Source organism: Pseudorasbora parva, chromosome 21, assembly GCF_024679245.1.
Source record: "Pseudorasbora parva isolate DD20220531a chromosome 21, ASM2467924v1, whole genome shotgun sequence".
Lineage (NCBI taxonomy): Eukaryota > Metazoa > Chordata > Actinopteri > Cypriniformes > Gobionidae > Pseudorasbora > Pseudorasbora parva.
The window spans coordinates 6,462,217-6,750,574 of NC_090192.1; the positions used below are offsets into that span (position 1 = coordinate 6,462,217).

The following is a 288,358-nucleotide window of genomic DNA, read 5'->3' on the forward strand; positions in this document are numbered from 1 at the left end:
CTAGATTTAAACTTAGGCTACAACGTGGTAATCATGTGATTAAGAAGGATTACAGCTGCATTCTTGTGGATTTTCTGTTCGCTCTCATTATTTTGTCATCATTTTAATTACATACTTCATGCATATATTTAGGGATGCTCTGTAAAATGCTACAGCATTGATTAATTAATATTTTTTCCTGCATCATCTAGGGCTGTTTGCCTTTTATGTTATAACAAAAAAACATTCTGTTTTGGCCTTTATCCTCAAAAAAAGGCCCTGAACGCATGAACAGCCTGCTGCAATGCAGTAAATGACATCATCAACCGATAAACAGCTGGCGTTAATGATAGATCACACACTACATGGTCCAAAGTGTGGGAGACCCTGTTCTAAACGAGAACCCTTAATCTCCACAAACAAGCATTTTCAGGTTATTGTCATAGGATGTCACCAGTATAAATGATTTTTTGGGGGTGGGTGTCTGGTTAAAAAGAACATATCTGGCATACGCAAAACCCAGAATGCCATGTAATTTGTTTGAGCACACAACCTTTCCATCGTATGTTTACATGCCTTTATAAGATAGATACTTTAATAAGAAACTTTAATAGCATATCTAATGAATCAATGTAAATCTTCTATATATATATACACACATTAATATAATTGGTTATTGTTATAATAGTGCTGGATATGCTTTTTAAGTAGCTTTGAATAAATCTGTATGTTAAATTAAAAAAAAAAAATTAAAGTTAAATGTCATCACACTGTAAAAAAATGAAGGTTGTACAACAAAAAAAATCTTAGTACCAATTTCATTCAGCATTCAGAATGACTGATCTGCTCCAAAAAAACTTTTGTTGGCAAGTATAATATACCATTTATAAAAAAATCACTTTAATCATGAATAAAGAAGTTAACTACTGCCCTTTATAATGCTGTTCTCTAGATCACCTGATCATTGGTTACAACATTCTTTGCAACAAATTATTGAAACACTGTTTCAAACTCATAAAATCCGCTAAGACTCAAACTGCCCAACTAAAGGAAACACTCATCACCAAAATGGTAGCCATTTTCAATAAAAAAGTCAACATCTGAACCTGTTCATTCTTAATAAGAACTTCTGTTTCCAAAAGACACACAATGTTGAATTGGCTCAACTACAGAAGATTTGTTACAGATTAGATGCATCTCTTCAGAAAACAAATAATGTCAAATTGACTCAACTAAACATTTTTTTGTGTGTCACAGACAACTTATTTTCAGTTCGTTTAACTGATATTTACAAAAGTTGAGTCAACAAGAAAAAGCTAGGGGAAATTAGTACTAAGATTTTTTTTGTTGTACGAGATTTTCACAGTATGGAGTTTTGCTTAACCAAAACAACAAAATCAGTCATTTCAACTTTTTTCAAGTTATGTTTTTTACAATGCAGAATGACAACATCAAAGCTAAATAAACAAATCTCAGGCTCTTATGTTGGATTAAAGAATGGCTTTGTTAAAATTGGGCTGTTAGTAAAAACCACAACAAGCATGTGACAGCTAGAGCGGTGTGGATAGCATCAAACAGGGACAGCATGTGGGACATGGGATTGTAATATGACTTATATTTCAATGAAACAGGACTAACGAGAATCTATGAATCTAATGTAACATCTAAAATGTTATTTGAGCTTGCCATATATGTGATTCCACACACAATATTCAATATTGTGCATGCTTGTTTTCATAACCATTATCAATAGCCTATGAATGGATTTTTTAAACATTTATCATTAGTACTACGGAGCCCCTAAAGGGACATGGTGAAGGAAAAAAATATGAGATGGGAGGAAAAATAATAAGTCAATGCGTTCTCGCAAATGTTTTGCGTTCCCCAAAGAAACTTTGCACTCTTAAAACTTCTTTGTTCTTTGCGAGCAAACCCAAAGTTTCTCCGGGGAACCACGTTGCCTCCCATCTAATAATTTTTTCTTCTTCACCATGTCCCTTTAGGGCAGGGTTCCTCAAACTCTATAATTAACCACACAAAAGTATATGCTATGGAGCCCCTAAAGGGACATGGCTGTGGAAATAAATATAAGAAGGAAAAATAGTAAGTCAATGCTTTTACCACGATCAAACTAATCAAGGTATTCAAGATCACTATAAAATCACAGGAAGGTGTGTTTGTTCAGAGTTGGAGCTAAACTCTGCAGGACAGTCCCTCCAGGACAGAGTTTGAGGAACCGTGCTTTAGGGGCTCAATACAAAAGGTTGTGTGTGCGAACACAATGTTTTTCAAGGGGAACGCAAAAACATTGAATTTTTTTTTTTTCTTTTCCATAAGTCCCAGGGGAAAAATATGAGATGGAAGGGAAAATCAGGTGAACAGAAAATACGTGCAAGAGAACGTAAAAGCATTGACTTACTATTTTTCCTTCTTATATTTATTTCCACAGCCATGTCCCTTTAGGGGCTCCATAGCATATACTTTTGTGTGGTTAATTATAGATTTATATATCAAGTAGGCCTTAAAGATGACATGTAAACATCTATTTGTATAAAACTGAAAGGGGGATCCACTGCCTCTTCAATATAGCTGTAAATATCCTAATTAAATTCATAATCAAAGCCTTTATCAATATTTATCTTCCTATTATTATAATGATTATTTCCCGTTATGATTATGCTTAAGAGAACCACTGACTGTTTCTTGTTTTCTAAAGTCTTTCGTTTAATTTATTATATATTCATTTTATATTTCCTTTTACTGAAACACTAAAGAGTCGAGATGAATATTGCCTGTACATATCTCTGACTGAGAGAAAGCACATAGTATCAGTATGTTTCGGAGAAATGTTTGTTTAATTAGTTAAGATGTTCTCAACCTTGGAGAAAACTGGTATTCTCGGGAGTTTGTGTGTGTGTGTGTGTGTGTGTGTGTCTAATGTTGGAGATGGAGATTTCTGCAGACAACACCAGACTTGAAGTCGCCTCTGAGGTCACTGTGATGTAATTCTTTATGGGTCGATGACTTGTCTACCTAGTTTGGCGATATGTGCTCCTATCTGTCTATGTGAGTTGCTTACATTGCATTTTCACAGAGACAATCAGAATCATTCAACTTGCAGTAATGACGTGGATAGACCTTGAAAACAGTATAACTGTTGGGACAAATGTATGTATGATCGGGGGGTCAACGAGATGGTGAGAGAGGGAGCGCGGCTTCTGCAAACTATTCTTAAGTAAATTCTTCTTTAATTAATTACACTCCTGACTCTTTGTCTTCATTTCTCACTGGTCTTGGGTCATAAACTGTTAACCCCTAACAAATCTATTTTTTATAAAGTTTTGTATTGTTGGACGCGGTATTTGTAATGTTAATTATTTTGAAGAATAATTTGAGAAAATTTAGCCTATCAGAATATTATTTACTTATTTAAAATTTTTTGACCCTGATGTTTGTCGCATGTCAAGCATGCACTGAAAAAGAATTAAAGGGATAGTTCACCCAAAAATGAAAATTAGCCCATGATTTACGTCCGCTAATTGTGGTATGCCGTTCACGAGAGACTGCCGTTGGAGCGTAGGACGCTCGGGTGAGAACCAAGCTTTGTTTTGCTCTATCCTCTGTGTTTCCGCTTTTTGTCACCAGAACTTACGCTACCCTTGCGTCCTACGTCATACGATGGAATGCCAGTCTCTCGTGAATGTGTGTACGACAGTTAGCGGAAGTTAGAGATTACAGTTTGTAAAGTTTTAAAGGGGTGGTAAAACACGATTTCACTTTTCTAACTTTAGCTAGTGTGTAATGTTGCGGTTTGAGCATAAACAACATCTGCAAAGTTACAACATTCAAAGTTTAAAACAAAGGGAGATATTTGCTTTTAAAGAAATACATTTCTAAGGACTACTGCAAATGGCCGGTAGGGAACTACAGACATTCCTCTAGGGTATCTGACATCAGCAGCTCCAATATTTACATAAACCCCTCCTCCGAGAATATTAAATGAATATTTTTTATTTTTTTTATTGCTGTGGAATAGTAGGCTGGAGTGTTGCGCAATGCCAACGAAATGCCAACATTATTGCAGATTGCAGGTCCACTTTGTTCAGCCTTCCTAGGGTCGGGGGAGTTGGGGTTCAATGGTTCAAATTTATTTTTATTTTGGTCCCTCATATTTATTACCAAAATCTCGCTCTCTGTGCTGCACATTTTACGGAGGAAAGCTTCCACAATCATCGCAATTTCAATGCAGGACTCTCACAGCGGCTTGTCCTGAAAGATGGAGCAGTTCCAACTTTTAAAACAGAAGCTGTTTACAGGCCACAACCTGTAAGCATGATTTATTTTTTGTCGATGTGTTTTCCTGTAATAATTTGTATTGTTAATTGTACATTGTAGCAAGGAAGTAAACAAATGACAATGCTGTTTGGCTCTGCAAACCAGTTTGTTAAATGTTTATTCATATAACATTATCAGACAAACACCTAACGTTACCAACTTTTTTTTAAATCTCAGCAGCGAACTTGCTTGGAATTAGAGCAAATTATTCTTTGATTACGCTTTTATGTCTCGTTTATCTACATGCTTGTTTATCTACAGGGATGCGTAACATGGTTCTTGATTTGGCTACTATAGTAAAGCCAATGTTTAGTGTTCGTTTTGGGTTGATAGTTCTTGCGACAGATAAAAATACAAAAGGTGCCATTTAGTAGCGATCACTATAGATCCGCAGTTTTTACAGGGTAAGGGGTTTCCGAGATACGTGCACTAGACGGTTAGCGAATAGCGGTTAGTGTATTTTTGTGAGACCGGCTTCATAAAACCTGGTAAACCATCAGACCGTTTTTACAAGGAGGGACAGAGCAGTGTAGAATAAATGTAAAATATATGAAAAATAATGAACTTTTTTTTTTAAACGAAGCATAAACATGGTTTGTTTTAATGTTAAAACGAAGTGAATGTTACAGTGCAACCCACAAACACAGTCAAGCCTTCGAAAGAATTTGTTTTACCACCCCTTAAAATATGGATATTGGATATGGAGCCATATGGATTATCTTTATAAGGGATGGATGCACTTTTATGGACTGAAATAGCCATTCACTGCCATAACTCTGATTGTATTTGTCTGAAAGAAGAATGTCATATAGACCTAGTATACTTTGAGGGTGAGTAAATCTTGGGCTAATTTTCATTTTTGGGTGAACTATCCCCCAGAGACATTCTGCCACTCGGCAACTGTGAGCTAAAGAAATGATAGGCTATAATGGATATCATAAGAACGTTTGTGCAAAGGAACATGCTACAAAGATTGATAAATGAATAGAAAGTGAATAAACAAGCATGCGTAGATGCTTAGATTTGACTGCACTACTTACACACTGTAAAAAATGATATGTTCAATAAGTTATGACAACATGTGTTTTTACATTGTTTTAACTCATCAAAATAAGTTAAGAAATGTTACACTTGTTTTTATTAGTTATACAAGACGTAACTCATTTTTTTAAAGTCAGTTTAACATAATTTAAGTTGAAATAACTTAAACATACAAGTCGATTGTACTGCAAAAGTTCAAAATTTGCCCTTTTTTTTACAGTGCAGTTTTTGCCCGATGCTTGAACACATTTTGTAAAACTTCGCTCATTGTGCCAAACCTCCACACACAAGTAAACATGACACGACACTGGGAAATATACCATTCACATCTATGTCAAATTGAAACTCTACTATCAAAACCTTAACTCTCCTATCAAAACCTAGCATTCCTTTGTCAAAATGTAACTCTGATGACAAAATAATACACACTTTCATCATATGAATACACTTTCAGTTCAGGGGGAGGGGGAACACACTAGTCTACTTTATATAAAACACGGTAGTCTTTAATTTTCACTGTTTTTATTCAGTTCATCAGTTAGCATTCTGTGAAGCAAGGCAACACTTACAGTTTCTGCTCTTTTTTCCCAACAAAGGTTTTCACAACAAACAAAAATGAAGGTACTGAAATGTTACAAATAACATACTACTATACATCACAGTACTATACTTCACACTACAGTACAATCTCAGTGGTACAGTGCTATTTACTGTACTATATGTTACACAAAAATACCATTTCCTTTGTTACTTATGGAGCACTAGCCAACTTGCAATACATTAATGTGATACGGTACAGTATGTAGATACAGATACAGTCTGGAATGGAGAGTTGCTGTTTTCCAATCTGAACGTCCTTATGATGGATGCAACTCTCTCTCTCTCTCTCTCTCTCTCTCTCTCTCTCTCTCTCTCTCTCTCTCTCTCTCTCTCTCTCTCTCTCTCTCTCTCTCTGCCTCAATGCTTGCAAAGTTCTTGCAAAGCTTGCAAAGTTAACTAAGGCCTATTTGTGGTTGGCTGATTGGTGTTCAGTTTTGCAAGTAAGTGCCTTAAGGTGTGTATTTGAGTGGTTGCAATTGCATGATGTGTATTGTATTTTGGATACATGTGTTTTTCAAATGGCTCCCTGAGATTTCATTTTTGAACGAAGTGTCTTATGTATGAAATAGAGTGCAGTATGTAGGACCAAGTGTGTTGCATAAAGGCATAAGCGTGTTGCAGAATTGCAAATAGAGTGCAAAGCAGTGCTTTTTGTATGGGTACAAGTGTTTGACGTATGGTAACAAAAGCTTCAAGTTGTGTTACTTTAGTTTAAGCATGGGTCTAGTGTTCAAGCAACGCGCAAAAACTGTAAAAGTGCTTAGTCACTTTAAGTGGGCATGTTCAAAATTGTTTTGTCAGTATCTATTTATTAGCCAGTTGATGTTACAGTCCATTAGAGGGCAGCAGTGTGTATCAGTGGCGAGTTGCATTCCTCCCAGTAAGACTGTGGCTGACAAAATACATACGGCTAATCATATATTATACGATTCAGATTCAAATTTGAGTCTTGACCAATCTACCTTTTATGCAACTGACTTTAAAAAAAAGAAAGAAAGAAAAGGAAATTACCACTCTTGAGAAAAATGTTTTTATGACTAACTTGTAAAACTAGTCTAAGCAGTTTATGCAACAGTAGGAGACACTGATTTAGATCAGCAACACGTTTTATTGTTGAGACTTCAGTTCATGAAAACCTTCACTTCCAGGTGTTTAGATGGAAAGACATTGTAAAAGCTAAGCATGTTCCCACAAAACAAAAAGTCCACAGGGGAACAGATTATGAAGTAAACTAATATACAATCACTTTTGTAACCCGTGCCAGCCTCAGCAGACACATGACATAAAAACACAAAATTATGCCTTCGTAGTTCCACAGCCTTCTGTGCGATCAGGTTAAATGATCAGGAATCATTGTAGGAAATACAACAAAAACTTTTGTGTGCCTCAAAAAGGCACATAGAAGACTGTCATACTGAACTGCAACATACAAGGGCTTACTTGTGTGGTTTTGTAAATGAATTGCAATTGGAAAGCAATAGTTCCAGATGCTGTAGGATTACATGTGACAGATTGACTGGGAGTGGAAGAATTGCACATTCTTTCTGGATGGCATAAGAGTTCCCTCCTTGTGGACTGAGAATTGGAAAAATCACCGCTATTCTGCCAAGAACACAAACACATGGTTAAAGTGAAAATGCATTGGCATATGTCTATACGAGCCTCTGCCTAATAGCCCATTTTATATTCCCTGAGGTTATTTTTTAAAGAGTAGTAAGTGGTGGGAGTGATTGGATACAAGCCCTCTCTGTCTGGAATGTTTAGGTGTGGATTAGCACTGCATGCATAAACAAAAGCATAACATGCAGAAAAAGAATAAACTTAATGATAATAATAATAATAATAAGAAGAAGAAAAATTCTGCATGTAAACAGCTAGCACCACGTTGAGATCTTGGTTTCATCCAATAAAACAACTGTACAATTAATCTAGTTTGGCACAACAGGAAATCAAACAATGTTATCAATTGAGCCAAAGGAAATAACCTTCAGATGTAGCCATAACGAGATAATGTCCATGCAAGCATTCCTATGAGTGCAATGACAGTCTCCACACCATGGTGCTTTAAAGAATAGTGTGCTCAAAGAAAAAAAACAATAGAAATAATTCAAATGTTTCTATTATACAGTGAAAAAAAAAAAAAAAAAAAAGTCAGCCACCAATTGTGCATGTTCTCCCACTTAAAAATATGAGAGAGGCCTGTAATTTTCATCATAGGTACACTTAAACTATGAGGGACAGAATGAGGGAAAAAATCCTGAAAATCACATTGTCTGATTTTTAAATAATTTATTTGCAAATTATGGTGGAAAATAAGTATTTGGTCACCTACAAAAAAGACCTGAAACTTCTTCTTTAAGAGGCTCCGCTGTCCTCTACTCGTTACCTGTATTAATGGAACCTGTTTAAACTTATCAGTATAAAAGACACCAGTCCACAACCTCAAACAGTCAGAATCCAAACTCCACTATGGCCAAGACCAAAGAGCTGTCAAAGGACACTAGAAACAAAATTGTAGACCTGCACCAGGCTGGGAAGACTGGATCTGCAATAGTGAATCAGCATGGTGTGAAGAAATAAACTGTGGGAGCAATTATTAGAAAATGGAAGACATACAAGACCACTGATAATCTCCCTCGATTTAAGGCTCCACGCAAGATTTCACCCCATGGGGTCAAAATAATCACAAGAACGGTGAGTAGAAATCCCAGAACAACACGGGGGACCTAATGAATGACCTGCAGAGAGCTGGGACCAAAGTAACAAAGGCTACCACCAGTAACACACTATGCCGCCAGGGACTCAAATCCTGCAGTGCCAGACGTGTCCCCCTGCTTAAGCCAGTACATGTCCAGACCCGTCTGAAGTTTACTAGAGAGCATTTGGATGATCTAGAAGAGGATTAGGAGAATGTCATATGGTCAAATGAAACCAAAAAATAACTTTTTATGTTATGTTTGGAGGAGAAATAATGCTGAGTTGCACCATACCTACTGTAAAGCATGGCTGTGGAAACATCATGCTTTGGGAATGTTTTTCTGCAAAGGGACCAGGGTGACTGAGCCATGTAAAGGAAAGAATGAATGGGGGCCATGTATCGTGAGATTTTGAGTAAAAACCTTCAATGCAAGGGCACTGAAGATGAAATGTGGCTGGGTCTTTCAGCATGACAATGATCCCAAACACAACACCCGGGCAACGAAGAAGTGGCTTCGTAAGAAGTATTTCAAGGTCCTGGAGTGGCCTAGCCAGTCTCCAGATCTCAACCCCATAGAAAATCTTTGGAGGGATTAAAAATCTGTGTTGGCCCAAAACATCACTGCTCTAGAGGAGATTTGCATGGAGGAATGGGCCAAACTACCAGCAACAGTGTGTAAAAACCTTGTGGCGACTTACTGAAAATGTTTGACTTCTGTCATTGCCAACAAAGGGTATATAACAAAGTATTGAGATTAACTTTTGTTATTGACCAAATACTTAATTTCCACCATAATTTGCAAATAAATTCTTTAAAAATCAAACAATGTGATTTTCTGGATTTTCTCATTCTGTCTCATAGTTGAAGTGTACCATTGATGAAAATTACATTAATGTACGAAAATAAAAAAAGTCTGAATTGCTTGTTTATATCATGCAATTTATAATGCTTTTTTTCCTCATAATTGTGAATTTATATCATGATAAAAAAAGTCTAATAAATCATATATCTAATAAATAAGTGCCGTGCCACAAAAGAAACTTACTGGACACGAGGAGTTTATGTGGTTGAGAAAAAAAAGAACAAAGTAACAGATCAGTACCTCATGGGTCAATGTGGCCCCCTTAGGAATGAATGGAATGCAAGAGGAATAATTTTCAAAATTAAAACTAAACTTTACCAAAATCGTATGTCTATATATCGCTTTAAGGCCATCTAGTGGCAGAGCCATATTATTTTTCCACAAGAGGACGGCAGAGACACCCAGTGAGATATCCTGAGCTGAATTAACATGGTTATGCAATTTTTTATTTAAATTCCTTAAATTATATTTTTTTATTTAAATTGCTTAAATTATATTATTTATTGACAAAATGTAGTAGGGGTTAATACAAATCTTTACAAAAAAGCATTAAAAATTGAAAAAATATTATACAAATAAAATTATATAAGCTCTCTGTAAAAAAAAAAAAAAAAAAAAGTGATAAGGCATGACCTGCCATGGACCACATAGCAAGTTACTCCAAATAAACAGAGCCTGGTTGATACATATAAATGTATTATCCTACATGGCATCAGGTCCCTCTGTAACTTCTGAAAGGGAATATTAAGTATTTTTGAAGGCGTGTTAGTGTGTGGCCGTTGACAGTAATGAAGTGTGTCAGTCTCTTGAGCGGTACCGTGAGTTGAAGTCCTCAGACATTCCTATGCAGTGACACCTCAGTGGATCAGCTATTGTGCTCGCGAGCGGCTCCGCTGCTGACTGAATGGGTTTCCCGCCTCCACAAGCTTAAACTCAACACCGTTTTAATAAAACACTGTTGCTACGGGGCTCTGTGAATCTAACAGTCATTTTCTGAAACCACGATGAAGTTTCACGTCCTTTCGCGCGAGAGACGGTTTTCTGGCGTGACTCTCTGCAGCGGTAAGTTATATCTCCTGTCGTCGGCACGTGTTTATGTTATGTTTGAAGTGTTAAATCCTAGGATTATGTTATCACCTAGAAAATATGCTGCAGTTAGCCGTCAAAACAACGCTTGGTGTTGTGTGTTAGATGATGCATTGTTTTCTCGGATTATTACTGTCAAAAATGAAAGAAAGAAAGACGGTTTGCCTTACGACTCGCGTGTATTCACCTCAGTTGTTTTATTTAGTATTTATACTTTAAAAATAATAATATTTACAAGGTATTTTAAAGGATTCCATGTGCAAAAACGAATGATACCATGGGGATACCATGTTTTGGGCATGATATTACTATGGTAACGTTACTTACTTACTTTTTTGTTTGTGAAATGTGTTTCTCATGAGCTCAGACAGGTGTTAAAAGACTGACAGAGTAGATGCTAAAAAAAACATGATGTTTTTTAATCGTGTGTGACGATGATAATGAGTTTTCAAAATTGCATATGAAGAGGAAGTATTTTAGTTAAAGGTAGCCATACGTTCAACACAGTTGAGACATTTTTTCTGTCCCCGCTTTCTGCCTCTACAGGCTCCCCCAAGTCTAGTTTGGTGAAATCAGCCTCTAATGGAAATCTTATGTTGCTCTAGTAAAAGTAGTGTGACTGAGTTGACCAGCTCTGTAACCTGATCTTGCAGAAGTGATCCTGGGGATTGGGCTTTTTATGCTCAAACTTACACAATCCATTTCATTTACCAGCCTGGAAAATGTGAATAGATGGAAAACTCTTCTGCTTTAGTTTACTTGCCACATGAGAGCTCAATTGAGAAAGACTCTGAGGCGAGTAGTACTTGGTTACTGTCCCGTATGGGATCTTTTACCTTGCATTAAACAAACCTGTTATCATAGACCTTTGTATCATTTAGCTATGACTAATCACTAAATTACGCAATACTCAGAATTTGAACATTTTTGCATAAACTGAATTACAGAATGTCAGGTACACTTTGTGTTGTGAAATTTGATTCTGGGATGACATGACACACCTGAGATTAATGTAGGTAAACAAGAATGTGCCAGATGACAGGACACACCCATGACACAAATCTGGTCAAAGATTTCTCTTTCAAGTGTTTGGAAATGCCCAAAGTGATACAACTGTATACAATAGAAGGAGAATGAGAATGGTTATTGAGATTAGTTATTGCACTTTTCATTTTGCATTTTTTTTTTTAGTTGACATTAGTATTTTAATGACATTATTGCAGTTCAGTTAGTTGCTCTTACTCCTATTATAGTTTTTTTGAATATTCCTTATCCCTTTCATGCAGTATGTAATATCGCTGTCTGTGAAGTTGTAAAGTCGAAAGTGCACGATAAAGTTATTGTCTCCCAAAATAAACAATCGATTTTAAACCTCCTATACGAGCTGTTTGTAAATAAATCTGACTGTTACAGTTCTACATCACGAGATAATTAATTGGCATAATGCCCACCTATGTTGTGCGTTTTCCACCCACAAACAATTTGACCAGCTCCCAAGCGCCATTTTACTGATAACTGCTTCTCAAATCTCAGAGTTCAACGTGGGATTTGAAAAAGCTTGCTCTTGAAAGATGGCTCATTACTCTTTATTTGGAACAGCTGCTCCTCAGAATCACAACCTGTAAGTATGATTAATTATTGATGTATATATTTTCTACAGAATGTTCAAAATACATAGTTTGTGTGTTATATTGTATGAATTTCCAGCTAACTCGTAACTTATTACTGTATTACTGAAATATTTCTGCTAATCAGCTGTGGAACACTATTACCTAAAAATGTGTCTATTAATGCAGATTCTTTGTCATTCTTACATCTTTGAGTAAAGATAAAGGATGCAGCAAGATTTGTTTTGCAAAGTTTAATGTTACATCAGTCATTTACATTGTGCTAGGCTAACATGCACCGTTATTGATTCAGTTCCCGCATGTGCACCCATAGGCCTTTAAAAAAATATTGGTGTACGGTCCATGACGTCCCCCATAGGTTTCTGAAGAGAGCTTTTGAAGCCTCAAAGTCGGCCCTTGCCATCATCACTGCGCGTCACTCCCAGATAACAGAAAATGGGCAAAGAGGCGGCACGTGGGCGGAGCTGAGGTGATGCAATGACTAACAGACAGCAGAAAAACGGCAATCCACCCGTCACAAAAGTAACCACACCCTTAATTATGCAGAACTTTAAGGCTTTATATAATGTAAATGAATGAGTTATAAAAAATTCACCCCCTTAATGTTGTCATGAAGGGCAAAATTAGCCATATAGACCAAAACCACAATTTGTACCAGGCTGTAAGTTGTTTTTTTCTGCTGTAAAGTTGGGCATTTTAACATGGGGCTCAATGAGATTTTGTCTCTAGTAGCCGCTTGTGTCCACCTCAATAATTTATAAATATACACTTGGGTTTGTTGATGGACATACATTTGTTAATGCTGATGGTGAAAAATTACAGTCGCAACATCTCATAATGTACCTCAAACTGTGTAGCATCACTGAGAAACATGCTCAAGTCATCCTTGTGATAGAGGTTCGGATTGAAGAACTCCAGTGTTTCATCATTGGACTCGCACTCAGATTTATATGGTAAAATGTGGCATTGTTTGGACGACTCTGATTTTTTATTTGTTTTTACTTCAAACTGTGATTCTGTTCAGTTGAAGGATATCAAACCTGAGAGTTTCTGCTGATTTAAGAACACATAATTTTCTTTTATCATAAATCTCCTAACAATGAGGCATGAGTTTGTTTTCAGAATTATGTGAAAGTTAGTAATGTGTTCTCCTCAGTCGTTTAGTGTATTATGTCTGGTTTTTCTCTTCACCATTTACAAAATGGGCAAGTGTATGGCACCTATATAGTAAGTTTAAAATCTGTTCATATTTTAAAAGTTGTGTAGTGTACTCCAACCCTAAATCTAATAACACTGGTCAGAGATCAACAACAGTTGACCCAGTTCCATTTATGATGGGCTGTTAGCCTAGATTGTCTTAATCTCAGTTGAACCTGCATGTATGTTTTCATTGATGCCATTGTTTACACATAACCTTTGTTATCATAAGATGAACTGTTCCACGTCTGAATGAGGCTTTGCTCCAGTAGCTGTCTGTTGCATATGAACAGAATCAAGCTAGCACAGATAATTAGTTTTTGCTGGCTTCAGAAAAGAAGGGGAAAAGGAGGGGTGCGGAGGTGGATTTGGGGAGGTGGGAATTCCCGTAATTTCCAAGCGTTACAATGGCCTCATGCCTCAACAGACTCTCAAACCCACCCCCTGCTCTGAAGGCACGACTGCCTCTTTATTGCTACAGCTCATAGTTTAGATAAGTGAGAGGTGTCTTTGACAAGTTCAGGTTGTTAGGCCACAAATGCCTGCAACACCTCTTGCAGACAGTCTGATATGTCGGCTGTTTGTACATGACCATGAGATCAGTAAGGATTGCAGGAAATGACTTGATGCATTGGATACAATCTCCCATAATGTAATGTATACAAATAAAGGCTGGCAATACTTCTAGGCTTCCACAACTTTTAGAAGTTTAATTCAGTGGTGCTTGCTAAGACAATCATTAATCACGGCTTATTGGTCACATTTTGAGCACATACAGTTTCTACAGACACTGCAACAGTCATATGACGTCTCACTCTGCGGCATCTTTTTCATAAATATGAATTCAACATATAACAAATAGTTATACATTCAAACTGTAAAAATATATGATCTTCTCAACTTTAGTGCAAACATATGCATTTTTTAATTCAGTCAAGAAGTCAAGCTGTGACGTATCGATCTTCTACTGGTCACACATCTTCATGCAAATTCTCAGGTCAGATTTCACCAAACTTGAACTTTGGAAAGCAGCTAAATGTACAACACTTCGCATTAGCTTGCGTTTCCATTCTGAGTATAAATGGAAGTCAGTGGAATAAAAAGTGTAGTGCTCCTTTACTGTTGTACGTATGTCTTAAAAAAAAATCTGATGCACAATTACATTTACATTTACATTTACATTTAATCATTTAGCAGACGCTTTTATCCAAAGCGACTTACAAAAAAGGGGAGAGTAATAGAAGCAACGGAACAGACAAGGCCAAAAACCTGTAAGAGCTGTAAGAAATCTCAATTAATTAGCACAATACACAACAATTTTTTTTTTTTATTCAATTAAACCATTAAAAGCCATATAGGCTGATTGAGGGTACATTATACGACAACGATGTATTAAAAACTGAAATGTTTTTCCACGTACAGACGACACTGTCAAAATGATCCCGTTCTCACATATCCTCGAAAATGACTAAAACGCAGTTGCCAGGCCAGTAGTTGGCAATGTCGCAAAGACACTGCGTGCCTATAGACTGAACATGTAATATGAATGTGCATAACATCACCGTTTTCACAAATTTGCTGTTTTTTTGTTTTGTTTACATGGGAATAATAATGGTATCGTTTTCAAAAACTTGCACTTTCAAACCCATCTTCAAAAGCCACATACCTTTTGCGTTGTTAGTTGAAAACGGTGTCGTCTGAACGTCCCCTCACATTGACAATAGGACAGAGATCAGCAGTTTATAGAGACTTATTAATGGACTTTTTAACCAGTATGCATCCACACCAACAGCCAGCAGCCGCTTAACAACAGCCTAACGACCGGCCAGAATGAAAGTGAAATAAAAATGTTTATATTTTGTCATCATTTCATGGTCAGACCACCTCATAAAGTGATGTGGACACATGACAGTTCATCATAAGGGCGAGGGTGTGTCTGGTTTATATATGTGGTGATCTCATACTACAGCAGGATTGCATTATGTGCTTTAGTATCGTTGGAGAAGGCATTTTGGTAATAGATTAGGACAAAACTTGTTTAGTTGCTTCTGGTACTTCAGTTACTCTAACAACAACAATACTCTTCCTGTGTCTGAAATCAAAATTTTCCTTCACTTTTAAAACTGAACAGGTCATGCCAGATTTGATGTCTGTGATGGCAAACACTATTATTTATTGTGTCTCATAAAAGCTCAATGGCAGGATTTTCCATTTGGGTCAAAAGTTCCATTATTTTTAGGTGTGTAAATTATTGGGCAATAATGGTACCATAAATCGTGCATCTTGTTTCTAAGGGACTTAACTTATAATTTTCCCCCAGCTGATGAAATACCATAAACCTAATTCAAAGGAGGAAACAGCCAGAACACTTTAGCAACACCCTACAAACTACAGAGAAAGCTTATCTTACAACTGCTTACTGTAGCAACTGCATACGCATGGATCTACCAACAACATCCCTGTCTTTGCAATGTGTGTATAGTGTATAGTATAGTATAGTATAGTATAGTATAGTATAGTATAGTATAGTATAGTATAGCATATTTGCACCACTCACACATTTTCTTCAGAAAAAAAGTGTTTGTAGACAGTCAGCACTGATTGTTTTTTTTCTGTCTAAAAAGTAGATTGTCCCTGCATAATATTAGCAGTATTTAGTGTCTTTTACGCCCTTTCACTTTCACCAAGTCCATGTCTGATTACAAGCACTCAAGTGCTGAGTTATGAAAGAAACACTCCTCACTGTGTTAGCCCTGTGATTTATTGTCAGCCGTGTGGGTGTGGGAACTGAACCATGTTTGAAGACTCACCCAGAATCAATGCAGCGACTGCCCCCCTTTAATTGCTTTTTGGTAAAACCCCTCCAAGCGAGGCTATACATTCCAGAGACCTGTGCATTTTTATAAGGATGAAGGGCTGCTGACTGTAGTGAGATTTTGGACAGCTGTGTGATTTCCTGAGAGGGAGATATTTTGTGTGGATGTGAATTTTAATTTCATGCTGTCAGAATGTGCATCCTGTCCTAGTAATTTGTCTTCAGTGTTTTAAACAAGGTTTAAGTGCAATCCCTAGATAGAACCTTGCAAGACACAAAACAGCTTGGCTCTGATAAGGATTGAGAAATGTTTTCTTGCCTTACCCATGCCAAGTAAAACCAGTGTGTTGAGTTACAGTATGTTTATGTTTCCTCTTGTATTGTCATATTTTCTTTGTTCATTCAACTTAAAGTAGTTCACCCAAAAAATGAAAATGTGATGTTTATCTGCCCCCAGGGTGTCCAAGATGTAGCTGTGTTTGTTTCTTTAGTAGAACACAAATTAAGATCCAACCGTTGCTCATATAATGCATGTCAATGGGGTGTTTTCTTTGAGAGTCAATATGAGGGTAAAATATGGATCCATATTAAACCTTTCGGCTCGTGGCGACACATTGATATCTTAAGACACCAAACGATCAGTTTAGAACAGTATCATTTTTACCTTAAATACAACATTATTTGTACATCAGCTGTCCCCGTGCCATCACTGCCTATAAGTGAGGTTAAATGACACAATATGGCTTACAGATATGCGCAAGAAAAACACTTCCGCCGCTTGTATATGTATATATATATATGTATATTCTATTGTGATATGCCGTATCTTGTACATTTGACCTCATTTGCTGGAAGTGATGGTGCGGGGAGTAGTGTTGTATTTGAGGTAAAAAAATTATATTAAAACTGTTCGGTTTCTCACAAAAACCGAACGTTTCGTGTCTTAAGGCATCAATATAGATTTGTATGTCTATGTGTTTTTTACTCCCATAGTGACTCTCATAGAAAACACCCCATTGACATGCATTATACAATCAATGGTTGGAGTTAAAAATCTTAATTTGTGTTCTACTGAAGAAACAAAGACATCTACATCTTGGATGTACTGTGGGTAAGCAGATACACATACAATTTAAATTTTTGGCTGAACTGTCCCTTTAAAATGCTATGTGAGAAGAGAAGCTGTTTATTGAAATTTGTTTTTCTTGTTCCCCTCTCATCTAGGGTACTGAGGTCTTGGGAGAAGACGTTAAAGTCGGGAGGGGCGAATATATTGAGAAGAAGCAGCCGTTACTTTCTGCTGCGGTCATCCTAAAGCTTCCACTTCAGGCAGACCCACTGAGATAGATACTCTCTCTGATCTCAAGGCTATCATCTCTAGGGGTATTTTGCCAGAAGCTTGTCCTCGTGTAAGTTGAGCAAGGAGAATCTGTCATCAGGTGCCTAGTGATATGAGGGTCCGTGTGGAGAGACAGGCACATATTAGCCTCATAAGCACCATGGCCTCCGAGAGGGCTTCCACTGTGCTGGGAGTCAAGAGTCTAGGTAAGGAGACTTCGGAAAGGAATGGAGATGCTCTCATATCCACGAACTACGGCTTGCCTGAGAGCGAATCTCCTCAGACACCTGCACATTATCCGTTTGACCCTTTGAAGGGGAACATCCCAGGCACAGAGTGCAGAATACGGAAGTCTTTGGATACTAGGTCTCAGAGTTTGGATTGCTTGGACAATACCTATAGGCCCAAAAACTGCAGCTGTGGGGCTGCAAGACACGGGGAAGAAGGGTTGTACGTTTGCCAGATGTGTGGGTTTTGCGATCTAGTGGAAAGCAAAGAAGGCTGCCCGGAGAATAGCTTTCCTCCAAGAAGCTGGAGAACGGTGCCCCAGCATCGGAAAGCAGAAGAGATTTCTTCTGATGTGACTTGCTTCACTGGAGATCGGCCAACATTGAGTGGCTTAGATGGTGAACTGTGCCAGATGGGATTAGTCATCGGCCAAAACACAGAGAGCCTGCCGTTCTGCGGGCTGGATTTGAGGCGAAGCAGTGTGCCAGTATCCTCGCCACAAGGCCCTCGATGCACCAATGGCTGCGGCACTGCTTTGAATAACAAGATGCGCGACAGAATGGACTTTGTGTGTGCCGTGTGTCATAAAAATGGATTCTCTAGTCTTGAAAGGCTCAACAGGAAAACCAAACCTATGTGCTCTCGGGGCAGGTGCCTTAAGAGGTCCATACCCTTCAGGCTTTCTGCAAGTCAGGACTATAGTGACAGTGAGGGCACCGTGTCCGACAGCGAGTTTGTGCGAAACAAGAAAGAGCGCTCTACTGTCTTGGTCAGGAGGTACCTCAAGAACAACCAGAAAATTAAAAAGAGCGTTTGCACAGGCACCAGAGCTATAGTGAGGACTCTACCCACCGGCTGCATCTCTGACAGAGTCTGGGAGGCTGTTTGTAGGAAAACATGCCACCTCGGTGAGAGACGCACGCATGAGGTGAGAGGATACAGCAGAGCGCTTCAGGCTATCCAGCTGCAGGTTTCCAGGGCCCTTCTCATCTACCCAGGGGTCAAGTATGCAAAGGTAAGGTCAATTTCTCTTTTCACTAAAGCTCTACTTGGTATGAATGCTTCCTTTATAAACTGATAGTTATTCAGGTGTTCTGTTAAAGCTCTATGAATGTGCCTCCCTCACAGTTGGTGCCTCAGTTCCTGCACTGAATGTTGATGTTGTAGCTCATATTTTGAAATAAGTATGACAGTGATTTTCTTTGCTGTTTTATCACTGAACAAATAATTGTGTTTGAACCCTGCATTCTTAGCTTTATTCTTGGGTGCGCAATTGGTGGTTCTTGCTATTGGTATTGGTTAGTACTGCGGTCTTTGAATGATACCTCAAACCATGCAGCTTGTTGAGGAGAGTTAAGATAATACTTCTCTTAAGTAAGCAGACTTTAGTTTTTTCCCCCACAACAATAAAGTACTAAAACTGCCTATTAAAATCCTTAACAAACTGCCATTGTTTTATAAATGTTTCATCCATCATTTCCTACATAAAGGTGATAGAAAGGCTCATTTTCAGTGGGGAAAGACATACATTTAGAAATAACGCAAGAAGGCTTTTCATGCAGATTAAATATAATTAATTACTTAGTGGCATAAATTTCTTTTAAATTGATTTTGTCCCATTACTAAGTTTTATAATTAACTACACCTAAATTAGGCTAAGTCTAAAACAGGAAATTACTGTTTGTTTTTTGATATGATGTGGAACATCACAGATGTCTTTTTTTCTGTCAGCATTGTGTTCCTAATATTCCTTTGGATTTATATAACTTGTTTACGGTCTCTTTTCCACCATCTATGAATTCAACTAGACCTTCATGATCTGGTTGAATTAATTGAAAAATCTTTGGTTACACTTTGTACCTACATGTCAACTAACTCACTGTAAACCCACTCAAAATAATACATTTTTGTTTAACTCAAATTAAACAAATTAGTAAACTTTCTTTTTGTTTTGAGTTCACAAAACATTTTAAGTAATCTGAATTGTTTCATTGGTTTGGTTTTATGAACTTGTTTCTTTTAATTTAGATAAACTTAAATTAAACTGAAACTGAAATTTAAATTTCCCAGCATGCTTTGCCATAACACTCAAAATGGACAGAAAATGCCTAAATTAAGTGTTATGTTTTTTGTTCAAGATTAACGTTAAAGCTGCACTATGTAATTTTTCCGTCCGCTAGAGGGCGCCTATTCAAAACAAAGGCGTGGTTTGAAGACGCTGGAACGATTATGCAAACACACAGCTCGCGACTCGAGCAACGGGACTTTTATTTATTTTTTTGTTGATTTTTGCCAATTTATTCGGGTTTACGTGAGTAGTAGATTACTGAGATTAGTAACCCCAACCCTTTATTCTAATAACCCTACCCCTACTCCTATACTTCACTGCTTTTTCATATTAAACTATGTTATTCCCTTGAAGGGGGGATGCATTGAGGAATCAACTTTCCCTTAAGCTTTTGATATATAAAAGGTCATGGTAATATTAGAATATTTTGTAAGTTTTAGAGCTGAAAACTTTCTTGTTAGTCAAAGAAACGCTTTTATAGACACCGGACCCAGCAAATGGTCCTGTGCTTTATACTGACGTCAGTGTGCGACGAAACACCGCCTATTCAGAATCTACAGCGCGTCTATTCCTGTTTGTGGAAGAACACAGTCACTGCATAAGCTTCCTTCGGATCCTGATATTAGGAATGAGTGGTTGAACTTTATTTTAATGATGTTCCAGCTCACATGGGGAAGACATGTTCACTTAATTTCACTGCGGAATCGTTTGTAAACAAATCTCCGGTCGATGCTGGATTTGGATCCGACAGGAATGATGTAACACATGTCAGTAAAACACATTTTTATATGTAATAGTACTGCATTGTTACAACATGTGTTTGTTTGATTAAGACGCTTACGAGCCCTGTGATCGAGATAATCATTCCTTTTGCCGCTTCTCCCTCATTCTCTCCTCTCTCATGTCACTGAACTGACAGGGGAGCTTAAGCTCATTAAATATGCAAATCTTATCTCCCTCCCTCCTATTAACAGAAATTAGAGAGGGGGGAGATGTGAGGGAGGATTTTTCAGGCGGGACTTTTTGCTGCGCCGAGTTGAAGTACTCTCAGAAGTGCTATTCCGCCATACATTATAGTTCTCCTTTTTAATCCGCTTAGAAAAGCACCACATTTCATTTTATGTCACCATACTAGGTCGTTCAACTATTTGTGTAACAGTAGGGGAAACGTGGAGGTGCGCTTCTAACTTGATCTCTGTTTGGTATTATAGTGAATGAACTGGGCTTAGGGAGCTAAGCTAAATGCTATCAGATCGTCACCTCGCATCAGAGCGGTTAAGTTCACGCACTGAGACGAGAGAGGTATGTATCAACTCATCTTAGTTAAGGGAATAACATAGTTTAATATGAAAAAGCGGTGAAGTAACCCTTTAATACTCAACTAATGTTCCGTAGGACATGTAGGCACAATGTTTCTTATAGTCAACAAAATATCTAAAGGGGACCATCAAAATAAATTGGGAATATAGACGGTTTCATCGAACGCACGCGCGTTGCTACGGTTACGCGCCTGGCCCGAAGTTAACTTTCGGTCTGTGTCTGTTTATCGGTCTGGCTAATGGATAGTATGGCGCACTACTCAGTAGAAATACATTTTGACATACTATTCTTGGTTAACATGATATAAATATTAAAAATCAAGCAGAGAGCACATGACACAAGTTTCCCAACATTAATCTTATATAATGAAACAAAGAAACATGTTATTCCGATGCAGTGAGTGCGCATGCATTTATATAGGCTACTGTACAGAAAACGGCATATGGTCCTTAAAGGGTTAGGTAACACAAACATGTTAATTCTGTCATTATTACTCACCCTTATGTCGTTCCAAACCCGTAAGACCTTCGTTCATTGTCGGAACACAATTTAAGATAGGCTACTTACGGGTTGGGATCAAGTCCAGGGTTTCCGTTGTCCGGTAATTACCGGACATTGGCCGGGAAAAATATTAAATGTCCGACAAAATGAAATCTTTTCGGTCAAATTGTCAGATTAAAACTGCCTCTTATCGATACCGTAAGCCTGCGACGTGATGCCCTCGCTGTCATGACAGCGCTCCGTGGCTATGGAGGATTGCAATTCTCCACAGCCTGCGAAGCAGAGTAGGCCTATGTGAGCGGAGTGAAGTGGGAGCGGAGTGAGGAGTGGAGCGGCGAGATTTTGAATGGAGTGAGGAGCGATTTTTTTAAAAAAGTCGGAGCGTTGTGGTTTTTACTCGCTCCGAGAGAGCTCCACTACCGCTCCATCACGAGAACAATTTATGACAACAGGCCGGCACAGCACTACATTTTTCGCCAGAACTAGAGCGTAGATCGGCTCAAAAAAATAAAGCCCAACCCTACCCGAGCCCATGCACCCGAGAGACCGGCCCTGCCCGTGTAAGCATCGAGAACAAGCCTGTAATGACTAATTAGCGGAGCGTAGACGGTGTGATCAGCTCAATAATCTGCAGGCGCGCGCTCATGAACCCACCGGTAAAATGATGTTCGTTCAAATCCAGCTCAGACATGACATAAATCTGTAGCTTACTACTTGTTGTAGCCATTAAACAATGGTTTTTTTTCTTCATATTTATGTTTAAATATTATAACATTATTTTTAGATTTCATCTGATTATGATAGGCTATAAGTGCAAAGATGCAAGTGGGTCAGAAATGATTTTGGTGGTTATATTTAGTTTAATATTAAGTTCTGTTTTGTAAAAAGCCTTTCTTTCGTTTTGTACAAATTGTCTCTTAATTTTAATAAAGGTTTCTTCGGTAAATTGCATGTATTTAATAAATAAGAAATAAATAAGTAGACTAGGTCGCGGAAGCCATCGCTTTCATTGCTCATGAACTGAAGCGCCTCTCAAATAAACTGAAACTCGGCTTGCCTCACAGACATGAGGAATATGTAGCCTAATATGTGTAGAAACGAAAAGATTTAAATAAGCATAGTGCAGTGTTCAGAACTCACACCGTAAACAACCAGCTTGATACAGATGATCACGGCGATGGGCATGAGTTAAAGTTTAAGGGATTTTTTTTTTACCTTCTACTGAATATGATCGGGTGCAAGCACATTTTAAACAGGTAGCACTTATTCACACACGTAATTTTGTGAATAAGTAATTTTGTCGTTTTCTCTAATGATTTCAAAAACATCTTGTAGTGCTTACCTGCTTACAGTTATCAGTATAGCTACTGTTATATTCTATTATATGATTTTGTCATTTCACACGGTGGCCAATTTAAATGTTACCAACTAAATGAGACATACTGAGTTTATAATTAAAAATTTTAATTGCGTTTAATTATTGCATCTAAACACAATAGTGTTGTGCCAAGATTTTTCACGTGAATAAAGGCAAATAGATTTGCACACTTTGCTTAATCACTGCTAGTCTGTTAAACTTGTCAGAAGTTCTCGTTTCTAATATGCCCTCGTAGCCTATTTTTTCTCTCATCAAAACCGAATACCATCAGTGGTTGTACATCAAGAGCCGGAACAGTTTTTGTGCATTTTGTTTCGCGATCTGACCGGAACAAACAGAAAGTCTCTGCAACGGCGTTAAGCATTAGATTAAAGCGCTCGTCTCTGTGAAGACTGCAGGAGCCGCGAGAGAATTCTGCACCACTGATAACAGCGGCAGCAAGCGCCAGATTGCCTCTTATTTAACAAACGAATGAAATGATACTCTTCTAGTTAACCAGAGATGTTTTGTTTGTATTAGTTAGGTTGATCCGTGAAGCAAGATGTTTTAAAAAAGTGGTGGGGACATGTCCCACCTGTCCCACCCTTTTTTTCTAGCGGAAACTCTGGGATCAACGTGACGGTGAGTATGATTCGAATGACAGGATTTTCAGTTTTTGGTGACCTACCCTTTAAGTGGGGCGTTTTCCCACTCTATATTAAAGACATAAATGGGAGATTATTTATAATAAACATGCTGAAACAAAAAAAAAAATATACATTAAGATAATGGTGCACAATTAAAATTAAAGATGCTAACGCATAAGAAAGATAACGCATCCTCTGGTGTTATTGATGTCTACCGGAAGTTAAGTTTGGGCCACAAAAGCGCGCATGCGCAGTAGGGTTTGTTTATGTTGTTGCCGTTGAAACCGTCTATAATGTGATATTTTTTTCCATTGATTCACTTAACAGATGATTTTATACAACATAACTTACAAATGAGAAAAATCACAAGAAATGTTATTGTATTGGACTGAATGATATTTGTAGTGCTGCAATACCAAATTGCAAGAGTAAACCACAGTGATGCATTTTTTCATGGTAATTGTAATAGTTCCAGTCTATTTAACACATGGACACTAGCCAGCACTTAATTTTGCTCTGTGATTTGATGAATTACTAACAGGAAGAAATCTTTTTTGCCAAGGAAATTCCTTTTCCTGAGGCTCACAAAGAGGTGCATGATACAGACACAAAACCTTTCAGCTTGAGGCTTTTCTGACAGATGATTTAGTGGGCGACTGCTGTCTGTTTCAGCAGAACTTCAAATCTATTATGCCGCATATTATATCTGAGCTAGGGCAGACGTTTTACTAGTAGACTTGTAAAAACCACTGCTTGTTGTGTTAAGGGTCGTTCCAGCGCTGTCTGGTTTCTCTCGCTGGCTGGGACAGTGGAACTCTCTGTTTCAGAGCGTACAGTGGTTCTCGCTATACTGGCTTAAGACATTAAGTCTTTATTGCCCCTTTGAGGCACTAAACCCCTGCCTCTTTCACCTTTTCATTCATTTCTTATAGGTGAAAAATGGGTTCACTGAGTTGGTTGTAATGCATGTAGAAATAAATGTGTTGTAGTCATTGCTATACTCTCGAGACCAAACCATTTGATTTCTTCTGTGCATTTTTAAGGTTAGTGTTCCACTGATTTGTTATTGGGGTTTTGTTTGGACCCATACACTCTGTGTCAACATCAATGTGGTTTTGGACTGAACCACAGTGGCGAACGGCCCAGCGTTATCTCATATGAAATAAAGGTTATAAAGGGGAATAGTGGATAGAGAATAAAAGTGACATGCTTATTTCTGATATGGTGGTTTAATACAATTGCATCAAAATAAGTCTATATAGAAAGTGCATATCACATCCCTGAGGGCTTATGCTAGTGATATGGGGTATGTCTTTCCATAACAGTCTTTTGTCCAAATTTGAATATGAAGTGGCATTTGAAGTCGTTTGGTACTTTGTATATTGACGTATGCAACTTTTTAGGCTGATTAACAGAACATTATTTTATCAGTTGTTTAAAGTGTCATTTCTTAGAACTTAAACATGTTATTACATTTGTGTTTGGGTTACACAATGATTTGTGAAATACTAACTTAAAGGGGGGGTGAAACACTCAGTTTCAGTCAATCTCATGTCAATCTTGAGTACCTATAGAGTAGTATTGCATCCTTCATATCTCCGAAAAGTCTTTAGTTTTATTATATTTATAAAAGAAATATAGGCTGTACCGAGTCGATCCGGAAAAAACCGAGCGCCTGGAGGCGTACCGAGTGGGCGGAGCTAAAGAATGACGAGCACGCAAAGCGATGACATCCTCAAGCGTGGAGAAGCCCATCGCTATCGAGCTCAGCTAATAGATATATGATTCAGAATCATTCGGAGGCAGAAATAAATTGAACAGGAGAAACAGCAACACCAGGACGTCCGTCTCTGTGGTATGTACTGTATTTAGTGGCCTGTCAACATTTGTGTGTCTTTACTCGCAGTTTATGAGGACATGATTCGGTTTATGGACTATTGTATGCGACTAAACCTTAGCAGTAGCAAGCAAAACGGTTTTGCATGTCAGACTAGTGTAACGTTATACAAACAATAGAGTCCGTTAGCGCATTTGAATGACGAAGCACGTGATCGTGTCGTTTACTGATGTTTACTCACGCGACAACAGCATAGACATTTGAAGCAGTTTTACTCACCGGCTGCTTCCAAAGCAGGACCGAACCTTTATCGCTGGGACCGCTCCGTCAAAAACACACTTCTTTGGTATGATTTGGTGAAGTCCTGACAGCAGTGACTTGCTGTGCTGAAGCGTTGAAGTCGCTTGATGTCACAGATAGGAATAAAGTGGAGCGCCGCGGGAGTGTATGGGCGTGCATTTCCTCTCTCGCTCTAGTCACGCGCGGGCACCCTACCGGGAGAAGAGCCCGTACAGCCCATACAAGGACCTTCCACTCTGTTGACGTCAAGCCGACCCATACTCGAAAAAAACTCTCCGAAACTTGTGAGAAACCGGAAGGAGTATTTTTGACACAGAAATACTCCATCAAACGTCCAAAATTAGTTTTTGAAACTTTGTCTATGTTAAGGATGGGAATCCAAGTCTTTAACAGTGTAAAAAGCTCAGTATCTCCCCCCCCCTTAAATTTAGCTTTACAGTACTTGAGTGATTACAAATTCAGACAATGTAATGATGAAAATAATTTTTCCATTATCTGGCTGCCTCAAAAACTGACAGGAAATGTACTTTTGTTGCTCAAGCCTGTTGCCTTAAATAGTATTTTCTGGCAGGCGAAATAGCTATTTATTAACAGTAAACCAGAATGCATAAACATTATTTGTGCCATCGCAATGAACACTGAATTATGACCACTACCTGTTTTTGTGGGGTTTTTTTTGCCATCAGTCTTTAATTGAGAGAAGGCCCAATTTAGAAAGTCAGGACTCAAAGTTTGCGTGCTGAGGCCAATAGCTGGCGAGCATGTAATTCAGAAAGTTTCCCATGGCATACGTGCCTGTCCATCTGAACTTTAAATACAATGACAGACTGCTCCTTTTAATTAAGCTGAGCTTGTTCTTTTAATGTGTTCTTAAGCTTTTACTGGTGTTTGCACACGGCCTCAGATGTTGACACTCAGTGCAAAGCGCTTCCCACTCAACAGTGTGTTTTAAAGGCAAGCCCTTACATGACATCCAAGAGGCATCTGTTAATCGTCTCCGTTGTGAGTTTAGCAGCAGTAGGGAGGAAGTGCAGAGTTGAAACTCTGACCTCCCCCGGCCTTGACCCCTGGTTTTGTTGTCTCAGTGGAGATTGTCAGAAGAGTCAAAGGAGCTCATGAGATTGCAAGACAACAAAATCATTTTAAAAGAAGAGCCAGAGTAAATACTTTACATTATATCTGAATTTTAATAAAAAAAAATACAAAAAACAAATATGTGTGAAATGAGTTTTCATCCCCCAATTGAAAATTTTCTGGGGACTGATCACATCTAATTTTTTTAGTTGGCCAAATTGAATTTCTGTGAATTAAATTGCATCAATTCACAGAAATTAAATTTGGCCAACTGAAAATTTTAGATGTGATCAGTCACTAGAAAATTTTCAATTGGGGCCTGAATTTTTTTTTACCGTGTAGTAACACTTCTGAGAATATTCCATATCATAGCAAGCAAAGAGTCTCAACTGGAAAAAGCGATGGATAGATCTAACGGGGCATTTCATGTAATTTTTACAGTTAAAATACAGTGAAATGTACAGTTTGGAAGTGAAAAAGAACAAGTCATCTTATAATTTCAGTGAAAAAAGTACTTAAGTAATTACATTAAAAACATTTCCAGGACCAAATATTTTTTTTTTGTATCCGTTATCCATTTAGGTTTTTATGTCCTTATGTTGTTAAATGAATGTTTATTGCATTATTTTAGTGTTGTGTGCTCCCTTAATGGTGTTTTGCATTTTTAGAAGGACTTCTATTTAAAATGTACCTTAGCATACCTACCTAATTCATATATTTAACTTAAAAATATGATGTAATCTCTAATCAAATTACCTTGTAGAAAATGTATCACAAGCAGCTTTTGATTAATTGATTTGTGGTTTTTCTCTTTACTCCCTGTGTTTTAAAGTGGTTTTCAGTATACTATACTGGAAATACATTTTTGTCATTATTTCAATTAATAAAATGTACAGAAATGTACAGTAGAGATGAACTGAAACTAATTTTCTCCATACGATTGCTGATTATTCAGGATGATACTTGCCAATACCGATAGTTTAACTGTTGCTAAAAACCAAACAGAGAACCCTCTTATTCGGTACATTTCTATAATATAAGAGCGGTTAAAATCAACAACAGAGCTATTATATTCAACTGTTATTTATTTTCAGATTTAATAAGATTAAATAATTTTAATGTAATTACACTCAAATAAAAACTGAAATGTTTGTATGCGATTCCAACAAGGTAGTTCATAAATACTTGTCTTCATGGTAAATTTATTCAAACATACAATTAACAGTAAAAAAACCTCCTACTCTTTGGTGTTTTTTATAGCTAACTAATGAACTGTGAACATTGGCTAACTTTCTGTTCACTCACTGTTGTAAGTGACATTGTTCACAAGCTGATTTATTGACATCTTTTTTTTGTGGTTGAAACACTGATTGAGCGATTATATAAGACATGATACAAGTTGTACTTAGAGCTAGATGATATGGCAAGAAAATATCACAGTAACATTGTTCATCAGCTGATATCATGATAAATGTCGTCTTTTTTTTTTTTTTTTTTCTTCAAATTTAAAGGCAGATTTTTGCTCCTGAGTGAAAGTTGTAGAAACCAGACAGTAAATTGACCTATCGGTAAGCCCCGCCCCCCTTAGTTAAGTTTGATAACTCTGACAAACAAACAGAGTTGATATGTCTTAGAATGACAGCTGTCAATGTGAAAACCTTATCCCAAGATGTTATTGGACTCCGAATGTAGCGGACCCCTTCTGAATGATGGCCAAAATGTATAGATGGTTTATGACGTTTATTACATTGTTTTTCACTCTAAAAAAATCAATCTGAACAAAGCATAAGAACTATAAAATAATAGTCCAATCAATCAGGGGTGGATAAAAAATTAATAAATCTTTGTGTATAGTTTACAGCATTAGCAGAGATGCTTTTTTTATATTTAAGAAACTTTTAGTTATAATTTAATTTATTTAAGGACAGACACAATTTGTTCAGTAAGGCAAAGTTTTATATTTAGTTTTCTCTCCCCTACTGTACCGAACCCGTACCAAACCGTGACTTCAAAACATGACAATAATCATGATAAACTGGATTTCCATTCATTTTCCCAGCCTATCAAACGAGCTAATGAATCCTAGACTTCTACCATTACACTCAATAAGTTATGGCAGAACGATAGATTGTGCACCTTTAGTGTTTCGTTTAGTGTACTTGTTCAAAGGTACGTACAGAACTGTCTGTTTTGTAACCCCTAATTGTGTACCCACATCCGATAAAAGGAATCCTCTTTTTTTATTCTATTAAAATGTGTTTAAATATAATTTCTTTATTTATAGTATTAATTGAATATAAAAATTAAATATGTATATAAAAGTCTAAAATATGTCTACAGTCCCTGACAAAAGTCTTGTCGCTTGTGTACAAATTGACCTAAAGTGCCGCTGAAATATATTTCTAATCAAGATATTTTTACAAGAAATGGCTCATTTTAATCCCACCAGCTTTTGTGATAATGTTTCAGTGAAAAACTAAACTTTCAAAAATTATTCTAATATTCACAGCTTGGTAAAGCCCATTGAGTCAATTTTTGCAAAGACATAAGTGTTGTCACCTTGTCATATGAGCTTCACCTGTGACTAATAATGGATCAATTAGGTCTCAAGTGTGTATAAAAAGAACTCCAGTACGCTAGACCTTCACATCAACTGCAACTAGACCTCTGCAAACATGCCTAAGATTCACCCTTAGACTAAAGTTTTGATTATCAAGAGGCTGAAGACCAGATCCACTGCTGATGTGGCAGACACCTTCAATGTGTCTCAGTGTCAAGTACAGAGGATAAAAAAAAGATTTGAAGAGACTGGAGACGTTTTTGACAAGCCCAGGTCAGGCAGACCCCGCAAGACAACTGCTCGAGAGGACCGTTTGTTGGCTCGAAAATCCAAGGCCAGCCCATTTTCCACTGCAGCAGAGCTCCACGAGACCTGGTCACCTGAATTTCCTCTGTCAACCAGAACAGTTTGTTGGATTCTGTCTCGAAATGGCCTCCATGGTCGAATCAGTGCCCAGAAGCCAGCACTAAACAAAAGACAATTGAAAAACCGTGTGGCATTTGCCAAGGCCCACAGCCTGCTAAAAGGATGGACGCTGGAAAAGTGGCAGAAGGTGGATTTTTCAGATGAATCTTCTGTTGAATTACACCACAGTCGCCGCAAATATTGCAGGAGACCTACTGGAGCCAGAATGGATCCGAGATTCACCCAGAAAACAGTGAAGTTTGGTGGCGGAAAAATCATGGTCTGAGGTTACATCCAGTATGGGAATGTGCGAGAGATCTGCAGGGTGGAAGGCAACATCAATAGTCTAAAATACCATGAAATCTTAGCTACCTCTTATATTCCCAACCATAAAAGAGGCCAAATTCTGCAGCAGGACGGTGCTCCATCGCATACTTCCATCTCCATATCAAAGTTCCTCAAGGCGAAGTAGATCAAGATGCTCCAGGATTGGCCAGCCCAGTCACCAGACATGAACATCATTGAGCATATGTGGGGTAGGATGAAAGAGGACGCATGGAAGACGAAACCAAAGAATACTGATGAACTCTGGGAGGCATGCAAGACTGCTTTCTTAGCTATTCCTGATGACTTCATCAATAAATTGTATGAATCCTTGCCAAACCGCATGGATGCAGTCCTTCAAGCTCATGGAAGTCATACAAGATATTAAATTTGGATCTTACAGCACCACAACTTACTTTGCTGACATATTTTTGTATTTGCAGTAAATTTGTTCCATTTCTGTATAGGCGACAAAACTTTTGCCTTGCTAAAATTTGACCTTTCTGTCTTGATTAAATGATAAATATTTTTTCTGTGAAAATTATTTATTTCAGTGCATTAAACATCATTTGGGAGGGTTTTAACTTTTCATATGAGATATTTCTAACACCAATTAATTAATTAAAAGTCAGGTTAATATCAGGTATTTCTAGAAAATAGATAAGCGACTTTTGTCAGGGACTGTATATTGTTGAATTATATTTTTAACCACTAAACTAAACACTAAAATTCACAATAATGCAGACCCAGTTCATCATAATGGTGAGAGAGGACTTTTTATGAAAGCACATTTCCTTATTGCTTCACTCAGCTTGCTTGGCTGTAAAGTTGCATGTTCAGTACAGTGTCACAAAACAAAAAACAGGACCAATACTATTGGGGGAAAAGTAGTTTATTGCTGGAAAAGCTATATCAAAACAGCTGAGTTGTAGTTATTGTCACTACTTTTAATTTTCCAAATATCAGAAAATCCAAAAGATGATATGGTTAACAAAACAAGTGAAGTCACACCTCAACACATTCCTCTCATTCTCGGAAAGCAAACCAGCCCCATAGTTATTTCCCTCACGGACAGAGACCACCTAGAGAGCCTCACAATCAACAGGCCGACCAACATCATATCCTGATTCAGACCTAGAAGAGACTGGCAGGTACTGATAAGCCCAGTCTAACTCTCACTAGCACACTGTTGTCCATGAGCAGAGCGCCCATCTACACTCCAAAAAAAACACAGGCCGAGGGGGAAGGGACACTGTGGCCGTGATACTGCACACAAAGTATGCCTTGTGTTTCTGAGAGCTCAAGACACACAATGAGCCATTTAGAGGAGTTTCTTCTGCACTTCATTCTCATTGACAAAAATCAAGGGTGCATAGCGGTGCTCGTGAGCACACTTCTGAAGCCTAAAATAACAAAAAAGGTATAAAAGCTATCACTGTGGGGCTGTATCTTTTTGATAGGTACTTGTACCATTAAAGTACTACTGATATGTATACCTTCAAGCTTCTAATATGGCACCCTTCAGCGGTGCACCTTTTGAAAGGGTATCACACCAGTGACAGCTTTTGTACCTTTGTTTTGAGAGCATAGCAAGGCCGCAAGTTCATATGTGGTATATTGGTTTGCAACCAATATTTATTAAAAAAATCTCCAAATCTCTTGCTAATCACCCAGTTGAAACCTTTATCAGCCAATAATGATCGATTATCAGTCTGGCAGGTGTTTTAAAGTATCACTACTTTGAACTCCTACACTGAAAAAAAAAAAGATTTGTACAGCTTGTTCACATTGCTTAATTAAAATGAGCTAAAGCAACACAATTACTATACATTTTGTCCAAACTTAATTTGATTGTGTTCAAACCACTTCAATTGAAATTAAACTTAATCCGTTTGTGTTGTTACATGAATGATTTGTGTTGCATTAACTGAAACTAGGCAGGGCTTGTTAGTTCCCAGCATGCTTTGGATATGGCTAAATCAAGAGTGAGTACATGCTGTTATTTTATATGTAAACATTTTTTTTAATGTATTTTTGAGCAAAATGAGAGCAGGGGGGGGGTCTTGACTGTGTTTAATAGAGTTAGAGTTATTAATTGAATTAGAACAATTTAAAATATTGTGGGTTACCATTTTGGAGAAGACTGGAGCATTTGCTTAGGCTGTGGACTAATACAACTAATGTCATAATGGCTTTGCTGGAGAAGCTTTTAATGCTTAGCATTTAAGATGCTAACGTATACTATTGCTAGCTAGAAGTTTGTCAACTAGCTCGTGCAGTATTATAATTCAGTTGTGTAAAATTTATAGTCGGCATGAAACGGAAGTTGAGATTGTCTTTGTCCTTTTTTCCTTATTGTGGCGTATATCCGAGTGAAACGGCCTCTGAAATTAGAAAAAACATGTAGGGCAGGACTTAATTTCGTCCTTCAGGAATTGATTGGATCGTTGGAAGTTCGGTGTTGCTAACAAAATGGAGGCAGATTTGAATGCCTCTGAGAGGTGGCGCAGAAACGAGAGCACATGACCGGCAGAGAAGTCATTTTGAGGGGGGAGGGGAGGTTAATGTATTTGATTAAAGATTATAAGGGTAAATTATAATTTAATTAAATTAAATTAATGAAGTGCACAGATAAATCATTTATAGTAAACACTACAATATTACATTTAAAAATACGAATTGTACAATTTTATTTCATGCCGTCTTTAAAGTATATGAAATTGAAGTGGATGAATGAATATATGAAATTGAATGTCTGAATCATGACAGGGAGTAATATAAAATTCACTTTGAAACTACTTAAAAGGGGGGGGGGGGGTGAAACACTCAGTTTCAGTCAATCTCATGTCAATCTTGAGTACCTATCTAGTATTGCATCCTTCATATCTCCGAAAAGTCTTTAGTTTTATTATATTTATAAAAGAAATATGGGCTGTACCGAGTCTTTCTGGAAAAAAGCGTATCGCGTGGGCGTATCGTGTGGGCGGAGCTAAAGAATGACGATCGCGAACAAAGCGGTGACGTCCTCAAGCGTGGAGAAACTCATGGCTCAGCTAATATAGATAATGATCCAGAAAATGGGAGGCAGAAATAAATTGAACAGGAGAAACAGCAACACAGGACGTTTGTCTCTGTGGTATGTACTGTATTTAGTGGCCTGTCAACGTTTGTGTTTACTCGCAGTTTATGAGGACATGATTTGGTTTATGGACTATTGTATGTGACTAAAACTTAGCAGTAGCAAGCAAAACGGTTTTGCACGTCAGACTAGTGTAACGTTATACATAGAACAACAATAGAGTCCGTTAGCGCATTTAAATGACGAAGAACGCGATCGTGTCGTTTACTGATGTTTACTCACGTGACGAGCCAACAGCATAGACAATTTGAAGCAGTTTTACTCACCGGCTGCTTCCAAAGCAGGACCGAACCTTTATCGCTGGGACCGCTCCGTCAAAAACACTCTTCTTTGGTATGATTTGGTAAAGTCCTGACAGCAGTGAACGGTGGAGATCCACTTTTGCGACGCGACTGAAGCGATGCTTTGAAGCTTCCCGTCATTTCTGCGTTCAAATCGGTTCAAATGCAGCGCTGCCTTCCCGGAATGCTGTGCTGAAGCGTTGAAGTCGCTCGACGTCACTCATAGGAATAAAGTGGAGTGCGGCGCCTGGATCGCCTGGATCTGCATCTGAGCGAGTGTTTCCGGGCGTGCATTTCCTCTCTCGCTCTAGTCACGCGCGCGCGCACCCTACCGGGAGAAGAGCCCGTACGGCCCATAGAAGGACCTTCCGATCTATTAATGTGAAGCCGACCCATACTCGAAAAAAACTCTCCGAAACTTGTGAGAAACCGGAAGGAGTATTTTTAACACAGAAATACTCCATCAAACGTCCAAAATTAGTTTTTGAAACTTTGTCTGTTTAGGATGGGAATCCAAGTCTTTAACAGTGTAAAAAGCTCAGTATGCATGAAACAGCATTTCACCCCCCCTTTAATTGAGTCAATTAAAATGTATTCATTCCATTAAGTTACATGAACAAATTATGTTTGTTTAACGCAATTGATTCATGTGGGACCGATGTACACAATAAAAAAATGCAAATCCAACGCACTTTTTTTTTCAGTGTAGCTGCTTCATTGATACAGTTCAAGGTACAAAATGGTTTTATAGGCTAAAGTTCCTGAGTGTAACAACACTTTTCTAGTTCTCTATCTATAGTCTACTGAAATGGACAGAACAGTCAACAGAGAAGCAGGTGTTTTTTAAAAGAGCTCTCAGGAACATCCTGTTGCTGTGCTCTGCTCAAACTGTGACCTCCTTCTCAATGTTTGATTAGCTCTTATAGAAGTGGAATGGATTTTGGACCCAAAAAATACACCTGGACATGGACTGAATTATACTGTCTGTGTTATAAAAGTGTGGCTGAAAAGCTGCAGATATCGACATTGTAAAATCCCTTGTTTCTAGCGTCTGAATCCATTCAATGCTTATTTATGGCTGTACTCAAACAACACCCTAAAATGGCTGAAAACAACCCATTTGGCAACCCAGCGCTGGGTAAATATTAGACAGAACACTTGCTGGGTTAAAGTAACACACATTTGAAGTAATTACACATTTTAACCCAGCAGGTTGGATTGCACAAACCCAAATCCTCACACAGTAAAAAAAGTGTTTTACATTTATATTAGTTAGGCTAGAAGTTTTAGCTGTGGTATCAAAATTAGAATAGAGAAATGTGTTTTTGTTTTTATTTTTTTCACTGGTGCCTAAAATTTTTATGTCATAAACTGGATGCAAAAATAGTTTTACAATATTTATGGCTGGTAAATTGCCACCAGCAAAAAGTTTGTTTTAAGCGCTGATTAAACTCTTTCAGATGGTGACCTCTTTATCCCATGAAAAAGAACACTGCCAGTTATTATTAATTATGCATCATTAATGCTTTTGAAAAAGACTTGAATACTCATGCCTATCCCTAATTCCAACAGGATCTGAATATAAAAAAGTCAAAATCGAAATCTTTAAAAAAGGGCGAAAGACGCTCACGAATGCAAGCGAGGGCACACGAAGCAGAAATGGTACAGGAAAAGGCAGATAAAGTCACATCCAATTTTGCCAATCCACAATTCAAATTAGTTATAAAGTCTGGATTTCTTTGAAATACCTGAAGGCAAATGAGTCAATCTTATGACACAGCTTATGATTCACTATAACCTGGAAGTAAACCACATTTTTATCACAATTGAGGAGTTTCCCTATTTATAGTGTTTAAACTGTTCTTGATTGATTGGGTTTATCCTATCTTACCGTCATGGGTGTTTTGTCTTAACCTGTCATTTGTATTGTCCTCAGAGCACTTCTGGCAGTTGGGGCTGTTACTCTGGGAAGGTGTGGGGTGCCGTTCTCTCTGTGATTCAGAGGAGCGAGGAATGTGCATGGCAGGCTGCTTTCAGTCCCAGCTGGACCAACAGCCCCGATTTTAGGCTGCTGATACAGACTGTTGCTCCACTGAAAGACAATAGCGTGTCTTTTCAAGCTTTTGTCATGCCACGTGCATAAATAGGTTGCTGTCAAATCCGTTTTCATGTTTATTTGTTGAAGGGCGTTGAATGTGCCGAACGTTAGCTATGTTTGCCACTCCAGACTGATCAATCCTAATGCAGTGTTTGCATGAGCGCTAAATAAAGTGATGGCGCTTAAAATCGGAATAGGTTTTTTGACACGCACACAATATACAGAGTTACCTGCTCTTTGCGCATACCAGAGCTTCTTTCCTTTGTTTTAATAAAGCAGACTTAATATTTATCTATTTCGGGTCTTAATTAGGAGACATGACGGTTTGTACTGCACTGCTTTATTTATCCAGAAGTAAAAATCCCCTTCCTGTGCCCAAAACAAGCCGCCTGTGGATGAAAGTCTGAAGGAAAGACGTTGTCCTGAGATGAGGGCAAGGAATATTATTCAATAGGAAGGACAGTTTGTTCTGTTTGACAAAAGTAATTTCTGCGGCAAATGCACAGTACTTTCAGTTTCAGTCTTCATCCGATCAAGCATTTACATAGTCCTGTTGAACGGACTAGAAAAGGTTTAAAACACCCCTTAGAATCCGAATGAAATTTGAATCGGATTTTGCCAATTTATTTCGATTGACATGGTTACATGTGACTATTCTATTCCTGACTGTGCTGCTAGTCTAATTAAAACCAGATTAAACGCAGTTTACACACTAAACGATAGTACACAATCTATCGTTCTGCCATAACTTATTGCGTGAAATGGTTGAAGTCTATGATTTATGAGCTCCTCCGTTGGGCTGGGAAACTGGATGGAAATCAAGTTTATCATGTTTGTTGTCATGTTCTCTGGAGGGTAAGGAATCCCAGCGGTGAACTCTGTGTGTGTGTCATGAAAAACAAACACTCAGAAAGGCCAAAGGCGCATGCTTTCTGCTGCACGGGAGAGGTCATTCCCTTTCACCTAATCTTATATTTCCTCTGATTCTGTCTCTGGAGTAACAGTTTTCCCACTTGAAAATATTGTATTAAATAATCATTTATATTCTATTAAGAATAAGATTTTTTTCTGTCCTTAAAAATGTCATCATTATTTGCCAGGTGGTTTAAAAATTTGTTTAAATGTCATGAAAATAATGTCTTGACACACACACACACACACACACTCTTGACTTTGGGGTGAAATATGGCCTAAATCGTAGTTCCTTTTAAGAAATCAGGTAATGGTTTTCAGTAATATACTGTTCGTGGTTCTATCACTGTTTATCACCTCTGATCTATTACATTCAACAGACTGAATCTTTTTAATGTGGCTGCAGATTTCTGCCCTCTGGTGTACACAAAAAAACTTCCTAAAAAGCTCAATCACTGTATGTGAAGTATTTGGGGGAAAAAATTGGTTGCAACATATAATCTCTGTACTCGGATGTATCCGGTAGAGTGTCACATCAGTGTTTTTTCTCAGCATTCCTGTCATGTACAACACGACAGTGACGCACATATCCGTTTGCATGCAAGTCAGTGTGTTCTGAAATATGTTCTACATACCATCAGTGTTGCAAGTTATTGGGCTACTTTAACACTGTTGCCGTGGACTGTTTTTCATGTCCACTGGTTTAAGTGAACCCAATTATGTTATATTGGGAACCCTGGCAAAAAACATACATTTTACCCCCCGGACTAAAAAAGCTATTGGGTTTGTTTTGGGCTAATTTTGAGTTGCAATTAGGTGGGTTTTGTTGTGAAAACCTGGCAACCCTGAATACCATTCACACACTAACAGCGAACAGTCTGAACAGACAAACCTACTCAATCTTTACTATTATAGTTTTCTAAATTTAATATTGTGAAGTCTTCAAAAATATGAAACAGGCAGTGAAAGTGTGGGAATTATGTAGCAAACTAAAATGTTTATCTTATATTTAACCCTTGCATTTTGACCATAATCTCTTGTTATGCTGTGTTATTTGCAAATATAATGATGGACCTCATTGATCTGAGTTTATGATCACTCAGTCCCCATTCCCCCAATAGGGTTGGTTTTGTTGTGAAAACCTGGCAACCTGGCATATACCATTCACACACTAGCAGTGAACAGACAAACCTACTCAATCTTAATATTGTATTTAATTTGATCAACTTGTTTTCTTTGAATTAGGATGAGGGGATTGACCTCATTGATCTGAGGTTAAGTAATTAATGACAGGATTTTCATTTGGGGTGTGGGGGGGGGGGCAGTAGCACCTAACACTGCCACTAGGAGGCAGTGTTACACAACTTCAGGAACTGGCAATACTCAGAACCTCTATAGAGGGAATGGAAGAATATTCCAGTTCTTTCTGCTCTGTTCATGTATTGTGAGACAATAATCTCTTGTCACTTAGGAAATCATGGTTGCCATAGTTAGTTTGCCTTTCATTTAATTCTTGTCCCCCTGGAGGACTTCAGAGTGCTACTTGACATCTTTTAGCTAATGAGCATTGCTAACTACCATGTTAGCTAATCATCATCTCAGACGTCATGTGGCCACTTCTCACTTTTTAATCTGTATTAATGCCATGTGTTCAGCAGAAATGTAAGGTTACAGTGTTTCTTTTGTCTCTCTTCATCTCTGCTCAGGTTGTTTGTAACCTGCTGTCTTGCAAGGAAATTCACTTGAGGGTCTCTGCTTAGAAGGTTGATATAGCAACAGCAAGAAGCGTTTCGGGCTTGAATCCCTGGATAAAACACGCACAGGTTCTGTCGTTGTGCTGCCTAATTAGATAATTACACAAACAAGTATAGCAGAACGAAGAGTTGAGCTGCCCGATAATTTGCAGGCACATAAGAGATATGATAAATGTAATGTTATCGTGCCCCCACTGATTATTAGAAAACGTTAAATAAATATTATTTAAAAGTAAAAAATGTTTATGAATTTTACCAGATTACATTTTAAATTATTATATTATAATAAAAAACATAAACTAAATAAAATTATACAAAATGAAATGATTTCGAAAATTGTTAAACAAAACAAACACTTAAATTGTTATGAAGTACAAAAAAAACTCATAAAACATATTATTATTAGACCATCATCAACTATTGCGGTTCATTATTATCTTTAATTTAAAAAAAAGGTACATAACAAGCTTATGTTATGGAGTTGTATTGCATCATTCATATCTCCGAAGAGTTTTTATTTTTTATATATTTATAAAAGACAGATACGTCGTACCTTTCTTTCCGAAAACAGCCGAGCTATTTCACTGATGCCGTTTCACTCACCGCCTGCAGTTTTGACTCGTGACCCAGAAACAAACACACATTTGCCAGAACTGTTTTATTAATGAGTTATTTGGGAAGCTGAACAAGGTTATATTTCCGTCAAAACCAAAAACACACTTCTTTTGTGATATTGTTGATTTCATGGTCTAAAAACTAAATGAGAGCGCTGGCGACAAAAACTAAATGAGAGCACTGCCGACGGCTCCTGTAACCAGAACGAAGCTTGTTAATAGGCGTGCGTGCTCTTGCTCTCGCTCTGGTTGACATGCACACACAATCATCCAGGAGAAGTGCCCATACAAGGAATCCTAGCCTTTTTGATGACATACAGGGCCATACTAATTTTTTTTTCCCAAACCGGTTTGAATCCTGAAGGAGTGCATTTGGCACAGAAAAACTCTGTCATACGTCCAACTCGCTTTTTGAATCTTTGGCCATGTTCAGCATGAGAATCTAATTTTTTAGCCTAGGGTTTTTTAGCCTAGAAATCTAGACGCACCTTAGCGGCAGACAATCTAATTTGCCACGAGTGTCATCTAGCAACTCTCCATAGACTTCTGAGATGGAAAAAAACAAACTCTGGTCGGGCCAATCACATCGTGTATAGAGTCGGTGGGCAGGTCTTAACATAATGACAGCAGAGCTGCGGAGGTTCGGCTTGCTACTTATAAAACAAAGAAGCTGGCGAACGGCGGTCTTTTGAATTGGATATCACGAAAGTTTAATCCATCAACTAGCTCCGCTTCACGTTGCTCTGGTTGGTTGTAGCGCTATCCTATCGCGTGCAGAGGGAGTTTGAAAGACAGCCGTTTATCCCGCCCCTCGGATTGAGCCCTGTCAATGGTGAGTTTCCAGACCAAACATCTTGATGTGGGTCTGGCTTGTCAGGTTAGTGTTTTTGATCATTTTCACAAAAATGGTTTGTCCCATAAAATATTTTATTGTATGAATATCTGAACATGCAATATATCAAAAGAAAGAACAGACCAAAACTTATTTTTATCCTAGCTTCATGCATTCCTTTTTTTCAACACTTAAATATAGGTAAGTTACATTAAAAAAAAAAAACATTTTGAATAAACAACTGAGAAAAAGTTTTTGTCAAAGACTACCTCCAGATCAGATTCAGAGCGATTATCAAACACAGATTGAGTAGATCGAGTCCATCAACAACCCTAACGCTTGCACAGTCCTATAGCTCACCCTGGGTCGACATTTCATTCAGTAACATTTATTTGATGTTTAATGTTGTTGATCACGTTATTTTACATATGCATCTGCTTACATTGCTGTGTCTTTGTCTGTTTTGATCAGGAGATTCTGTACTCATTCAGAAGACGCCTAATAGCGCCCCCTAGCACATAACAGTGAAAACATGGAAACCCAGAAAATTCTGTGTTTGGCGGGGACAAATTAATGCTTTAATTTGTCCATTACTGTCATTGTTCAAACTCTAAAAGCATGTAATGATAAAAATAAAACTGCTTGTGTGATAAATAATAGAGAATAACTTGTTTACAGCCTTTAGATTAGCCTGACTATCTGAAATCACTGCATTTGCACTCTTGTTTGTTTATTTGTAATGTGTGTGTTAATTATTTTTGTATTTTGGTTTAATTTAAGCCTATATTTTCATAACAGCTGGCTTAAAAATGTAGGTATTGAGTTTTGTCAAGACAGAAACACCGCTTTCATTCATTTTTTCCCCCTTTATTTTTGAGAATCTCCTTTCACACCCTTAGTTTTAAGAGTACTGTGAGTTTATACGGGCAGCTGCTCATTTGTATGCTCTTTGAATATATATCAGTCATCTTTGTTTGACTGCTCTTACTCAAAGTGTTCTGGAGTGCATCGTTATATTTAACGACTTCTCATATGGTCGCCATGTTTGTAACATTCATGATTTTACTGGCAAGATCAGATTTATATGCTACAAAATTTGCCTTAAAAATGACAGCAGGATTAGAAGTCACTTCAGCATGAGGTGTCTGCCAGGCAAATAAACAGGAATGTAAATATGAAGTCAGTGCAGTTGTCGTTTGTCATCGGGACAGTCTCTTGAAGAGCTTTCTCTTGTGTAAGATCGTATCTGCTTCATTACCTCCATTACCACGGCCCATTTGCCTCATATCCAAATAAGGGGAGCTGCCGAACCCAACCAAGACATGATCTCGGTCTTACTTAAACTGCTACTGTCTCTCTCTCTCTCTCTCTCTCTCTCTCTCTCTCTCTCTCTCTCTCTCTCTCTCTCTCTCTCTCTCTCTCTCTCTCTCTCGCTCTTCCTTTGGCATCTGTAGTCCATCAGGAAGAATATAAAGACACTTCCCATTATTTTGGAACATGGTTGGCGATGGATCATTTGGCATGAATGGGAATTTTTGCACACAGTAAGTTGGTCAAGGTCTTTCTTCTTCTTGCTTGCTTTCACTAGTGTAGCCTTTTGTTTTAAATGTCTAGTTTAGAGTTTAGTTGTTAAGGAACTGCTCTCAGTTCTGCTTGCGTTTTGCTATGATTCATGTTAGTAACATGATCTTTCTGTCGTGAGGCTGCAGAGCAGGCTTTGGAGTTAAAGTTTCAGTGTGACATCATGAGAAACAGGATGAGATAACAGCATCCCGCAGAGAACCTCATTTCTCCTTAATAAGTTCCAGCTTTACTCTGTCACTCTGCGCTTGTATCTTTACAGTACTGGAGGAAATTCAGATATTAACAATTCTGTTTTAACCCAAAGCCCTTTTAATATCTCAAAAAACATACTTGATATTTGAAGCATCAGGTTGACGTTACATGACTTTTCCTAATCTTACGAGAAGAGCTTATAAACTAAATGTCAAGTGGATAACAATAATCGCACATCTGGGAAAAATGTTACATTACTTGGTGTGGAGATCCCAGCTTTAAAACAAATATAACTGTTCTCACTCCTGCTGGCTATTGAATTCGATATATTAATTGTTTTTTTGTTCTGTTCTACAGTGTGCCTCAGTATGCATGTGTGTGACTAATTTGTGGTAAACCAGAGGCATGAAACTGTAATAATATATTTCGACAGGGTTTGAATGGGTCAGAGGATTATACTACCGGTAATAGAACTGAAAGGGAAAAGTTGACTCTGTCTTCATTTATAATAAATTGAAAACCAATTATTTTAAATTGTAATAATATACACAATATAAATTTTTTTTCTGTATTTTTGATCAAATAAATGCAGGCTTGATGAGCAGAAGAAACTTCTTTCAAAAACATTACAAATAGTAATGTGTCCAAACTTTTGGTCTGTACTGTGTGTGTGTGTATATATATATATATATATATATATATATATATATATATATATATATATATATATATATATATATATATAGATAGATAGATAGATAGATAGATAGATAGATAGATAGATAGATAGATAGATAGATAGATAGATAGATAGATAGATAGATAGATAGATAGATAGATAGATAGATAGATAGATAGATAGATAGATAGATAGATAGATAGATAAAATTAGATGAAGATAAGAAATAATAATAAAATAGTAATAAGGCAAAAAGTAGTTAAATGTACAGAGATTGGCAAGAATAGAAGTACAAAAAAAAACTGTTACAAGGCAGTCAAAGATTATTAACAAGATTATTTTATGTTAACATTATTAACATAAAAATAACAATATTTTTATGTTCTGCAGAAGAAAGTCAGTCATACAGGTGTGGAACGACATTAGGGAGTAAATGATGACCAAATTGTCATTTTAAGGTGACCTATCCCTTCAGTCTCAACAGACTTGGGCTGGAGTATAAACATACTGTACAAATAGTGTGTGATTTCTGGCTCTCTTTTAGTGTTCACCTCATGCGCAGATTTTGCGTACACGTGCTGAAAGCGCAGAGCCAAACACACAAACGCACAGGCTAGGGAATTGAGATAAGCGATCGTAGAGTCTCGGGGTTTGTTGAGACGGCCCCATGTGAAATTCAACAGGAGATTATGAAGCGGTCGGCCCCACCTCTCTCTGCCGTGTGCCAGAACAGCACCAAGTCCTCCAAAGACATCAGGGTCACTGAGCTCTCTTTAACGGCCTGGACCAGCCTCCAGGCTTACAGCAGCCCTGCGGCCACATCCACGCTAAATCTCACATGTGACTCTTACACAAGAAAAGCTGCTGTGAACCTAGTTTTTAGGGGCCCAGGGATCAATTGGACGTTCTGAGGTGGATTTGCAAGGAGTTCAGTGAGTAACAGGAAGGTTTTGTCCTTTTTCTGCTTGATATTATACGTCACAGTTTGCATATTTTGTCAGAAAACTTTTGAAATGTCTGCTGTCCTTATTTCTGTCAGTCAGAGTTTATTATTAACCGCAGGCTGAATCTGAATGCGATGTGGATTGTTCAAGGATCGCTATTGAAATGTGAAAATCAGTTAACAAATCTGCAAGATATTCTCTTGACACGTCATTTCCATTTAGTTGAGTCTTGAGTTCCCAAAGAAGCGTGAGATTTGAATCACTCTGAGTGATGGAGACTATCAGCAGTCATTGTTAAGTGTGCAGTTTGCTGAGCAGATTTAGGGTCCCCCTGTGGTTCAGATTAATTGTGGGAACTTGTATTTGAATTGTCACACAGTGGTGTTGGTCATAGCTGTTCACTTTCTATGTGTGTGTCTGTGACAATAAGCATTTTTTGGTGTCTATATGGGTGTCAGACTTAAGCAGCTCTTGTTTGCTGGTCATTGTTTCTCAGTGTGGCGACAGCAGTGAAGTGATGGACGCATTCCCAGCATTCCCCATCAAAGGTTAGGAACTGAAAATCACTTTTTTGTATTGCTCACGTCAGATGAGTGTAAAAATTCTAATGTGCTCATCCCCAAGACTTCAAAAAAAAAAAAAAAAGTTTTTTTAATTATTTTTTTATAGACATATTATAAATATTTGATAAAACATTTTCTAGCATAAAATTAAACGTAGCTTCTTGACTGTAACGATTAAAATCATATCAATAAAATTAACATTTTGGCATCATTACATTTTGATTCATATATAATTATCATTTATGTATAACTGACAAATATGCATTACATTAGTTCGAAAACATAAAACCTTAATATTTGTTTGTGGATTTGTCTAAATTTGCCCGCCTGAAACCTGTTCTTTTTACATATTTTTATTAATTTAATTTGTATTTAGACAACATTTTAAACAAAACTCTTCCCTGTTTGTTTTCAATCCTCAAATAAAGATTCAAACACTTGTGTGAATCAGAAGATTGATTCATGATTCGGATCGCCAATATCACATGATTTCAGCAGTTCGCGATCTGACAGTATAGTGTGCATACACTTCCATGCACTCTCGGACTAAATCTAAAATATCTTAAAATGTGTTCCGAAGATGAACTGAGGTCTTACGGGTGAGGAACGACATTAGGGTGAGTCATTAATGACATCAATTTCATTTTTGGGTGAACTGACTGCCCCTGACCATTTCTTGAAAAGGTGTTAAGCTTGTATATTGCACCCTTTGTGGAAATTGCTTCGTGTTAAGGGACAAAAACCTCTCAATAATAATAACAGACAATATTTGCCAAAACAAGGTGGGTGACATCAACCGTCCTGACAAAACAGGGTTGCTCCCATGTTGCATGCCAAGTAGTTTCTCTCAGAATTAGCCGTCAGGTGCATAACACTCAGACAGGATCGTTGAGTTTGACAGCTGGAATCTTGTGAATGAGACTGGAACATAAACAGTCATGTTTACAGCAGCAGAAATCGCTAAAATTGGAACTCTGTCACAAGCTCTTGAACTCACTTATTGGTCCAGTCATGTTGCCATAAGTGATTTTCCTCTCAAGTAAACATTTTTCCATACATACACTTCTCTTCATGCTTTCTGAGGCAGCTTTATTAGCAGGATACTAGATAGGGGGATATCATTTTCCCACTTTCTAGCGCTTGATATATATGCCATGGTCCTTATTCAAAAATACTTTTATGTAACAGTGGCTCTAGCACAATATCAGCAAAGATATCTGTGTTTCAGGCTATCCAAACAAAATTAATTGATGCGTGATTGGCCGAAGCCAGCATTGTCTGGAATAGAAGGCAACACTGGCGTGGATGCAAAATATTTAGTCAGTTCTGAAGAAGGCCAGACATCCATCCAGTGAGAGGGAGAGGGGGTCGTATAAGACTTCAGATCAGGACGAGATTTGGGATGGCTCTCTGCCTGGATGAAAGACCTGTCATGATGAAGAAATTTAAAGCGGTTTCTTCTCTGGTCAGTCCTGCTTTTAAAAGCTTTTGGTCTTCCAAACAATAAAAAAGAACAACATAATCTGCAAACGGTCTTTGTGTTTAGTTGTTGCACAAAGTAAGAACTGTTTAACAGACCTGTATGAAATATAATGCCTCATTAGCCTGCACACACTGGACTTACCTATATTTTGGAGAGAATTCTGTCTTTCTCATTTTCATTATTACTGTGCAGGGGAATGATTAGAAGCCATGTGGCCTGTTCTTGTGGAAACCTCATCACAGAGGTGCTGGCGCGATTCTAACCTCAGCAGACGATTGTTTTTGGCAGAATGTGTGTCAGTGTCACACATGATTAATGCATTGAGGAAGTTATTTGTGTGTCCTTCAGGAATATGGCGAAGGCTGCTGCTGTATAGTCTGCATTTAAGACAATGAAGGCCATTGGTGGGGCGAATGTGAGGTTTTAGCTTTAACACAATTACTGGGATTTATTGGTACGTTCACAAGTTCACTTTTTTGACATAGTTTATATAGTAAGCTTTCAATGCAGAGGCAAATTAAAGGCATTGATGTACTGAGAGCAAAGTTCTTTATCGTTCGCTTAAGGGGTGAAAAGAAGTTCAAAATATTATAGCTGCGGTATACTATTAGAGAACATCTCGATACCGACCACACTGATGAGAACGATTTGTTAGATGTTAATATATGTGCTGCACGCTTTTCTCTAAATAACAAAATATACATAACAAAAATAACAGCGGTGAGAAAGCAGCAGTTAAGAAAGCATCTGGTCAACATGTGTTACCAATGGCAGTTCGAAAATTTTGAGGTTCGGGATTTCTTGTTCCGGGATTGTCACTTCTTTTTAAGTCCTAACAATTTAAATATTCAGGCGATTTTTACCACTTCAGTACTCCGGTCACTCTTTGGGAGATGTTTTATCTTTGTGTGCATTAGTGTTGTCAAAAATATCGATATTTCGATTAGGGATGGGCATTTTCCCAAAATATTGTATTCGAATATTTGGGTTCATAAAAATAGAATATTCGAATATTCGTTTATTTAAATTAGGTATTTTGAGAAAATGAGAGACGTTTTTTTTTTTTTTTTTATCAACATGCCGTCACCATTTCTGAACAAGCTTATGATTAGGCAATGTACACAACACGCTTACATTATATATGGTTTTAAAACATTAAACAGTATGTGTAAAAAAAAAAATGCCTAAAGAACAAAAGCATTATAAGCTCAAGCAGCGCGAGCGGAAAAAAAACCCACTAAGAAATCAGAGCGCTATGTTAGCTATATTGTGCAAAACGTACACACACACAGACACACACACACACACACACACGAGTCGGTATAAGTTATGGTTGTCGTTGTCCTGTTTGTATTGTTTCTCATTTTCATGTTGAGAGAAACGATAATATTGGATGATGATATTATTAGAAAACGTGCCAATGACAGACGTTGCGAAGACAAAGATAACGGTTAAGTGTAAGTGAAGCACTTTAATTGTTTTTTCTGTTCTTAAACCCTCAACGAAACTTAAAGGAAGCAGTTGTCTCGAGAACATTGTTGCTAATGCTATCATAATATATCTCGCCCTCACTCGGGGTGCAGATGTGCTTACCCGCACTCGTGAACGCAGTGAAGTGATGCTTTTTCCCCCTTCGGCTGGTGTTTGGATGTCATGTGATTCTCGTTGTTCTGGAGTAGATATTATGATAACCCAGTTTCATTAACTGTTTTTATCAAAAGTAACTCCATTTTGTAAGATCATTTTCAAATGTCATCTAAGTAATTCCAAACACAACGCGAGGCAGACGACGACATTGTGATCAAATACACTCAACTTATTTGCCAGCTCCACAGCGCCACCCAGTGGATTTAGTTATAAGTGCGAGATTTAGAGAGATTTCTCATAGATCCAATGCATTTACCGCCAGCAAATCAACGCAGTAAAATTCGAATAGTATTTTTAGCTTTCGAATGTTAATTACAGATAGAATATTCGACTATTCGAATATTCGTGCACACCCCTAATTTCGATATGTATCGATACTGGAATATCTGAAACGATACGATTCTCAGTTTTTACAGTATCGATACCAGCTGCACTCTCCTCTCCGGCCGAAAGCGAGTTGACACACACCGGCATATTCTCACTCAGCCCGGTTAACCTCTGAGCACGGCGAACGCGCGTTCTGCTGGACTTTTTCCTCATGACAGTGTGTTAGTGTTAGTGTGTGATCGGTCTGAATTTCGTGCGGGACTGCACATAAATTAATTCTACTAATCCCCGCAAATTTCGTGCTCACATCTGAAGTGCACACACATAGCCTACCGCAATAAAGCTGCCTCTGACATGATTCAAGTGCAAACATTTGCTTCTTTTTCCGCTTTTATTATTATAATAATAATAATTATAATTTTTTCTAATTATTGGTCAAATACACTCAAAGAATTATCAGTGCACATCTGGAAGAGTATTAACGTAAACACAGTCGCAAGCGGTTCAGGAAGAACGAGTAACAGGAACAGTGTTTAGGATCCATGCGTCCGTTAGTCTTAAAGGGACCGCAGTCATTTGTTATTCAAACTACAAAAACACAAACGATCAACTGCACTTGACTGATCAACTTGTGTAACTTTAATGGTTTCATCTGTAGACGATTAAATTTTTTACAAAGAACATTATCCAATGTTGTTTTAAATGTAATTACTATGCATTTGTTTAACTCAGTTTCTTATCTGAATGTTAGACCTACCTGAAAAAATAAAGCAGGCTATTTAATTTGTATCTTCTATTCTATTGCATTTATTTGTGCTATTGTTTGTAATCTGTTTATTTGTTCTTATTTTATTACGGTTTACTCGTCTTTTTAAATTCAATTTACCATTCGAAATCAAGCTTTCTTGTGCTGTGTGTAAGCTTTTGCAACACAATTACCCCTTGTAAAAAATACATTGAGATAGCAAAAATTTGTGAGATAATTTTAATAGTAATTGATCAATTGATCAATAATTGTTCAAATCAAAACGATGCCCAACCCAAAGGAAAATGCTGGCCACATGATTTTTTAGTAAAAAATAACAATGAATAATAAGTTCTGTTGTCATATTAAGCATCTTATCTTTTTTTTTTTTTTTTTTTTTTTTTTTTACTGTGGTATTTAGTATCGATATATCGATATTTTAGTCTGGTATCGTATCGAAGTCATAATTTTGGTATCGTGACAACACTAGTGTGCATTAGGGGTGTCAACAATAATCGATTCGGCGATGCATCGCGATGCGGGGCATGAACGATTCAGCATCGATGCGGCAAAGTGCCATAATCGATTATGTCACTGTTTATTTTCTGGCGGACGATAAAGTTGTGAAGTTTCAAATACTTCCGGTTCCGAGAGAATAACAACAACAACAAGGAAGATGGCTGAGGCGGAGGGAGATGACCGCGATAGACGGGTTATTAAAAACGCGCTAACGACCCGAGGTGTGTAGGATTGTACGTATATATTTTTTGCACAATAATCAATGAATCTATAATGACGAAAAACGCCGCAATTCACCTTTATTCCACAAGGTGGCAATGTCTGATACCCAATGATGAAGTGACGTTTCACTCATAGTTACCTCTGACAGAAAACGAAACAATAATCTGCAAAACTTGAAATGGCTCAGTGATTTACCGCAGAGAGCAAGTACTAAACACAATCATATGTTAGTGTCACTGTCTCTTGATGATGGATGTGCTCAAGAAGCTGTCAGTGATCAAAATATTGATTTTGAAGACATTGAAAATGAGTTTTGAGAATATGCTGGAGATCGCGAATATGAGGCAGATGCTGGTAAACTGGTAAACGAGCTCTGACGAGGTCATATGATGATGGTATTAAACATCTGCTCAAACTGAATCCTTCCAAGCTCCAAAAGGTAACGAAATAGGTTTTATTTTATTCTTCTGTAGCTGCTACTCTAAAATCAGGAGTTTTATATATTATCACGACAGGTAGAGGTCTATCCATGTTAAATATAGATCTGGGTCGCTAACGACCTAAATATGTAAGAATGTTTGGTGAAACAGTCATGCATTTAAGGGCTAATTGCATTTTATTTAATTACATTTTATTTTATTTAATAACTTTTATGTCAAAGATACAGGAGACACATAGCAGCCAATACAATCTGTTGTTTAATATCTGCTTGTATTGCCTCATGACTGATGAAAAATTTGCTTTGTGTGCAGTAGAATTTTGATGCATCACAATGCATCGTAGAATCGAATCGAATCGAATCGTTACCTGGTGAATCGTAATCGAATCGTGAAGGAAGTGCCAATGCACACCCCTAGTGTGCATACATAAAGCTGCCTCAAACAGCTTAACAAAACAGTTATTTTTCACGGATTATAGCACTTTAACGGTTATGGCAAAATTCCGATCTTGGCGAGTATCCTCATGAACGAAGTCTGTTATGTCTTAAATAAACATAAATAGATAAGAAAGAAAATGCATGTGTAATTGTATAATGGATCTGTGCACTAGCTCTTAAAGTGACAGCAGCCTAATATGTGTCTGTCATTAAAGGGGTACTTCAGCGCTGGGTAGATGAATCTGTATTTAAAGTAGGTCATCAATGTAGTAGAAATGTGAAATTATTTTTGAATTAGGCGCTTTCTAGACTGAGAAAAGACAGAATAGTTTACCCGATTAATTACTTACAGTTAATTAAATTAATTACAGTTAATTTACCCGACACACACACACACACACACACACACACACACACACACACACACACACACACACACACACACACACACAACACACAACACACAACACACACACACACACACACACACACACACACACACACACACACACACACACAACACACACACATTTGCGACATTTGCGTGTTTCCATCTCATACGAGGACATAAATGCATGTCCGTCATCTTCAGAGCCCCTCTGAGAGTCACTTCATGAGCTTAATTTATAAGTTAAATATCACATTTTTTCTTCCATGTTTTAATTTTAACAGTATAAAAGATAAAAGCTCAGTTGTGCAGCACTTTGTTTGACAAAAAAGTTCAATTGAATTGAAAAGAAAAAATAATATAATATGGTTGTTTTTATAATTCAATTAAGTAAGTAGCTAGGAGCCTATTATTTACTGGTAATTATTACAGTGAACAAACACCACAGGCAATGGCAGAACAAAGCAGCTATGGCATAAATGTCAGTAACACAAATGACTTACAGTTTCTTTACAGATATTGATGTATCCCTAAAGAACCAAAAAAACTTACCGGTGGGTACCGGTACTGATTTTCAGGTACCGTTTCGGTTAAAATGTGAACCCAACCCTAGTTTCTGTAGTATTTCTGTACCTGAATATTAGTATTAGACCTACCCCGAAAAAGTTATCTTTGTAATTTGTATGTTTATTCTATTATATTTATTTCTGCTACTTTTTTTTCCAATTTAGTTGAAAGATTAAAATCAAGCTTCCTTGTGTTGTGTACTTTCTCCATTGTAAAAACACAAAAACAATGAGTGAGTACATATTTAGGTGAGATGAATGAAATAGGCGAAACAAGTCTACGAAATGCCCCCATAAGAATCCCCTATACCCCCCATTTTCCAAAATTAAATTCAGACCCTGTACACAGAAGTTGTGTTTTTTTTTTTGTTTATTTATAAAAGACTTGATGGATAGTTATGTTATAATTTTAGTCATTTTAATGGGAAAACCTATTTGGTCAACCAAATCTAAAGATACAAAGTTGTTTTTAAATAAAAGTAACAGTATCAGCATCTGCAAATTAAAAACTTTTATTTGCGAGTCATATCTCCCAATGGACACTTCCATACACACTGAACTCTGGTCCTGATTTGGCCCCTCTTCTCTGTAACCTTAGACCACCCTGCATGTGCCGCTTTCCTACAAACTCACTGCATCAAACCTCTTCACCTAGCCTGTCTGTGACAGCTGCAGCGATTGGGTCACATAAGACCTTGGTCTCACTGAGCGATGGATCCTCAGGTCACCCGAATCAGCCCTGAGGATCCGTGCTGAGTCATTATGCCCAAGTGGAGCTCTGACAGCGAGCGCTCTGGGTGAATAAATCAAGCCTACTTCCAGTCAATAGCAACGCTGACAGTTTGCGGTCCATTATTAGTAGAGTAATGCACAGCCTTACAGTTGAGGCGAGATACAGGATATGACAGGCTGTGGAGTAAATACACTGATTAGATGTGTGTCAGGTGGGCTGTGTCATTGTTTTCATGGTCTTTTTACAGAGCGTGTACAGAACATATGAAAAGAGGGCTTGATTAATGTGCAAATTCTGCTTTATCATTCAAATGAAATGTTCAGTCAGCTGAATTAGATTTCAGCTGGGGTGAAAGGAGACAACATATTGCCCTCAAATACTTGTAGTCCTTTTTTTATGCCACAACTATAAAGCATTGTTTAAAGGGTTAGTTCACCCAAAAATTAAAATTCTGTGATTAATTACTTACCCCTAATGTCGCTCAACACCCGTAAGACCTCCGTTCATCTTAAGAACACAAATGAAGATATTTTTGTTGAAATCCGATGGCTCAGAAAGGCCTTTATTGACACCAATGTCATTTCCTCTCTCAAGACCCTTAAAGGCACTAAAGATGTCGATACAAAGCCCATATCACCACAGCGGCTCTACAATCATTAAATGAAGCGACGAGAATAGTTTTTCGTGCACAAAAAAATGAATAAATAATGACTTGTAGTGATGGGCCGATTTCAAAACAAAGATTCTAACCGTTATGAATTAGTGTATCGATTCATGATTCAGATCGCCAAAGTCACGTGATTTCAGCAGTTTGACACGATCTGAATCATGAATCGATAAACTGATTCATAACCATTTAAATCTTTGTTTTGAAATCGACCCATCACTATATAAGTCGTTATTTAGTTGTTGTTTTTTTGCGCACAAAAACTATTCTCGTCACTTCATAAAATGTTTGTAGAGCCACTGTAGTGAGATGGGCTTTGTATCGACGTCTTTAGTGCCTTTATGGGTCTTGAGAGAGGAAATGACATTGGTGTCAATCAAGGCACCCTCATAATTAATGAGGGAATTTTCATTTTTGGGTTAATTAACCCTTTAAAGGGATTTTTATATTCTCTAAAAAAAAGTTTGGTTGAAAATGGACAAACCCAGAAATTGGGTATGGACCTAGCCTTGATGCCAGCCGAATTTAGCCCCGCCCACAACATTTTTAGGTCGGGCAGTTCGGTCTGGCCTTGCTCCATAGAGGAGTCATTATCCCCGAACATAAACTGTTCGGACCAATGAAATCATCAGGGCGGGCTTTAGACGATGACGGACAGATGATCAACAGTAACGTAATCAGGCACGTCATCAAAGGGGCTTGGATTATATTTACTCGAATCCTAAACGGAGAGCTTGTTTGTATATGCATTCACCTTCATAATTTCTCTCAAAGATGATGATCATGTTGGGTAAGTACTCTGTGTATCAATAAATTCTTTTTTTTTTTTTCAACACCGGCAAAGATCGTTTATTCCAGCGCGAGTGCGGACAGGGTTGCCAAGTTTTTACAACAAAATCCACCAACTACTTTATATTGATAAACAATATCTTCTCGGGGGGTTCTCTGGGGGAAAAAAATGGTGTTTGGGGGGTAAAATGTGTGTTATTTTGGCAATGTTGCCTGCTAAAATTCGCACTTATGGGTCTATATATCACATAATAGTCGCTTCAACCCTTGGACATAGAAAACAACCGCGGAAAAAAACACGGACTTGGCAACACAGTGTAGTTGAGCTCTGTCTGTTGACATTTGACAATGCGTTGCTTCGTTGCTCTGATTGGTTTGCTCCATTGGGCTGCGATTATGAGGCATGTTTCAACCGAACCAGGAAAGACATCAATTGGATAGACCTACAAAGGTCTATCCAATTGATGTCTTTCCTGGTTCGGTTGAAACACGCCTCATAATCGCAGCCCAATGGAGCGGTTTCAGACTCATATTCTGACTAGAATTGAGTATGACCACGTCAGGCTAGTATGGACCCGTTCAAACAACCCAATTTCTAGGTTTGTCCATTTTCTACCAAACTTGGGTTTTTTGTAACCCAGCATTTTTTAGAGTGTGGTGTCTAGTCTAACTGTGGAAGCCTGTTTTGGATTTTTATTTTTTTTATTTTATTACAAAATGTTATTTATGAGCTAAAATAAAAAAATAGTCACAATTGTTAAATATATAGTCACCATGCAAGATATAAATCTGAAATTGAGAGGTATAATATTGTGAAATATACAGTTGAAATGAGATATGAACGTAAACAGGCTTTCATAAGTAACTGATTCAAGAGGAGGACGTTATGCAATTGTAATTTGGACACTTTAGTTGAGGCATGTGTTTGAAGGCAGCAGGGACTGGATGTGCTGAGTACTGTATTCAGCTGCTGTGTGTCAGTCATTCTCAAGGTATTCCGGCCGTTCCTGCGTGTCTGCGGCCTCAGAGCCGGACTGAGACACACTGACCCTCCAGCTAGAGTTTCATCCCCTGTGCGGGACGTTCAACCAGTGACTCTCTACAAAGCACCTGCTGGATTAATGGCTATAGAGAGTTTAGGACATCAAGACAGGGTCAACGCTGAAGCTTTTACAGGCAAAGAACTGAGAGACCCAAAGGAGACAGAAGTGATGCTATGGAAGTCTTGTGGTCTGCGTAATGAATGCTTTTTCAGTGAAATCTGATTTAGATAATCATGACATAATGGCATCAAACATTGAAGTGATTTCATTTAGGTCCCGGCAGGGTAATTATAGTTAACTGAAACTAAAACCCATAAAAGGCAGTTTTGTTACTTGAATTAAAGTAAAATAAACATTAACCTCTTGAGACCGCACTGAGTCGACCTCGGGTTTGACGTCACTTTGTTTACCATTGTATAGATTTTCTATATATAGACTACTGCCTAAAAATATTAAGAATGTGAATAAATTAATGTCATACAGTGTCTGTTTTATGATATTGATGCTCCAGCAACAGTAATTTAGCATTTTGTGTCGGGAGTACAAATGACAATAAGCAAACACAAACTGGGACTTCATGCCTTTGCTATAGCGATCATGAGATTAATCCAATCCATTGCACTTGGGTAAAATGTCTATGAAAAGAGTTGGTTGAAAAACATCCAACAGCACTTTTTGTCCATTGTAATTGTCCATTGCTTATGTCAGTTCTCTCCATCATCGTTTTTCAAGAAATGATGCAATCTGAGCACAGTTAATGTTGTAAAACTGTTTATGATCATATACATTTGTCTCTCACAAACAAATGAGCCCATCTCCTTTTAATTATAAAAATAGGGCGAAAGTTTTACTCATAATATCCAAGCGTTACTTTCAGATCTTGTGACGTCTTGAGAGGCATATTAAGTAAGAGAGGCAAATAAAAATATACATACCTATTTTCCAAAAAGAAAAATTCACGCCCTGTACACAGAACTTTCTTCTATTTAAAAAAATTTATGGATTGGATACAATTATTTTATAATGTTAATTTTCATTGGAAAATCCTACATGGGTAAACCAAATTGAGAGAAACACAAAAGTGTCTTAAGATAGCCGTATAAACACATTCAAAAAATGTCTAACGTTAACAATTTTTTAAATTTAAAGCTTAAAATATAAAAATAAAAACATTCAATTTATTCATATTATACTGTTACTAATAATATTAATGATTAATTTAAAAATAATCTCAATTATAGTAAAATAACACTGTCCCGGTTAACATAATGATAATACAACTGAACTTGACACATCAATGTTTTTTTGTAACTGGTGTTATATTACATGTTACGAGTTTTACAAAGACTGAAAGCTGAGTTCTGCCCAGAGACTGTCACCTCCTCTATCTTCACAGGGCAGTTAGAGGTGACTCACACACCTGCTAGTGCTGTGGTTAGCTGCGGACATGCCAGAGAGAGAGTCAGCGCTTGAGCATTTATTTCAGTCAAAGGAGTGAGAAACATGTCACACTTTGAAAGGATTTTTAGAGCCAGACTCGTTCTCCAGTACTGTGGCGCTTGGCATCTCTGAAGCATGCCAGTTTATTACTTTTGAGCTGATGGTTTTGACATGGACCAGCTTGCAACCATTTAGAAATGCTCTAATAACCTCCCAGATTACCTATTAACGTTTTTAAATTTCACATTTAAAGAAATCTAGTATGTGACCATGTCTAAACATCTATTAAAATGTAAAACCTACAAATAAGTAAGCAGTTACGATCTGCAATGCTTTGAGCAACTAGACTATTATTTATTAAAGAGCCATACAGGCACCTAGTGGGTAATGGCATTACAAATGAAAATTATTATTTTTCCAGCCACAAAATGACTCTAATTTGCCTCTTTTTCATTGGAATTCTTTATTTTACCTTAATTACTAAATTAATTGTAAAATAAATAATAGAATATTAGAAGTAAAATATTTTAACTGGTCATGGACCATAATTATTGCACAAATAGTATTTAGTACCAAAAGATCTCAAAATGTCCTCAAAATGTTCAATAAATATTACTAAACTAAAAAATAGAACATTTATTTAATTGAAAAATAGTTTCACATTTGACCATGATAGTAAGGAATACCTCAGGGCTAAATACAAGAAGAGCATAACATTAATGTTAACAATGTTGTATCTCCATCGATCTTCATAATAAAATGATACTGTAAATGTGGTTGATGTAATAATCAATGTACACTATGCTGTACTTTTTACCAAAAATTGCTGCAAATACCTTTATAGTGAGTGAGTGAGTGAGTGAGTGAGTGAGTGAGTGAGTGAGTGAGTGAGTGAGTGAGTGAGTGAGTGAGTGAGTGAGTGAGTGAGTGAGTGAGTGAGTGAGTGAGTGAGTGAGTGAGTGAGATAGAGATGTGCGAGAGATGGAGGGAGAGCAGGGAAGAATGCAGAGAGCAGCTAAACGAATGCACTGCGTGCTTGTTTTAAATAGCATTAAAAAAAAAATGATAAAACGCAATATGTGGCGGCCGGTGTTGATTCTGTGGCGCCCCGCCACAGATAAGTCTATGTGTGGGAAACACGCATTTTTAAAGGCGTCCTATTATGACCTTTTCTACAAGTTGTAAAATAAGTCTCTGATGTCCCCAGAGTGTGTATGTGAACTAGCTTACTCCACAGATTTTTTTATAGCATGTTAAAATAGCGAAACATGCAAAAACATGCAGTGTGTCCCTTTAAATGGAAATGAGCTGTGGCCCCCTTTCTAGAAGATGGCGGATCTTCAACAGCTCATATTAGCAGCTCCGAATACCACGCAGATGCACTGAAAATGTCAGAAATGGTTCAGCCTTTTATTTTCAAACCAGAGTCAGACAATGATGGGCAGAAGTGACAACATGTAGAATGAGACTGGATGTTTCTGATTGGTTAGTTGATGCATTTATGTAGCTGATGTGGAGTGAACTATCTTCAGATCATTGATTACCATATTCTGTCATGATAATCGTGGAAACAGTTATGAAATGCCTTCAGAGCCTGAGAATATATGCTGCATGAAGATAGCGCAGGTATAGTTTAATTTAATTACAGTTATAACTTTTGTCATCATGCTTTTATGACACTCTATTGCATTTGTGTTACATACTGTATAGGTGCAGAGACTTGAGCAGACTTCCAAATGTGCTCTAATACACCAACTCTTCCTCTTCTTAACATGTTCTCATACCCTTTATTGCGTGTACCCACAGGCAGAGTTTATGTCAATTTTAGGATTTTTGATGTCACAACCTGGCAAGAAGCTAATTTTCCCATTTTTCCCATACATTGATTTATTTGTGGTGTGCCCTGCCTCAATATCAGCATTGACTGCCACAAATAGATTTCACTGCTTCTGCTTCCCATTCATTAATTAGACTCTAGACCAAAAATGTATTTAAACTTCTCATAATAACATAAAATGTCTTTAATGTCCTGTTTAGTGCCATTGCTGTCAGACAAAACAAACAAACAAAGTGAGATAAGGCTTTTGTGTTCTCATTAAATCACAAAAGTCAGTTTGCGCTGTGTAAAGAGAAGTGTGCGCTTCGGGGAGCTCAGTTCACAGTGAATGAATGCAGTGAACTCCATCCATGCGCAGACTGTTTTTAAGTTCAGAGCAATAATACAGCGCAGCTCCAGCTCGAGCTCATACACGGGCCGACCTCGAACGCGAGACACTGTTACTTACTTCACAGCGCTGGGAGATCCAGAGAGAAAGCTTTTGAATTCACCACAGAATTAATAACATCGCTACTGTGAGATCTAGTGGGAAGCGCTCGGTGCAGAATTCTCTGTTATACACCACAGATATCAGATCAAACAGCGCTGACGTGGAAACCACGAGAAGCCATTGTTGCATGAACAAAGTTAAGGGGTTTCAAGTGCTGCACACTTTTTCCAGCACTTAAAAGCTCAAAATATTTTCCAATGTATGTGATGATTTGTAAAGCTAAAAGTTTAAAGATGTAGGCCACTTTGTGGCAAACAAACACTTGACATGAATTTTAGACATGACATTCCCACTATAAACAGTAGTTTGTGGCAGAGCAGCACTTATTGACTTGTTAGCAATTTCCACTCCTCAAAGGGTTACTTCGGTGATTTTACATTAAAGGGGGGGGGGGGGGGGTGAAACACTCAGTTTCAGTCAGTGTCATGTCAATCTTGAGTACCTATAGAGTAGCATTGCATCCTGCATATCTCCGAAAAGTCTTTATTTTTTTTATAATTATATAAGAAAGATGCGCTGTTCCGAGTCTTTTTCGAAAAAAGCCGAGCGGGTGGGGGCGTGTCGTGTGAGCGGAGCTAAATAATGACGTGTGCTCGCTGCTGCTATTGTGTTGAGTCGAGTCCGTCGTAAAGCTGTGTCATCCCTAACAGCGGGAAAAAAACTTTATTCAAAATAAAAATATGGCTTTTAATCAGATACAGCCATACATCTATGATCCGGAATCAGACCCAGAGGCTGCAGTTGAACAGGAGCAGCAGCAAAAACGACTAGAGCAGGACGTCTCTATGTGGTACAAGTTATACACTAACTATATAATATGCTTAGCGGCTTGTGTTATTTACATATTTATACTTGAATTATATCGTCGTATTTTTGTCTTTGAAGGTGTACATGTGGGAAGTGCAGTTGTGCACGTGTGTGTGTGTGTGTTTATGCGTGGTTTGTGTAGACAATTGTAACGTTAGTAAGCGGACTGGTTTTGCACCGCAGGCTAGTGTTTACATAGAAAGACACGGAATAGTAGCGCATTTGAATGAAGAAGCGTGCTTATTTAGTTCAACATATTTCCCCCCTCTTTGTGTATTGTTGTTTGGAGTGCTTTTACAATACACAAACATAAAGTTACACATATAGTGGCCAGCTAAACAAATGTACACGCACTACACATCGCATGCTCCATTGATCAATTAACTATATGTGATCATGTTTGGGCTACTTGATGAGCATAGACATTTGAAGCACTCTTACTCACAGCCTGCGGTTCTAACGTTAGGACCTTTATCGTTGGGACTGCTCCATCCTTCAGCATTAGGCGATTGGAAAAGCCGGTGTCAAGCTGGGCCTTGTTTATGAAACAGTCGGCACCGAAATGCAGCGAACAGATATAAACATTCGCGCAGCTCAGTTGCTGATCCGGAAAAGCAAATTCCATCCACTGTTGCCTTACGGCGGGGGTTTTGGGGAATCTGTGCAGGACTGTCTTGGTCTGGCAACCAAAAACGCACTTTTTTGGTGACATTGTTATGTGCACATCACCTGTGCAGCAGCCTACGAGCCAGCGCTTTAATGGGGGTAGCCTGTTACTTTCGCTCTCTCCCTCTCTCTCTCTCACGCGCTTCCGGTAGAATTGTCCGTAAGGCCCATACAAGGAAATTCCGCCCCCATTAACGTCAAAGGGGACGCATGATCTCAAAAAACTTGCCGAAACTTATGACTAACCGGAAGTAGTATTTTTGACAAAGAAATACTCCCATCAAACGTCCACCTTAACTTTTGAAACTTTGTCTATGTTTAGTATGGGATTCCAAGTCTTTAACAGTGTAAAAAGATCAGTATGCATGAAACCGCATTTCACCCCCCCTTTAAGCTTTGTATTTAAACTGGGTCATTAATGTAGTAGAAATGCTAAATTATTTTTGAATTTGGTGCCTTCTAGACTGAGAAATGACAAAATGTATTTTTGTCTCATGAGGATGAAAGGCAACTGTTCCCAGAATGCATTGCTTCGCTGCCTTGCGAGGCCACTCCCAAAGCCACCGCTACTGGATCACTGGATCACTTTTCCACCGCGTTCATTTTCATAAAATCACCTCAGTTAGAGAACAGACACTACAATTTAAAACTGAACGTGTCTGTTTAATAACGTGTGTGTGTGAGCCGAACAACATTTACGGCACAAAAGAAGCAGGAGTCAGATTACATTCATCACTAGAGCTGAAGTAATTGCGGCCGTGGCATACATTCACAGCGCTTGTTCAGTCTGGCGCGTTTTCAGCTCATGCCTTTGGAAGCTTAAAGGGTTACTTCATCGCTTTTTCATATTAAACTATGTTATTCCCTTAACTAAAAACGAGTTGATACATACCTCTCTCGTCTCAGTGCGTGCACTTAATTTCTCTGACACGCAGTGACGATCTTATAGCATTTAGCTTAGCTCCCTAAGCCCAGTTCATTCACTATGGTACCAAACAGAGATCAAGTTAGAAGTACCAAACACCTCCATCTTTTCCCTATTTAAATACAGTTACACGAATAGTTGAACGACCAAGTATGGTGACAAAATAAAACGTGGTACTTCTCTAATCGGATTAAAAAGGAGAACTATAATGTATGGCGGAGTAGCACTTCTGAGAGTACTTCTGCTCGGCGCAGTAAAAAGTCCCGGCCGAAACATCTTTCCTCACACCTCCCCCTCACTCTCTCATTTCTGTCAATAGGGAGATGTGAGGGAAGATGTTTCGGCTGGGACTTTTTACTGCGCCGAGCCGAAGTACTCTCAGAAGTGCTATTCCGCCATACATTATAGTTCTCCTTTTTAATCCGATTAGAAACGCGCCACGTTTTATTTTGTCACCATACTTGATCGTTCAACTATTCGTGTGACTGTATTTAAATAGGGGAAACGTGGAGGTGTTTGGTACTTCTAACTTGATCTCTGTTTGGTTCCATAGTGAATGAACTGGGCTTAGGGAGCTAAGCTAAATGCTATCAGATCGTCACCGCGCGTCAGAGAGATTAAGTGCACGCACTGAGACGAGAGAGGTATGTATCAACTCGTTTAAGTTAAGGGAATAACATAGTTTAATATGAAAAGGCAGGGAAGTATCCCTTTAACTTTCATAGAAATTCATTTGAACAGTTAAAATACTCAATTTGCTTCGCACCGCTCCGTTTACATGAAGCACAATCATTTGAATGTACTCCAGGGTTTTTACTGATACAAAGCCATATTCTTATCGCTGAAGTAACCCACCCTTTAATATATAGAATTCACAAAGTCTCATGAAAAACAAAAACTTTTCTTCAAGTTGTGACTTGATAATGACACAGAAAACAAGTAAAGACTTGATTATTTATTTTCCATATAGAAATGAGGTTTTTGTACATTACTGTTGTTAATAAAAGTCATTTTTAAAACTTTGTTTGACTAGTTTATTCTGGACCTGCTCATCAAGTCCCGTGCCACTTTGTCCTGCCCAAAGAGTCATTGCAGTCCCTACCAAATGTTTGTTGTAGTCCTTAAAGAACAATTTCTGTAAAAGAAAATATCTACTTTGAGCGTAGTAACTTTGAAGAAAGCTCAAAAAGCAACATTACGCTCTATCTAAAGTTCAAAAATTAAAATCATATTCAAGGACCCCTTTAAGAGTGTGGCGGCAGCAACCAGGCATTTTTTTTGTTCTGTATCGTGTTTGCATTTATGCTGTTGATTTTGAAACCAAAAGAATGGGTGTCAGACTTCAGGCGGCTGGTGAACGTGCAGATTTTAGTCCCTGCGGCCCAGTTTAAGATCTGACAAAGGCAGACTTTGCTTTTATCATGAGTAGAGCAGGAAACCCATCCCATTAAAGAGTAATTATAAAGGACCACAGCTCTACGACTCAGGGAGGGGATCTTAGGACTGCCAATTCTGCAAAATCATTTTTCAGATAAGGAGACAGTTTGCTTAGTGCTGTAGTTTAACATTTGGAAACAATGGGGCCCATTTTACAGGTGCAGCACTTGAAGTCCTGCGTGTTTGCACAGTTTACATCAGTCAGCGATGGATATCAGCCTTAGTACAGTATTATTTCATCCACATTGTAGGTGTATTTTAAAGCTTGTAATGCAAAAGTTCATTAAATGTGTCGTAAAGAATGTGGTGACGGTGAAGGGATGTGCAATGGATGATGTCAACGAAGTACATAGACATACAGTTACAAGAAATGTCTTTGAACCAGTCGGATTCAACGAGCAAACAATGCCAGAATATAATTTATGATAATGCAGTAAGAACATGCAAGTCTGGGCTCTAAATAAGTTTAACTCATGTAATGACTAATCTCAGTGACATCAAATATTTAGAGATCAAGTGTCGTAATTGGTCGGCAGCAACTCAAAAATGTGTTTTTGCCTTTCAAGCTTACCATGATGACATATTCTTTTTGTGAGTATAGTAAACCAGGCTTTCTTTTCTTGGTTAAAACCCCATAAACACCATTCCTGACAGTTTCAAGGGAGCATTGCCTCGTTATGCAAGTGCCCGTCTTGATTGTTTTTTCTCTTGTTGTGGTTGTCATGTCTTTGTTTGAAGTGAGAAAAATGAGAAACATGAGCAATTGACTTGCTAAGCACTATCAAGAATCTTTCATCCTGGTTGCTGTGGCAATAAGCTCCTTTATCCTCGGTGGAGAGCGAAACACTGTGTCCAATTAGAAACGTTACCCACCTCACCCTTGAAATATGCATCTGCTGATTATTTTTCTAGGGCTCAAAAAAACCCAAATGTGTGTGTAATTTTTTTTTTTTTTTTACATTAAATTAACCTAAAATGGAAAACATTTTGAAATGTGAAAATATTACTGTTTTGTGTGTAGGATGGATGGATGGATGGATGGATGGATGGATGGATGGATAGATGGATAGATAGATAGATGGATAGATAGATAGATAGATAGATAGATAGATAGATAGATAGATAGATAGATAGATAGATAGATAGATAGATAGATAGATAGATAGATAGATAGATAGATAGATAGATAGATAGAATGTTGTCAGTACAGGATCTTTGTGTGATGATTATTGATATGTTTTGTTTTTACATTATAAACAAAATTTAAGGGAATAACCTCAATGCCCTATGATGTCCCTCGCCGTACGGCTGCTTCGCTTCATCTCAGAGCACCTGGCCGGCGTCTATATCATGCAGCACTGCCGCTGAATCCATTTATCCAATGAGAGTGGTTTAATACTCATCAGGGCCAGTGCCGTTTGGGGAGAGAGGTGACAAAGAAGCTGGGTCAATCGTTTCAGAGGAAGGGCATCGACAACAGCTGTAATGACTTTCCTGGAAGCAGCAGGCTGAAATGCTTTCTGGGATCAGTAATTGTGAAATAATGGCCACTCACTGTAGAGCGAGGTGCACTACGTCAAAGATAGAAGTGAAATTACCAAATTGCTCTCACTCAATCAGGATATTTTTGATGGGAGGACATGGGATTGTTGCTTTTCTTTTCTGCTTTTATAGGTCGGACCATTCAGCTGTTACTACTTCTGTTTAAACTTCCTGTTATCATCATTATTAAGGAACCTGCTATTGGTTCCTTGGGTTATTCACACTTACAGCAATTAAATCGCACTAGGGCACAAAGTCAGAGATTATAAAAGAGGCTAGATGGAAACCTCTATTTCTATTAAAGGCTGCATTGATTAGACCTGGGGCCGGTTGCATAAATCTATTTAAGACCAGTCTTAAGTTAGTTGTCTAATTTTTTTTTTCTTTGAGACTGGTATTTACTTTTTAAGTCTGTTGCTTAACTATTTAGATTGGACTAATTTAAGACAAAAAAGTAAGATTGGTTCCCCCTTGGCTAACTTTCTCTTATAATCTATGTTGCCATAGAAACTAATAAACTGTCAAAAGAAAAATATGAGGGATCAATGTTAAAGTCACCATGCAGTCTACTAGAAGATAAACATTTGTACTCAACCCAAAACAGTAGTACAGTTTTTAAAGTGAAGCAAAAACAATCACCATCAAAACATTATTACTCACGAGACTGTCCAAGCGGAGCTGCTGCGACAGCGGTATCCTCCCCTGCTGTCGGTAACGTCCGCTCTCCCTCCCCCCGGGGATTCCCCAAAACATCGGAGATTAACTATATTTTTGAACTATTTTTTTAAAACGTTTACTGAACGTCTTTGACAGATCGCGAGACAGACGGGTTGACGCTGTTAACTTTTTCAGTTATTGTGTTCCACACCTTGTGTTTTTTGCTACTGCCGTTGTAGTCGCAAAATGTATTCATTCATTTTATTTATTTAGAAGCATTGTATTCCTCTAAAATACAAATATTTTCAGCAAAGGAAAATTGTGACAAGCGCCCACTGTCGGCCATTTTAAGTTGTTCAGCATCTTATTTTTCCCACAAAGCAATGAATATACACAGGCTTACTTAAGGAAGCTGTGTGCGTATTTTATGCGCAGATCTTTCTTCAGTGACTTTAGTTAGTCAGACTGTTTATTAGCCATTGTCTTAAGACTGTGTCTATGTTTATGCAACGGGCCCCTGGTTCTCAACCCGGGGGCCAGGTCCAACTAGAAAGCCTCAGTAAACTTTAAGGGACTCCAATGCATATTAAAAGGATTCCAATTTAGTTATATTAATTTATTCTTTACTACAATTCTGCTAAAAAAAACCCTAAATATTAAGATGTACCTTAAACTGACATCTTATTTTTGAGTTTATTACATTTGAAGTAAGGTGAATTCAGGGTGATTGGGACACTTTTTCCAAGACATCTCAATTGCAAAAATTGTCCCAATCACCCTGAAATCACCCTACATATCAGAGGTAAATATCAGCTCTGAAATAGGAACTTTGGATATTGACAAATGGAGTACAGAAGGTTGAGAATATTTTTGAATCAACCACACTATATTTGAACCAACCTCAGACAGCATGCCTCTGTCTAACTATACAAAAACAAACATTAAAATGGATTTTCATCTCCTCTCTTTTCTGCAGATTGACCATGTTGTTCCTACGCTGAGTCCTGAGGTCTATCTCCTGCACCCATCCAGGAAGCTGCTTGCCCAAGCAGTGTCATGGCCGCCGGTCACCCCGTTGCAGATTAGATTTCGGGTTTGTCCTCGCAGAACCAGCATTGCAGCTCAATTGAGCGGGGCCCTGCTGGAGGCGACAGCTGCTCTCGGGGCCCGGAGTTCGCTGATCAGCTTCACTGTTGGCTCCACAGGTCGACCGATGCTTAAAGGTAAAGAAACCTACCAATTTCTGTTTTAATGAATTTTCATGATGTTTTTTCAGGTAACGGTAAAATCCTCTTTGTTCTGTTTTTTTTTCTCCTTCGTATGACTAGAGGAAATGAAGAAAATTGTGTTCTCTTTTGGGGGGAAAAAAAACTTCAATAACTATGATGCATTTTTAATTTGGAGCACTGCCACTGTCAAACCGTCTGTCTGTGGTTGGGATTACAAAAATCACCAACTTTGATAGGTAGTTTAACAAAAGCCCTTAAGCTAAAGCCCTAGACTAAAAAGTCAGGATGTTAATGTACCCTAGGTCATTGTCATTTTTAAATTGATGTTCATGTAACCCCTCCTGTTCTCAACTCAAAAACGGGTCGGACAGTCTAACAAGGAGACTAAAGTCTGGAACCTCTAGTGTCAGTCAATAGAGCATCTCTTGAGGTCAGAGGAGTGATGTTTACTCGCACAGCAACTACTACTAGCTGGCCTCTGTTACACTCCATTTTTATTTCCATTTTCGATGGTTCTTTACATTTAACAATTTGGTTTAAAGAATTTTTGTTCTTCAAAGACAAATTCAAATCCACTCCACAAGGGAGAAGGACCAGATTGATTTAATAAAAGTCCAATAGAAAAGGTTCATCTTGGATTTATCTATATGAAATCTAGACAGGTTTCTTAGGCAAAACAGATGCCGGTGTCCCCTTTTACATTCAGTCTTGCAGTTCTTTTCAAAGTCAATTCAGAATCTATGACTGTCCCAAGATGTTTGTAGCTTTTTACACAACCTGGTCATTTAATGATCATGTTGTCATAACGTGAAGCAGCAGGTGACAAACTTCTCAACAACAGAGCCATGACTGGACTCATTGTCGTTGTTTTTTCTCTGTATCTTCATTGTCTTCGTGGTTCCTCTGGACAGAATCATCCAAGATTTGGTTTGATTGGAACCTCAGGGTCATTCCCTAGAGATCACTAACTTTTCCCAGATCGAGCCAATCAGTGTTGACTTGTGATTTGTAGTTGTGATTTATTTTATTTTTTTCATCAGCTCACAATGGTTTTCTAATAATTCAAAAGCTACTAATGTGCAAGGATTTATTTTTATTTTTTTAAAGGAATGTTCTGCATTCAAAGTAATGCATTTGTGCGTTTTTATTTACAGTCATTCTGAAAAGATTTTCAGCATGGATTGTAGAAGCTAGTTAGAAACTTAGTTACAACCACCACAATTATGGGGTTATTGATGATATAATAATAGTGATCATATTTTCTGCATGAGAATAATTGGTTTTGTTAAGGTAATTCATCTAATCTTTTGTGCCTAATAATGCCTTTGCTTCATTGTTGTGGTTTCAGAGTGTTAGTCTTTTATTCTGAAGAGAGCACAGCAGTTCTGCTTGCTGAAAGATGATTTATGAGGTGGCCTCTTACAGGCGCCGCAGAAGCAGGTTATGAACTAATGAAAATCATCTCTCCTCCATTGAGTACTGTGTAACGTGACCGACGCGGGGGAGAAGGGCGTCCGTCTCTAAATTTCTCAACCCTCGCCTCTTTCACTCAGGCGTGCCAACCATTTCAAGCTGCACACTTAATACGCCGGCTTTGATTTGCAAAAATTCGGACAGTGCTCTCCCTTTAATTTGATTCTGGCCGCATTAGCTTATCACCTGGCGCTCGTCCATTTGTAGTGTAACCTTCAAGCCCTTCGTGAGACATGTCTGTGTAAAACGATCCTCGATGATTTGAATGCACTGGCGCTCTGGACTAATTCCAGGTGACATGACGTCTGTGTGGGACCATGAGTCAGTGACCCTGGTATTCATGGATTTATAATTAAATACACAAGCATTATTTTTCTCTCGCGAGCTATGGGAAGTTCAGGCATCTGGGCCAAAATGAAATCTGGCCCCTCTCAATGGACATTCTCACCATTTTTGGGCTTTTAAAACATAGTGAGAGGTAAAGATGTTCTGCAAATTAAGTGACACCAAAAATCTCATTGTGTGCTGAGCTTTATTAGCTGTTTTATGAAGCAAATTTGGTCACAATTTGTAATTGTAGACCATTTTGTAAAATGTTTTTGTTTTGGGGGACGTGGTTAATTTTTTACCCCATACAGACGTCTCGTATTTATTTTTAGGAGATTCTGGCAACATTGGTGAACATGAAATCTGTTTTATATGTTGTCTTTTTTTTTGCCATTCAAATGCAGATAGCTAGTACAGACTGCTTTGCATAAACCTTTTGAGGAACCTTTTCTCTTAATGTAATGCATCTTTGCTGAATAATATTATTCATTTAAAATTTAATCTTACTGACCCTAAACTTTTTTGAGGAATTTTTGTCCATTAAAACACTTTTTTAGCAGATATAAAAATGCATTTTCTAAAAATAAAATCACTAGTGGCATAACTAGCCATCAAAAGAAAATCATTGTTGAGGCTTGAGCTTTTTGAGGAGTTATTTGCTGTTACTACAGTGATCAAATTTACTGACAGTTTTAGCCCTGTGGGCGATAAAATGAATGACATAAATCCCTTAAATTTGCATTGGAAGGTCCCAAGGGATGTGAATATCTCTACCCCAGAATCTAATGAACATTCAAGATTTGGGGTGGTTATATTATAATTGCAGCAGGTTTCAATGGCTGTAGTTTTTGTATCGGGATCCAGGAGCCATTGGATTTGGTTCTATTTGAAGTCTAAGGCTTTAGTGTCATTGCATCTGTATGATTCGTCTCTCATTCATGCAACAGCAAAGGTTTTAATAACTTCACCCTCAGGGGGTCAGGTTCACTCCAGAATGTCTTTTGTATGGGAACAAACAGGTGGTTTACTCCATTTCCAATTATCTGCAGGGACACTCATTTTTAGGAGTATTATAAAATAGAGAGTGATGTAGTGGATTTGTATTGTTACTCAAAAACAATACAGAAGCACACAAACAGAGTTTCAGTGGTGATAAATGGAGGTGGACAGGAATAGTGTCGGCCGGGTCAGGTCGGGAGAACACACTAACTCATAAATGTGCTGAATGAGAGGCGGCTCTGTGCGCTGAGGAAAAATGCAAACTCGGAGACCTTTACCACTGGAGGTGAGGCATTGCACACAGCCCAGGTTGTGTTAGACAGTCAGGGTGTATTTAAATAGCACTGAGATTTCAGGCAGTGTGCTGATGACGTGTTTTGTGTTATTATGAATGCATTTGCAGGAAAACGGAAGATGATCTTCTATGTCAAATTATACCTCATTTACTTTGCCATAGTTTGTATATTTCAGTATTAAAAATAATAATTTGCAAACTTCATATATGAAATAAATGAAAATTACCATTTATTTCTTACCCTCATGTAGTTTCAATCTTCTATGGCTTTTTTTTTGTAGAGCTGAGAATATTATAAGGTATTTTAAAGAATGTTCATGCTGCTTATATAATGAATTTAGACTCTTACAAGGGGCTTGCAAACTTCAAAAAACACCATAAACGTTGTCCATACTTGACATGTTCTCTTAATACCAAGTCAACTGTTTGAAGAACAGACCAAAATAGCTGTCAATCACACTTCTTCAAACTTTCGGCACACAAGAACCAACAACATTTGGGATTATTGGTGTCAAACCTGAAAAAGTGCTTCTTGACAGCCCAATTTTTTTGAGAGCTCTGATGGAGGAGGGTGAATAATGACTGTCACAAATCTTTTGTATGATAACCTAATTACAGTTTTGTCCTTATTGGAGCTTGACTTCACCAGTTCACCGTTTGCTTTCGTTGTATAAGAAAGCTTTATGATTTTGTGTCCCAAGAAAGAAAGTCATACGAGTTTGGAAAGACATGAGAGGCCAGATTAACTGTGTATTCACAACAGGTATTGAAGTTGTGTAAGTGGTCTCTCCTACAGAGAAAGTATGGACTGAACTATGACTTTCACGTCTTAAGGGATCAAATTGATTTCATTTGTTAATGTCTTTTAGTTTATAAATGGTATCTCTGGATCTACTGGAAAGCTTTCATCTGTGCTTAATGGAGCTTGCATATGGACCATAAAACCATACGAGTTCTTGTTCTTCGATCAGTCTTTCTCAGTATGTGCTGGCAAGGTTAATGATGGAAACAATCACGTTCAAGCACATCCCTAAAGTCCCATACGCAAATTTATGACTCGAATACCTATAAAGTCATTGTTTGCCTATCAAATTCTCACTGGACTCTTATCCAAGTTAACCGCCGAGCTCTTTACTGGTGATCAGAGCATGTTTGGGTGCCCGATTTCCCTGCCCTCCACTTAACACTATGTGTTGCTTTCATCTATGAGTAACATGACCTGCCAGGAAGGAGCAGCCAATGGAGAGTAAGTGCATGAGTATATGAGAGAGAGAGAGAGAGAGAGAGAGAGAGAGAGAGAGAGAGAGAGAGAGAGAGAGAGAGAGAGAGAGAGAGAGAGAGAGAGAGAGAGAGAGAGAGAGAGAGAGAGAGAGAGAGAGAGAGAGAGAGAGAGAGAGAGAGAGAGAGAGAGCGAGAGAGAGAGAGAGAGAGCAAGAGAGAGAGGGAGGGGAGTAAGAATGGCCAAACTGTGTGTGTGTATGTGTGTGTTTGTGAACAAGTGAGATATGCAGCGAGTCAGATTTGTGGTAGTAGAGGGCTGGCAGCTGCAGTCAGGCTGAGTTGAAATGTGGCTAAGCACCTCTCGCCGCTGTGGCGTGAAGCAGGGAGTCAGCGAGCCGCCTGCCGCTGCGACCACAACCATGAAACACTCCCACTCCCAGAGGATGGACTACAGGATACTCAGTAAGTGACTCTTCAACTCTACCATACACGCAACAACAGGCATTGCTGTCACTTGTGGAGTTATTTTCAGTATTGTGTCAGTGGGGCTGTTCTGGTGGCCAGTGCCTGGTGTCAAGGACTAATGTTTTGGGGTTTGTTTTCAGTACATAGAGAGTTAACCATGTATTGTACCTAAGCAGACCAATGATCTAGGGTTTATGAGATGATGAGACTCACCAAAAAAATCCCTAGAAACACTGTTGTGATTTTTATTAATATTTTATGTCAGGTATGCATTAATCAACAGTGTTTTTTTATTTTTGCTGTTCAGGCTTCTAATGATAAATACACGCTTGGTGAAAGGCAGTTAGCCTTGAATCTGATTTAAAATACTAAACCAAGCTTAATAAACTGAGTGATAGATGAATTAGTGTGTCGTTTGATGGTACACCCACAGGTGGTTTTGAAAGAGATTTCTGCTTTGCTAGGTTATGATGTTCTGGAGGCTTTGTTACACAAAAATGAATCGTACAGCAGTGCTCAAGGTTATTCTGAAGGCTTTTTTTCTTGCGTCATCTTTTGAAGCACAATTCTGTAGGATGTTGAGTCTAGGGGCATTTACTTTCAGAACTCACTGAATAATGCAAATCTACCTGTTAACATTTGATATAGGAAGCATTTGCAGAATATATCTATATATCTATAATGCAACTGTGGCATTAATAATATAGACCAATAGACCAATCATCTTAATGTATGTGATTCAAGTGAATCAATCCTATTTTCTTCAGTCAGAGCGAGAACTTCACTAAGCATTGAAGCGAGTGTCATCACTCTTCCTGCTTTGTGATCGGAGATACTAAGTTAGTTACAGTAACGCTTGGTCTTCCCTGCATGTTCAAGACTTCTTTTTTGACTTTTTCCCCCTAAGCAGTTACAGGTTAGATATTTTGCAGAAGCACTGTCTATTAATGGTTTATTCTCCTTAGGAGATGGGATGTTGTGGATCTTATTGTAAGTCAAACTCACTGGTCATAAATCAAACATGCATAAGCCAGACTGTTTCTGTCCAAGACGAAGGTTTCTTTCTCCTAAAGCTCTTTACTGATCTTAGACTGGTTAATGTGTTGTATCAGCATCACTTGAATTCTTAGATAATTGCTTTTCCTGTTAATTGCATATTACAGAGTGTGTTTGCATATGCCTAGAAACATAAACATGAGCTATAGACCTGGATAATTATGACAAATATGGGATTGCACATAAACGCAATGCTTTAATAAACACTATTTGTGTATTGCAGTAGCTGTAAATGCGTGTCCTAATCGCAGGATCACAAAACGAGCGCTGCTTCCTGTCTCCTTTGAGACCTGCACCATGAGTGTCCCATGCATAAAGATCAGGGCAGCTCATTCACAGACTAATGTGGTGTATTAATTTCCCTTTATTTTGCTTAAAAAATGCCATTTGCGAGGAGAAAAGGACACGAGGCACATGCATGTGATGGCTAATGACATGCGGAGGGATGTGAAACAGCAGCTGATGTACCTGATACTCACCTCATAAGAATGGCAATTTGCCCTTTTTTACAACACAAAGTTGGATTCTCTTCGTTATTGCATTTCTAAACTGAACTGCCAAGGATTTGACTGCGTTTGTGTTTGTATGCTAGTGAGCTGCTTATCTAGAAAGCATACTTGTATTCCGTATTGATAAAAGTTTCATCTATTTTACCTATTATTTATTAGAGGATTTATCATTAGCTTAGCAACATGCTAACAACAAAATGTAGAACATTCCAAACAGCTTATGAGGTTTTGATATGATGCTGCATTTGAGTATCTACGTACTAGAAATGCACCCTCATGTTATATCAGAAGGCTTTGGACTGGATACACAAATCAAACGGCACTCTCACTCTGCCCCTCCTGTTCCGACGGTCGCCATGGTGGCGCGTCGAGCCGAAGGAGTCTGCAAACGCTGCTTTTGACAGCTGATGCTATCCAGACAAGCATGATTCACAGTATTTATATTATTTTTGCTTGACCTGCCCTTGAGCACCATACCAGCATAACCGTTTTCTGATCACAATCTCAGGCGAGAGTGGAGGAAACGGTGGAGATATGTAAATATACTGAGGCTTAATAAAGGATGACCGTGCCCGGTGATGTTGAGAAATGGTCCATCAGTGTCAGTATATGGGTTATTGTAGATATTTACAACTCTGGCATGTATGGTGTCTTCCACTTTTACTAGACTGCACTGATGAGACCACAGTGTCACACAGTATACATTATCAAAGTTATGTTTGTGGGTACTCTCCGCTTCTCTTTAATTACTGTGTAAATACTGAGCTTTATTATATTATGATTGGTTTATCTATGTCTGTGTTTATCTTCCTCCTTTGCACTGAGCTGTACTGAACAATTACCACCAACCCTGTTGTGTGGCAATAGAGAATATTGATTCGTGTGTTGATGTGAAAATGGTTGATTGAATTTATAATTGTAAGAAATATCTCCTGTAATGGCTCTGTTTCAAAACCTACTGACCTTTCTACAAATGCAACTTTGTGTGTTGTATAAATAGCTTTAACCAGTCTGTTTTAATGATATTTTTGCTAACTTTACAGTACATAATTAATTTGATTCATAATCAATGTTCCTTCTACGTTGTCCACCATCTTGGATTTATTTTTGAAGAATGCCTGTGATGCCATCTTAAAAAATAGTCAATAACAGCTATGTTAGGATATCCTTTAGGTAGTGTAATTTTCCTCATACATATTGTTACAAGCTTTGCATCAATGCACTCCAATGAAGCCATTAAATGTTGCCTGTGGAGTGAGCTAGAGAGATTTTGGAATGGACATTTTTATGTCTTTAAAATGGCCAACTAAACCATTAGGCCAATCCCATTTGAATGGCCATGCTTACACAGCAGCAGAACCTGGTTGTTCGTCCTGTACTCAGTACCGTTCTGTTCATACACAGTTTGGTTGGGAAAGGGAGTGAATCTGCATTCTGTTAATAGTGATGATTTTACATGGCTGATTCTGATTGTAAATTGTCAGATTCCGATATGGTTGCTGATTTTTTTTTTTCATAATTTTTTTTCTTCAAGCTAATATATTTGTTTATCTTTGGATCACAAATGAAGATATTTCTGATGATATCCGAGAGCTCTCTGACCCTTTCATAGACAGCAATTTAATTAACACGTTCAAGGTCCAGAAAGGTAGTAAAAACATTGTTTAAATAGCCCATGTGACTCCAGTGGTTCAACTTTAATTTTGTAAAGCAACAGAAATACTTTGTGTGGGAAAAAAACAAACAAATAACCACTTTAATTAATCATTTCTCGTCTGTGTCAGTCTCCTACGTAGTTTACGTTGACCAGCTCTTGCGTCAGCATCACGCGCATGCGTATTGGTGCTCACGTGAACTGCTGGCGTAGCTCTGATGTAACTCGGAAGCGCTGCTCTGTATTTACTACATCAACAGCGAAAGGAGACTGACACAGACGTGAAGAAATTGTTGAATAAAGTCATTATTTTTGTTTGTCTTTTGCGCTCTAAAAGTATCTCATCACTTCATAACATTAAGGTTGAACCACTGTAGTCACATGGGCTATTTTAACGGTGTCATTCCTGCCTTTCTGGACCTTGAAACTGTTCATTAAATGGCTGTCTATGGAGGGGTCAGAGAGCTCTCGGATTTCAAGGTCTTACAGGTTCGCAATATTTCCACACAATTTACATTTTGGGAAATGATTGCAATGCAGTTTGTGTATTATTGAAAAAACAAGCTCTAGGAGTCGCACGATAACTACGTACACGTTGCGGCATTAGTTTTGGCTTTTGTTCACACAGCGCTCGTCCCGGGTCGAATCCCGCAATGTTACTAGGTCTCAGACCCGGGTTTAATTCGGTAATCAATTCCGGGACGTGGTTGCTTTCACACAGAAGGCGACCCGGCAATTTTCCGGGAATATTGCGGGTCCGACGTGCAGTGTAAAAGGGGCTATAGTGATTCAGATTAAGACTAGGCAATTTCCTAGGCAGATATTGACTTGGGACTATATTATGGGGAAGCACAGGTGAAGCACTGCTACTTGGGCACTCAAGTCCTCCGGCTGTGGAATGATCGCAATGTGTTGCGTGATATCTCTGCGACCAAGTAGCAGTGCTTCACCTGTGCTTCCCCATAATATAGTCCCAAGTCAATATCTGCCTAGGAAATTGCCTAGTCTTAATCTGCAGCGCTATTTGAACTCGTTGTGAATACGCAGGCCACAGGAAGTAATTAGGTGTTTTTTTTTAAAATCACTTTTACTAGGGACATGCTAGTTTGCAACATAGGATTCCATTCATTATGCTATGCTAAGCTAGCGGCGACCCTGCCAAACTAATACAATGCATGCACTGAGACAAAAATGCATTTGTCCACATATCTAAATGTAGGAAAGAAGTTAAATAAGCCCTATTTCTAAAAACGGTGGAGTATTCCTTTAAGAAAAATTTAAAGTAGTGGTACAGTGTGGCCAGAGAGTGATTTTACAATTAGAGAAACGAGATTGACGGTTACCTGTCCATTAATATATATTCAGTAAACTGTCTCTGACTCTCTCTCAGAACGCCAGCTGTGCAGCTCCATGGCCAACTCCAACATCCTCCCGTCTGCCGTGACTGGCATCAGTAAGGAACTAGCTGATCTGCGGCACCTCATCCAGTTTCCAGAGGAGATCGCCACCATCCTGACAGAACAGGAGCAGCAGCTTTACCGTCGCGTCTTCCCCCTTGACTACCTTACCTTTCTCACCCGAGACCTGGGCAGCCCAGAGTGCCACAAACGCCACCCGCACCTAAAAGCCTCCCTGTCCGCCCCCATCATGTCCACTCAGAACGACCATCACAACACGGTACAAGATCTCGTCACAAGATTCAACGAGGTGAGCAGTCGATGAGCGTTCATTAATGGTTAAAATACCAAAGGAAGTGAAAATGGAAGGGCAGAAAAGCCGCTTTGGCTTTTGAAGAAAAATTGAGTAGGATATTTGTCATAGTTGGAAGGGTTAGTTTCCTTCTCAAGTGTCTGTTCTGTTGCCTGTTTTTCTTGGATCTTTTCACATTCACAACGTGTACCTACTTATCCAAACAGATGTGAGTTTATTGCAGTTGTCTTAAATATTTGATACTAAGAGTGCCAGAGGAAAATTGTGTTTCTCCTTTTGAATGGGGTTTGAAGAAAGTGATGTCATCCTTAAGGTACACGCTTGTCTTTAGATCAGCTGGTTTTGATTTTGAGAAACAAAGTGGACGTGAAATGCATTTTTGCCATTTTGGCTGAACTCCTAAGACTTAAAACATGAAAATGTCAAATGTTGAAGCTTCAAAGCTGGTTAATCTTTAATGTAAGAGCAGGAATCTAGACAGGTTATGACTGGGAATAACATGTGAAATAAAGGTTTGCAGATGCTTACAGCCATGACAGCAGTGCTTGTGATGTAAGACTCACAACTCAGTGGAGTGACCTTAGCACTGACTTCACATTGTGACAGTCTTATATCGTGTCAAGTAGTGTAATGCTCTAAGGAATAATCTTTCATCCTTGAGTGCAGTTCCTTGAAAGTTTTTATCCCCCGCCTAGTTGATCAGATGAAACTTTCCTGGTGGAAGGGAGTTCACTAGATCACAGGCTTCGATGTGATGTAATGCCATCACAGCATAAAGCGAATGGATCGCATAACAGGACTGTGCTTTATCCTTCCAAGCATTAATCCTAGTGTCCTTTGTGAACAAGTCACAGATTCCTCTTTTAGATGGAATTGATTCGCTCTTTTACTTTAATGCTTCTTGTGGACTATTCATGCCACAGCAATGTCTTGTTATTTTCGTTGTGCTGTAACATCCCTGAAGTGTTGCCGCTGTGTCCATACACAATCTAGGATTTGTTGTCTTTGTTGTGGGCAGTTGTTTATGGTCTTACTCAAACGCTTTATCGATGGCATCGGCCACCTTTGAAGCCCATTCCAGGGTGCAGTGTCTCTAGCAAATCTTATGTAAGTTTTTAATCCATCAAATCTGCTGTCCGTTCGGCACTGGCTGGTTGTGCAGTAACTCAAGAGCAGCAGTCTGTCCGGTGGAAAGCTGGCAGAATGACATGAGTTCCAGCGTACTGATCCTCTCGTGTTAAACGTTCCTGACCATCCGGACCCCAGCACAACTGTTTATGTAACTGACTGACTTTCTGTGAGGTGTTTTTAACTACAACACACCATTGCATAAATATTTGCTCTGAAACTGATTGCTGTATAAGCGCTCAGGACCAGAGGACTAGTCGTTTTTTGTGACTTTGTGTTTAAAGAAAAAGTGAGTGGTGATTGACCATGCAGGGCTCACCACCACAAGGCTGGTGTGTTTTAGGTGGTTGCCAGGGCGTTACTATGCAATTCCTAAGGTGTTCCAAGTAGCCTTTAGCATGTTGCTATGCAATTGCCAGGATGCAGTTGGTCAGGATGTTCAAACAAACAAAGCAATGTTTTGATAGCACCACAGTGTTGTGGGTTTATATACTCTGGAGCAGTGTTTCCCAACCTTTTTTTAGTCATGGCACCCTTTGAAAATTTTCTAAATTTTGTGGCACCCCCGCATATGTTACACTAGGGGTGTAATGGTACAGATTGATCACGGTTCAGGTTTGTATTGCGGTTTTAGGTTCATGGTTTCGGTACAGTTCGGTATTTGCTAGGGTAAAAAGGACTCCTGTCAAATAATAAAAAAAGAATAAGAACAAAAAACTTAAATACAAGCAGCAGCACAAATAATTACTATCGAGCAAAGATACTAATAAAATAAACAATGCTTTTCAGGTAGGTCTAACATTAGTTTTCAGGTACAGAAATTGAATAAAGTAATCACATGTAAAATATCTGCATATTTAACTGTTTAAATTAAAGATTATTCCTTACTAAACTTACCAAAGCTAGTCAATCAAGAGCAGTGAGTGATGTCCTTTATCTTTTGTTTGACATTAAACAGACATTAGTAACTATGCATCCTAATGCACGGGTCCGTCGTCTTTCTCGACTGAATAAAGTTAACTTAAAGGTGAACTATGTAGTATTTTTGCAGTAAAATATCCAAAAACCACTTGGCAGGTGTTATATATTTTGTTCAGTTGAATACCTACAATATCCCAGAAGTTTCCAACTATTTGTAAATTGTGAGAAAATTGCTATTTTAACTAAGGACAGGGACGTTTTAACATTGCATTTGAGGGAGTCGCCTGTCAATTGCGTCATATCTGCGTTACCCTCGGTTTCGGCTTTTATTTCGCAGGAGCGCTTTACTCTTAGCAGTGTGAACAAGTGAACGCACGGAGTAAAGTCATAACATCGTTTTGAACACACTTAAATGTATCTAATATGATAAACAGAGCTCCATTACCTCAAAATCATAACAGGAAGAGCTGATCAGTGCAGGCGACCGGCGACTGTCTCCCGTCCCGTCATAATAAAAGTCCCGGTATTCGCGGGGCGGGTATTTGTTTAAAAATCGCTCCAGCAGCTTTGCTCAGGTCCATAACACTCGGTCCTGCTCTGCTTTAGACTACAGTAACGTTAATAACCGCATGCATGAACGTGATTTCCGCCCGAGTCCTATTTTCCACCGGCTGTGATGAGAAGACCACATCTCCCGAGAGATCACACTTTGCGTCATCAAACTACGATTTGTTTTGAATAGGCGCCCTCCAGTGGACGGAAAGCTCCATAGTGCACCTTTAAGGCATATACAGACTGTGTCTGCTAGGAAACTCATCAAGATGGACATCTTGACATACTTTTTGTGTGAGTTTGTCTGTTCAAGACTTGAAAGAGAACTGAATATTTGCTCGCTGTGAGTCGTGTGCGCGCTTTCGGATGAGTGCACACTGCACAGAGACAGATCTTCTCACAGCGCGCGCAAGTTCTCATTCGCATCTTCTGGCTCTACACCCGAGTGATGACGGTGAAAGTGACTGGATATATTCAAACATATGGCAGCACTCGCATGCATTGAACAAAGTTTACAAAGAGAGACTGTTTTTGACACGTTTTCTTTTATTATAGCTGTTGTAATGTATCACTTAGGAGCCAGTACGTGTATCCATGGACAGAAACATACATAAAGCGTTATTTTTAAGTTACAATCCATATCAAAGCTGCGCAAGTGTGTCACTGTGCAAGTGCGTGTCGGCACCTTTTACACGGCACCCCTGCTCTCGTCAAACGGCACCCCGGTTGGAAAACACTGCTCTGGAGACCAGGGGTACAAAACTCAGTTCCTGTAAAGTCAGTGGCTTCATCTGAAAACTTAGGCATCTGACTTGATGCCTCTCTGGCTTTGCCTTGACTCTGCAGGCAGTGTTTGTCCACAAAGGTACCTCACGAAACTTTTTTGGACAGACTTTAGAGGCAGCATAACGGTTTAATGATCTACAGCAAAATAAAGTATGCTTTGGTGATAACTAAACACATATTTAGTAACTACAGTAGCAGTTTCTAGCTAGAAATGACATCAGAAGTGAAAAACGTTGGTCAAAAACTTACATTTACACACAAACTGACCAACAACCGCAACTATCAGATGCCATCTTTTTTTCTAGCTCAACTATCACCGAATGGAATGCACAGGATTGTGGGATATCAGAGGCAGCAAGCGCTGATACATCAGTGCTGCCTTCAAAAATTAATCAGTGGAAGGTATCTCAAGAGACAGGAAGGGAAGCTAACATAGGATTCAAACGTGCATTGAGGCCTTCCTACCTTGGAATGTAGGAACCTCGCAAAAAAGCCGTTTTCAGCCATAAGGTGCGATCATAGACCATAAGTGGACCTCACAGCTTATTTTGCCATAGTAAATGAGATTCCAATCCGAAGGGAGCAAACATGTTCAGTTCGAAGAGCGCTGTGAACAGCATAGGGAATAAGGTGACATCACTTCACAGGTAGAGGAGAGGAAAAATCACCCAACTGTCATTGCTCACCGCATAACCAGTTAGAACTAACGATGGAGCAGAGTCATTGAAAGAGTTTTTCAAAGGAAAATCTCTGTTAATAGCCAGTTAATTGCTGCAATAGTCATACAAGTGTAGTAAACGTATAGTTTTTATTATATTTTTTTAGACAGGCCTAAATAATGTTTTGTATGTGCAGTATTTTACATTTGAAAGTAAAGTAAATTAAAGTATTTGTTATATCGTAATCTGATATCCCATGCTCAGGAGAAGGGAACAATTCATAGGGGCCCTGTAAATCGAAATGCACATAGTCTGGCAGAGGTTAGCTTCGACCCTAAAACGCATCTGATCCAGCTAATCAGTCCTTCAGGATTATTTGGCTGTGTCCGAAAGCTTAAAAATACTGCCTTTGTAGGACATATTCCAAGGTAGGAATGCATCAAGGCATGTCCAAATCCATTGTTAGCATCAGAGACACCTGAGATAACTTCATCTGATCAATTTTTGTATCCTTCATTGCCTGTGATATCCCACAATCCTGTGCACGCCATTCTATGACTGTTGAGGCATCTGAAAGTTGCAGTTGGTGGTCAATTTGTGTGTAAATGTAATTTTTTAGCCAGCGTTGTCATCTTCTGTGGTCATTACTATTGTAGTAATTAAATATTTGTTTAGTTCTCTCCCAGGCTCACTCTATTTGGCTGTAGATCGTTAAACCGTTATCTCAGAAGTCTGTTTCGTGAGGTACCTTCATGCACAAAAGCTGCATACAAAGATATTTCCAACCCTGCTCCAACACAATGTAGCTTTCAAAGGCTGCATCTGAAAATGTAGGCATCTGACGCAGCCTTTGAAAGCTACAGTGTGTTGGAGCAGGGTTGGAAGTGTTCTGTGCAGGACTTTGGCCCTCCAGGAACTGAGGTTTGCAACCCTTGTCTAGACCCAATCAATGACTCCTGTTATCTGTGTTAGTGTTACTAGATCCAGTGGGCTCAACTCTACATGTGCACTCAAATCTTCATTTTTCTTGGAAATGTAAATTAAATCAAGTTTGAACTCTATAGTTAGTTTAAAGCTTGAGATTTATGTTATACAGTCTGCAGTGTTTCTTCCAAATATGTGATGATTATGATGATGATTATACAGCAATAAAGTGAGAGAGTGAGTAATGTAAGGAAGGTATAGAGATCAGCATTTTCTCAAGACTGTTGTAGTTGTTATTTTGTCAGTAGGGCCTTATAATAAGGTGTGTGTTGTGTGTTTAGGTGAGCTCATGGGTGACCTGGCTCATTCTGACTGCTGGGTCCATGGAGGAGAAGAGAGAAGTCTTCTCATACCTCGTCCATGTGGCGAAGTGCTCCTGGAACATGGGCAACTACAATGCGGTCATGGAGTTTTTGGCAGGTCTCAGGTATGGCATGATGCCTTTAAAGTCCTTGGTTGAAAAAGAAAAAGCCCTGTAAGACAAAATGGTCCTCTCTGTATTTTGCGATGCTCAACAAAATGAGAAATATTCTTGAGACATTGATTTGTTTTTGACAGCACATTTGTAACATGTGAAAGGATGAGTTTCACTGTTTCTATTGCTATTAATCTGTAATACTGAGGGTTCAGAGGAATGTTTTAGTTTTTTCAATGAGATTTTAGTCATCTATCAAATGTTGTATGCTTTACATAAAGATATTAAAATGAATTAATAATTAAAGTTCTCCAATGCCATTTTCACTACAGTGACACCGTATCCTAACTACACGCAACATGACGCCACAACACGCGATAAAAGGCATCTTTTCCATGTTAATTACAGTTTTGTCCTAACCAGACGCATTGGCGACATGCAATGAATCAATGCAATGAAAGTTTAGAAACGGTTTCTATTTTTGTGCGACGTTGCGGCTGGAACAACGATACAAAACATGGCAACGTTAATCTCAGGTAGCATTTATGTGCTTTATTTAATGTTAAAAGTGTGTAATGTTACTTTGAATATCATTTAGCGCTCCCAGCTTTGTCATACTAAAAGCAGCAAAGGATAATTCACCTCAGGTCTTGAAATTAAACACATTGAAACAAGAGCGTTTAAACTGTGAACAAACAAGAATATTTTATGACAGCGATTGTTTTAGTAACTCAGTGTGTATTTTTAGTAGTTTAAATGGTGTAATATTTGCGAAATTGATTGTACTTAGGCTATTAATTTCCTTGCGAGTGCTGTCAAGATTAATCTCTGTTGCCGTGCACTTACTGCTAGAGCCCGCCCACACGCTGTTCTGATTGGCTGTGGTTTTTGATTGATTTGTTGCATCTCGTAGTGGCGTCGTGTCTGGTGTGGACTGAGAAGTTGCTTTTCGCTGGAATCTTATCGCGTCGTATGTAGTTAGGACACAGAGTAAGATGTAGCAACCTCTTTGAGTTTGCGGTTGAGCCAGTCCCCCATTTGTGCTGATATGGAAAGAAAGACAGAGACACGATATGACATGATATGACTTAAACCAGAATATAACTCAGGTTGCACTAAAGCATCTTTGGTGTCAAAGCATGTACGCTAACCACCAGACTGCATCCCTAAATTAACGTTCAAATAACATGTTTTTAAATGTTAAAAGGCCTTAAACAATGTACAGTCAGGACGCACGACATAACATCCCTATGGCCCTGCTCACTTTATTCTTCCCCAGGTCTCGCAAAGTGCTGAAGATGTGGCAGTTCATGGACCAGGCGGATATTGAGACCATGCGTGGTCTGAAGGATGCCATGGCCCAGCACGAATCATCATCTGAGTACAAGAAAGTGGTTAATCGTGCCCTTAACATCCCAGGATGCAAAGTGGTGCCCTTCTGTGGCGTCTTCCTCAAGGAACTTAGTGAGGCCCTGGACGGTGCAGCAAGCATTATTGGACTACGTCCCTCTTTTGATTCACAAGAAGATCCTGTTGAGGTGAGGATTAGGTGCTTTCAAAGAGTGATGATGACTAACACAGGAAATGGTATCACCACGGTCAAATTGAATTGTCTTTTACGGTTACAATAATATTCTTGAGACTATTTTGGCTTGCTGGAGCAATTACCTTTTCATCAAACATTTAGTATGCCTGCTGAATTGCTTCCTGGCTTTAGAAAAAAAAAACACATTAGAATGATTCAGCTGGGGAAAAAAAGATTTTGTCACTCTGGTGACTATTGAATCACCCATGAAAGCTTTTAAAGCCCACAAATCTACTTGTATCGTCCATAATTGTGGTTATTTTCTTTTGTGTGGAATCTCTGTGGTGAAGCGCTCTTTACCTTCCACAGTTTGTCACTGACTACAATGGCCAGCAGCACTTCCTGCAGAGGGTTGGGAACGATGGGCTACACAGCTCAGACAAGGAGGCGACCGTCAGTAACATTCTGCAGACGATTCGCAGTTGCAACCGAAGCTTGGAGGCCGAGGAGCCTGAGGAGAAGGCACGAGAGATCACAGTTTGCACCAAAAATTCCTTCAAAGACAAGAGCAGAAACCAGTGAGTTCATTTTGGAACCTTTTTGCAAATATATGATGTGTTTAGTCTAATCCTTTTATGCTGAGGCATTCCCAGTTTGTTTTAATACCCTTAACATGCACTCTGTATAGAGGTTTGGGTCATTCTTTACACTTATATATGTTAATTAATGAGATCTCAGATGACTAGCATTCCCTTGAATCTCAATGAGAGTTGGTAGAGGAACTGCTGAATGAACATGATTTGACATCTGCCATTGCTCAGGGCTGTAAGTGAGCTTTTTTTTTTGCACATAGCACATGTGATACAGAGGTTGAACTTTTTTTTAGCATTGGCCACACAATTGTAGTGCAAGTATAAAATGTTGTGATAACCAAATAGTGCAGTTCCTAAATTAAACAGATGCGACTGACAAAGGTCATTAATGTTCCTTACACACAAAAATATAAACCTTATTCACACAAACGTTTTGTTTGCCAAAAATGGCAGACTACAGCAATGTAACGCCTCTTGCTTAACATTAAGTTAGGTTTTTTATAGCCCAATATCGCAATCCAATGTTTTAACTGATTAAATATGAAGAAAATAAACATACGATTGCAACAATATGGTTTATCTGTGGTGTTCTAGGCATCTCAGGTATTTTCAAAATGATAAAGTATATTTATAATGCAATGCTTATTGACCTAGCCTAATAGTGTTATAAAATAATAGAATTTCTGCCTTATTCTTTCATATAAAGCCATGTCAGGTCACAAAAGGAAATTATTGCAAAGATGTAATGAAGTGAGTTTGGAGTAAAAACGTCATTATATGTTCTCTTTTGTTAGACAACAGGTTTGTAAACACTTCTCATTACAAGTTTGGAAAGATGTTTGGCACGTGTTGCTTTTTCTAATGCACATTTTATAAGTGACTCAAACTCGGCGCTGGCAGAGATGAAGCAGCATTTACTGCAAGCCGATCAATCCGCTGTGATCTCCGTGCTACGCTTATATTTATTTAATTGAAATGTAGCTTTTGTTTTAAATTATAATTTCACTAAGTCAAACAACACATTTAGATGCAAAGGTTTAATTGAGCATCTAAACTGTAAAATGTAGCTTCAGGAACATGACTGTAGCAACACCACCAGAACACAGAGATTCCCAAAAGCAGAAGACAAAGAAAACAGTCCTTTTCATGTTTTTCAAAAGCCTCACTTTAACTTAACTAAAGCAAATCTGTTGAAAAGACTTTCCATGTAAAGTATGTGGCCCTTCCTATGGGCACTTGATATGTTTTGATGAAGGTTATGGCTGTATTGCTGTAAAATTATATTCACACCATAAAAGCATCATTCACTGTTTATAGTTTACTACTAATTCTCCTCCCTTGACAACCTTGAGATAATTTTTGAAAGAGAATGAAGGAACTAATGTAAGTGCTTATGGTTTATTATGAACCTTTTAATCTTATCAAGTTATAAGGCGACTCCAAAACCTACCATTTGACTGAATGGTTTCTCTGTGGAACACGTTGTTGTCATGATAGTGTTTATGCATGTGGACCTATGTACAAAGCAGCGTTATAGATCCTATATTTCCTTCGAAGATAAAAAGCAGTGAGTTTTTAGTTCTGTTTGTCTTCAACGCTGAAGCAGTTTTGTCATCTGGAGGAAGGTGCACATATCGGTTGTTAATACTGTGTCTCTGGAGAATCTCATTGTCTGTGTTGTTGTAGACTCCAGTGTTTTCATCTTTCAAGAGACTGAATCTTGAGCAATCTGGCTTTGATATACTTTTCGGTTTTTTTACCTTTTTTTTTTTTTTTAAATCTCTCCCAAGAACTGTTTATACGCATTATACCTGTTTATACCATCCTTTATACCACACATATCAAAGCTGAGCATGTTGTGTTTGGGTACAAATCCGCCCCTAGATTTTAAGCCAGGCACTTTAATTCTCAAACTACTGCCTTCTTTTTCTTGATTTCTTTCAATTAATTCAACTATCTATCCTTATTGTCCACTCTCAAGGAAAGGACCTGGGTCAGAGCATGTCCTGTAAGTTGCCAGATAGTTTTAATGGTTGTACTAACTTGATTGGTTTCTAATTAACATGTAATGTTTCAGATGTATGGATTTGGTGTGTTTGCACTTAGAAATGCATGCATTTTCTGCCTCTGAAACCCACAATGCAGATTTGAAGTCAAGACCAAGTTCTCCAAGACCCAGACCAATCCCCAATCACCTAAGGCATAGACCAAAACCACAGTTCTTAGGTCCAGACCAATACTACATCCCTTAAATCCCAGACCAATGACAACTTCAGAAAATCCAGATTAATAACAAAGTCTTAGATCCAAATCAAGACTAGACCCAAGCCAAAAACTGTTGGCCCAAGATCTAAACTGTCCAATTTAATTAAAAAGATATAAGGCTGAAAATATTGCATTCATTTAGAACGCTGAGGCCTTTAAAGTATCCATAAAAGCCATGGGATTCTTGTGAATCATCTTTAATGGTGCAGATACATTACAAAAGAGGTAATTATCACCTTTAATGCTCTTTGAAAATAGACTGACTCTTGTCTGAGACCACAAACAAAAACCCATGCAAATCAAGAGTAAATAAGTCTTAAACCACAACCATCTTTAAGCAGTGGTGCCTTAAGATAACCAGAGGCCCTTGGGATACAGCTTTATGGTGGCCCCCTTCCACAGATTTTTCATTTTAATTTAGCTTCCTGTCAACTGTTTATGTTGAAAATGTCTTGTCGATACACCGGTTAACTTTGTTTATGCTGCGTAAAGGTCAAATATAGGTGAATAAGCAAAGTTACTCTTTGCCAATAGGGAACAACAGATTTATAGTGGTTCTACCTCATACAGAGGTAATATGAAAAGAAAAATTGCAATCTAAACTTTCCTTGCCGAAATGCAAGTTTACAGATATGACATAAACACCATAAATTAAACAAAATATTTTTTATTCATCAGCAGTAAATCAAAAAATTTGATGATTTGCAAACTGCTTAAAAATTACAAGCATGTAAAGCATGCTTTTTACTTTGAAACATACATTGTGCTTGTCTTTCGCACAGCAGGACCTCGACGAAAATGCAGTTGCGAGTCCTGAAAAGTTATGGATGTGTGTTGTTTGTAGAATGCAGTTGTCACTGCTGTAAACTCCCATATCCAAAATTTTGTTGAAAATTTTCATTTTTGTGCAGCCAGTGGGCCCCTCCCCAGTGTGGGCCCCTGGTTTTAAGCCCATTGAATCCTGTGCGTTAATGCGCCCTGCCTTTAAGATCAAGACGCCAGCTCTGCCACAGTGCACAAATGAAAGCAATTTAACTCATAGCAATGTATTATTTTATATAACGACCCTCAAATTGTGTGTCATGTAGACAGTGTTCTTCAATAACGTATGCTCCTGTCAACTCCTTTTTACAAGACTAATATGGCATGACCCCTTCCAAGAAAGTGATAAGTTTTCCAGGCAGAGTTCTGTTTATTCACTCACTTGATCCTTATGTCTGCTTTTTAGGTTTTTAGTAGGGGACCTCTCAGACTCTGAAGGGGACCCATTTGAGCTGGCTAAGGAGGTAGATCTGCAGACCATTGAAGAGGTGCATGGACCCTTTAGCCACGGTACAGAGCTCATCCCTTGGTACGTGCTCGCCATTCAGCCAGATATCCACCAGTTTCTTCTCCAGGGAGCTACCGTCATTCACTACGACCCCGAGACCCATCTCACTGCCCGCTGCCTTCTCCATCTACAGCCTGATAACTGCTTCCTCACCTGGTCCAAGCCCAATAGTTGCTGCGGCCCAGGTGGAAGAACCCGAGGCTTCATGGGACATCCACCATCCCCAGACCACTTACTCCTGGGCCAATCTGTGCACTGCGGACTTTCTGATGGACTTCTGGACCTTAATGTAGTGAAGGCTGTGTTTATGGGTCACCCTGGAGTGGATGTTAACTATGTATGCTTGCAACACAAACTATTTAACATGAATCCTAGCGAAAATGGTGTCACGCTGCTATATGGACTTCACACCACAGACAACAGACTCCTGCACTTTGTGGCCCCCAAGCACACGGCACGCATGCTGCACAAGGGTCTCCAGGAGCTGCTCAGTGCCATCAGGAAGATGAGGAAATTTCCTGACCAGAGACTGCAATGGCTGCGAAAGCAGTATGTTAGTTTGTACCAGGTACATTTATATCTATTCATTTAGCAGATGCAATTCATTCAAATGAGAACACAATAGTTTTGTTTGATTTTCCTTTTTACTGTAAGGATTTTGCTAAATTTTTGAATGTGATGTAAAATATTACAGCTAGCAGAATTAATTTCATGGTATGCCTATTTGTCCCATAAACATCATACATATTGCAACAATTATTATAACCCTGCTTTAAAAAAGCACCCTGTACACCAGGGCTATTCAAATCTTACCCTGGAGGGCTAATGCGCTGTAGATTTTAGCTCCAACCCTGATCAAACACACCCACCTGTGATTTTCTAATGATCCTGAAGAGAAGACATTGATTAACATGTTCAGGTGTCTTTGATTAGGGTTGGAGCTAAACTCTGCACCGCATTGGCCCTCCGGGGTAAGATTTGAATAGCCCTGCTGTACACTATCTAGCTATCAAGCTGGTTTCCACTGGGTATGCTGCTCTAGTTTTATAGTATTAGAAGGGTTTAGGGTACTTATCAGCTGATCAGGCTACAAGATCAACTGGTTCAGAAGATCAAAATGCCACATGTCGACAATACATAATTAAACCTGTTTCCGGCGTGACGAAGATCTTTAGAATAATCTTATGAACATATATTGATCTAATATGACTTCTGACCTGTAATGTTGCTAGAGTCAGTACATTTACATTTATGCATTTAGCAGACACTTTTATCCAAAGCCACTTACAACTGAGGAGTACAGGAAGCGATCCATCATGAAGAGCCGAAGAAGCGCAAAAAGTGCTTAAAATACAAAGTTTTGGACATCACTCAGAGTAGCATAAGCTAGAATATGGAGGTAATAGAGAAAAATAGTAGCCTGACAAGCCAGACCCTCATCAAGATGTTTGGTCTGGAAACTCACTATTGACAGGGCTCAATCCGAGGGGCGGGATAAACGGTTGTCTTTCTAACTCCCTCTGCACGCGATAGGATAGCGCTACAACCAACCAGAGCAACGAAGGTGAAATGGAGCTCGTTGATTTCAGTGCCGTTCTTTGTTCTTTTCTCAGAGAAAAGCTTAACTCCAAGTCTTACAGAGTCATGGTCAGAGCTGATTCGAAAGACCGCCGTTCGCCAGTTTCTGTGTTTACTAGAAGCATGCAAACGCAACTCGGCCGTCATCATTATGGCCCCGCCCACCGACTCGCCCATGATGTGATTGGCCCGACAAGAGTTTGGCGTTTACAGCTCAGAAGGGTATTGAGAGTTGCTAGACAACACTCGCGGGCAGATTAGATTTGCTGCCGCTAGGGTGCATTTAGTTTTCTAGGCTAGAAAAATAGAGGAAGAAGAATTAGATTTTTATTTTATTTTATTTGTTTATGATGAGATTAAGTGCTCATGGAAGAGATTAGTTTTTACCTGTCTTTTGAATGAAGTCAGTGATTCTACCATCCGGATGGAGGTCAAAAGATCGTTCTACCAGCCAGGAAAAGTTCTGGAGAGGGATTTCATGCCTCTCTGTGATGTGATGGTACCACAATGTTGTGCAATGCAAACCTGCATGGCCGAGCTGTCTTTGAAATGTGGTCAAGTGTAAAAAAAGTGAGTGTAGAGAAGATGGAGAGAATATGTTTGGCTGATCTAAAATCCTGTGTGTGTGGAGATGAGAACTGACTGCTGATGATTGTTGTTTTATCAGTAAAGAAATGGGCAAAATCAACTGCAGATCAAGAGTTGTTGTTGGGGGGGGGGGGGGGGGGGGGGTATTGAAAGTTTTGAAAAGTTTGTATGTATTTGAGGTGCTGTTGATTTTGTTGTGGACATATGAGGATTTAGCTGTATGGACATAATTTGAGAAGGATGAGAGCAGAGATTGATACTTACTCAGGTCATACGTGTCGTTTGATTTTCACCATTTTCTCTCTGCTGAGTCATAATCATACACTGTTTGTTCGTCGGCCAGAGGAGAACTGGCACCCCGACTGAGCCTGGTTTCTCCCAAGTTTTTTTCTTTTTTCCATTCTGACCCCTGAAGGAGTTTTGGTTCTTTGCCACCGTCGCCTTTAGGTTTTGGCTTGCTCAGTTTGGGACTATATAAAGCCAAGTTAAATTTAAACTATATTACTGATCTGCCAACATTGAACTATATGATAATTGAAATTAGCTGGATGACATCACCTGGATAACATCATGTTAACATTTCATTCTTTATAAATTAAGGTGACTTGACTTGACCAGTTAAAAAGTTTGGCCAGGCTGATAGACACGCCGAAACCAACTTAAATTGGCTGCTTTTAGATAAAGATTTTTGTGCAAATATTGTGTTCTCCTCAGTGTTGAATTACTCTATCTTGACATTTTCACAACACCAGACACATTCCACTTTTGACTATGATTGCCTGGCGGATTCTTTTTAACATTACTCTGCTGACTTTAGGTCAGCTAAGGCACCACTTTCTTTTTTGAACGCTAAATTCCATTCATTATTGTTGTGCATTTTTATTATCGATGGCTTTTATGTTGTTGTAAAACTCTTTTTTTTTCTAGGAGGATGGTAGATTTGAGGGGCCCACACTGGCCCATGCTATCGAACTGTTTGGCGGGAGACGCTGGAATATGGGCGCTAGCGGCCCTGGATCAGCCAGCAAAAGTGCAGAGAAGAACTCAGTTCAGAAAAACAGTCCGCTGGGCATCAACTCCAATGTCAAAAAGAAGAAGAAAGCTTTAGTCAGGGTAAGAAGAGATGGACTTGGCTATGTAATTTCTTTGTCAAGCTATGTCGAGACCTGGCTTGGCTAATGTACTGTCCTGTTCACAGGGGGACAGTGGCGATGGAACAGATGATGAGATGATCTCACGCAAGACCAAGAGCTGTAAGGAGACTTTAGGGAGGAGAGAGTCAGACCCTTTGGAAATTGTTGAGCAGGAAGTGGCTGGTGAGAGTTACTGAACATTTTGTTGCCAATTAATTGGACTCTAGTAATACCTAATTGTAAAAGAATGTTGAGCATGGCAACAGTTTTACCAATACTTTTTTTAGGTATACGCTGAATATACTTGAGTATATAAATAAATGTTTTTTGATGTGAATGTCTTAAGAGATCAGGGACATTGTGGCATGTTTTAATATTTCCATAGAGGACTGCAGTACCTTTGGCCACACTGGACCCTTTTCCTTAGCCAACAGCAAAGGCCAATCTCCTGGATCCTCCTTGTCCTCTTCCTCATCTTCCTCTGGCTCCTTTAGCACAAACATCTCCACCCCTACACGCCCTCATTCCTCCCCCATTCTCCCCGGCAACTCCAAAAGTCAGCCAGGGTAAGGCCACTCCCTCTGCAGAAAAACAATTCAGTGTATTCCCAGAAAGGATAGGGTTTTACAAGATCATGTTCTTTTTAAGATACTTTAATATGCATCTATACAAGATCTCATTGGTTCTCACATGGCATACGCCTGCATGTTTAAGCTTAAAGTGATGCAGTCTTTCACATATGTTTCAGCGAGATGTGTGCATCTGTGTTATGGTGAAGAATAAATTGGATTACTTGTCTTAAAGCTTGTAGTAAAGGCTGTTTTACTTCAGAGCTCACTGTGTTTTGTGATCTCAGGGCCTGGAGCAGTCGAAGCTGGCATGGTCGAGGGAAAGGTTGCTTCAGAGGCTTCCAGGAGCTCATGATCTCTGACAGCATCATGAGCTTTGTTGAATTTGTGGAGCTCTTTAAGTCTTTTAGGTAGCACACACCTTTCCCTCTGATTAAATACACAGCTTGTGTTTTGAATCTGGATGATTGCTTAAAGTTTTCAATTTGTCTGCTGTGTATCCAGCATTCGCAGTCGCAAGGATCTGAAGGATCTGTTCGACACCTACGCCGTGCAATGTAGTCGCTCGGGTCCTGACTCTGTTCCTCTTTACACCACACTGAGGATTGACGACAAACTTACGGGACTACAACCAGATCTTGGTGGGCGTGTGTGAATAGTAGTCATTTTTAAACCAATGTAACTGATGAGGTAGGATGTTTTTACAAAGCTGATCTCTTCACAGATCTCCTAACTCGTAACGGCTCTGACCTGGGCCTTTTTATCCGTACACGGCAGCAAATGTCTGACAACCAGAAGCAGATTTCAGATGCCATTGCAGCTGCTAGCATCGTGACCAATGGCACTGGAGTGGAGAATTCATCGCTGGGTGTGCTCGGACTGGCCATCTCTCAGCTCAATGACTTCTTGGTCAACTGTCAGGGAGAACATCTGAGCTATGATGAGATACTTGGCATCATACAAGTGAGTAGAAGAACTCCCTGAAAGCCTATCTCAGCCAGAGTTTTTAGAAACTACTGATCAGACTCTTTAGTGATTAAATAGCTGTTGTCAGACTCCTTCTGCACAAAAATCTCACTGGAATTACAATTAATGGCACAATAAATGTTTGAAAATGTAAACTGATAAATTACCTACTGACACACTATTGCAAAATATATATAAATAACTGACTTAAAAACTTTTTTTAAGTCGTGTGGGGGGGGGGGGGGGGGTTACGTTAGAAAATACTAACGTGCCTAAGACTTTTGCACAGTACTGTATAAACTTTACTTTGAAATTGGCAATAGTAATTTCTGTTATAAGCACATGAATATGCTTGTGTATAAAAAATAAGGTTTGAGTAAATTCAGCACTCGAAATTTAAAGTGGAACCTTACTAGCCTGGTCATACATTACTAGTCTTACCAGATTCTCGTGCATTTAATTTATACATCGAGTCTGGCCACTCTCCATTGACAAGCGTTTACTTCCGCCAAGGCGGGTACTCTGTTGAAGTTTAAAACTATTGGATCTGCCATAACCAATCGTATGCCATGACGTATGTCATGCTCCCTTCACCTGTTTCACACATGGAAATCCGTCAAAATTAATGTGCAGGCCACCTCAGTCACAGTGATAAAACCATAGGATAAAACCTAAAACTCGTGCTTTCGGACTGTGATTTATTCACACCACGGTGGAGGGAAGAGTTTTGTGATCGGGAACACGCTGCTCACGTGGTCCGTAACATGATTGTATGCTATAAATAAAATGTCATGTGCTTGGTATGATAATTAATGCTGCTATAATAACGGATCAGTTCAAATGTTTACATGCTTTTATTTTAATTAGTTTGAGCTGTGATATATATATAATATATTGCTCTTGTAAATACTTGCCAGCATTTTAAAGAAATACAAGTCTAGAAATGCATCCAAATAACAGCAAAGAGCAACCGGTGCTCTGCATTGGTCAAAAATGATTATACACAGTGAATTTTGAAGTGATATATTTTGAGAACTCAGAGATGTGGATTCAGACAGGTATTACATCACCACACGACCTTGGTGTTTGTCAATAGCAGTAGGTAATTCGGCCGGGCATTTTTACGTGGGTGGTGGGAAATGACAGCAATAAAATCACTGACTAGCCCCTGTAAATGATGGCAATACCTTCTGGCCCCACGAGAAACAGTTACCGTCCGAATAGGGCTTCAGCCAACTCTTTCACCACTAACGGAACGAGCTGTAAAATCAAACTTTTCCCGAAATCACCCTGTGGGTAGGAGGGCCACCAAAAAACCTCAGCAAAGATTGTTATTGCTCCGGCTTTAACTTCTGGATATTCGGCAGCGGTGCCACAACGGAATGAAGGGTTTCGTTTGCATCTTTCTCCGCCGCCATTACTGACCTACAACTCAAACTAGCACACAACATCAACATCATCGTTCTCAGCCACTCCCTCTGTTCGCTGATTGGACTGGTAAAAATTTGTTCGGAGAAAACCTAAGAATACACCACAGTCCCAGACATAGTACTAAAGTAAAAATGAAAATTGAGCGTAAGTACGTAGGAGGGCAGAGCCAGGCTAGAACCTAACAGGATTGAAATAAAGATCTAAAGTTTACTTTTTTGCCATCTTTTGACATGTTTATATTGTCATACTCATTTATGTAATTGTATTTAACAGCATTGAATGTTTTAAAGTGACGCAAACCAGCTAATACCATAAAACATCACTGGATACTTGGAACTTACTCGCTTGTTCTGTTGGTTTACCACAAAAAATGTCACTTCCTGCATGTCATTAAGGACATGCCTTTTATTTAATAAAAATGTATTTATTTATAGTTTATTTGATAGGGCCAGATACAGTAAACATAGATTATCTTCTTTAAGCAATCCCATGTCAGTATCATACAAGACTGTTACAAGAAAAACATAAAATGATTTTTCTTTCTTTTCAAACTGTGTGCAGCAAACTTGGCACTGTCAATTTATCTGTCTTGTGTGTCTAACCGTCATACTTAAGCTATTTTATTCCTTGAAAAGACATTTTCAAGCCAACATTCAAACTTTGTCTTGACCGATTTTCCTTATTTATGTGAAAACATATTGTCAGAAAAGAAAATTGCTTCAAACTTGTCAGAACGCTGTCAAGGGTCTGGCACGGTCTTAAAGTTCTCAGTGGTGGGCCATCATTTACCGTTAACAACATAGACAATTGATTCTTCCTTAATTAAGAATAAGAATCGCTGACTGACAGTTTGATATTAGCATCTCACCAGCTCATAAATCACATTGAGACATTTAATGATATGCATGCCAATGTAATAACATTTAATTTGTTTTTTTGTTTCTTTAGAAATTTGAGCCTTCTTCAAACATGCGTCAGATGGGGTGGATGTCGTTTGAAGGATTTGCCAGGTTTGGTTTTATTAAACATATTTGACAAAATAATGTGGACCAGAAGTTTGGGAAATGCAATACTTTGGCGCATTTGGATAATGTGCTATATTCACATAATCTCTGCTACATGACTGAAAATGAATCTGCCTTTCGAAGGTTTCTAATGGACAAGGACAACTTTGCCTCTAAAAATGAGGAGTCTCAAGTGAACCTGGATGAGCTCCAGTATCCGCTCTCGTACTATTACATCGAGTCCTCTCATAACACATACCTCACGGGCCATCAGCTGAAGGGAGAATCTTCAGTGGAGCTTTACAGCCAGGTACATCTTCAGCCGAACTTCTCTGTTTATCCTGAACCTGATCCAAGTCGAAAAACGATTCACAATACACTCCATAAATATATTTGATGATCGCTGCTTCACATGCCGAACCGTAGATGTCACCTGTGTGTGAATGTTGCTAAAACCCCAGCATGTCAATGATCCGTGCACGAGTTTGATTTATGGCTTCTGTCACAGGTTTTGCTGCAGGGCTGTCGTAGCGTTGAGTTGGACTGCTGGGACGGGGATGACGGCATGCCTGTTATTTACCATGGACATACTCTCACTACTAAGATTCCTTTCAAGGTCTGTTTAGAAATCAATGCTTGAAGAGACTTCTGTCGATCTTATGAACGTTTTCTGTTGACTAAAATACTCTTGCGGTGTGTAGGATGTTGTCGAGGCCATCAATCGTGCAGCGTTTGTGAACTCAGAGATGCCTGTGATTCTGTCCATTGAAAACCACTGCTCTTTACCACAGCAACGCAAAATGGCTGAGATTTTTAAGGTATCTGTCTGCATTTTTACACTACATCAGAATGCTGTGATTCCTTTAGATGTTCTCAACCTGCTCATTTGATGACCCTGTCCTGTGGAAAGTGAACATTGTTCTCTTGTTTTTCTCTTCAGACAGTCTTTGGAGAGAAGCTGGTGACCAAGTTCCTGTTTGAGAGTGATTTTGCGGATGAGCCTTTGCTTCCATCTCCTCTGCAGCTCCGAGGGAAGGTCCTCCTCAAAAATAAGAAGCTGAAAGCTCACCAGGCTCCAGTGGATATTCTCAAACAAAAGGTAGATGAGAGGGTGCAACACAGAACTGATCTCAACTATTTGATATATACATGACTTATTGCCTGTTATCCAATCAATATAAATTAGTGATGCACGAAATTGAACTGAGGCAGTTACAGCTACCTATCACGCCATATTAAAGAGCATCAAAATTACATTTATTGTTTGTATTTTTAAATTTAAAAAGCTGTTTCGTATAAAAGTAACAAAGCTCAAAGCTTATTGCAATTATTGGATGGCAGGCAGACTTTAAATTATGACACAGCATGGAGTAAAAGGTTTATCTTGAGATTTAAGAATCGATAACGGTTCATCATTTAGATTAAAATCTACATCAAGAGTTTGGCTCTCCAAAATCATTTTGTCTGGATTTTTTCTTTTTCTTTTTTTTTGTGTGTGGCTGTTTCTGCCAAATATTTTTGGTTCCTGAAATTTCCGTGCATCATTAATGTGAATCAAATGGAATATGAGACTAGCTTAAGATACATTTCTTGCCCTTATATTGTTAAGGCATTATAGACATAACAGTATGAGTTGCTGTAACAGTGCTTTGTATTGTGAAAAAAGTTGTACAAATAAATTTGACTGTAGTTTCTGCACTGATTTTAGACGAACAGTTGCAGAATGCATTTAAACATTTTAAAATGTCCTTAACTGAGCTGGAAGTGCTATACTGATATTGGAAAGCACAATCAAATTAGCCAGAATGTTTAATAAACAAATAATAAATGGCAGGGATTTTGTGGAATTGTGCAAATTACTGACTTTCCAATTCTGCAGAAATCTGCTCAGCTTTAATGTTGTCTGTTAAACATTTTTAGTATCAACAAATTTCATTAAGTCTTTGAAGCATCCATCTAACAAATCAAGTTAACTTTTAACTTTTCCCTTGCTTCCAAAGGCACATCAGCTGGCTCACATGCAGGCCCAGGCCAACAATGGCACAGTCAGCGGAACGTCCCTGGGAAACAATGACGAAGAAGAAGAAGAGGAAGACGAGTATGACTATGATTATGAGTCACTGTCTGATGGTAAGCATTTTGCATAACTCAAACCAACATGTCCTTTATTTGAACTTAAATCCACACCAGCAATTATTGGAATATTGAGTGGAATTTTCTGTTCTGTTCACTAACCCTCTCATGAACTTTTACTGTTCTCACAATGGCACCTTCACTCTGTAGCATGCCCCCGCCTTCATTCTCTTCACTCTTTTTTTCTCCTTTTTCTTAGCTGATGTCCTCAATGCTTCCACAGCCTCTTATGGCCAGGAAGGTAAATGTACTGTGTGAGCATATGTGGGTGGTTGACAAATAGACATGGTTTTAAATAATATTTAAAATTATACAATAAATTAATTTGTTTTAGGAAAAGTATACAGTATGTTAACATTTTGCCTTCTTTCTTATGTTTGTAAGGTATTTAAATTAATGAACAGTCATTTGTTAAAATTGGGAGACCCCCAAATTATATACCAACACATTTCTCACTACAGTAAAATGTCTACATTTTGCTTGCTAAAAAATGTTTTTTAAAAATTGGACAATTTTTTTTTTTTTTTTTGCTGTCTAGCCAAACAATGAACATTTTAAGTGATTTTTTTCCTTTCATTGACGACAGTAAAAATGTCATGTCAACTGCCCATGTATGCCGTGATGTTGTGTCGCTCTTACTGCTATATAAGCTACCAGTGTGTTTGCTCGCACTCAGAGGAAATCAAAGCAGAATTATGGTGCTTGTATATGAGATTCTTCAGGTGTGTGCTCTGCCATGAATAAATCAGCATTTGAGGATAAAAATGGGTGGTACAGTGTAAACAAAACAACCCAAACTCACTTCTACATTCGCTTCTTCGACGTCCTTGGTGTTTTGAAAATGGCTCGACCTTGCTTGCGGCACTGGCTCATCGGTGGAGGAAAAACAAAGCCATCTGGTTTCTCATGCCCTGTGCTGCTCTCTGTTAAAAGAGACTTTGTTCTTTCCCAAACAGCCTTCCCAAGAGACTCAGCTATGAGTCTGTGTAGTCGGGGGAATACTGGGCATTTACTCAACCTGCTTTCTTAAGCCGGGTACACTATGATTTTATCGTCTCATTTCAAAACTTTTTTTGAAAAATAAAGTGAGATTTCTTTCGTCATAAATGCAAATCTTTGATTGCTTTTTGTGACATCAACCGGTGACCAATTAATGGCCTTTGTAATGAATCTTGGCCAAAGGTTGTACTTTTCCAGAATTAATGATATTGTAATGACCATTTTCTGTTTTGTCAATCATGAGCAAAATCTGAAAGTTACCATAAACTTGAAAATGACAATTTTTCTTTTTGTTATGGAATACTGCATGGTTTAATATAAAAGATTTATCTGTGCACAACATTATTTCTTTTTAAATTGATGTGCCTTCCTGAATGCCCTTGTTCTCTTCTCTGAGGATGTTTACTAGCGTGAGGGCAGGATAACCTGTCACTCACGTGAGATCCCAGCAATTAGCAAGCAATGATCCAACGATCCAATCCATTCCCAATGGACAAAATAAATCCCGGCCTATATTTTTGTTGTTGTTTGAGAACCCATTTTATTTGAATATACATTACAATAGGGAAGAAAAATTGAGCAATTTCCATTTCATGCTGATTTAAAATGGACAGTTCACCTAGAAATGCTAATTATGTCATAATTTACTCACACTCCAATCTGATCCATATCTGCACAAATTTCTTTTGTGGAATACATTTAGATGAATGTCAGTTTTTTTGCCCATGCAATGTTAATGGTCACCAAAACGGTTTGGTTACAAACATTCTTCAAAAAAAATATTGTGATCAGCAGAAGAATGTATGCCATACATGTTTAAAAGTAAATGACAGAATTTGCATTTCTGGGTGAACTATCCCTTTAAGAAAGTATTTCTTGGCTTCTACTTTCCAATAAGACTGCTTCACCTTTATGTGCTTTGCAAAGTTTTTATTTCGCATTTTTTAATCACCAAATTCTCTTTATGTTTATTTATAGAGGTTTCTTAATATTTTCCTTTTCTGCAGACAATATTCTGGACGACAAACCAGAAGGAAAGTCATCCACTGAGAAACTTCAGTATGAGTCCAATGATGAGATGCCGAAGCGGTTTAAGAAAGCGGGAAGCAAAGGAAAGGTCAGTACAGGACAGTAACGTCTGAAGCTTTGATTTCCTTTGAACCTGGATACAGATTTCATCTGTGATGGTTGTACATGTGTGCTCTTGCAGATGTTTGACATGGAGCTAGGAGAAGAATTCTACCTGCCCCAGAATGAGAAGGAGAGCAGACAGATCGCTCAAGAGCTCTCGGATCTGGTCATCTACTGTCAGGCTATCAAATTCCCAGGTTTTCTTCTCGTCTAATTATTACATGACTACATCAAAGAAAAGGTTATAGTTCTGTCAGCCTCTGGGAAATGCATAAGATTAGCGATGCACCAAAGAACTTGGCCAAAAATAAAATTTCAAAACAGTTTTGGAGGGCTGAAATCATTGAGCAAAACTGTGACGTATAATTCTACGTACGTAATGCGTAAGAACGTAGTGCTTCTCCGGTTGGGTGTTTTGACTTTCACAGTGTCTATTTTATGTGCAGAACTTGGATAAGCTACAACAAGTAAACATGTCACTGTGACACGAGGGCTGGGTTGATGATATTGATTTGTTATTTTTTATCTTTATTTTGAAGAACCAAGATCTTTTTGCTCTTTTCAGCTGATCCAGGAACTAAACTTCACTAAGCAGTATTTGTAGTGTGCCTCCCATACAGTAATCATAATTTTTTTTTCTTTTGATATGAAACAAAGTCAGTATGAAGTTATTACACAAAATAAACATAATAAGGTATGTTGAAAGAAACAGTAGAACTTACTGAAATGTGTAATATCTCATTTAATCACTTAATTGGTGATTCAACCATGAAATGCGTCAGTAAAATAGCTTGAAACAGTGGCCCGGTTATACAGAGAAGGCTTAGACTATTAGTCCTAAGTTCAATTAGGGCATTTAAGTAGCTTTATAAACACGCCCTAGAAAAAAAAAACATTACTAGTGTGCATCTTTAGACAAAACAGGCAGTGACATTAAGATATGCTTTCATTAAAACATCTCAAACATGCATTTTAGCTTAAACATGGGACTAGCTTAAAGGGTCCTTAACACACAACGCATGTTAATCTTGAGTACCAATAGAGTAGTATTGCATCCTTCATATCTCTCAAGTATCTTTTGTTTTATCATATTTATAAAAGACAGATACGCTGTACCAATTCTTTCCAAAAACAGCCGAACTCATAGAGGGAATTCAAGGGGTAGAGCTTAAGAGTCATGAACGTGACACATATCATGGCATTATCCCTGGATAACTTTTGATTTACTATACATTCATGTTGTTCACATTATATACAATGATTCCCAACAAAACAGACATTTGATGCAGTTTCATTTACCGCCATATATAAATACTGATGGAGTGCATTTGACACGTGTGTCCGGGTAACTCAAACGGCAGTCCCTGTGTGGAAGTGGAGGTGTTGGGTATGCCGGCAGACAGTTGCCATTTCCGTACCAAGCCCATACACCGCAACACACTCAATCCCATGTGGAATGAGCACTGTGTCACTCTGTCAAATGTCCATTTCGTTTTTTGAATCGTTGTCCATGTTTAGCATGAGAATCAAACTCTTTAACAGTGATCAGAATGCATGAAATAGCATTAGACATCCTCTTTAAGCCTTGTCTGTGAAACCAGTGAAATGTCACGTAATGTTACATCTACCTCAGGAAAGCCAGTCAGTGTCCATGGCTCGATAGTTAACTTAAAAATAAATAAATATATATATATTTTTTGCTAAATATATGCATTGTATTACACATTAAATCAATTTTTACTTAACCTGTTGTCATCCTTCATTTACGGTACTTAAAGGTTTAGTTCACCCGAAAATTCTGTCATTAATTACTCACCCTAATGTCGTTCGACACCCGTAAGACCTCCGTTCATCTTCGGAACACAAATGAAGATATTTTTGTTAAAATCCGATGACTCAGGAAGGCCTTCATTGACACCAATGTCAGTTCCTCTCCCAAGACCCATAAAGGCTAGGGATGGGACGATACACTTAAACTCACGATACGATGCACCTCGATATGCCAGGGTTACGATACGATACGTCACGATACAATATCAAAAAAAAATTTTTTCTTCTTTCCAAATCTGTGATTTTTTTTACCACCAAAGTAATGTACTTAAACGAAAGGTAGGATTTTTCTCTTTTTTTGCATTTTGGTTCTATGTTGTTTGAAAAAAAAGGAGAATTTTTAGAAGTCCGCGACCACATCTTAAACAGGGGTGCCAATAATTGTGGAGGGCACTGTAGGGCTGTCAATCGATTAAAATATTGAATCGCGATTAGCTGCATGATTGTCATGACCTTTTTAGCAATTGTAAATGTATCTTAAATTAAGTTTAAATTAAGTTTTTAATACTCTAATCAACATAGGAATGGACAAATATGCATGCTTTATGCAAATGTACATTTATTATTAGTGAAATCATACTTATTCAATAATAATCAATACAGCATGAAGACTAGACATATCAAAGGTCATAGATATGTTTATCTAAGAAATTGTTCATGCCTCTTAAGCCTAAACTTAAAAATAATGAGTAAGTAGTGATTTCTCTCATTTTAACAATATAAAGGGAGTTTTTACACTGGCAGTTTAATTCAGAACAGGGCAAAGTTCGTATGAAAAATTGTTAATGTGTACCAGTGAGCGCACCAGAACCACACCATACCTGGAGGAGGTCCATATTACACGAGGAGGAATATAGTGCGGCCCCTTTAAGAGATCCGCATTCCCTATTGAACTGCCGGCATTTTGCGTGTGCGCGCCGAACTGGGCCACGATTCACGTGGACAGTGTGAAGAACACGGAGCGCGCTTGTTCAGGAAAGTAACCTGTGCGATTGTAATGTATTTAGCTCAAAAAAACACGTGTACTGTAAGCGGGGTGATGGTGTTAATGATTTACCTCAGACATGAGCGAGAGTGAGCTGCAGTGCATCGCGCTCAGACTGCAGAGAATGTGCTCAGTGAAAAAACACACTTTTCTTTCTGGAGTCTAATAAAAGTTCAACAGAAAATATGGTAGCTTATGTAGGCAATAACTGCATTTTTGGTTTAGAATATTAATGCTAATGTCAACCGTTTTCTTTCCCTATTAATGTTTGCTGCTGCATCCTTTGCGTCTGACTGCTCTCACTTTTTCCAACTATGGGCTATGCCTCAGATCAAACAGAAAATGCGCGCTGCGTTTTATGTCATGTCTGCCCCATACACACACACACATAAAACACTAAATTATTTATATACAACGCAAATCATGCAGCAGTGCCATCTATCTTTATTTCGCGTTCCATTTTTTTCGACCTCGATGTGTTTCGTCACGTTTTGTATCGCGATATTTTGTCAAACGATCAAACAAAGATTCAAACCGTTATGAAACAGTGTATCGATTCATGATTCAGATCGTGTCAAACTGCTGAAATCACGTGACTTTGGCGATCAGAATCATGAATCGATACACTAATTCATAACGGTTCGAATCTTTGGTGTCGAACGACATTAGGATAAGTAATTATAAAAAGATTTTTCATTTTTGGGTGAACTAACCCTTTAAACTTCAATATTTAATGTATGTTTGAATAAATCAAGTTTTATTAGAGCTACAACAAAATGGAATAGAAACATAATTATATATAAAAATGCCTCTTTTTTTGTGCAATTTAAAGTTTATATACAGATAATTTTGTGCGGTTCCCTTCTAATGTGTTTATTTGACACAAAACCCAATGTGTTAAGTAGATGCAATATCCTAATGGAGGGCTAGACTGTTTTTGGGAAAATACTTTACAAATCTAGCCCAAGCATCATTATGAGTAGCTACAAATTTATACTCCAGTTGAAGTTTATAATAAGTAACACTTCGTCTCATGCCTGTTTGTCCTACATGGCTCATGTAACCTGCAGTAGAATTTGCTGAATTTGTGAAAAAGGTTGGGTAAATTAGATTCAGGTGTTTGGCTCTGCTGGAAACTGTAATGGTCCCAGAGGCGAGTCTTGAACAAACAAACAGTATCAAGCTCTTGAGTTCTGGAGGAACATATACCCTGCAGCCATGACCTTACATATGCGTTTGTTTGTGTTTGTGTGCATGGGAACTAGGCCTCTCCACCCTCTCCCCATCAGGCTCTGGAAGGGGAAAAGACAGAAAAAGCCGGAAATCCATTTTTGGCAACGCTCCTGCTCGCGGAAGCCACGGGGAGCCTGTGACGTTGGTCCGAGCTCCAGGGAAAGGTACGGCTGCATTGGCTTTGCACGGAACTGTGCACAGGGCACGCAGGAAATGGAACACCCACTTAGAGCACCCATGGGAAAAGGGCTCTTAAGTTTTCCATTATACTGAAGTCCCTCGAAAGCACATAAAAATGCCTTTCTACAAAATATTTCAAGTGACTGACTCTGAGAAAACAAGCATGTTCTTTTTGAGTTAAAACATTTTTTTGGAGTGCAAGTGGTTCTTGAAAACTGAAAGCTTAAATGAATGTAAACTTCCAGCCATCCCAACAGAAGTTAATCTATTATCAGTTAATTTTTTAGATAGTTTGCTCTAAAATTAAATCCTGTCGTTATTTACTCGACCTCATGTTGTTTCAAATCTGTATGAGTTTCTATCCTCCATAGAACATTAAAGAAAATATTTAGAACGGATGTGCTGGTTGCTCTTTTCCATGCAATAACAATGAATGGAAAATAACAAGCTTTAGTTGAATTAGACCACTTTTATGAATCTTTTATGGCATTTTTGGAGCTTGAAAGTGATGTTTAAATTACTGACATTTATATTACTGATGAATTGCTTGTTGTATTCCTCATTTGCAAGTTGTGTGCATCTTCTAAAAGAATAAATGCAATTGTAAGTCCCAGGAACATCACTAGACCCTTTTTTTCTGTGGCAAATGTCTTGTGGCAATTTTTTTTATATGTATTACTATTATTATTACATATAAAAGAAAATATAGAAATATATTACTATTGTTATAGTTCATTGTAAAATAAACATTTAAGAAATATATGTTACATTTTTATAAATTTTACATTGCAACTGTAAAATTGCAATAGTAATATTTGTGGCGGTCTTAATTTCTTAATTTTCAAACGTTAAACCATAAAAAATGTATTTTGTCAGAAAATACATAAACCTTTAAATCTTCTCTTATGTTGATAAGCACTTCATATCAAATGTATGGGAACATGGCTGATACTTGTTGTTTTAAAATGCACGTTAAAGTGACTCAGAGCAGATGCGGAGTTGAAGTTCATGTGGGGGAGCCTTTATTGGCAACCGAGAAGTCACTGTATTCACTCATTTAATGTAATTGAATGATAAAAAGCAGTGTGAACACTCTGTAAAATATTTGTAGAAGAAAATAAGTCAGTCAGTTATTAAAGTTTCGAACAACATACATTCTTTTCATTTTTAAGTGAGCTTCCTTAAACAATCGTGTGCAAAACCCTAAACCTTGCTGTAAGGCTCTCAGTGGTGGATAAGGACACATTTGTAGTTGCCGACTTTCTCTAAACTGTGTGCTCTGATTTGTCTCTTTGCCAAATTGCAGATGTGACTCAGCCTCACATAAGATGTTTATTTAACTATCTCATAGTGCTTGGCTTCACTTTTAAACAGTTTTTGTGAAATGTTTAGGTTCTTGCCAGTTGTCTCAATAGCAACTTACAGTCAAAATCAAAACCTCAGATCTGGAATGTTCTGTTCTTCTGCAGCCAGTCTGGAGGGCATTCGTATGAACTGGGAGGAACAAACATCGCTGAGCCCGAGCACCTCTCTTAGCTCCATCATCCGCACGCCCAAATGCTACCACATCTCCTCTGTCAATGAGAATGCTGCAAAGCGTTTGTGTCGTCGCTACTCCCAGAAACTCATCCAGCACACCAGCTGCCAGCTGCTCCGCACATACCCAGCGGCCACACGCATCGACTCTGCCAACCCCAATCCGCTCATCTTCTGGGTGCATGGAATCCAGCTGGTCGCCCTCAACTATCAGACTGACGGTAAAGAGCGCAATCTGTTCGGCTGCACCACCCTGAGATTCAACAGCACTGGAATATAATCAGTGTGATTGATAGTGATAGACTGATATATTGATCAGGCCATCCACCTTATTTTTGATGAAAGAGAAGGTGTGGCCATTTGAAACTTCCAGTGTCATTCACTTAGTTATTTTAGCTGTACAAGAACAGTCCGTTATGCTGCTTATTATTTCAAACTGATAGTTTTACCATTTACTGCACTTTGTTGACCTGGTTGTTTATAGTTATAAAGCTGATTGATACACAGAAGTTGTCATAGATGTGGCTTTATCATTATGGAAACCCAGTGTACTTAAAGGGTTAGTTGACCCAAAAAATGAAAATTAGCCCATGATTTACCCTCAAGTCGTCCTAGGTGTATATAACATTCTCTGATTTTATTCGTCTGAAAGAAGAATGTCATATAAATCATGGGCTAATTTTCATTTTTGGGTCAACTAAGACTTTAAGATAAAACATTTAAAGGTGGAGTAAGTGATTTCTGAGAAACACTGTTGATATTTGAAATCAATCAAAACAAACACAAACTCCAGAAACATGCAATGCAAGAGTGGATGTCTCATATCATATAGAAGCAAAGCAAAAGCTTTGCAGAAAAATAAAGCTGAAGAATGAATGACAAGGAACAAAAAATTAATATACAGTACATGAGCATATACAAAACAATTCCAGACAAAACAAACACTCCTATTTTAAACATTTCATCATATCACATTTTGCGAGGTAAAATGCATGCCTTTTAGTTTTAAAAGGATGGTCCATTCATAAATAGAAATTGCCGTCATTTACCCACCTTCATGCCATTCTTTTATGACATCCTTTCTTTTGTGGAATGTAAAAAGATATTTTAAAGAATTTGGGGTCCTGTTGGCCTTAAAGGGATAGTATGATTTGTTGAACTATCCTTTAATTTTTTATTTCCATCATTTAATTGAAACATGTTATACCAAATCAGTCAACTATCTATAAAGATGATTTGGATATGATGTTATTGAGCATTATTCTAAGACGATGATGATTTTTTTTAGATGATAATTGAATGTGGATGGTATATTCTCCTCTAGACCTGCCAATGCAGCTGAACGCAGCTCTGTTTGAGGCTAATGGTCACTGTGGTTATGTACTGAAGCCTCCAGTCCTGTGGGAGCGAAGCTGCCCCCTCTATCAGCACTTTTACCCTCTGGACCGAGACCTAGAGAACATGACCCCTACTCTCTACACTCTTACTGTAAGAGTCCATATTTAGCGTTAAATCTACGTTCGGCTACTCCAGCTGAACTAACAGACATTAATGAATTCATGTGCACACAGATTGTTTCAGGGCAGAACGTGTGTCCGGGTAACTCAAACGGCAGTCCCTGTGTGGAAGTGGAGGTGTTGGGTATGCCGGCAGACAGTTGCCATTTCCGTACCAAGCCCATACACCGCAACACACTCAATCCCATGTGGAATGAGCACTTCCTGTTCCACGTGCACTTCGAGGATATGGCGTTTCTGCGCATTGCTGTCGTGGAGAACAACAGCTCGCAGGTCACCGCTCAACGAATACTTCCCCTTAAAACCCTCAAACCAGGTAACAAAAAAAATTATTACAGGAGCGTAATGTAATTGCTGATGTTGATTATTGGTTGATAACTGCCACTTGCTTCATTGTGATCTTCAGAATGAACATTTTACATGCTTTACATTAAAATATGTTTTTGAAAGAAGTATCTTCTGTTAACCAAGGCTGCATTTATTTGATTAAAGATGATTAATCAAAAATACAATAATATTGCAGTATTGTAAAAAATATTTAAATTATTTACAATTTTCTATTTTATTATTTAATAATGTAATTAATTCCTGTGATGCAAACTTGGAGTATTCACTATAATGATTTATTATCAATGTTGGAAACAGTTGTGCTGCCTAATATTTTTTTTATAACCTGTGATACATTTTTCAGGATTTTTTGATAAGAAAAAAGTATTCACTACGGTTCAAAAGTTTGTGGTCATTCATTTTTTTAAATTTCTCTTTTAAATGAAATTATTACTTTTATTCCAAACCTGTATGATTTTCTTTGTTCCGCTGAACACAAAATAAGATATTTGGAAGAATGTTTGCAACAAGCAGCGAGAGCAACCATTCACTACCATAGTAGGGGGAAAAATACTATGGTAGTGAATGGGTGCTCTGTCTTGCTTTGTAACAAACATTCTTCCAAATATCTTATTTTGTGTTCAGCGGAACAAAGAAACTCATACAGGTTTGGAACAGCATGAGGATGAGTAAATGATGGCAGAATTTTTATTTTTGGGTGAACAATCCCTTTAAATTGATAAAAGTGATAGTAAAGATTTATGTTGTATATTTTGAATAAATGCTGTTCCTTTGAATTTTTATTCATCATTGAATCCTGAAAAAATGATCAAAACATCTGTTTCCAACATGAGTATCAAATCCGCATATTAGAATGATTTCTGAAGGATCATGTGTCAATATTTTTCACCATATTACTATATTTATATACTAGATTTTTCTGTATTTTCGATCAAATAAATGCAGACTTTTTTCAAAAACATTAAAAACAGAAATATACTGTATATATATATATATATATATATATATATATATATATATATATATATATATAAATAAATATAAAAAAACTTACTGTATGTATGTATGTCTGTTTGCATGTGTGTGTACACATACACACACGCATACACTCACACAAAATTTATCAAGTTATTTCAACTTTTTGTACTAAAATAATTTACCTCCAGAAGACAACTAAAATAATTGTAGCTTTTTATTAAGATATATATAAATATATAAAGTAAATAATATAAAACACATTAATTCAAACATTTACTTATTAGTATTAATATTAAATTATTATACTATATAATAGTGTTTTTTAATATTAAAATTATTTTAATATTAATATATATTTTTATTGTCTGTCAACAGTTGTTGGAGGATCACTTATTGATCATGTACTAATAATGGCCTTCAGATTACTCCATTTGAATATTTTTTGCATTGAATTATATATAGTTTTTTCGTGTTGTTGTTTCTTTATTCAATTGATAAGTTTGCTTCTGTCCAATATATTTAATTTGGTTTCTGTTGATTATTCCAGGCTACAGACACCTGCAGCTGAAGAACCTGCACAACGAGTCTCTGGAGGTCTCGAGTCTGTTCATCTTCAGCCGCAGAACGGAGGAGAGCCCCACTGGAGGACCGCTGCCTGCGTCTGTGGTGAGACGGCATTCATAACCCACTTATAAAACCACACAGTCAGGATCACAGACAGATATTTGTGTTACATGTAGTGCTGGTGGAACTGGACAGCAGAAATAAAACAGTTTACATTAATGAATCCTCTATACGTGCCATTCAGTCCCACAAGGGAGCAGACAGTATGTTTGCGAAAACATTGTGCGAATATTTCCAATGTTTTTAAACTCTGGAATGTGCTGCATTCCTCTCCCTCAGTCCCTGTCATCCGAGTGCAGCCGAGCCGAATTAAAAACAGGAAATTATAGACGTAGGCATGCTACTGTATACAGAAGTGTCATGCCCGTTCAGACTGCTAAAATATGGAAAAATACAAAACAAAAAACATCTACTGTATGTACAAAAAGGCTGTCTATCTGTATATGGATAGATTATTACAAACATCATTGGTAAAAAAGTGTTTAAAATATGTGGCATAAACTGTTATAATTGTGTACAGCTATTAAAACGTTTTTTTTTCTTCTTTCATCACTGGTGTCCTCTCCCAAAAAAAAAAAAAAAAATACAAAATACAGTAGATGCCATGACACCCCTATACAGTGTATACACAATATGACTGAATCATTTTATTTATCTAAACTGTCAGGAGTTGTTTAGTATCTCTGAAACAATATTAAGAATGTGCTCTTTTGTTTAACAGCATGTTATATGTTACAGTTTTGGAGTGTGAAAAAAAAAGTGATCGCTGTTCCCTTTTTTCCTGTCAGTTGTTCAGCACGGAGGAAAGACGCGCAGCTCAGCAGCACAAAGTAACAGTGCATGGAGTTCCAGGCCCCGAACCCTTCACCGTGATGTGTGTTGATGAATACACCACAGCCAAACAGCTTCTGGACTCTGTAAGTGTCAACCGAGCAACTGAACCGAGCCAGTTTAGACAGGTTAGCACACACCAGAACACTGTTTAGTGCAATGATCAGCCAGTCGGAGGGCTCTGTCGGAGGACACGGTCAACTACTGTAGATGAAGTAGTGTAAGCACTCTGTGTGTGGTGCCATCAGGCATTCAGAGCCATTTTTATATGTTATGAAATGATGTTTTCGGATTAACCCTGGAAGTACAGCCAGTTGCCAATGCCAAACTGTCCTCCTTTAGGAGAATGATCGTCATTCATTCTCTCATTAGGGACGAGCAGTGTTCACTCCAGTGTTTACTGGTCTGGTTCACATTTTCTTCATTCCTCAGCACATAAACGTACGCTGAAATACTCTCTCTCTCTTGCCAGTTGTTTCCGACTACGTCCTTCAACTACTTCCTGATGGAAGAGAGAGCTCCTCTGTCAAAGGAGAAGAGCGAGTCAAAGAAAGCACCTCAGCAGCGCCCCCTAGCGAACGATGAGCGGCTCCTGAAAGTTCTTCACAGCTGGCAGCCGGAGGAAGGATATGTGGGCAGAATATGCCTGAAAACCAAGGAAGAGGTAACAACCCTTTTCCCACATTGTGCTTGCTTTAAACTTTTGAAAGATGAGTAAACTACCACTGAAAAGTTTGGGGTCAGAAAGATTTTTTAGAAAAACGTCAGTGATGCTCAACAAGGCTGCATTGATTTGATACTAAAATACAGTATAAAAAAACTAAAAAATGACTAACAAGATGAAAGTGAACAAAAAAACATATAATTGGTTACTAATTAAACAATATTCCCAAGAAAACAAGTTTTGTTTTAAACATTTTGACTAAAAAAAGGCAGTTTATTAAGAAATATTCTAGGTTTTACATTAGAAGCACTCGGTGACGACCTGTTAATTATAGTTTTGAGATACTATTATAGCTTTAATTAAACAAAAATGAATTCATTTTTATTTTCCATTTTATTTTAGTTAAAGTTTTAGTAATTCAGTTGAGTATTTTTGCCATTTTTATTAGTTTTAAAAATATATGGATACTGTGCTCGATTAACTGAGACTTCTTACAGCTCTTGCCGGTTGTTGGCCTTGTTTGTTTCGTTGCTTCTATTGCTCTCCCCTTTTTGTAAGTCGCTTTGGATAAAAATTATAAAAGTTGTATTCTTATTCATTTATATTATTAAGTTAAACTTTATAAAAATGAGTAATGTTGCCTTAGAAACTAGAGGAAGTTTTTTATATATATATATATATTTATATATTTCAGTTAATGTTTATTTTATTTCAAGTTTTAGTTAATGATAACCCTGGACATAACAGAAATGACAACATTCATCTCAAAATAATAATAATAATAATAATACATTTTATTTATAATGCACTTTATATTAAACAAAATCTCAAAGTGCTAAAATGCATCGTGTTCACTTAAGAGTATTTCAAAAAACAGAATGATTTCCAGCTTTGAAAATTTCTTTTCAAGTTTCTTTTTTATATCCAATGTATTTGGATAATGGAAAAGTTACTCATAACAGGAATGGCCCATACAGGCCTCATAATATCCACACCGTTACTTTTCTTTATACGTTCACCATCGAATTCTTGATCTGTTGCACCATCGAATTCTTGATCTGTTGCTCCTCCTGGTGGCTCCTAGCAGAACTTCAATGAGAAGAATGTAGTGATGGAGGGGGTGGAGGAGGTGAGCAGCGGAGAGGAGGACACGTTCTTCGTGCAGGTTCATGACGTTTCTCCCGAGCAGCCTCACACTGTCATCAAAGCCCCCCGTTACAGCACAGCCCAGGACATCATCCAGCAGGTCAGAAAATCACTGTCACGTTACTGGAAGATTTCATCTCTGACATGTTGATATCAAACGATCTGAGCTTCTGTGGTCTATTGTAGACTCTGAGCAAAGCCAAGTACTCTCTGAGCATCCTGAGCAACCCTAACCCGTGTGACTACGTCCTGATGGAGGAGGTTGCCAAAGATACGGGCAGTAAGAAATCATCCTCAGCTAAAGCCTGCCAGCGTGTGCTGCAGGACCACGAGAGTGTGTTCCAGGCTCAGAGCCGGTGGAAGGGCGCCGGGAAGTTCATCCTCAAGCTCAAAGAGCAGGTAAATGTCAGCTGTCGGCCTGAACGCCTATGAAAAACAAGCACAGTGTCTGAAATTAAACTGATGCATTCTCTATGACTGCATCTTAATCCCAAAACTGATATATACACTACCATTCAGACATTTGTGGTCACAGTAAGACTTTTTATAATGTTTTGCTCACAAAGGCAGCAAATATTTGATCCAAAATACAGTAAAAACAGCAATATTATGGATTATTATTACAATTTAAAATGCTTTTCTATATGAATATATTTTAAAATGTAATACATTTTCTGCATCATTACTCCATTCTTCAGTGTCACATGATCCTTCACATATTATTCTATGATGATTTAATGCTTGAGAAATATTTGTTACTATTATCATCAATAACTATGCTTCTTTTTATGTGTATTTTTTGATATTATTATATAAGAACGCTGGATGGAAATGTCAATATGCGCATTAATTAAAAAAAAAAAAAGTGCATAACGTATGTGCTCAATTGAAACGGATACATTTATCCAATAACACCTGCAATACTATGAAGGAAATCATGTGTTTTTTTTATTTGTTTTATTAACAGTGAATGTGATTGGATAACTAAACTAGCCAGTGGACCAATTTCATTGTATAGTACCTCAAATGTTTTATCATTCTGAAATGCCATCAAAATGATTTGGTATAATGACATGCCAGAAGCGTCTCACATGATTGAGTTCTCAAACACCAGCCATTCAAACGCTGCTCTATTCGCAAATGTTTTAAAATTCACAGCTTTGAGTGGAAGCATAGCTAATGTTGAAAACTGTTGTGCTCATTTAAAATAGTTAAGATATTTGTAATATTACAAAAGATTTCTGTCACTTTTAAACTATTCGATGCATTCTTGCTGAAGAAAAGTAATATTCAAATGTTTTCTATATTAATTTAATTATTTTTATTTAGGATTTTATTTATTTTAATTAAGATTAGTTCAAATATTTCAATTAAAAAATAGTATTCATATATTAAAAATCATGCAAGTCCATATATATTTATTTTAGGGCCGGGACTCGATTAAAAAAATTAATCTAATTAATTAGAGGCTTTGTAATTAATTAATCGAAATTAATCGCATTTTAATTGCATATAAATATTTGACCTGAGAACAATGAGAAGTCATTTTTCACATGGATTTTTAGTATACCATTGAATAATGACTGAATACATAAGCTTAATCAACAAAATATTGTTTATTTATTTCAGTCCAGCAGACCAGCGCAATGTTTGCCATTAAGTGTTGCAAAAGCATATTTGTGATATTTGAGGCTCGATTCCTTGTTGTATAGCTTGCACACAACCATGCTCTTGTCGACGCTTCCATCCTTTCATTTTTTAAAACAAAATTTTCCATCTACGGGGCCAAGCAAAGCGGTCTCATCAGCTTCTTCGTTCATGTTCACTGGTTTGTTGTTGTCGTGACTTCGGAGCGCTAGTTGGTGTTCCAGTATAATCGGTCCGTCGAAACTCATTCATTGAAAAACGTTCCACGGTGCAAAAACAAGTGCGGTAAAAATTATTTATTTTTTTGCGTAATTAATTAACGTGTTAAAGTCCCGTAATTAATTCATCTTAATTAACGCGTTAAAGTCCCGGCCCTAATTTATTTTATTGTTGAAAAAATCCCACCATCTTGCTTAGGAAATGTTTTTCTTCTTGTGTCTCAGATCGGCCGCGAGGACAAGCGTAAGGGTGTGTCTTTTGCCAGTGAGCTACGGAAGCTCACGGGCAGGAGTCGGAGCTTGACTGTGAACACGAGCATGAACGGCCCGGCGGCCCTGGAGCCGGCACACAGTAAGGAGGAGAAGCCTGCATGTCCCAGCATGGTGCCTCTGCCCGAGGCCGCGGAGTGAAGGAACTCTCTGCAGTGTGTGTGTGCAGTGCATGGAGCTCCACCAGGTACTAGACACTAACACACAGCAGCCGTAACTAACACATACAGTTAGAAGTCTAACAGACTAATTACCTGGACACGTCCAGCTGCTCCTGGAGAAAACATTATTAATATGGTATGGATGATGGTTTGTGCTGAGGTAACTGCTAGTTGAACAATGCTCTCTGAGAGTTTGCTGTTCTTTAACAGTGTTATTAATGAGCAGTGCATCATGTACTAGCAGTGAAAGGTGATTAATAGCATGTTAGATTTAATAGACCTCAGTCAGAGCAGACACTATATTCAATTTGCCGCAAATGAACGAGAGATGTGCAATATAGTCATTGGTGTTTTATCCCTCAGTAAGAAGATATTTAGCAAACTGGTTAAACTTTATTTTAAAGTGTCCTCGTTACAGTGTAATTATACATTTAAGCACTTTGTAATTATAATGAACATGTACTTACTATAGGGTTTGGTTTGGGGTTAGTTGCATGTAATTAGGCGTAAGGGCCGGCACTTTTGCATCGGTTGTGCTTTCTGTTTAATAATCACGTGAAACGTAGCAAACTGGCAGCTCTAGTCATGTTTATCTTGAGTACCTAGAGTAGTACTGCATCAATCATCTCTGAAGAGTCTAGTTTTTTCCCCGAAAACAGTTCAACTCATGGAGGTGCGCATTGGCCGGGGCTAAAGAGACACTACTGTATATTCACTATACGTTCGTGTTGTTCACATTTTATGCACTTGCGGAACGATTCCCAACAAAACAGATACTTGATGCAGTTTCACCGCCTGCAGTTTTGATTAATGACCTGGAAACAAACAACCACACTTGCAGAACTCCAGTGTTGCTCCGGAAAAACAAACTGCATCCATTGTTTCCTTAACGCTGAGTTATTTGGGAAGCTGAACAAGGTTATCTTTCCCTCACAACAAAAACGCACTTCTTTAGTGACATTGTTGATTTCGTGGTCTAACTGAATGAGAGCGCTGCCGACGGCTCCTGTAACCCGAACAAAGATTATTGATGGGCGCGCTCTTGCTCTCGCTCTGGTTGGGGTGTGTGTTGCACTGCCTGTCCAAAAAAAGTCGCTGTTTGTAAATAAACAGGCAAATGATTAAGAGTCAATGATTGGATCGTTATTGCAGTGATTTTTGTTTCTAGCATGTTATGTGTTTGACAACAGTTCTTCTAATCCTATTTAATGGAGTGTGTAGCTTTTCATTTCTTATACAACCATAGGAAGACACATTATGGCCATCTTTCAGGATGACAATGTCAAGATTCATCAGACTCAAACTGTGAAAGAATGGTTGGGAAGGGAGCATGAAGGATCATTTTCACACATGAATCGGCTCCTCGGAGTCCAGAATTAAATTCATTGAAAGTCTTTGCGATGTGGTGGAGAAGACTTGATAGAGTGCTTGACTCTTACATTGTCAATACAAGATCTGGACCAAAAATGAATGCACCTCTTAAATCTAGATCTTGTATAGAATAAATGCAGCCTAGTGAAGTATTTATAAAGCACATATTAATGCTTTATTCTACATGACCTTATTCTACATCCCTTACTCCTACCCAATACCTAAGCTTAAACACTAAACTAAACTAAACTACCTTACTATTAATAAGCAGTAAATTAGGAGTTTATTGAGGCAAAAGTCTTAGTTAAAGGGGGGGTGAAATGCTGTTTCATGCATACTGAGCTTTTTACACTGTTAAAGACTTGGATTCCCATCCTAAACATAGAGAAAGTTTCAAAAACTAATGTTGGACGTTTGCTGGAGTATTTCTGTGTCAAAAATACTCCTTCCAGTTTCGGAGAGTTTTTTTCGAGTATGGCTCGGCTTGACGTTACTAGAACGGAAGGTCCTTGTATGGGCCGTACGGGCTCTTCTCCCGGTAGGGTGCGTGCGCGCGTGACTAGAGCGAGAGAGGAAATGCACACCCACAAACACTCCGCGCCGCGCTCCACTTTATTCCTATCTGTGACATCAAGCGACTTCAAGCCACTGCTGTCAGGACTTCACCAAATTATACCAAAGAAGTGTGTTTTTGACGGAGCGGTCCCAGCCATAAAGGTTCGGTCCTGCTTTGGAAGCAGCCGGTGAGTAAAACTGCTTCAAATGTCTATGCTGTTGTCGCGTGAGTAAACATCAGTAAACGACACGATCACGTGCTTCGTCATTCAAATGCGCTAACGGACTCTATTGTTTGTATAACGTTACACTAGTCTGACGTGCAAAACCGTTTGCTTGCTACTGCTAAGGTTTAGTCGCATACAATAGTCCATAAACCGAATCATGTCCTCATAAACTGCGAGTAAAGACACACAAATGTTGACAGGCCACTAAATACAGTACATACCACAGAGACGGACGTCCTGCTGTTGCTGTTTCTCCTGTTCAATTTATTTCAGCCTCCGAATGATTATGGATCATATATCTATTAGCTGAGCTCGATAGCGATGGGTTTCTCCACGCGTGAGGACGTCACCGCTTTGCACGCTCGGCATTCTTTAGCTCCGTCCACTCGGTACGCCTCCAGGCACTCGTTTTTTTTCCGGAAAGACTCGGTACAGCCCATATTTCTTTTATAAATATAACAAAACTAAAGACTTTTCGGAGATATGAAAGATGCAATACTACTCTATAGGTACTCAAGATTGAATGAAACTGAGTGTTTCACCCTTTAAAGGGTTAGTTCACCCAAAAATGTTCACTCTTAGGACATTTCAATAATGCATAACATTTTCATTTGAAGAAACTGACAATTTAGCATCAGGCTCATTGTAAAAATGTGTCACGGTGCTCGAGGACTTGCTGTGCCACTGCAACTAACTTGAATCTCTCTTCACAGAGTCTCTGTCGATGGGGCTGAAGGCCTGGATGGCAGAGGGACGCTTGGGTTCTCAGAGACTGTGTGCGGGACAGCCCGTGTCCCAGTGTGGCGGTCGCGCCCCTGCCCCCTCCGGCTGGTCCCTCCCGCTGCTGTGGAACTGGAAGCTGCATAAATGAGTCCAGAGCCAGAGCAGCACCTCTAGTGTTCACTCCTCTCACACGGGACAGCCTGATGGAGAGTACAGCTGTCCGGGCTCGCTGATGGCTCACGGAAGGGTTCGTCATTGGAAACGATGTCAGATGAAGGCAGTTTCTCTTTACTTTTATCTTCTTCATGTCCTACTTCAACAGTACTGTAAGTGATGAATGCATTATATGCATCTCATTTTCTTTTGTGGTTTTGCACATCACTATTATTTGAAGTCCAGCTATTTTGAAAGTGTAGTACTTTATTTACATCCGTTTTGGATTGCTGAAATTAAATGCCCCCAGCACATTACCATCACACCATTCAGGTATTTTTCTTTCTAATTGCCTTGCGTATGGTGTGATTTCTTCAGAGCTCAGAGCAAATGCTCACAGGATGTTTGGAAGAACGCGAGGCAGAATTTGATGGCTTTCATTGCACACGTCCTGTACCTGTAGATAACACTGCAAGATGTTGAGCGATGCCTTTCTTTACACAGCCACAGATCTTTTAAAGTATTAGAAAAACACGCATTTGAACAAATACCCCTTTAAATCTAGCTCTTTTGAGGAATTATATGTTTCTGTATTTTAAGATTTCTTTCATTTAAGTTAGGAAAAAATGTCTTTGTTTTTTTTGCACATTAGCAGTTTATTTTAAATGTTTTTTTTCCTTGCATTTACAGAGAACTCTTAATATTAAATGGTTCATCACTGCAGCGCTTTTGAAATCTTTTATTTAAATTGAATCTAATATGACCTCTGTAATAAATAGATACACTTCATTATCGAATGGTGAAATTTTTTTCTATTGGTGTTAAATGAAACTGCTATAATATATTGATGTAATTTTTAAACAATCCCTTGCTTAACTTTGTGGTTGAAAATGACCTTTGTTTTATAACTTGACGCAGTCCATTTTCTTTCTTAATCTCGTTATGGCCCAGGTTGGCTGTATGTTTCCAGACAGTGTACATATGAGAGTACATAATTATGAAATCTGCATTAATTTATTTTTAAGGGCATGAATGCTCCTTCATACTGTATGAATGTATAATGTTTGTATTTTTGTAATTGCAATTTTTAGAATCCTCTTGAGAGGTATTAAATATTCTGACATTAAGAGACGGTAGGCATGAAGTGGATTTTATTTGTGCGGTACACTACAGCATTGTCTTCAATGTATGTACTATTACTTTGTTTTGAAGAAGCAATTTCTCAAAGTTTTAGCGTGACACAATGCTGTTATTTTATTGCATTGACACTTCTGTCTCTGAAGTTGAAAACATGTTGAACGGTCTACTAATGATGGTTTCAGCACACGTGCAACACTATAGGAGTGTATGATTAATATTGTGATGTCAATATTGGGATATTGTTTACTTGAACTCAACTGCTTTCATCAATAAATAGTGTTGAAACAGCTGCTTCTACATCCGTGCATATGCTAGATGATGTCAATAAAAAAGATCAAAGTTTGTATCTTGGAGAATTTATTTTACACACGGACGTTGGTTCATGTTTCCTGCGGTGTATGCTGTGATGTAAAGTCTAGACTCGTCTGCTCGCCCTCGGCCTGAAGAGCAGCGTCAATCTGTGTCTTCAGCTCTGGATCTAAAAACGCATGACCGATTGAGAAATGTTCCTGCAACACAAAATGAAACAACAATTAAAATCTGTACAACAGAAATTTGTAAAGTGTTGTTAGATGGAAAAGGACCTTTTTCTTTGAGGGAGGCCCTGCGACAGGCGGGTTGAAGGTCATGTCTTTAACACTGTAGTCTTCAAACAGCTGCACTGGAGTCCTGCACACACACACACACACACAAACACAATGAAAATCTTCACACTCATCTCGACACCACCAGCCGATGGAAACGAGCCTGTGGTCTCTACCTTCTGCTGAGCTCCATGCTGAGCGCGCCGGAACCTTCACTAGGAGCGCCTTTCATGAGATGAGCAGCAAACTTCCTCACCACGGGGTGATAGTGTCTCTGAAACACATCAATCCACAGCTTTTCAATGACCAGTTCAATTAGGAATTCAATTATTAGGTTTATTTGAGCTTTATTTATGACTGCATGCTAATGTTGAATATATACTATTTTTTAATTTAGAATTAATTTAACTCTCGCCAACATTTTTTTTAATTAGCCAGTCAGCATCAGCATTTGATAATTTTCACAAAACTTTCAGAATATTGTTGTATGTATGTCTGGACATGCAATACGTCAAAAAGGACAGAGCCTCTGCTTACAAAAAAAAAAAAACGTACTAATTTTTGATCAACACTTAAATGTGGCCAAATTTCATAAGAAACGTGAGACAATGGGATCAGATTCAGAATGATGATTAAAGGGGTGATGAATTGAGAAATCTACTTTCCCTTGAGCTTTTGATATATAAAAGGTCATGATAATATAAGAAATTTTATAAAACAGATTGTTGTCTTTCATCCCCATGAGACAAAAATACATTTTCTCAGTCTAGAAAAACACCAAATTAAAAACTATTTCCACATTTCTACTACATTAATGACCCTGTTTAAATACAGAGTCATCTTCCCTGCGCTAAAGTACTCCTTTAAGAATTGCTTTCATAATTAATACAACTATAATTTATGATTGTTTCATACTTGGTTGTATTCCTAGAACCTGTTGTTTCAATGTTTCATTTTCTTAAAATATTTTCCATTATTTACATTACACTTTATCTGTGCTTTTCCTCTCAATGCAATTTCAACCTGGTGCAACATATTTTTGGGATAATTTGTTAAACTGAAACATACTGGCTATTTAAAAAAAGAAATAAGAAATGTCCCGCTGTGTGTTAATCCTTCAGTAATACACCGATGGGATGAGTTCATCATTGTGCTTCACCTTCAGTAAGTGAAGCTCCCACACCGCCGTGTTCTGGGGGTTGCAGTATTCGGGCACGTCCAGCTCTGGCAGATACACACCACTGCCCTGCATTTCATTATCCAGCAGGATGTCACACTTAGGGAAGGTCTACACAAACACAACAGACATAATTCATACGTTCACCTTACAAGGCCTCCATTATCTTGATTTAAAAAAAAGGAACAGCGCTGGCTCACATGCATCAGCGTCCTGTTGGCTGCCAGGATGCCCACGCAGGAGTCGGGCAGCACGTGCAGGCCGAGCGTACTCAGTCTCTTCATGAAGGCCTGCGCCCTCTGCAGGGTGACCTGCTTCCTGCGTTTGGTCAGCATCACGTCCAGGCACTGCAGCACGATCGCCGTGTCTTCGTTCGCACCTCCTGCAGCCAATCAGAGATAATAGCTGTGTTAGTGAATTAAACTTGTGCAAAACATTAGAGAATAAAGCAGTGTTTCCAGTCCATGTGTTCAAGAGAGCAAAATATCCGGTCCTCCCAGTACACAAAGCACCACCAGAGGTTCATCCCTCAAAGATGATTTAATAACTAGGCATACGATTAATAGAATTTGGTCTTCCCTTACACCTCCAATGATAAGGAAAAGATGATGCATGATTTGTTCCCTTTTCTTTAAAGCGGTGCCCAGTCGTCCTTCCTACCTAACATCCAAATCATGTAACGTGACAATGATGCAAAAAAAGAAGAAAGAAGTTAAAAGCGTGCAAGATGTGAAAGACATGATGTTCCCGGGGTGGATTTTTGAGCCTGATCAGAGATGGAGTGAAACATGGACAGGTATTGGCTACTTTGGGTTTATACACAGGAAAATACACACAAAAACATGACACAAACCTGTTTTGGCGAGCTCTTAAACACAGTCAGTTATGACTTTGATGTAAACAGTTATGCCATCTAACAGAGGTGGGACAAAGTCATTGTTATGCAAGTCACAAGTAAGTCTCAAGTCTTTGCCCTCGAGTCCCGAGTCAAGTCGAGTCAAAGATGAGTCAAGTCTCGAGTCGAGTCAGAAGTCAAAGCCAACAAGTCTCAAGTCGAGTCCAAGTCCTACCATTTTAGTTTCGAGTCACTTCAAGTCATCTTACCACAGAAATAAAAATTATACAAATCATGTATGTCTGTAAGATTTATATTTATTTAAACCTCTTTTTATACAATGACATTAAGCAAATGCAGTAAAAAAAAAACAGAAACACTAGAACAATGCACAGCGGCTTCAGTCCTGTATTGTGTTGACCTCATATGGCAAAACAGTTCAACTTTCAAATAGATATGGGTCCTTTTAGCCTAAACTTAGGGCATTATGGAAACATTATGGGAATATTGTTTAGATTATTTTTGGTTTAATTTGGTTTACTTTAATAATTTAATTTATTCAATTATTTTGTTTTGCTATACTTTTTATGCCAGCTTGCCATAGCCCCCCTAGCATCCCCTCGCGGCACCCAGGGGTCCCTGTCCCCACTTTGAATACCACTGCTATAAAGCATATGACTTCAGTTTCTGGAGGGAAAGGGCTTTCTTATGACTTTTGAAGCAGTGAAAATATTCTTAATATTGCATACACTGAAACTGAAATATTATCGTATACCGTAGTGTATAATAGACAATGAATATTAACACAACAACACTGATATGAGTAAAGAGTAGTTTCGTGAGGCTATAAGGGATTTTCTGACATCTGTTTCATATTCTTCTCAGGTATGAAGAATACCTAGAGGGGTGGGGGGCCCAAAACAAGCCCAATATTATTATATTATTTATTATCATCAGTATAATTTATGCTCAATAATTTATCAATAAATGACCCTGCAACATTTTAAATTGAAATCTCGTGGAGTTTAAAATGCAAATACAGATGGGATTTTACAAAATTCTTCAAGTTGCAATAAAGACTGTGAACAGAAGAGGTTTGTAGATGGAAAAAGAGAAAAAGTGACGTGAAGGATTATGGTAACTCCAGTCGGAGTTATTGCACACATATAAGGAGCAGTGGTGAACATGCACACTATAAACCGTAAAAAGGATAAGCCCTGCATCTCAATGTGCAATCTGCTCAAAATAGTATTGAAAATTACTAATGTCACATAGCTACTATTTAGGATTATTATGCACTTTTTTACAGTCTATGATTGGGAGTTGGTGCCCAGGAAAACACTGAGAGTGCTGCAATATAGAGACATGTTTATAATAATATACATTCGAACCATACCTACTGTTATTATTAGCAGCCTATACTTTTTTTTATTTTTTTTTATTTTTTTTATAATAGCCAAATAATAATAGTCATAATAAATAGCCTACATTATAAAACATATTTTTAAGATTAAATTAGGTGGCTTACCTCCCTGTTTCCTCTCCATCTCTGTATATCTTTGCTGGTTGCATTGTTTGTAAAAAAAATAAAATGTATTCGTCTATTTACGTCTATGAACTCTCATTACATTTATAACATCACATCACATACCCGCACGTTGAACGCGATTTTTCTTCAAAGTGGGGAAGGTGGCGGGATGTATGAGGACGAATGAATACAGCACTTGTGTCGTTGCACTATGCCTATTAGCTGTGAGAGACAGTGCCAGTCAATGTATTTGGACAAAACAGCGACCATAAATGTAAAGAAATAAAGTTGCTTGTCATATTTTCCTAACAAGCAACCACATTTTTTCAAATAAGCCCAAAAAACCGCGACCCGCAACTCGAGATTTTTTTACCGCGACTTGCCAAAAAAAAGAAGCCCAAAGTCACGTGTTATACGCGGACTTGGTAGCTATGGATACTGTCGAATCAAACCAACGTGGGACTACAGTGATTGGATGTCGTGCTGGCAGCGCACGTGCTATCTGCATGCATACAGGTGCAGCTTTTTTTCACTGAGAGCAGCGCGGCCGTGTGAAAGAAAAATAGCCAAAAAGTAGCAAGTCTTCTCGAGTCATGAGGCTCAAGTTCAAGTGAAGTCACAAGTCATTGATGTTAAAGTCCAAGTCGAGTTGCAAGTCTTTGTACATTTTGTCGAGTCGAGTCCAAAGTCATCAAATTCATGACTCGAGTCTGACTCGATTCCAAGTCACATGACTCGAGTCCACACCTCTGCCATCTAATCCTTGACAGAATATTAGATCTGTGCATTTGGTCTTAAAAGTGCAGTGTGTAATATGTATGAGGATCTATTGATAGAAACTATGTTTTCAGTGGTGTATAAAAATCTTCCATAATGAACCGTTATGTTTTTATTACTTTAGAAGGAGCCATTTCTATCTACACACACTACCTTACAGCGAAGTCACCATTTTGCGCTGTCATGTTTCTGCAGTAGCCCTAAACGGACAAACTGCTCTACAGAGCGCTAGCTACTCTCTGCTGTCTCAGACGACATTTGTCCTATGCGGGCCACCGTAGCTTCTCTATGTGCTTCAGAAGGGAGGGGTGGTGAGCAGTGAGCGACTGCAATTTCCTACACTGTGAAAAAGTCAAATTGTCCAGCTGGACATCTCACCTGCGTGCAGCGTCAGCAGGGTTCTGTATAAGTGGCTGTAGAACTTCAGAGGGTCGATGTTGAGGACGTCACCTGTTGGAAAAGAGATGCGTTTTAGCTCAGCGAGGGCAGGATGTTCACGAAACAAGAGCTGCAGCTGTACTGACCTTGTCCTGAGAGGATGTGGAAGGATGTGAGAATGCAATGAAGGCTCTCACGATACGTCAGATCCTGGGTGAAGGAAAACACGGAGATGTTAATGCATAACATTTCACACTGACAAATCATGAAGCAGCGGCTCCTGGTTGAAATACTTACACCCGATACGATGAGGCCGTAGAGCACCGCCAACAAATCATCAAAGAACTCCAAGTTTATAAGATGAGCAAACCTTCAGCAAACGGGTTGAACCACGTTATTCACATGTTAACAAACAGTTTTTTACAGTGTAATAACGCTATAATAAAGCTGATATGCATATTAGTGGCTCTTACTTTGCAAGACCTTCTAAAACGGAGGGCAGTAAGATGGACTTCTGAGCTTTCTTCAGTATTCTGAAGTAGATGAGGAACACAATGTTCAGCGTCTCTGTGTGCTGCAATATAAAGACGGACGAATCACGATATGCGAGAACATATTGATGCATTATAAAGAACCGTTTAACACGCTCTCCATCTTCTCTAATAGCACTCACCAGTTTGATTTTCTTCTCCTTGCTCTCTGAAGCCTCAGCTTCTAGAAGCTCTTTCTGCAGCTTCTCCTCTGCTTTCTTCCACTGTTGAGGACAAGAAGATTGAGGATCAAGGAAACAAAACAGAACAAATGTAAATCAACATCATATAGGTATACGGCTTTTCCTGTGGCTTTGGTTCAGGAAGTATATTTCACATTATTTTACTCCGTAAGCATTACATTTTTTTTAGGAATGCACAATATATCGGCCACCGTATCAGTATCAGCCTATATATGTTTTTGCCGTTATCTTCATCGGCCCGATAAGTAAATCTGGCCAATATCTTAAAGCCCATAAATAATGGATTATTCCTTCAGCTGACACACTTCAGATGCACGTCTGGCCATGATGGTTTTGAATTGCTTGAAATATGATATGAAGTGCAACAAAAGTCTGTCATATAGGCTACATAAACTTACAATGAGAACATAATTGTGTGTTTAGGTCATGACTTTAATGGTGAAACGTAATTAGGCTCTCAAAAATCATAAAAGTAGGATTTATCAGCCAATATATTGGTTATCGGCTCTCAAATACAACAATTTATCAGTTAACGTATCAGCCACAATTTTCATATTGTGCATCCCTAGAAAATTCCTAAAAACTTTTAAAGATTACAGTACAAAACTATTGACTAAAGGTATAAAAGAAGAAATGTTTCTGCATCAGTCAGCATATTAGAATAATTTCTGAAGACTGGAGTAATGATGCTCATTTAGCTTGGCATAACAGGAATAATGACATTTTATAATATATTCAGCTATTTTAAAGATTTAAACTATTTCACAGCATTACTGTTTTATAGTATTTTGATTAAGTAAATGCAGCCTTGGTGAGCAGAAGAGATGTCTTTCAAATAATGTTTTAAAAAACCTTACAGACCTCAAACATCCCATGATTGGGGAATCTAGTTTCTAAAACAAACAAGTGTCCAGTGCAGAGTGTCCAGTCAGAAACACTGATCTAAACTTCAAATCATGACATTTGTGTGACATTCAGCTCAGTTCAGACCTTCCGCTGCATCCGGGACAAATTTGTCTTCCTCTCCCTGAAAGACATGAACTTCTTTTTGGGCGCAGTGTCATCAGTATCTTTCTTCATGTCCACTTCTTTTATCCTCAGACAGAGGAGGCACTTCAGCACCTGTGCATTCATATCACACGGCATTAAAAAGCCATTCAAGCCATGAACATAATATGCAGAGAGTAAATCATTTCTAATATAAAGTGGGACCCAAGTTTTAAATCTGACCATGTTCTTTAAAGGTGGGGTAAGTGCTATCTGGTAACCGTTGCTGTTATTTCAAATCACCAAAACAAACACGCCCCTACCCCCAAAGGGGTCTCGGCACTATTTTGATAGCTCCGCCCCACACACACGTAACCCAGGCAACGACTATGACAGAATCTGTGTGTTACTAATTCAGGTCGAATATTCAATGAAAAGTGAATATCCATCACAAAAACACAAACCTTTCTCATGAACAACGATAGAACACGAGCCGACAGTCCAGCTAACGACATATTACGTCAATGACAAGATCAGTTATAGCGATCACAAAACACAATCAGTTCTCATGAACATCTCGATAATACACAAGCACACAGTCCAGCTAACGACATATTACAATTATGACCGGATAAGGGTTATATAGATCATGAAAAGAGGAAACAAACATTATTAGGAGTATAGTATCTTATAGGGGTGTCAACAATAATCGATTCGGCGATGCATCGCGATGCGGGGCATGAACGATTCAGCATCGATGCGGCAAAGTGCCATAATCGATTATGTCACTGTTTATTTTCTGGCGGACGATAAAGTTGTGAAGTTTCAAATACTTCCGGTTCCGGGAGAATAACAACAACAACAAGGAAGATGGCTGAGGCGGAGGGAGATGACCGCGATAGACGGGTTATTAAAAACGCGCTAACGACCCGAGGTGTGCAGGATTGTTCGTATATATTTTTGCACAATAATAAATTAATCTATCATGACGAAATACGGCGCAATTCACCTTTATTCCACAAGGTGGCAATGTCTGATACCCAATGATGAAGTGACGTTTCACTCATAGTTACCTCTGACAGAAAACGAAACAATAATTATAATCTGCAAAACTTGAAATGGCTCAGTGATTTACAGCAGAGAGCAAGAACTAAACACAATCATATGTTAGTGTCACTGTCTCTTGATGATGGATGTGGTCAAGAAGCTGTCAGTGATCAAAATATTGATTTTGAAGACATTGAAAATGAGTTTGGAGAATATGCTGGAGATGGCGAATATGAGGCAGATGCTGAATATACTGGTAAACGAGCTCTGACGAGGTCATATGATGATGGTATTAAACATCTGCTCAAACTGAATCCTTCCAAGCTCCAAAAGGTAACGAGATAGGGTTTATTTTATTCTTCTGTAAGTGTAACTCTAAAATCAGGAGTTTTAAATATTATCACAACAGGTAGAGGTCTATCCATGTTAAATATAGATCTGGGTCGCTAACGACCTGAATATGTAAGAATGTTTGGTGAAACAGTCATGCATTTAAGGGTTAATTGCATTTTATTTAATTTTATTTAATTACATTTTATTTTATTTAATAACTTTTATGTCAAAGATACAGGAGACACATAGCAGCCAATACAATCTGTTGTTTAATATCTGCTTGTATTCCCTCATGACTGATGAAAAATTTGCTTTGTGTGCAGTAGAATTTTGATGCATCGCAATGCATCGTAGAATCGAATTGAATCGAATCGTTACCTGGTGAATCGTAATCGAATCGAATCGTGAAGGCAGTGCCAATGCACACCCCTAGTATCTTACTTGTGGGACACATTTTTTAAACTGACGTTTGAAACACACAGTGAGGAGATTTAGATGCTCCATTTGGTGTGGAAATGAACGGGTCATTATCATCGCTGAAGTGAGCGACAGTACGATCGCAAATGGACTAACAAGCGAACATGACACACGACAATATTCAAGCAAAAGCCAGCATACATTAGTTATCGGCTAATGTCAGTTATTATGTGTGTCGTGTGTTTTGAATAATGACGTACACCGAGCACTCTTCTCACCATTAATAATAGACACGCCCCTTACCTGCTGATTGGCTACAAGTTTGTTACTGCACTCGGCCGAGTCCGTTTTGTAAAACGGTTTTGAAATAACACTAACCCCACCTTTAATTGAAAATAAAGCTAAAACCGTTTACACTTTTTAAATGCATTTAAACTTGTATAGAGGAAACAAAGTTCAGCAGTTCTTCAACATATGACGACTATACCTCTGGTTTGACGTTATAGTTCCTGCTCTTGACCATGCCTGAGATGACCTTCACCATTGCTAATGAGGCCTGACCAATTTTATCCTGTTTCAGCAGTTTCCTGACTGCTTCACAACACACCTCGGACACCTAAAACACAAAATCACATCATCACATTGCTACTTCACCCACATGCTGGAGTTTCTCCAGCAGATCCTGCCTGCAGACTGACCATCCTGACGGAGTCGTTCATCAAAGGCACCACCAGGACTATTATGTTGTTGTGGAAATTGAAGTGCGGCAGAGCTACCAGGAGATCACAAATGCACCTGATGGCCACTTCAGCAAGACCTTTATAACACTGAAGAGACACAGCTTGACTTCTCTTCTGCTTCTTCTGCTTCCAGTCTGAAACAGCATCAGATCAGTCAGATATCAGGGATAGCGAGAATGATGAATGAGAAGCTAAAAGCACAGAGTACTTGATCTACCTTTGACTGTCTGCTCCAGATCCTCCAGGTAAAACTTGTACTGGCAGACAAGACCCTCCTCAAACTCTCTCAGCTGCTGCGTCTCTTTCTTCACCTGGAGAGAAAAGGAAGCTGCTTAAATGGGTCATATAAGATACTTAAATCCAGTTATGTAATCATTTTATTTCCGCTGGGGTCCAATTATCCACTTCTTGAACCAAAAGTGTGCATTTTTCACTCTCAATGACCCTCAATGGTAAGCAGGTCAGGTTATGCTGCTGTGGCTTATGTATAAATGCCCAATAAATACAAGTCACAATAAATAATTCATTAATTACAAAGCCAAAAACACCAACATTTTTGACAGATTTACCCATATTTTATTCTAATAATTATTGTCTATCCTGCAATAATTAAATTGGGTAAATATAAGATAAAAACAAGATTGTATAGATAAATACAAACACGACATGTCTATGAAAACATAAAAAAATAACTGCTAGATTATGATGCATAAATGTCTTTGAAAAAGAAAATGAAGAAATGACCAGGCTATGGTTCGAAAGGGAAACTCATTTTGAATGCGCTCTTCCCTTAACAACAACGCTGATCCACGGGCATCTAAAGCTCAGAGAATTTAAAACACTATCACAGTTGTGTTCTCATTATAATGCTCTGTACATGACAGATTGGCGCTGCACAATTTTATTTTTCATGATCAAAGTGATTACAGACATCACTGCACGTTCTCAAATCCATAATGAGAAACAACTTTAAATAAAACATAGGTGTACTGTTAAAAAAACATGAGAACAAAAACACTGCTGCATTATTAATACCATCGATGATTTTGAAAAAGAAATAGCCCATCTAACATCTCAAAAAATAACCAATAAAAGAGTCGATAATGTTGGGCTGTTCGCATTTGAGCTGAAACTGAGTGAATGAACGTCCGTTGGTAAAAGCAGCGCTTTGCTAGCTGGTTATTAAACTCAACCAAACGTGTCCTATATGAGATTAATCAGATATAAAAAGTAGGGCTGAACGATATTCTGTTTTAACATCGACATCGCGATGTGCGCGTGTGCGATAGTCACATCGCCGGAACATGCGATGTGAAGGGTAGTAGTATTTTTATACGGTCTATGGTAGTAGCCCATGGTGTATTAAGGAAGCACACAGTAAACATGAGTTTGTTGCTGGAGTGACATGCACGTTCCTCGTGCCTGCACAGTGATTGGTTCGCTGTGCCGCTGCTCACGGCCAAACATTCACTGCTAAAATGCGCACCGAAGAGGATCCGAAGAGGTGGAAAAAAGGTTCGTACCAGAAATCATCTTTTTGGGACTATTTTGGCTACATAAAGGAGGATGTTGAACAAAAAGAGGTACTTTGCATGGAGTGTCTTGTGGCCACAAAACAAGAAAACACAACCAATTTGTCTGATCACTTCAACGGCACCACAAGATCTTTACGACGAATACAAAGCTAGGGGTGTGCATTGGCACTTCCTTCACGATTCGATTCGATTCTACGATGCATTGTGATGCATCAAAATTCTACTGCACAGTGCACACAAAGCAAATTTTTCATCAGTCATGAGGCAATACAAGCAGATATTAAACAACAGATTGTATTGGCTGCTATGTGTCTCCTGTATCTTTGACATAAAAGTTATTAAATAAAATAAAATGTAATTAAATAAAATGCAATTAGTCCTTAAATGCCTGACTGTTTCACCAAACATTCTTACATATTCAGGTCGTTAGCGACCCAGATCTATATTTAACATGGATAGACCTCTACCTGTCGTGATAATATATAAAACTCCTGATTTTAGAGTAGCAGCTACAGAAGAATAAAATAAAACCTATTTCGTTACCTTTTGGAGCTTGGAAGGATTCAGTTTGAGCAGATGTTTAATACCATCATCATATGACCTCGTCAGAGCTCGTTTACCAGCATCTGACTCATATTCGCGATCTCCAGCATATTCTCCAAACTCATTTTCAATGTCTTCAAAATCAATATTTAGATCACTGACAGCTTCTTGACCACATCCATCATCAAGAGACAGTGACACTAATATCTGATTGTGTTTAGTTCTTGCTCTCTGAAGTAAATCACTGAGCCATTTCAAGTTTTGCAGATTATAATTATTATAGTTTCGTTTTCTGTCAGAGGTAACTATGAGTGTAACGTCACTTCATCATTGCTTATCAGACATTGCCACCTTGTGGAATAAAGGTGAATTGCGCCGTATTTCGTCATTATAGATTCATTGATTATTGTGCAAAAAAATATATACGTACAATCCTACACACCTCGGGTCGTTAGCGCGTTTTTAATAACCCGTCTATCGCGGTCATCTCCCTCCGCCTCAGCCATCTTCCTTGTTGTTGTTGTTATTCTCCCGGAACCGGAAGTATTTGAAACTTCACAACTTTATCGTCCGCCAGAAAATAAACAGTGACATAATCGATTATGGCCCTTTGCCGCATCGATGCTGAATCGTTCATGCCCCGCATCGCGATGCATCGCCGAATCGATTATTGTTGACACCCCTATACAAAGCAGGGCTCGACATTAACGCTTGTCCGGGACATGTGGGTGTTTTGAAGGGACAAGTGAAAGAGAATTTTACTTGACTGACGGACAAGAGCCTGATTAAAACAAAAAATAACTAGCGAATCACCAAAATGCAAGAATGTTTGTGCATTTATTTAGTGTAAGTGGCGATCGATTGTGGATAATATATAATGAACTGATGATAATAAGGTCGCGCTGTTGACGCTCGTGAAGCCTCTCGAGGAGAAATCACAACACTAGAGCGTTTTCCTGAATACCATCACGACTGTAAATGACACTGATTTCATATGACAGCTCCATAAACAACTAACATCCACTTAGTCACTTACATTTTAGATGCAATATTTAGTGTTTTTGTTCTATTTCAGCAGTGAAAATCGTTCAAAGCAGACCTGTAAAACGTCTCACTCACTGCAACAAGTGAACGATTCAGCGTTCGAATGAATCGTTTGAATGAACGAGTCAGTGACTCACTCCTTAAGACGGTCACCTGCTGCCACCTACTGGAGGTTTAGTTTCATGTTTGCACATACTTACCAACATTTCTTTTTGTCACTTGTAATGAAGCTTGCTTCTTAGTGAAATTATTAATATCACGGAATGGTAATTATTGACTTTAGCCTGGATTGATGGCTCTCAATATCGCAATATATATCGTTGGGGGAAAAAATATCGCAATGTAATTTTTGTCCAATATCGTGCAGGCCTAATAAAAAGTATTCTCAGATATAAAAGCAATCTTAAAATTTGCATCTGTGCAAAAGGACGCGGATTCCTTTCACTGGAACTAAGGGGGCAAGCCCAACCCCTGAAAAACAACCCCCATGAGCATTTCTGAAACGAGTCATTCTTACAGCTGAAAAACAAAATGGCTTATGATACGACTCCGTTAAAAGTGTCACACTGTACCTTCGTGGCTTTCTCAGCTTCCGTCAGTGGTCGGATTCGATATGCTGGCACAATGTCCTTAAACACCTCCATGAGGGAGACCATGACTAACTTTCTGACAGTGACGGCGATGCACGGGTCCGTCTCCATTAGCATGGCCCTCAACTCCTTCAGCTTCTTGATCTGGAAACGTTTGTGAAACGTCATGATACAGATACGTCTAAAAATAATAAGATCATATGCAGTAGTTGATTGTGAAAAAGTCATACGGTCCCGTCTTACGTTAACATGTGGATCTGCGAGTATAGCGGAGGACAGACTTGCGATGCGCAGTTTCTTCTCCGTCAGTCTCTCAGTCCGCAGCGCTAGTTGCTCACGAGGAGTTAACGATGGACCGCTTTCTGGTTCCTCCTCTGATATTAGTTCAACAAAATCATCAAAGATAGCATCAGAAAGGTGCAGAAGTACATTTAAATAAATAAACTAATGCATGCACTTTAAGATTCAGATTTTGTAATGTTTTTGAAAGAAGTGTCCTAACCCTAACTCTTCTGCTCACTAAAGCTGCATTTATTTGATTAAAAATACAGTAAAACAGTAGTATTGCAAAATATTACTACAATTTAAAACAGATGTTTTCTATTGTAATATGCTTTAAAATGTATGTAAATTTATGATTTATTACTGTGATCAAAGCTGAATTTTCAGCATCATTACTTCAGTGTCACATGATCCTTCAGAAATCATTCTGATACGATCAGGGCCGGCTCTAGCTCTTTGGTTGCCCTAGGCGAGATGGAGTTTTGCCCCCCCCCCCCCCCCCCCCCCCCCACTCACTTTTATCGTCTCTAATTCAGCACGTCTGTTTTCCTAGGCCTACCGCTAACCGAGAAGCACTTATTATAAAACACGTTCGACGCTTTATTTCCACTTTTCAAACATTTTCTCACTTTTTATTGAAAATAAATGCCTTTCCGATCTGATATGTGATGGGAAAAGGGAATAGAGCGAGTGTGGCAAAAGGCGGGATCAAACCTCTGATCAATCTGCTTCAAATCTTGATGCCGTATGTCTTACCACTACACTACAGCCACTGTAAAGAATTTGGTGAACACAGCATATTTGTCTTTAATGTAAATAATATGGCATCTTTCGTTAGGCTGCTCCAGTAAAAAAAAACAAAAAACGAGAGGCCGTATTAATTTCCGACGCCCACGTAGAGAGCGTTTGTACTTTTCATAAATAACATGCATACGTTATCCATATTTATAACGAACTGGACTTTTGATATTTAAATGACATCCATGTAGGTTATTGATTATTGTCAGTGAAGTAATTATGTAGAAAAAGTAATTATGTAGAAAACTAGCAAGTGATAGCTTAGTGACAATATTAATAATATTTATAAAAAAAATATTAGTTGATAAGATTGATACTAAGTAATTTTATTTTGTTTGACAACTTATTGGCTGAGATAAGAAGACTAACCTCTATACTGGGCTTTCTTTTTTTCTCTTTTTCCGTCCCTGTGCATCCGCTGGGTTTAGACGCCTCATTTTTGATGAACGCACAAGATGAGCACTTGCCTGACCTAGCGCCTGAACTAATAATCAATAATCATCACCATCAATTCAATCTAATAATCAGGTTGATAAGTAATTAAACGTGTAGCTGAGGGGGCGCCCTATGATGATCATGTTTAATGAACATTATATTGTATTTCGCTTGTTCCGATTCTATGCTTAATGGGAAGTAATGGACGGCACTAGAGAGCGCGCTCGCGCCCCTAACACAATTGTCGCCCTAGGCAACCGCCTAGCTCGCCTATAGCAAACGCCGGCCCTGGATACGATGATTTGCTGCTCAAGAAACATTTATCATCATCAATAGCGGTCGACCGACAGCGATTATTTGATGGCCAATGTACAGAACACATGCATAACAATTGCTGAAATTAAATTTTATTATACCATTTTGTTCAAAAGAACATTTACTTAAAATAGATAACTTTTGTATTATTATTATTATTATTATTATTATTATTATTAATGACTTTAATGTCACTTTTAAACTATTTAATGCATCCTTGCGTAATGCATTTTTTTTGTTGTTAAAGTATGGTTTCCCAAACTGCAAAATGAGTTGACGAAAAGTTATAAATTAATGAAATCACAAAATTTTAAATGAAATGAATAAATTTGCCTGCATGTCATGTGACCTTTATCCAACATGAGAGAACTGCTGTTAAATTATAGAATTATTAACTTATATTATCATCTTAGGGGACTTATTTAAGTTATTATATCAGAAGTTATTTCTAACACAAGACATGACAACACAAACTGCTAGAGCACTTTCCCATCCACGCCCTTGAGATGAAAGATTTCAAGGGTTGAATTTGAAGAAATGAGAAATGCACACCAACCTTTTTCTAACTCCTGGTCGTTCGGTTCCTCCTCTTCTTCTGCCTCAGGCACAACTAGGGGGCACAATCAAACGGCACAGTTAATCGCGAAACATCCTCTCTAGCACTACAGCACTTACTGAAGAGTCATGTGACGACACACACCGGGTTTCTCCATGCTCTGAGGGATCAGGCCGCTCTTGTCTTTGATAGGCAGCAGGTGAATGAGTTCTTTCTCCTTTTCCAGCTGCATCTTCCTGGGCATCTTCTCATACTTCTCCACCGGCTGCTCGGACTTGCGCTTTTTGGCATGAACTGGAGCACTACGTGTTTTCACAATAGAAAAGCGAAGGAAAAAGATTAGGAAAGAAATGATCACAACAGACAGTATCAGCTGATTGCTATGTAGACGAATACGTGATTTGATAAAAGCGCATGCTTTTAAAGATTGCTGCCTACCATGAGGAGATGTCTCGAGTCAGAAAGGAAGCTTTCTGTGCCATGGCTTTGATCTGTTCTAGGTCATCCTCATCCATCATATCAGTGGGCAGAGTCTCCAGGAACTCCTCCTCCTCGTCTTCCTCCTCTGGTATCACAAATCAGCATTACAACACTGACCCAGCACTGAGCACGAGTTGATGAAAGTCATCAGAAAGCAGTTACCTTCCCCTGGTTTCTTCCTGTAGCGCTCCAGGGGTTTGAGGGTCTGATGGGAGACATCGGTGATGGCCTGCCGAAGTTTGCGCTGCTCTTTGCGCTGTTTCTTAGCTGAGCTCTGTTGCTTAAACTGACGATTCTTCAGTTTGTTTTCTAGCTTCAGATTGCTGGTTTTCAGCAATTTTCTGAAGCTAGGCTTCTTTTTCCTGTTCTTTTTGGAAGCCTTGTGTGAAACATGCATTAAAGCACAGTTAAATAATGCCTTCTGGTGTGTTACAAGTTCTTTATACTCATGACAGATGAAGCAAAAGCTTGACTTGTATATTTAAATATTAATGCTTTTTGACTTTCATAGTGTATTACAATATAATACAAGGTTAACCAGTAGTGTATATGGTAGTATAGTACAAAATAGTTTAACTCTCAAAGTGGTGTTAAAAAGTCACATATATTATATATATGACCTGTGTCCATATATATATATATATATATATATATATATAGTACAGTATGGGGTTGAGCAGTATGCTATAAGTGATCAGATACACCAGTTTATACTAGTAAGTTAACGTTACAGTGTGATGAAACAGCAGGGGTTGAAAAGTGTCGCTTGATATGGAATATACTAGTAAGTTACAGTATGATACAGTAATGTTAGAGGTCAAGCTAGGTTGACTAGTATATATGATTTTTAAAAGCTGTTGAATCTCGCATTCTTACACGCTGAATTAGATGTAAGCAGGTCACTGAAGCTCAGCAATATGACTAAAACAGCTGGTGTTATTAAAAAAAGGAGTTAATTAGTACAAAATAACTTACCGGGCCCATTTTGATGAGTGATTCGCATCAACTGCGTTTCAAATATGTAAATAACTTTAACCCAACAAAAAATTAGAAAGTGCAATGTATCCACTCTTTCCACATGTACCACATGGACCGGAAGTACGGAAGATATAGATGAACCGAGGCCTTTGAGCGCCACCTGGTGTTCTGGAGGAACGAATACGCTGAGAAGAAGATTTTACGAAATGATTTGACTCCTTTATAATGCTTTCATACATTTCAATGGTTATCCTTTGTAAGTAATTATTTTGTTTTCACCTTTTATATATAATTTTTTCATTGTATTGTGATTGAGGGAACTGTGTTCAACACAACTAAGGTATGAAGAGAACAAAGTATTTAAAAAAATATCCACAACAACTACAGCTGTAGTTTAAGATTTATTTACACAGTTGAATATTGTGGTGACAAATATTTAACATATTTACAATTTTTCTCCACTTTAGTATGAAAACTGTACAATAAAACCAGGAGTGTGTAGAAAACAAACCAAGAATTAATGATACAATTTACATTTTTCATCAAGATGCATCACCAAATGGGAAAATGTTTAGAGACCCAATATTTACAGATATTAGGGTTAAAATCCACAATAAACAATGCATTTCATCAAATAATTGAACTGAAATCAAACAGAAATTACTCCAATTTTATTAATTTACCACACATTCTTATTTTTTAACTGGCAAATAATGTCAGTTCATTTAAGAAAATGTACATTAAGTACACAAATGTCTGAATGCATTATTCACACTGACAATAAGGATTTCGTTTTAAAATTAAGCTACATATTAGTGTTTTTAAAAGAACAATGGTGTTGATTTCGAAAATGCAATAATTCTTCAGCAATATGCTCCTGAGCACCTCATGCTATATGCAGTAATCCTGCATTATTAACTGCATCTGACTTCTTTTTATGATTTCTATTGCACTTCAGTATGGTCTTGTTCTACAGAACAAAACCGTTTACAAACATCACATTTTTTTTAAATCTCAGAACCTCTAATCTATTCTATTGTTAAAATCTCAAGTGCATTAAACAGGCTCAGAATGTATCTCCTTCAAATCAAACTTCAGCTTACAAAAAGAGTTCATGGTATGCATGTCGGCACATTTGTTCAAATGCACCACTTGATTTGGACTCCCCTCAATAAGGATGAATATTAAAAAAGCCTGATGCTGGTAGCTGGTACAGTACATGACTAAGCTGGTGGAATATTTTATCATAAAAGGCTTATATTTTGAATTCACACAAATTTTAACTTCAGTAATACTGACGTGGTTACAAAGGAATCAAGTTTAGCTTTTTCGTCACATTGCATTTGACTTCTTTGAACCCCTTTTTCATACAATCCTCTCTGCGAATCCATTCATTTGTGTAAAACAATAAAACATATAAAATTGGTGAGACTTCAAGAATTTTTTACTGAAGGACTGCTGCTTTTTTCCATTTCTTTATCCTTTATGAGGGCATTAAACACCTGAGGAAGAGAAAAAGACAACGCATATGTTATAAGAAATCACAAGCAGACAAATAAAGCACCCTGCAGGTGGCACTATACCCATCATCACCAAAGGTTAGTTTACAGAATATATGGAAATTCTGACATTTCCTCAAAACAACTTCACACAGAATCATTTTACTAGGCATCTAAAGATTATGCAAAACGATATTTGAAGAGCGTATAGAGAGTATATTTGCATTTAATTTCCTGTCTGCAACAAATTCCACTGGTTGGCCGCTGTGCCGGCTCAGACAGGAACTGACCTGTGTCCACTTCCTGTTGCAGCTGATCATCTGGGTGTTGGCGATGCAGCTGAAGAGGCGTTCGGGCGGCGTGTCCTCTGGCAGTCTGGTCAGGAACTGAGCGATGTGGATGAAATCCATCTGCAGGAGCACTTCCTCATAGAGCCGCAGGATCCCGAGTCCCGTACGGAACAGGAACTCCTCCCCGTCTCTACAGAACACATCCCACACCCGACAGGCCACATCTAACGGCAGGGACTTGGTGTAGAGGGTGAAGATCCTGTGAACACACATTTGTAAACCAGTGTGGATATAAAGAAAATTCAGGTGTTTTGTTTAGCCTTCATTAGCTGAAATATGATCAGTATCTGACTCTAGTCCTAAACATAGTGTTGTCAAAAGTACTGACTTCTGTACAGAAAAAAATGTGTTGATTTGAGCGCTGTTGAGCTGGAATCGCCAACACCTCTGACTACCCAATGCTCACGCAATCATCAGATATGTCTGTGATTGGCTACAACGTTCAATGCGTGGGAGCGTTTGAAAGCACAAGTAGGAGTCGATTAGCAGACCGGTCCGCTGAGAGACATCTGCTTTCAGACCCTCTGTGTGTATCTGTGTAAGTGCTCTGTGAAAAGTCATTGTGGTATATTTACAACGCGTTTTTAAAGTGCTGATCCTTTTAGCCAATCACAGAGATGTTTGATGAGCGTGTGAGCAGCCAGTCAGAGGTGTTTACGATTCCACTCCAAGCGTCACATTTGTAAAATGTCAGTACCTGACATAAGCATTTACGCATTAAGCTTAGTTTTTAGACTTGTCATCAGAAGATTCTTCAAGGACTCACCAGTCTATCAGATACAGGTCAGGTGTGAGGTTGTAACTCTTGAAGTGATTAAAAAGTCTGGGGAGGTTTTCTTCAAAGAACACCTCAAATGCTGCAAAGTACTTCAGCATCTAATAAAAAAAAGACACAAAATTAAAACATCTTTTGTGTATGTGTGAAAACCCCATCGACCAATCCTCCCAAAACTACACTCTGTCATGGACATGAACAAGCTGTTGACTGTGATGCAAAATAATTATGTGTTGTACCTCACTTTAAAGGGAAAGTTCACCCAAAAAAGAAAATGTGATTTTTATTTGCTTACCCCCAGTCCATCCAAGATGTAGGTGTGGTTGTTTCTTCAATAGAACACAAATTAAGATGGTTAACTCCAACCGTTTTAGTCTGCCAGTCCTAATGCATGTGAATGGGTAACTATGAGAATAAAAAAAAAAAACCTGCTTAGACAACAAGCACAAAAACCCTGCTGCTCATGACAACACATTGATGTCTTAAGACACGAACCAATCGTTTTCTGTGAGAAACCGAACAGTATTTATGCAAAAAAATGTTATCAATGTGCTATCACGAGCAGCAGGGTTTTTGTGCATGTTGTCTAAGCAGGGTATTTTTTTTTTTTAAACACCGCCGTCGGTGTATAAATGGGTAAATGTCAGGTAATATGTAAAGCGCTTTGGATGTGGCCTGTTGGATTGGTCTGTTGAAAGCGCTATATAAATGCAGTCCATTTACCATTTTTACTCTTATTGAGTTGTTACCCATTCACATGCATTATGACTGGCAGACTAAAATGGTTGAAAATCATTCTAATATGAAAAATCTTCATTTGTGTTCTACTGAAGAAACAAACACACCTGCATCTTGGATGCACTGGGGGTAAGCAGATAAACATCACATTTTCATTTTTGGGTGAATTATCCCTTTAAAGTCTGTAAAGTAAAAACTCAGCTAAAAAGACTTGACTTATTTTGAACAAAGTGAATTCATTCACAACATGTAAATAATCGGATCTATTAAACGCTGCAGTGAAGGGACAGTACCAGCTCGTGGTCCACTCTGAAGAAAGCCATCTGACAGGGTTTGTTGAGGAGATTGGCAAAAGCGATGAAAGCCTCGGCCTCCTCCAGGTTGAGAATCAGCACAGCAGCTATGAAGGACATGCCCTGAACCTGCAGCCAAAATAAAGTCATGTCACAGCCACCCTTCTCATCGTCTAATGGCTTTCGGGAGTTTGGCCAATGTGTCAGAGGAGGAATTTAATTCTGAATGTTGTTTACAGCTTACTATTTATTGTTGTTTCTTTATTTGTGAAAAATACTATACTAGTATTATAGTAGAATATAAAAGTAGAATATTTTCATTTTAGCAATTGTTATACACGTGTTATTTACTATTTTTAAATTAAATAGTCATATCATATAGTTTATCAGCCTTATTTTGGCACCAGCAATAAAAAAAGTTCACTATTGATAAGAAACGCAAATTAGCATTAGAATGATTTCTGAAGGATCATGTGACACTAAAGACTGGAGTAATGATGCTGAAAATACAGCTTTGCATCACAGGAATAAATTACATTTTAAAATATATTGAAACAGAAATAGTTCTTTTATTTCAAAGAAAACAAAGGTAACGGCCCCTACAGGAGCCCATCTTGGACATTGAGACAGAGACATTGCGAACCTGCTCCATCTCTTCCATCTCAGATAGGGGTACCCGAATTTAGAATCAGGCAAATAGGGATATATTCATCACCATTTTATTTTTATTTTTTAAATTCTCTTTACAACTGTTTTAATTATCCTTGTTTCTGTTTTAATTTTTACACATGGTATTCTTATTGCTTAATTCATTTCTACATAAAGCACTTTGAATTGCCATTGTGTATGAAATGTGCTCTATGAATAAACTTGTCTTGCCTTGCATAAAGAAGAGATTTTTTCAAAAATAACTAGTATATTATAGAGCTGGTGTTTTTAATATGTGATGAGAAACAGTAGAAAGATCACTCACATATCCCACATCAGGTCTGTAGCAGGTGTAAGCGCCCAGCACGCTGTGCAGGAGATCATGGTACGGCCCACCCTAACAGAATGGAGCCCAACATGAGTTACATTCATTCCTTACAGTATCCGGTTGTGCTAATTGTAATGTAACTGTTACTGTACAGTTACTGTTAAACTGATGCTATAACAGGAAGAATGCGAACAGTACCTTCTGGAAGATGAAGAGCGGTGGAAATGTGCGCGAGATGTCCAGTTTGATCAGATCCAGACTGGATTCACGGTCGGCACTGTCCACTGTAACAAACACAACCACATAATGAACTCCCAATGTCTAATAAACGGTCACCAGAATTTCAATATGGTGAGACATTCTACTCTATTATTATTGAACTTACACTACCCGTCAGAAGTTTGGCATAATTACATATATTTTGTGTTTTTTGAAAGAAGCGTCTTCTGCTTACCAAAGCTGTATTTATTTAAAAGAAAATACAATTAAAAAAACAGTAATATTGTGGAATATTATTATAATTTAAAGCAACTGTTTACAATTTGAATATATTTAAAAATGTAATTTATTCCTGTGATCAAAGCTAAACTTTCAGCATCATTAGTCCTCTTCAGTCACGTGATCCTTCAGAAATCATTCTGATATGCTGATTTGCTGCTCAATAAACATTTCTGATTATAAATAGTCAACTGAGATTTATTTTATACTATATGATATGATACTGTTTAATTTTAAGATAGTAAAAACACATGCATAACAATTGCTGAAATTAAAATGTGTTATTCTATTATACCATACTATAAAACTAGTACAGTATTTTTAACAAATAAAGAAAAAAAATGAATAAATATGAAGTAACCAACAGTCAGAACAAAAGTCCTCTTCTTACACATTGGCCAAACTGAAAAACATATCGGCCAATAATAAATAAATAAAAAAGCATCAAGACCAATATATCAATGTTCAAGTATGATGACATTATTATCAATGTTGATTTAAAAAAGAAAAGAAATGACAACTTTTATTCAGCAAAATTGCATTAAATTGATCAAAAGTGAAAAAGTTCTGTTTCAAATAAATATTCCTTTGAAGTTTCTATTCATTGAAGAATCCTGTAAAAATGCATTAGTTTCCACAAAAGTGTTAAGCAGCAAAAACTGTTTTCAACATTGTTAAAAACAACAAACATTAATAATTGAGCAGCAAATCAGCATATTAGAATGATTTTGTTTTTACTGCATTGGGGACCAGTATACGAGACTTACATATACAAATTTTGTATTATTTTCAAACATTTGACTCGTAGTGTATGTCTACAGCCTGTGATATCCTACAGTATTTCTTGGCAGTGGATAAGCAGCCTCATCTGGTGTTTGTTAGTCCCAGAGGATCTGCTCAAGAGTACTGCTGGAGGCTAACAGCGGCCAAAACAGCCTGGGTGTTGTGAACAGGGCCACATGTGAACGGGAGGATGTGTTTGTGTTCAAACTGCATGGAAAACTAGCTTTATTAACAGATTTATTATGACACTTCAAAGAAGGAAGCACCGAGGCTAATAAAACACCATTTTATAGAGCACACAAGCTGGAAGGCGTAGTGGAAAACAAACAAAAAACATGAATTAACACGCGATTAGCGAGTCTGTGCTCGCAGCGCAGGAAGGAAATAACCGCCACGTCAATAAATCGCAATTCTGAATTCATCCACAATCATGCCGCTCTAGTTAAAACCCATTCAGGTTCACTAATGAATCATTCAGACCAAATTATTAAGAGGTTCAACTGATTCACAGAACCAAATCAGATTTGGTCAGTTTGTGATTACTGAATGAAAGCAAGTGGATTGCTAAAAAAACATTTAAATTTAGACTGGTTTGTGAAAGTGTTTGTGAATTGGTTCAAATGATTAATTAAACCCATTCAAATTTTGTCAGTTTTATTGCACTAGAGTATGGTGTGTCTACAATGCTCCAGTGAACACCCCGAGGGACAAAAGACGTACCATCCGACTCAATCTCATTGCCTGTCTCTCTGAAGCTCTTCCAGCGCTCCTTGGCCCGTGAGAGAAAGATCTCGTACAATTCTGAGAGGAACAGAAATGTGCTTACAGTTAATCATAAAACCCTAAAAAAAAAAAAAAAAAAAAAAAAAAACAGAAGAAATGTCTGGTCAGTTAAGTTTAACTAAAACGTTCAGAAATCGTTCTCTTCTGGCAGTGTTAGAAAGAAACTCATCCAAATGTCTTTTGGAATTCTTCTTACAAAGAAGGTTAAAAATCGCCTCGGGGAACCGGCGCTGTGCAGTTTTGCATTCATTCATGTGAATACTGCATAATGACATACTTCAAACAGACTGTTTGCCCAAAAGATCTAGTTAATCCTGGGCTTAACCACATCTTCACTGAAACATGAATAGAATCAGAGTCCAAATAAAATAAAACCTGAGGTTATGTTCAGCTCATTCCCAATGGCCAGACTCCAGACTTTACCCCTCACGTTAGGAGGAAGACCTTGCCACCACAGATCCCTCACACGCCGCAGGCCACGCCTGTAGAATCACAAATAACAATTCAATATTCAATAGATAAAATTGTGTTTTTTATATTAGACTTAACTATTTTATTAATACGTTTAGTTATTAACATTTCTTGGAATTTTCTATCAAGAAAAGCTGCAGCTCTAGTTCTAGCAACTGAGTGATTCTGTTTCTCATAGTCAGAATTGCAGGTGTTGATAGAGAAGTGCGGTCTCACATGCTCTCCCAGTTGGGAAGGATTTCATTGTTCCAAACCACCATTGCGTTAGCGATGCTGTCCTCCTGTTTAAATCTTTCCTTCATCTGCTTTTTCTTCTTCTGAGCCTCTTTCAGCTCTGTGAACAACAGGTACTCTATTCAGGGCTCATACACATTTCACATTGACCATATTTAAATTAAATGGTTCATACAGCATTATTTTCAGCACTATATTGGGTATATAGTGCAGTATTTTTTTGTGTGTAATTCCAATTATTATCTGTGGTGTGGCAAGCAGCGGGGCGAGGGACCGCGAGAGCGGGCCGGTGATTAACGTTCACGAGTGCCAGCTGCGTGGCACACCGGTCTCGTCTCGCGGCCATGTGACGGGAGCATATATAAGGAGGCGCAAGAGCTGCGGAAGAGGAGAGAGGACCAGGCCTGGGTTTTATGTTTCGTTTTGTTTATTTATTTTGAGTTAATAAATGTTTTTGATCGTTCGCCGGTTCCCGCCTCCTTCCTTCCATCCACGAACAGTATTACATTGGTGCCAAAACCCGGGGGGAAGGAGGGACATGCTGTCGAAGAGCCCTCGCTGCTGAGGGGGATCGCGGTGCTGGAGGTTGGGCAGCGCGGATGAATGAGGACCGCGAGGGCTGCCCGAGGCGATGGTGCTGGAGCGATATAGGTGGGACAGAGACCTCGCTGCCGTGCCCCTGGGTCGAGGTGGGGTGGCTGCCGTCCGAGAGGGAGCGGAGGAGTCGCCGCGCTTGCCGGGGGCCGGAGCCTGCTGCCATCTGCCTGATAGGGGAGGAGCAGGGAGCGCGGGGCTCGCTGCCGGGTCCCTCGAAAGGAGGAGTCACCGCCGGCCGCCAGGGGGCGGAGGAGGATCGAGCGGCCCACCAGGCGTCCAGTGCCATCGCACAGCACCGCGAGGAAGAGCCTCTCGGCGGGCGGAGGGCCGAACGGCAGTGTGTCTGGGAACCGGACCAGAATTTTTTTTCCCCTTCTTTCTTTTTTCCCTCTCTCCCCTCTCTCGTCCGTGGGCTCCTCGTGCTCCCGTCTACATTTCTCTCGCCTCTCTGTCCTTACCCCCAGGTGCCGCGGCCGCCGTGATCGGCCCCCCCGGGAGAGGGGGGGAGGGGGAGTGGAGCGCCGTCTCGGGAGTGCCCCCCGGCCTGCGAGGGGCGATGGGGGTATGTGGTGTGGCAAGCAGCGGGGCGAGGGACCGCGAGAGCGGGCCGGTGATTAACGTTCACGAGTGCCAGCTGCGTGGCACACCGGTCTCGTCTCGCGGCCATGTGACGGGAGCATATATAAGGAGGCGCAAGAGCTGCGGAAGAGGAGAGAGGACCAGGCCTGGATTTTATGTTTAGTTTTGTTTATGTGTTTGTGGGCAGTCGTCCGTGAGGGGCTGCCCACGTTTTATTGTGTGTGTGTTTGCGGGCAGTCGTCCGTGAGGGGCTGTCCGCGGTTTTACTTTCGTTTTGTTTCTTTACTTTAAATAAATGTTTGTTGACCGTTCGCCGGTTCCCGCCTCCTTCCTTCCCATCTACGAACTGTATTACATTATCAAACTCCCATTTCTGTAAATTTGTCTGTTTTATTGTATTTAGGTAAAAGTATTTATAGTTTCCCATAATCACAGTCAAGATCAAGCGGCAACCTCTCGCAGTTTCTCTTGAAGCCAATACGGAAGTGACTTAAACTGCAGTTCATTGGCCGCTAGGGACAGGCTCCAGAAGGGAGCAGAATCTCATTGAGCCCCATGTTAAAACGCCCAACTTTACAGCAGAAAAAAACATGTTTACAGCCTTGTACAAATTGTGGTTTTGGTCTATACGGCTAATTTTGCCCTTCATGACAACTGTGAGGGGGTGAACTCATTAGTTTACATTATATAAAGCTTTAAAGTTTTGCATAATTTAGGGGCGTGGACACTTTGATTGACAGGTGGATAGCCATTTATCCACTGTCTGTTAGTTATCGCGTCACCTAAGCTCCGCCCACATCCTGCCTCTTTGTCCTCTGTTATTCGGGCATGACATGATGACGCGATGGCAACGGACTTTACGCTTCAAAACTGCTCTTCAAAATCCTATGGGTGACGTCACAGACACTAAATCCATTTTCTGGTCAAAATATATAAAAATATTCAATAATTAAAATAAAATAAAAATGTACTCCTGAAATTTGCCACTGCAGTCTTGCAACCATAGTTAAATACTTGTGATGCTTCTCTTGTTTTGGGATAAAATATGACCCAGGCGTGCTCTTAACATGGATTTCAGCCATAAATAGATACATTGATTAAACTTAACACTATAACTGAAAAAAATTCGATGTAGATTGTACTTTTAAACAATTTTCACTCAGAAGCTGCTAGAAAATTTGACACATAATTACATAGAAAGAAAATTAAATTTGAAATGTTGTAGTACAATGACTAAAAATAGTATTTTTTACATAAAACACTCTTTTACATTATACTCACTCAATCTTTGTTTTATTTACAACATAAAATAAAATATGTACCTCTCTTCTTGGCCTCTGCCACCATTTCATCATACTCCTGACGGTGGCGCTGGGCTTCCTCCTCTGACTTAGCAGGAAGGTTCCTAAAGAAGAAAGACAAAGATTTCAGTTGTCACAACAAAATGGACAATTAAACGTCTCAAACGCACAGTCTAGAAACCTGTTCTTGACATATTTCAGAAAAAACTTCACTTAGAAGTTTCTGGAAAATTCCCCTTCGCTGGTTTATCTCATGGTTTGGCTAACATGCTCACATTTCGCTGGTCATTTATTCTTAATAAGGACTTGGGGACTGAAGAGACTAGTGTGGCGAAATACAACCCAGTCTATGTTGCTAAGTCTTATTTATAGCCCATTGTTTGGGAAAGATGAGCCTCTCAAGGTTTGCTAGGATATATGTAATGCAGGTCAATGTATCCTGAGCACCTAACGAAAGAACACCACAAGCTGGGAAGGTAAAAAAAAAATCAAACTTTACTCTACCTCAAAGACTCCCACAACTTATTCTCACAGTTGAATCAATGTCTACTTAATTATTACATTTGGAGTGTATTCCCAGAGGAGAACTGTTGTTGTTTGGTTTTTGTTTAAGCATTATGCCATGACAATCTTTAATTAACTTCTCAATTAAACTGCTTAGGGGTGAGCGACATGATTAAAATTTCAAACCTGTCATTCTACAGTATGCATCATTTACTCACAACAGTGATACACATAGTCACCAAATAGAAGTTAGGCTTGTCACTATCACTCATGTTCACTCATATATATATATATATATATATATATATATATATATATATATATATATATATATATATATATATATATATATAGTGCATGCAAGTTTATCTGCCTATATACTATATAGTGTTATCAATTAAAGTGATACCTACTAGTATATAGCCAATCTCACAATATCACAAAATATTATCAACCAGAGATATTATTCATTTGTTATTTATTGTCAAATTGTTACACACTATAGCACCTAAGGACAAAATGCATTCGAACATGGAGGCAAATAGATTTTATCTTGTGCTGTACCTGGTTAGTTAATAGTGTTATGGTGATACTCACTCACTTGATTGTTCATATCATCGTAAAATGTAAACTTGTAAATATATACAATATGTGTGTATGTATGTATATGTGTGTGTGCAACTCTGTCTACACACATTTACAATTTACACTAGGGCTGGGCAATATATCGAAATTATCGAAATATCGCAAATGCATATATCACAATATGCATATCGCAACAGCAATATCTGAATGATTTTAATAGGCAACTTCAACATTGTGAACAGTGTACGTTTTAGGTCGACGCCTAAAGCAGAGAATACACTGGGGACATTACTGTTACTTATGGAACTTGCTTGATGTTAAAAAGAGTTATTAAGCGCAATAATTTGCGAAAAACAATAACTTGCAGTATCGCGCTGTCTGACACTGACACACACACACACGCACCGAAACGTGAACAATTTGTGACATTCATTTTTTCTGAAACACTGCTGGTCACTTTTAGATGTTGTAGCGATGCTTTCTTTTCCCAGAAAGAATGTGAAACACAAATGGTTTCATTTTCAGTTTTTAAAAAAAAATGTTTAATATAATTTAAATAGATTTTACACACTAATAGCAATATCGCATCGCTTATCGAATATCGCATTATTTAACAAAATATTGAATATAGCATTTTTCTTCACTATCGCACAGCCCTAATTTACACTTTACATCAATTCTCAAAGGTGTGATTATTCACAAAATACTGGTAAAATGTACACTATATCATTGCATTTAAAAAAATATATTTTTAAAACTATTTAAAAAATTGCCAAATACAGTAGGTACACAATAAGGTGCTATATTGGGAGCATCGGTATGGTTAAAAAGAAATTTGAATTTCTATTATCTATTGTTAACAGACTATTACAAACTACAGGTGGATAGGACTAAAACATATCATAACATGGAAGATATAACTTTTATCTTGTGCATGATACTCACGCGGGGCGGTCCTCTAATATGAGTCCCGTGGTGGACAATGGTTCGAATTCCAGGTTTTTCCGTCGGCCCTGGGCAGGTAGGGAGGGACTCTGGCTGGATTTAGACACCTTGGCCTCGTACTCCTGTGAGAAAACCAACATGTCAAGTTCAAATGTGTGTGGCCACTGTGAGCTAAATGAAAGGAGAGCGTTATATGGTGTGAATGTGAGTTGAACATGAGAATATGGAGGCAGGTGGTGAGCATGTGAAGGTCAAGGCGGTGCTGAGGCTGGGGCCGGTATGGTATGAAGAGCTGTGTGTGATGTTTACTGCCATGGAGAGAAAGGTCGGGAATGTGGAAGTTGGGTGTCTGCTCATTAGAGGAAGCGTGAGGACACTATAATGTTTCAAAGCCACATGTTATCAGGAATCGTGTAAAAAAACATAGCTAAAAATTAGTTAAAGCATTCCTGAGACTGGCGGTACAGTTTCTCTTCCTGTACCACCTTCAGCACAAGCTCAACCCCATTCATCATTACTGACTGAACGGCAGCAGAGACTCTTCCTCGTCTGTCTGAGAAACTTCTAGAGGTCAATGGGTATATTGTGAATAGGGCTCTTTTTCTAAAAATATGGGTGATGAAAGAAACTAGTCAGAGAGGAAATAATAGAGGATTAACTGGGTTAATCATGCAAATTTCAACTGCTTGATATCAGAAGAAGAACATTTAGACTTCATACTAAGAGCTGCATATTCAGACTCAGGGATCAAGTGTAAAGTTATTTTTTCTGCTGGTCTGATTGTTTTAATTTTTTTTATAATTTTTTTTTTTTCACATTGCTTAAATCACACAAAAAATATATTTCCAAAATATGTCCCCCAGGGGAAAAAAATATTTCCACCAAAAGAAACTTACCTTTTTTGTTCACATTTTTTACTTTTACAAATTACAAACTTTTCTTTACAAAAATATTTATTTTGCCATTCTTCTAACATATTTCATAATTATATTAGTTCATATTTTCAACAAACATATGCATTAATCCAAATGTCTAAGGGTAGGTTAAAGGGATCATACTTTACAATATAGTTCAATAACATTAGTTAGTGCATTAGGAATCATGCACTAATAATGTACATCTTTTTGGAGCATTTATTAATTACCATCCATTTGCAAATAATAATTAATATTGTAACCATAAATCTATATAATATAAATATTGTTTATTGTTAATACATGTGTGTTTATAATACATTATTTAATATACTTAATATATTAAATAATAATACATTAAATAATACATTAATATATAACTTGATATGTTAAAAATACATTAGGTAAAAGTTGAATTAATGCAGTAAAAGAATTGTTCTGTGTTAGTTCATGTTAGCTGTTGCAATATTTCACCCAAACTTTAAATTCTGTCATCACTGGATCACCCTTATGTTTTCACACTGCTCTTTTTTCACACAATAATTAATATTAAGAGGTATTCAGATATTTCCCCAACTGATACTGTACTGATATTCACTTTTTTATTTATTTATGTTTTGCAGTGTTAGTAACCAAACTCCTGATCCAAAATAAAAAGCTTATGCTGCGTTTACGCCAGCATGTGACTGTGACAAATTACAGTGACAAATTACAGTGACTGTAATTTGGAAGAATGGAAACCTGTGACGTGAGTCGAAGCGATTTATTACTCAAATTTATGTTTCAATGGCAACACTATCAATATCTAAATGAATCTGCAGCAGTCAGGTGGTACAGGTCAGCGCTCTTTAAAATGTTTATGCGTTCTGAAGGTGGCGTGGCTTTGTAAATGCTCTGAAAGGATGGTACGCTCTTATGATTTCAAAGCTACCCCACCTTTAAGAGCAAAACACATTGGGCGTGCCTCATAGCTCCCTAGTTCAGTAGTCAGGGCACTGATCAGTGAGTCGGCCATTTTAAGGGCTGTCTCAATCGCAGAATCCTTCCTGTGCACTGGAATGTCAGCTTCCTAAAAAGTCCCTCAATGCACTGTGAAAACCAGGGAGCATAGATGCTCACTATATTGCCTTAACGGAAGTACAGAAGTGCAAAACTTCAATCGCGTGAGCCAACTCACTGCACTGGCACTCGAAAGAGGTTCAAAGCATTATTTTACTATATTTCAGCACAAACATACATCGCTAGAGAGGTGATCAAAAACTAGCTCACATCTATAATATACTGTACAGCGAAATCAAATTTTCTTGCAATATTGTCCTGTTTAACACTGTGAAGCTGCTTTGAAACAATCGTCATTGTAAAAGCGCTATATAAATAAAGTTGATTGATTGATTGATTTACGTCTGAAATGTTGCATGTATATGTAACAAGCAAAGTATTTATCATAAAGTACTTTAGATAACATTACAAGTGATGTCAGACAGATATCAGCTCATAAATACCAGCAGCGATGTTGTACAATGAGGGTGTTGTCACGTCGCCGGAAATAGTGTCATCAGTGTCCCAATGCATAGTGAGCCCGCATCCTTTACTGTCCTTACCAGTGACCGAATTCGTGAACACAATATTTTGATTCACAAACTCAGGAGCTAGAGATCGGATTGAGACGCACCCATTGTGTTGTCGAGATGTAGCATGCCAGATTAAACATCTTGAGCAAATCGCAATGAACCAACTTTGAATATGCAAATTAAATTTGAGAGCTACATGACCTACAGAAGAATGATTCACTCCTTACGCAAAGCTATTTTACAACTTCACAGGACACATGTCTCATGGACTACTCTTTCTTTTCTTGTCCTTGACAGGAGTCTCTGGTCACTGTATGATTTCACTGTATGCAAAGGAGCAGCGTGAACATTCTTTCAAATATCTTCTTTTGTGTTTGAAAGAAAGAAGAAAAATCAGACAGGTTTGGAATGACATGAGGGTGAGTAAGTGATTTCATTTTTGGGTGAACTATTCTTTCAAAATGAACAGCAAGTGTTTAGTACCAGTCAAGCAGGCGTGTCGCGTGACGTGACAGTGGTTGAAATGACCGATGGGAAGTGAAGGTGTACGGCTCGGTGCACAGAGGAGACAGTGAGAAATGAAGGAGAGCTCATTTAGAAACCAAACATCATACCCCTGAACTTAAGAGATTGGGTGTAGATACAGATGTGAGATTGCCTGGGTTACCTTCCTGAAGAGAGAGCAAAATGACAGTAATACAGCAACATAAAGCAGATCCTGAGAATGAGAAATAAAGGCCTTTGCTTCAAAATGTGCTGACTGGGCCGGGTTCAGGTTGAAGAGGTGAAAGTGCTTTTGGAGTTTATGCTGATATGATTTGGCAGAGCAAAATAAGTAGTGACAGCAAGATCTGATGTTTACTGGAAAGGCTTTAATCTGACTGGATCCTGTTTTTTGTTTGTGCGTAGTTTAACTCAATAAACAGAAAGAAATGAGGAGTTTGGCTGTTAGTAATCTAACAAAACATGTAGAGAACCGTGTGTGTGACTGAAGATAAGCAGGGCAGAGATATTCATTACATGAAAACACAACGTACACATTTTGGATGTGGGTTTGTACTCCCTAAAAACATGAGCCGACTTCTAAATGACCTTCACAGTCACTCTCCTAAAACACAGACACTAATATCCTGAACAGTTTTGTGCTCCAAGCCAGCTGGACTCACAGCTGCAGACAGGCTTCTAGGCTGAACTCGATCTGGCTCGGTTCCTACTCTACTTTCCAACCAAACATATAATCAGTCCACAGCACATAGGCCCTGTTTATTGGCCCTGGTATTAAGATGCATTTTGGTCAATTGGATCACAATTGGATGATGCAAATGCATGTGTAAATGGGGTCTAAAATGTTTTGAGCTTGTCAACTTATGAACCCTTTCAGAGGTAGTTGAAAACACATTCAACCGGATTGCTTTCGCAGTGTACAACTCGAATGCTGGAAATGTAGGGACATTTTTTAAATTTGAATAAAATAAAACAATGGAATAAAAAACTAAAAGACCTTCAAATTACACAATAGAATAACATAACACATGTTTAAACTGAGAAGTTTTACACCTTTATCCACTTAATGAGCCTATTTCAAACTTAAAGAGCATATTGCAGGTTAGAGACTCCAGTGAGTCAGTGTATAGAAAAATAATGTAGGACCTAGAATTTCTTTAAAATATACTTGTAAATACGCTAATAAGGCTTTTTGAGTCGTTTTTGTGTGAAAATTTTACTTCCGCATCTAAAAATGCGCAAACCGGAAGTGACATAACGAGAGGGAGTGCCGTGACTTTCAACCATAGGAAAACAATGGATCGCAATGGCAGTTCGGACGCTGAGGAAATTATAAATGTTTATTAATACTCATATGGCAGACCACAGCCATGCAATTATGACACACAATAAGGGACAGGTCAGGATTAGACAGAACAACGATCAGAGGAGAGGATTTGAGTTGTTGTGTCAGGAGAAACAGTGGAAAACAGAGCAGGTGAGAGAGTCGGCTCATAACATTATACGCTAACACTGTGCTCAGATTACAATACTTCGCAGATAATTATCATGTATCAGGCAATCGCAAAGCTGCTAGGAGTATTGATACCAATAACAGAAACTAATAATAAGTTCAGACCATCTGGCTTAAGTCACACTCGCCGTCCACATTAGACGTTAAAGCCGGGCGCGGGGCGTAACGTTACCCAGTGCTGTTTTTGCTGACATATGAGCTCGCTGCTCGCAGACGATGTTTTTTCCTCGCGTGGACATTGGGGATAGTCGTATGGTCGTGGCTCGCAGCATGTGAGGAAAAACACGACGAGCCGAGCACGTTTCTCGCACCTCCCTCTCTCACGATATTTTTTAAACATACAAAATAAAATCAAAATCGGGAGTCGGCTTGATTTTCACCAGCATCCCCTATTGCCAAATCATGCACAACAATGTCACAGGCTAGATCTATGAGTATTATTATGCTATAGCTCAGTTGCTGCAACCATTACAGTGCCTTTTTACACACACACACACACACACACACCATGACACACACACATACATACGCACGTGCACCCTCACTCCCTCTCTGGTTGTTTCTGTTGAAAAGGCTGCTGTTCTATGCTTTTCAACAAATCATTTGCACACAAGTAATGTTTTCTATCTAAAGCTAGCAGCAACATTGAGTCTCTGGTTTGAGTCTCCAGTCTCTGTTTAACGCGAACGCTCGCGCGCGTGTGTATGTTCGCCCGGATCGCCTCAGTTACAGTGCTCAGTTCACGCGGTTTCTCCGAGCTGATCGTCTGACAGATCCGCGACCGGCCATCACACTCCGCCGCGGCCGAGCCACAGACAGTATAACGTGTTATTGTGATCCTTTATTCACTCATTCTGTGTTATGGGTTTATTTTGTGCCGATTCACCGTCGATATTGTGGGGATGTATGACGTTTTGAGTATGTATTTGAGTGAACGATGTATACGCTTGAATAAAATGTACATTATCAGCACATAATTCCTGACTTTTTTTTTAAAGTGTGAGACTATGCATGTGTGTTTATGTTACCTACATACTTTGTATTAATCAATGTTGAAATTGATTAATGTAAAAACAATAGCCAAGAAGCATTGCGTGTGAGTATTTAATAATTTATCCTTTAACTACATGAGTATTGCAATGTTAAACTTCATCATATCGCTGATAATCCGCGGTGTAAAGTGAACACACGCACACACACACACCACCGCGTGTGTCAAAGCAGACGCAGAAGTGAAGTACGGTCTCTTCACCTGCACAAAACGCCACAATGCAGCTTTTCTAACTTTTTTTTTTAGGAAACCTGTGGACTCCTGTGGATGTCCTGACAGGCTGGACACTATCATTTTCCATGACAATGATCAATTTAAATTGAAAAACTACCGAAAATACACTGATTACTACAGAATACCAACCTATTCTGCACTGAGCCAATGCAGAGCTTGGCAGACGACTCCCTCTCGTGACGTAATATGACGCGATGTTGAAAAAAACAGCGGTTTTACAAACAGCTAACGAAATGGCCACTTTATCTGCTAAATTTGTGCTCTTATGTCTTTTAAAAACATTTTAAATCCTGCATTACCTTTTCATATGGCATTTTCATACAAGGTTATGTTTATCTCAAAACATTTTTAACCTGCAATATGCTCTTTAAGGTCTGCTACAGGTCTCAAAAAGGTTGGCACGGAGGCAACAAATGCCTTTTTGAAAAGATTCAGCTGGGAGAACATTTTGAAAAGATTCAGCTGGGAGAACATCTAGCAACTAATTAAGTTAATTGATATCAGGTCTGTAACATGTTTAGCTATAAAAGAGATGTCAATAGCCCTATTGGGACTGGATTAGATTAACATGGGGACGTGGGGGTAAATAAATTATTACCAGAGGTTCTCTGTGATTTTAGTCCCGTCCGAATGTGCCATCTCTGTAATCCGTAATGGACAATGTCAGTGAAGATTACAGAGACTTTTACCTTCTGTGAAAAGGTCCGGAAAAATAAACTTGGGTAATAGTAATCCCGTCCGAATAGACCCGCTGTAAAAATGTATGGTAAAATTCCGTCATTTCCTGTTTAAATGTTTAAAAAAGCGCATTTTGCGAGCTTAGAGGCGCTTGAAGCATTCGGTTGTGTTGTAGGTGGTGGGACAAATCTGTGGCAAACGTCCAGTATTTTCCACATATCATTAAAGCAAAAAGAAGATCAAAAGCACTTATTAGAGGCACAACACTTATTTTAGCTATAGGAAAGTGTCTATTACCAACACAATCCAATCAGAATCGTTAGGCTGGACCTAACTGTTTATTAAAACACATAGCAGATGGAGTTCAGACTGGCGCTCATGTTGTGTTTGCTCACGTGATTACAGCAACATCATGCACACATGACGACACAGCGTTTACTGTGGTTTGTAAAGCGAGTTACTCCTCCCACTTCTGCTAGTTTTACTGAGATGTCTTATCCCGTGCTAATTGGCCATTAATATTACAGACATCCTGAGGTAAAATTACTTTACCCCCACATCCCCATGTTAATCTAATCCCGTCCGAAGAGTGCGTAAAAAGATTGTTGAATACTTTAAAAACAATGTTCCTCAATGTCAAATTGCAAAGCCTTTGGAAATCTCATCATTTACAGTGAATAACATCATCAAAAGATTCAGAGAAACTGGAGAAACCTTTATTGGATGCCCATGGTCTTCGGGCCCTCAGATGGCACTGCATCACTCATCGGCATGATTGTATCAATGACATTACTAAACGGGCCCAGGAATACTTCCAGGAACCACTGTCGGTAAACACAATCCACCGTGCCATCGGCAGTTGCCAACTAAAACTTTATCATACAAAAAGGAAGAAATATGTGATACAGTAGGGGCAGCTTGCATGTTTTGGAAGGCACTGTGAATACTTAAAGGTAGTTTAAACATGCGGAATGTCCTTGTACAGGCCGTACGGGCTCTTCCTTCAGGAGGGCGCCCGTGACTAGAGCGAGATAGCAACCGCTTTAGGGAAGCAGGCTGCTGCGCTGCAGTCACAGGACTTCACGAAATCAACAATGTCACCAAAGAAGTGTCAGGGCAAGACAACCCTGTACAGCTTCCCAAAGAACCCAGTGTTAATGGGACAGTGGATGGAGTTTGTTTTTCTGGAGCAGCAACGGAGTAGTGTAAGTGTTTTTGTTTGTTCCCTGCATTTTGGCGATGATGGTTTATAAACAAGGTACAGTTCAACTCCGGATTTGTAGCTTGTCTAATGCTGAAAGATGGAACTGTTCCAACGATTAAGGTTCACGGTCGTATGTTGGAAGCAGGCGGAGAGTAAAACTGCTTCAAATGTCTTTGAGTGGTTAGCTATCGACTCTATTCCATTGTTAATCTATGTAAACACGCACTAGTCTGACGAGCAATAACGTTCCACTTGCTACTGCTAACATTAAATTGCATACAATAGTCTATAAACCAAATTATGTCCTCATAAACCATGAGTAAACACACACAAATGTTATGTTAAAATGTTAAAACTCGAGCATGACAAGCCGCTAAGCATATAGAAGTTACAGTACATACCATTGAGACTAGGGATGTCCCGATCCGATCACGTGATTTCAGACTCGATCGGAATCGGACGTTACATCCCGATCAGGACTCGGATATATAGGCCTATGTATATTCTGGGGTGAGAGACAAAGTGAGCACTTGCACCGCGGTTCATCTCACATCTGATGACGCAATAATATAGGTTGTAACTTGAAAATAATGCTTTATGTAGGCGGCTATGTTTCTGTAGATGGATACACGTGCTGGCTCCTCAGTGATACATTACAACAGCGCTAATAAAAGAAAACCGTGGGCAAAACGGTTTATCTGTGTAAACTTTGTTCAATTCATGCGAGTGCTGTATTGTCATTGAATATGAGCAGTCATTTTCACTGTCATGTGTAGAGAAGACGCGAATGAGAGCGCGCGCGCTGATCTGTCTCTGTGCATCATCCGAAAGCGCGCACTCGTCTCACAGCGCGCAAATATTGAGTTCTCTTTCAAGTCTTGTGGTTAAACGGACCAACTCACACAAGAAGTATGTCAACATGTCCATCTTGATGAGTATCCAAGCAGACATATAGTCTGAATATGCCTTAAGAGGACTTTACAGTCGAGAAAGACGACGCAGAGCCTTCCTCAGGTCTTAAAGGGGCAGTAGCCGTGCTGTCTGTTTAATGTCAAAGAAAAGATAAGGAATCAAATCACCCACTGCTCTTGATTGAATAGCTTTTGTAAGAATTAGTCTTTAATTTAAACAGTTAAATATGCATTTTACATTTGATTAGCCTACTTTATTCAATTTCTCTACCTAAAAACTAATGTTACACCTATAAAAACCTGAAAAGCATTGTTAATTACACTTCAGTCAAATTACACTTCAAATATCTTTTCCCCAAAGTTAATTTATGTCATTGTAGGCAGTTATCATCACAGTGATTTCATTTCAAGTGTTCGTTTTTTAAATAAGTTTAGTTTTAGTTAGTTATTTGATGCTATAAAAACGGCTGTGTGATGTCATGATTGACAGCTGAGATCGACATCATCTCTGAGTGAAGAAATTGTCACTAAGGCACTAACGGACTTTTTTCGGGATTATTGGGAGCAGATTATTTAATTTAATTTCCATAACTGTTTATTTCACACCAACATAATTAATTGTTCTGCATCTGCAACTCCGGTCCAGGAATTTTTTAATTTTAATGTTGCACTAAAATCCAAAAGTGAAGAATTTGTTATTTATTACTTGATTGTTCAAGCTACCTCACAGAAGTGCTGTTTGTTAGAGTTGTTGAATGTTAAAATAAGGTGAATAAAATAAAAAAATAAGGAACATCCTGGTTTGTTTTTTCGCTCTTCTTTATTCTTTTTTTAATGTATTATAGAAGTATCGGATCGGGACTCGGTATCGGCAGATACTCAAAATCAAATGACTCGGACTCGAAGGCAAAAAAACCTGATCGGGACATCCCTAATTGAGACGTCCTGCTGTAGTCATCTGTGCTGCATTTCAGCCTCTAGATCTAATTCTGGATCATATATGTATGGATACAACTGATTGATCTCAATGATTTATTTAGGATAATGTTTTTTTCTCCACGATTAAAGATGTCAGAGCTTTCAGTTTTTTCACCAAAAAGACTCAGTACAGCCTATATTTCTTTTATAAATATAATAAAACTAAAGACTCTTCAGAGAAATGAAGGATACAATTCTACTCTATAGGTACTCAATATTGACATGAGATTGACTGAAACAGAGTGCGTCTCTCTCTTCTACTTGTGATCCGACCGACCAAAACCATAGACTGTAAAAAAATATGGACGTAGTGTCCGTGACGTCACCAATAGGATTCTGAAGAGCAGTTTTGAAGAATAAAGTAGAGATGAGTTGGCCGTTGCCATCTTGGCAGCACGTCATCGTGCGTGACGCACAGATAACAGAAAATGGCCAAAGAGGCGGGACATGGGCGGAGCTGAGGGGATGTGATGCCTAACAGGCACCGGATAAATGACTATCCACCTGTCACACAAAGTGGCCACGCCCTTAATTATGCAGAACTTTAAGGCTTTATATAATGTAAACGAATGAGTTATTAAAAAAATTCACCCCCTCACAGTTGTCATGAAGGGAAAAATTAGTCGTATAGACCAAAACCACAATTTGTACCAGGCTGTAAATTGGGCATTTTAACATGGGGCTCAATGAGATTCTGCTCCCTTCTGGAGCCTGTCGAGGAATTGCAGTTTAAATTACATATGTATTGGCTTCAACAGAAACTGCGGGAGGTCGCCGCTTGACCAAAACGCATCTTAATACCAGATGTAAACAGGGCTTTAGACGAACACACTATCTCTTAGAGAACTTAGAGGTAGCACAGCTTGTACTGTTTTCCTAAACAACAGAAGTGAAACCCGTACAAAGGGGTCTGGTGAAATGAAGTGAATTGTTTCTGGTTAGACATGCATGGCTGGCAGAGTTGTCTTCTGCTTCCTTGAAAAAAGGCACCAAAAGCAGAACTCTGTCTAATTTAGCAAAGGCTTCATGTGAAACCAGCTAAAATTCTTTTTTAAAACACCTTTTTTCTTTCTTCCCCACACCTTCTAAAGTTAAGCGAACTAAGAAAATGTACCAGCTATACAGTTAATCTTAAAGGATTAAAATTCCCCTATGATTTACTCACCCTCAAGCAATCCTAGGTGTGTATGACATTCTTCTTTCTGATGAACACAGTCGGAGTTATATTAATAAATAGCCTGACGATTCCAAGCTTTATAATGGCAGTGATGGGGTCCATTGAGTTTGAAGTTTAAAACATCCATCAATCCATCATAAACATACTCCACGCAGCTCTAGGGAGTTAATAAAGGCCTTCTGAAGCAATAGGGAAAATATCCATACTTAAAACTTTATAAAGTAAAATATCTAGCTTCCAGACCACCACTTTGTATTCAACTTACAGAAAAAGTGTAACTGATGCGATGTATGATGCAGGACATAGAGTAAGCATTTTGAACTGCGAGAGGCATTACACTTTCTGCGCAAGTTGAGCCATTTTAAACGGAGCCGTTTATGATGTTTATGATGCACCTTTTTGAGCTTTAAACTCAATGGACCCCATCATCACTGCCCTTATAAAGCTTGGAAACATCAGGATATTTATTAATATAACTCTGATTGTGATCATCAGAAAGAAGAAAGTCATGCGCATCTATAATGTCTTAAGGGCGAGTAAATAATGGGGTCATTTTTATTTTAAAGTGAACTAATTATTTTAAGTTAAAAATAAACTTTTCAATAGTTATTCTTAAACATTATTTTTTTAAAAATGGTCTCATTGACAATGGAATTATCTGATTCTCAGTCACTGGTCAACAAAGTTTTTCAGACTTAAGACTATTCTTTGTACTCTGTGATTTAAACCAATGTAATGTTTCACTTCCTCACCAGCAAACGTGCAACTGTTTTTTTGGATCATGCTCCTTATAAAAGTCTTCCATGACATATTCATTTAATGAATTAAATTATATTTAACAGGAAATAATGCTGTGAAGTGTGCTTAATTGCACTGAATGTGCTCTTCAAATCTTAAAAGCATATTTTTAAAAACTGTACTTGCAAATAATATATTAATTAAATAAACACCCCCCTAAATGTACTACTTTCTGAAGACAGAAGAGCTAAAAGTCAATATATTTTAAAGTGTAGTAAATTACAACAGCATTACAGTAATTACAAATATATTTAAATACATGACAGACGTTTCATGACATTTTAGTATGTATATATATATATATATATATATATATATATATATATATATATATATATATATATATATATATATATATATATATACTAAAATGTCATGAAACGTCTGTCATGTATTTAAATATATTTGTAATTACTGTAATATATATATATATATATATATATATAAACACACTTAATCCTACTGAATTGATTTGATTGGATTACATTACAAAATTACATTTTGATTTTATTTTAACTAACATTAATAAAGCAGCTATTTAAAATATCTATAAAACTTTTTACGACATTCTGTCTTATGTTGCTCGATTTAGATGTATGTCCACTCTCAATATGAATGAGGTTTAAACAGACCTGCTGTATGGTTTTGGAGGCTTTGGGTGGACTCTCTCTCAACGGGACCTTTCCAAAGAGTTTCCATCCTGGTGCACTCTGGGCCTCCCTCTGCTTTCTGGAGAACAAATTTCTGCCAAAGGCATCATCACAGAGCATCTGTCAAAATCTGAATACGATACACTGGAAACAAGTGCAAGTGCCCAAGCCAGTTTTGAATGTGGTTTTTTGGCTTCACAGTATGAAGATAACCCTGATAGGGTAAGTCAGTGACTGAATGGCACATGACTTGAGAGGAATGCCACGACAGCTTGTGAACTGAGATAAAGCACAAGTTGATTTAAACACGAAGCATGACATTTTGAAAAACGTTCCTCTTTTTTGCAGGCGTTGGCAGAAGCAGAGCTTTTGAGCTGAGATCAAATCTAGGACAGCTGTAACAAGCATCGTTAAGATATGAGGAAATTCATTGTCAGTTCAATAACTGGAAGAAGATAGAATCCATGTCCAAACCTGTTACGTGTTGAACAAAGGCCTTCATTTGTTGAAGCAACATGACAGTTTAAAGGGACAGTCGAGCTAAAAGTCAAACTTTATTATCATCAATTACTTACGCTGTCATATTATTTTGTTTGTTCCATGAAACACAAAAGAAAAAACGTAGCAGAATGTCCTATCTGCACCTTTCCATGAAGTGAAAGTGGATGTTGATTTAGTAATTCCATGATGCTGTTTTGTCCTTTCGGAGCTAGGGAATATATTATCACCATCCACTTTTGTTGTGTGGAAAAGAAGAGTTAATTAACATGTCCTTTTGTATTTCATTGAACCAAGAAAATAATAAAGAATTGGAATGACGTGGGTGATAACATTATACAAATGTTTGATTTGGGGTCAAATTTGTAATGAACAACACAGTTTTACAAACTTATTCTAAAAAAAAAAAAAAAGGGATTAAAGGAATAGTTCACCCAAAACTGAAAATTTGCCCATGATTTACTCACCCCCAAGCCATCCTAGGTGTAAATGACATTCATCTTTCAGACAGATACAGTCAGAGTTAAAATAAAAAAAAAATCCTGTTTAATCCAAGCTTTATAATGGCATATAGTGAATGCAGGCCCAAAATTTGAATCCCAAAAAAGTGCATCCATCCATTATAAAAGTAATCCACATAGCTCCAGGAGATAATAAAGGCCTTCTGAAATGAATCGATGGGTTTGTGTAAGAAAATTATCCATATTTAAAATGTTATAAAGTAAAAAATATATAGCTTCCGGTAGACTGCCTTCCATATTCAACTTACAAAGAAGTTCAAAACACTTGCACTACATCCGACAACACGTCCACCAGTTACGCTTATTTACTTCATAAAGTTTTAAAAATGTATATTTTTCTTACACAAATTAATTGATTCGCTTCAAAAGGCCTTCGAAACAAACAATCACGATTATGCTGAGAATTATGCTTCACAACCCCCCCCGATGCTTAGATTAGACAGGACATTTTTTAATTAACTCTGATTATATTCATCTAAAAGAATATAAATAAAATTTACACCTAGGATGGCTTGGGGGTGAGTAAAGCATGGGGTCATTTTCATTTTTGGGTAAACTATCCCTTTATTATTAATATTTGCAATTATTAATAATGCAGTTAACATGCAGAATAAAAACAGAAAAATTAAATTACACCAGAAAGAGGACCCCTGTAGACCCTTATGACTGTGTGAAAAGGTCAATAAGTCTCTTAAAATAACAGATAATTTGACCTTTTTTTGATAAGGCAAGATTAGTTGAGGTTGTAAAATGTCAATGTGACGTATAATTAATAATTCATGATTTGTGTGGAAAATATTTTGCCTTGAAAAAAATAAATATATAAGCTTAGTTTCAAAATAACAATTAAGATGTGTGTGCACTTACATGTATTGAAGGTGTAAAGAAATGTGTATATATATATCTTTTTTTAACTTTCTATAAAATATATATAAAAATTGTCAAAACCATATAAAAAGATTTCTAGATTTTTTGTTTCATTATCATAAAGTTGTACTTCTAATAAACTCATACATCATCTTTAAAACAATCTAATTATCTTTCAGATAATATACCTCTGGTTTGTGTTTCTCAAATGTAACAATTTTCTCAAAAGGTTTGTTAGAAAAAGCGAAATTGTAGAGCATGCCAATACCTGCTAAAGATGTCTGAGATGCCGTGTTTCCTCTCGCCGAGAGTCAGATCTGCGGCAGCAACACTCAACACACCAGGGATGTTGTCCGGGGCGCTCTGACGTCGGCTGATTTCATAAGTGTTCCTGGAATTCAGACTCACGTCCATGAACCTTAAGTCATCAGGTCCATCTGATGTGGAAAAGGTCTCGTCATCATCTGGACTGAGAGGAGGAGAGTCAGTGTTGAAGAAAGAGCTAGATGAAAACGTCCTGAGAGAGTGTTTTCGAGTTGACGGACTGGCTGGCTCTCCTTCATCATCATGCGTCGACTTGAAAACTGAATCCTGGGCATCTGAACAGCGTTTGGTCGATCTGTCCTCAGCTCCATCTTGAGATGCTAGAGTTACTTCAGACTCAGAGTGTGACTGGTTTATCAGAGACGCAGAAGAAACAGCATCAACGGCACCACCTTTGGAACCTGCTGACAGTTCACCGTTTGCCATCATACGGTCATCTTTAGAATTCAAACAGCTTTTTGCAGTATGAGATGAATTTGGAAAGTCGCGTTCGGTCACTTCATGCGCACTGTGGCTTGCATGTCCATTTGGGAGCTTAGTGCCACATGGCTGGGTATTGGTCTGATGCTTTACTTCATCACATGACTCTGGCACCTCGTGGTCCTGGCTTCCCTGCGATGGGCCTTTCTCTCTCTGCGCTGTACCAGTGTGAGAGAACATGCCTTGCATTATGTTCTCCTGCCTGTCTGTAACATCTGAGATGCCGGGAGGTGGTCTGCCTTCATCAGCACCCCTGCCTCCAGAGGAAGATGACTCCACCATCAGCTTCACAGGTGAATATACAGAAAGACCACTATGCTCGGAGGCGGCACTGCACTTCTGGACCCCAGTGGGTGGATAACCTAAAATAAAACCAATATGAATGGGTGCTTTCAAAATATACACAGTAAAATGCTGGTTCAAATCCTGCCAAGCGCTCTACCTAGGCTAGCAGACAGCATTTTAGGGTGCGATTCAGTGTTTTTAGGGCATCATGGCAAGTTTGGAAAGTTTGATTCAGTATTTTAGACGTTAAGGATGTATTTGGAAAATCTGATCAAGTATTTTTTTGGACATTATAGGCAGTGTTGGGGGGGTAACGCATTACAAGTATCTTGAGTAACGTAATCAGATTACTTTTTAAGTAACTAGTAAAGTAACGCATTACTTGTAAAATTTACAAAAAATGATCTGAGTTACTTTTTTACATTTATTTGACTGACAGCTCTCTTCTCCCCATGTTGAGAAAAATCAAGAGTAAGTGAAAATATGATGGTTATTGTAGTTGAAAGGTTTGTTTGATCTATTGTAAATGCGTGAATTAGCATTTTTACCTCAGCCTGAGATTTATTATTTAAATTTTGGTGTGAAGAGGTCTTTACATTTGCAAAAAAAATGACTTTTTTGTTATAAAAAACAAAGGTGATAAAAAGTCACGCAAACGTAACGTAACGCATTACTTTTCTTAAAAAGTAACCAAGTAACTCAATTAGTTACTTTTTAAGGGAGTAACGCAATATTGTAATGCATTACTTTTCCCAGTAACTTTCCCCAACACTGATCATAGGTGTGTTTGGAACATTTGATTCACTATTTTGGGGCATCATACTGTATAATCACACTTCATAATATCTGGATTATTCAATATTTCGGTAATCATAACAGCTTTTTTTAAACATGATAATTTAAAATGTTTTATGTTCTGTTTTTTTTTTTACATTATCACATTTTGAAAGATTGATTAAGTATTTTAGGGAATGATCAAACATTCAATTCAAGCATGTGATTCAATACTTTTGAGTGTTCAATTCTGATTTTTGAACACCAAAATGTTGGAAATATTCCATTCAGTATTTTGCGCATCATAATCGTGTTTGTAACGTTTGGTTCGAACATTTGAATCAAGTTTGGAATGTTTGATTAAGTGTTTTGTTGCATCATAATTCCATTTAAGTATAGTATTGATTATTAAGTATCCATTTAACCTAGTATTGGTACATCTGATTCTGATTTCTTTTTAACATCATAATCATGCTTAAAATGCTTAATATAGTATTTTGGGGCATGATAGAACATTCCAGCCATGCATCCGATTCCTGCGATTGTAACTTTTGATTAAAACATTTGATTCAAACATTTAATTTACATTTAGAAAGTTTGATTCAGTATTTTAGGCATTAAGTATGTATTTGGAACATCTGGTTAAGTATTTTTAAATATCATAGGTGTGTTTGGAACATTTGATTTACTATTTTGGGGCATCATGCTGTATAATCGAATGTCATAATCTCTGGAATATTCTGGATTTCAGACAGCATAACAGCTTGTTCAGTTTGTTTAACATTATCGCATTTTGAAAGTTTGATTCAGTATTGTGGGGTAAGATCAAACATTCAATTCAAGCATGTGATTCAGTATTTTAAGCCCCAGTTGGACTTGAATGTTCTTTTCAGATTTTTTACAAAACAAAATGTTGGAAATATTAAATTCAGCATTTTGGGCATCATATTCACGTTTGCCTGCACATTCGATTCAGCAGCTAGATGAGCATTAAATCCAGTTTGGAATGTTTGATTCTGTGTTATGTTGCATCATTATTCCATTTGGAACATCATTATTGGTACATCCGATTCCGATTTTCTTTGAACATCATAACTGTTTGGAATGTGTAAATTAAACTTTTTTGAACATCATGTTTAGAATGATTGGTATAGTATTTTGGAGCATGAAGAACATTCCATTCGTGCATTCGATTACACATAATCGAGACTGTAACATTTGACATTCAATTGAGCATTAGAATCAAGTTTGGAATGTTCGATTCAGAGTTTTGTTAAACGCTTAGAATGCTCGATAGTATTTTGGGTCATGATCTACGTTTAATCTGTGTATTTGATTCCGCATAATCGTGATTGTAACATTTGATTCGAATATTCGATTCAGTTTAACATTATTGCATTTAGAAAGTCTGTATTCAGTATTTTGGGGCACAGTAAAACATTTACTTCAATGCGATTCAGCACTTTTGGGCACAGTTTGATAATGTTAAATTCTGGATTAATGAACATCAAAATGTTGGTAATGTTCTATTCACAATTTTGGGGATCATAATTGCGTTTGCAACATTTGGTTCGAAAATTTGATTTAGCAGACTAGCATTCATTCGATTCAGTGTTTTGTTGCATTATAATTCCATTTTTTTTGAAAAGCATACAGTTTGGAACGTGTAAATTCAGCTTTGCTGAACATCATAATCACGTTTAGAATTCTCGATAGTATTTTGAGGCATGATTGAACATTCTGTTCGTGCATTCGATTCCGCTTACACTAAACTAGATCATAACGTTAGATTCGAACATTCGATTCAGCTTAGCTAATCAAGTTGGCATTTTGTGCCATGACAGGCGCCGCGTCAGGATAAAACTCATATCAGAACATTCAGTGTTGAAGCCTATAAATGTTGTCTATGTAAACAGATCAGTAATGTTTTAAAACATAGCCATTACTGCATTACTGTCAAAACGCACTCTATGATAGCAAGAGACTGTAACGTTACATACATACCCATCGGCCGCAGCCCAATTCCTGATGGTAGCACGGTGACCTCTACTTTAGACCCCTTTGAAACCACCCAATGAGGAATGTTTTTTACTCAGTATGCTCTCACATAAAGGAAACTACGTTGTAAATCTATACGGGTCCATCCTCAGCCTTTTCCATCTCATTCAAAATCCTCTTGTGTGTTGACAGCCAAAGCGCTGTAGTTCAGTGTTGGACTCCGTACTTCTTTTTTCCCCATAACACCTATTTAGACTGTTCTCCAGCATATTAACAGGGTAAATATTAATAGCATGCAAATAACGTGAGTTAACAGACATGTCCGTTAAAACATAAACGCTTTCCTGACTCAGACCGGTAGATGTCCGTATCCTGACCGTGATCCGAAGCCATCTTGAAATTCCAGTGACGTCATTGGACGATTTCCTAACAGGAGTCTCCACGCGCCCCCTGCTGGACATCCAATGAACACTCATTAATGATACATATAAAAATATTATACTGTGCAGACAGAACACACACACACACACACACACACACACACACATATAATGGGATATAATGATTGCACAATTATTATTTGCTGATCACATCAGATTAGAATTCGTTGTTGATTTAAGAAAATTGTTTTGGCGCAAGTGTGCAAAAGAGTTAGTACAGCTGTCTACATTTTGCACAATGACTAAATGCACATGGCCTGTTGATTGAAACTGATGAGTGAATACTCAGGGAAACTGTCAAACTCTTCACAACTTATACTGCCATCACATGCAAAATGATCCATTCAGTGAGCTTGCTGACAGAATTACCACCATTTTTGAACATGGAGGAACATCACAACCCTGAACAGCATCACTCACACTCATTTGTACATATTTGTACGTACTCAGTTGTTTTATAAAGTACATTTAATATTGTATATAATATATGTGAGCATAACATTCTTGTCATTGAAGAGCGATAGGAAAGAGGTGAAGATGTGTGTGAGAAAGACATAATAGAGCGTCAAACAATAACAAATTGTGAATTTAAGCTTACATGTAACATTTCTTCAAAAAAATAAATGTACAAATACAAATGATCAATTTATTTTTGTGTCCTACATTATTGACTTTTCCATAATTTTTTACCCACTGTCTGAATCTGTACACAGTAAAAAGCTCAGTGTGTTCCACAAGCGCATTAAATCTGTACAATGACATTACTGTACAGAATAGAAAGCTACAAATAAAAACTTCAATTTGTATATAACAATTATTCCCATGGTGACAAAACTTTTAAAGTTTTTGAGCAGTGTGGCTCACACGATGACAAAAACACTTTTTATTTTGGTGGCATTGGCCAATTTACTAACACAATAAAGGTTTTCAAGCATGAATTAAAGGTTTTGGGTGAGTAACTGCATTTTACAGACTTGCAATAGAGTTCTGATGTTCCAGTAAACAGCTGAACTTCCAGTTTAGAGAATGGTTAGACTGTTTGAAAAATGTGCCAAAGCAATTAAGAAAAACTGTAAAAGTTTAACACATGCATCTCAGCTTTATGATATCTGTCAGTCTGTCTGTCTAATAAAGCTGATAGATGCATTCAGTTGTGGTCAGAATTATTGGCACCCCTGGTAAATATGATCAAAGATGGCTGTAAAAATGAATCTGCGTAGTTTATGATTTTGATCTATCATTCCAGACAGTCAGGAAAAATAAAATAAAATAAAAATCACAGTATATAAAATAAATGCGTTTCTCCAAAACACGTTGGCCACAGTTATTGGCAGCCCTAGAATTTTTTTCTGAGTAAAATATCCCTGAAGTATATTCCAATTAATATTTAGATTTTTAGCACACACGGGTGACTAGGAACCCGAAATTGTCCAGCTATGACGTCCTTGTTCGTCCTTGACATACTTGTTCCACAGGAGGATGTATATGAGGAATCACAAAGGCCAAATTCCCTTAATCATTAATATCATTGAGTAAAGCCAAAGAATATAGTTTTGATGTGCAACAAAATATTTTTGAGCTTCACAAAAGAGAAAGTGGCTGTAGGAAAACAACTAAAGCACCATCTGCCAATAATTAAGAAGTTCCAATCAACTAAAGATGTTGTGAATCTGCCTTGAAGGGGACGTGTGTTGGTCTTAATGCACGCCGAGGAGGAACATTTGAGTGGACAAAGACTCTCCAAGGATCACAGATGGAGAATTACAGAGATTAGTCAAGTCTTGGGGTCAGAAAGCCTTTAAAAAAAGAGAAGAAAAAGTCAAACAATCCCTACATCATCAGATGTTGTTTGGGAGGGATTCAAGAAAAATCCTCCTCGCTCATCCAGAAACAAACTCCATCATATTCAGTTGTCAGACACGACTGGAACTTCAGACAGGAGCTGGTTCTGTGAAAGTCAGATGAAACTATAAAAAGAGCTTTTTGGCAGCAAACCCCCCCAGATGGGCGCAAACAGGGATACAAAATACCCCAGCCCCCAGTGTTAAAAAAATCTATTTTTTTGTTGAAGGTTCTGGAAATCTTGTTCAGATATATGGCATCATGGATTCTGGCAAATACCAACAGATATAAAATAAAAACCTGACAGTCTCTGCTAGAAATCTTATAATGGGCTGTGGTTGGATCTTCCATCAGGACAACGATCAAAAACAAACCTCAAAACAATTCAAATAAAAAAAAATTGTCACCAAGCACAAAATAAAGCTTCTGCTGTGACCATCCCAGTTCTCTGACCTGAACCCTATAGAGAATGAGTGATGAACTGAAGAGAAGAGCTGGGAATCTGAAGGAGAATCTGGAGGAATGGCTGTTTTCTTAGCCAAAGGAGGTTGCAAAAAGTATTTAATAAAAGGGTGCCAATAATGATCAAAAAATTGTTTTAGACAGACAGACAGACAGACAGACAGACAGAGAGAGAGAGAGAGAGAGAGAGAGAGAGAGAGAGAGAGAGAGAGAGAGAGAGAGAGAGAGAGAGAGAGAGAGAGAGAGAGAGACAGACAGACAGACAGACAGAGAGAGAGAGAGAGAGAGAGAGAGAGAGAGAGAGAGAGAGAGAGAGAGAGAGAGAGAGAGAGAGACAGACAGACAGACAGACAGACAGACAGACAGACAGACAGACAGACAGACAGACAGACAGATAGATAGATAGATAGATAGATAGATAGATAGATAGATAGATAGATAGATAGATAGATAGATAGATAGATAGATAGATAGATAGATAGATAGATAGATAGATAGATAGATAGATAGATAGATAGATAGATAGATAGATAGATAGATACCCAGTGCACCTAGTTATGTTGTACGTACCCCTCGGAACCGACCCCCCCCCACCCCACCCCACCCCCACACGCTCTCTCTCTCTCTCTCTCTCTCTCTCTCTCTCTCTCTCTCTCTCTGTGCAACTGCATAAAGAATCAAACTCAGTATTTTTTCAGCGGCGAGAGTGCATTGTTCCCTCGTCTTGCGCAATATTCAGAAGGAACGCGCTGCACAGAAATACGATATCGAGAGCTTTTGGAAAAGAGCTTCAGTCTGAAAGAGAGAAACTGGTCACGCGAGGAGCCACTTCAGAAATGATATATTTGATTTGTGTCCGGAGAAAGCCCCATGGAGAGTGATGGTGCTGAAAGGGACAGCTCCGGTGTGGGTGTCCGCGCGCTCACGGGCTGCGCTCTCTGCGCGCTCATCCTCTCCACGCTGCTCGGGAACACGCTCGTGTGCGCCGCCGTCATCAAATTCAGACACCTCAGATCCAAAGTCACTCATTTTTTCGTCATATCCCTGGCAGTCTCGGATCTCTTCGTGGCTGTTCTGGTCATGCCGTGGAAGGCTGTCTCCGAGGTGGCCGGCTGCTGGCTCTTCGGGAGCTTCTGCGACACTTGGATAGCTTTTGATATCATGTGCTCAACGGCGTCTATACTCAATCTGTGCATCATCAGTTTGGACAGATACTGGGCCATCTCGAGCCCCTTCCGTTACGAGCGCAAAATGACCCAACGGATGGCCTTTGTAATGATCGCGATGGCTTGGACACTTTCTGTCCTGATCTCTTTCATCCCCGTCAGACTGAACTGGCACAGGGCAGTGGATCACAACGCGCATCTTAACCTCTCCATACATTGGGAGGACTGCACTGCGACTCTAAACAGGACTTATGCCATTGCATCTTCACTCATAAGCTTCTACATCCCTGTTATAATCATGATAGGAACATATACACGGATCTATCGGATCGCACAAACGCAGATCCGAAGAATCTCCACTTTGGAAAGGGCAGCCGGACACATGCAGAACCACCACGACTGCGCGAGCGAACAGTCGCTGAAAAGCACGTTTAAGAAAGAAACTAAGGTGTTAAAAACACTTTCCATCATCATGGGGGTGTTTGTGTTCTGCTGGCTGCCCTTTTTCGTCCTCAACTGCATCGTGCCATTCTGTGACCTGGACACTCTTGGAGACTCTCTGTGCGTGAGCAGCACCACTTTCAACATCTTCGTGTGGTTCGGATGGGCCAATTCGTCACTCAACCCGGTCATCTACGCGTTCAACGCGGATTTCCGCAAAGCCTTCACCACTATTCTGGGTTGCAACCGACTGTGCGCGTCTTCTGCGGTGGAGACGGTGAACTTCACCAACGAGCTGGTGTCCTACCATCACGACACCACTCAGCTCCACAAGGACACGCAATGTGTTTCCGACTCGCAGCGCCTGGCTCTGGCCCCCGCTCACGGGAGCACATGGACTTACCTTTCGACAAGGTCTCGGACGCGTCCGATTCGTCTCGTATCCAAAGGAACGCGCTCCTGCCGGCACTAGAGCAGCAGGAGGGGGAGATGGAGATTTCCCTGGACATGATGGCCTTCACCTCCACAGCACTGAGCGACTGCTGTGGGATTCCGGGTCAGATTGACGAGTGTTGAGTCTGACCTCATTTCACACGAACCTATTTATAGCATCAGATTAATATGCGTAATATGACCTAATTTTATTTTTACATGCACTCAGAAAATACTTGTGCATAAATTTGAGATTTATGCATTTGAATTGCACATAAAATTTCCATCCTTTTGAAAATTTAACATAAACAAGCTAATAAAACTTAATTCATTTTTCAAGGATTTCTGCACTTAAAAAAATGCTTTTGCATATTTGCATCTAGGTTTTATTTAAATATTTAGCATGTATTCAAACTGAAGATATATGAGATTGGAAGAAATGTATATATATATATATATATATATATATATATATATATATATATATATATATATATATATATATATATATATATATATATATATATACATTTCTTCCAATCTTCCAACACATTCCATTTATATATTGCCTAAAGCTAACAGTTTCATTATGTGTAACTGATGCATATGCAAATGAGTGGAAATTGTATATGCAATTCAAATATCTATATTTTTTGAGTCCTCAATAATTTCAGCAGTCACAAATCTGTCAAAAAAATGGTCATATTTCATTTAGAATAAAACACATTATTTTATTCAAATAATAATTTAAAAGAAATTTATAGCTGAGGTCCAAAAGTGTGAGACCACTAGTGACATGCAAAATTATATTTTTATAAGAAATAATATTATCATGAACAAAACAGTTTGAATGAAGAGTTGAATGAAATTAATGTGAGTATTCCCATGATTTTTCAAAAGTTTGTTTTGAGGTTTATATTAGATTTGGCATGGCAGATTTTCAGTATAGAATTTGAGGCCGCTAACTAAAAAAAGATACAAAAAGGATTCTGAAATCGGATTAGATCCCAACATTCAATCATGAATTTGGATCAAATAATCAATTTGTATTGTTCAAAACTTTTTTAGTAAGATGATTCCTTTGATACAAAAAAAATCTAGATTATCCTGATCCCAGCAGAAGGATTTCAGGGACAAAAATTAAATAAAATTTATGCAAAAATTTGTTATTGAAACCATGTAAAATATACACACATTTATATTTTTATTTTGCTCTTGATTAGTTTAACGTTTAAAGACATAAAGTAGACATAGACATCAGAGGGCAGTTGTTCAAAAGTAATCCAGTTTTTGGATTGGATTAAATCTTGAAAATGGGTTGTTCAAAAGAAGAAGAAAAAAAGATTCTGAAATCCGATTAGATCACAAAATTCAATCTTGGTTTTGATCTGGATCAAATCATCAGTTTGTGTTGGTCAAACTTTTCCGTAAGATTGGCATTGTAAGGTTAACTTTTTTGACCTTTGATCAAAAAAACAAAAAAACAAAATCAGGATTATATTGATGGCAGGTGGATTTCCGGAACACGAATGTAATAAAACTTTTAAACTAGTCAAAAAATACACACACACACACGTTTGTTTTTGTGAAATGTTTGGACATTTCATAGACGTAGGCTAATGGTTTTTATACTGTACAAACTGTACATTAAACCCCCCTGCCCCTAAACCTACCCCTAAACCTACCTATCACAGGAAACATTCGGCATTTTTACTTTATCAAAAAACCTCATCCTGTATGATTTATAAGCCTTTTGAAAAATGGGGACATGGGGAAATCTTCTTCTGATATAAGATTAAACTTTTTGAACAACTGGCCCTAGGCTATATTAAGCCGTACTGTACAGTGAAGCAAAAATAGATTTTGACAACATAACAGTTGCATCCCTTATTGCATGTATATTTGTTTGTTTTTGCTGCGGTCACATGAGGGGCTACGGAAACTCTAAAGGGACATGGTGATGGGGGAAAAACATGAGATGGGAGAAAAAAAAATATTTTAATGCTCTCGCATTCTCTTGCAAATGTTTTGCGTTCCCCCGAGAAACTTTGCATTTACTTTTTAAAAACGTTTTAGAAAGTTATTTGCGAATGAACGCAGCGTTTCTGGGGGGAACGTAAAACTTTTGCGAGAGAACACAAAGGCATTAAAATATATACTAATTTCATATTTTTCAATCACCATGTCCCTTTAGTGCTTCTGTGGGGGGTCTGATTGTTTAAAGAAAATTGAAACTAGAAGGGGATGTTTTATGTGGTTTTCCTTATATTCAAATAAAACACTTAAAGGGACCCACATTGACTCTTCAAATATCTGTTGCTCTTTATAGCTAGCAGCCTACATTGTGAAAAACCCCATTTGAAGCAGTGGCACACCAGATTTGGTAATCTGAAAAAGTGTGCATCTGGATCAGGGTGATCATATCCTGTTCATTCCAATTACCTGATCCTGGATAACAAAACGGGAATAAGGAATGTTATTCCCCTAATACACATAAGAACCATATCATTACATGCCGACTCCAAAAACATCAGTTAAAGGTGCAGTGTGCAAATTTTAGCAGCATCTAGTGGTGAGCTTGTACATTTCAACCACTCACCCCTCTCTTTCGAAGCACATAGAGAAGCTACAGTGGCCCACACAGGACAAAGATTGTGCCAGAGTTACTAGCGCTCTGTAGAAAAGTTTGTCCATATAGGGCTACTGTAGAAACATGGCGGTGAAAAATGGCGAGTTCACTGTAAGGCGACCCACGTGTGTATAGATAGAAATGGTGCATTCTTAGGTAATAAAAACATAACGGTTCATTATGGAAGATCTTTGTACACCACTGAAAACAAAGTTATATAGTATATTATAATGCCTTTCTGTCAATAGATCCTCATACACACATTAAAAGAAATATGATGTACTTCAGATGTACCGCAGTCATTTTAGAACTTTGTCTGAAAATACCTAAAAATGTCATTATGCTTTTCATGTTTTTAAAACAGATCACAAATACTGTACTGTCATAATGCTGAGAAAGGCACACAACTACTATAATGAGGCGCTCATCAGAAAAAAACGGAAAAAAAACCTTCCTGCCATATTAAAAGACTTGATAAAACAAAATGCAGAAAAAAGATTGGAGTGGGTCTCTGTTGTGTTTAGATGCAAATCTGAAAAGGCTTGTTAAAGATAATTGCTCATTTAATTACCACAGTATTAAGAGATGAATGTCACTTGGGAGTAAAAAAAAAGGAAAGGAAAATTTAAACCTCTAATCAATGAAACCTGCAGAGATGAAACACACACACACACACACACACACACACACACACACACACACACACACACACACACACACACACACACACACACACACACACACACACACACACACACACACACACACACACACAGTAATCTTTGTGGAAACTTTGAGGGCAAAATGCCTTGTGTAAACTCTTGAACTTAGACAAAAAGCTATTAATTCAGCAATTTAGTCATGGTGCGGTACCATTTCGGTTCAAGGTAATGACTGCATGTGACGAGGAAGGATTTAGGAACAAGCACAGGGGGAAGGAAAAAGCTGGAAGAAAAGTAATTGGTTGCTAAATTTACCTTACACACTTACACAGTATAAGTGAATTGTCTTTTTGCTGAGAGTGCGTTTTGACCATCTCTTATACCCTTAGAAATTCAAGTAAATACACTGAGTGGTCACTCCAAAGTCCTTCAGGGCTCAGGAAGTATAGTCACATGTGGGTGCTATAACTATCACACAAAGCAGAATAACTCAAGGAAACAGTTTTTAATCCAAAAATACACATGACATAGGAAAATCACAGGGAAATGATATGAGAACAGACAAAGAACTGATCAAAACAGGGAATAGAGGGTATGCACGCAATGTCACCGTCGGCCAGAGTGACTGCGGTTACGCCCACTGAGTGGCAAAAAGAATGAGTGGCCACATTGGTTTTCAGTGTGAATGGAGCAAAAAACACAAACCACATCTAATACAAAGAAAGATCTTTGAGATTGACTGTACAAATAGATTTGACATGAAACCTGAGGTATATTTTACAGACTGCCGAAAGAAGCAAATGGATCAGCGAAACGTGGATTTGCAGTTATCATTGTGTGTCAATATTTTGAATTTTATAGTAAAATCTTACCTTATACGTATATTGTATTGTTATTTATTGTACTGACAAATCATTAATGAACTATATTAACAATCATACATTCTTATAATTAAATGCTTTTAAATAAACACTGATAAAATCTATAAAAGTTTTAGGGCTGGATGATATGCCGATAACATTGATATAAGTGATAACCCAGATTTAGATCTATACCTAAAAAAGCTTTTATAGGCAAATTTGCTTTATGTATTTCCCTGGAGTCGAAATTGGGCTCATATAAATGTCAGAAAACATGATTCCTGGCTGCAGGTCATTATCCATGGGTCTCTGGATATTTGGTAAGTTGTAAGGAACACTATATAGAGTCCAACCTTTAGTTTAAACTGATCAAATTAATTTTTACCCACATTTTTGCATTTCCGCCTTTTAAATCCAGTCATGTCTCAGTTCTTCTGCCACTCAGTCCCAGCAGAGGGGGCGTTCCGGGAGGAAAGTGGCATCAATGCATGCACAGACTAATGAGTTAATTAATTGAACAACAGGTGAACGGAATAATTAATACAGGGAACAAACTCGGCACACCGGAAACTAAGGGTGCATCTCAATCAGCTTGTCTCAATTGCAGAATCCATCCAGGGCACTGAAACGTTCACTGCCTAAAAAGTCCCACAATGCACAGTGATAACCAGGGAGCATTAATGATCATTATATTCCCTCAATGAAAGTTCTAAAGCGTAAAACTTAAATCACATGAGCCAACTCACTGCACATAATGACACACGATAGATGCTTTTAAAAAGAAAAATACAAATTATTATTTTCGCCTTCACAACTGCCTTAATTATACGTGGCATTGATTCAACAAGCTGCTGAAAGCGTTCTTTAGAAATGTTGGCCCATATTGATAGGACAGCATCTTGCAGTTGATGGAGATTTGTGGGATGCACATCCAGGGCACGAAGCTCCCGTTCCACCACATCCCAAAGATGCTCTATTGGGTTGAGATCTGGTGACTGTGGGGGCCATTTTAGTACAGTGAACTCATTGTCATGTTCAAGAAACCAATTTGAAATGATTCAAGCTTTGTGACATGGTGCATTATCCTGCTGGAAGTAGCCATCAGAGAATGGGTACATGGTGGTCATAAAGGGATGGACATGGTCAGAAACAATGCTCAGGTAGGCTGTGGCATTTAAACAATGCCCAACTGGCACTAAGGGGCCTAAAGTGTGCTAAGAAAAAATCCCCCACACCATTACACCACCACCACCAGCACCAGCCTGCACAGTGGTAACAAGGCATGATGGATCCATGTTCTCATTCTGTTTACGCCAAGTTCTGACTCTACCATCTGAATGTCTCAACAGAAATCGAGACTCATCAGACCAGGCAACATTTTTCCAGTCTTCAACTTATTTTGGTGAGCTTGTGCAAATTGTAGCCTCTTTTTCCTATTTGTAGTAGAGATGAGTGGTACCCGGTGGGGTCTTCTGCTATTGAAGCCCATCTTCCTCAAGGTTGTGTGTGTTGTGGCTTAACAAATGCTTTGCTGCATACCTCCGTTGCAACGAGTGGTTATTTCAGTCAAAGTTGCTCTTCTATCAGCTTGAATCAGTCGGCCCATTCTCCTCTGACCTCTAGCATCAACAAGGCATTTTCACCCACAGGACTGCCGCATACTGGATGTGTTTCCCTTTTTACATCATTCTTTGTAAACCCTAGAAATGTTTGTGTGTGAAAATCCCAGTAACTGAGCAGATTGTGAAATACTCAGACCGACCTGTCTGGCACCAACAATCATGCCATTCTGACATTCTGTTTGGAGTTCAGGAGATTGTCTTGACCAGGACCACACCCCTAAATGCACTGAAGCAACTGCCATGTGATTTGTTGATTAGATAATTGCAATAATAAGAAATTAAACAGGTGTTCCTAATCCTTTAGGTGAGTGTATAACAAGCAAAGTATTTATCACAGTGTACTTTAAATAACATTACAAGTAGGGCTACTGATTTACAAGATCAGGATCTGACTGAGACAATGTCAAATGACTGGGCAAGTTACAGTAGTAATTATTTGATTGATTTTTAAGAGTCTATACATGCATGGAGTTTGATGCCAGACGTTGAAATGACCACGCACGCACAAAACCCTTTAAAATATCAAATCAGTTTATATGTGCTCTTCAAGCTGTCTTGAGTGATTTTCTTTAAGACGAACCTGTGTCAGCATGTACAGCTTTGAAAGCTATAATTTGTCCATATATTGGTTTCTTTTAGGCTGGAAAAGTAAAATCTTGAAAGCCTCTGAAATCGTTGAGCTGAAGTTATGTAAACAACAACAGAGAGCAATTGAAAAGAAGACTTTCAACAATTTGTGGGACCAAAAAATGTTTTTTTTGATTAAAAATATTTGATTAAATATAAATAAAAATTATATAAAAACGAATAATAAAGCAATAATTGTGGTCTTTTTCTTAACACTATTAAAATGGTAACAGGTTTCAATTGTTAACACAAGTTAACAAATTAGTTTACATGAACTTACTATGAAAAATATATTTTTATTAATCTTAGTTAATGTTAATTTTAACATTTACTAATTAATTATTAAATAGCATCTGTTACTTTTTAATGGAACTGAGCTACCATGAACTAACAATGAACATTTGTATTTGTATTAACTAACTTTACAAATTAACAAAATAATAAATGTGTTGTACAGTTTTAATTAATGCATTACATTACGAATAGTTCACCCAAAAATGAAAATGGCCCCATGATTTACTCGCCTACAGTCATCCTAGGTGTATATGACTTTTTTCTTTCAGACGAATACTATCAGAGTAAATGCCGTCTTAAGCGAATCGATGGGTTCGTGTAAGAAAAATATCCATATTAAAACTGGACCATCTTCCATAACTTATGAAAAAAGTGTAACGCCTCTCACAGTTCAAAATGGTTACGACATCATCGTTTCAGTAAAGTTTTTCCGTAAGTTGAATACAGAAGTTGGTCTGGCAGAAGTTAGATATTCTACTTCCTAAAGTTTTAAATATGGGTATGTTTTGTATTCATCTGAAAGAAGAATGTCATATACACAGGATGGCTTGAGGGTGAGTAAACCATGAGGTAATTTTCATTTTTGGGTGAACGGACCCTTTACTGGGACCTTATTATAAAGTGTTACTGTTCAAATTAACAGCATATTCTGTACTTATTACAATTATGTTAGCTCATACCTCAAAATCCTTGTTTATGCATTAGCCTTATCTTACTATAACTACAGTATTCACATTATACCAAACAAAAACAATATTATTCATATCATTGTAAAGTATGACTGTAAAATGCACAAACAAATTCCTTTAGACTGCAGTGCACTGTTTGTGTCAGAATTTTAAGCAAGTGAATGGGAGGAAGTGGGAAGAAAGTCAGAGCATGCTCATCAGTCCAACAGCAGGGCTGTAATGGATTTGGAAGTGCATCATGATCCCCAATATAAGGTCAAAATTGGAGGTGAAAAGCATTTTTTGAGCTTGATACATCTGCGGTCTACAGGCACTTCTTATTCACCCTTAAAGTTATTATTCATATGAATGGTGCAAACACAAGGTCATTAAACCTTCTAACACTATAGAGCTCTTTGCCAAATGAGGACATGCTCAGGGAATTTCAGTATACAGATGCATTCATATTATTCCATCCACTCAATGGAAAACACCCCATGGCATGAATCATAGGCAAAAATAAATATTTATGCAGACATTCACAGTTCAATAATTTAGAATGTACAGCAGTTAAGCTGATTTGTTTCATTATAACATCCCTCATGGTCAATTTAGGAATTGTAGCTCAATAACTACTCAGGTATTTTTTACTAATATTTAAAGTGTCTTTTGGCCTGTAGGTAGCAAATTCTTGTCACATTATCAGAACAATGTGGCAAAGACATATTGCCATAAGTATTGGGACACTTCTCCAAATCATTGAATTTAGTTGTTCCAATCATCTCTGTGGCTACAGCCTACAGGTGCATAAAATCAAGCACATAGACGCTTCTACAAACATGTGAAAGAATGGGTAGCTCCCAGGAGCTCAGTGAATTCAAGCGTGGTACAGTGATAGGTGGCCACCTGTTGCCACCTGTGCAACACTGTGGAAGCAATTGGGAAGCATAAACATACCACGTAAAGTAGTAATAGGCCACGTAAAATCAGAGCGGGGTAAGTGCGTGCTGAGGCACACAGTGCGCAGAAGTCACTAACTTTGCAGAGTCAATATCTACAGACCTCCAAACATTGTGTGGCCTTCAGAGTAGCTCAAGAACAGTACGTAGAGAGCTTCATGGAATGGGTTTCCATGGCCAAGCAGATACATCCAAGCCTTGCATTACCAAGTGCAATGGAAAGCATTAGATGCAGTGAAGTATGCCACCACTGGACTCTAGAGCAGTGGAGACGTGTTCCCTGAAGTGACAAATCACGCTTCTCTGTCTGTCAATCCAATGGGTCTGGGTTTGGTGGCAACCAGGAGAATGGTACTTGCCAAGTGTGAAGTTTAGTGGAGGGGGGTTATGGAGTGTGGTTGTTTTTCAGGGGTTGGGCTTGGCCCCTTTGTTTCAGTGAAATGAACTCTTAATGTTTCAAGATACTAAGACAATTTGGGCAATTTCATGCTCCCAACTTTGTGGGAACAGCTTGGGGATAGTGCCTTCCTGTTCCAACATGACTGCACACCAGGACACAAAGCAAGGTCCATAAAGACATGGATGAGTGATTTTGGTGTGGAGGAACTGATTGGCCTGACCTTAACCTGATAGAACACCTTTGGGATGAATTAGAGTGGAGATTATGAGCCAGGTCTTCTCGTCCAACACCACACTGTAAAAAATTATTTAGAAAAAAAGTTACCTGGTTGCCTTAAAATTGAGTTAATACAATGACAATTTTTTGAGATTCGACAACCTTTATTAAAATATTATTAAAAGATTTTGTAAGCATATTGGGTAATTGTGTGTTTTATTTCTGATGACGCAGTGAAACATGCCAAATAGTGCTATTTTCATGATCAAATTTTTTATGCGTTTCAGATACAAAAATATTTTGAGTTTCTATTTATTAAACAAATTTCCTTCATTGTATCAACTCAAATTTTTAATTTCAATAAACTCAAAATTTTAAGGCAACCAGGTTACTTACCGTTTTAAGTGAAACCAACAAAAACCAAGCAATTTTTTTTTTACAGTGCAGAGCCTGACCTCACAAATGCACTTCTAGAGGAATAGTCAAAAATCAAAGCAAACACACTGCTAAACCTTGTGGAAAGCCTTCCCAAAAGAGTTGAAGCTGTTATAGCAGCAAAGGTTGCGCCAACTCCATATTAAACCTTACAAATTAAGAGTGGGATGCCATTAAAGTTAATGTGCATGCAAAGGCAGGAGTCCCAAAACTTTTGGCAATATAGTGCATGTTCTAAATTCTGCCCAACAATCCAATGACGAAATGCAAAATAAGCAATGCAATGCTTTTGTGCTTGAGCCCTATAAATGCAGGCTCATTTGAAGCAATTATTCATTCCATGTGTCTTTTAATATGACCAACACAAAAAAAATATTATTCTGTTAAACAAACATATAAGGAAAAAAACCTTCTCCTTTCCTGTAAATCAGAATGTGTGCAGTCTAAAAGTGCAGTGAAATGTGCTGTACCTTTCACCTTTTAAACACCTGTGCATGTATTTTTTTCTGAGCCATGTGACTTATTTACCCAAAACATGACATCTCCCAAAATACATGTCAGAAGATATGCAAATGAAACGGTAATTCAAAGGTCAGTGTCAATGTGTGATGTGTTTGTGTATGGAAGATTTTAACACAGCAGAAAGGAATAAATGCTTACAAAAGTCATTGGAAGTGAATGCAGCAAATTGAGCACCAACCATGTATGCTTAAAATTCATTCCCACACTGTAGAGAGGGCTGCTTGTTTAAAAAAAAAAACATGCCACTTCCTCCTCTCAGGTCAAGAAGAACTGGAGTTGTAAGCATATAGTACAAAATTCACAACTGCCAGAGTACCAGGGTGAATCAAAAGATCATGTTATAATTGAATATATATATATATATATATATATATATATATACAAATATATATATATATATATATATATATATATATATATATATACAAATATATATATATATATATATATATATATTTTGAAGCTTTTAGTCTACATAATGATAGTATTGCTGTTGTACTGCCTTGTACAAATGTAAATTTGTATTGTTTATTTTTGCTATTCACTCATGCAAACCAATCGGATGCTGATGGCTTCCTTTCACTTTTCACAATACCAGATACTAGAACACATTTGATGCACAGTGGGATGTATTTTTATTTTGATAAGGTCATGATTATCTTCTGCCCTGTCTTTTTTTCTCCCTCCCCAGTGCATTTATTGGCATGCAAATGAACCTCAGGTGCCGCAACCTGAATTCTAATCATAGTCTGATTCCAGTGTATCATTGGACTTTATATCATAAGTTTCTTTCAGACTTAGGAATGACAGGGTGACTTCATCATATAGCCCTGTGATGAATATCTATTGTTTACTGCAAGACATAAATCTAACAGCTGCGGTTTTCCTGAAATATTATTTATTATGTGTTTGAGCAAGTTATTGTTACTTGAGATCATATCAACGTATGGATTTGATTAGTGCCTGTGCCAAATCTTTCTTATTCATTTTACATAATGACTAGAATAAAATTTTCAAAACAAAAGGGATAAAGGGATAGTACCCCCTAAAATGAAAATAAAATAACTATTTACTCACCCTAGTGTTGTTCTAATGCCCTATGACCTTCTTTATTTTTTGGATCACAAAAGAAGATTTGAAAAAAAAGTCCTCCATTAATGGCAGTGAATAGCAAACCAACATCAAGCTTTTTAAAATGTTTCTAAAGTATCAGAATGATCCCGTGTAACATGTACTATAAATGTCATGTGTTCTGTGGGTATATACAGGGTTTGGTGAGAAACAAGCTGAAGTTGAATGTATTATTAAATGAAAATCCTGACCTAGGCCGTTGGTCTCTGCTTGACTGTGCATACGTAAGACTCTATTGAGACCTCAGTTCGCTCCGAATCACCCAGAAAAAGCAAAAAAATGCAACATGAAATATAATCAATGTACAGTGTATCCGGAAAGTATCCACATTGTCATTTTAAAGCTTTATTCCAAAATGCATTTAATTATTTGCATTAAATTGCAATACAAAAGTTAGTTTGAAATATTTACAAATTAAAAAAATAAATGAAAAAGAAATCACATGTATATAAGTATTCACAGCCTTTGCCATGACACTCAAAATTGAGCTCAGGTGCATCCTTTTTCCACCGATCATCCTTGAGAGATTTCTACAACTTGATTGGCGTCCACCTGTGGTAAATTTGGTTGATTGGACATGACTTGGAAAGGCACACAGCTGTCTATACAAGGTCCCACAGTTAACAGTGCATGTCAGAGCACAAACCAAGCCATGAAGTTTAAGAAGTTTGTCTGTAGATCTCCAAGACAGGATTGTAGAAGCACAGATCTAGGGAAGGGAACAAAAAAATTCTGAAGCATTAAAGGTCTCAGTGAGCACAGTGACCTCCATCAGCCGTAAATGGAATACGTTTGGAACCACCAGAACCCTTCCTAAAGCAGGCCATCCGGCCAAACTGAGCAAACAGGGGAGAAGGGCCTTAGTCAGTGAGGTGACCAAGAACCAAGAGTGATAGTCACTCTGACAGAGCTTCAGTGTTTCTCTTTGGAGAAAGGAGAATGTTCCAGAAGAACAACCATCTCTGCAGAACTCCACCAATCAGGCCTGTATGGTAGAGTGTCCAGATGGAAGCCACTCCTCAGTAAAAGGCCACCTGGAGTTTGCCAAAAGGCACCTGAAGGACCACAAGAAACAAAATTCTCTGATCTGATGAAACTCTTTGGCCTGAATGGCAAGCTTCCTATCTGGAGGATACCAGGCACTGCTCATCACCTGGACATTACCATCCCTACAGTGAAGCATGTTGGTGGCAGCATCATGCTGTGGGGATGTTTTTTAGCGGCAGGAACTGAGAGACTAGTCAGGATTGAGGAAAAGATGAATGCAGCAATGTACAGAGATGAAAACCTGCTCCAGAGTGCTCTGGATGTCAGACTGGGGTAAATGTTCATCTACCAACAGGACAACAACCCTAATCACACAGCCACATGACTTGATATATATATTCCATTTTTGTAGTTTGATAGCCATCACTAGTGAATAATAGTCTATAATAGAGGCGTGTGCCTGACAGAAACCTGCATGTTAATCCAAGTCTATATGTTAATCCATATAACAAAAGGGTTTCAAGACAGCAGCAGTTCCCTCGTCTCATCAGTAAGAGGATTTTCAGTCAGAGGATTTTATACTTTTATTCCGCTCCTATATTTGCATGTCAACAGGACCCAGAAGCAGTTCACAGTAGGGGACTCAGGATCCGTTGGGAAGACTGATAACGGTGATGAGACAACACTCACAGATGCTTGCTGATCCCTTGTGGGCCACACGGCACTCACATCCCAATTAGTTAAATCCTCCTACCCAACATTCCCTGATGTGATTATATAACAGAAAAGAACAACGAATCAAAACAAGATGTGGAAGGGTGGAATTTAAGCTGAAAATGCCAATTGGATCTGTGCTAGACTTGAGAAGTTATGTCGTCTCACAGCATGCATCGAGTCACAAAGAGGACCAGGGTGAAACTAAAGAACACATTCAAGTCATATTTTATCTAATTAAATATAAAGATCAAACATGTTTATCCATAGAGGCTTAATTTCATATAACCTACATTTTTTCAAATTATCATCTGATCTGTTAATACCATGTGTCTAAAAGTAGCAGTCAGGAAACATTAAGTCCATTTCACGCTATGAAAATCTAAAAAACACATTATACATCAATATAACGCTATACATTTATCCACTTATTGACTGTTTAAACAATTTCTGATTAAATTGAAAGTTTCTTAGAGAGCCTGCATTGTCCAGATGACGCAAGATGCTAGTACAGTAACAATAGGAAACACCAAGGACCATACAAAACTAAATAATGTGTCTAATGACAAAGGGTAAAATTATTTTGTATTACAAAATACAACCGTAGATACTTTGCTTACAGATCCTTCAAACGATCCTTCTAGCAAACGTCACCTTTTCCACCATATAAGTTAAAACGAGGCTATTCATTTTGTAAAAAATTAAGTTATATATTTATATTTTTGAGAACTTAAGTATGGTGTTTCCTATGATGTTTTCGCCTATTTGGATTTCAGAGTACATCACAGTCACTGCGTAAGCTTAGCCTACATTGTGACTAACGTTATTTAAACATGCAATATCGTTGACGAAAAAAGACAAGTCTAAAATGTAGACTGAATGACACTTTAAGCAGAACATCTCAAATAAAGATTGCTGCAGCTTACTTGTTTATTGGTGTTTTCAGATCATCCGTGCACGAGAGAGAGCTTGCGTGCATACGGTTGCCAGATTGGACATATTTAGGTAAAACACTGGAGAGTATGTGTTCTTTTCACAGAAAAGCTCTGTTTTATGGATTTAAATAACTGAAATCTGGCAACCGCACGAACGCGGGCTCTTTCTCGCGCGCGGATGATGTGAAAACACCAATTAACGATTGGGCTGCATTTTAGCAATCTCCATTTGAGATGTTTTGCTTAAAGTGTCATTAAGTCGGTCTGTGTTCTGTCAGGACTCACGAGCTGAACAGCTGAATTGTTGTGCTGTGAGCGGCTGAAATAAGCCAGTCAGAGCAGAGCTCAACATTAACATTCATGACTTTTCCAAATAAGGCAAAAACAGAGCATTACATCCTAGAGACAATTTATAGGGTTGTAAATGGACCTGTGAAACTGTATCTGGACAATTTTTGCCCTTAAATAAGCCACATACCCTCTATGTAGATATCAGAGAACAATTTAACATATTGTTTCAAATCAAGCACCTTTAACTAATATTTACTTACATAAAAAATAAGTATAATGTACTTATTGTGTTCATATTGCATTGCAAAACACTGTTGCTGATATTGAGGTGGGATAAAGGTGAAGTATGTTATAGGTGTGGTGGTGTGGGTCAGTTTAAGGGTAAAGTTAGAGACAGATGTGGTGGTGTGGGTCAGTTTAAGGGTAAAGTTAGGGTTAGGTGTGGTGGTGTGGGTAAGTTTAAGGGTAGAGTTAGGGTCAGGTGTGGTGGTGTGGGTCAGTTTAAGGGTAAAGTTAGGCACAGGTGTGGTGGTGTGGGTAAGTTTAAGGGTAAAGTTAGGGTCAGGTGTGGTGGTGTGGGTAAGTTTAAGGGTAAAGTTAGGGTCAGGTGTGGTGGTGTGGGTCAGTTTAAGGGTAAAGTTAGGGTCAGGTGTGGTGGTGTGGGCCAGTTTAAGGGTAAAGTTAGGGACAGGTGTGGTGGTGTGGGTCAGTTTAAGGGTAGAGTTAGGGACAGGTGTGGTGGTGTGGGTCAGTTTAAGGGTAAAGTTAGGGTCAGGTGTGGTGGTGTGGGTAAGTTTAAGGGTAAAGTTAGGGACAGGTGTGAGTTAATACATTTCTGTGCTCTTATAATCTTTAATCAAGAGACACGTCCCTCTTACAGTGGTGTTTCTTCTCTTCTCTGATGATGTGTTTACTGGCGCGAGGGCGGAGCAACCTGTCACTCACATGTGATCGACCAATAGCTAACTACAACCATCCAATCAATTCCAGATGGACAAAATCAAGTCCCACCCTACATTTGTTCTTGTTCGAGAAGCCACTTCACAGCTTCACAAAAGAGTTGTAGCCTAATTGGGTTACAGCAGTTTTACATTAAAGGGGGGGTGAAATGCTGTTTCATGCATACTGATCTTTTTACACCTTTAAAGACTTGGATTCCCATCCTAAGCATAGACAAAGTTTCAAAAGTTAAGGTGGACGTTTGATGGGAGTATTTCTTTGTCAAAAATACTACTTCCGGTTAGTCATAAGTTTCGGCAAGTTTTTTGAGATCATGCGTCCCCTTTGACGTTAATGGGGGCGGAATTTCCTTGTATGGGCCTTACGGACAATTCTACTGGAAGCGCGTGAGAGAGAGAGAGGGAGAGAGTGAAAGCAACAGGCTACGCCCATCAAAGCGCTGGCTTGTAGGATGCTGGACAGGTGACAATTACACATAGCACATAACAATGTCACCAAAAAAGTGCGTTTTTGGTTGCCAGACCAAGACAGTCCTGCACAGATTCGCCAAAACCCCGCGTTAAGGCAACAGTGGATGTAATTTGCTTTTCCGGATCAGCAACTGAGTTGCGCGAATGTTTATATCTGTTCGCTGCATTTCGGTGCCGACTGTTTCATAAACAAGGCCCAGCTCGACGCCGGATTTTCCCAATCGCCTAATGCTGAATGATGGAGCAGTCCCAACGTTAGAAGGTTGAGTGAGACTGCTTTTAGTCCGCTTACTGTCTACACAAACCACGCGTAAACACACAAACACACGTGCACAACTGCACTTCCCACATGTACACCTTCAAAGACAAAAATACAACGATATAATTCAAGTATAAATATGTAAATAACACAAGCCGCTAAGCATATTATATAGTTAGTGTATAACTTGTAACTTACCACATACAGACGTCCTGCTCTAGTCGTTTTTGCTGCTGCTCCTGTTCAACTGCAGCCTCGGATCATAGATGTATGGCTGTATCTGATTAAAAGCCATATTTTTATTTTGAATAAAGTTTTTTTCCCGCTGTTAGGGATGACGCACTCGACTCAACACACAGCGCGCTGCTGCACACGTCATTATTTAGCTCCGCTCACACGACACGCCCCCACCCGCTCTGCTTTTTTCGGAAAGACTCGGAACAGCGCATCTTTCTTATATAACTATTAAAAAAATAAAGACTTTTCGGAGATATGCAGGATGCAATGCTACTCTATAGGTACTCAAGATTGACATGACACTGACTGAAACTGAGTGTTTCACCCCCCCTTTAATATTCAGTGGTATCTTCTTCTCTTCTTGTTCTCCTCTTCTTGTTCTCCTCAAACTCTGTCCTGGAGCTCCTGCAGAGTTTAGCTCCAACTCTGAACAAACACACCTTTGTCACACTAGAAAACTGTAATTTTCTATTAATCCTGAATACCTTGATTAGCTTGCTCGGGTGTGTTTGATCATGGTTGGAGCTAAACTCTACAGGACAGTGATCCTCCAGGACAGAGTTTGAAGAAACCTGAGTTAAAGATTCGTAACCCAAAGGTCACAGGTTAGATCTCAATACTGGCAGGAAACGCATGTTTTCTACTCACTGCTCCTAATGTGTGTACTAACTTGTTAGAGGGTGTCATGAACTTTAAAAAAAAAAAAATGTTATACTGTTGTCTGAGGTCAACTAATGACGTTTGTGTGGTTTTTACATACAAAAATTTCATAGCTAATAAGTAATAACCCAGCGTTCAGAAGAAAATAGCCTTTGATGGGCATGCCGCACTGGAGACTTGGAAGTAAACGCCCACGGCTAGGATTGGAGAAGATTTGCATATTTAATGAGCTTCAGCTCCGCTGTCATATCTAGCCTGTCAGTTCAGTTCACATGAGGGAGAGATTATTTTGAAAGCAGCAACTGCAACTTGTCTTTATCAAACAAACACAATGATTTATTTCTCATTCACCCACGATTGTATTACATGGCCCACACGATCAGTCGATATAATGCCGGAGACACATTGTGAACGCGTTCTCGTTTCACGCTTTCCAGAAGCATGTCTGACACGGCGCTGCTGCTATTGATGTTCAGGGGTCTCTTCTATTACTAGCATTCATGCGTTTTCCGAGCGGCCTGAGCAACGCGTGTCACGCAAGCAGTGTGCAAGCTCCAACCCGTTAACATGGGAGCCAAAATAAAAATGTGTTTTCGTAGTGCAATGACGTAAGGATGAAGCTCATGATTGTTTTCTAGGCCTGGTGCCTATAAAAGCTTTTCGTTGACTAACAAGGACGTTTTCAGCTCTGAAACTAACAGGATAATTTTATATTATCATGACCTTTTATATATCAAAAGCTCAAGGGAAAGTTGATTTCTCAATTCATCACCCCTTTAAGTGCAGAGAACAAATTCTGAGTATGGGATATGCAGGACCTCCCTGATCGTTTAGTTTGTTTAAACCCCTGTCTGACAATGGAGATTACCGCAAACCAACCTGACCCACGGTTTCAAAGGCAAGGATTAAGCTAGCCCCAAATTTAAATGCCGTTTTAACTGAAAGCAACTTACACTGAAAATTGCATCCTAAGTAGAGTACTGCATGTTTAATGCCTAATATTTCTTTAGAAGTCAGTGTGTTCAGTTTTCCTCAGCTCAGCACACAGTCCAGATGTGAGTAAATATTGTGATAAGGAAAAAATATGTCGATTGCAAGGAACAAATTAACTTGATCAAAAGACTGCAAGCTTCATTCACATCAAACAAAAGAAAGCACTGGACTGAGAGGAGAAGGTACATACAGAGACAGAGAGACGTGACTTCAATAGCCTTCTTTGTATTCACATTGCTATCTGAAGGGTTGAGGACACTAGAGGATGTCATTTGTCTGTGTAACTACCACTCTAATAGCTATATATCAAACGCACAGGCTGATTGTCTGACTAGCACATGCATATATGCACACTGATTACTCTAATAAAGAAATAAATCAAGCTTGCAATATTACATATTTATTTCAGTGAACCGAATATGTTTCCATTAGCAGTAGAGACAAATCCATCCATCAACAGTCTGAATCTGGTGTGCTGTCAGAAGCATTCGACTGGAATGACAAAGACAAAGAAGCACACAAACACACACACCTGGAGGTTACGTATGAAATGCCAGCGTTCTGCTTCATGGTTCGCCATTCAGACGAATCACTCTCTGTGGTGCATGATGGGAAGGGACAGCAGAAGAATTTCATCGAAGGTTCATCTTTTTCATCTGGGCAAATTACAACATATTTGTCAAGAAAGGAAAAATGCATTTTGGTTGCATGAAGTCAGGTCCGTCATCCATCTCAGTTAGCTAGCTTTCGAAAACAAAGGCTTTATCTGACACACTGACACACTGACACACACACACACACACACACACACACACACACACACACACACACACACACACACACACACACACACACACACACACACACACACACACACACAGACACACACTTATAGTGTGTGTGTCAGATAAAACCTTTGTCAAGATATAGGCCCACACACACACACACACACACACACACACACACACACACACACACACACACACACACACACACACACACAAAGGTTGCATTCACTTTTCACTTGATCACAGATACAATAGAGACATTAATAATTTAAATTAGCTGTATTTTAAAATATTTAAAAAATGCTATTTATTCCTGTGATGGCAAAGCTGAATTTTCAGCATCATTACTCCAGTCTTTTTTTGCTTCTCAATTATCATGTGTGCTCGCTCAGTTATTAATAATGGTTATTATTATTTAACAATGTTTTTTTACTGCTTAAGATTTTTTTCCAGGATTTTTTGATGAAAATAGAAAATTCACACCATTTATTTAAAAAATAGAAATCATAATGTATCTTTGCTGTATAAAAGTATTTATTTTGCATACTTTTTTAAAATATACATATTAAATATACAAAAATATACATAATAATATTTCACAATATTACTCTCTTTGGTGCATTTTTGATCAAATAAATGCAGCCTTGTTAGGCAATATAAGACAGCTAAGCTTTCTAGGAAACAATGTGTTTTCAACAAAGAATGTGTTGTCAGCGGCAGTAGCACCACTGGCACATTTCAGGCTTATGGATTGTCCTGACAGTTAGATGGACGGCTTGGCAGCCCTGTTATACTCGTATATGCCCTTGACTGAATAACATTAACATTATGATAGTCAGACAGCTTCAGAAAAACTTAGGACTGAATACTGTCAACAGCCTGACACATGATGACAATTTTTGAAGTAAAAAAATCATATTAACATTATAAGTGCATCCCAGAAAACTTAATAAAACAATAAAACAATGCAGCTCATGACCCTTTCCAACCCAGTTACTTCCAACGCTGTCATAGACTGATTGAGTGTATACTTTTGTCTAAGTAGATGTCCCAAATTTGGAGTAGAAAATGAATAATACAATTAAATAAATAAAATAACTATCCTAACTAACATTGATTCTGAGGGTAAAGTACCTATTTTAACTTGTAATTTCTTTGAATTTAAGAGTTTTCTTATTTTGTACCATATTTGTGGAAAGTGTCAAGTAAATGGTTGTTTATTTGTGCATTAATGGACATATCTGCATGTTTTGAAACTACTATTCATAATGTTCAGAACCACATAATGTTTAGTTGATGTGGTCTGAACATTATGAATAGTAGTTTCAAAACATACAGATATGTCCATTTTAGGCAGCATGAGTATCCAAAAAGTCAGCTCCCTGATTCACAGTTGGCTTCCAAGTTGAGTGGTTGCCAAAAGTTAGTAATTTGGAGGTTGCCTTTCAGTATTATTTTTAAGTGTTAAAGAGGTGTTACATCTAAACTTTCTTTTGAACCATATTTGATGAGCTCTCTAAATCCTATATATGTTTATTAATGTTTATATGTGAATAAAAGCCTTATTTAAATTAGTTAATCACACGATCATGTCTTTTTAAAAGAGTTTCAGAACACTGGATTAAACAACTCAATTAATATTGATTATGTCTTTGTAAAAAAATTGAAGCATTTACGGTGGAATGTAGGGTGACCATATTTTGATTACCGAAAACCAGAACACCTGGCTATGAGGTACTCAAATGATAAGCCGTCTCACCTTCTTTCGAGATAGGTGCCAGCGTTACGCATTGGGTGGTCAGATGGGTTAAATTAACACAAATTGAATGCATCATGAGTGTGGTTGGAGTGCCGATGCTGCAACTGATACTCGAGTGGCTGTCAATTTAATGGCCCAATAGAAAATTATGACAACCAGGACATTTTCATCACTTTCTAAAAAAAAAAAAACACCTGGCCAGGACAGGACTTGAAAACAGGACATGTCTTGGGAAAACAGGACATTTGGTCACCCTAGTGGATGAACAGAAATCTCCTATGGGTTTGGAACAACAGGAGTGAGTCAGGTAAATATATATAAAATAATTATATTTTATATATATATATATATATATATATATATATATATATATATATATATATATATATATATATATATATATATAGTTATTTGATGTACAATTTACACCCTAAACTTTCTTGTACTGAACACATACGATACAAGTAACGTTAGCTTTGGTGCTACCTGTATAATATTGTACTTTCACAAAAGGAATCTTTTGTTATTAAGTATGAACTTCAATTACATATTTTGTCATGTCACGTTGCCTTTAGAAGGCCAGACAGCCTCCCAACGAGGTGTTTTGAGATATTGAAACAAAAAAAAGTAAAACTGGTATATTTCTGTCATGAGGATTTTCCCCCCACAAGCAGCTAGCTTGCTAATAAATGCAGCTATTGACAGGGCTTAGCAACATGTTTTTTTCCCCCCTGAGCTCGAACTGCATTTACAATCTGCAATACTTACAGTATGAAGCAAGGGAATTTAAACAGGTCCAGCAAGTCACCAAAAGTGGACAAGGAGCGGAAGTTGCAATAGTCTTTTCTGGCTCCTCGAACAACAAAAAATGTAGGGCGTGACTTGATTTTGTGCATCGGGAATTGATTGGCTGGTTATAGTTTGTTATAAACACGTCATCAGAGAAGAGTCGCTGTAAGAAGGAAGGGGTAAGTTACCCATACACAATTATCTAAATGTCATGGGTAAGCACTTTTGGCTTGGAAACTGTGCTTTGTAGGCATAGTTTTCTATCCATTGACTGAAAATTTGGAATAACAAATTTATTACAAATAAAGGCAAGCGTATTTATTTTTCAATCAATTTTTGTGAAAAATAATCGCTTAAATTAATTGTGATCTGTTTGATTCAACACACAAAATGAATTCTTATAATTATTTTATGACTAAGTTAAATTTTCCTGTAAAATGTTGAAAGGGGGATTCTGAAATCCACTGCCGCTTCAATATACCTGTATATATATATATCAGTGGCGATTTCTTTAAGACTGCAAGGGAAGCTCGGCTTCCCTTATTATGTCACAAAATTAATGGTCAAATATGTACTATTATATTAACATTGTATTGACTAAAAATGCGTTAGAAAACGTTCATCTCAAAGACGAGTTCGTTCAGAATCAGTTACATATAGCAGGTCGGCTGACTCGATTTCCTTCTCATACATTCCCGCAGCATCACAGTGCATTTCCCTATTGAAGCCCAGCGTCCATTGACTTCAATGGGGCTGCTTTGAACGTTTTTTTTCAGCGCTTCGAAACTAGACGGTCATTGGATAAACGCTGCGATTATGTCCCGCCCACGGACGCTCAGCGTCTCTGGGAGTGAATGGGGAGTGGGCTGGCCCGGACGCTGAGCTTCTGCGTGATGATTGGAGGGTCTGCATCTCCTTTTGACTGACAGCGATTCTGTACTATAAGGAATCACTGAAGCTATTCGCGCTCAGTCCCATCGCGGATTTCTCAAGTTCAGTCGAAATAAAAACTTCTGCAACCTATTTCTTTGATATTTGCTTGGCGAAATTGCTTGATTTTTTATCATACATTTCACACAATTATACACCACATTCCTTGTTTCAGTTTTACAGAGTTTAATATTTTTTTAGATCGTTCATTCATTCACAGGGTAAAAGACCATTTTCTTGAAAAGAACGTAGGGCAGAATTTACTTTTAAATAAATAAGACAATTGGCCAAAAATGAGCTTCCCCTCTCTGACAGACCAGTAGCCGCCACTGATATATATATCCTAATTAACCTCATAATCAAAATGTAATTAATATTTATCCTATATTATTATAATGAATCTATCCAATATGATTTTGCTTTTAGTTTATATTTTAGTTTAGTGTATATTTGGTTTCTGAGGAGGGACTGAGGATCTGACCTAGAGATGTGTGATGTGTCACTAAACACTTGCAACAAGGTCGTGTGTTTGGATTTTTGAGGTATCACACACCCCTAACATCAGGAGGGCAGTAACAGGTTTTGCTCACTTAGTCCGGCTTCCAGAGATGAAATATGTATTTTTCTTTCATTTAACTTATTATATTTTATTTATTTTATATTTCCTTTTACTGAAACACTAAAGAGCCAATATGAATATTGGCTGTACTATTGCGTGTCCCTCTCACTGAAAGAAAGCACATAGTATCAGTATGTTTTGGTTGGAACTGGTTAGAACTGGAGCTTAATCAGCTCCAACCTTGGAGAGACTGTATCTGTGTATGTGCACAATATTCTGTGTTACAGATCAGTGTTGAGAATGGTGTACAATAGGCACCCTAAGAGATGGGTGGACTTGTTGTTCTGGGCAAGCTGGCGCCTGCTCCAGATCTGGAAGGTCACTACGGGCCTAATTCCGGGGTGAAAGCGTCAACAAGTGACACGTCTATGGAGACGTGCATCAGATTAACTGACATGAGTGGAAATTTACCATGACTGTGCATTGTCTCTGAGCCAATCAGAACTATCCACATTGCAGTAATGACGTGGATAGACCTTGAAAACAGTATAACTGTTTGGACAATTGTATGTATGATAGGGCAAGGCAACGAGGCGGCGAGAGAGGGAGAGACAAGTCTCCTTGTGAGACTTGAAGCTGGCTTCTGATTTTGAAACTGCAAGCTATTCTTAAGTAAAACATTTTTTTTAATTAATTGCAGTCCTGACTGTCTTAATTTCTTCACTACTGGTCCTGGGTCATAAGCTGTTAACCCCTAAAAATATTTTTTTTTATACAGTAATCAAAGCTATCCCTTCTGGACTTCTTTTTGTTCTTTTGATGAGCAGCCATCTGTCCTATTATAAAGTAGATAATAAAGTCTGGAATTTCCTTATGGTAAAAATGTATTTAATAAAAATGCACTAACAAGGATATTGGACAGGTCTTTCATTTAAAAAAAAAAAAAAAAAAAAAAAAATCCAAGCCGGAAATTTTATTGGAATGCCTTTCTAGAGGAAGTTAATTGGAGAGAGGCATGGCTGTTACCCTATGGAAGCATATGGGTTGCAATATATTTAATTTGAAATATAATATGCAAAATGGCTGTGCAATATGTAAAATGGCAATGTATTTCTGTATTTAAATGTACATTTTCGATACCAAATGTGCAACGATTGGTGCAAAATGGCAATTCAAATTTAATAATATAATTTAAATGAGCTATTTCCTAAATTAGTTGCATTTTTAATTCCACACTGAATTTTTCTGCATTCACTGTTCAATGAAAATGCTGTCGTGTCTTAACTGTGAGTGTAAATGCAATTAAGAAAAATAACATTTAAATAATAATTTTACTACAATTTTTGCTCAAACATATCTTTTAATTTCTGTAGGCTAATACATGTTCATTTAGCAAATTATTAAACATTAAAAATATGTTTAAATTGTATGTAAGACAATAGCAATTTAGCATTTTGCTCCAAACGTTGCACATTTGGTATGAAAATTGTCAATATAAATACTGAAATACATTGCTATTTTACTTTTTGCATTGCCATTTTGCATAATTGAATATTGCTACCCATATGCTTCCATATTACTCTACACATTTTGAATTTCAAATAAGGTAAGAGACATGCACTTAAAATATATTCAAGTAATATCTTACTCTCTAAGTTTATGGATATTGGGAAATAATGTTCTCTTGAGCCTTTGTATTTGGTGCCTGTTTTTGTATTGTTGATTACAAGTTCAAGAAAAAAGTAGGGGTGAGTTATTTTGACTAAACATTGCACATGAATTTTAAAAATGTACACAAATAAATGATTTATAATAATGCAATATTCCATAAAAATAAAAAAAACACGAATCTTCCAGGTGACATTTACTCATAGGCCTATTATCTATCTTTAATGGGGGAAAAACTAACAAACATCACAATGGCAGCTAAAAACCCATTTATGCGATAGTTTCTGTGTACTTTTCCATGTAGTATATATAGTATTACCATGCAATTCTTTTAAGTATCTTATATAATGTTATAAAAGATATATAGTTTAATATATTATGTAAATGCCTTGGTGCATGGATATCTAACAACACCTGACACTCACTGTAATCTCTCCATGAGGTTTAAAGTGTTGGCTTTTCAGTTTCACCCAAAGCAAAATATTGCCCCCTGTTGGCCATTTGTTAGTTTCAAAGATGGCTGCTGAACTGAGATGGAGGAACAGGTTCACTTTGTGTGACAATGAGAGAAACACTACCAGAGATTGATAAAAAGCGTCTCTTTATTTGATCGTACTGTTGTTGACGCCGCTGTTTGTACAGTACGACAAAGTAACACATCATCATGACACTACATGAGGAAAAACTAACATGTTCATGCACAACAGAGTACAAATACTCCTGAACTATTGTGACAAAAACAAAAAAACAGCATCTTCCTATCAAAATCCAGACACATTTTACTCAAGAACCCCATACACTGCGGACTGAGAGTGAAGCAAATATCAAGCTATCTTGTTAAACAGTTCAACAATTAAACATGTTTTGCATCATCATGGCACATTCTGTGGGATGATGGTGTTTTTTTGAAAGTTAAACTCTGAAAAAATACTGTTTTTGGAGCGCAACAAATGTCTGGCTATCACCAGACCAAGCTCAATTTAAGATTGAACATTGGCCTGGGGAGTCTGCTCTGTATTTTCTACTGCACCAGAGGCGTGATCAACGAGCATTATTCAAATGACTCAGTACACAATTGGATAGTCCTTCAACCAATCAGAACACAAGAGGCGTGATCAACGTGCAAAGACCCATCATATCTCTCTACCCGTCATCGCGTTAAACCCGCCAATAACGCGCCAGGTGGATAAGCCAGACTGCGATTGGTTCCCGCAGTAACAGAAGCAGTAGAAATGAATGTACAGAGATGCAGAGCGTAATCAAATCGCCGGCAGATCAGGCTGGGTTTACCCAGTCTAGGGCAACAATACAGATAAGAAGACATTGCAAGATCATTTGATATTTGGATTAAGTCTCATCCTGTTCTGCCAAATACTCTTTATCTTGAATAATGGATGCTGTTCAATTGGTCTGATGCCACCAAATAACCTCCTGAAAAATCTGTGTACTCACACAGTGTGAAACTGCAGGATAGTGGCAAACATTTACATATCAGGCATAGAACTCTTATGATACAAACATCAATAAATTAATCAGTACAAAATATATACATTTGTCTTTGTAAAATAAATAAGTAAACTTTGTGATGGATAAGAAAAGAAAATGCAACTTTTGTAACCAGTGTTAGTGACTGAACCGGGGAGACCATTTCATTAATAAGTTGCTGTAAATGAGATAAAAGCAGACAGCTGCAGGAAGAGAATAAAATTATACATTGTATAAAAATTGCATGCAATAAACAAGCAGTTTCTCTCCTCTGAGATGGGAAGACCCGTGTGTTAATCGGAAGATCCATCCGGTTTGATGATCTGGTACGTGATCAAATATTCCGGATAAGCCTTGGGATGCAAAATGACAAAAGCAGAGTTAGTTTCACATGATAAAAGTTGTCAACACGTACGCACGCACGCACGCACGCACGCACACACGCACGCACGCACGCACGCACACACACACACACACAGACACACACACACACAGAGCAGTAAAAAAACATTGTTAAATAATAATAAACATAATTAATAACTGAGCGAGCACACATAATAATTGAGAAGCAAAAAAAGACTGGAGTAATGATGCTGAAAATTCAGCTTTGCCATCACAGGAATAAATAGCATTTTTAAAATATTTTAAAATACAGTTATTTTAAATTATTAATGTCTCTATTGTATCTGTGATCAAGTGAATGCAACCTTGGTGTGTATAACGTGTGTGTGAAGGCCTATATATATATATATATATATATATATATATATATATATATATATATATATATATATATATAATTAGAAAGCAATACATTTATCAAACGTGACAGTAAAGAAGAGGTTATAGGGTTAAATATTAAGCAGCAGAAACGGTTTTCAACACTGATAATAATCAGAAAGCATATTAGAATGATTTCTGAAGGATCATGTGACTGAAAATTCAGCTTTGCATCACAAGAATAACTTACATTTTAAAAGATATTACAATAGAAAATATGTATTTTAAATTGAAATATTTCACAATATTGCTGTTTTCACTATAGTTTTTGATCAAATAAATAAATCCTTGCTTAGCAGAAGAGACTTCTTTAAAAAACAAAACAAAAAATCCTACCAACACAAACTTTTGAATGGAAATATATAATCCAAATGACATAAATATGGGGAAATTTTGTTTATTTTTGTAGCAATATTATTTAAAGTACTACACTTAGTATGAAACAAACACTTTCTCAATCCAGAAAACTGCAAAAAAAATCTATGAAAATACTTTTTTATTTCAGAATTAAAATGGGTTGAGATGCCATTTCCATTCTGGAGCCTGTTACTGTAGATACCTGCTCTCCTCTGTAGATGACGTACTCAGCCAGAGCGAGACCGTTGACACTGGGCCGGCCAGTGACTGAGTGGTGGCCTGGTGGCGAGTGGGCCATCTTCATAGCGCTGAACTGCAGGAAGGACTTTCCCAGAGTCACACGGCAGAACAGAAGATGCCTGGGATGGGAAGACAGAGCCCAAATCAAGAGCATGCGCACTTTAGAAAGGAAATTGGAAATCAATTTCTCCTCGAGGTGTTGGAAAAGAACACCACAAGGCAACACTCAGATCTGGACATTGTGCTGGGAAACGTGAAGTCACTTAAATGAGTGCACTGTAACGGGATCTCATCTCACCTCTGACACGCGTAACATGACCTGTCCTTGTGAAGAGGGCACCCTGTTCCTCCTCCTATTCCGTAAACATACTGGTTGCTTTTGGAAGAGTTTTCCGCAAAGTAGATCCCGGCCCCGAACATTCCCCCAATGTATGCGTGCCTCTCATCGAAGCCCTTGTGAATGATGGCGTTCACAAACGGTGAACCTGGGAATAGAGTACTGACACTAAAACTCTGTAAATAAAAAAAAAATCCTCACATAGCAATTTTCATTTTGGGTGAACTATCCGCGATACATGTTGCTTTTCTGTATTGCGATATAATGTGACACCATATATTGTTACAGCCTTATCGTTAATCAAAATCATTTTTGATGATTTTAATGATCGATTTTATCTATCAGCTGTTACAGCCCTAATGAGAATAGCAGTGAATGCGGATCGACAGACAGATCACACACACCATGGAACAGCATGCGTTCATTGGAATGGTTGTGGTTCTCCTCAGAAACCTCCGTCCTGCGATGGGTGTACCTCTCCCACAGCTTCTTGTTGCACACCTTCTGGATCTGGGACCAAAAAGGGAAGATTTCAGTGGCAGTTTTTAATTTGATAACATTAGTTAATACATTAGGCATAAACCAAATTCAGGTCTGTTAATAATTAAATGGCTAAAACGATGTTAAAAATGTATGTAGAAACATTAACCTGGATTAATAAATGTATTGTTCATTGTTAGCTCACGAAGTCACCTACATAACTTTGTATTTCCATAAATTTTCGAAACTCAGCCATTTCAACAGGAATTAATGCGATCTGGAATTTTACATGAAGGTGAAATGTTTCCCAACAGATTTTGCAATGGGTTCAGGTTTTTCACAGATTCGCCATGTTGACCAACAGAATGCTGCTTGGTTTGAAAGTGCTTTTCTGTGCATTACTTCATGCATCGCCACACTATTGACAATGTACAATGGACCTTTTTTGCCTGCGAATTTCCCCAAAATTTGTGATGTGTATATCTTCAAAGAACCAGAAAAATGTAAAGGGACATTGTAACATATGGAACAAAAACATTATGAAACATTATAGTTTTAGAACAATATTTTAGAACAGCACATGATTAGAAAAATGTATCAAAACTACAATTTTTTTTTTTTTAATTTATTTGCATTTATCCGAAGGGACTTTTATTGCATTCACGCAAGGTATATGAAATTGTATTAATTTACATGATCAAGGAAAAACAATTATTTTAAAGATACACTATGTAACTTTTCTGTCCGCTAGAGGGTGCCTATTTAAAACAAAGGTGTAGTTTGATGACACCAAGTTTGAGCTCCGAATCTTGGGACATGTGGTCTTCATTTGGGACATGTGGACTCAGGCAGAAATCATGTTCATGCATGCAGTTATTAACGTTACTGTATTATGAAGCAGAGCAGGACCGAGTGTTGTGGAGCTGAGAAAGGCCGCTGGAGCGATTGCTGCCGAACACACGGCTTGCGAGCAACGGGACTTTTATTATGAGGGGACACAGTTGCCGGAGCCATCTCCGCTTTTCCGGTCATGAGTATGAGGTAACGCAATGATATTATGACGTTACTCTGTGCGTTCGCTCAGCAGCTGCTGTGACACTTGTTCACACTGCTAAGAGTAAAGCGTTTCTGCAAAATAAAACCAGAAACCGAGGGTAACGCAGATATAACACAATTGACAGGCGACTCCCTCAGACATCCCGGCTCCTTGGTTAAAATAGCAATTTTCTCACAATTACTAACGCAACTGAACAAAATATAACACTGGCCTGGTGGTTTTTGGATATTTTACTGCAAAAATACTACATACTGCACCTTTAACACTTCTGGTTTACCACTGGAAACCCTGGAAATAATGCAATGTGAAAAGACCACTGCAAAGCCAGGAGAGTGGTGAGGAAATGAAGCAACCAAAGTGTAAAACAGCCTAATATATATAAAAAGATTAACTATGAAGCAAGACATCCAAATCTCTTACCTTCACAATGTTGTATCTGTTAAAAATCCCACCCGCATGGCCACCATCCCTGTGTTCCCTTATTGTGCTTTGCATCTGTTCAGAGACACAAGAGAACCAAAGTAAACAAGGGATGTCCTGTTTTAATAATTCTACACATTCTCTCCAAGGGAGCCACTTGAACATGTAAATCCAATACTGGATTTTCCTAGTACACTTATGGATAAGAAGATTGTGATTATGTTATGCAACACATCTCTCTAAGGTGCTGAGGCAGATGCTGCTCAAAGAGATGATAAACATATGAACAAACAAATGAGAAACTCTACCTCCTCTTCAACAGACTGAAACTCCTTGTCATCTGGAGACAGATCTATCAGTATTGTTCCACTGTTGGTCGTGTTCAGGGTCAAGTATGGGTTTAAACCTGTGATGGTGATATAAATATTTAAGTGCAAATGAATTAGCAAAACAAAAGCTTCAGATACACTCATAAAAGAGTTTTATGAGTAATCAAAGCAAAGGGGGAGATAAATAAAATATATGCTAATTAATTAATTGAACTATTTTCAAATAATCATATATTAATATTTGTATTGTACTGTATAGGTAAAGAGACTTGAGCAGACTCCCAAATGTGCTCTACTACACCAACTCTTCTAGCCTGACAAGCCAGACCCACATCAAGATGTTTGGTCTGGAAACTCACCATTGACAGCTCAATGCTAGGGGCGGGATAAACGGCTGTCTTTCAAACTCCCTCTGCACGGCGTGCACGCAATAGGATAGCGCTACACCAACCAGAGCAACGAAAGGTGAAGCAGAGCTCATTGACAGATTAAACATTCGCCGTATCCGGTCGGCAAAACTCTGAACACATCTTCCCTTCATAAGAATGACTTTAGTGCCGTTTTTTGTTCTTTTCTCAGAGAAAAGCTTAACTCCAAGTCTTCCTGAATCACGGTCAAAGCTGATTCGAAAGACCGCCGTTCGCCAGCTTCTGTGTTTACTAGAAGCACGCAAACGCAACTCGGCCATCGTCATTATGGCCCCGCCCACCGACTCTATGCACGATGTGATTGGCCCGACCAGAGTTTAGCGTTTACAGCTCAGAAGGGTATTGAGAGTTGCTAGACGACACTCGCGGACAGATTAGATTTGCTGCCGCTAGGGTGCGTCTAGATTTCTAGGCTACAACTCTTCCTCTTCTCAACATTACTTTGTTGCGTATTCCTAGAGGCAGGGTATTTTGTAAATTTAAGGGTTAGTGATGTCACTAACCCAGGAAGAAGCTCATTGTAGTCTACCAGTTGCTTGTTGTGGCCCTTAATAAGCTCTTTCTTTAAAATAAAGATATCTCCTGTTGCATTGAAAATTGAATGTCGTAACTTTGCAGATGTTGTCAGTGCCGCTGCTGCGCATAGGGCACCAAATTTTGAGAGGGGCACGCCACGGGCATCATAAAGTAATTAAGCTTAGGGCATCAAGACGGCCATCGGTGGGACTGGATGTTGTTTATGCTCAAACTGCAAAATTGCACACTAATTAAAGTTAAAACATCCAAATCAAAATCAACCACCCCTTCAAAAGCTGACTTCAGGATAAATAAATACATTTATGTATAATTTGACACCACTGTAAAAGCAGCTTGTCGTGAGAAAAAATGATCCAACGTTAAGCAGAGCTCTGAGTGCAAACAGATCAAAGGGAACTTTAAACCCTCTCTCTAATGAAGTATTTTCTCAAATGAACCGTTCTAGATGAAAGGGGAAGAGGCTCTTACTCTGAGGTCCACTAATAAGTCTCTCCACTCCTTTGATGATCTTGTGTCGGTGGCCGTAAGCGTTGATGCCGATCTCCTTCAGCTCTTTGTGTCCCATTTCCACCAGCACGTCCAGAGTTATCTAACAACACAAACCAGGCACATGCCTAATGTATTGATCCACTGATCAGCAAGTACTCAACAGTGTCAACAGCCTAGACTGCTCAACACTGTTCTGAAGCTAAAACATATGTTATGTGGGAATTTAAATAAAGATGAACAGATTACAAATCTTTAAGTCTAAGCTTTTGCTACAGGTTGTACAGTAGTGAATCAGTTCATCCTACAGCGTTATCTCTCACATTTACAACTTTAGAAGATCTGATTCATTCTAGTGTATTGACTCATAATAAACATTTATCTCTCACATATGTAGCAAATAAGCTTTATTCTAGTAAAATCAGTTCATTCTACATGGTTCTCTCTTACATATATCAGTTTGGAAATTAATTCTAGTGAATCAGTTCATCCCAAAGAAGTCTCTCTCTCACACACATAAGTGGCATTAGAAAGCCTGATTCATTCTGGTGAATTGATTTATCATAAATCGTTCTCTCTCACATATGTCACTTTGTAAAGTCTGATTCATTGTATTTAATCGGTTCATCATAAATGTTTCTCTCTCGTATGTAGCATTGAAAATTCAGCTTCATTCTAGTGAATCGATTTATCTTAAATAGTTCCCACTTACATATGTGGTATTGGAAAGTCCAATTCATTCTAGTGAATCAGTTCATCTTAAACAGTTCTCTCATTTATGTCACATTGGAAAGTCTTATTCATTCTAGTTAACTTTCGTTAGTGTTTCATTAGGGAAATGTAAATCATGTAAATCAAAACATTCGTAAAAATTATTTAGATAAGTTAGGTTATTATTTATGTACTTTATTGTTTTGCTTTTAGCTTGACAAGCTAAAGATGCAGAGTAGCTTTGCCAACACTGGCTGTAGGATGATACATCTGTGTTGTTGTCTGATTTGAGTCTAAAACTCATAGGGTGCGTCTCAATCAGCTCCCTAGTTCAGTTGTCAGGGCACTGATCAGGGAGTCAGCCCATTGACTTATGTCCAGATCAGTGCCCTGACTAGTGAACTAGGGAGCTGATTGAGACGCAGGGATAGTCTCTGTCTTGTTGTGAACTCAGTCTTGACTTTGATTCAAACTACTCAGGCCTCGGCCTAGATTTGGACTCAAATGAGCTGATTTTGACTACAACCAGGGCTTGACATTAACACCCGCTAAATGAGGGTGGATATCAGCAGTGGGGTGTAACGCAGTTACTCTTACTAACATACATTTTCAATTGTAGTCTTTTAAAAAGGCATCTAAAATAATAAACTAAGTGTAATGTTTTGTTGTCAAATATCTGAAACACTTCCAATGCTCAGCACCAGCTGCACTTTCTCGCCCTCTCATGATCTTTCTGAAAAGCAAGTTGACACAATACTGCCTCCACTCACTCCATTTGCTCCTGATGAATATGGTTTGTGTTACGATGCTTGAATTTGTGTGGGATTGTTTAACATTGTACATAATTTTACCCAAAGTAAAAAGCCGCCTCTCAGTAATAAATTGAGTTCTTTTTCGCTGCTTATTGCACTTAAACAGTCAAATACACACAGAATAATGTCAAAATGTCCGTCTTGAGTATTTATGCAAACACATTCAGCAAAGTTTTAAATGAGCGTTAACAATTGAGAAAGAAAATCCATGTGTAATAGTATAATGGATCCGTGCGTCAGGTCTTAAAGTGATAGCAGCCTAATAAACCTACTGCCAAATTATGAGATAATGTTAAAATATCTTTATGCTAGTTTTCCTCATGGTATCAATGCCAAAATTGTGGCCATTGAAAATGTTGAGTGGTTTGTAACTTTGGAAAAACACTAGCCACAGTGGCTGGTGAGCAAAAAAGTTATGTTCAGCCCTGACTACAGCACTATAATAAACATTAAAATAAAGAAATCTATCTGAAATTACCTGCTCTCTGTCAAAGATCCCCAGCAAATGTTCCAAGCCCAGGTTGTGAAGGAACTGGCTGATACTTAACTCCATAGTTAGACCTGAAAATCCAACAGGTTTCAGTTTCAGTAGTAACCGAATGTTTTCTACAAGCAAGAAACTTAAATAAACCCACCCTCCTCTTTCACATCTATGCCTACGGCCCCTTCGGCTCCAGAAGGCGGCAGAAGTGTGGTCATCTCGGGGAAGGTCCCGGACTGGCCGTCCATACTGGAGTCTGAAGAGTGCGGTGTGGGACTCAAGCTGAGAGTCGACGGCACGACTCCCACGGATGTCGAGACGCTGATAACCTGTGGCTTATAGCACGCCGGCAGCGCTGAGGGGGGCATGGCTGCCGTGAGGAGGGCTCGGACGTCGTCCGCCTACAGAGAGAGGCAGCACAACTTCAGAAAGGCCGACCAATTTAGTAACAACCAATTTCTGCAGACTGCAGGTCTCCCAAACTGACTCGCATTTAGTCACAAACTTATGTGAGCGTCAGTCAGATTTCAAGCATGTAGACTGTGAGTTCAGGAACAAAAATGGAAATAAGAAAGAATTTGTATATAAGACCAGTGAAAACGCTCATTACAAATAAGCAAGCTGTTGGCATGCATCCTTATTTAAAGGGATAGTTTCCACAAAAATGAAGATCTTGTCATAATTTACTCACCTCAGTGTTATTTTAGTGTCATTAATATACTACTATAGTTTTGGTAATATTTCGAATTAGATTTTATTTTTATACCTTTTACTTTTGTTTAATTATTTTCTTGTGATATTCATATCACAATTTGTACATTTCAGAACTTACTCCCTACCATGAGAGAAATAATTTGTATACCACAAAGAGAAAGATTGAACTATTTGAGTGTTATATCTGAAGAATAGCAATTAAATGGTAACACTTTATTTTAGGGTCAAATTCTTACTATCAACTAGTTGCTTATGAGCATACATATTAATAGTATAGTGGCTGTTTTTTAATATTTATAAAGCACATATTAATGCCTTTCTACATCCCTTAATACTACCCAATACCTAAACTTAAACTACTACAAAAACTATAATGACGGGTCATTAGATTAATTATTATATATAATTGAAAATTATTAAAAAATTAACAATTATTGGAAATTGTTAGTTGTTGCCTTTGTTTAAAGAATGTTCAGGCATTTCAAAACAGAAAAAAGGATTGGAATGCCATGAGGGTGCATTAATGATGACAGAATTTCCATTTTTGCTTGATATATCCCTTTAAATATCTTCCTCCAGGCATCAGACAGGCATATTTCCCCACTCCAGACCACTTGTGCAAATGTGGAGTATTTTCAGGCAATGTTGTATGGAATGATCAGTAAGCCTCATCAAGCACTGAATTAACATAAATTACCAGCCATATAAAATAGAAATATCTATGGCATAATAAACTAAGAGATAATTCTCAGTGGCATGATTAAAAGAAGTTTGGCTTGAGAAGGCTTAACTGTATCAGAGGTGAAGAAAATTAACAGAACGGTAGATAAGCGGATGGGGACATGGAGAAAGACCTTCTTTCCCCGATGTGGCTCGTCCAATAAGCACACACAAAGAGTGAGTGAATACCGTCACGAGGTCCAGCGGAGACTGGCCTTCCTGGTTGCGGAGCGTGGGGTCGGCCCCGTGGGCTAGAAGCAACGCGCACAACTGGGTCCTGCCTTTCTGCGCCGCCTCGTGCAAAGGGGTGAACGCCCACTTATCTGTGGCATTGACGCATGCGCTGTACTTGATGAGCAAAGCGGCCACATCCACATGCTGCAATGAAACACATGGAGCAGTCGTGCTCTCGGGTTGGTGTCTCTTTCACTTCCTGACGAAAGTCGCTGCATGAATATGACTTTGCATGGCTGCGAAACGGCCACCAAACCTTGTTCCATTCCCCAACAGGCTATTATGAAACTTGAGGAGATGAACACAATACCTGCACAACTAAAATAAAACCTGAAGAAAACTCGTTCCAAACCTGTATGAACGTCTTGTGGTGCCGAATTTGAAAATACTGAAGCACAAATGAGATATGAGAGCTGAGGCAGAGTAGAAGATTTACAATCACACATAGCTATTGTATGACCTGGAATATATATCGTAATCTTATGGATTACTTTTATGGTGCTTTTTTTGTCATTTTTGGAATGATTTTTGGAACCAAAGTACCTGTCTGTGTTCCATGGAGGAAATAAAGTCAAACAGGCTTGGGAAGACATAATGGTGAAAATGAGAGAGAAATTCATTTAAGAAATGTTTATAAGATTGCAGATACCTAGGAAACGGTTGAGAAAGGGATTTTTTAAAAGAAAACAAATCGAGAATGACTCTCAGACCTTTACGACAGAATGCGGCAGTGATGACATTTTTGAAAGCCAGCCTGGAAGTTAGTATCACACTGGTTCCCTCGACAAAAAACCCAGTAGGATTTTCCCTTTGTCTTGTGAACTATTGCAAAAAAATAAGCTCTGTGATTAACAAAAGTTTATGATAGTTCCATGTTTTGTTCATCAAGATAATTTTCACATACAAATTTTGAAGCTTAAATACAACGCCAGAAATGTAAAGCTAACCATAGGTCATAAGTGAACTACAACACAGTTGCTCGACTTCAATGTCCCCACTATTAAGCTTTTTAAACCTTTTCAGTCTTATTTTCCTGAAAGTGTGATTTAGAATAGTTTGCAAGAGCATGATTATAAACACAAAGATGAGGTGAAATTGACTAGTGAGTAGATGAGTTTTAGCCTGACGTCGTCATACTCAGATTCTAGTCAGAATATGAGTCTGATACTGCTCCATTGGGCTGTGGTTATGGGGCGTTTTAACTGAACCAGGAAAGAAAATGCCTCTGCACTCAATTGGATAGACCTACAACCAATCAGAGCAACGGAGTAAGTGATGAGCGACACATAGTTAACAGAACTGCACACACGCTGGAAGAAGTACAAGAGGAAGATGAGTACGGTATAAAAAAATCTTTGCCGGTGTTGTAAAAATAATTTAGGCTACACAGAGTACTTACTAACACGATCATCATTTTTGAGAGAAATAGTAAAGGTGAATGAATATCCGAAACAAGTTCCGTTTAGAAAACAAATTCAACCCAAGTGCTCGTGGATGATTACGTTACTGTTCATCATCTGTCCATCATCGTATAAAGCCCGCCGTGTTTGATTGGTCCGAACAGTACTGGTTCGAGCATATAGTTGTTCCACAACGGATCAAGTCCTGACCGAACTTCCTGACTTCAAATGTTGTGAGCTGGGCTAAGTTTGTCTAAGTTTAATGTCCCTGACAACCTTTATAGCCCAATTTTGCCACTTGTTAGCAACTGCCTTTTTCAAGACACGTAAAAGCTTTAAAAGTTATGAGTGAGCTTGTGTTCACCACAGACCTTAATTCAGCCATTAAAGGGATAGTTCACTTTAAAATGAAAATTTTGTCATCCTTTACTCACCCTCCAGTTGTTTTAAACCTGTATGAATTTCTTTCTTCAGCTGAACACAAGGGAAGATATTTTGAAAAATGTCAGTAACCAAACAGTTAACTGGAGCCATTAACTTCCGTAGTAGCAAAAAAATACTATGGAGGTCAATGGCTCCAGTTAACTGTTTGATTACTGACATTCTTCAAAATATAATTTTCATATTTCATTCTTCCCTTGTGTTCAGCTGGGGGGAAAAAAGAAACTCATACAGGTTTGAAACAACTTGAGGATGAGGATGACAGAATTTTCTTTTTAAAGTGAACTATCCCTTTAACCAAAAACCCAGTCAAAATACTCATTGACTTTGGGACGATGGAACCAGACGTGCTAAACTGCTAACTTGTTTCCGCATTTTGGCCTACAGAAATATGTCATCCCTGCAGCACTCTATTTAACAAAAGGAGAAACGTGTAAACAAATTTGTATTCCCAAATAAACAAAAAACCCAAAGTTGGATGTGGTAAAAACACTTTCATAAACCAAAGGGGCGTGTTGAATGTTTTTCTTCATGCCAGTAAAGAACAGAAACTTAGAATAAATAACATATCAGAAAAGGCCTATATACAATCCTGAATAAAAAAACTATAACAATAATTAAGCAATATTATATATATTATTAATATACTAAATAATAGATTATTAGATAAAATCATGTACATATAAAGCATTATACAACATTACTACTAGAGGGCTGTTGAATAATTCTGATTGGTTGACGTTCCAAACTGTAAAATTATTTTCCAGCAAATGCACAGATATGAAGTAATTCCAGGTCTATTCCACAGGGCTACGGCAAATTATTTCAGTTTTTTGTAAGTCCTTACAGCCTAAAACAGCAAATAATCAAAACCCTTGAATACTCTGACCAAGCAAACAAATACGATAAATGTTGGAATACAAACAACAAATATATATTATATATATATATATATATATATATATATATATATATATATATATATATATATATATATATATATATATATATATATATATATATATATATACACACACACACACACACACATATAGTACAGGCCAAAAGTTTGGACACATTACTATTTGTAATGTTTTTGAAAGAAGTTTCTTCTGCTCACCTGCATTTATTTGATCAAAACTACAGAAAAATGTAATATTGTGATATATTATTACAATTTTAAATAATTAGTTTTCAATTTATTATACTTTAAAGATCATTTATTGCTGTGATCAAAGCTGAATTTTCAGTATAATTCAGTGTCACATGATCCTTCAGAAATCATTCTGATATGATGATATTTTCAAAGTTGGAAACAGTTCTGCTGCTTAATATTTTTTCATAACCTGTGATACTTTTTTATAATATTTTGATGAATAAAAAAAAGAAGAAAAAAAAGAAGCAAATGTTTTAAAAATAGAAATCTTTTGTAACAACAATATACACTACTGGTCAGTAATTTGGGGTTTTCAGAAATTTCTTCTTTCTTTTTTTGAAATAAATCAATAATTTTATTCAGCAAGGATGTGTTAAATTGATAAAAAAATTTAGTAAAGGAGATTTATATTATTTGAAAAAATGTTTTTATTTTGAATAAATTAAGTTCTTTTGAACCTTTTATTCATCAAATATATGAGGTAGCAGAACTGTTTCCAACACTCATATAATAAATCAGAATATTAGAATGATTTCTGAAGGATCATGTGACACTGAAGACTGGAGTAACGATCCTGAAAATTTAGTTTTGCATCACAGAAATAAATGATAATTTAAAGTATAATAAATTGAAAACCAAATATTTTAAATTGTAATAATATATCACAATATTAAAACAATTTTCTGTATTTTTGATCAAATAAATGCAGGCTTGAGCAGAAGAAACTTCTTTCAAAAACATTACAAATAGTAATGTGTCCAAACTTTTGGCCTGTATTGTATATATACACAGTCAGATCTCAATCAGGCCAACGAAGCAGAGTAGAACTGTTATAGAAAATACATTAATAATGGCCAATTTTGCTTATTTTAAATGAATAATTACATAAATTATTTATTTATAAAAATAAAAAAGATTATTGGAATCACAACACAAACTATGAAAGAAATGCAACATTTGCATCAAATATGATATTTTGGTCATGACTTTAAAATAAACCAAAGTTTTCAAAAGCAAAAATGAAACTAATTAATATTAGTTAAGTATACTAATTAACATGAACCGGCAATGAAAAATACTTAATCTCAGACTCACAGTTAATGTTATTCAATGTAATTTCAACATTTAATAATACATTATTAAAATCAAAAGTTTTATCTGTTAATATTGGACCAGAGCTGACATGACTAACAGTAATCAGTTGTATTTTTAATAATTAATTTTAACAAAGATGAAAAAATACTGTAGGCATTAACTAATGTTATATATTGTAACCTTAAGGGTTGTTGTGTGTACTGTGTGTAGCTGATCCTGTTAACTCACCCCGTAAGATGCAGCGTTGTGTAGGGGAATGAGACCACCTTTATCCTGAGAGTTCACCTCTGCCCCGTGTTGCAGCAGATATTCAGCCACCTCCAGGTTATTATAGCCAGCTAATCATACAAATAAACACAATTTTTTATTACATTTTTATTAATTCATTGGAGCATGTTTTTGTAGAGTTGTGCAGTATTAGCACCTGAAAACATCACTTCATAGACCAAGTACATTTTTTAATGCCTATTTGCACAAAATTTGTACCTAATCTCTTAATGAGTCATGGGCGTGTTTTGGGCGTTATGTGCAATAACCCAATCAGAGTCTCATCTCCCATTCCCTTTAAAACTCCAGTTGCGCTTACACCATGGCGGATTCGCCATTTACATGGCGGGATTTGCGAGTGGAAAGATTGAAAGAGGAGGAAAGATCCAGAGAGGAACTCTTTTATTTTCAATATTTAAAAATGTTTGCGTGCTGCTGCGCGCCACTGTGTGTGTAATAAGCAGAGTGAACGTGCGTTGTGCAACTGCGGTAGCTCATATTATTAATGCATTATTAAATAACACAAAAAATACTGCGCTATTGACTCGAGACCAGGTTTTTGTTGGTCAATGGTGCAGTCGTTTTCAGTTTCTTAAAATAGCAACATGCTAACAACACGCCTGTTCCTTATTGGCTGTAATGTGCTGAATGCATAATTAGTGTTTTAATTTGAGAAAATGCAATCGTCAGTACACTCTGTGATCTAGTAAGTCTGTGCGGACTGTTTACTTTCCTTATTATTATTTATGTTTTATTTATTCACGTATAAATCTGTATTTTAGTATCCGTTTTTTAACAGATAACTTGTATTGTATGTACATATGTGCCACCCTGCCCGCTAAGATATCTCTATCATCTGCCATTAAAAACCCTTATTAGTCAAACATTCATGTCAAGAGTGAAACTTATGTAAGGTATTATTTGAAAGCATCCCACTTTGATCCAGACCTACCTGCGAGGTGCAGCGGGGTGGAGTGACGTCCCTGTGTGTCTCGACAGTTCACGTTTTCTGGAGTGCAGAGCTTTTTAACGCGAGATAAGCAGCCTTTCTTAGCGGCATCCAGCAGTGCTGCGTCCCCCCTCAGCAGATCCTGAATGTCTGTATCTTCATCCTTCACCAAGTCCAGAGGGGTGTTTCCATCACGATTCTTTTTGGTCGGGTCAGCACCATGCTGTGTCAAGGAATTACTTTGTTATACTGTAGTAAAGACAGTGCTTCCTTCATAACTTTGCTGCAATTGATAATAGAAATTATTTTAATACAAAGGATAAGCAAATGATTTCAATCTGAGCTCTTCAATACCTGAAGCAGCAGTTTGCAGATCTCGTATTTGCCCTTGGCGGCCGCCTCATGCAGTGGGGTGAACTTCCACAGGTCGGCCACGTTAACCACAGCACCATGAATGACGAGGAGCTCAGCGACCTCGTAATGCCCATAGGAACAGGCGTTGTGCAAGGGGACCAGGCCACTATGTAGCACAAAACAGAGACACAATCTTACTTAAAGGGATAGTTCACCCAAAAATGAAAATTAGCCCATGATTTACTCACCCTCAAGTCATCCTAGGTGTGTATGACATTCTTCTTTCAGACGAATATAAGCAGAGTTTATATTAAAAAAGTACTGGCTAAGTCCATAAAAATGCATCTGTCTGTCAAATAACGCACAAGAATGTCATATACATCTAGGATGACTTGAGGGTGGCTAATTAAATCATGGGCTCATTTTCATTTTTGGGTGAACTAACCCTTTAAAACATTTTCATGTATTTAAAGTTATAGTTATTCCTGGTAAAAACTAATAGCACAGGCTTATCCGTGTAACTGCTAGGAACGTTTTTTCCTTGTGGAAAGTTTGCGTTTTGGTGAGCTAATAAAATATTAAAAACTCAAATCAATATTTTGTGTACGCTCTTGCTCTTGTTTCATTCAAACACAGCTGCTGCATTTTCCAACGATTACACTTTAATGGATTAAAAGATAACAAACAGGAAAGATTTTAAAACAGTTTAATCTCAAATCAATATCTCTTATCCTCATAAATATTTTTGTGGTGGCGAAATGGTATGACTGTACTGTATCCCTTAAATGTCTCTCTAGTTTGAACTTGCCACTTGCTAGTAAGTGCTTTCTCCGCAGATGCTTTGAGGTTAAAGACCTTGTAAAATTTCAACTCAAGTCAATATTTCATGTCTAATTATTTACTTATGTGCCAAGAGCCATGTAGTAAGTGGAATCATGTTTATTCTGCGATAACAACCGGCTAAATATCCCATACATATATTTTTTTAAATTAACATTTGAAAAACATTACTAGATTTCAGTAGATTAGTGATGATGATGAATGTGGAAACGCATCATCACGGTCTGTGAAAAGGGGCCAAATAAAATGTGTCATTTGTTGGACTTGTGTTTCTTTTAGAATTCAAGCATTTCTTAAAGACTTTTTGTCTGATTGAATATATTTTCATGTTTTATTATTAAACAGCTTATTTTAATATTTAATATAACTGCATTTTATTTATTTATTTACTTATTTGTTTATTGTCAGTTTATTTTTACATATATTTTATATTTTGTTTAATCAGGAAAAAACGTACATTCCAATTTTAAAACCTTTCTTGTCTCTTTAAATTTGATTTATTTTGTATTATGCATTTTTTAAAATTATTATATTAATGCTGCAACATTTCAGAGTACACAAACAATCTGTATAATAATGACAACAAAGAGCTTGATTTGACCTGATCTTTAACAAGTTTTCATAAAAAGTGAGTCGTTAATTCGACCTGCTGATTCATTATCTTGAGTCCTTTTGACTGAAAAAGGGCATAATAAGTAGCCTGACAAGCCAGACCCACATCAAGATGTTTGGTCTGGAAACTCACCATTGACAGCTCAATCCGAGGGGCGGGATAAACGGTTGTCTTTCAAACTCCCTCTGCACGCGATAGGATAGCGCTACAACCAACCAGAGCAACGTGAAGCAGAGCTAGTGGACAGATTTAACTTTCGCCGTATCCGGTCGGCAAAACTCTGAACACATCTTCCCTTCTTAAGAATGACTTCACTGCCGTTCTTTGTTCTTTTCTCAGAGAAAAGCTTAAAGGGTTAGTTCACCCAAAAATGAAATTGATGTCATTAATGACTCACCCTAATGTCGTTCCACACCCGTAAGACCTCCGTTCATCTTCAGAACACAGTTTAAGATATTTTATATTTTAGTCCCAGAGCATTTGCAGTCAATGCACACTTTACTGTCCATGTCCAGAAAGCTAATAAAAACATCATCACAGTAGTCCATATGAGACATCAGTTGGTTGATTGGAATCTCTAGAATCTCTTGACATTAGGGTGAGTCATTAATGACATCAATTTCATTTTTGGGTGAACTAAGGCCAAAGCCTTAGTCCTCCAGCTTTTGTGTTTACTAGAAGCACACAAGCGCAACTTTGCCGTCATTATGTTAAGCCCCGCCCACCGACTCTATACACAATGTGATTGGCCTGACCAGAGTTTGGTTTTTACAGCTCAGAAGTGTATTGAGAGTTGCTAGACAATACTCGCGGGAGATTAAATTTGCTGCATCTAGGGTGTGTCTAGATTTCTAGGCTACATAATAAGTCCTCCTTAAATGAATCAAAGTCTTGAGTTTGTTTGTTTTTGGGGTCTACTAGAATAGGTTTTCCTGCTGGAATGTTTTTCCTGCTCTGTTTAGTTCCTGTCTCTAAGAAGCCCTCATTCCGAAAAGTACAATGTGCTCTGATTGGTTAGCTGGATTAGTGTGTTGTGATCGCTTCAAGAATGGAATGTTTTGGAAATGTCACGCCACTTACACTAACCAGGGTGGAAAAATCTGTCTCAGTCTCTTGGAGATGGCGAGAACGCCCTCCTAATGTAACTCAACCAGGACTTCCCTTTGCAATTTGCAATTCAATTGCAGTACTTCAGGGAGTTCAAAAACAGTGTGCACTTACAGTACATAGAGAATAACTCTCTTTGTGCTTTGTAACTTTGCAGACCTTTTTCATGCTAAACATTACACACTAAAGAAAGATGAACATGAAAGCATAATAGGTCTTTTTAAAAAATGAACAAATCAAGAATCATTTGTTCATGTAAATGCTGCAAGTGGAATAGTAGACGTCTATTTATTGTTTTTGTATTATTTCCTAGTTAAAAAGACTCTTCACATTCGATTAATTTCCGACTGAAAGCTCTAGTCTAGTGAATGCTATCAAAATATCATTTATTTTGCTGTGGTGCTGCAGAGTTCAATCTATAAATGCTTGAAATTCTCTGTTCTGTTGACTCCACATTTAGATCTTTTGACATCTCACCCCTTGTCTTTAGCGTGCACATCGGCCCCGTGCTGCAGCAGATATTCCACCACAGCTACACGGTTGTACCCCGCCGCAAAGTGCAGGGGTGTGGACTGCCTTCCCTCAACGTCTCTACAGTTCACGTTCTGAAGAGTACAGAGCTTCTACATGGGGATGGCAAAAACACAATATGTCAGTCCTAACATGGGAATCTGCTATGATCAACTTCATAATGATTTCACAACTGTATGGGGTGTGTGAGTATGTGTGAGTATGTGTGTGTGTATGTGTGTGTGTGTGTATGTGTGAGCCTGTTTATGTGGTTTATGAGGACACAAATTTGTATAACTACATGGGTATTACACTGGTATTACACTATAAATGTGGTTTATGAGGACATATCAAATGTCCTCATAATTCAAATGGCCGTAAAAACATACTAAATTATGTTTTTTTTGAGAAAGTAAAAATGCAGAATGTTTCCTGTGATGGGTAGGTTTAGGGGCAGGGGCAGTGTAAGGGGATAGAAAATACGGTTTGTACGGTATAAAAACCATTACGCCTATGGAGAGTCCCTGTAAACCACATAGACCAACATGTGTGTGTGTGTGTGTGTGTGTGTGTGTGTGTGTGTGTGTGTGTGTGTGTGTGTGTGTCATTTCACACTGTTTGGTTTATTTAGTCCTCACCTTCACCACTTCCAGATCTCCTGATTTGGAGGCTTCTAACAGTTGCCTGTCTGAATCCGAGTTGCCTGTAAATGCTCCCTCTAGGAATAAAAAATAAATAAATCTCTATAACAAACAAGGTTAAAAAAATAAAAATGCTTTTTTTATTTTACAGTGTCCAGATTATGCCATTTTAAAGTTTCCTATTTTTTGTTTTTTGAGGTCTTATATAATAGGTAACATATTTTTAACCTCAAAAAACACTTAATTTTCTCATACTATACACTGCAGTATAACCTCTTTTCTCAGTGTCTCTAATTGCCTCCTTTCCCAGAAACTACTCTGCTCTGATTGGTCAGATAGACCAGTCTGTTGTGAGTGGTCTGCCGCTTACAGTCTGAATTTCAGCTCTGGAGGCTTCCTCAGTAGTTGTATAAACAGTGATATGAACCGTAAAAATAGCATCAGTTTTACTGTATAATTTTGAGCCAGAGTCCGATAAGGAAACATTGTAAAAAGTAGCTGAGATTACTTGCTTTCACAGAGCAGAAAACAGCAATTTCTCAAAATGTTGACAACACAAACCAAACTCTTCCAGTCTCAGCTACAAGTACAGTGTTTGAGGGCGGATCAAAGAAGACGCTGTTCACGGGCAGCCAAGAAACAGATAGAAATCCAACAACAGCTGCGGTGGAGAGTACGAATGTTTCGGCTTGAGAGCCTTCCTCTGGGTCTCAAAGCAGACAGCCAATGATGAAGAACATAGGCTGGCGTTATGCAAAGTATACAAATTTGTTACAAATCTAGCTGGTTTGTGCAGGAAGAACGACTGGAATTACTGATGACTCATTTCAGAGTGTTCTTTTGGGAGACATTGACTCTATTTATCGTTCACTTTGATCTTTGAATCTCTGCAGACATTTTAACTTCAAAAACAGCAATATAACACACTAGATGAAAGATAACATCTGAAAAAAGCATAATGGGGCACTTTAAAGGATTAGTTCACACAAAAAAAGTATATTTTATCTTTCTCACTCCAATCATTTATGACTTTATACCAATGTAAACAAAACAGAAATTCATGCTGATCTTTTCCATGCAACTAATGTATAATTAGGAATCGATTCCAATTCTGAAATCGGATACTTGTTAAAAAACAATAATAATTTGATTACTCTGATTGATTCCTTTGTGTGCATTTTAATATCACTTTAAACCATTCAAGAGCAAGAACACCTGCACTGTGTTTTCTGTGCTGCACACACATCCAAAACGCCATCATTCTGTATAGGGCGCGATACTGAGTTCCTTCCATGTCTTTTTGCATGTGAACAGACAAAAACACGCAAAAATATGCCAAAAAACAGTCGGTTATGTCTTAAAGGGATAGTTCACCCAATGAAAATTACAATGGTTTACTCACCCTCAACTCACCTAAGGAATATGTACCATTCATCTTTCAGACAAATACAATCTATGTTATATTAATAAATGTCTTGACTCTTCCAAGCTTTATTAGGACAGTGAATGGCTGTTTTGAAGTCCATAAAAGTGCATCTATCCATCATACGTCTGCATCCTACATCATTTTTGTTGGAATACCAGTCTCTTGAAGACAGACGAGTTGTTTTTGCTATGGTATTTTTAAACCTTAGACAAAAGTTCCTTGTGTAAGTGTTCTTTATCCTGTTGATTTTTGTTCATGGTATTTAGCTACAATTAAATATTTTGCAATAATGCTTAAGGCCGATTCATACTGCACTGACAAACGCCAACAAACAAGTTGGTCGTTAGATTTAGAATTTTATGAAAAATAACTGTCATGTTCACACTGCCCCAGCAGACACTGACAAACTTCAGCACCCATGGAAAAATGAAAAATATTTTCCAATCATTTTAACCAATAAAAATAAAAAGTTGTAGCTTTCAGACATAATCTTTTTCTCGTTTTATAGTTAATTTGAGGTCGTTTCTATGGCGTTAAACGTCAAGTGTGCATTAGAGGGTTAGTTCACCCAAAAATGAAAATTCTGTGATTAATTACTTACCCTCATGTCGTTCGACACCCTTAAGACCTCCGTTCATCTTCAGAACAAAATGAAGATATTTCAAATAGAGATATCCCATGGCTCAGAAAGGCCTTCATTGACACCAATGTCATTTCCTCTCTCAAGACCCATAAAGGCACTAAAGACGTCGTTACAAAGTCCATCTCACTACAGTGGCTCTACAATCATTTAATGAAGCGACGAGAATAGTTTTTGTGCGGAAAAACAACAACAACTAAATAACGATTTATAGTGATGGCCGATTTCAAAACAAAGATTCAAACTGTTATAATCAGTGTATCGAATCAGCGGTTCGGTTTGCCAAAGTCATTTGATTTCAGCAGTTTGACATGAATCGATACACTGATTCATAATGTTTGCAAAATGATTGTAGAGCCACTGTAGTAAGATGAACTTTTAATGACAACTTTAGTGCCTTTTATGGGTCTTGAGAGAGCAAATGACATTGGTGTCAATGAAGGCCTTTCTGAGTCATCGGATGACATCAAAAATATCTTCATTTGTGTTCCGAAGATGAACGGAGGACTTACGGACAGATTAATGACAGAATTTAAATTTTTGGGTGAACTAACCCTTTAATGTGACGTGAGAGTGCATCCATGTAATGAATCTCTCTGCTCACAGGCAGATCTCTTTCACTCTAGCGCCAAACTTACTGGACACAGACTTTTACATGTGTGTGCTCAAACTTTGTCCAGTGTGCTCTCCCGAATATCTCCTTGCTCTTTCTCTCAAATTGTCTTCTGATTTGTCCAGAAACCTTCCATTTTCACAACAAAGATAATTTACTAAGCATATCCAGCAACCACATACAGTCTTTGCAAGGGACTTGCGTCATCATCATGGCAATGTTCGTATGTTGCTGTTTGTTGGAAAATCATACCGCACAGCTCAGATTGAACATGTTCAGTCGGGTGAAAATAAACTCCGACCAACGCTAACGGGGTAACACTGATCCAACGAACTCCAACAGACTTGTTCTTTGTCTGTGCGGTGTGAATCAGCCTTTAGAATAAATGTAAATGATATCTAAGTTTTTCTTTTTACCTTATTGGAATCGAAATAAGGAATCGCTAAGAATCAGAATCGATAAGCAGAGTTGGAATCGTTAATTTTTTTTTAATGATACCTAACCCTAAGTATGATGAATCATCATAAACATTCTGCTTTATTTCATTTATTGTGTTCCACAGAAGAAAGTCATATAGGTTTGGAATGACATGAGGGTGAGTAAATAGTGAATTTTAAGTAAAGGTTCACCTTGCAATATCTCCTGAATGCTTTCATTGGCGAGCTGGGAGGGTGAGACGCCCTGTAGGGAGGAGATGAGCGGGTCACATCCAGCACTCAGGAGCATGCGGCAGGTCTGCAGATGGCCGCAGTGAGCTGCACGGTGCAGCGCTGTCTGACCCAGGTTATCTACTGCATTCACCTGCACATCACAACAACACGTTGATGGGAAAAGCATCATAAACTACCAGTGCATTACTGTGAACACGACTTTTGTTTGATTTTACAAACTGAGGGACATATCAAAATGATCTGATGATTTCTGATTGAAATAGGATATTCAACAAGACTAAAAAATTAAAGGGGCGAGAATTGGGAAGTCACTGGATTGTGTTATGATGAAATCTGTATTAATGATTTTTATTTTGAATTCATGTTCAATCACAAGGAAAGTCTAATTTATTTTTATTCTGCTTTTCACAACACATTGTTTCAAAGCGGCTTTACAAAAAATCTGGATGTTGATGTTTATAATATCTTAATACCTTATGATCGCATTTAGCAGATTAGAGCTGGGCTAAAATATAGTTAATATTTTGCGACAGTGTAAGCAATCAAGCAGTTGATTTGCCTTATATAATAAATAGATGGACGGACGGACAGACAGACAGATGGATAGTTGAATAGTTCGTTACCAATTATTAATTTGTTAGTTCATTCCAGTTATTAATTCGTTATGTTGAATCACAGATTCATGTATTTTCATCCTGGTGGCACAACTGAAGGTTGACAGAATAATTGTGATGCTAGAAAACATCTGTGGTGCCCATGTATAATAGATGCTTTTACTGCAGCTGAAAAATCTCACTTACTTTCGCCTCATGTTTCACCAACACCTCGATGATGTCATTGTGGGACTTCTCAGCGGCAAGATGCAGAGGTGTGAGGAAGCTGTGTAAGAGACAGAGATACTGGATATGATACACTATCACTAAGACACCCTTTGCAAACCCCAAACAATGTGACTAACTCACTCTTTATTCTTCTCATTGATGTTGGCTCCTTTTCTGAGCAGCAATTCACAGATCTGTTTCCTCTTGGGATAGGGTGACATGGAGGCACAATGCTAGCAAAGAAAATCACAGAAACCTCTTTTGTTCACTTCAAGACCTATAAAAACCTCCTCTGAAATATTCTCTAGATGGTTTGTGTTTAATTCAGAGGAGTGTGCATATCAGCTGTTTTTAACTTTTTCAATCAAGGCTCATGCAATAGGATTTAATCGTTGAAAATATGTTTTTTGCAGTTATCATTTTGAGTCTTTTAAATAAATTGTGATTTTGACTAACGAAATGTGTCAGTTTCATTTTTTTTTTAAATCCTTGAAAGAAATCAATACTTTTATTTAACAAGGGAGCATTAAATTAATCAGTAAAGTGACAGTAAAGACATTAATAATGTTACAATGCAAAATATTTCTATTTCAAACAAATGCTTGGTTTTTCTTTCTATTTAATCAAAAATCCTGAAAAAAATATATAATGTTTTCCACAAATATATAAAGCAGCACAACTGTTTTCATCACTGATAATTATAAGAAATGTTTCTTGAGCACCAAATCAGAATTTTAGAAAGATTTCTGAATGATAATGAGAGACAGAAAACTAAAAAGTAATTGCTGCTAAAAATGTTGTTTTGTCATTACAGGAATACATTTTTATATATATCACAATATTACTGTTTTTACTGTATTTTTGATCAAATAAATGCAAACTTGGCATAAGAGACTTCTTTCAAATGAAATGCCAAATTTGCTTGCATTACATGTATACTTTTTTATAATACATATAATAAAAAAGCCTTACTAGAGCTGTCTCCTGGGTTAGAGGGTGTTTGAAGTTGATGGTCTCAAGGGAAAGGTGTTTTTTAAAGCCGGCCATGTCCGCCTCACGTGCTGCCTGCAGCAAAGCGTGACCTCTGAACTCATCTGCAACAGAGAATGACACCCCATCAGTCAAATACATACCGAACAAAACGTGAGCTGCTCTTATAGCAGTCACATGCTTACATCCCAGACGCTCTTTCAGCAGGGCGGTCGGGGCCAGGTCCATCACGCTCTTGTTGTGGCAGTTGAGGAAGGTGGGGTCGGCCCCATAGCTGAGCAGGAGAGAACAGACCTCCATTCTGTTTTTTGAGGCTGCCTCGTGCAAAGGTGTGAACTGCCACAGGTCCATAGCGTTGACGCAGGCTCCATGCTGCGGAAAATAAACAGACGGAGTGTAGTTACCACTTCAACTAAAATGAAAGAACTTAGAACAAGAAAGCAGACAAGAAATGTGAATACCTTTACTAGCAACTCAGCTACCTCATAGTGACCGTATGAACAGGCATTGTGAAGAGGCACAAGATCACTGTAAACACAAGGCCAAGCGTAAGATAGTATAGAGTGATTTAGTGACTACAATAATGAAAGAAGATTGTTTCTGACTAGTGTTTTCGTCTAAGGCGCTATATACACACTGTTCCGAAAGTTATGCTACAATTATACATGTTAACATGGGACTAGTGTAATAGAATTGAATATTAACCTTGTCTGTACAAAGTTACATCCAATTTTCCAACTATGTATACAGTTAAATATTTAATTTAATTTAATTTAATATTTAATTCTGGATGATAGTGGTATGTGATAATTATTTGCATGAAATGGGCAAATTAATATATATATATATATATATATATATATATATATATATATATATATATATATATATATATATATATATATATATATATATATATATATATATTAATGTATTAATCATGACAGCTCTTGATCCTGACAGCTCTGTGAACATGTTAGATATGCTGCTGCTGCTTGAATAGGCACACATCAATCTTGTAGCAGATCTAGGCAGGTGGTGCTGGGGAGGTGGAGGGTTTCAGAGGAACTCTAATGGCGCCCAGCGGAACACTGAACAAGACTATTTAAATTAGAGGTCGACTGGTTTTCCCGTGTTGTGTCCATTGCTGTAGCAGCTAAGAAGGGTTCGCTGTCATTATACAGTATGAGAGTGGCCTCTAGAGGCGAAATAAAAACTATCACTGATGCCTCTAGGTGTTTGTTTTGACACGAGGCTGTGCGCTGCACAAAGCAGGACACGTCAGATGCAGATTTTAAACAGAAAATGAAACGGTAAGTATATAGCACACTACCATACGCGTTTTCATTTCATTATAAAATAATACATTTGTTGACTAGATGCTGCATTAGTGGAGAACAGCAGTACGTTTGCCATCAAGGCTGAGAATTGTTATTATCCATTTGCCTAAGTTTACATCCTGCTGGTCCCTTTAATGCATTCATAATGCAGCTCAGATTTTAAAGCTAGTGATGTGAGAAAGCAAAACACATCTTCATTCAGCCAACATTCGGAAACATACAAACTAATCAGAAACACATTTGATTTCAGCTCTTTTTTATCATCACTGTAATACATATTTTGTTATTTTTAATTAGATAATCAAGGGTTCTAAAATAGAAGGAAATATAGTAAGAGAGTATACATACAATACATATGTTACGTATCTATTTTTAAAGCTATGGCATTTGTGTAGATATTTAAAAATGTCCATCTTTAAGCATGACAGCTGTGCTTCTTTAAGAATGTTTGGAGTTATAGGAAATGGCAACCAGAGTCTATTTGTAACATTAACAAAATATAGTTAATTGTTCATTTCAACATTTACCAATACATTTTAAAGTTATCTCTCTTAACATTAGTTAATGCACTGAACTAATATGAATGATCAAGGTATAATTAATATATTAATATTTTTTATATTTAAAAAGTACAGTACATTTTTATGGTTCAGAACTGTTTTTCAATTTTTGTGAATAAAGTTCAGCCCTATTTTATGTGTTATGTGTGTTTTTATTCAGTATCCATTTTACAAATTATCGGTTGATCTGTTATCGTCCAGTATGGGCCAACCTAGTTAGCCTTATCAGTAAAATCCACTATCGGTTGACCTCTAATTTAAATGTTGAGCTAACAATCTCATTGGCTGCAGAATCAACAGAAGCCATTATGGTACTGTGCATCTCTATAAAGGCTGTAAAGCCAGTAAAAAGAGACTGGAATTATGCCTGCAGAGCGTCTTGACCCATAGACGTCCATTTAAAGTGCATGATTTTATTTGTTTTTGAACAAACTGAAGGGGATCTATTTCTGTGCTAACTGACAGCATAGAGCTTAACTTGTATAGCACTTTGAGTCACACTCGACACAGACATCGCACCCTTTGTCTTTAGCGTGCACGTCGGCTCCATGCTGCAACAACAGCTGCACTGTCTTCACACGATTATAACCCGCGGCCAGATGCAGAGGAGTGGACTGCAAACAACAAACAATTCATTCAGAAACACATATGCAAAGCATTTATTCAGATCAAGATGCACGTGGAATGTGGACCTATTACTTATGAAATGCCTGGCTACATTATATGTTTTATTTGAGTAGCTCAGTAAACATTTAAGGATGGTTTTACATTAACAATCCCATTGTCAAACAGATATTGAGGCAACATTAGCAAATATACTTTAATAAATCACCTTCCTTCCATCACTAGCGTGACAGTTCACATTTAATGGTGTGAGGAGGCTCATCAGCTTTTCTTCATTTCCACTTCTGTATAAAAGCAATGAGCGGCAAGTCAATTAAAAGAAAAATGTGAATCACGACAGCAATTTAGCTCAGCAATATTCATCTCTCCTCAGGTCTCCTGAACAATATTGAGCTTAAATTGTTTTTACCTTGCGCTCTCGAGGAGTTCATCCTTTCTATATTCACCTAGATTTAAGAAAGAATGAAGTGTATTAACATAAAGGGAAATCTCATTTGAGCCCAAATGAAAAGCTAAGCCACCAGGAGAACATGCCAGCCTTGAGTAAATTGCCAATTACCAGAGACAGTTTTATAAACAAATAGAGGAAACGCAAATGGGAATTGTGGGAATAACACTGAATTATTGTAAATACGAGTTTCCTAGTTAAAAAGTCCTAGAGGATATGACTGCCCTCTAAAATTGTACTGGAAGTTCCTGAGTTGGGAGGGCCATAAACTTTAAATGTGGCGGAGGTAAGAACGACTGTTGCTGTGACTGCTTTTCTTTATTCGTTTTTTTCCCACAACAACTCCATTGCCTTGTCTTGTCATTTTAGTAATGCATGTTTACATTATGAAAAACAATTTGGATGTTTCCTACACAGCGAAAATAGCCTGTATTTGGCCGAAAAAACAATATCTAGATATCATTTAGGCTGAAATAATAGTTTTCCAATAAATAGGCAAGAATAAATCTGGACTCCTGATTCCTGTTCTTTCTGACAACAGAGCACTTGAAAATGACAAGCTCAGAATCAGAACTTCAAAAGTGGGAAGTAGGAAATTTCCAATAGCATGTGAAGGCAGCATAAGAATCAAGAATTTCTAAAAGACATGTAATAAAAACAATAAAAAACTAAGTTCTGCAACTAAGAATCACTTAGTTCATCCATGAATCTGTTGATAATTTATTTTTGATTAATCAATTATTCAGAAGGAAAAAAATCTCAAAATTATTAATAAACAAATAAAAAAAATATTTCATTTTAATCAACAATTTAAAAAATATTATTCCACATCCTGCCCAATGATTTCCTCCATACAGCGTGCATTTTAAAGGCAATGAAAATCAATTAGATAAAAATATTCTGTTCAAAATAATAATTTTTCCATGAATTGCACAGTTCACACTGTATGTTTGTAGTGTTACACAACTCGCAAAGAAAATGTTGCATGTGTTTGTATCATTTCCCAGAAGCCAGTCTTCCTCTCGCATTACATTCAATCAGACTGCAGTCTAGAGCTTCAAGAGGTTCAAGAGCTCACTCACCGGTCAGCACAGCTTTGGTGGAGGCTTCAGCCAGGTCAAGCGCTGTCCTTCCATCAGTGTTTCGGATGGTTGGCTCAGCACTATGTTGCAATAAAACTACCAACGACAAACATGATGTGAACAGTTATACATTATACATTCAACATGCAGATGAGATCCACGCTTGATGTGCTTTTTTCATCAAAACAACTTATTATGAATGTATGGAATTGGATTGGATTAACTATATTAATCCTGTTAACGAAACTGATTTGCCACCAACTTTGACAATACAACCATCAAACTCAAACCATTGACACTGTAAACTTGTCTGGCTATCATCAGACCAAGCTCATTATTCAAATGACTCTGTATGCAATTGGATAGTCAGTCAACCAATCAAACCACAAGAGGCGTGATCAACGGGCAACAACCCAGCTTCTCTATCTGTCATCGTGTTAAACCAGGCAATAGTGCGCCAGGTGAAAACGCCAGTCTGTGATTGGTTCCCGTAAAAGTGTAACAGAAGCAGTAGAAATGAATGTACGGGTTTCAAGACTGAGTTGTAGGGCGAGATCAAATCACCAGCAGATTTACCCAGTCTAACTGTAAATTTTATTACTAGAAGACCATATTTTACCAATGCAGACGTCGATCTTGCCCTTGATGGCAGCCTCGTGGAGTGGGGTGTAATTCCAGTTGTCTCTGGAGTTGGCATCGGCCCCGTGTTGCAGAAGCAGGCTGACGACCTCAGCGTGACCAAAAGAGCACGCGTTGTGCAGCGAGATTAGACCGCCATCATCGCAGGCGTGTACGTTAGCACCGTTTTGAAGGAGGTAGTCCACCACATCTCTACGGCCAAAACCTGCCACAGAAGAGTCAAAGAGCCGTGGGCTTAATAGATGGCCCGCTTCTGTCAGCTCAGGCCCAACTTCAACATTACACTGCAATACTGGGAGTTTTAATATCAATCAATAAAAAAATAATAAATGTTACTGAAAACGTAATGTTTATTTAAAAAATAAAAGTCTATTTTAAAAGTCTATTTCATCATATTGTTTCTAAATTAATTATTTTATTCATTCAATAAACATTTTTAAATTATTAAATAATGAATACAATGAAACACTATTATTAATTAGCTAATAATTTTAGATTTTCAATTTTATTAAAGGGGTGATGACATTTGCCTTGATCTTTTGGCATATAAAGAGGTCTTTGTACAATTAAAACTTCCTGCAAGTTTCATAGCTTAAGACGTCCTCCCCATTATAAACAAAGCATTTTATTAATACAAAATTCAAAATATTGTGGATCCTATGGGGCAAGGTGACATCATAGCACCAATCTTCACTACTCTCTCTCTCTCTCTCTCTCTCTCTCTCTCTCTCTCTCTCTCTCTCTCTCTCTCTATATATATATATATATATATATATATATAAACATGAACTAACAGTGAAAAAATATTCTAAAGCATTTATTAGTTTTACTCTTAACTTATATAATTATACATTATTTTAATCAACAGTATCGCTGCATCTGTTGATATTCTTTAATGGACCAGAACTGACAAGAACCAACAATGAACTAATATTACCAAAGATGAATAAATATTGTAAAAACAAATGTATTGCTCATTGCTATGTTAGTTGCCTAGTAGTAATTTATAAAGGTCCTTTTTTATAACAGCGTCTATGCAAGTAAACATAATTAGGAGGCAATAACGCTGACTAAGTGATTTCAGTGTTCCAGAAATAACATTAACACGTGGTGTTTTTATAGACAACTTAATTATATTTACACTAACATCAATAAATAAAAATTCAATAATCTGAAGAAAAAAAACATACAAATATGATCATAACTAGGCTTAGAAGCGTCTGCCTTTTGTAGCTGATTAATTATTAATGATATGCAAATTCAATTGTTATTGCGATATAACAGGTACAAGGTGTACAGTAATAAAATATATTATTGAGTGATACAAATAGCATAGAAAGAGTCAACAAGAAACAGAACACAAAGTCTTGTTTTTAGAATAGAATAGAATAGAATAGAATAGAATAGAATAGAATAGAATAGAATAGAATAGAATAAAAAATCACAGTGGCTCTCACTGACCCGCAGCGAAGTGCAGCGGGGTGGATTTCCTGCCCGCCGTGTCCCTGCTGTTCACATTCTCCGGGCGCACAAGCTTCTTCACCCGCTCCAGGTCTCCGCTTCTGCAGGCCTCGAACAACTCCCTGCTCGGTTCGGCAGACCCGAAGCTCTCCATTAGCCCCGTGAAGCGCCGGACCGACATGGAGAAGCTAGGGGCAGATAGTGGGAAATGTGGAATGCACACTATTCCAAAGGCTTGACATGAAGACCGGAAGGAGCCGCGGATCTCCACAGTTAAAGCCTTTTTATAACATCCATTAGAAGAGAAGAAATGATTCAGCTCGAGTGTCACTACAGAGCTGTCAATACGGCCGTGTCTCAAAATCACAGAGATGAAAGAAACGGATAGATTGTCAATTCGCGAGATCGTGGGACTTGAAAGAGGCGGGGCTTTGTGCCCGGAACTTGTCTCTTATTGGTCAAGTACGAGTCAGAAAGAATAATAATAATGAATGCAACCATAGACATATATATATGTCTAGGCTATATAAATGCAAAAACAGTGCACTCCTATTTTTTTCAGTAGCCTCTTGGACAATACTCTCCCATTACATTTTCGGAAACACTTAATGTCTCCCCTTGTTATACATTACGTGTAGGCCTATTACATGGATTTACTATATTAACAATTATAAATTAAAGGGTTAGTTCACCCAAAAATGAAATTGATGTCATTAATAACTCACTCTAATGTCGTTCCTCACCCGTAAGACCTCCGGTCATCTTCAGAACACAGTTTAAGATATTTTATATTTAGTCCGAGAGCGTATGCAAGTGTATGCACACTATAGGCTACTGTCCATGTCCAGAAAGGGAATTAAAACATCATCAAAGTAGTCCATATGTGACATCAGTGGGTTAATTAGAATCTCCATAAATTTGAGGATTGAAAACAAAACCGGAAGAGAAGACAATGCTGAATAAAGTCGTAGTTTTTGTTATTTTTGGACCAAAATGTATTTTCATTAGAGTGAGAACATTAGAGTGATTCATTAATGACATAAATTTCCTTTTTGGGTGAACTAACCCTTTAAAGCATAATTACATGCAACTAACCCCAAACACCTTACCTACCCTAAACCAATAGTAAGCAGGCAATATGTAGTTAACTGTTACTCATTAATAAAGTCTAGGCTAACCAAATTTTCCTGTCATCCTTTTTTTTTTTTAATTATTATTATTTGTTATTGAAGGGTTAGTTCACCCACAAATTAAAATTTGTGGGTGAACTAACTTTTTAAAAATTAAAATTATTTTTTTTAAATTAAAATTATTTCATTAATTCCTCTCATTTGGGACAAATTTGAAACAAAATGTATCTGAAAAATAGACACAAAATACAAAGGTACAAGACGGGGGGGAAATACAATCCCATGAACGACACATTTGAAACGTAAATGACAAGTATAAAACTTGCGGGATTGATTTTTGTAGAATCACAAGGGCAAAGAGTCTTTCTGTAAAGGGCTCCCACCAACATGTTGCCAAATGAGTTAGGCCTAATACATGACAAAGTTTTTTTTTACATTGATGCACTGGTTTAAAACAAACCAAAAATTTGAATAAATGTTTCTTTTAACTAGTTATTCCTTTTCTATTTATGTTATTTTTTAGAAAAGCCTTTCTAGGGACCCGAGATGCAAATTAGCTTATGCTATATGTGCATTAGATATTTTCCAGTTTTCGACTGGAATCGTGTTTGTTTCTAATCTCTGACTGGTAGAGATTTTTGCAGATTCGTGGTTAATGTAAGAAATCTAGTCCTTAAACACACGATTATTAAAAAAATATTTTTTTAAATAATGCAAGATGTTTGCTTTTAACAGAAGCATAGGCCTATATACCATTAACAACCTCGCAGCTCAACAGTTTTCACCTCTGAAATATTATATACCCTATTCTGTTAGGCCCATTTTAACAGTGTGTTTTCAAATGATTTCTGTTGACCGTTGTTATTAGGTATAAAAAGATAGTCAAGACCGCAGCAAAAACAGCGTTTTCAGTCACATGGTGTTACTTTTCTCAGAGCTGTTCATGACGGATTAATCACATTGGTCTGTGATTATTATTTGACTAAATGCAAACGACGTTCAGAGTCAGATTTTATTCCAGCTCAGTGTGGTATCTGAGCCGACACGCGCCCCCTGGAGGAATATAGCTGACTCGTCGCGCATGATGATGCCCAAAAATATGAGTAGTATGAAGCTGCAGTCTCGGAGCCCGCATCCACAGTCCCGCACTCAGAGTCCCGCATTCTCAGACCCCTCGTTTTTAAGAAACAGCGCCTCCTGCTGTTCTGAACACCGTACAACACCCTTATCCAAATAAGATGCAATATTACGGTGTCGTTTCATTTAAAGTTTTCCAAATAAATCTAAACAAATTAACGATTTTGCAAACATCTTTGCATTCCCTAAAAATGTCATTGTTTTCTCTGACTAACAAAGTACCCAGTAGTTTTTTGTTTTTGTTTATTTAAATAAAAGAAAATTACTGATGGAAGATATACAATTACAGATTGAACTATCCTTTGAAAAATGTTATGTGATATTCTATTGCTACAATGTTTTTTTAATTCCAATTCCAATGTTTCTTTCAGGTCAACCTATGCTAATGGTCTAATTAACATATTATACATTGCTAGCATTAAAAACCTGTAGATATCTGGAATCCAAAGCAAAACTCAAACAAGAATAGACAAAACACCAATAATAAACACATCTGTACAATTCAAAAATGGTATTACTAATTGTAAACTGTATTATTTACAGTAGTTATTATTTTACCTTATGCAATTGAAGATACAAAGCAAAGTCACTATCACAATTCTTTCTTCCTTTTGTCTTTGCTTTGTCCTGTTTACCGCAATATGATGTTTAGGTGATAGTTAAAGTACAGACTCGTTCATTATTGGGGTTTTGTCTATTCTTGTGTGAGTTAGGCTATGCTTAGCATTCCAGATATAAAAAAATATGGTTTTGTAATGTTAGCATTGCGTATTATATGTTAATTAGACCATTAGCATGTGAACCTGAAAGAAACATTGAACAAAAAAAAGAATTGTAGCGATATATCACATCATATTTTTCAGGGGATAGTTCAATCTGTAATTGTATTTTGTCCATCAGTAATTTTCTTTCAATTGCCCACACTCTTTATTAAATAAATAAATAAATCAACTGCGTACTTAGTCAGAGAAAACAATGACATCTTTTGGGAATGCAAAGATGTTTGCAAAAGTGTTATTTTGTGTAAATTTATTTTTAAATGAAAACTTTAAATGAAACGACACCGTAATATTGCATCTTATTTGGATAAGGGTGTTGTGCGGTATTCGGAACAGCAGGAGGCGCTGTTTCTTAAAAACGAGGGGTCTGAGAATGCGGGACTCTGAGTGCGGGACTGTGGATGCAGGCTCCGAGTCTGCAGCTTCATAATGTTGAAAAATATGTCCAGGAATGCAGTTCACTTGGTATTGAGAGAGGGGGAAATATTTACCCGGAACTTCATTTAGACCCTGGTTCCTGCGGTCTAAACACACCAAGTACCACCCAAAGTTCCTGGTTCCTGGGTAAAGTTCCTGTGGTGGAAACGGGGCTAGTGTATGGTATCTTGTTACGCAATGACAGACCAACTATAGATATCAGTATATCAGTAAACCCCTAGTATATACCAGCTATAAAGTGGTTAGGCTACATGAAAACTGAAAAATATGATAGGCTATAGTCTATTTCACAACTTTCATCATTATGAATGCGTTCGATGTGAGTTATATACTACCTGAACAGCGAATTCACTTGAGTTGAAAAGAGGCTGGCATAATGCAAAGACTCGGTGCTGCCACCTTCAGTGCAGTGCATGCTTTGTTTCCATAAACGTGTTGCATGTGGATAACAGCAGCTTGAAATTAAGTATATACATATTTTAAATGTTTAATCACATAATAAAATAAATGTACTTTTTCTACAATTTATGTAAAAAATAATTATAGTAGGAGAAAAAAAGTCTTATATTAAACACTTTAATATGCTTTATACAAAACAAGATTGCCTTTATTTAATGTTTTATACCATAAAAAAATTATATTCATGTACATTTTAAAAAGAAAATGTCAATGTTTTTTCAAAAGAAGCATTCAAAAATCCTTATCCCATCAAATGTTATAGTCTTTTGAATACAATTAATATTGAAATTCAACATTCAAAATGGAGGAGGTGGAGGAGGTGGTGGAACAAATTTTCCTCCAGTATTAGGTGGAGGAGGAGGAGGTGGTGGTGGTGGCATGGAGGCATTTTGGGGAGGTGGGGGTGGTGGAGGAGGTAGCGAAGACCCACCATAGGCAGAGCTAGGAGGAGGTGGTGGTGGAGGGGGTGGAACAGCTGTCTTGCCCTGAAGAGGAGGTGGAGGAGGTGGAATAGGCACATTGCCTAGAGGAGGAGGTGGAGGAGGTGGAACAGCCATGTTACCTGGGGGAGGAGGAGCTGGTGGAGGATTTGTCGATGTCATTATGGTATTTTGGACAGGTGGAGGTGATGGAGGGGGAAACATAGAGCCCCCATACATAGAATTGGGTGGAGGTGGAGAGGGAGGAGGGGGTGGGGGTGGAGCGTCTCCCATCTCTTCATCTAGGAGAGGCGGAGGAGGCAGCATGGACAGGTCGGGATAGGCATATGGAGGTATAGACGGGGAGCGGTCAGTCTTGAGTGAAGGAGATGGTGAAGCTGCAGAGAGGTCAGGAGGAGCCGTGAAGCTAGAACCCACCCAGTCCGGCACTGTTGGAGGAGGAACCGCGATACCTAAGAAAGACCTGAAACCATGGCAAATACATCAGATTATCTGAAGACAATGGGAAAATGGGACTAACCAAAGCAGCAAAAGCCATACCAGTTGAAGGTGCTGCTCTCCTGTGTGCCAAGTTGTTGGAAAGAGTCCTGATTGTCAGTCTCAGTTTTTGGCTCTTCCTTCAATGTCACAGGTCAGGATAATATTTTGAAATAAATAAATCCAATCGTCAACAGGTTTTTAGGTCAAAAATACAGCGCAAATTATTTAATATAATATTACAATATTTTTTAATTCCATTACAAAGCTTTGTTTCTTCTTATTTTGGTTGCAATAAATCTTAGTAAATCAAATAAATAAATCAAGTACGTCATTCACATTTTATATACATTGAAGTATTATTAAAAAAAAAATACTATAAATATTACGTACAATACCTTTCAAATGTTTGGGACCATTACATTTTTTTATTTTTATGTTTTTGATTAAAAATACAGTTAAAGCAGTTATATTGCTTAATAATAATTTCCGATATATATATATTTTTAAAATATATTTTAAAACACAGTGATGCAATGCTGAATTTTAGCATCATTAGTACAGTTTTCAACGTCACATGATCCTTCAGAAATCATTCTAATATGCTGATATGGTTTGGTAATAAGAATTATTTCTTATTATCATTACTGAAACTTTTGTGGAAGTTGTGCTACATTTTAAATACCTTTAATGTCATTTTTGATCTATAAAATGCATTTTTTTTATTTATCATACTGATCCCAAACTATTGAACATTAGAATATAAGGCTTTAACCTAATATATAGAATACATAATTCTATACATTTTATGCCTGATCCAAATATTAGATCGCATACTTATACAGTCTTGTTCAAAATAATAGCAGTACAATGTGACTAACCAGAATAATCAAGGTTTTTAGTATATTTTTTATTGCTACGTGGCAAACAAGTTACCAGTAGGTTCAGTAGATTCTCAGAAAACAAACAAGACCCAGCATTCATGATATGCACGCTCTTAAGGCTGTGCAATTGGGCAATTAGTTGAAAGGGGTGTGTTAAAAAAAATAGCAGTGTGGCATTCAATCACTGAGGTCATCAATTTTGTGAAGAAACAGGTGTGAATCAGGTGGCCCCTATTTAAGGATGAAGCCACTTGTTGAACATGCATTTGAAAGCTGAGGAAAATGGGTCGTTCAAGACATTGCTCAGAAGAACAGCGTACTTTGATTAAAAAGTTGATTAGAGAGGGGAAAACCTATAAAGAGGTGCAAAAAACGATAGGCTGTTCAGCTAAAATGATCTCCAATGCCTTAAAATGGAGAGTAAAACCAGAGAGACGTGGAAGAAAACGGAAGACAACCATCAAAATGGATAGAAGAATAACAAGAATGGCAAAGGCTCAGCCAATGATCACCTCCAGGATGATCAAAGACAGTCTGGAGTTACCTGTAAGTACTGTGACAGTTAGAAGACGTCTGTGTGAAGCTAATCTATTTTCAAGAATCCCCCGCAAAGTCCCTCTGTTAAAAAAAGGCATGTGCAGAAGAGGTTACAATTTGCCAAAGAACACATCAACTGGCCTAAAGAGAAATGGAGGAACATTTTGTGGACTGATGAGAGTAAAATTGTTCTTTTTGGGTCCAAGGGCCACAGGCAGTTTGTGAGACGACCCCCAAACTCTGAATTCAAGCCACAGTACACAGTGAAGACAGTGAAGCATGGAGGTGCAAGCATCATGATATGGGCATGTTTCTCCTACTATGGTGTTGGGCCTATTTATCGCATACCAGGGATCATGGATCAGTTTGCATATGTTAAAATACTTGAAGAGGTCATGTTGCCCTATGCTGAAGAGGACATGCCCTTGAAACGGTTGTTTCAACAAGACAATGGCCCAAAACACACTAGTAAACGGGCAAAGTCTTGGTTCCAAACCAACAAAATTAATGTTATGGAGTGGCCAGCCCAATCTCCAGACCTTAATCCAACTGAGAACTTGTGGGGTGATATCAAAAATGCTGTTTCTGAAGCAAAACCAAGAAATGTGAATGAATTGTGGAATGTTGTTAAAGAATCATGGAGTGGAATAACAGCTGAGAGGTGCCACAAGTTGGTTGACTCCATGCCACACAGATGTCAAGCAGTTTTAAAAAACTGTGGTCATACAACTAAATATTACTTTAGTGATTCACAGGATTGCTAAATCCCAGAAAAAAAAATGTTTGTACAAAATAGTTTTGAGTTTGTACAGTCAAAGGTAGACACTGCTATTTTTTTGAACACACCCCTTTCAACTAATTGCCCAATTGCACAGCCTTAAGAGCGTGCATATCATGAATGCTGGGTCTTGTTTGTTTTCTGACAATCTACTGAACCTACTGGTAACTTGTTTGCCACGTAGCAATAAAAAATATACTAAAAACCTTGATTATTCTGGTTAGTCACATTGTACTGCTATTATTTTGAACAAGACTGTATAATATATAACATTAAAACATGTCTAATTTTCTTTTAATTTAATCAGAGTAAGTAAAAAACAGCAGTGTTAAGTTTGGATGTATATTTGCTCACATTTTTGCTGGCTTCCCAGTGGCTGTGGCCCAGTTTGTCCAGCCGGCTGTAGGATATGGGAACACGTTTGTACACAAGGAACGGCTCCGGTCCTCCTGCTGGGGGGACCATCTTCTGAGTCCGGGGAACTTTTGACTGTTTGGTCAGCACTCCGATCTCTCTCCGGGCAATTTTCTCCTTGTACATGCCAACTGTCTGAATGTGAATACTGACATTTAGAGGCTATTCGCGGCATATGCATCTATGACAAGATTATTATATATGTCTATAAACCATGCAAAAACTGGTGTTTCATATTTCTTCAGTAGCATTGTTCCGACTTGCCCTTAGTAATGACTGGCATTGTATTTCACAAGATCCTGGTGCTTTCCGTTAAATGATAGCCAAAGCTCACCAGAGTCAGCATGTTGACGGAGGACTCCATCTGTTTGAGCTGAACCGTCTGCACATCTAACAGCTTCAGCACAGACGTGGCCAGATTGCTTATCTGGTACGAGACACTGGCCAGGGCCTGCGCGGTGAGAGCTTTGGACTCTTCAATCACACTCCTAGTGTCCTGAACCTGAAGATAAATAATCAATTTTCAATGTTTACTCTTCCAAGTTTGTTTTAATAAATTACCGCTGATTTAAAGAACTCCAGACTCGTCCTGGCTTGAGGATTTATCAAAAGGTCTTACATTTTATAATCTGAATATTACAGAAAAGTGTGCTGTGTCGAAAAAAATGCTTCATTTGCAGACAGAGGTATAAAATATCAAGGAATTGGGATTAAAATCTTGCAATGTGAATTTGCTTCACTGTGAATATATCAGCGGCCTTTATGCTCACCAAGGCTGCATTTATTTCAGTTCTATAGAGAAGCAAGAGCATACTTGGTTCATTCGGTAATAATGTCACATTGAAGAAACAGATTCAGCAAATGTTCCAGTTTTTATTTGTGTTAGTACTCTGGAGAACATCAAATGTTTCTATTTACAATGTGTTTTTACAGCAGTGAGCAATATAACCAATCTAGGCAGTTGTGGCCTAATGGTTATACAGAGTTAGACTTGGAACCCGAACAAGTGTGCCACCAAGTGGCAGCCTCCCCCAGTCTCTCTTGAAGCCAATACCGAAGTGACTTAAACTGCAGTTCATCAAATGGCTCCAGAAGGGAGCAGGATCTCATTGAGCCCCATGTTAAAATGCACAACTTTACAGCCGAAAAAAAACATGTTTACAGCCTGGTACAAATTGTGGTTTTGGTCTATACGGCTAATTTTGCCTTTCATAACAACTGTGAGGGGGTGAATTGTTTTATAACACTTTACATTATATAAAGCCTTAAAGTTCAGGGCGTGGCCACGTTGAGTGACAGGTGGACTGCAGTTTTTCTACTGTCTGTTAGTCATCACCTCAGCTCCGCCTGCGTCCCGCCTCTTTGCCTATTTTCAGTTATCCGGGAGTGACGCATGATGACAGCTCGACCCTACTTTACGTTTCAAAACTGCTCTTCAGAATCCTACGGGTGACGTCACGGACACTATGTCCATATTGTTTTTACAGTCTATGTGTGCCACACTAGTCCTGAAAAGTAAACTGAAGCCAAAGCGTTTCGATCGCCCCCAGGTGACTGAACGCAGTATAGGTCATAAACCCCGCCCTCTCCATGAAATGTAATGGGTCATAGACAAACTAAACAATCAATTTACACTTTACACATTTTTTCCAAAGATGGTTTCTGTCATTTTAGGCTTTTTTTTATCACGCTGATGTTAGTTCACATTTTCGTTCTTTAAATAAGTTTGATTATAGTTAGTTATTTGACCCTATAAAATGGGGGTGTGATGTTATGATTGACAGCTGAGATTGACGGTTTCTCTGAGTGTTTTCGGGAACTTCAGGAGGAGATTGGAGCTTCTACATTTCCATAACAATTTATTTCTCAAAAAATGTATTAGGCGGGAGTGTGGGCGGGACTTTGATATTGTGGCTCAACTTTGTGCTTACTACGGCACAGACTCGAGACCCAAGATATCAGCGGCATATTTGGACACTGGTGGCTTCGCGTGCATCAATGGAAGATAGTGAAGGCGCGTCATCTATTATTATAATTTTTTTTTACTATCTATGAACCCAAAGGTTGGAGGTTTAATTCTCAATTCTGGCAGTGAACAACTGAGGTGCCCTTGAACAAAGCACATATCTATCCCCCAATCGCTCTCCGGGTGCCCCAGTGAATGGCTGCTCACTGCATCGGGTGTGTGTATCCACGGTTTACAGTCAGCAGCGGTGCCAGGGGGGGTTCTTGGGGGGTCTCAAGACTCTCCTAAAAAATGCCTTGACCCCGCATTTGACCCCCCGCCCACCCATCAAGATTTAAAAATGTTTCTCTTCAAACTACGCAGAACAATAATAATTAATTATTTGACATTATAGGGCTGTCAAAATGAGCACAAAACATGTTAATAATGCGTTAACACAAATTAATTTTATTAACGCAGCATGCATTTTCAGTTTGATCCATGGCCCATAGTCGGAGAAATGTATCAGACATAGGCATAAAGGATGCTGCAACAAACATTAATAGGGAAAGAAAAGGGTTAACAATAACATTACTCTGAAACAAGTGCCGTTATAGCCTACATAAGCTATCATATTTTCTCCTTAACTTTTATGAGACTTCAGGTCGAAAGAAAAGTGTGTTTTTTCACTGAGCACGTTCTCTGCAGTCCGAGCGTGATGCACTGAAGCTCACTCGTAGACAGTCACTGTGCAGTGCAGACATTTGAGCTGATTATTGCAGAATTTCGTGAGATTGTGATGAACTGAGAAGAGTGACAGCTTTCTAGTGATTATAAAGGGAGCGGCCTTTGAATATACTACTGAATATAATCCTTAATATTAAAGCCCTGCAAATTATATTACACAAAGGCGTTTGCAAACATGCATTCAATAATAACAGACCTCCAGGATACAGAGATGGATCCCTAGATAAACATGTTAAGAACAGTTTTCATGGAGTACGAGGAATACATACCACAGCCTTGTTTAGGCACGTATGCCCTCAGTACAAACAGCACACCGCTGAAGACCAGCCTCAAGAAAGGTGTTCAGTAATTCATCCATGTGAATAAATAATTCAGAGAAATTGAGCTTTGAGCTATGATTTCCATTTTTAGTGCGAAACTTCACTTTTAGTGCGATACTTCAAAATCCAGTTATTAAATCTAGTTAAAACCTTTACAAGAAACGTCATTCACAAACATTATAAAAATACTAGACTAATTATCAGTGAGTGTAGTTTAATACAGCATTTTTATATCAGTACACATATATTTTAGGCCTAATGTAAACAAGATCACATACTATCAAATAAACTCTCTAAAATACTCTATTTATGAGAAACAAATCAAATCTTATTAATGCAAATTTGATGTATAGAAAAGCAATCAAATGAATTGTCTCACATTGAGGTATTTGTTCTGACAGTAATCGGCCACCCTGTGCAGGTTGCTGTGGTTGTCTAGAAGAGCTTTTCTTGCCGTCGGAATCTCTTGAAGGATTTTGTCTATGCACTCTTTACAGTTGTTGTCTCTCATTGTGCAGGTCTGCAGTGTGATGTCTGCTGCTGGCTATGGCTCCTCTCTACTGACTCTGGTAAGACAAAACTAAGGTGAGCAAGAGAACGACTGAAGGGAAGAAGACAGGCGCGGACATGTTGGGAGAGTGGGTGTGTGTGTGTGTAAAGAAGTTCTGCGCACACTTTCAGATCTCACTATAATCTTTAGAGCACACATGAGTGTTTTTCTATCTATCTATCTATCTATCTATCTATCTATCTATCTATCTATCTATCTATCTATCTATCTATCTATCTATCTATCTATCTATCCATCCATCCATCCATCCATCCATCCATCCATCCATCCATCCATCCATCCATCCATCCATCCATCCATCCATCCATCCATCCATCCATCCATCCATCTATCTATCTATCTATCTATCTATCTATCTATCTATCTATCTATCTATCTATCTATCTATCTATCTATCTATCTATCTATCTATCTATCTATCTATCTATCTAAATGAGTAGTTCTCCCCAAAATGTAAATGATGTGCAAAGTTTTTTCTCCCCTTCTGGTTCTGGTTAGTTATTTCATCCTTTTCAGAGCTTGGCAGCCCCTGGTCACTGTATGCTTCTATTTTATTGGAAAGAACAATGTCAACATTCTTCAGTAAATGATGACAGGATTCAATTATTTTACACTACCCCATTGTAATTTTTCTCAGTCGCTTTGGGATACATTTCTTGAATCATCCACGACATATGCAAAACAGTAAGTGCATTTCTCAAAACAATTCGTACAAATAGCAAAACCCCAAGGATTACCTGCAAAAGCATAGCCATGGATGCCAGCCGAACTAGCCTCGCCCACAACATTTATTAGGTTGGGAAGTTAATATTCTGACTAGAATTGAAAATGACCATGTCAGGCTAGCAAAAGCCAGTTTATTGCTCAAAAACTGTAAAAGAGAGAGAAAAAAATATAACAAATGTCTTGGTGTGACCACAAGAGGCCACAATACAGCTATCAAAGTGTATTAGGTCCTTTATTTCAGTTCAGATAGTGTGTGGAATTCACTACTTCCCTTCTTTCACACATTGTATTACAATGCATTTGTGTCTGTTAATAGTTCATTTAACAATATGTAAAGCAATCTACCTTTTTCCCTTCAGAAAATCAAATAAATATTTAACCAAGCTAGTAAATAGTAAACTATTCTATGACTATAAAACTCTGGTACGTGTCGCTGATACAACAGAAACAATTGTCAGTCAGATACTTTTAAAGTTATTATATTGCTGTTAATGCCCTATCATTCTGAGCTGTGAATTTTAATGATGTCTCTGATAGGAATGGCTATTGCTGTTATGAACAGATAAGCCACCATATTTCCCCCCGTGACTGATATTTTATGAGCGAAGTCTGTGTGCATCTGGGGTTAAATGATCATATCGTTATCGCTTATCTGCATGACAGTTAGTGCATCACGTTTTTACCAAAGAGGTAAATAGTACCATTTTCTTTCATGCAGTAAAGAGCATATCAGCCTCCCTGCATATTCGCCATATACAAAATTATATATTTATAATGTGTTACAAATATGCTCAAACATTAAGACTGAAACATATCATGCTGTTAACTGCTCACACAACATTGAAGATCTTTGTGACTGATAACATTAGTGCTTTCCAGGTGAGGGGAAATATTTTCCACAGGTAGACTGTCCAGCATATAGAGCTATTGAGAGAGTTCAATGAAAAAAGAAATCCATCCTGAAACAATATTGCCTTTGTTTGTGAAAGGTCTTTCAAGGGTGCTGCAAAATGATCCATATGACCTTTAAATATAATTAAATTTGGTCCTTTATGGTCCAATTTAGCTCTTTCTTCATTGATGGACATTCAAAACAAATGCCATAAATTAACTTTTTGTATTTAAAACCCCCCCCCAAAAAACCAACAACAACATATAATCCTAAATATGTAATCTTATATTAAATTAAATATTAGAGGCTAAACTTTTTCCTGTTCTCTTGCTGCTCGGGACAGTCACACTAGTGTGTGTTTTTGTGGTGCCACCAGCCAAGCAGTGTTGTCGTCATGTAATTTTCCAGTTGATTGGTCACATGGCATTTACAGCTGCTCAGGTGATTGGCAAGAGGTTTCAAATCACATACCTCCAGTGGATCCTCTCCCAGTTGAGCAACTGCAATTGTGATTAATAGGATTGCTAACGGATAGCTCTCTCTAGATATTACTCCTCCCTAAAAATTGGTCATGCTCTGTTTCTGATATGGTCATATCAGCTTTTAAAAGGGAGAAGAAAACATTTCCCATCTTTTGCTGTTGACGTCAAAGGTGTCCAATCAAACAAGGGTATTTTGGAGCAAATTCATGTCATTTGGTTATATTTCAAAGAAAACTCTTTCAAAGTTATCTGGCATTTAATAATGTTCTCAAAACATTAGCACAAAAACTCTTTTTTTCAATTAAGCAATGCATTTTTTTCTTTCAAAAACGTTTTTACATGGCCGTTCATCAAGTTTTTTTTAAATGTTATATTTGGTACTTTTGAATGTTCTCTTAACATTTGCATAACCAAGAAAACATTAAAAAAAGAGTTTATGTAGGGATAATTTTAATGGAATTTGAACATAAATATGTGTCTACACTCTACTGTGTACATGACCACGCTATAATGATGAAAATCCACCCATGCCTTTTTTATAATCCCCATAAAAAATAAAGTGTCAAAAAATTTGTTGTCTATTGTGACCATAGACTGTATAAAATAATGGTCGTAGTCTTTGTGACATCCCCCGTAGGTTTCTGAAGAGCACTTTTGATGCCCAAAGTGGGCGGAGCTGGCCATCACCATCTTGGCAGCGTGTCACTGCCAGATAACCAAAAATGGTCAAAGAGGCGGGATGTGGGTGGAGCTGAGGAACCTGGTTGCGGAAACCCCGCCCACCTAGCTCGACGGTAGCAAGAAGTCCACCTGTCACTCAGCTGGCCACGCCCTTAATTATGCAGAACTTGAACCCAGGTTTAAAATATTCTGGCTGACCCGCCAATGTGAGGTTTTCAAGGCGACCATTATTTACGTATCTCTTTAATGTTTCCATGGTGATGCATCATTGCTTGTCACACTGCAGTCACAATAGTGCTGTATGACTGATGATCTGATCTGCTTTCACATCATTTTTCCATATTTGAATTATATAAAACATTTGTTAACTATACCATGAAATATCTGATATTCCGATTGTCAAATATGGGCAAGGGGATGTGTTTTTTTGTTTAAACACCTTTATAATGAGCACGTTAGTTGAGCTATATGCGCAATGGGCGCCATTTTAGTTTGTGATGCTGTTCAGAGAATCGAATCTATTGGATTTGTTAATTCATCCACTTCCCTCGAAATACATGAAAGTAAGTGGCCGGTGAACTGGAAGAAGAATAGAGTAAACTTTAAAGTTACTTATATAATGTGTATCTGATATGAATAAAACTTGTCTAATTAATGGAAAAGATTATTATTGCCCCTTCTATAGACATCACTGTGCATTGTTGCTGGTGCTTGTGTATTTAAATGTCTGAAACCTAAAATAAAAATGCGGTTGAAAACACTGAATAGTTGTGATATGACAAGCGCTGAGCTAAGTGTCTTTCTCTGGCTCAGCGCCAGCCAACACACACAAAAAGCACATTTGAATTTAGCAGTTGATCATGTGATGTTCTTATCAAATGTACCAGGGGCCAGCCAAGACTGATCACACCGGTGTGATGGCCTGTGCAAAAGATTTAAGGCATAATATCATTTTAACATTATAAAAAAAATCACCCCCCTCACAGTTGTCATGAAGGGTCATAAGTACCCCTCATGTTTCTATATCAACATCTTTGTTGATCCTGGACAGACAACCAATTACATTTGAGGGATAAGTTAACAGTTTAGGCCAAGTTTAGGCTTACAACCAGGGTTGGGTGCTTCCACATCAGTGTTATTCATCTATTATTTCCCTCTGATTTTAGGGATAAGTTATGGGTACGGTTATGTTTAGGGGTAGGATTGGGTTTATACAAAATTTTCAAACAGAAATGTCAACAAAATATGTTGATCCAGGAACAGGTCTTACTTGGCAAAAACAGCATCTTGCGCAGGAAATGGCATTCTAAAAACACCTTGTGTTTTCCATTGCCTGCGACTCGCATTTTTGATGCAAAGATGTGCTGTGTGTGAATGGAGAAAAAAAGCAAGGTCAGTGAGAAAAGTTTTTTGGTAACACTTTACAATAAGGCTGTGTTAGTTAACATTAGTTAATGCATTAGTTAACATTAACTAACCACGAACACCACTTCTGTTTAGCATTAGTTAATCTTTGTTAACGTTTACTCACACATATACTAATGCATCTATCAACATTAACAGCACAATTAGAAAATGCATTAGTTAACATGAACTAACCATGAACAACACCTTTTTTTAGCATTAGTTAATCTTAATATTAATGCATCTATTTACTTTAAAGCAGCACTAGGTAACTTTTCAACCTCATAATATATTTTTTAAGACTCTTGTGATGATAAATCAACTTACAATAGGTTGAATGACACGTCTGCCATAGCCTGATGGGGTCTGTATCGTTTTTAATCGTACTTTTAAACTTCGAGTTTCGGGTAGTAACCCGAGAACAAAAAGAACTACAAAATTCGACTGCTTTACGGCATATACGTCACTTCCACCAACACACACACTTCCTTAAATTCGGACGTGCGAGCCCAACTTTGTTCGTCGGATAATATAGTCATGTCCGAAGCAGCACAGACAAATAAGAAAGAAAAGGTTTTGTTGGAGGAAAGCAATAAGAGGAAACGAAAAAGTGATGGGATTAAAGGCAGGACGAGGATCAACATTGGACCAGCGTTTGCTCGTTTGCGTGAGCTGAAGGAGGCGTGCCCGACCGATGCTGTCCTGCTTGTTACGGTGAGCTACCACTCAAACATTGAACTGAAGTATCATATAGATTCTGTAAAACGATAACCAATAGACTATTATAATGACGCTGGCTTGTAAACGTGAGCATCGTGATTATTTGGCATTTGAAAAAAAATAAAACCCATGAAATTATATTCATATGACATGCTGAAGCATATGCCACTGACTGTAACGTTACCTGGGATGAAGACATTTCACACGACACGCTCCGCCAGAAGAACACCAGCATGTGAACTCCTCTTGCAGTGTTCAGGTTAACTATTAGTCCTGCACCAACCCGCAGCGCCACTTTTATGAAGTTATTTGGCCCGCACCGCACCACTGTATATATTTTTACAACCCGCCCCGCACCCGCGACCATTAAATAGACATACGGGGTCCGCGGGTTATGGGACGACCCACGCATCACTAGTTCAGGGCTATCAGGGTTGTCATGTCAACAAATGCACGCGCGATGGAATCCCCTGTTGTAGGATGACAGAGCTTACGACAGTAGTTGAGGACATTATTTTTTCCAAACTGTAGGGGGACCCCGAGAGCAAAAGTAGCCAAGTGATGCTTTAACAGCACAATTAGATAATGCATTAGTTAATGGGTTAGTTCACCCAAAAATGAAATTTATGTCATTAATGACTCACCCTAATGTCGTTCCACACCCATAAGACCTCCGTTCATCTTCAGAACACAGTTTAAGATATTTTAGATTTAGTCCGAGAGCGTATCCAAGTGTATGCACACTTTACTGTCCAGAAAAGGAATAAAAACATCATCACAGTAGTCCATATGTGACATCAGTTAGTTCATAGAATCTCTTGAAGCATCGAAAATACATTTTGGTCCAAAAATAAAAAAAACTACGACTTTATTCAGCATCGTCTTCTCTTCCTGGTTTGTTTTCAATCCTCAAATAAAGATTCAAACGGTCATGAATCAGCGGATTGATTCATGATTCGGATCGCATGCCAAACTGCTGAAATCATATCACATTGGCGATCCGAATCATGAATCAATACACTGATTCATGACCTTTTGAATCTTTATTTGTTCTTACGGGTGTGGAACGACATTAGGGTGAGTCATTAATGACATAAATTTAATTTTTGGGGGAACTAACCCTTTAACAAGAACTAACCATGAACAACACCTCTGTTCTGCATTAGTTAATCTTAACTCACAGATATTAATGCATTAGTTAACATGAACTAACCAACAACACCTCTGTTCTGCATTAGTTAATCTTAACTCACAGACATTAATGCATTAGTTAACATGAACTAACCAACAACAACTCTGTTCAGCATTAGTTAATCTTAACTCACATATATTAATGCATTAGTTAACATGAACTAACCAACAACACCTCTGTTCAGCATTAGTTAATCTTTGTTCATGTTAACTCACACATATATTAATGCATCTATTCACATTAACAGTGCAGTTAACGCATTAATTAACATGAACTAACCATGAACAATGCTTGTAACTTTACTGTTTTTGTAAGTCTATCCTACTGTACATATTTAAATTAGTTTACATAGCAGTTGACACACACTAAGGATGAGCATTTCTAACTCACCATCTTACTCTAAAGGTAAAAATGCTGTTGTGTACCTTATCAACATTATCTAATAATAAGGCTTTGATTTGAGCTGTTGGTAAAAAATTCTACAGTGGAAACCACCTGAACATCACCAGATAGGTTGTTCATGTTTGCACGCTTTTTACTATCATTTCTTACATTTTATGACCCTTATTGTAAAATTTAGACCATTTAAACATTACCTGATACTAACATTTGTAGGCTTTTATTAACATGACTTACCAGGCATTAACAAAGCTTTGATTAATGGATTTGAGAACCTTATTGTAAAGTGTACTCTATTTCATCATTAACTAATGTGTAAGTAATACATTAACACAAATAAACCGTTATGGAAATGTAACCGTTATGGAAATGTAGAGATAAGAGTTAAAGCTCCAATCTCCTCCTGAAGTTCCCGAAAAAAAGTCTGTCAGTGCCTCAGTGACTACTTCACTCAGAGAAGCCGTCAATCTCAGCCGTCAATCATAACGTCACATAATGTTTTTATAACGTTAGCAAAACCTTCCACCCTTCTAGCTGGGTGTTACATTAGTGGTATTGCCTATTGATCTATAGCTGAAACTAGCTGAGAACCACTGTTATTAATAGCTTTTTGGTTACACATTGATCGATGCAAATGAGAAACAGGGTTGCACATTAAAGACATATCATTGGAATACCCCCTCCTGGCTTAATATACATTTGGTGGACACTTCTCGTAATGTCAGTGAGAACCCCGCTGTTTAATGTTTTTAACATACTAGAAAACACTGCTGCACAGAGCCAACAATTTCTCTGAGATGAATTTATTTAACAAGAATATGTACAGCATAAATTTGTGCCAGCCCCAGGGGTTCCAAAAACACTCTGAGAAGAAGAAATGAGCATTTATGTTTTCACTCAAGAGGGCTGCGCAGGAATTTGAACAAGATGTTACTGCCGTTTCTATATGACCAGTTCACTAAAATCAACCCAATGCATCCTAAACAAACCTCAGCCTCCCCTTCATACCGGGATTCACATGGATATACACACTCCTGATTGTTAGTAATTATTTACATAACCAAGAGACTCAAATCTTGTTCTTTATATTGTTTGCCCTAGACAATAACAAGATAAAATGGAGAGTGGTCGGAGACTATTGATATGTATCCTGCTTCTCCAACTTTTTTTGCTTAGAAAAAAAAAGCCTAATCCCACATGCAATCTGGAAGCTTTGTAACCACCACAGAAATAAAGAAAAGTAATTGTGACTTTTTATCTCATATTTTTTCTCTCACAGCTGCCAGTTTATATCTCACAATTCTGACCTTTTTTTCATGCATTGCGAGCTTACATCTTGCAATTTTAACTTTGTTTCTTGCAATTCTGAGTTTATAACTGGCAATTCTGTTTTTTCTCTGACTTGTGAGATATAAATTCGCAATTAAACGAAAAAAGTATATAAAAGTATAGTATATATAAACTCAATCAAAAAGATAATTAATTTAGTTATTTTTTGCTGTTCTGAGTTTATAACCCAATTCTGACGTTTTTCCTCAGTATTAAACTCGCAATTATAAGAAAAATGAATCTTATCCCTCAGAAAGTGAGACAAAATTCTGTGGCGGAAACAGGCTTTTAAAGTTTTTAGAAAAGATCTCAAAGAGATATTTTTTTCTGAAAAGATTTGCCAGGATACCAATATCTGCAGTCAAATAAGAGATTTCATTTACAACAATTGTCTCATTTCTGTCTAGTTTTCATGTCTTCTAATCAATCTAAGGAATGAAAACATTTACCTGAGATCTCTTGAGTTATGAAAAAGCACTTTAAGTGATACAATCATTTGGGCTGTGCCAATAAAAACTAAAGAGCATCAAGGGAGGAGACAATGAAACACAAACTGAAGAGATCGGCCAGAGATGTTCTCCATGTTGGAACAGGTTTTTATAAAGCTGGACAGATGAACCCTGCGTGGGTTTTCCCCGGCTCAGTCAAAGTTAGCTCTTTCCTTATCTCTGTAGATTGGATGTTGTGAGCAATCAGAGCTCTGACACACTTCACAGATTTCCATTACAGCCACAGAATTGAATTACCAGCAGAAGTCATTGTGAGCTGGATGTGTTTGTGGACAGGGCTTCTGTGTAAAGTTCATTCATTTCACATGCTCAGGTACCTGCAACTTTAGCTTTATTTCAAAAGTCAGCTAGATGATCAACAGATTTATTGCAAGAAAATATGTTTTTCTTTATTTACATAAGGGAATGCAGTTAAAGTCAACATGAAATGCAATAAGCAATAGCCATCATTGTACTGTTAAATCTGTTAAATATAGACCCAATATAGTCCGGCTATGAGTAACACTTCTAGCCAAAAGATTCTTGAATTTGGTTACATGTCATTTTTGTCTAAACAACTTGTGGGATTTACGATATTCCATCATGTAAGCTAAGTCAACAGTGATTACAAAGTGTTTGGTTTTGTTTCTTTGGTTAGATGTCTATTAGATTTTCACTGACGGCCCAAATTATGTCAAGGCTTTGTGTGGACGACTACTAGATGTCTTTTAAACACAAAACTGTTTGCTGGAGGATAGTTCTGAGTATTTCTGAGAACATTCATCAAGACAAAATGAATGACTTGATGTAATCTATCAGGAAAAACTCTTTTTTTACTATAGGTTTTACTATATTTACTGTTTGTATTTCTTGTATAACTGATTTGGATTTGAGTCTTTTGTGGTTGGCGGTTTTTATTTAGTCTCCAGCAAATTATTTAAATAAAGATGATTTGTGTTTGATTGTGTTTGTGTCTTCTTCAGGTGTGTTGGCTACCCCACCATAACAGTAAGATAACCAATATATGGACTGATGAATTGTGCATAATATGACCAGGATGGTGAATTAATGAAGTATATTTGATTGGTTGGTTGATTGATTGATTGATTTGGTATGATTGGATTGGATTGATTGATCTGTTGATGTTTCTAAACTACACTGTACAATATTAGCAGATTTTCAAATGAGATCAGGGCTATGTCTGTAGCACAAAGGGCTCAAAAACAAGTTAACCGATATGCTCATTAACTTGTCAACCGATCATAATTATCTGCATAGATAAATAGCTGCCCCAAGTTTTATTTTAAAATAAAAATATACAGTAACAACATCTTCACATCCAATAGCAATTTCTGCTGGTTGTTGCCACTCTAGTGTTGGATTGTTTGACATCAGAGGCTCAGAAAAGATGACCAAAACCTTGTTAGACTGTCACTTGTCATCATTACACCAAAAACAACAGGCGGTAGTCTGCAAAAACCAAAAGAAAAAACATTTGCAATGAATATAAAACAATCAGGCAAAACATTATGACTGCTAACACTGATGGCACCTGTTAGTGGGTGGGATGTATTAGGCAGCAAGTAAACATTTTGTCCTCAAAGTTGATATGTTATAAGCAGGAAAAGGCCAAATTGTGAAATTGTGACATCTCCAAAACTGCACCTTTTTTGGGGTGTTCCCCATCTGCAGTGGTCAGTATCTATCAAAGGAAGGAACAGTGGTGAATCGGTAACAGTGTCATGGGCGGCCAAGGCTCATTGATGAACGTGGGGAGTAAAGGCTGGCCCTTGTGGTCCGATCAAACAGACAAGCTATTGGAGCTCAAATTGCTCAAGAAGTTAATGCTGGTTCTGATAGAAAGGTGCCAGAATACACAGTGCTGCGCAGTTTGCTGCGTAAGAGGCTGCATAGCTGCAGACCAGTCAGGGTGATCATGCTGACCCCTGTCCAGCGCTGAAAGCATCAACATTGGGCACATGAGCAATGAAAGAAGGTGGCCTGGTACGATGAATAACGTTTTCTTGTGGATGGCCAGGGTGCGTGTGCACCGCCTACCTGGGGAACACATGGCACCAGGATGCACTATGGAAAGAAGGCAAGCTGGCAGCACAAATGTGATGCTTTGGGCAATGTTCTGCTGGGAAACCTTGGGTCCGGCCATCCATGTGGATTTTACTTTGACACGTACCATCTACCTTGGCGTTGTTTCAGACCATGTAAATCCTTTCATGGAAACAGTATTCCCTGGTGGCTGTGGCCTCTTTCAGCAGTATAATGCGCCTGTCACAAAGCAAGAATGCTCCAGGAATGGTTTGAGGAGCACAATGAGTTTGAGGTGTTGATTTGGCCTCCAAATTCACCAGATCTCAATCCAATCGAGCATCTGCGGGATGTGCTGAACAAACAAGTCTGATCCATGGAGGCACCACCTGGCAACTTACAGGACAGGATCTGCTGCTAACATCTTTGTGCCAGATACCGCAGCACACATTCATGAGTCTAATGGAGTCCATGCCTCGACGGGTCAGGGCTGTTTTGGTAGTAAAAGTAGGACCAACACAATATTAGGTCATAATGTTATGCCTCATTGGTGTATACTGCAACAGGCCTACCCCCAATAATGCATGTAAAATAGAGCATTAAGGGGAAAAAAAAATCACAATTGACTACCATGCTCTCAATGAGCTATAAAAAACACATTGTCTTCAAATGAACAATAAGGATGTTTTTGTACAAGAACTTGGGAGGAAATCCCTGTTTCCCTAATGAGGTTTAAATTGCAGGGTTGTGGTGTTTTCTGCAACAATGTTGTTCATTTTACTGCCTGTGTATTTTAGTGTGCAATAATAACAGGAGAATTTGCCAACTAGATCCGTTTTTCAATCTCCAAGGCTGTTTTAGTTTGGTTACAAACTTACATCACGTCCCAGTTTTAATGTGACAGCAGATTCTAAACAACCATATCATATGGATCACAGTAAAACATGTCTCCTCAGAGACAAGGCCAGGCTCATTTTAATTAAATAAACATTATTCTCATTAACTAGTCAACCGATCATAATTATCTGCATTTATAAATAGCTGCCCCAATATAGGTACTTCAAAAACATTTAATTCATATTGGCAGATGAAATCAGTGAATAGACATTAAACATATATATAAAAAAAAAAGATTTAATTTATGTAATAAATACATACAGAAAATATACTTTTAATTACACCATTTTAGCATTATTCCCAATACATAAACATATTAAAAAGACAGCCCAGCATGTGTTTTGTCTTCTAAGATAATGTTTAACCTTCTGATTTTGTATTATCAACATAAATTATTCATATTATTTTTAGTCGTCATTTGCTCACCATCAATGGCGACCTTCTACACTGATTAGACCTTCAGTGAGATGATAAAATAATTTATTGTATAATTCTAGTAAATCAAATTGGCAGTCTGAGATAGAGCAGGTTATGCTGATGGCATCTATGTCTTTATTAGTCTTACCTTTGACTTTGATAGTTTATCAACAGTTGCAGTTGACAGCACTGTTTTTGGTCAATAACATACTGTTATCAGAAATATCTGCTGTCAGCATGTTAAGAGCAATTCATGTCCTTTGTTGGCAAATAATGTGAAGGCCATTTCAGCGCATTTGGTGCTGTTAAGATTTTAAAACAGATTACTTAATAATGCAAACTTTTACCCTGGAACTTTGACATCCTCCAAAACCAAAATTGATGAATTAATACATGAACAAAATTAATTCAGTAAAAATGTTACAGTCAAATATGTGTAATATTTGGTTACTGATGTAAGATCAGTTATTAGTGGAAAACTAGTATATATTAAGCTGTGATTTGTCATGTAAGAATACAAATGAGAGGAAATAGGAATAGCTAAAGGAAATATAGACTTTCCAAAAAAGTACAAAAATGCAAAAAAAATAGTTTTACTCTCCACATTAAATCCCATGCAGAACATGATCGGAACTACAGTTTCATTGATGTCAACATCACAAATAATTTTTCAGTACTTGATTATTTCACATTTGCCCAACATACAGTCTTAGAAATAAAAAGTTATTTATTGGCATCTATGATTCTATGAAGAACCTTTAACATCCCACAAAAGGCTCCCAAAATGTTCTAGCCTGACAAGCCACCAACTCTATACATGACGTGATTGGCCTGACTAGAGTCTGTTTTTTAATGGTTTTAATGTGCTGTTAATTTTTGTGTGAGTCCCTTTAAATGCAAATGAGCTGGTGCTCCCGGCACAGTGGGCGGAGCTTCAAGAGCTCCTCCATAAAAGCCACTATGATCTCTGTCATGCTCTGGCAACAAAACAGAACAATCTCACGCTCTAAAAAAGTAAAACTGTCAGTAACAGAATATGTGCTGCATGGAGAACAGGTGTAGTTTAATTTAATTACAGTTATAAATTATGTTGTCATCTCGCTTTTATCCACTATTAAGCCTGTTGTAGCAGATCACGTCAAAACGATAGCCAACACTTTACTGATGAGTTTTATGAAGTTTATTGTACATCACACAAAAGATTAAGCATTCGTTTTCACTTCAGAAAATCACCCTAAGAGCTGAACATGACACTCACTGATTACGTTTACATGGATAACAATACTCCGATATTAATCTGATTAAGACAATACTCTGATTAAGAGGCTACCGTGGAGACAGCGATTTCTAATGACCTTAATCTGATTAAAGTCATAATCTAACTAAACATAAATCGGATTAAGACACGTGGAGTATGCCTATTTTAGTCACATTATCGGAGAGCATTACAGACATGTACACACCTTAATCTAACTATTAATGTTGTGTCGGAGATTTCACAGCATTTTGTGACAGGACACATAACGTTAGGCACAACAGGGAAGTGCAGAGGAAAGGGCTTTGGGGGTTTGAGCCGCTTCCCTTTTTGAAAATTAATCAAAAGTGCCCCTTTCAACAATCATCGATAATATTGTGGCCAATAAAACAGATTTGGAATTATAATTAATATATCAAGGTCTACAAACCAGTAACAAATGGCGGAAAAGTCCCGTTTATCTTTTATGTATCTGTCGGTCTGAAATGTCGTTGCCATAACTCGTTGCTATGAGCGGTGTGTGTTTTAATTGACTGTTTATTCTGAACACTGCGTCCTCTCTCTATATTTTTATTTTTATTTTAGTTGTAATTATTATGCTCATTGTAAAAGTAAAATACAATAAGTTTGTATCTGTAATCGCAAACCAGATGGGTCATTCAGTGAACGCCTGTGGCTCGACAGCAGGAAAAACAATCCAAACAGTCAATATTTTTAAACCTTTTTCATCATTAATCAAAGATATTATTATAAATGTAGGCGGTCAATAAGGAGGAAAGAGGGGCAGTGTCTCTTCAAAAAAACAGAAAGATACAATACATAATATTACAAAAATAAATCAACGTAAATGTATATAAAACATTATAAAAACGCATGTTTTTTAATACTTCTTAATGTAAAGTAACACTGTCCAACAGCGACACCTGCAGGTGAAGTTACAGCGGGTTTCCTGAGCCAATAAAATTAACAGACCTGCCAAAGTCACGCTATGATTGGATGCTGGAGAACATAGCGTGGCATGGGGACGTAATGACGTGCCATTATCGATCTATGTTCTATCACATGTAAAACGGGAACATGAACAGACTACTCTAAAAGCAACTCATGTAAACACCTTAATCAGAATATTGTCTTATTTAGAATAAGGTCAATAATTAGATTACTGCTGTCCATGTAAATGTAGTCAATGACACTCTCTCTCTCGTCCCTCATCATGAGTGGACACGCCCCTACTGCTGATTGGCTCACTCTCGCTCCTCCCTCATCATGAGTGGACACGCCCCTACTGCTGATTGGTTCACTCTCTCTCCTCCCTCATCATGAGTGGACACGCCCCTACTGCTGATTGGCTCACTCTCTCCCTACTGCTGATTGGCTCACTCTCTCTCCTCCCTCACTCTGATTGGCTCACTCTCTCACTGGGGCGGCAGTGGCTCAGTGGTTCATGTAGGTTGTCTACAAACCAGAAGGTTGGTGGTTCGATCCCCGGTTCCACTTGACCAAGTGTCGAAGTGTCCATGAGCAAGACACCTAACCCCAGCTGCTCCCGACGAGCTGGATGGCGCCTTACATGGCTGACATCGCCGTCGGTGTATGAATGGGTGAATGTGAGGCAAAAATGTAAAGCGCTTTGGATAAAAGCGCTATATAAATGCAGTCCATTTACCATTTACCTCCCTCATCATGAGTGGACACGCCCCTACTGCTGATTGGCTCACTCTCTCTCCTCCCTCATCATGAGTGGACACGCCCTCTACTGCTGATTGGCTCACTCGCTCTCCTCCCTCATCATGAGTGGACACGCCCCCTACTGCTGATTGGCTCACTCACTCTCCTCCCTCATCATGAGTGGACACGCCCCATACTGCTGATTGGCTCACTCGCTCTCCTCCCTCATCATGAGTTGACACACCCCCTACTGCTGATTGGCTCACTCGCTCTCCTCCCTCATCATGAGTTGACACACCCCCTACTGCTGATTGGCTCACTCACTCTCCTCCCTCATCATGAGTTGACACACCCCCTACTGCTGATTGGCTCACTCTCTCTCCTCCCTCATCATGAGTGGACACGCCCCCTACTGCTGATTGGTTCACTCTCTCTCCTCCCTTATCATGAGTGGACACGCCCCATACTGATGATTGGCTCACTCTCTCTCCTCCCTCATCATGAGTGGACACGCCCCATACTGATGATTGGCTCACTCTCTCTCCTCCCTCATCATGAGTGGACACGCCCCCTACTGCTAATTTGTTCACTCTCTCTCCTCCCTCATCATGAGTGGACACACCCCCTCCAGCTGACAGACCCTTTTCACATTTCCAGGTTTCTCAGAGTGGAAGTTGTCATAGTTGGGTTAGCTCTTATAGCATTAAAGAGGATTTTTTGTTTGTGTCCTAATTCGCTTACACAGCAAAAGAAAAAAGATTGATAATGACATAAAAATTCATTTTTACCATCACTCCCATAGACGCTGTATTAGAAACACCCTAACATCAGCGATAACTTGTTTTTTTGTAATTTAATGTAAAAGTAATATAATAAAAATTATTAGTGTTATAAATGTACATACATAAAAAAATAAAAATAAAAAAAAGCTTTTCTGGATTTACGATCAATAACCATTAAAACACGTCATCACAGTCTGTGAAAAGGGTCTATTGGCTATAAGTGTTTGGTGCTGGTCGGTCTGATCCATTTTCAGCAACGTTTCTCAGAAATTGCTTACTGCACCGTTAAACGTTCACTAGTAAGTAATTTGCCATTTCTTTTGATTATTCGTGAAATTTACAAAAAAATTTTTTTAATGCAGTTTAAGTAAATCAAAAACCACCATTTTTTGACTGAAAGGACATAATTGTAAGTAAACAATAAACACTCCATAAGGCGACTTTGTTGTTTTCCACTTAAACAAGCTGACAGAACAGAGAGAGTGTATTCATCTCAGATTCGACGTGTGTAATGAAGTTCAACTTGCCAAGTGTCCTTGGCACAAGATATTTCGGACTCTCTAAAGGACCATGCTGTTTTCTTCATTTTTCACAGTTTTTGATTTCTTGGACCAAAAAAAAGAAAGGAAAAAAAGCATCACTAGAGGTCATGCAGTGCAGATTTTTAGGAGCAGTCGTTAGCTCAGTCAGTGAATAACCTTGGACATGGTCATGACACCATAAGCTGCCCTAAGCCACCCTCTCCAAAAAGCACACAGCACATAAATTCCAGGAGGATGACATCGTTTGCTCAAGGATTACGGACAGATTCTTCAGTGTGCTCAGCTAGATGTGCGATAATGGCACTTCTCCTTTCCCAACACACAGAGAACTGTTCTCCAAGTCACATGCAGGAATGAATTGTTTGTTTTGATGGTGACCCCCAGCTGGCACAGAACAATCTTCCCATCTTACCCTGTGTTCCTCAGAAAAGTCTCCTGCATGTATATCACTGCATTGCCAAGCTCAGACCAAAATAGCTGAACCAATGCATTAGCAATGGTATGCAATGCCACGACTTCCATTCCAAGAGAAAGTTTCCTATAGTCAGAGACTGTATAAAGAGGAGATGGACCTCTTGTAAAAATATTATTTGGAGAAATCCCAGCATTCAACATGACGACTGTGGGAATGAAAGTCCTGCCTTTTAGTTAAAAGATTGCAAGTACTGTAGATGCACATGTGCATTAAGACCAAGGTATACAGTGGGTACGGAAAGTATTCAGACCCCCTTACATTTTTTACTCTTTGTTATATTGCAGTCATTTGCTAAAATCATTTAAGTACTTTTTTTCTCATTAATGTACACACAGCACCACATAATGACAGAAAAACACAGAATTGTTGACATTTTTGCAGATTTATTAAAAAAGAAAAACTGAAATATCACCAATGTCCTAAGTATCCAGACCCTTTGCTCAGTACAGTCCCTGACAAAAGTCTTGTCGCTTATCTATTTTCTAGAAATACCTGATATTAACCTTTTAATTAATTAATTGGTGTTAGAAATAGCTCATATGAAAAGCTAAAACCCTCCCAAATGATGTTTAATGCACTGAAATAAATAATTTTCACAGAAAAAATATTTATCATTTAATCAAGACAGAAAGGTCAAATTTTGGCAAGACAAAAGTTTTGTCGCCTATACAGAAATTGAACAAATTTACTGCAAATACAAAAATATGTCAGCAAATTAAGTTGTGGTGCTGTGAGATCCAAATTTAATATCTTGTATGACTTCCATGAGCTTGAAGGACTGCATCCATGCGGTTTGGCAAGGATTCATACAATTTATTGATGAAGTCATCCGGAATAGCTAAGAAAGCAGTCTTGCATGCCTCCCAGAGTTCATCAATATTCTTTGGTTTCGTCTTCCATGCATCCACTTTCATCCTACCCCACATATGCTCAATGATGTTCATGTCTGGTGACTGGGCTGGCCAATCCTGGAGCATCTTGATCTTCTTCGCCTTGAGGAACTTTGATGTGGAGATGGAAGTATGCGATGGAGCACCGTCCTGCTGCAGAATTTGGCCTCTTTTATGGTTGGGAATATAAGAGGTAGCTAAGATTTCTTGGTATTTTAGACTATTGATGTTGTCTTCCACCTTGCAGATCTCTCGCACACCCCCATACTGGATGTAACCCCAGACCATGATTTTTCCGCCACCAAACTTCACTGTTTTCTGGGTGAATCTCGGATCCATTCTGGCTCCAGTAGGTCTCCTGCAATATTTGTGGCGACTGTGGTGTAATTCAACAGAAGATTAATCTGAAAAAGCCACCTTCTGCCACTTTTCCAGCGTCCATCCTTTTAGCAGGCTGTGGGCCTTGGCAAATGCCACACGGTTTTTCAATTGTCTTTTGTTAAGTGCTGGCTTCCGGGCACTGATTCGACCATGGAGGCCATTTCGAGACAGAATCCGACAAACTGTTCTGGTTGACAGAGGGACTTCAGGTGACCAGGTCTCGTGGAGCTCTGCTGCAGTGGAAAATGGGCTGGCCTTGGATTTCCGAGCCAACAAACGGTCCTCTCGAGCAGTTGTCTTGCGGTGTCTGCCTGACCTGGGCTTGTCAAAAACGTCTCCAGTCTCTTCAAATCTTTTTTTAATCCTCTGTACTTGATGCTGAGACACATTGAAGGTGTCTGCCACATCAGCAGTGGATCTGGTCTTCAGCCTCATGATAATCAAAACTTTAGTCTCAGGGTGAATCTTAGGCATGTTTGCAGAGGTCTAGTTGCAGTTGATGTGAAGGTCTAGCGTACTGGGGTTCTTTTTATACACACTTGAGACCTAATTGATCCATTATTAGTCACAGGTGAAGCTCATATGACAAGGTGACAACACTTATGTCTTTGCAAAAATTGACTCAATGGGCTTTACCAAGCTGTGAATATTAGAATACTTTTTGAAAGTTTAGTTTTTCACTGAAACATTATCACAAAAGCTGGTGGGATTAAAATGAGCCATTTCTTGTAAAAAAAAATCTTGATTAAAAAATATATTTCAGTGGCACTTTAGGTCAATTTGTACACAAGCGACAAGACTTTTGTCAGGGACTGTATTTAGTAGAAGCACCCTTTTGATCTAATACAGCCATGAGTCTTTGGAAAAGGTGCAACATGTTTTTCACATCTGGATTTGGGAATCCTCTGCCATTCCTCCTTGCAGATCCTCTTTAGTTCTGTCAGGTCGGATGGTAAACGTTGGCGGACAGCCATTTTCAGGTCTCTCCAGAGAAGCTCAATTGGGTTTAAGTCAGGGCTCTGGCTGGGCCATTCAAGAACAGTCGCGTTCGTGGCTCGACTCGTCAAGACTTTTTTCAAAGATGGCTGCGGTCTGTTTACGCGTAATGTACTGTCTTTATAAAATATCTTCTTATTAAACTGTTTGTACACTTACAAAGTTCTCAATGCTTCAGTTTGCATGTAGGGACCCTCATTATGCTACTGTGTTAGTGTGAGGCTATTTTGAGCCTTGTTATTGGTATTAACTAACGATTTAATTTCACTATCCCTGTGCCCCACAGACAAGCGATATAAGCTAATCTGTTTTAGAGATACAACTCTTTGCATTCGATTTTCATGAAAACGCATCCCAGAGAACGATCTACTCGTTAACCATGTGTTAATTAACCCTAGGTTCATTTCTCACCGGAGTTGTCCTTTAAAAAAGACTGAATCTGTTTTAAAGGTTTCTACATTTAACATCATTCTTGTCAACCATAATTGACATGATTGGCTGATGCCATCAAGAACCTGTCATGGACTGCATTCCCCATGATCCTCCCTGGCACTTAACTACGCCCACTTGTCATTCATCAGCCCTCATCACAAGTACTATAAAGCACACACACACACACACACACCATCAATCATGGTATGACCTTGTCAAGAGAACACAGACCCAGAATATTACCTGAGAATATCCTGCCGTAAGCTTCTGCGATCTTCTGCAAACTCTGTTATCCTGTCTCGACTCTCGAGTCATATTGGTCTTCCATCCATCCATCCATCCATCCATCCATCCATCCATCCATCCATCCATCCATCCATCCATCCATCCATCCATCCATCCGTCCGTCCATCCATCCATCCATCCATCCGTCCATCCAGTCATGTGTACCGGGACTCCCTGTAAGACAAACCCAGTTTTCATCTGCATATTCATTCAAAAACTTTATTGTCATTGATTCTCAAGCTCTTCATTATTTACCTTCACTGGATTGTGTTCCAATGCATCTAGCGATAAATGTACCTGTTCATTGTTTATCTGACTTCCGTATCATAGCCCTGGTGTGACAGAAACTTCATTAGCACTTCACTAGTGATTTTCAAGAAGAGCCCTCCTAAATTATAATCAGTTTTTGTCGTTGCTTGCAAAAAGTTATTTTGCCAGAATACTAACAGATCTGACATATAAATAATTTTCAATTGTAACATCACAAATTAATCAAGCAACACATCAAATTAAAAGTGAAATTTTAATATGGAAAAACTAAAAATAATTTTCTTGTAAAACATACTCCAATAATTACTTTATTTAATTTTTTTTTTTCAAATAACTAAGCTAACTGACTCGTCCTAACTAACTAAACCCTGACCCTTCGGTCTAGATAGAAACATTGCAGAGATGGTACTTTGCCAAGATAGCTTCCAAGATGACTGACTTATATGGACTTTGCTACAGTGGACCACAGAAACAGGTTTTAGTTTGTATAAATATAAAAATACTTGACATTGTCCAATCTAAGTAAAGGCTGCTCGGAGCTCTTCATGCAGCATTGCAAATGTAACAGTGCAAGAAGCTTTTTAATGTGCATCCACCTGTTTTTCTTATCTATCACTTTAAGATTTACCTCCTTAGTGAACAGAAAGCAATTTTCTCCTTCTCTCCAAAGAATCACTGACTGAACAGTGATTGAAGAGCCAGAGCTTGGCAGCTGTGTTTAATGCTTCAGTCTGCCAGATCGTCTAGAACAGAAACAGTAATGTTTAGAGCAGTAATGTTTAAGTCTTCAAAAAGAATAAGCCATGTTTTCTTTACTGTAGGAATTACAACATTAGAGGAAACCTTTGTAAAAAAAGAAGTACACTTTAGAATTGTTTTAAAAAAAAGAGTACTTATCATGGAAATGATATACTTTAAAATAATATACTTAAAGGTGCTATGTGTAAGTTTTTGACTGTATGCTGAGTTGGCATACTCGTTTATCAGAGAAACAATGCTACAGCCAGTTATTCTACTTTAAAATGTTAATTCCGTGTCAGAATGTCTGTTTTTGTTTCGGTCTGTGCGATACAGCATATTGCCAATTTACCCAATAGTATTTCGCCTCCACAGGTTGCCAGTTAGTTGAAAACACAGCATATTGCAGCCATGGAAACCAGCAAACAAACAGGGTCAGAGATCGTAGATTTTATAAAACGCCTCTTAAGACACTTAATTGCATTTCATTTCCAATTGAATTCAACCTTACCGGCTCTACTAGACCTGGCAACATTTAACGCCTCGTAGAAGAGTAATAAAAAAATAAAATAAAATAAAAACTACGCACTACGTTGTTTTTTTTTTTTTTGGTTTGACGCACTGCAATAAAAACTGGCCGACCAATGAGATTGCCGCTTTTGTTCACGTGCCTGAAGCTGTTGAAGTTAAACAGTAAAACATGACTTGGTGGCACTCAAAATGGTCATGCCGAACACACATTGATACCTAAGAGAAAGACGACGAAGAAGAAGATGCAACGAGGCAAGATGAATGTAAAAGCTGCTGCATGGTATCTTTGGTGCCTGAACACAAAGAACTTTATGATAAAACGCCACAGTGACTACAGAAATTTTGATAAGAGGGAGTTGTTATGGAGAGGGTTTGATCTACAAACAAATCAAAAGCGGCCTCTACTGTCTGGGAGTGAATTTGCACATTCACTCTGCGCATCGGCAGTGAAAATCGCCAGGGTATGAACACAAAGACGCAATGAAAAACGCTGGCGATAATCACGCACGATAATCTTCCTCTTGCAAGAGGCTTTAGGCTGCATTTAAGTATTGTTTTTTGTCTTGTTCACTTGGATGTATTTCATTGCTTGCATTGTATTAGTGCCCACTACTGGCGGAACCCTTGAAATGTGTTTAAATGGAGCATCATTTGGAGCTGATTTATTATAGTTTTTTCCTTGCTAATTAGTTTTATACACCATTCTATGCTTGGGCTGTTGAAGAAAAAAAAATACAAAAACGATAATACCATAAACTATAACTGTGTAAAAAAACAGTCGTTTTAAGGTAGCTACAAGGTTCGAGGATCTGTCCAAATAAACTTCCCTCGCCCACTTGATGAAGTTAAACTTGAAAATGACAACAGGGATACCCCAGAGGGGAAATGCTGATTGAAGTTTGTAAATGTGTGTCTAAAAGTGGAGTTAAAGTGTCTGGCTCCACCGTGGCTTCCTGCTCCCACCTGGTTTTCTGGGTCCATTTCCGTATCCAGGGCCTGGTCCATCATCCCTTTGTCCGCCTTCACTCCACCACCCTCCTTGACTCTGACTCTTGAATCTGGAAGCCGCTCCTCAAATGGGAGCTCCTGTCATGTTAGTTTCTTGTTTGAACTTTTATGTTTAGTTTGATTTATTCTGAGTCTTGTTAATCTAGTTTTCCCTGTGTATTTAGGCACTAGTGTTAGCTGTGTTAGTGCCAGTTTTCACTGGTATTCCTGCCTTCCGTGTTCACCTAATACAGTGAATTAGAGCGAGCCAGGCCTTCTCGTCCAAGATCAGTGCCTGACCTCACAAATGTGTTTCTACACTCCTAAACCTTGTGGAAAACCTTCCCAGAAGAGCTGAAGCTGTTATAGCTGCAAAAGTTCACGTGCAATTAAAAGCAGGCGTACCAAAACTTTTGGCAATATATTGTACTTTGAGACACTTTTAATACATTTATTGAAAAGCATGCAACATTAATACTAGATAATAGTACTAGAAACAACAAATAACCCTTGTTAATAACAATAAAGTTAGGAGAGACAGGTAGAGTGGAAGCCTGAGAGAGAGGAGGAAGGGGAAAGTAGGAGGGACAGAAAGAGAGAATAAGAGGATCTGTGTGTATCCTCCAAGAGAGAGGGTGGGTTGGGTTAAACTGGCACTTAAAAGAGCCGACTGTGATTGTTCTGTGCCTGATTAACAGGGGAAAGGGGGAGAGAAGGACAGAGATAGGAAACAGCCACTTGACGGGATAATCCAGCAGTGAGCGTGTGAAGACGGCTCTTCCAGGAACTTTGATTCCTGTACTTTTCTCATTCTTTACGTCGCAGCTGTAGTCCATTATGTACCGGGCAGTGGTGCTGCTGACTCTCATCAGCACGAGCGCAGCTCTGAAACCCGAGTGGATCCCGGGGGATTATCCTATGACAGAGGCAGGGGCTGAGAGGTTTGTGAGCGACTACAACTCAACCGCCGAGGAGGTCTTTTACTTCAGCACAGAGGCCAGCTGGAACTACAACACCAACCTGACCGAACACAATTCCCAGCTGCAGGTAAAACTCAATGTGTTTTACAGAAATCCAGAAACATTGCTTCTAGTCTAAAAGGGCACAACTGCACAAAACTTGATGTGATATAATTCACAACTGACTTCTATGCGGTACTGTTGAATTTAGGTGGTCTTTTTCAGCTGGAAGCCCTTTTTGCATATTGGACTGATTAATCAGCCATTTGGACAATCGGGACAGACTATCGTACATTTTACGTCTTCCAGTGGGTTTTATGATTCATATTATGGCTTATAGTTTTATAGGACTCTTGTAAAGTTTCACTAAAGGGGAAGGCCAAGAACTTTGAGATTATTGAGTAACATTCTGCAAAAATGTAACAGTTGAGTTAAATTACATGACTAATAATTACAATACCCCCACGAGTCATCATTGAGTTTAGGAATGAGCAACTTTGTCTGAGATAATAAATCAAAATTAGATAAGTGTTGACATGAAGAAAGAGGATAGAAATGAATAAAAATGAATGTTAGCATAGGTCAAAACCTGTGCTATGAAGAATTTGAGGGGAACCATTTGAGTTGGTGGTGAGATCTCTGACATGTGATTGTAAACTGAGGAGTTTCAGAGTTTCAGAAGAGAAATGGGGAATAACTGGGGCGGGTGTTGCCAGTGGTTTGGGGGTCTTACACTAGACTAGACTTACACTAATGACTCCATTTGCTCTCTGTTCAATATCAATACTGTCATTTGGGATTTTATTTTCCTGTGGGATGCGAAGTGTTGTGAATTCCATTGTGTAAAAGTCCCACTCGTTGTATTCAGTGCTACACTGTAGAAAACAATTGCTGCATTAAATGTTTAAGTCATTTCAACTTAAAATGCATTAAAATGACTTAATCAAACAAGCTAAATATTGTATAACTTATAAAAAAGCTTTTTTGTTAAAAGTTATACATATTTTTCTTTTTTTTTGTTGAGTTAAAGCAGTGTAAAAACATATGTTGGAATACCTTATTGATTATTACATTATTATTATTATTTTATACAGTTTATCAGATCATATTTCTGATTTATGATATTCAGATAAGTTAACAATTATTTTATGGGCAATGTTATGGCATATAAGTAATAAACTGTAAATGATACAAGTGAATTTAACAAAATTGCAACACCCTATGAATAATGGACACTAACTTAAGATTTGTCTAAGATTATATTTAACAGTGTTTTAAATTGTCAATGCAAATAAAAACGTACTTTTAGCAAGTGTTAGAGGATGGTCAAGGTTATCTAAATAAAAAAATAAAAAAATAAAATATCCAATATCGACATTACCAATAAGAATGCTAACACTTTCCATTTGTCAGCATTAGTTAACTACATTAGTTAACATGAAATAATACTGAAAAATACTTCTAAAGCATTTAATAAACTTAATGTTAATTATTAAAAGTTGTGGTAACTCTTTATTTAATAACAATCTATTTTACAGTGTTACACATGTTGCATGTATAGTTACTATAATAATTACTATTAGTTGTGCCTAATTAAATGTAACTCACCTAAATCACACCCTAATCCTAACCATATAGTAAGTACACGTGGTTTATTATTATTACTCAGTACTTAAAGGGATAATTCACCACAAAATGAAAATTATTTCATGAATTACTCACCCTAATGTCGTTGGACACCCGTAACACCTTCGTTCATCTTCGGAACACAAATGAAGATATTTTTGTTGAAAGCTGATGGCTGAGAAAGGCTTCAGATAGGCCTCCATTGGCATTCAGTACATTCCCACTCACAAGACCCATAAAGGCACTAAAGACGTCGTTACAAAGTCCATCTCACTACAGTGGCTGTACAATAATTTTACAATGCGACAAAAATAGTTATTGTGCGCACAAAAATCAAAATAACGACTTTATCCACCAAGTTATTGACGTGAACTCGATGCATGTGCGAGAATATGACGCAGATCCGCCGTTCAGGACCCAGAAGAGGAGGAGGACAAGAAGACAATAACTTGGCGGATAATAAATACTCAAATAAATACTGAGTAATATGAATAGGTTTAGGTTAGGTTTAGGTTTAGGGTTAGTTACCTGTAATTATGCATAGTGTAGTCTAGTAAGTACATTGTAACATTAATCCGCTGGAGGTGAGCTTCAGAACCCAAGTGCAGCTTTTATTAACAGACTTGACACAGACTTAAACAGAAACAAAGACTCACCAACAAGCAACATTCATTATCAGACAAGGACACATGGCAAGCATGAGGGCTAAATACACACGGGCCAATGACAAAACAAGAAGGGACACCTGTAAACAATGATTAACCAATAAACCAATGAGAACAAGACAAGGGAGCACATGGCAGGATCACATGAGGGCATGGAGTCACATGATAAGACCAGGAAGTGGATGGCAGAGAACATGGCAGTGAACAAAGCAAACTAAGAAACGTGACAGTGAACATGATGAACTGAGAAACGTGACAGTGAACATGATAAACTGAGAAACGTGACAGTGAACATAATAAACGTGACAGTGAACATGATAAACGTGACAGTGAACATGATAAACGTGACAGTGAACATGATAAACTGAGAAACGTGACAGTGAACATAATAAACGTGACAGTGAACATAATAAACGTGACAGTGAACATGATAAACGTGACAGTGAACATGATAAACGTGACAGTGAACATGATAAACTGAGAAACGTGACAGTGAACATGATAAACTGAGAAACATGGACATAACCCAAACACCATGTGACATACATGTAGTAATGTGTAATTACATCACCTTAAAATAAAGTGGGTTACAGGTGTCATTGTTACAGAGTAATGATATATTTAAGTACTGAGTAATATTAACTAACAACGGAACTACTATCGGGCTAGGGTAGGATTAAGTGTTAGTTGCATGTATTTATGCATCATTTACTATTATTACACTAATACATGTACGTAACAAGAACACTGTAAAATAAAGTGTTACCAAATCTCTTAAGATTATTTAACGGAACCGAGCAGACTATGAATGCCAGTGTGATCAATGCAGAGGCGAGGTGCTCACCATTGCTCTTCCCACACACACACACGCCTCCTTCAGACAGCTGTCTCAACACTATTTCGCAGCTGTCTCAACACTCGCTCGCAGTTTTTCAAATGGATGCTGGCACCGCACTCGCTGCTCAACATCTGAACGAAACCTCAACAAAAAAGGCCGCAACAAAAGTTGATAGAAAGCTGGGCAGAACCTGAGCAATGCCTGGTGTGATGTCTATTATTTCACACACATCAAACGAGGTGATCAAAGAGCCTCCGTTTTGAAGGCGGCGGGCCAGGTTCTTTCCGTGAGCGAGGCTCGCTCTGACTGCGTATGAAGATAAAGCAGCACTGTATGAAAGCAACACACCCGTCGCACTCATTCCACCGAGAGCGCGCTCACAGGTTGCCTGAGCAGGTATTTTTGTTTTTGCAGTCATCGTGACCATAGGCATCTTGGTGGTGTGTGTTCAACAGATGCATGATGGAGGTTATGTTAATGTAGATATATGCTGATGTTGAGGACTGCAGTGATTCCGTATAAAGCATGGAAGGCAGCTTATGTGTGCAAGTGCCATTTTAGAGGAGATCAGCTAGGAAAAGTGCAACAGTGTCACTTGAACTTGGATGTAAGAAGGACACTGTAAAATAAAGTGTTACCAAATCTCTTAAGATTATTTTATAATTTCAAAACTCTCGCGGAAAGCCATGATTTCAAATTAAATGTGATGCTGTGCATGACGTCATGCAAACATGGCGGCACCCAAGATGATGATAAAGATTAGTTTTAATCAAATAAAATCCATATTCGAGTCGAAATTCCTGCATTACATTGTGAATTTTTATTTTTATTTATTTTTTAATAAAAAATGTTATTTAATTTTTAATAAACATTTCAAATGAGCTTTTCTGTTGATAATTTGACATTATTATGGTATTTTTTTCCCATTAAAACAGTAGGTAGCACAATTCAGTAGTGAAAAAATGCTACTCATCATATTGTACTACCAAATTTGCATTGTTTTAAGGGTGGGTTTAGGGTAGGGGTACGTATGGACAACAATAAAGCCTCAAACCAAATGAATGTGATACTGATAGCACAATCTGATCGGTAGCATTATTCGTCATGACCATAGACAGTAAAAGAAATGGACACAGCGACCCCATTGACGTCTACGGCGAAATAATGAAGTCAACCTAGGGGCTCTCACTTCCTGATGGCTGAGCGAACTGCGCAGGCTCAGACTGAGCTTGACGACGTAGATGTGACGTGAGCCTCCTGTCTGACAGCTGTGAGTCTTCTAGTAGATGTGGAAAGCGAAAGCTGAATCACGTTGTTTAAATATTTTCTCCCGTTGCTTTTGGCTCACTATGGGCTTCTACCCATTCTTCCCCCTTGACTTTATCAGACTAGTCTCCAGGACATGTCTCCACGTCCCCCCGACTGTCTCATAGACAATAAAAGATTGCCTGCGAGCGTCTCCTCAGGTCTATACGGTAATTTCTCAACTGTGCGACAGGGTCGCGTTGGTTATGACGCAATCGTTAGCCTATTTTTACAAAAACAGCTTCTGCGGGGCGATAGTGTAAGATACAAGGTAACGGAGCCTTTTATACATTGTCGTGTTTCTTTAGAAATATACAATGGACAAATGGAGTCTTTAAACGCCTCTGATGTAAAGTTATTCACTGTCAAAGTGACTCAAAAATGAATGGGAGTCAATGGGATGCTAACAGCAGGTGATGGCTTGGTTAGCAATGGCAGCCCCTAGGGGTGGAACGCTTTCCGAGCGCTAGATTACCCCCTTGGTCATGACACCCCCAGACGTATAACAGTGAAAACATGGATCGCCTAAAAATACTGCCAAGGAATTGTTGCATCATATAAATGACAAAAAAAAATTCAATATGAGGGAAGTGTTGTCTCATATAAATGATTCTGAACTCTGTTAATAGCAGGGAAAGAGTTAATATAAAGCAACATGCAGTTTATATAGTATTATTTCTGTAGCAACCTCCCCTTAAAACATTAGGTAGCAGAAATCAAGAGTGAAATATGCTACCTGTCAGATTGTGATACAAGCATCATACTGTATTATTGTTCATACCTATACCTACCCTAACCATACCCTTAAAGGAGAACTCTGGGGAATTTTTAAGTTAATCTTGATTGTTATACCTTTGTGAGTACTGTCTTTAGAAGAAAAAAATGAACCGGATTGGTGCTTGCAACACGGAGTTATACAGTTAATGCCCAGAGCCCCCCCTCAGCTAAAACGGCAGCTATGGGGGCATAAACGTAAAGGGTGTCTTTGTGCCTCTTAACAGACACAAAATGTAATTAAAATGTCTGTCCAACATGAACAGGTCCCTTACATGACAAAGAGATGCGTTTAGCCACTTAGCCATTGTTTAAATTCACCTAAATAGTGTTTTAGACGGCTAGCTGTAGTCTCACGCTGAAGTCCCGTGGGAACTCTGTTGTAGCCGGAAAAAAAGGCAAATAGTTCAGTTGGGAGAAGCGTCGTGTGTGTGAAGAGTGATGATTGTATTACTGCACATCTTTCCTCAAGCCGTGTGTGCCCAAATAGAAGGATAAATAAAGTTTACATTACCTCCACAGTGATCTACGACCACGGATTAGCATTTCTCTTCAACCGGCCCGGCTGTGTTGGGTCTGTGTACTCATCCTTGTCAAAGTGTTCACTAAATGCGTCAATCTTTATCGCATAGTACTTTCATGGGAGTTTAACCAGGCGAATCGGTTCAACAAATCGGACTGAAACGTTCTAAATGGTTTGCGTCTCAAATGAGCGCTGATCCCACAAGTTACTTAAGTTGCTCACTTTCTGACATGAGTGACAGGCCCTCCGAATAGTACTAAACTAATATATTCAATCATATGTTGTAACTCCAACAGTTCACTGAACTGAGACATGTGCGTGTAACTGAACAAGCAGCGGTCCTTGGCTCAGCAGTAGCTACAGAATCGAAAAGTGTTTTTTTTTGGACACGTTCAACACTCTGAACCGACAAGCCATTGAGCAGAGCCTCTTCATAAACATGACACTCCTCCCAACTGGACTATTTACCTTTTTCCGGCTACAACTGAGTTCCCACGGGACTTCAGCGTGAGACTACAGCTAGCCATCTAAAACACTATTTGGGTAACTTTAAACAATGGCTAAGTGGCTAAACGCATCTCATTGTCATGTAAGGGACCTGTTCATGTTGGACAGACATTTTAATTGCATTTTGTGTCTGTTAAGAAGCACAAAGACACCCTTTACGTTTATGACCCCATAACTTCCGTTTTAGCTGAGTGGGGGCTTTTTAGCTGACTGGGCATTAAAGCTCCACAGTGTGATATTTTCCCCCATCTAGCGGTGTAAAGGTATATGACCTTCCAGTGAATAATAGTTTCTGTTCCTCTCAATTCCGATTTTGTTTGAACTCCTACGGTGGCCGATTTAGTCCAAGATTAACATGGCATTCCCCCTCTTCACATTCGACACGGTGCCATCGAGTGTTAAAACGTGAAAAGCAAAGCTTGAATTTATGGGTATGTCCCTCTTTGGCTAATGTACTTTCAAGATGGAGGGGCAACATGGCGACCGGCATGAGAACCCTTCACCCGTATGTATTTTCAATGGCATATTATAAACTTACGAGAATACTTTATTACTTGAAAGAAGTAAATATACATTAATGAGCACATATTTTTGAAGGAACTAAGTGTTTTTAACTAAGAATAAACTAAAAAAAGTTACACAGTGTAGCTTTAAGTAGGATATATCTTAAAAATATAGATTGTTAGTTAAATACGAATTCCTTTTTGTGAAATACATTAACTTGGATTTTTAGGCATTTATTTTGGTAATCTATCTCAATCAAAATCTTTTTTTTTTTTGTGATTTTAGTAAGGTAGTAAAGATATTTATTTTTGTGATACTTATAAAGCGACTGAATTGTTTTTGAAGTGTGCAATAGTAGAGGCGCATTTGATGCCAAATATCTGATTCGTGCCAGATGTCTGTGGAAAAAAAATCAGAATTGTTTATGTAAATGCATCCCTTGAGTCTGCATTATTCATGCAGTGAATTCCACAACAGCACAAGAGCTTTCTCAGCTCGCTTTCTGTGGCAAAGTGACCATGTGTGTAGTCCATCATTTCATTTCAGTATTGAGTGAGGCCAGTCAGTGCATCAGATCAAACAGAATCAGCCTTTTAATAAGCCTCTAAAAATAAAGCTCTCAGAAAAAATCACATCTTTAAAAACAGTTTGGATCCTTCAAGGACAAAATGAGGTGGAAAACGGGTACAATCTGCTCTGAAAACTCACATTTCATACTCATCAAACATCTGCCGATTATAGAGAGTGTTTAGGGAGGTTTGCATGGATGTTTCAAAGCCAAGTGCACACGACGGAGCTCTTGTCATGCTTTTGATGGTGTCAGTCACAAGTTATTACTTTACTTTTTTATGTCAAGCCTTGAACCTTGCATGACTTATCATCACTTTCTTGCATAAACATGACAGAGCAAATGTGACCTTGGAAGAAGAGGTGGAAAAACAAGAAGCTAGAAGTCTTTATCTCTGACAAAACTGGAGTGTGAACAAGCAAGTGAAGGATGAGAGATAATAGAGATAAATGCACGTCACCAGCTTGTTAATCAGTGACGGAGGGAAGAAAAATTGTGGAAGGGAGCTCATCTCCACACGGGTCAACAAAGGCATCAACCCCGTGAACTAATGAACGCAACCGCTACGAAAGGGCCGACGTGCCCTGCAGTTATCATAACAGAGAAGGGATGCTGGGGTCAGACGGTCCACAGCAGGACACGGTATGACATCAAAAAAGCATGACGCACCCAAGACCAGGAAACAATAAACCTTTAGGAAGAATGTACACAATTTTTTGGGGGAGTTTTAACAGAAGAAAATATGTAAAAATGCTACATTAAATCCTGTTTATTTGTAAGCTGCATATTATCTTCATAGTATATAAAAGTATTTTTCAAGAAGTATTTTCTTTTTTTTGTGGCACTTTATTACATTTATTAGATTAAATTACACAATGCATTTATAAGTAAAGCAAACTATTGTAACAATTTTTTTTTTAATGTGATGCGTCAGATCTGATATTAATCTATTTAAATAGTTGTTTATCATTTTTGTTAAATATTGTAGGATGTTGCACTGATGCTATTTAGTCAATGCATATTGTATTATATTTTAGTGGCATGTGTGCCACACTAAGAAAATTGAACAACTAGTCTATATAAAATGTTACTTTAAATAAACAGACATCACTAAAAGAAAAATATAACTCGCAGTTCAGCAACTGAATCAAATATTGATTCAGTAACAGCTCCGGCAGGTCACTGAGTTCATCCAGTGGTGAGTCATTTGAATCATATGTATGTGAATCAATGCTTGTTATCAATGCTTCAGAAAATTTCAGTAGATTCATTTTGCAGTACACTGTCTTTTTTATCTCGTCACATTAAATTTAGGTGCAAAATCACATTCACAACTTAGTCATATATGATTTATTTGGTGATGATGAAGCCTGCCTCTAAAAAGCTATGCATGAAACATTATTTTTGAATATATTTTGTGCACTCTCAAAACACCTTTGTAGTGAACGTCAGTTATCTCCACTAATGCATTGAAAAAACATTTGTCTTAAAGGTATTGTTGAATACCTTGAATACCACAATTTTGTCCTTTTGCCCACCTTGTTATTCTAAAACTTTATGAATTCATTTTTGGGTCTATACAATGAAAGTCGATGGTCACTAAATGGTTGATGGTCAAATTATATCTCATTTTTAACTATTCCTTTTAGTAAATCATTGATGAAGCTTTGAAATGCTGTTGGAAGCTCAATAAACATCCAAAACTTCATGTCTATATCCTCACCCCACACCCTACTTTAGTATCTTAAAATGCAGTCAAAGATAACCACATTCTCAGTTTGAAGATGTCATGGTTAAAAGGCTCTCCACAACAGAAACACAACAGCTTTTATGACATACGAGCTATCAGATGCTTTATGCGTCAGCCTGAATTGTTGAGGTGCTTTCACAATACCTAAAAGAAATGAGTTCCTGTCAGGATTCAAGGATAAACTGATGGATGGTGCTAACTCAGCCACCCCATATCTATCCCTTGTTACTGCAAAAGCAATCCAAGCACTTATTGAAAACATAACAAGACAGGAAGAAACTCAAGTATTGAGCCAGAGCCAGAAATTGTAATTAACAGAGATTGCACGAGAACTGAAATCATGGGGAGGGAATGAGATATGGAAACATGACACATTTCTCCCACAAGAGCATCAGCACATTAGCGCACATGTATTAGCCAAGACTATTAGGCCTATTTACTGAAATCTACACAATTGTATTCACTTTTACTTGATTTTATACATCAGGATTGACCATTTTGAAAAGTAGGGGTTACATACAGAACAGACCCAGTTAGTTAATTGAAGAGAGGTTGAACAATAGGCTTCCGTACTCTCCAGCTGCTGAATCATCAGTGCCACGACAAAAGCCATCATATTTTAGAAGAGGTATTACATTTTACATTTTACATTTACATTTAATCATTTAGCAGACGCTTTTATCCAAAGCGACTTACAAAAAAGGGGAGAGCAATAGAAGCAACGAAACAAACAAGGCCAACAACCTGTAAGAGCTGTAAGAAGTCTCAATTAATTAGCACAGTACACAATTTTTTTAATTTAAAAAACAAACATTTTTTTAAAAAATTTTTATAGCCATCTACAATAGCCACCTACAACAAAAACTCACATATGCAAAATACAGAACACTGGATTTTGATAGCCATGATAACAACCCATTAGGAATTAGGACTAAGTACTAAGGTATAAATGTATATTTTCAGTCTGTATTGAAATAAAAAAATGTTGAGGTGGCATCCTCATAAACAACATGCGACCTGTAACGACTCATGAACAAATAACTCTTATGAGCTGGTTCTTTTTAGTGAAGCAGAAACATTCAGTAGCCTACAATGCTGTGTGATTCACAAAAAAAATGTCTTGTGAGCCAGATAATTTTGGCTAATCAAAACAGTTAAACATGAACTGTGCATTTCGATTCACAAATAAATTACTGTTGTGAGCTGGTTCGTTTTTACTGAAGCAAAAACATTAAGTGCGACCAGAGTCCTCAGATTCCCGACCAAATGACTCTTGAGTCTGTTCATTTCATGACTAAATAAAGGCTGGCTTTTTAATTTGTTATACTGTTGTCAGAGGTCAACTTAGGATGTGTGCATGGTTTTTACATTCAAAAACATCATAATGAATAAGTAATAGGCTATTTTCTAGCCTGGTTTTGAGCCTCTCTCAAGAAACGCTGAGTTTTGATGGGCATGCCTCACTGAAGACTTGGAAGTAAACACCCACGGCTAGGATTGGATAAGATTTGCATATTTAATGAGCTTCTGCTCCCCTGTCAGCAGTATATGGGGGAATTGTTTTGGTAGCTGGTGGGGAAACGCTCACAGGGCTCGTAAACGTCTTTATCAAACAAACACAATTATTTATTTCTCATCCCCCCGCGATAAATTGGAATGTAATTTTTTTATTACTTGGCCCACCCGATCGGGATATAAGGCTTTAAATATCAAGTCAAAAGAGTAAACAAAAGCATATCAAGAAAATAATGTTATTTCACTATTAATAGTCCGTCGGCAGGCCGGACTTAAATTTTGAAAATTTTTAAAGTCTGAAAAACACATAGCCCCAGGACATTGGGCTTTGCAAGCTCTGGCTAAATACATGTCTGAGTCTGATCCCGAATCGCAATTAACCAACAACACCACAAATAAAGGATTCTTCAGCCTTTGACAGCATGCTAAGTTATGTACAGTTAGACACATACACATAATCAATACGATCTGAAACAATGCAATACAAAAAACATGTTTTACTCACATAAGTGTGTTGCACCATCCCTGTCGCATCCAATATAGAAGGCACAGTATTGTGTTTTAATCTCAATATGTCTGCAAATCCAGAGCGACCTGTGTCTTGTTCACAAACAATTCTGCTGTGAAATGAAGCAAACAAACGTGCAATATCTTACGTTACGTATTAAAACCTGAAGGAAGGATGCTGAATGCAGGGACTGTGGTCTTCCACAGCCAGGCACAGCGCAATATATTACTCTCTTCTGCATGTTTATTGCTTGAGCGGGCGTGATGCAGTGTTTTACCACAGGATGACGTCAAGGCTTGGCACATTCTGAGATGGATCGTTTGCTGGGCTTGGTGTCAATAAAAGCTTTTCTTTTAATAACAAGGAAGTTTTCAGCTCTGAAACAGGATATTCGTATATCACAATGAACTTTATATATCAAAAGTTCAATGGAAAGTTGATTTCTCAATTTATCAACCTTTTAAATCAATAGTTAAAAACAACGTACTGGTTTGAATCAGTCTGACAAATGCTGCATTAAACCGAATCGATTACTGAATCCTCATCTGCTGACTCACTCACTTCTCTGGGAAATGCCAAACATTTCCAAGAGAATGCAAAAGCATTGGCAAAAAAAAAAATTCTCCTATCTCATACTTTTTTCTTCACCATGTCCTTTTAGGGGCTCCATAGATTTAGGATATTGACATCTCTCTTGTAGGCTAGTATGTAAAAAGAAAAGAAGACTTAGATCCCTCCACCCAGAGACTGTCTCGTTAATATTGATTAGACCCATTTTGCATGGAAGATTCAGAATCTCTTCCCTGTTCCTCCAGGTGTCTGCGTCTTTGGAGGAGCAGGCATTCACAGAGGCATGGGGTCTAAAAGCAAAGGCGACATTCTCTGATGCTCTCTTGGAGACCTTCACCAATCCAGACCTGAAGAAAATCATCAAAAAGATCAATGTTCTGGGACCCGCCAACCTCCCAACCGCAGAGCGAGAGAGGGTGAGTTGACACACCACTGAAGTTGTGGAGGACAGAGCTCTCGACAATGCATCAAGATTGTGTTTTGATCGCTCTCTTTGTCTTTTCAGTACAATACCATTCTCAGCCAGATGGACAGCATATACTCAACGGCAAAGGTGTGTCTCACTCCAGAGGAATGCTGGTCTTTAGAGCCTGGTGAGAAACGCTCCCAACACTTTGTTGATGTGTGTCAGTACGGGTCAAAGTGAAGGGGAAAATTCATGTAGACACAAAAGAAAATGCAAGCGCTTGCAATATAGCAAAATAATAATGTTTTAGATAAGCTTGAGCTATACGATGATGAAAGAGACTAAACAAAGAACACTAATCACAACCCAGAATGCAAAAGTCGCAATGACAGCAGATAGATCAGGTTTTAAAAGAAGAACATTTTTTAAATGTTATAAAAGGGCAATTTTGCAGATGTAAAATGTAATTTTTATTTATAACTAAAGTTCCGAGTCAGCCTTAACAGCCTTATTTGCAAGTGTGATATTGTTTAATAGTAAACAAGATTAATTTGTAAGTAACTTTTGTTGTTAAGTAACAACATTTTGAAGGAACACACAGTAGTGAATGATTCAGTGACTCAGACATAAAGTTTTGACAAAATGTTTTGTTCCTGAAATAATTTTTGTTTAGATCAGAGCCATAGCCGCATGGGAAAATGCTTCGATGTATGGTGCGGTTACACTTTGGGCGACCCGAGTTTAAGTCCTTTACTAATCTGATCTGATTACTAAGGCTTGTTCAGGAATATTTTCATTTTATAATAATAAAAATAATGCGTTCGATTTATATAGCGCTTTTCAAGGCACTCAAAGCGCTTTACATAGAAGGGGGGAATCTCCTCAACCACCACCAATGTGCAGCATCCACCTGGATGATGCGACGGCAGCCATATTGCGCCAGAACGCTCACCACACACCAGCTGATTGGTGGAGAGGAGACCGAGTGATGAAGCCAATCAGGATATCGGGATTATTAGGAGGCCATGATGGACAGGGGCCAATGGGCAAATTTGGCCAGGATGCCGGGGTTACACCCCTACTCTTTTTCCGAAAGACATCCTGGGATTTTTAATGACCACAGAGAGTCAGGACCTCGATTTAACGTCTCATCCGAAAGACGGTGCTCTTTGTCAGTATAGTGTCCCCATCACTATACTGGGGTGTTAGGACCCACACAGACCACAGGATGAGCGCCCCCTGCTGGCCTCACTAACACCTCTACCAGCAGCTACCTGGTTTTCCCAGTTGGTCTCCCATCCAGGTACTGACCAGGCTCAGCCCTGCTTAGCTTCAGTGGGAGACCAGTCTTGGGCTACAGGGTGATATGGCTGCTGTTCATGGCGGAATCCACAAGGGGGCAATTTCCCCATGCATATTTTGCAAGCTGTTCAACCAAATTTGCAGCATTGACCAATAAGAAAGTTGCTTGTATTTAATTGACATCATTGTGAGCTGTTCTTCATACAGCTCCACACTATTGGCATTGTCGGTATGTGACCGCATCTCAAAGATATAAAGATTCACTCACAAAGACAGTCACTTGTCGCACCTACTGGTGTAAATATGCACCCTGCAGAAAAATACGCACCACTTGACATCGCTTGCATTATTCTCAACATTTAACATTTCAAAATATTTAAGTTTACATTTGCATTGTTAGGTTTATGCTTTTGCCTAATGAACGGAATGTTGCTTTTATCTGAAGAGTGCAATGTTACATCCAAGTCACATGCAACACTATATGCTAACTATTTAAAATCAAAAAATATCTGTTAACTCCTTCTTTGGCTGAAGAGAGATGTTTGTCATTAGTTCTACCAGAGTATAATTCATGTGGCTATGCTTGTGTATAAGTGCAACGGATGTGTGCTATTTCCCATCTCCAAATGCACGTACACCAAAAAACCCACAAACAAGTAAAGGGTTCAGTAGGGATTCTAGCTGACGTCCATCAACTCTTGCCACTTAATGGATCCTGCTATGATATCCAAAGCTTAAGTAAACATGTTATGTATCCCTTGCTCCTAAATGCTTCCGTTCAAGGCTTTTTCCTGAGAAACAGCAGTGATTTAGCTTCTGTGAGCCACAAAAATCCAGAACACTGTTGGAAACAAACGCCCTTTTTTCTTCTGGGGCTCATTTGCAAGACTCAGAGAGACTCAGTTTAACTGTTCAGTAGCATTAATTATTATTCATTTAAGTTATTTATGTGTCTTTTAGAGCTCACAGAAATCATGGCTACGTCAAGAAGCTATAAGAGGCTTCTGTATGCCTGGGAAGGCTGGCACAACTCTTCAGGGGTCCCACTCAGATCTCTCTACCCTGAGTTTGTGAAGCTCAGCAACAAGGCATCTCAGATGGATGGTGAGTGAGTGATTCTTTTGGATGAACAGAGGGGAGAACGATAAAGAAATAAAGATGTGACACCCTGTTCTTCTTATCTACTCTTCTCAGGCTTTAAAGATACAGGATACTACTGGCGTTCCTGGTACGAATCTCCAGACTTCGAGCAAAACCTAGAGGATCTGTTTAAACAGCTGGAACCTCTCTACCAAAACCTGCACGCCTTTGTCCGCCGAAAGCTCTACGACTACTACGGTCCTAAATACATCAACCTCAAGGGTCCCATCCCCGCACACCTCCTGGGTGAGTCCATTTGATTGTAAAAAAATGTATTTTTTGATGATTATCCCTTGTGAAAAAGAAGAACACTTATTATTACAGAAATAATAAAAAATATACTTATGTGTATGTCAGACACTTAAATGCATGCAATGCAAAATTAAGTCAAATATAACATAAATATAATATAAATGTATTTTAAATACTATTAGTTGAACTTATGGGTGCTTTTTTGACCCACTTAATGGACTTATAAATCTTTATATATGATCTTATTATTACTTCTATTTGACTTCTAAATGGCCTTTTATTTCATTAAGAGTTTCTTCACTTGAACCAAGGGGTCAAGCCAAACCCCACACCATTACCCCCAACCCTCCTCCCCCCACCAAACTTTACACTTGGTACAATGTAGTCCGACAAGTACCGTTCTCCTGGCAACCGCCAAACCCATAATCATCCATCAGATTGACAGACAGAGAAGCGTGATTTGTCCCTCTAAAGAACATCTCCAGTGCTCTAGAGTCCAGTGCCGGCATACTTTACACCACGCAATCCAACGCTTTGCAATACACTTGGTGATGTAAGGCTTGGATGCAGCTGCTCGGCCATGGAAACCCATTCCATCAAGGTCTATACGCACTGTTCTTGAGCTAATCTAAAGGCCACATGGAGATTGGAACTCTGTAGCAGTTCTTCCAACTCTAGTTGATGGATTGTGTAGCTTTTCATTTCTTAAACAACAATATAGAAAGACACATCATGGACATATTCCAGGATGATAATGTCAAGATTCATTCATACAAGATATGGACCAAAAATTGATATGCCTCTTAATGGAAATAACATCCCGGCATTTATTTTCACCAAGAGGTGCATTAATTAATGGACGTTTTTTGTCCAGGCAGTGTATATATAAATATATATACACTTTTAATATTTGAAGTACACTACAAGTGCACATTTAATACAAATTAGCACTTTTTTATAAGGGTAAATATGGTTTATTATTACTGTAATTATGCAATTAGTTTCACAAAGCAGGACTTTTAACGTACAGCATAAAATGGTCCAAATTTTAGTTTATTCTGGCCATCTATTGCACATCTTTTTTCTCATATATAACACTTTAATCTCAATATGTCTGCAAATCCAGTATCGACCTGTGTCTTGTTCACAAACAATTCTGCTGTGAAATGAAACGTGAGTTGGAACCTCTCATTCCTAATATTAAAACCTGAAGAATGGATGCAGAATGCAGGGACAGTGTTCTTCCACAACCAGGCATAAGTATAAGTGTTAAAAATACTTGTGGTGATGTTCTCATTGTGTTTGGTTTCTGTTAGGCAACATGTGGTCACAAACGTGGAACAACGTATACAACATGATGGTCCCTTTTCCAGACAAACCCAATGTAGATGTGACAGACACCATGATTGCTAAAGTAAGCTAACAGAACTCTATCTCAAGGGCTAGATAATAGATAATACCCTGAGCCCTCCAGAGTGTTAAAGTGATTTATGCCCATAGGGTTATAACGCCACTCACATGTTCCGGGTGGCTGAGGAGTTCTTCACCTCTCTGGGTTTGATCGAAATGCCTCCTGAGTTTTGGGACAAGGCCATGCTTGAGAAACCATCTGATGGAAGGGAGGTGGTTTGCCATGCCTCTGCGTGGGACTTTTACAACCGCAAAGACTTCAGGTAAAAAAGTGGAAAGTGGTCCATATTGTAGCACAAAAAATAATACATTTCCACCATGGCATTAAAGTAAACCCATTTTAAATATGGTATATTATGTATATATTTTTGGCTCTTTTGGCGACTTGCCTTTTTTGTCCCTTTGCATGTGCCTGTATGCATAAATGTTAGGTAGAAATTACAGTTCGTTAGACTTTACATTCAAAATGTTCTACTCTGAAGCTTGTACATTAGGTCCAATTTTGGACACTGTAAGTGGACAGACTATCGCGTATCGGGTGCAAAAATGCTGATTTTCAATGAGCTTCAAACACTCCTCCTATCCTTCCTTTTTGTCAAGAAATCAAACAACCCCAAACTCCCTCTCAGTTGTTTGAGACAATGTTGTTATATCAAGCCAATCAAACAAACATAATGTAATTTGGTGTTGCAAAAATATTGGCTGTTTCCCCAAACTCTTGACATTTGTTGAGTCAACACTGCAATTTCTGATTGGTCAGAATGTTCATATAAACAGAACATTTTGATAACATCACATTGTTAAGCATTTCAGGGAAGCAGCCTATGAATAGATTGTTTTCAAAATATTAGGTAGGAATTGTAGAATTATTTTAATATATATATATATTATTCAAAGATATTATTGAACATAAAACAGCTAAATGTTTGTTTTTTGGCTCTGTTTAGAATCAAACAGTGCACCACTGTGACTATGGAGCAGCTTTTCACTGTGCATCATGAGATGGGCCATGTCGAATATTACCTCCAGTATAAAGACCAGCCGGTCAGCTTCAGGGGTGGAGCCAATCCTGGCTTCCATGAGGCAGTAGGGGATGTGCTGTCTCTTTCTGTGTCCACACCTAAACATCTCCACACCATTGGCCTTCTGGATCAACTGACTGATGATGCTGGTAGGCGAAAGATGTTCAGGATGACACTTACAGTAAACCGCTGATATACTAATGAAGTATTTGATATTCGACAGAGAGTGACATCAACTACCTGTTGAAGATGGCTTTGGAAAAGATCGCCTTCCTTCCATTTGGGTACCTTATCGATCAGTGGCGCTGGGGTGTGTTTAGTGGACAAACACCACCTGAACGTTACAATGCAGAATGGTGGTACCTCAGGTAAAAACCAGTGTCTCATAATGGATCATTGTGGTCAGCAATCTGTACTATAGGGGAGAGTGGGGCACAAAATAACACTTTTTGACTGTAAATCCACGTGGGCTTTACATTAACCTTTTTTACACATTCATTTCACACTTTCATATTGTTTCGTTATTATAGTGTATTCTGCTAGTTAGCCCATCTAGATTAAAATAATAGCAGATTTGTCTTTCTTTATTTAAAAATTGTGATGAAATTTTTACTTTAGCAATTTATTTTTGCTATGGTTAGCCAAATGTTATCTCATAAAGAGTTCATGATAATATTGGTAACCTATAGAGCTCCTAAAGGGACATGGTGAGGGGAGAAATGAGATGGTGGGAGAAAAATATTGTCAATGCTTTCGCATTCCCTCACAATTGTTTTGCATTCCCCTGAAAAACTTCTTTGTGAGCAAATGCAAAGTTAAAACATTTTTTTTCCTTCCATCTCATATATTTTCCATTCCCATGTCCCTTTAGTGGCTCCATAGTAACCTTGAAATGATGTCTTTACATACTTTTTTTTAATGTGTACTTCGATACTCAATTTAAAAAAAAAAGATATGAGAGATCTCAGTTTAGTATTCATGGGCTATCTGAGATGCGGCTTTAGGCACGCAATTCGGATGTGTGTGTACTTTCCTCAGAGTAACGAAATGAGCTCCCTTTCGCATAACCTTTCATGATGATGAAGCGCTGGCCCGTCAACAGTCCTGAGCATTATTAATAAAAATGTGACTGGCCAAATGGCAATGAGACTGTTTCATATATTTGCCAATGCCAATTTTTACTTGCATTTTTAGTACAAATTAAAAAAAATCTTATTGAACCCAAACCTTGAAGAGTTTTTTAACCAATAGATTGAATTAATTGATATTTTATTTCTTTTATCAGGACAAAATACCAAGGAATCTGTCCACCAACCAGACGTACAGAGGAACATTTTGATGCCGGAGCAAAATATCACATTCCTGGAAACACACCGTACATCAGGTTGGGTTCTTATCATGCGATGTGGTGAATAAACAATCAATATTCAAAACTCTGATTTGCACGGAGATAGCCTAAATATTTTTTTCCCCTCATTTAACCTTGTAGATACTTTGTGAGCTTCATTCTTCAGTTCCAGTTCCATGAGAAACTATGTAAAGAGGCTGGACATACTGGACCTCTGCACACATGTGACATTTACAGATCGGCAGAGGCCGGAGCTGTTTTACAGTATGTATTGACTATATGAACGAATGCTGCTGGTTGGGATGAAACCACTGTATCATCACAATGAATGGAAAGTCTGTAGATTGGGACTGAGTGTTATTTCATTGTTTTTGAAAGGAAAGTCTTAAAGGCTGGTTCTTCAAAGCCTTGGACAGAGGTGCTTCAAGAAGCCCTGGGCACTGACAAAATGAACGCCAACTCTCTGATGAGCTATTTTGAGCCAGTTACTACCTGGCTACAGGAACAGAACAAGAAAACAGGAGAGACGCTGGGCTGGCCTGATTTTAATTGGGTTCCACCAGTACCAGAAGGCTACCCTGAAGACATTGGTAAGACCATATGCAGACTGTTTTTATTAAAGTTGGCGTGAAACGGAAGTTGCGATAGTCTGTTCTTCCTTATTGTGACGTATATCTGAGTGAAACGTAGCCTGGATGCCAGCCGACCTTATTCTCGCCCATCAAATTTGAGGTTTGGACTGGACTAACCGTAGTGGAGCAACTATGCTCGAACCAGAGCTGTTTGGACCAATCAAGTTTTCAGGGCGATCGATATACGATGACGGACAGTTCTTACAATATCCCAAATGTTTCTAGCTATTTGTAAATTGCGAGAAAATTGCTATTTTAACCAAGGAATCGGGACGTCTGAGGGAGTCGCCTGTCAATTGACCAAACGGTAAGCCCCACGCCCCCCCCTTTAGTTACTGTTGCTAACTCGGACAAACAAACGGATTTGCTATGTCTTAATGTCTTACAATGACAGCTGTCAGTGTGAAAACCTCATCCCAAGATATTTTTGGACACAAAATGTAGCGTGTACCCCATCTGAATGATGACCAAACTTTACTGATGGTTTATGAAGTTTCTTACATCGTTTTTCACTCCAAAAAAATCACTGTAAGAGCTGAAAGAAGAAGAATGATGATAGCTAAATTAACATGTAACCATCTTAATATGGAATGATGCACTGAAATGTAGACCATCGTTTATGTGTTTTTGATCTAACTAACACCGTTACATGATGTGAGAACAGTTACCTATCACTAACTTTAATCGTAACAACCAAGTATCACAACCAAAAATAAATAAATCCTGATACCTGGAATCAGTGTTACAGTAGCCTAAACCAGGAACATAATTTTACCATTTTTGTAGCTGAAACACCATCAAATCGATGAGAGCATCAGATTTTCCAATGCTTCTCTATGGCGCTGAAACCTAAAGATGTCCGAGTTCCGGTGCCCATGCAACTGATGCTCAACTGCTATTGGCTCATCTGCATTCGAGGGGAGGGGTCTGCATTACCCTTGGTTTTATTTGGCAGAAACGCTTTACTCTAAGCAGTGTGAACAAGTGTCACAGCAGCTGCTGAGTAACGTCATAACATCATTGTAAACACACTTAAATGTATCCGATATGATAAACAGAGCTGCGTTACCTCATACTCATGACCTGGAAAACGGAAATGGCCCCCTGTGACTGAGTCCCGTCATAATAAAAGTCCCGTTGCTCGCCAGCCGTGTGTTTGGCAACAATCGCTCAAGCGGCTCTGTCCTGCTCTGCATCATACTACAGTAACGTTAATAACCGCATCCAAGAACATGATTTCTGCCCAAGTCCTAGCCAGATTCTTTTCCACATGTCCCAAGATTCTGAGCTCAAAGTTGGCGTCATCAAACTACGCCTTTGCTTTGAATAGGTGCCCTCTAGTGGACGAAAAAATTACAAAGTGCAGCTTTAACAGTAAATATACAGTGAACATACAGTCAATAACTAAGGCACAAGAAGAATCTGCTACGTTTTAATGAAACGAGAGAGAGCGCGTCTGTGGTGTGGTACAAGAGGCATAAACAAAAGCGCCACCTCAAATACCCTGATAAGCGCTTGTTGTATAGCATTGCTATCGGGGAATAACTAAACTCGGAATGTAGCGACTGATCAGTCAGAGTCAAGCATTTCGAGAGCCATGTAATAAATAAAACGTTACACATTTAATCATGAGAGTTGCCAATTCCTTGGTTTTCCCCACAGAATTAGGCTACTTTCTAAACCATTGCTATACATTTTAAGTTTCAACTTTGAAAGTGTTAGTGTTGATTAGGACTACAAAGCCTCCTCAGAAAATGAGCAAAACTTGTGTTTTTTCTTGAAAGCCTCAGGTAAAATAACAGATGAGATGCAGGCCAAAAAGTTCTTGGAGGAATACAACAGCACAGCCGAGCAAGTCTGGAACGCTTACACCGAGGCCTCCTGGACCTACAACACCGACATCACTGAAGCCAACAAGGAGATCATGGTGAGGCCCAGACTTCTCTGTTTACTACAACAACATTCATTCTCAGAGTCTCATGCTGCTGGTTTTGGGCTTTAGCTGCAAAAAAACTTGGAGATGGCCAATCACACAAAGATCTATGGACTAGAGGCCCATAAATTCGACACCACCGACTTCCAAGACGAGTCAGTAAAGAGAATCCTGATGAAACTGGGTGACCTTGAGAGAGCTGTACTTCCTGAAGAAGAACTCAAGGAGGTAAGGACAGACAGATAAATACAGACAGACAGACAGACAGACAGAGAGAGAGAGAGAGAGAGAGAGAGAGAGAGAGAGAGAGAGAGAGAGAGAGAGAGAGAGAGAGAGAGAGAGAGAGAGATTTTTAGAACACCTTTATTTTACGATACACCGAAACAAAATGTTCACCAACAACTTACATTAAATTAAGAAAATTAAGTCTCCATTAACAATTTCACATAAACTCCCTTTAAAACACCAAATTAATGTAAACTTTGTAAGATCATCCATTGCTTTATAATAGTTAAAATCTATTAATATTCTTGATTTCACAGAATTTTTAAAAACTGTTACTAAACTATTACAAGCACCTTGATCAATCTTCTCTTTTCGTGTCATATAAATTGCCATTTTTGCATGTCCTAAAATAAAATTAAACATTTGACATTTATACTTACAGCTCTGGGAGTATTTAAAACCACAAATAAAAGTTTTCAAAGAAAAATCTTCATTAAAACCTTTAAAAAACGTTTTTAAAACTAAAAACAAAGAATCCAGTCTAAAACACTGCATAAAAGCATGAAAAACCGTTTCTCGTTGCAAGCAGAAAGGACAATTCTGATCAACTTCAGGGTTAATAACAGAAATAAAAGCATTAACAGCAACAGCCCCGTACAACAATCTCCACTGCAAATCTCCAATTCTCTTAGATAATGGTGACTTATACAATACTCTCCATTCAGGTCTTTCATCAGCCTCTAAACCAAGAACTTCACGCCATGGTGTGTCAATTCTTTCATCTAAAACTGCTTTGTTAAAAATTTTCACACAAGTCTTGTAACATTCCTTCCCAGAGGTACAAACTTTTCCCAATACAGTCAATTCTTTGATTTTTAGAAAAGTGCATGTACAGTCACCCGCTGATGGAAATAAAAACAAGTTTGGAAAGGGATCATTACAGTCCGGGTGAATTAGACCCACAGAGAAGTCCATTAACAATCTTCGTTCATCCTCAGACAGGGCTAGCCTCAGTTTGTCCAGTGCTCTGGCAACCACACGTGTCGATCTCATCCCCAGCTGTTCAGTCATACAGTCCACATCTTTAAAATCAACTCCTGCGATCTCATGCACATGTCCAATGGTGAACACTCTAGCATCCAGCAGGGTTTCTTCTGTCATGGAGTAAGCCGGATCTCCAGTAAGGTCCAAACGGGAGCCGAATATCAAAGGCTCTTGCAGCAGCCAGTACAAAGAATTTGTAGTTCTTTTCTTCGCTTTAAACGAATTCCAGACTTTAAAAAGATTCTTGTAAAAAACAGGAAATTTACAGAGTTTTTGCTTTGGAAGATGCATCCAAAATAAAGTTTTGTCCAGGTCAAGTCCTTCGAACTCTCTCAATAAAGAGAAAGCCACAGTCTTCCAATTGGCGTCCTCCGATCCTTTTAAAAGTCTTTGTATGAACTGAATTCTAAAAGCAGCGATCCGGCTTTGTAAATGGACCAGTCCGTGTCCTCCTTCCTCTTTGGACAGGTACAGCACATGTTTCGGTACCCAGTGCAATTTGTCCCAGAAGAAGTCTATTAGAATTGACTGAATCTTTGATAACAATTCTGCTGGGGGATCCACACAGATCAAGCGGTGCCAGAGAGCAGAGGCAATTACATTATTAATAATCAATATTCGCCCCTTGTATGACAATTTGGGAAGCACAAATGTCCATTTCTGTAGACGTCCTTTAACCTTTTCAATTGTGTCTTCGAAATTTTTCTTGACAGCATTCTCATTACCTAGAAAGACCCCCAAATATTTAAAAGCATCTCTGGTCCATTTCAGACCTCCCGGGAGCACAGGTTCACCACATGACCACCTCCCTACAATTATGGCTTCACTTTTTTGCCAATTTACTTTAGCAGAAGATACTTTCTTAAACTCTTCTAACAAATAAAACATTGTATTAATGTCGTTTTGACTTTTAATTAAAATCACAACATCATCAGCATACGCTGATAATTTGACAGTGTTGGAAGTATTTGGCAAACTCACACCTGACAGTTTAATTCTCAGTATGTTCAGAAAAGGTTCTATGGCTAACGTATACAACATGCCAGAAAGAGCACATCCTTGCCGAACCCCCCTTAAAACCTTAAAAGGAGAGCATAAGTCACCATTTATTTTCAAAATACTCTCAACGTCACAGTATAAGACTTTTATCATAGCAATAAAATTAGAATTAAAACCAAAAGCTTTAAGAACACTCCACAAATAGCTGTGCTCAACTCGATCGAAGGCTTTTTCTTGGTCTATTGAAATTAGACCAAAATCTGAAAAAGACTTTCCATTATCTAAAATGTCTCTAATAAAAGAAATGTTATCTGAGATTCTCCTGCCTGGCACACAATATGTCTGATCAGGATGGATAATCTGGTTTAAAACATCTCCTAATCTATTTGCCAATACTTTTGAGAGTATTTTGTAGTCATTGCACAGCAAACTCACAGGCCTCCAGTTCTTTATTTCAGTTAAATCTCCTTTCTTGGGAAGTAAGGTAATGACTGCTCTACGGCAGCTTTGTGGCAACTGTCCATCAGTAAAACTCTGATTAAAAACTTCTAAAAGATCTGGTCCCACTTCTGCCCAAAAACACTTATAGAAATCTATTGAGATTCCATCAATTCCTGGCGCTTTCCCATTCTCTATACTATTAAGAGCTCTCTTAACTTCTTCCATGGATAATGCTTTATTAAAACCAACATTAGATTCCTTAGAAACCTGTGGCAAATTTTGGAGAAAAACATTTTCAGAATCTAGCAATTCACTTCTAAACAAATCTTTATAAAACTTCACCGCTCTCTTCCGAATCTCTACAGGATCGAGCAAAGTGGCCCGTTTCAGATCGCAGGGCATGAATATATCTGTTTTGTCCGTTCTTTTTTTCCATGCTAAAGAAGAATTTTGATGGAGCATCCATAGACTCAATGTTCTGAAACCGGGATCTGATTATCGCACCCTGTGTATTGAGATCTAATAATTCTTTCAGGGAAGCTTTCTTTCTTTTAAAAGACTCTACATAATTTACAGTTTTTGAAAACTCACATAACTCTTGAAGTTTCTCCAAATCTTCTTCGAGTTTTCTTGTCATTAGTTTCTTATCTCTTGTAACGTTGAGAGTATATTGTTGACAGAGCTGTTTAATTTGCACTTTTACAAACTCCCACCATTGCTGTAAGTTTTTAAAAGAAGATTTCATAGAACGTGCATTTGACCAAAAAAACTTAAAAACATCATTAAAACGTTTAAAAATCTTCCTTAACCGATAAACCTCTTGATCAGTGAACTGATTCTCACTTTTGAAAGATTTTGCTTTTTCAATAAATTGCCTTAAATCAGGAAAGAACGCCTCAATTTTGACTCTCCTTGTATTTTTTGTGACTTTTAAGAAGTGTTTGATTTCATCCACACTATAGTCTCGGCTGGAGAAGCCGCTCGGTGGTAAACTGCCTGTGAGACTGCATTCAGACATTGCACTGTCACTCTCTGTGTCGGTTTGACTCACTTCCTGAACATCCATTTTTTTTATCTGTTTACCGACGTGACGTTTCTTGGATTTTCTTTTTTGAGGTGCTTTAAAGGAATAATCTTCCATTTCAAACCCTGAGGCCTCAGCCTCCAAACTCATCTCAAACTGTTTACTAGCTTCTTCTAGGCCATTGTCTTCCTCAGACTCAATCTGTTGAACTATTGTTTCCTCTCCATTTTCTTTATCAGCAACAATAGTTAAAATTTCACTTTCAACTGTTGTTTTCTCATTTTTTCCAATTCTAGAAGGCACACAAACACTAGGTCCCGGCCTTCCCTCATCCACAACAGGAGTCACATTTTGCAGATTTTCAGCCCCTAAACCTTCTGCCACTGTCTCATCAGCCTCACCGGTCTTATCTTTTCTAGGACAGTCACGCGCAAGGTGTCCATTTTCACCACAACCAAAACATTTCATTGTGTTTGTTGTTGCAAAGATAACGTAATTGAAATCCTCAAAGTTAAAATTTAACTTTAAGTCCAAATCCTCGACATTATCTTTCAACACCATGTACACATAGCGTCTGAAAGACACCACATGTTTCAGCTGCGCAGATTTCCCCCCGATTGGGATCATCTTTATTGTGGAGACCAGTCTACCGTATCTAGACAACATTTCTATTAACACCTCGTTTTTAATGAAGGGTGGCACGTTAGATAGGGTTACCTTTTTCGACGGTGTGGAAAGAGGAAGCACTTGTGTAAAAAAGCCACGTATTTCCACGCCGGTCTCCACCAACTGATTCGCCAGATCAATCGTTTTAACAAACACAACAACCGCTCCGTTCATTCGCGATGCCGACAATACGTTCTCACATCCAATTAAAGAACCAACAGCTAAGACACATTCTTCAACCGCTAGAACAGAATCAATCTTTACCGCATGCCTTCTTGTTAAAAACGCAAGATTGTGCGCACCTGGAGTCGCCATACTCCCAGTACAAACACTGGGAGCAGAGAGCCCCGTAAAACTATTCTAAACAACCACCTAACTAAAAACAATAAATACCAGATAAGTACATAAATAAATAGATAAATAAATAGAGATAGAAATAGAAGAAAGAGGGAAAGATAGTAAGTTAAACACTTGTACCTTACACACTCAAACGCCCCGCGCTCACCGCCACTCACGCTCACTCCACACATGCGCACAAACACACGAGAGAGAGAGAGAGAGAGAGAGAGAGAGAGAGAGAGAGAGAGAGAGAGAGAGAGAGAGAGAGAGAGAGAGAGAGAGAGAGAGAGAGAGAGAGAGAGAGAGACTCTTGGACCCTGCTGAATGTCTTATCCCACTGTAAGTGCTTTTTGAAAAAATAAAATAAGACCTTATATTTTTCATGTTCACAGTACAATAATTTGCTAGCATCCATGGAGACCCTGTACAGTGTAGCGACAGTCTGCAAGGACGGATCAAATTGTCTGCCTTTGGATCCAGGTGAGTTAACTTTGACTAGTTTTACAATATCATAAAAAAATTTGGGGTCAGACTTTTTTTCTCTTTTTTTTTTAAAGACATTAATATTTTTATTTAGCAGCCAAGGGCGCATTACAGTGATCAAAAGTGACAGAAGCGATTTATTCTTTTATTACACACATTTTAAATTAAAAAAAGAGGCATTTTTTCAAAAAAATTCTCTTAATCAAAGAATCCTGAAAAAACGGTTTAAGCAACACACTAATAAGAGTGCAAGAGAAGCTTGCATTCTTAAGAAGCAAATCCTCATATTCAAATGATTTCTGAAGGGCCATGTGACACAGAAGACTGGAGTAATGATACTGAAAATTCAACTTTGATCACAGGAATGATATTTTTAAATATATTTAAATAGACAAAAAGTATTTTAAATTGTAATAATATTTAATTTAATATTTTTTTTACTGTACTTTTGATCAAATAAATGCAGCCTTGGTGAGCAAAATTCTTGAAAAAAGATTGAAAATTCTTAGTAGACAAGCTTACAACTGATCATGTATTATAGTATGTGAAATAATGTGTGAAAGTCAGCACATAACAACAAGTTACTTTTATACAAGATTTTATTTGATGTTTGAAAAGTTATCTATGCAGTCTAAAAACCCACTGTGTTTTTGTTAGTTACAATGACTGCAAACTGTTCATAGTGGAACAGAGCTTATTGAGTCTTTTTTTCATATCACAGCCTGCCAAATTGATCGCTCCAGCCCCCCTTATGCTCTGTTTTTGATGTGTTTGTGTTTTATTCTCCAGATCTGAATAAGATCATGGCCGAGTCCAGGGATTATGATGAGCTGCTGTTCGCCTGGCAGGGTTGGCGTAATGCCTCGGGCAGAGAGCTCCGCAACAGCTACAAGAGATACGTGGAGCTTGCCAACTTAGCTGCAAAGAGCAATGGTAAATGCATGAAAATAAAGCTCTTCTTGTATGAAGATATCTTGTAACACAGGTCCGCTGGAGAAAGATATTTCATTTTTTAAGAGCACATTGAATTTGGTTTTCAGGCTACATTTTGAAAGTGTATAAACTTTAACCATGTGGTAACAAACACTGACTGACTCACAATGAGAATAGTTCAAGAGATCTTTCAATAATGATCTAATGTTGATTGTCCAATATCAGGCCACACGGATAATGGGGCATTCTGGCGTTCCCTGTATGAGACCCCCACCTTTGAACAGGATCTGGAGGGCTTGTGGAAAGATCTCGAACCGCTCTACCTCAACGTTCATGCTTATGTGCGTAGGGCCCTGTACAAGAAATATGGAGCAGAACGCATCAACCTTAAAGGACCGATTCCAGCTCATCTGCTCGGTGAGAGATGAAATATTTACAATAACGTGGTTTGTACTTTTTTATTGCAATATGCGTGGGTTAGAAAGTTTTACCAACAATATGTAATGCATTACATGTTATCTAAACAGTAATATCAGGGGTGTATTTCCCATACAATGATGTAACTTGCTGCTTAACTACAATTGTCGCAAATTTGTCGTTCAGCCACTTTGGTTAATTATGCCATGCAGGCGAGTAATAATTTATTTTAAAGAATCCGTCCAATTAATGCCAGATTTTTGCTATGGCATCGTAGGTCTATTTCAATTTTTTCTGGTATTTTGATTTCAATCATAGACTCCTTTTTACGCAGTGTTGGGGAGTAACTAGTTACATGTAACTAGATTGCATAATTAAGTTACTAAATAAATGTAACTATTACACTAATTAGGCCTATTTGTACCTTATTGATATACGGCAACTAACTAATGTGCCAAATTAATATTGTTTAGCTCCATTTAGAAGACTAGCATTCTTGTATTGTGCTGTTCCATCCTCCATATAGAATAGAACAGAATGATAGTAAATTTTGACAGAGTGAGAAGAAATGGTCCTTTAAACCAAATCTGAACTGTGCATACTTGTTAACTTTGCTACCTCAATTTAAATTCAGCCATTTAAAAGACATTTTCTTATCAACCCTAGTCCTGTAACCTTATTTCTTTAAACCCAAATCTTTCTTTCACAGAAGTCGCTAAACATGGAAAAGGATTCAATGACCAAATCAAAGTCTAAAAAGTAATATCCGGATCGTCTTTTTTCTCTCTTGAAGGTTTACATTGATATTCTGTAGTTGTTTTGCGGCAAATCCAAAAGAATCATCAGGATTTAATGGGCATTCAAAATCATCAAGTGTTTGAGTGTGTGTGCATACATATTAGTGCTTGCATTTGGGTATGCACGTTTGGGAAATTGTGTGTACTTGTGTTTGTGTATGCAACGGTTCCACATGACTGGAGATTAAATGACTTGGAATTCCAAGCCCAGTGGTTTCCTCCAGTGCCAGTGGTCAGAGATATTAAACCATCTCTCACATCCTGCCGTTCAGTTGGCTGATGTTTTTCTCTGCTCGGTTTTTCACAGGAAACATGTGGGCCCAAACATGGTCTGGTATCATGGACCTTGTCATTCCGTACCCTGATGCCACACAAGTGGATGCCACACCAGCCATGATTGAACAAGTAAGATCAAAACTGAAAACACATTCTTTAATCTATTTTCAGATCACACTCTGAGCTCTTGGAAAAAGTTCAGTGTGTATCATTCTCTAAAGGCAGTGGCTATTTACATTAAGAGTTAAAAAAGGTAGATGTTGTTTATAATGGTAGATACTGTTTGCACCAAGTGTAAATAGCAACAAATAGCATCTTGTTTACACGGAGTACAAATAGGTATGATAGATACACTATTGCCAAAATCTTTGGGATGCCTGCCTTTAGATGCACATAACCTTTAAAGACATCTCATTCTTAATCTGTGTGGTTTAATATAGAGTTGGCCCACCGTTGTAGCTTCAACTTTTCAACGTTCAACTTTTCTGGGACTTTTCTTTTATGGGGGGCCATAGCACAAAATGGGGAGCATGAAATTGTCCAAAATGTATTGGTATGCTAAAGCATTAAGAGTTCCTTTCACTGAAACTAAGGGGCCAAGCCCAACCCCTGTCAAACAACCCCACAACATAATCCGCCTCCACTAAACATTTCACTTGGCACAATGCAGTCAGGCAAATACCATTCTCCTGGAAACCACCAAACCCAGACTCATCCATCGGATTGCCAGACAGAAAAGCGTGATTCGTCACTCCGGAGAACACGTCTCCACTGCTCTAGAGTCCAGTGGCGGTGTGCTTTACACCACTGCATCCCATGCTTTGAATTGCACTTGGTGATGTAAGGCTTGGATGAGCTGCTTGGCCATGGAAACGCATTTCATGAAGCTCTCTACGCACTGTTCTTGAGCTAATCTGAAGGCCACACGACGTTTTGAGGTTTGTAGCTACTAAATTTGCAGAAAGTTAGTGACTTCAGCACACTGCGCCTCAGCATGCACTGACCCCGCTCTGTGATTTTATGTGGCTTGCTGAGTTGCTGTTGTTCCCAATTCTTCCACTTTGTTATAATACCACTAATAATTGACCGTGGAATATTTAGTAGTGATGAAATTTCACGAATGGACTTATTGCACAGGTGGCAACCTATCACGGTACCATGCTTGAATTCACTGAGCTCCTGAGAGCGACTCATTCTTTCACAAATGTTTCTAGGCGTCTGCATGCCTAGTGCTTGATTTTATACACCTGTGGCCATGGAAGTGATTGGAACACCCAAATTCAGTGATTTGAAGGGGTGCCCAATACTTATAATACTGGCAATATAGTGCATATTGTAAACCTCCTTGTACATACAAAATTTAATTGGATTATTAAAAAAATGAGAGGGTGAAATTTTTTTTTTGAAATCTAAACTGATATTTCCTAAATTAAAAGCAAAAAACAAAACCTTTTTTTTTGGTTTAGAATCATTTGGTAAAGACGCACTGTGCAATTGCATATAAATCTATATCAAACTTTGGTTTCTATCTAGTAAACTGATCTTTGGTTCTTCAGGGTTGGGACCCCAAGCGAATGTTTAACGAATCGGACAGGTTCTTTACTTCTCTGGGTCTTCTTGCCATGCCTCCTGAGTTTTGGAAAAAGTCCATGCTGGAAAAGCCCACTGATGGCCGTGAAGTGGTCTGCCATGCCTCTGCTTGGGACTTCTACAACCGAAAGGACTTCAGGTATATGCCTCATTTAACTGTAGGATAGTCATACTCAGACGTGGTATCAAAACCTCAGGAAAAAAATGGTACAAAAGCTGTCACTGGGAAAATAGCCTTTAAAAAGGTTGCTAATATGCACTCTTTAGGTACAAAGGTGTATCTTTTGAAAGGTTACAGGCCCAGTGACAATCTAATCTGAGAATGTGCCCTTGTAGTAGACTTCAAATTTGAAATGTTTTTTTTTTTTTAAGAACTTACTTGCAAATAATATCATGATTAAATAAATGGCCACTTAAATTTACTTAAAAAGAGTTTCATGTTTCTGAACACACTTATGTACACTTTTAAAAAGTTAACTTTGTAATAAAGTCAAATTAAAAGTTTTACTTCTAAAGTACATTTATCATTTTTAATAATCTTTTGCGATGCTTTAAATAAATACTTATTTTCGATGTGTTGAATAACATACTAGAGCACATGTGAACTGTAGTGTCTTATTTGAGATTACATTGAAAGTTTAATACGGTAGTCTTAAATGTACAAAATTACAACATTACTACAAATGTGCAATTACAGATATATTTAAAGGTGTAGTAAGTGATTTCTGAGAAACACTGTTGATATTTGAAATCAACACCCAAACAAACACACCGCTCCCTTCATTGCTCTGCCCCCAAAATAACAAACTGCTGATGCATCAGCTGTGATTCAACAACAACACAAAACTGTGTGTCTTGGTTCTGTGAAACTTAGCAAAAACTAACTTACGTTACTTGCATATCAAGCAGACACAAAGCAACTTTGGCACCCATTTTGAGGCCTTCCCACTCTCTAACGTCTCTCCAGTGTTTTAATGTTACCATGGGTCCTTAAGCTTGTGCCTGATTGTAACCCTTCTTCTTCCAATTATATTCCTTTGACCTTTTCCTCTGGTAATATCTCAGCCATCTCTCCTTTTACAAACATCCCACTTGCTCAATCTCTCCTCCTCCATCATAAGCGTATACACCCCTAATGCTAATTGGCAACAAAAGTGTTTTGGTTTTTTCCCCTTCCTTTTTACACAGCCTTATGGACTGCAGTATGTACAAAAACAACCTTTTATTCAGCACACACTGAGCAGAAATTTAGGAAGTATGTGACCAGTCACGGAAAGTAGGGAAACAAGTCGGTTCTGGGGCATTTTGAGTTATTCACAGATTCAGAAAGTGTAGTCTCCAAGCTTTCCAACGATGTGTAACACATGAAAATCTGATAAGATATTTGGAGAAGTTGTGGCCATCTGAATGAAGGCCTTTAGAAAAGTTTAAACGAGAGAAAACAGCCTCTAAAGTTTTGCAGTTTTCACCTGTTTAGAGTGACAATAGGGCTCATTTACATCTCATTT

At 38.1% G+C, this 288,358-nt stretch overlaps 7 protein-coding genes across 19 annotated transcripts in view; 3 read left to right on the plus strand and 4 right to left on the minus strand.

Moving 5' to 3' along the window:
• Positions 1 to 10,219: 10,219 nt before the first annotated feature.
• plce1 (phospholipase C, epsilon 1) lies at positions 10,220 to 114,400 on the plus strand. Of its 6 annotated transcripts, XM_067430325.1 has the most exons (35): positions 10,220 to 10,577; positions 12,135 to 12,222; positions 17,466 to 18,823; positions 64,577 to 64,823; positions 74,219 to 74,535; positions 79,850 to 79,995; positions 81,263 to 81,521; positions 81,878 to 82,086; positions 85,595 to 86,264; positions 88,790 to 88,975; positions 89,061 to 89,178; positions 89,381 to 89,561; positions 89,852 to 89,974; positions 90,069 to 90,205; positions 90,289 to 90,527; positions 92,910 to 92,971; positions 93,110 to 93,275; positions 93,474 to 93,581; positions 93,667 to 93,783; positions 93,906 to 94,064; positions 94,966 to 95,095; positions 95,298 to 95,339; positions 97,105 to 97,214; positions 97,308 to 97,425; positions 101,309 to 101,440; positions 102,926 to 103,213; positions 104,317 to 104,480; positions 104,564 to 104,825; positions 106,383 to 106,501; positions 107,248 to 107,376; positions 107,763 to 107,954; positions 109,039 to 109,200; positions 109,287 to 109,499; positions 111,191 to 111,422; positions 114,263 to 114,400. In XM_067430325.1, the coding sequence occupies exons 3-34, from the start codon at positions 17,693 to 17,695 to the stop codon at positions 111,374 to 111,376; spliced, it is 6,822 nt and encodes a 2,273-aa protein (XP_067286426.1). In that variant the 5' UTR covers positions 10,220 to 10,577; positions 12,135 to 12,222; positions 17,466 to 17,692; the 3' UTR covers positions 111,377 to 111,422; positions 114,263 to 114,400. The 6 variants fall into 6 exon arrangements, with proteins under 6 accessions (XP_067286426.1, XP_067286425.1, XP_067286427.1 ...); XM_067430324.1 differs by lacking the exon at positions 12,135 to 12,222; XM_067430326.1 differs by lacking the exon at positions 12,135 to 12,222 and having other exon boundaries at positions 10,221 to 10,577; positions 109,042 to 109,200.
• A 656-nt stretch (positions 114,401 to 115,056) lies between these two features.
• On the minus strand, positions 115,057 to 132,769 carry noc3l (NOC3-like DNA replication regulator). Its single transcript, XM_067430330.1, has 21 exons — positions 132,655 to 132,769; positions 131,842 to 132,058; positions 131,638 to 131,764; positions 131,344 to 131,501; positions 131,200 to 131,253; positions 129,057 to 129,187; positions 128,796 to 128,957; positions 125,319 to 125,412; positions 125,060 to 125,235; positions 124,849 to 124,977; positions 122,568 to 122,699; positions 121,518 to 121,598; positions 121,318 to 121,418; positions 121,142 to 121,214; positions 120,991 to 121,054; positions 120,845 to 120,916; positions 117,527 to 117,708; positions 117,309 to 117,437; positions 116,326 to 116,423; positions 116,150 to 116,234; positions 115,057 to 116,074 (listed from the first exon to the last, which is right to left on the minus strand). The coding sequence occupies exons 1-21, from the start codon at positions 132,661 to 132,663 to the stop codon at positions 115,946 to 115,948; spliced, it is 2,403 nt and encodes an 800-aa protein (XP_067286431.1). The 5' UTR covers positions 132,664 to 132,769; the 3' UTR covers positions 115,057 to 115,945.
• A 276-nt stretch (positions 132,770 to 133,045) lies between these two features.
• Positions 133,046 to 188,229, minus strand: tbc1d12b (TBC1 domain family, member 12b). Of its 5 annotated transcripts, none has more exons than XM_067430486.1 (17): positions 188,128 to 188,229; positions 185,345 to 185,468; positions 162,505 to 162,948; positions 158,906 to 159,803; positions 156,734 to 156,845; positions 147,668 to 147,724; positions 144,569 to 144,690; positions 142,556 to 142,638; positions 140,040 to 140,157; positions 139,728 to 139,834; positions 139,290 to 139,370; positions 137,487 to 137,572; positions 137,286 to 137,357; positions 136,313 to 136,441; positions 135,273 to 135,382; positions 134,447 to 134,705; positions 133,046 to 134,159 (listed from the first exon to the last, which is right to left on the minus strand). In XM_067430486.1, exons 3-17 carry the CDS (start codon positions 162,506 to 162,508, stop codon positions 134,091 to 134,093), a joined length of 2,307 nt encoding a protein of 768 aa, XP_067286587.1. In that variant the 5' UTR covers positions 162,509 to 162,948; positions 185,345 to 185,468; positions 188,128 to 188,229; the 3' UTR covers positions 133,046 to 134,090. The 5 variants fall into 5 exon arrangements, with proteins under 5 accessions (XP_067286587.1, XP_067286586.1, XP_067286590.1 ...); XM_067430485.1 differs by having other exon boundaries at positions 162,505 to 162,951; XM_067430489.1 differs by lacking the exon at positions 147,668 to 147,724 and having other exon boundaries at positions 162,505 to 162,951.
• drd6b (dopamine receptor D6b) lies at positions 165,949 to 167,558 on the plus strand. The gene is given in 2 exon segments (XM_067430490.1): positions 165,949 to 167,232; positions 167,235 to 167,558. Coding segments are annotated over 2 exon segments (1,311 nt in total). The 5' UTR covers positions 165,949 to 166,112; the 3' UTR covers positions 167,426 to 167,558.
• Positions 188,230 to 191,889: 3,660 nt separating the features above from the next.
• LOC137056155 (poly [ADP-ribose] polymerase tankyrase-2) lies at positions 191,890 to 222,980 on the minus strand. Of its 2 annotated transcripts, XM_067430143.1 has the most exons (27): positions 222,602 to 222,980; positions 221,121 to 221,345; positions 220,502 to 220,597; positions 219,381 to 219,417; positions 219,180 to 219,255; positions 218,867 to 218,961; positions 216,909 to 216,975; positions 216,633 to 216,819; positions 216,430 to 216,551; positions 215,599 to 215,690; positions 215,437 to 215,515; positions 214,595 to 214,766; positions 211,284 to 211,363; positions 210,613 to 210,758; positions 207,576 to 207,741; positions 207,225 to 207,444; positions 206,234 to 206,343; positions 201,869 to 202,057; positions 200,400 to 200,646; positions 200,243 to 200,325; positions 198,224 to 198,344; positions 196,770 to 196,867; positions 196,462 to 196,536; positions 194,909 to 195,014; positions 194,466 to 194,652; positions 194,130 to 194,286; positions 191,890 to 193,143 (listed from the first exon to the last, which is right to left on the minus strand). In XM_067430143.1, exons 1-27 carry the CDS (start codon positions 222,780 to 222,782, stop codon positions 193,084 to 193,086), a joined length of 3,474 nt encoding a protein of 1,157 aa, XP_067286244.1. In that variant the 5' UTR covers positions 222,783 to 222,980; the 3' UTR covers positions 191,890 to 193,083. The 2 variants fall into 2 exon arrangements, with proteins under 2 accessions (XP_067286244.1, XP_067286245.1); XM_067430144.1 differs by lacking the exon at positions 201,869 to 202,057.
• Positions 222,981 to 226,696: 3,716 nt separating this feature from the next.
• Positions 226,697 to 237,753, minus strand: abi3b (ABI family, member 3b). 3 transcript variants are annotated; one of them, XM_067430147.1, is made up of 6 exons: positions 237,709 to 237,753; positions 233,466 to 233,652; positions 230,409 to 230,576; positions 230,015 to 230,209; positions 227,525 to 227,601; positions 226,697 to 227,447 (listed from the first exon to the last, which is right to left on the minus strand). In XM_067430147.1, exons 2-6 carry the CDS (start codon positions 233,595 to 233,597, stop codon positions 226,841 to 226,843), a joined length of 1,179 nt encoding a protein of 392 aa, XP_067286248.1. In that variant the 5' UTR covers positions 233,598 to 233,652; positions 237,709 to 237,753; the 3' UTR covers positions 226,697 to 226,840. The 3 variants fall into 3 exon arrangements, with proteins under 3 accessions (XP_067286248.1, XP_067286249.1, XP_067286250.1); XM_067430148.1 differs by lacking the exon at positions 237,709 to 237,753 and adding an exon at positions 234,395 to 234,448; XM_067430149.1 differs by lacking the exon at positions 237,709 to 237,753 and having other exon boundaries at positions 233,466 to 233,714.
• Positions 237,754 to 256,231: 18,478 nt separating this feature from the next.
• Positions 256,232 to 288,358, plus strand: part of ace (angiotensin I converting enzyme (peptidyl-dipeptidase A) 1) — a 39,335-nt gene continuing 7,208 nt past the window's right edge. Inside the window, exons 1-19 of the mRNA XM_067430142.1 lie at positions 256,232 to 256,606; positions 268,417 to 268,587; positions 268,677 to 268,764; positions 270,840 to 270,983; positions 271,074 to 271,265; positions 272,588 to 272,685; positions 272,772 to 272,944; positions 273,629 to 273,852; positions 273,927 to 274,071; positions 274,989 to 275,087; positions 275,193 to 275,315; positions 275,430 to 275,641; positions 277,468 to 277,610; positions 277,686 to 277,844; positions 282,747 to 282,834; positions 283,627 to 283,770; positions 283,996 to 284,187; positions 285,292 to 285,389; positions 286,817 to 286,989. Coding sequence (XP_067286243.1) covers positions 256,397 to 256,606; positions 268,417 to 268,587; positions 268,677 to 268,764; positions 270,840 to 270,983; positions 271,074 to 271,265; positions 272,588 to 272,685; positions 272,772 to 272,944; positions 273,629 to 273,852; positions 273,927 to 274,071; positions 274,989 to 275,087; positions 275,193 to 275,315; positions 275,430 to 275,641; positions 277,468 to 277,610; positions 277,686 to 277,844; positions 282,747 to 282,834; positions 283,627 to 283,770; positions 283,996 to 284,187; positions 285,292 to 285,389; positions 286,817 to 286,989 — 2,876 coding nt within the window. The 5' untranslated portion in view covers positions 256,232 to 256,396. The remainder of the gene's footprint in view (positions 256,607 to 268,416; positions 268,588 to 268,676; positions 268,765 to 270,839; positions 270,984 to 271,073; positions 271,266 to 272,587; positions 272,686 to 272,771; positions 272,945 to 273,628; positions 273,853 to 273,926; positions 274,072 to 274,988; positions 275,088 to 275,192; positions 275,316 to 275,429; positions 275,642 to 277,467; positions 277,611 to 277,685; positions 277,845 to 282,746; positions 282,835 to 283,626; positions 283,771 to 283,995; positions 284,188 to 285,291; positions 285,390 to 286,816; positions 286,990 to 288,358) is intronic.

Bases quoted from the DNA above. Each gene is read 5' to 3' on its own strand.
- plce1 (XM_067430325.1), top strand. From the start codon at position 17,693: ATGAGGGTCCGTGTGGAGAGACAGGCACATATTAGCCTCATAAGCACC. The intron at 86,265-88,789 runs GTACATTTATAT...TTTTTTTTCTAG, and splicing joins AGTATGTTAGTTTGTACCAG to GAGGATGGTAGATTTGAGGG. The intron at 89,179-89,380 runs GTGAGAGTTACT...ATATTTCCATAG, and splicing joins TGTTGAGCAGGAAGTGGCTG to AGGACTGCAGTACCTTTGGC.
- noc3l (XM_067430330.1), bottom strand. The intron at 125,236-125,318 runs GTAGATCAAGTA...ATGCTGTTTCAG, and splicing joins TCTGGAGCAGACAGTCAAAG to ACTGGAAGCAGAAGAAGCAG. The intron at 116,235-116,325 runs GTAGAGACCACA...GTGTGTGTGCAG, and splicing joins AGCATGGAGCTCAGCAGAAG to GACTCCAGTGCAGCTGTTTG.
- tbc1d12b (XM_067430486.1), bottom strand. The intron at 136,442-137,285 runs GTGAGTGATCTT...TTTTGGCTGCAG, and splicing joins ACAGACCTGATGTGGGATAT to GTTCAGGGCATGTCCTTCAT. The intron at 134,706-135,272 runs GTGAGTCCTTGA...GTGTGTTCACAG, and splicing joins GACCTGTATCTGATAGACTG to GATCTTCACCCTCTACACCA.
- LOC137056155 (XM_067430143.1), bottom strand. From the start codon at position 222,782: ATGTCGGTCCGGCGCTTCACGGGGCTAATGGAGAGCTTCGGGTCTGCC. The intron at 214,767-215,436 runs GTAAGTGAGATT...TGTGATGTGCAG, and splicing joins TGGTGAAACATGAGGCGAAA to GTGAATGCAGTAGATAACCT. The intron at 193,144-194,129 runs GTATCTACAGTA...TTGCATCCCAAG, and splicing joins TCATCTACAGAGGAGAGCAG to GCTTATCCGGAATATTTGAT.
- abi3b (XM_067430147.1), bottom strand. From the start codon at position 233,597: ATGAGAGACAACAACTGTAAAGAGTGCATAGACAAAATCCTTCAAGAG. The intron at 227,602-230,014 runs GTGAGCAAATAT...GTGACATTGAAG, and splicing joins ACTGGGAAGCCAGCAAAAAT to GAAGAGCCAAAAACTGAGAC. The intron at 227,448-227,524 runs GTATGGCTTTTG...CCATGGTTTCAG, and splicing joins GAGAGCAGCACCTTCAACTG to GTCTTTCTTAGGTATCGCGG.